This window comes from Chiloscyllium punctatum, chromosome 44 (assembly GCF_047496795.1).
Source record: "Chiloscyllium punctatum isolate Juve2018m chromosome 44, sChiPun1.3, whole genome shotgun sequence".
Lineage (NCBI taxonomy): Eukaryota > Metazoa > Chordata > Chondrichthyes > Orectolobiformes > Hemiscylliidae > Chiloscyllium > Chiloscyllium punctatum.
The window spans coordinates 26,362,371-26,600,840 of record NC_092782.1 but is presented as its reverse complement, the minus strand read 5'-3'; the positions used below and the strand labels follow the sequence as shown (position 1 = coordinate 26,600,840).

Sequence of the window (238,470 nt, the reverse complement as noted above, 5' to 3'; positions counted from 1 at the left end):
GCACATTGTAAGAGATTAGCCCAAAAAAAATCTGATTCCAAGGAGCAATTCCCCTACACCTTGAATCTTTCAAAAGTATCCATTTAAGATCAGAGAATTCAGAAGTAAGCAATTTGTCACTCAGGCCAGAAGTTAAACTATCAAAAAAATCTAATCTGACTCTTGAATAATTGTTCACTGACCCCTCCAAATTACTACACACAATTTCACCTACACCTCCCCCAAGACCTTGATGCCTCTGCCTCCCCCATCCCATGGAAGCACCTCACCACAGGATCTGGCATACACCCCTGAGCCCAAAACTATTACCCCCTGCCATCAGATCAGATACCCTCACCAAGAAAATTTTGGATCTCAATCCCTGAACAGGTGACCAATGAGGTTTGATCTGCATAAATTGGCAACCCTGAACTAAAGCTGCATATGAACACAACAGGATTTTAGAGTTCACAGAGGTTCACTTCTTTTGTAATAACGCTCAATGGGGAACGGTTTGTTTTTGCAGCTACACAATTATCTCACTGAAGTCTGTATCATTCATAAGAGACAGTATTGACAATGAAACCAATTTAAAACTTAAGAATCAAAAAGAGGGTTATAATAGCTTTAGAATGTTAAAGCTGACAATGAATACTTTAATTTTGATCCACTACCATGCAGCAGAAATTTGCAAGTATTTCTTAAATAAGACCATATTTTATTAGATGCGTAAGTATCTTCTAAAAATGCCTAGTTGTACTCAACATTGCTAGATTGCAAAAGGATTTTTAATAATCAGACGATAATCCAGCACAGTACAACACTGTTACATGTAGCTTAATCAAATAACTAGCCCCAGTAAATAGTCTTTAGTAAATATCTCCATTTAAAATGTGAGATTTTGTGGTCAGTGCTATATCAAACAAAAAATTCTCGGTATGTGGCTAGATAGCAGTTAATATATCCAGTGATAAAAGGCAACAGCCACATAGACGTTCTCGAGACATCCACTTTAAAACATTACTTGTATTGTGATGAGTTATATAAATGTTGGTTTCTATTTTGGATTAAAATGAAAAGGTGCATAGTATGATGGTGAAAGATTTCAGAATCAATAAAATCCTTTCCCTTTACATTAGCAAATGCTGGCATTAAACTCAAAGCCAAAGATCAAACAGGGTAACAGTTCTGAATCCAGTCACTGGATTAACTGTAATGGTAATTATTTGCATGTATGACAGCAGAAAGGATTAAATTATTGAATTAATCCCTCCAACCTCAATGCAGCTTTAACACGCAAGTCAGATTTAAATCACATTACATGGTTCTATTTAGCTACTATTTCAACAAGAACTGAATGAGAGACTTCACACAACAGGAGAGAAAGCAAATTGTTAACAGATTTCTCTATAAAATTATTTTTCAAAATAAATACTTTTATAATTATACCTTATTATACACACATTTCTTTGGTGAAACATGTTTCAATAGTTTCCATTTTTGAATTTTCATTCTATTATGGTCCATGACAGAATTCAAATCAAAAAAAATATAAATCTTGTTCACAAAATAGTCAAATACTTTGGCATGGAATTTAAACTTACAGGATGAAAGAAAATGCAGAATTCATTATCCATCTGTGAAACTCACTTAAATCTGCTATGCATTTCCTGTATAATTGATGGTATTTCTCAATGTAACTCGGTTTCGAGCTGTCAAATAGAGTTTATTAAATATTTAAGTTAAAATGCACTCTATGCAGGATCAAAGTCAAATATTCCTATCCTTTCTTGGTCACAGCAGATTCTTTATTGAGCTATTATTTAACAATTTCAGATATTGACTTAAATTTAAAATTTTTAGTCAAATATTATTTAATAATCTGCATATTTCAGAAAATTGGTAAGTAAAAGCTACATTATAGACTATCACTATACTGCAGTGGTAATAATTCTGTTTTTGGTTAAAAAAATAAGTAAACAGAATAGCTACAAAAAATGCATCCCTTCTATACAATTCAATGCACTTTTCAGTGGGAATCCACGTTTTCCACAGTGATGCATCATGATGGTGTCCTTCAATTTTCTTGTTCATACACCAGGATCAGTGAGATCCATATTCGTCCCAAACAGTTCCACTAGTTGCTCCTCATAATTTGCAATGTTTCTCTTCATAATATCCATACAAGGACCAAGCAGTCGCTCAAAAGCTTGTACATCCATAACTGTAGAAAGAATAAATGGCCAAACACAATAATGGAAGTTATTCTAAATTGAAAAGGCTTACCTACTGACATTTCACATCTTGTCTGCCCTCATAAGGCAAGTGTTCTCAAATTGGGCTCTACAGAGCCCTGACCTTCCAGGGGCCCACGCTTCATTGGCCCACTATGGCAACCATTGGCAACCACCTCAGACGGCATAGCCAAGAATAAGCAAAAGAACAATAGCCTAAAAAAGACTCCTGCTCCTCACTCCCTTAATGATTTCTCCATGTTCTGCATTCTGTGCTGCTACCAAAAGACATACAGTCTTTTGGGAGAAGTAAATATCCTGCCATTGTAGGTAAGTAACTGTTTTCTTAGAAGTACTGTTATAAGTTTTTTGAATCAACTTGTTTGAGCATGTGGGATTTGAAGCCAGACCTTCTGACCCAGAAGCAAGGACACTATCATGGTGCCATAAGAGCCCTCAGAAGTATTGTTGTGAGCAAAAACAAATTGCAGTGCTCATTCATTTTGGCTTCTATACAATTGCCATAAACTGACAAGGCTACGTTCTTTAGCATTTCAGAGAATGTTAAAACCATATCTTCTAAAATAACTATTACTACACTCTCAAGTTAAACAATGACCTATTAAAGGTAGTAAATCTCCTAAGACTTTCCATGTTGTGATCACAGTCTTAAATAAAGAGAACCACTAAAGAAGAAATATTTCCTGAAATGAATAAAAGTGAGAAGAAAACAAAAAAATATTCTCTCATTACTTTCTAAAACATGGTTTTATTTTTAGATAGCCATAAACTAAAGAGACTCTTCTCTTTGCTTCCATTCCCCATTACACTCAAATGAGATGGTTACAAAACCTGCATTGATAGAAAAGTAAGGAGTGCATTTATGGTTTACTCCTCCTCAATGCACTGTGCATAGGTGGCAGTATTCTGCCTAATAGTCATTTCCCATTTCAACCCTGACAACTCAGTTTTGGCAGCCCACATATGCATGTATTTTTCATCATGATTAGTGCTTGCAACCTGTTAAGAAGATGCTTTATATTTAATATTGCGTGGATAACTTATGTTTTGAAGGAATGTGGAAAACGGATTTATTGCAAGTTTTCTGGAACTACCTGGAGTTTTGAAAAGTCACTGTCGAAACTGTAATTTTTTTAAAGAACAAGCCATCCGGTCAACCACATGATGGGCAATAGCTACTTGTTTTGTTGTTGACTTGTTATTGAGCTGTATTTGAACAGTGGCTTGGCTCAATATGGTTCTTTTCTAAAAAAGAAATCTGGTTCAGTTGGAGGAAAATCCACTGATGACATGGTGAGCTGGAGGAACCTGCTTGGAATAAACTGCCCAGCTGATTTCTCCCATTTCTTAAAAGAGATCCTTCTTGTTGGGTTCAGGACAAAAATCTCATTGTTCATTTAAAAGAGCAATTGAAAAAACATTTCAAAAATTGTATTCCCGAGCATGCTCAGTCTGCAAGATTTTAGAGACAACTGTGTCACTAATGACACAACATCAGACTAACAGCCTCTGGAAGATTCTACGCTTTATTCGTTTGCCTTCAAGAATAACTCATGGCCAAAGTATTTGTTTTTTCAGAAAGCCAATCTCTGCAGAGAAATTTGATTTGTCCCTCATTTCCAAAAGAGGGAATGCATTTTGGAACTATTTAGAGAGATAAGTATTTATACTTCTACACTACCAACTTACCAATTATTGCATCTTCATTTAATAAATTTTATTTTGATAATACAACAGTTGTATTTATTAAGAAACCTGGTTGACAGATCCAGTCGTTTAAAACCTCATATAGATAACTTGTTCAATTGGTCATCTAATTAACTGGAACAATTATCTTGATTTTATGTTGGGACACCTAGAGTGGTGGGATGAGAGAAACAGTACACTCCTCCAGCCTCAGTCAGAACAGCCTCAGCAATAGACATGTTCAATCTGTGTCCAGTACATACTGGAGGATGGCACAATAATTTCCTCTCAATTGGAGGCTTTCACAATTTGATTAGGAATTATGACTAAAAAGATTATGAGAGACACATTACACATCAAATTACTTTTAAAATAGTTTTTCATTGAATTAACATTGTTTTCCATTTGCAATTTTAGAAATGATTGTTTAAATTATTCCCTGCAAATTAACAATACCAAATAATTTTCTGTAGACCATATATACCTATGTGGCCCTGTGGTCCAAATTACTCTGCTGCAAATACCATAAAAACTGATTAAAAAACAGTTTAAAACCAACTTCCCCACAATATTTATGTCCAAATGCTACACCAAGAGTCCAATTACTTGCTTTCATACATGTTACAGCCATTTCGAAATAAATAAGGTTGTGATTGTATTAACTGCTTTTGTTTAAGGTTGTTGATCATTGCCCTTCTCTAAAACGACAGAAGAAAAAAGGAATGGATCGCCTAATCCCTTGAGAGCATTCACTTAAGATCATATCTGCTCTTCTATTTGACTTGCGTTCCTAGATCCCACATGCCTTGACTTATTTGGTGTTCAAAGATATATCAACTTCCATCATCACCATACTCAATGATAGAGCACCATTTCAAAGATTTGTTAATCTTAGTCAAAATTTCTTATTAGGCCAAAAATGGCTGATTCTTAACCCAATGACTATGACCCCTAGTTCCAGAATCTCAGCAGTGGCCAGAAGGTGATCAGAAACCTAACTGGATTTGCCATATAAATACAGTGACTACAAGAGCAGGTCAAAGGCTAGGAATACTGCAGCATTTAATTCACTTCCTGACTCTCCAAAACCTGTCCACCATCTACAATGCACAAACCAGGAATGTGATGGAATACTTGCCACTTGCCTGGATGGGTGCAGATCTAACAACACTCATGAAGCTTGACACTATCGATGACAAAACTAGCCATTTGTTTGGCACCACATCCACAAACATCCATTCCTTCACCACTGACTTTCACGAGAAGCAATGTGTACTGTTTACAATTTGCAATGCAGAAACTTGCTAAATATTCTTAGGCAGGACCTTTCAAGTCCACAACAACTTCCATCTAGAAGGAAAAGGGCAGAAAATACATGGGAACACCACCATCTAGAGGTTTCCCTCCAAGCCACTCACCATCCTGACCTGAAAAAAAAGTCTTTCTTTCTTCACTGTCGCTGGGTCAAAATCCTGGAATTCCCTCCCTAAGGGCATTGTGGGTCAACTGACAGCACATGAACTATAGCAGTTCAAGAAGGCAGCTCACCGCCACCTTCTCAAAGGCAACGAGGGAGGGACAATAAAAGTGATGCCCACATCGCACAAGTCAATAAAAACAGAAATCTCAGAATTTTATATGTTACAACCAGATTACCTCAATATAAAATTTCAGTGAATTTATGCGCATTATAAAATCAATCTTTTCACAGCATAACCATTTTGTATAAGAAATTACAACAGACTGCAAGCAAAGTTGATGTGGTTTTTGCCACTTATGTACATAGTGACTGTAACAAGGTAAGCCAGGAAGACCTCATAGAATATGATTTCCCTGATAGGACCAGATTAATAGCCCCAGTCAGGGAGCCCTGGCTGACAGATAAAACAGGAATGTCAGAGGTGCTGTTCACTCAGGGCTGGCTCTGAGGAATCTGGATCAGTGTCAAGGACTCTCCATGTGTAAAATAAATGGTGATTTGGTGACTGGATACTGGCCTCAATAAAGTTACTTCACTGTATTTTGCTCAAATGTTATTAAAATAATTGTCTGTTGCATTGTAATCTTCAACATAGATTAGTAATCAGAAAGACAGTCTGCACATCTATTCATGAGAACGTCCATGGAAATGTGAGCAATGAAATTAATGATCAGCATGAGTAGAATAAATCAAACCCCAAATCAGAGCTAGCCAATCAGGTCCTAATAATCAGCTGTTAGTGCTTGTTGTTTCAAACCACTTCTTAACGTACATTGTTAAAAAAAAATTCGCGTCAATCATCAGTAAAAGTTCATTTTGGCAAGGGCAAATGTTTTAAGGTTTTGACAAAAAATGTTTTATATATTACATCTTACGATGGATTGATGTTTGAGTATAACTCTAACAGGTCTGTTTAAGATATTGATTTTGATGTGTTGTTAATCTGTATCACTCTGAAAACTAACTTATACTAAATAAATGCATACAAGTCTAGCTAATCTCACACTACTCTGTGCACTGCAATTGGATCCAGTATACTGAAAAATTGAGTTAGCAAGTTAATATTAATTTTTGAAGGTCAAATATACTTCCAGTGGGTATACTGTAGTTATACTTTGTAAAAGATGTTGGTTCTTAAATCAACAGGATGCATCTGGGATCCAATTTCCAATGCAAAGTGCCAAGACCTGCAGATATTGCAGTTTTCATCACTACTTCCTTACGTATTTAAAATAGAATTGACCCTGGCAGGATAAATATATTTTGGTTTGGAAGGGATACTGCAGTACACTTTATAATAAGAGAGTAAGTAAACTTCTTAAAATGATCAGAATCCATGCTTAAAAAAAAAGTTGTGTTTGGTTCCAGAAATCACTGCTGTGCACAGATCTTGGAGGCCTGCATACAAATCTTACAGGGACACTGGGATTCCTGCAGGGGAACTGACAGTGGGAGGGAGGATGCAGTCACCATGCAGGTACCAATGATATTGGCAGGACAAGGACAGAGGTTCTTCACAGCCAATAAGTCGAGCTGGGCTTCAAATTAAGACCCAGGGACAGAGTTTTTCCAGGCCCTGAATGAGGTGAGCAGTCAGTTGGGGAAAAAAAGTCCTATTTTCTACGCAAGGTTGGAATAGCAAGGGGAGAATCTCACTAATGAGGGGCAAGAGGCCTATCTGCATGCATTAACATCTCATTATTACCCTAATCTTGCCTCATTCATACACAATTTACTCTTCTCCCATGTGGCAGAGTGAAGCAAGTTGGCAGTTTCCAACATGAAAGCCAGAATGGGTACCTGGCAACTGCTGCATCTGGGCTTCACCTTGGCCAGCATCTCAGGGCATACTCCACGGGTGTATGTGTCCAAATCCTCCTATCCACAGTGGTTGGCATCAGACACACATCATGGCACATCTCCAAGTCACAGAGTACAGTTGTCCACTTCAATACTTTGGAGCACATCAACATCTTTCTCAGCAAAGTTAACACCAGACCACTGTGCACAGAGTATGCAGCCCATTTCATGCAGCGGAGCAAGGTGCACCTCCGTGCTTTTCACTTGTTTGGTTAATGCTCTCTCACTTTGTACTGACTTGGCTATTCACAGAATCCGTGTCTTGCCTTGAACATTTTGCACTTTACCACTTCATTCAGAACTTAAATCCCCACAGTACTTATGTCGTAACTTGCCCTATAGCACACACACATACAAAGTCAGGGACTATGATGCTTTTCAGCAGTGGTCAGTCAAAGGATTGGACATCATGATGTACGACATGATACATCAAAGTCATACCCCTACAGCATGTGCCAGCAATTTACATGACAAATACACAATTGTATTAAACTCTTGAGTAACCCTCAGTCAGGTCAAGGGGCAACTGTAGTACAGCATTTTCTTCAGCCCAGGGCACTTGGGCACAGTCCATCAGTTGCATGGGAAGGTCAGGGGTCAGGTGTTCCATATCATGATGATCTGGGAAGTGGGCCATGGTTAGTTTTGCAGAGCCCGTGCAACTAGTTGGGGATTTGCAGCAAGTCCATCAGGGAGCTGGACTGACATCAACCATAGGCCTGATCACTCATCACCTGGGGCTGTCCTTCCAAGTAGCTCAGTGGGGTGAGCCACAGTCCTGGGGGAGCTGTTCACTGAAAGTCAAGGCATGTTATCACAGGTCACCACTGTGGTAGGAAAATTGCAGAAGTTGATGATGGGAATTGGACACAGCATGCTGAGATTCTGTGTTGAGAACAGACAGCACAGTGAGATAAGCAGAGGACTCAAAGACTGTTGAACTTTTAACTTATTCCTTTATTTAGGTTCCTAGGTTTAACTATGAAAGACTTCAATGTAAACAATTTTTCGACTATTCTATGAAGTAATGCTTAATGTTTTAACTCTCGTTTCTCTTACTACTTCATACCTTTGGACTGAAGTATGATGGGCCACCATGTGTGGTGACATGATACACTTTTCACTGAACTCCTATACTTGCGTACACATGACAATAAAATCTAAACTCTGTAACCTTACGGGGTGGGTAGGCTATCCTCTCCCATTGACTGTCAAGTTTAAGATAGGCTAAGTTTTTATGCAGCAGGGGGTCTATATGGGATCTCATTCCTCAACAAGAATGCAGCAAGTTACCAGTGCAATTTTTTTGACAGATCACATCAGTTCATTTACTTTCCACTTGATGAAGTCAGTGCTGCAGCTTAGGCAGTAGACTTTTCGAACACAGGCAGCTACCCCCACATGCAAGACATTTTAGACTGCATGCACATTTACCAGGAGAACCATACCATAATGTGCTGACTTCATCAACAGAAAAGGGTTTCTGTAATTTACAAACAAGTCACTGTGATCGTCAGTACCACATCTTACAATGTCTATGTCTGAGAATGTGAAGGCTGTTATAACACATGCATCCTCTCTACCTCAGAGTGGACTTGTTGGGCTGAAGGGCCTGTTTCCACATACCAGAGATTCTAATTCTCTCATAGTCCTGTTTTTTTTTCAAAAGCATGATGCCTTAGAAGGATGGTTACTAAAGTCAGGGCAATCCTCTGTAACCCTGACTAATTACTCCATTGCTTAAACCCTCACTGAAGTGGTATAGATCCAAAGCAGCCCATTCCTGGAGCAGACAATAGTTATTTGAGGGTGGGGTGGGGGGGGGGGGGGGGGGTGTGGCGTTGGGTTCGTTGGCAGCAAGCTGTGCTCTACCCAACTGGAGCAACTGAACGGGAGGTGACAGATGCTAAAGAGCTCAGAGAGTGGCAGCACTCTTCCAAGGAGGAAGGTAACAACATTAAGCAGAAACAATATCATCTTCAACATAATAGAGCATTGTCGCATCAGGGACAAGTGAAATGGGACTTCAATTACACCCACTTCTAAGAAATTGAGTTGGATGAACTGATCATTGACGGGAAAACAGCATCTGTTTACTTCCAGAGGTAAATGCACTTTTTTGTGTTTGTTTTTACTCTCATTTCCTATTGGTAAAAGTTAACATTTTCAACTATTTGAAGGTTTTTCAACATGTGAGGAAGAGCAAGATATTATGCAATGTTGGACAAGAGTAACATTCCCTTACACAGCTTTCTGTCATGGTATGATGCTAAGGATGGATAATCTGTGTGGCTTGATTCTTACAGCTGCAGTTACAGTGATAGTTGATCTGGCAGGTGACTATGTAAAATAGCAATACATTTATGATTGTAAGCTTTCATTTCTAATGATGTTACACATGCCATCTACATGGACTCAAAATTGTTTACGCCCTCACTCCCTTCCAACTGCAAGTACTCTGAAAGGCTCTTCAGAGCTGGCAGTGGTTGAGCTAGCACCAGCTGGGCTTTGAGTATGACACTGGTAGCAGAAATCCTGAAATGTCACAATAGCAGGCACTACCTCTACTGCTTGTGAGCACATCATAGCATACTGCCATAAAGGTGTGGTACATACATTAAGAGATGAACTAAATTCACTTTAGCCCAAAAAAAAAACCCTCGAGGAAACTCTACAAAATTGACACAGCCCATTTTTGGGAAAATCCAACCCAGAACCTTAAAAGGAGCCATAATTTCAGGATGGTCTGGATTTGAACCTGCTGTGACCAGTATTATAATGAACTCCCTACTAGGAAAATGGAGTCAGTTATAAACTAAATAGCTAGAACAAGGGATCAAATTTAAGATGTGGCAAATCAATGTAGAGAGAAAAACAGTAATGTGGGAAAAATACAAAAACAATGTGACAGAGTGGAGTACAAGTCCAAATATAAATCCACAGTTAAGACTGGAATTTACAAAAATAATAATAAAAGGACAAAACTATGTTTAAATCATGGAGCATTCAAATTAAAATAGATAAACTTAACTGATTTACATCTCTTCCCTCACCCAGGTTTCAATGATATTGTGGTCCAACATCCCTTCATCGTGGCTACAGTGAGCTACCTCTCACCATCATCAAATCACTTCTTATAGCCTGGGGTTTCTGATAGTTCATGGCCTGATCGATACTCTGGTGTAAATAAGGAATTTGAAGGTACCAGTAGTGTTGGGTCAAACTTATTAAGTGATATTCAGGTATCCTAAAAAGCATGTTTAGTGACGACAGTGAACAGTACATTAAATTTCTCAGATGGGACTCAGGAGTCTTTGTGCACTTAAGACTTTCCTGCTTGTATGGGGCCCAAGAACGACTTGACTAGCAGTGAAGGCTCATGACAGCTACTTCAAACATCAGGCCTTGCTAGTGCATCATGTGTCATGTGGAGCAGAGCTCTCACTAGATTTAACCTCATGACTTTGGAAGGTAAAATAAAAGTTAGGTATCCACACAAACTGCCAACTTCAGTGACAAAGACGTTCACCTTCAATGAAGAACACTCACTGGTGTGCTTAAAACTACACTATCATGGACAAGGGCAGTCTGACAGAGTGATCTTTAACCTCATTACAAAAACAAACAATGGTGAGTTGGAAGAGATCCAGAGGAAGCAACGTGCTTATACTCTGAGTATGGGGTAGTTGAGAACATTGGGTATTATTATTTGTAAGTTACAGGGTTGTCAGTAATGATGACCATCCAGTAAAATTTCCTTATCCCTATATCCCAGGGCATCACTGGGAGAAAGTCCAGGAGCGAGGTGTCATTCAAGAGTTATCAAGTCTGTACACATTCTTTTCCTGTCTGGGCACAGCCGGAGACACAGCGGAGATGACGTGGAGACCAGGAGGGTGCCGGGAAGGTAAGGAAACTGCTCAAATACTTACCTTCAAAGCCCACAGCCTTTTTCCTGTCTGGGAGAAGCAGGAGACACAGCGGAGGTGACGTGGAGATCAGGAGTGTGCCGGGAAGGTAAGGACTTCAAAGTTTGGGAGAAGATTTGTAGCTTGGGTGCTCGTTGTTGTGGTTCTGTTCGCCGAGCTGGGAATTTGTCTTGCAAACATTTCGTCCCCTGTCTAGGTGACATCCTCAGTGCTTGGGAGCCTCCTGTGAAGCGCTTAGGACTTAGTATATATTTGGGCAGCGGCTAAACCAGAGATACTACACATGTAGTATCTCCCTCCCACCCCTCCTCCTCTAACTGGAAGAAAAAGACTCAGTAAGGTTTTTATTTTTTCTTTTTCTTTCTTTTTCATATAGTGAAGTGCATTGTTTGGTTTTAGTTAGTGATATAAAGCTAAGCTTACAATGGCAGGGGATCTCAGACCGATGGCATGCGCCTCTTGCTTGATGTGGGAGCTCAAAGACATGGCTTGCATTCCTGACTCTTACACGTGCAAGAAGTGTGTCCAGCTGCAGCTCTTGTTTGACTACATACGGCTCTGGAGCTGCAGATGGACTCGCTGTGGAGCATCCGTGATGCTGAGGAGATAGCACATTTAGTGAACTGGTCACATTGCAGATTAGAATTGCTAAGGGAGACAGTGAATGGGTGACCAAAAGGCAGAAAAAGAGTAGGAAGGCAGTGCAGGTGCCCCCTGCGGTCATCTCCCTCCAAAACAGTTATACCGTTTTGGATACTGTTGGGGGAGATGGCTCACCAGGGGAGGGCAGCAGTTGCCAAGATCATGGCACCGTGGCAGGCACTGCTGTTCAGAAGAGCGGGCAAAAGACTCGTAGGGCCATAGTCATAGGGGATTCTATTGTAAGGGAGTAGATAGGCGGTTCAGTGGCCGAAAACAGGACTCCAGGATGGTATGTTGCCTCCCAGGTGCTCAGATCAGGGATGTCACTGAGCAGCTGCAGAACATTCTAAAAGGGGAGGGTGCACAGCCAGTTGTCTTGGTGCATATAGGCACCAACGATATAAGTAAAAACGAGATGAGGTCCTGAAAGCAGAATTCGGGGAGCTAGGAGGGAAGTTAAAAAGGGGGACCTCAAAGGTAGTGATCTCGGCATTACTACCAGTACCACGTGCTAGCCGGCATACAAATGAAAAAATAGGCAGGATGAACACGTGTCTTGAGGGATATTGTAGGAGGGAGGGGTTCAGATTTGTTGGACATTGGGACCGGTTCTGGGGAAGGTGGGACTATTACAAAATGGACGGTCTACTTCTGAACCAAACTGGAACCAATGTCCTTGGGGGAGTTTTTGCTACTGCTGTTGGGGAGGTTTTAAACTCATGTGGCAGGGGGCTGGGAACCAGAAGAGAAAACAAGTAGGCGGTGAGGTGGAAACTGGAGACTGTAAGAACTATGAAGATAGCACTAATAAGGGGAAGAGTAGGCAGAGAGCAGATGAACGCAAAAGAACTGGTGGCCTGAAGTGCATCTACTTTAATGCAAGGAATATAGTGGGTAAGGCAGATGAACTTAGGGTTTGGATTGGTGCCTGGGAGTATGACATTATTGCAATCACAGAGACTTGGTTGAAGGAAGGGCATGATTGGCAATTAAATGTTCCAGGATATAGACGCTTGAGACAGGACAGGGAGGGAAGTAAAAGAGGGGGGGGGGTGGAGTTGTATTGTTGGTCAGGGATGATATCATGGCTGTACTAAAGGAGGACACTATAGAGGGCTTGAGTAGTGAGGCATTATGGGTAGAGCTGAGAAATAAGAAGGGTGCAGTTACATTGTCGGGGCTGTAATGCAGGTCTCCCAACAGTGAGCGAGAGGTAGAAGAACAAATAGGTAAACAGTTAATGGAAAGATGTAGAGGCAATAGGGTAGTGGTGATGAGAGATTTTAATTTTCCCAACATTTACTGGGATGCACTTAGTGTCAGAGATCTGGATGGGGTAGAATTTGTAAGAAGCATCCAGGAAAGTTTTCTAGAGCAGTATGTCAATAGTCCGATGATGGAAGGGGCCTGGTGTTTCGGAATGAGCAGGCCAGGTGGTAGAAGTTGTGGTGGGGGATTTCTTTGGGAACAGTGACCACAATTCTGTAGACAAAAATGAGAGTAGTCCTAAGGGAAGAGTACTAAACTGGGCCAAGGCCAATTATATCAAAATTAGGCAGGAGCTGGGAAATGTGCATTGGGCACAGCTATTTGAAGGGAAGTCTACATTTGACATGTAGGAGGCTTTCTAAGATAGGTTAAAGATAGTGCAGGATAGGCATGTCCCGTTGAAGGCAAAGGAAAAGAAAGGCAAGATTTGTGAACCATGGATGACAGGAGAAATCGTACGACTAACCAAGAGGAAAAGAGAAGCAAACATAAGGTCCAGTCAGCTAAGAACAGAACAGGCCCTGGAGGAATATTGGAAGAGTACGACCAATCTTAAACAAGGAATAAAGCGGGCTAAAAGGGGTCATGAAACAGCTTTAACAAGCAGAATTAAGGAAAATCCTAAAGCCTTTTATTCTTATATAATAAGTAAGCGGGTATTTAGAGAAAGGATTGGTCCACTAAAAGATAATGAAGGAAGGCTATGTGTCAAATATGAGAGAATGTGTGAGATTCTGAATGATTACTTTGCATCAATATTCACTGAGGAGAGGGACATGATGAATGTTGAGATTAGAGATAGAAGTTTGATTAGTCTGGATTACATTGACATAAGTAGGGAAGATGAGTTGGGTAGGCTGGAGGTTATTAAGGTGGATAAATCCCCAGGACCGGATCGGATCTATCCCAGGTTGCTGAGGGAGGCGAGAGAGGAAATAGCTGGGGCCCTGACAGCTATCTTTGTGGCATCCTTAAATACAGGTGAGGTGCCGGAGGACTGGAGGGTTGCTCATCTTGTCCCCCTGTACAAAAAGGGTAGTAGGGATATTCCGGGTAACTAGACCAGTGAGCCTGACATCAGTGGAGGGAAAGTTGCTGGAGAAGGTACTGACGGGTAGCTTCAATTTATATTTAGAAAAGAATGGGCTTATCAATGATAGGCCACATGGTTTTGTGCGGGGGAGATTGTGCCTTACCAATGTAATAGAGTTCTTTGAGGAAGTGACTAAGTTGATAGATGACGAAAGGGCTGTTGATGTCATACATGTGAACTTTAGTAAGGCGTTTGAGAAGGTTCTCCATGGTAAACTAATAGAGAAAGTGAAGTCACATGGTGTGTAGGGTGTTCGAGCTTGGTGGATAAAGAACTGGTTGAATAACAGGAGACAGAAAGTAGTAGTTAAAGGGAGTTTCTCAAAATGGAGAAACATGACCAGTGGTGTTCCACAGGGATCAGTATTGGGATCATTGTTGTTTGCAATATACACAAATGATCTGGAAGAGGGCACTGTTGGTATGATCAGCAAGTTTGCAGATGACATGAAGATTGGTGGAATAGCAGAAAGCATAAGGGACTGCCAAAGAATACAGGAGAATATAGATAGACTGGAGAGTTGGGCGGAGAAGTGGCAGATGGAGTTCAATCCAGGCAAATGTGAGGTGATGCATTGAGACAAGTCTAATTCTAGAGTGAATTATGCAATGAATAGAAGAGCCTTGGGAAAAGTTGATGAGCAGAGAGGTCTGGGAGTGCAGGTCCATTGTACCCTGAAGGCTGCAGCACAGATGGATAGAGTGGTCAAGAAGGCATATGGTATGCTTGCCTTCATTGGACAGGGTATTGAGTCTAAGAGCTGGCAGGTCATGTTAAAATTGTACATGACATTGGTTCGGCCGCATTTAGAATACTGTGTACAGTTCTGGTCACCACATTACCAAAAGGATGTGGATGCTTTGGAGAGAGTGCAGAGAAGGTTTACGAGGAGGTTGCCTGGTATGGAAGGTGCTAGCTATAAAGAGAGATTGAGTAGGTTAGGTTTGTTTTCATTAGAAAAAAGGAGAAGTCTACAAAATCATGAAGGGTACAGACAGGGTGGATAGAGACAAACTTTTTCCCAGGGTGAAAAATTCAATAACGAGAGGTCATGCTTTCAAGGTGTCAGGTGAAAGATTTAAGAGGAATACACGCGGCAGGTACTTTACACAGAGGGTGGTGGGCGTCTGGAATGCATTGCCAGCAGAGGTAGTAGAGGCAGGCACAGTAGATTCACTTCAGATGTGTCTGGACAGATGCATGAGTAGGTGGGGAGCAGAGGGATACAGAAGCTTAGGAATTGGGCGACAGGTTTAGACATAGATTTGGACTGGCTCAGGCTTGGAGGGCTGATGGGCTGTAAATTTTCTTTGTTCTTTGTACATCCCCATAGTCTTTGTGAGGAAGTCAGACAATAAAAACAAACTGAGGATCTGGAATGATTAATGGGCATTTAAAGCAATGATTCATGAGAATACTTATCCTCTACCTTGGATTGAGGAAGCAGTATAGGCTCTCAGACGTGAATAATATTTCTACAGTCTCTATTTGCCCATGGGTATCAAGAGCTATCCACTGCAGAACAAGGCACTGAAATATCCTACAATCTTTCAAGCATATGAATAAGGCTTTTGGAGACATTAGTTTCCAGTCCCTGTTTGTATATCTTGATGATATACACATATTCAGCTCAATGTAGCGGACACCCTTGAAAGACTAGCCACTAATTTAGCCTGTCAATGTCTAATTTCAAAGTCAAGCCAGACAAGTGCCAACTTTTCTGGACAGAAGTATGGTCTCTTGGACATCTTATTCCTGATTGAGAAAATCTTAACCATACAGGAGTAGGTGCAGGATAAAACTCGGAGGAAACGATGTAGGTTCCCTGGCCTATTTGTTTACCAGAGGAGGCTTGTGCAAGGCAAATGCTGATGCTCTTAGTCATAAGACTGACCACATGATAAAATCCACCCTTGCTTAGTTGGTGGGGGCTGTGACTGACGCTAAGGTCATGTGTTACCAAAGTATTTGGACTAAGATTGAGCAGAGTGTCATGAATGCATTAATAAGAGGTCGAAAGCAAGTCCAGAGAGGTACAGCCAGGTACAGTTTCATCTTTACCATCTATCTCAAGAGGTGGTCTCTGATATCTTCAGCCAACTGACATGGACATCAGTAAATGTGCACTATTACTGGAAGGCCCAACATTCACCAAACCGTCACCAACTGATGAGGGGTCCAAACAGGCACAGAAAGAGTGCTGCGGGATGAAGATGGAATCCTCTAGCAGCTGATTCACAACAAGGAGAAAGAGTGAAAAACTCAATGTTCCCCACAGCCACAAGTGTTTCAGGCAGCTCATGATCAAATAGAATAGCAAGCAACAAAAAAGACAAACATGCTGACCAGAGCCTGAAGTTACCAGTAGGAGATGAGTTCTGATATTATTGACTGCTGTCTAGATTGACAAGTAAACTTTGGCGAATGTAGAGAAGTGATTTCACCTCAGCATGGGAGTCCTCGTCAGCAAGAAATTCAAGAGGTCTTTGCAATGAATTTTATGGATGGAGCCCAACAGTAATAGGACCAGGTATGTTCTTATACCTATAGATGACTTCAAGTTCACCACTATCGCCAATGTTTATATATGGCTGGTTTGTTCATTATGGTGCTCTATAATGGGATTCATCAAGATTGGGGCAGAACTTTGAAAGCAAGATCTTCCAGCAACATGGCAAAGTCTGTGCCTTTGCCAAGAGCTGGACCATCCCTCCGCATCTAGAGGACAATGAACAGGGAAAACGATACTGTGTAGACATTTGCACACCTCACCTCCTGAGAGTCAACACAAAGTAGCCAGAGGACATTTCAGAGCTGGTTTATAATACGACCCCACAGTGTTCACAGATTGTTCGCCACACTTTTTCATCTTTGCACAAGATCTAATCCTTTCCTTGGGGTCATCATACTTGGTCAATGATTGGATAGCTGAGTACCAGAGCAGACTTAACCATGAAATTCAGGGTGTCCATGAAGAGATAGAGAAAAGCAATGAGTAGAAAAGCTTTGAAAAATTACAAAACTCACAGGACTGACCTTTCAATCAGATAATCCTCACATCAGCATATCAGAGGTTGGATTCAGACATAACATCTGGGATGCTCAACCCAATAGAGTCAATGTGGCTGGTCACAAGTGGCCTCACCCATGTTATCCGGGGAGATCTATTCCAGCCCAGAAGATATCAGTGGGATGACCTACCAGAAGGTGCCAACTGAAGCAACACGTGCTGCTGTTCACATGACACCTGAAGACCATACCAACCTAGCCCCAGATTGTGCATGTCAAACAGTTTATAAGAAATAAGGAGTTAAAGATTACTCTGGGTGATGGGAATGTGAAGTAATCAAATCAGCTACAATTTTATTGCATAGTGAAGCAGGCTAAAGGGGCTGAGTGGCCTATTGCTAGTCCTAACTTATATGTTTATATAAAAAAAATTGATATGAATTAATGTCGAAATTACAACATAAACAAATCATTTGAGTTAGCTAGTATATACCATTATTTATGATCCACACTAGCAACCTCCCACCTAATCTATCTGCATCTCCCATCTATCCCATACTGTTTATACTTCACACATCAAAGTATGTCATTCAGTTCTAGTATCATCTTTGTGGGATTTGTTTCCCCCATATTCTCCAATACTACATCCATTTTGTAAAATGGAGATGAAGACTGTACATATTACTTCAAGTGTGTTCACCAATAGAAATTTAACCATGCCTTTGCTTTTTCATCTATCCCTCCAGAGTAATACAGCCAAGTCACAGTTAGTTCATGACATTTCTAAAGTGTGAAAGTCTGTGAACATCATTCGCTTATAGCAAATTATTTTAATAGGAAAAGGTATTTAACAAATTTCCAGGAAGCCATTAACCAGATTTTCCCCAGGGTCCTTTTTTTTTAAAACGCCCCTTAAACTGTGAATGACTTACCGAGACATTTCACATTTCCTACAGCATATGCAGATGCTGCACGTGGCTGATTTGCTACCAAAGCGAGTTCTCCAAAGTATTGCCCTCTTGAACAGCGAGCTATTTCCACTCCATCATCTGCATCAGGTTTGGCCTATATTAAAAAGGAAAATTATTTTTTATTACTTACAAATGCAATGAACAAAATTTGATGAAACAAATATTAAATGACCCAGGGAGATAGTGAGGAAAGAGATCAATCCAAGACTGGTACAGCTGAGAACAGAAGTGAGTCAAACAGTCAGGGACAAGGTAGGACTTCTGACAGAAGTTTATAAAATAATGAGAAGTATAGATAGAGTTAATAATAATTGTCCTTTACCTTGGAAGAAGAATTTCAAGAATATGGGCACATTTTTAACACAGGGTGATTCGTGTGTGCAATGAACTTTGAGGAAGTGTTGCATGCAGGTACAATTACAATGTTTAAAAGACATTTGGGTAGAAACATGAACAGAAATGCTCTGGAGGGATATGGGCAAGGAGCAGACAGGTGGGACTAGTTTAGTCTGGGACTGGTTGATCCAAACGGTCTGTTTCTATGCTGTACAATTATTAATCTGTGAAAAGAAATTTTGTGCGATGAAGCAGGCTTTCCTCTGAGTTAAAGGGCAGCCTGAAGGAAAGGGAGGTAAGTGGAAGAAACCCAGACTATACCTACATTCATGTACAAGTGTGGACCAACTTACAATCAAATAGAATGTACCAACTGAATATGGGGAAGTGAACAAACAACATTGCAGATTTGGAGTATAAAAATATACTGTGCAATTCGTACTTTAATTTATCTTTCTAAAAAACAAACTGAAGAATTGTGTTTACCTTGTGTTTCATAGTTATCCGAACTTCTCCAGATTCTACAATATAAAAACAATCAGCTTTGTCTCCCTGAAGGATGAGAAAAAGTCAAATTTATGAATAGTGAAACAATAAGTTTAAGAGTTGAAAATTAGAGGATTAAAATTATTACAGCACAGGAGGCCATTCAGCTCAATCAGTTTTGCACATTGTCTTCTCAAGTGCCTATGCAATTTCCTTTTGTAACCTAATGACTCCACTTGCAACAAAATGTTCCAAGTTATTACCAATTCATAAAGTAGTCTAACATGCACTCTGTATTTCCGAGACAAAACTTTAAATCAGCATTCAGAGTCTGTGTGCCGTCAGCTACTGGGAACAGCTTTTGCCTAACTTATCTAAATCTACCAATCTTGCACATCTCCAATCAGAACTCCCCTCAAAACTACTTTGTTTCAAGGAAAACAAACTCAGTTCCCACTGTCTATCCTTGTAGCTAATTTTAAAAAAGATTCGCAGGATATTGGTGTCTTGGGCGAGACGTTTATTGCCTATTCCTAATGTTCAGAGACTGTTAACACTTAACCACATCGCTGTGGGTCCTGAGTCACATGTAAACTCGACCAAATAAGGATGACAGTTACCTTTTCTTAAGTTCGTTAGTGAACTGAATGGCTTTTTCTAACAAATGACAATAGTGCAATTGTCATCATTAGATTCTTAATTCCAGAAACTCACTCATCCTGAGATCTATTTTGGTAAATTATATGGCACAAGTAACTTTGACACATGAGTAGCGGCAGTGGAAGGTAATGAAGTTTGCAATATATGCAAAAAAGATTTGGCTTTTTCCATTGGATGGACATAAGGAAGTATCACAGTTCGCTCATAATAAACATAGCAAAATTACTGGAAAGGACAGCTACCCACTGTTCTAACATTCTGGTAGATCTACGTGATTAGATCTTGAATAGATGCTTCAATTTTTAATTTCTTAGTATGGTCCAGTCATGTTAAACTAGGATACTTTTTTTGTTTGTGGGGGGGCGGGGTGGTGAAGAAAAGCATGTGTGAAAAGGAGGGGAATGAGTGGAAGCAGCAATTTACAGGATGTACAGAGTCATAGAGGTATACAGCACAGCAATAGACCCTTTGATCCAATTTGTCCATGCTAACCAAATATTCTAACGTAATCTAGTCCCATCTGACAGCATTTTGTCCATATCCCGCTATTTGTATCCCTATCCAGATGTCTTTTAAATACTGTAATTGAACTAGCATCCACCACTTCCTTTGGCAGCTCATTCCATACACACTACCCTTTGCAAGAAAAGGTTGCCCTTTAGGTAAATTTTTCCCCTCTCATCCTAAACTTATGCCCTCTAGTTCTGGACTCCCCACCTCATGGAAAATGCCTTGTCTATTTACCCTTCTATGCCCTATCTCTATAAAGGTCACTCAGCAGCCTCCAATGCTCCAGGGAAAACAACCCCAGTCTATTCAGCCTCGCCCTATCACTCAAACCCTCCAAACCTTTTCTGAGCCCTTTCAAGTTTCACAGCGTCCTGTCAAAAGGGGGGAGACGAGAATTGCATGCTTATTCCAAAAGCCTAGCCAATGTCCTGTTCAGTTGCAATATGGCCTCCCAACTCTGATACTCAATGTTCTGACTAATAAAGTAAAGCATACCAAATGCGTCCTTCACTATTCTATCTACCTGGTTTCAAGGAACTCTGAACCTGCACTCCAAGGTCTCTTGGTTCAGTAACACTCCCCAGGACCTTACCATTAAGTGTATAAGTCCTGCCCTGATTCGCCTTTCTAAATGCAGCACTTCACAGTGATCTAAATTAAACTCCATTTGTTACTCCTCAGTCCACTGGCCCATTGATCAAGATCCCATTGTTCTTCACTGTACACTACACCTCCAATTTTGGTGTCATCTGCAAACTTACTAACTGTACCTCTTATGCTCACATCCGAATCATTTATAGCAGTTGTCCAATGGATCTCTAAAGGTTGACAAAGGAAGTGCCACGAACTGCTCTAAAAAACACTGCAAAAGGGAAGATGGGCAAGGCACTTGAATTTTCAATACCACAACTGGGCCACACAGAATTGAAGGAAACACAGCTATCATATCGACTACCTTTTATGATGATACATGTCTATCCACCAGAGATGGACAGCAAGAACCTGGTTGGTAGAAGCTGATGGTGATGGCCAGCTCCTTTTAAACTAAATGTAATGAAATAGCAGGATGACTTTTCACCATCAATGACACCAACACCACAGCCAAACTGCACTCAATACTCCCAAAACAAGTGAATTATCTGCTAGTGGAATTACAATCCATGAAAATGTGAACTGGACCCTCCGTAATGGGCACTGCTATTATCTATTATCTAGCACTTCTATTTCAGTGACTATTCATTCATCAGGCAGGGCTCCACTAATTCATCATGCAAATATAATGTTCTGCTATATCTACTCGTTGCCAACTTCATAACTGCAATGTAAACAGTGCCCTATCATCCCTTACCAGATTTGTTGCACATCCAGAAACAAGACTTTTATTCCCTCCACAGAGAAACTGTGTGAAAATGGATTGAAACAATCTAGTTTGCATGAGGCTATTTTTACATGACAATGAACAACTTTAACAGCAAACCAAGGAAAGAGGAGTATTAAACCTCACACTGACGTACATGAAAACTGATACAGTATCACAGAATGTCCTTTACCCCGCCAGTGGAAACTGCTGCGGTCATGATGGATATCTAACACAGAAGCTCTAAAGTTCAGCCTCCTGTTCATTGCTGTGCAACGTACCATATATTAGTAGCAGCACTGTACACACAGTCAAAAATCAATTAAAGTTCTAGGCAGTGGAGCATTTCTACCTCATTTCCTTCCTTTAAGACAATTCCTTATATTCTGATCAAGTGTTTGGTTATCTAAGCCAATATTTCCTTATGTGAACATGTCAAATTTGGTATATAATACACCTGTGCTTGGGATGATTCATGACCTTAAAAAAGTGCTCCACCAGAGGATCATAAGAAAAAGAACAAGAAATGAGTGCTTCTTTCAGCCCCCTGAGCCTGCTCCACCATTCACTATGACCATAGCTGATCCAACAATGCTCACATCCATTTTCCTGCCTTTTCCCTGTAACCCTTGATTCCCCTCGATGATCAGCCTTAAATATACATTAGGACTCTACTCATGTAGCTCTCTGTGGCAAGGAGTTACAAAGACTCATCTCCTCACCTCAGTCTTAAATTGGTGCCCCTTTCTTCTGAGACTGTGTCCTCTGGGACTAGGCTCTCCCATAAAGGAAAATATCCTCTCAGCATTTACTGTGTTCAAGCCTTTAAGAATCCTTTATATCTCAATGAGAAATCACCTCTCATTCTTCGAAAGTCCGGTCAATAGACTCCCAATCTGCTTAATCTTTGTTCATAAGACAGTTCCTTTGGACTGGGGAGCATCCTCATGAACCTTCTCTGAATTTCTTCCACTGAAATTATATTTTGCCTTAAGGAACCAAAACCACTCATATTACTCCAAGAATGGTCTCACCAGCACTTTGTACAATTGCAGTAAGACTTTGCCACTCTTATACTCCAACCCCTTTGAAATAAGAGCCAATATTCCATTGGTCTTCCCGATTACCTGCTGCACCCGTGTGCTGGCTTTCCATGTTTCATGTAAGATACCCCTAACACCCTTTGTTTTGCAGCTTTTTGGGTTTTTTTTCTCTATTTAAATAATATTGTTCTTTTGCTCTCTTCTCTAAAATAAACTTCACATTTACCCACATCATAATCCATCTGCCCACTTACTTAAACTATCAATATTTCTCTGTAACCTTGATTTGGAGATGCTGGTGTATGCAAAGTTGAAAATCACACACCAGGTTATAGTCCAACAGGTTTAATTGAAAGCACTAGCTTTCAGAGCACTGCTCCTTCATCAGGTGGTTGTGGAGTACACAATCGTAAGACACAGAATTTATAGCAAAAGTTTACAGTGTGACGTAACTGAAATTGTACATTGAAAAATACCTTGATTGTTTGTTAAGTTTCTCATCTGTTGAATGACCATGATAGTTTCACTTCTTTCATATGTAAATCACAAAACTTTTTTTAACAAGTTACACTCTCAGGTTTACTGTTACAGTAAAGCTTGTGCTTCCAATTAACTTGTTGGACTATAACCTGATGTTGTGTGATTTTTATCTCTGTAACCTGTTTGTATCCATCTCTCAGCCTGTCTTTTCACCTATTTTTGTGTCATCTGCAAATTTGGCTACAGTATATTTGCTTCCTTCCTCTAAGACATGAATATATTGTAAACAGTTGTGGCCCCAGCACTGATCCCGATGGAATCCCCCGGTCACAGATTACCAACCTGAAAAAGAACCTCTTAATCGCACCGACTGTATTATATCCATGAGACAATTCTCTATCCAGGCCAATGTACTACCTCCACTACAATGGGCTGTTATATTATGACTTACCTTTTGTGATTTCCCTTGTCAAATACCTTCTGAAAGACCTAACTCAACACATCTACTGGTTCCCCTTCATCTACTCTGCTTGAGACCCCATTAAAAAAATCTAATAAATTAATCAGACACAACTTCCCTTTTGTGAAGCCATGTTGAATCTGTTGGATTAGATTATGTTTTTCTAAATGGTCTGCTACTATTTCCTTAATTGTTGAGTCCAATACTTTTCCAACAATCGATGTTCGGCTAATTCATCTGTAGTTTTCCAATTTTTGCCTCTCTTCTTTTTGAATAGGGCTATTTCAGTGGCGGTTTTCCAAACCTCTGGTACTTCTACAGAATCTCAAGGCAATTACTACTGATGCATTCACTATCTCTGTAGCTACCTCTTTTAGGATCCTACGAAACAAGCCATTTGAATCAGGGGCTTACTTGCCTTTAGCCCCATTTGTTTATTTACACAAGTTGTTATTGCTGTCACTATATAGTTGTGCTAATAGGTTTAGAAAGTTTACTTGCCATGTCAAATTGAGAGAAACTTCAGGTAATTAGACACCAAGCCATCCTTGAAAAAATAATAATGCTGAGGATAGGTTGCATTAAGCGATCATGTAAATGGAAAATCTGGCTCCACCTTCACCGAATCTGATTAAGTCAGCTTGTTTAAATAAAGGAACCAAAAGAGTCACAACTTTTACAAAGCTGCTACTCTATTTTAAATAGTTTTGATGCGCTACATAAGATCAAGGAAGAATGAGAAGAAGCAATTCCCAGTGATAGTCAAACATTAGATGTTGCAAGCAAAGAAACACAAGTGGGCATTGATATATGGAAGGAGACAGTGGAGTGAATAAATGAAAACAAATGATTTACTGTACCACAGAGGGATCAGAGTCCAGTTTCCCTGTGGTCTGACAATGCTGTGCAACTTACGAAGACCCACCTTTTCATCTCGTGCACTGGGAACAACTCATCTTTCACTCTGTGGTCCTGAAAGATCAACATAATAGTGCTGCTGGGTTTAGATACCCATTCTCCTCCTGTGCAAGGAGGCAAGGTTATTACTGCTGTCCTCCATCAGTTGGGGCTTCCAACATTGTGAAACCTAAAGATAAGGGTCAAGAGAATTTGGAAGGAGCAACGCAGCTGGAAGGCAGAAATGAACATCAACGTGGTGTCAAAATTGTTCAGAAAACCAACAAAAATATTTGGGGTGGCACAGTGGTTACCACTTCAGACTCACAGGGCCAGGAACCCAGGTTCAATCCCAGCCATGGGTGACTGCGTTGAGTTTTCACATTCTCCCAGTTCGTTTCCTTCAGGTGCTCCTGTTTCCTTCCTTAGTCCAAAGATACACAGGTTAGCTGGATTGACCTGCTAAACATTGCCATGTAGTGTCCAGAGATATGCAGGTTAGGTGGGTTTTCCATGGTAAAAACTCCATATGGGTTTATGGAGATGGGGTGAATGGGTCTGAATAGAATACTCTTCCAAGGACCAGTGCAGACTTGTTGGGCCGAATGGCCTCTTTCTGTACAATAGGGATTCCATGATCCTATAAAAGTCAATTACATTGATTTTGATTGCATTCTGCCACTGTGGCAGTTTTCTTGCAAAATTTAATGGCCATTAACAGGAGATATTGCACTGGAGCAACAATGACCTTGAATCATGAAGGCTGAGCATGCTTGTCCCTATTCTCCAAACAAACTACAAACCCACAGAAGGCTATTTAACCAGGAGTATCAGACTCTGTTCCTATGTGTCTCTCTCCTCCATTCCCCACCATGCGAATATGGTTCAGTCAAATGTTGTTTCTCTAAAGTTAGCCAATATGGGAGTCACTGTACCACTGACACCATTTACCAAATGGATAAGACTACCTCTAACCTATCCATTTACCAAGCCCTTTGAACTTCCATCTGAACCTTGAGGTTGCTGCTTGTAATTCAACCTTCTGCTCAAGTGCTAATTGTGTTCTATCCTCCTGCCCAGAGGAGGATAGAATACAATTAGCCAAAAAAAGAGAGAAGCAACACAGAACAAAATGACAAATGAAACAAGACAGGGACAGAGGAAAGTACAGCAGAATTCAGGGGTGGCAAAGCGAGGGCCCAGTGCATTTATTTGTTACAATTGAATTGCAGTACAGTAATAGCTTTAATCATACAGACTGCAACATGAATAAACTAAATTTGCCTGAAATGGAGCCTGTATTGATTGGCTCGTAGCTTTTATAGCTTTAATGAATAATTAATAGCTATAATACCACAAATTTATTGCTGTCACCATTGTATTTATATGAGAGAGATGTTGAATGATATAGCACAGAAGGCTGCCATTTGGCTCATCTTTTCAATGCTTAGGCTTTGGTAGAATTGTCCAGTTAATCCCGCTCCCCTCCTCTTTCCCAGAGGCCTTTTTAATGCTTTCTCATTAAATATTTATCCAATTTTCTTTTTGAAACTTAGTAACTTGAAACTTTGCATCCCAGAACACAACAATGTGGTTTTAAAAACAACTTCATGTCACTTTCAACAAATCACCTTGAATCTGCGCCCTTTAGTTCCTGTCCTTTCTGTCGCTGGACAGCTTTTCCTTATTTACCTTCATCATTGTGAATAATTGGATTGGACGCCTTTAGAACATGAGACAGGAAGAGTAGTCAATGCAGACCTGTTCTGCCATTTGGTGAAATCATGGCTGATCTCATCTCTGCTTCAACTCCACTTTCCTGCTTGTTCTCCATAACCAAACTATTACTAATTAAAAATGTCTGTCCTTGATAAATCACTCCTCAGTGTCCTGGTGCTGAGGAGTGAATTCCACAGATTCATAACTCTGAGAAAAGTAATTTCTGGTCATCTGTGTTTAGAAGCTGCTACTCCTTATCCTCGAACTCTAACCTTCTCTGCTCCAGCTTCTCCGGTGCATCCAAGTAACTGATATTTCTGATTCCTGGTACCATTCTTCAAAGAGAGTCACAAACATCTAAAGAACAGCAAAACACTCTTCAGTCCATTGAATATGCACCAGTCAACAACAACCACTTAATATTCTAATCCAATTTTTCAGCTCTTGGCCTGTAGCCTTGAAAGCCATTGCATCCCAAGAGCTCTTTCAAATACTTCTTAAAATGTTGACAGTTTCTACCTTGGTCACCAGTGAGTTCCAGACTCCTATCACCTTCAGTCAAGAAAAATTTCCTCACGAAACCTTCTGCCCTTTATGTTAAATCTACGCCTTCTGGTCATTAATCCCTCTGCCAAAGGATAAACTTCTTTCAGTCTACCCCTTAACTTTATACATCCCAATCAAGTTTTCCCTCAGTTTCTTCTACTCCAAGAAAATAACCCCAGTCTACCCAATTTGTCTTCATAGTTAAAGCACTCCAATCCAGGCAACATCCTGGTAAATATTCTGTGCGCCTCTCCAGTGCAATCATATCCCTCTAATAATGTGGATTCCTGAACTGCATACAATACTCTCACGGTAGTCTAACCAACTTGGTATACAATTTCACCCCAAGTTCCCTGTTCTTAAACTCTTTGCCACAGTTAATGAAGGCAAGCATCCCATGTGACTTCTTAACCACTTTATCTACCTGTCCTGCGACCTTAATAGACTGGTGAACATGCCCAACAAGGTCCTTCTGATCCTTAGTACTTCCCAGAGTCCCACTTTTCATTCTTGCCCTGTTTTGCCCTGTTACACCTAAGTGTATCACCTCACACATACATGGGTTGCATTCCATTTGCTACTGATCAGCTCATCTGTTCAGCTAGTCTGTATCCTCCCGTAATCGAAGTGTATCCTCAATGTTTACCTTTCCACCAATTTTGAACTATGAAGTTACTGTTCAAACCCAGTAATAAGTTGAACTAAGAACTTACTGATCAAGTCTAAATTCTTTATACATACCACAAACAGCAAGGGTCCCACTGATCCGTGGGGAACCCCATCCTTGCTAAGGCCTCAGCACACTTCCTAAAGCATGGTGACCAAAAATAATACAAAACTCCAGAGGTATAATTATCTTTCATAAAAAAAGTTTTCACAATGTCCTTTCTTCCCAACTCATTTCTTTATCACAACGAAGAATCTCATTCCAACAAAATACTTTTCTCAATCTATCCTGCTAGTTATGATGACTGGGGACATTTACTCCCATGAAAACTGCATTTAGTTCACAGAGACTCCCTTATTTGTCTGACCAAAATGCTCATTTTATACTTGTAGTAAATTTAAGCTACTTTTTTTTATATAAGTAAGTAATAACATTAACTTTGGGTCAAAATGCTTCAACCATTCAAAACTGAAAACCATGAACCATTATTTACACAAATATATTTTACCCAGTGAAACAGACATCAATGTTTTGAAATTTCTACACTTTGAAGCCACAAGAATCAAATTCAATGCAACAGAAACAAAAGAAAGAAGATGATGCACCTGAGCAATTATTCGCTCTTCATCCTGGTACGTTTTGGTTCCAAATACATCAACAACCTTCATTCGTTCCCCTAGCTTGGGATTTGAAACAATCAATTGGTTATTGGTTGCAAAGTTTCACACAAGTATGAACAAGTTTGAAATGTAGAATACTGCAGATGCTGGAAATCTGAAACAAAAAAAAGAGAAAAAAAAAGTGTTGGAACTACCAGGTTTTGGCAGCATCCGTGGACAGAAACAGAGTAAATACTTCAGGCCTGTGACTCTTTCCTGGTTCTGATGAAAGGTCGTAGACCTGAAATATTAACTCTACTTTTTTCTCTGCACAGGCTGCCAGAACATGCTGAGTATTTCCACTATTATCCATTTTTAGTCATGGATTAGTTTTGACCACAGGTCCATTTGCTCAATAGGTTTCTGAAAGAAATTTGCAGATAATAAATATTAATTCCATAAATCCATTCTCAGTATTTATATCAAGAAATGCATAATCTGAAACAAAGCTGAGTTCTGGGAAACTCAAATTTCTCAGTCATATCAATTTACATGAATTTTATATATATGTATTTTTAAAAAACACAATTTTAAGTTCAAAAGGACAAAATTTTAGTTTCAATACGTTATCCAAAAGACAATTGACTGATATAACTAAGCAAAGAACTACAGTACCGGAGATTTGAAACAAAAACAGATGTGCTGGAGAAACTCAACAAATGTGCAACATCTGTGGAGAGAAGAACAGAGCGAGCACTCAAAGTCTGGTGAGCCTTCTTTAGAACTGAAAATAGCTGGAAAATGGTGGGAATTATGCTGATGATGGGGGCAGGGTTGGGAAGATATGTGGTTAAATGAATTGTGAGTCCATGGATGTGTCATGGACATCAGTGGCCAGCATATCCCTAGAAAGGAAAACTTGAAGATTTATATTCAAGGTAACTGTAGGAGTCAACTGTGGCTAACAGGGCTGTCAGATGAAGGGCTGTCAGATCAATATTTTGCCCGAAATCTTGATTTTCCTGCTCCTCAGATATTGCCTGTCCTGCTGTGTTTTTCCAGCACCACTCTGATCTAAACTCTGGCTTCCAGCATGTGCAGTCCTCACTTTTGACTAACAGGGCTGTCAGTCATATCCAACCCATGTCCTGTACTTCACCCCTCACCCCTTCCCTTCCTTTCCCTCCCACAACAACAGAGTGCCCCTTGTCCTTATTTTCCACTCCACCAACTTCTACATTAAAAAGATCCTTTCCACCATCTCCAGACAGATATTCCCCTTCTCATCCCTCCCTTGTCAGTCCCACTCTGCAGGGGTTCTTCCCGCCAACACAGCTTTGCCAATTCCTCCCCTACTCCCAACAGCTCCTCATACCCCCTTGGCCTGCACAGAAGGTGCAACACTTGCCCGTTTGCCTCGTCCTCACCATCCAAGGCCCCAGACAAACCTTCCAAGTTAAGTAGCAATTTACCTGCACTTCATGCTGTCTAACCTACTGGATTTGCTGCTTACAATGTACATTACGAAGATGAAATGCAGACTCAGTGATTGCATTGCCGAACAGTTCTGTTCTCTGTAAAAATAACTGAGTTTTCAGTTGCCTGCCACTTTAACTCACCACCATATTCCCATCCAACACTTGTCCTCAAGCTCAAAGCAAGACCGAGAAATACCACGTCATCTTCTGCCAAGATACCTGACAGCCCTCAGGAGTCAACACTGAGCTTGAAAGCTACCTCCGTCTTTGCTACCCACCCCATATCCCAGGCCCTGTTCTATTCCCAGCACAGCAAACACATTTTCAACAATTCACACTTCCCATTAGCAGCGAGAATTTACTTCTTTCCCAGCTTACTCACTATCAATAATTCCTCAGTCTGCTTCCATTTATTCCTCTCTGTCTGAGTGCTGTCTCAATCTATACAACTCACTCCTTTGTCCTCTCCTGAATCACTCTCTCTCAGCCACAACCTCACCCCCATCATCGACATAAATACCATCCTCTCCCAGCTGCTTTCACTTCTGATGGAAGGTCACCAGGCTCAAAATGTTAACTCTATTTTTCTCTCTTCAGATGCTGCCAAGCCCATTGAGCTTCTCTAGCACTTTCTGTTTTTGTCATAATTCATTGGTACATTTACAGAGACTGATTCAATGAAAAAATATACTTACTTCTAATGATTTTAGAAGTGGCAGAGACTTGACAAATTCTTCATACAATTTCCTCTTTCTGGCATTGTTTTTGACAATAATTCTACGAAAAGTTGTCCTGTCCTAGAAAAATTGTATCTCATTAAAAATTTATGCAACCAACTTAAATAGCAGAATTATTTTCAGTTTCATTAATGTGCAAACTCTTCTTTCTTGAATGTTCTAATCAAATTTAACCAACAAATACATAGGTGAGTACAATGTGCTAACACAGTCAGCAATGCAAAAATTAAGTAAAATTCTTTTTCCCCTAATGATTTTGCAACCTTTCTTTGGTCTTCCCAAACAAGCGGCATGGTGGCACAGTGGTTAGCACTGCTGCCTCACAGCACCAGAGACCCTGGTTCAATTCCTGCCTCAGGCGACTGACTGTGTGGAGTTTGCACGTTCTCCCCGTGTCTGTGAGGGTTTCCTCTGGGTGCTCCGGTTTCCTCCCACAGTCCAAAGATGTGCAGGTCAGGTGAATTGGCCATGCTAAATTGCCCGTAGTGTTAGGTAAGGGGTCGATGTAGGGGTATGGGTGGGTTGCGCTTCGGCGGGTGCGGTGTGGACTTGTTGGGCCGAAAGGCCTGTTTCCACACCGTAAAGTAATCTAATCTAAAAGCTGCATTTTGAAAAGGCAAATCAGGGCAGGTCTCAATGGTAAGGTCCTGGGGAATATTTGAACAAAGGGACCTTGGAGTTGCTGCAAAGCTAGTCCTTTTTGTTTTTAAAAGCTGTTCCTTGGCTCAAGGAGACTCTGTTCTTGATTATTTTCAGAGGGGCAATAAACAAGGCCGGACTCCCATCAGTCTGGTTTGGTACAAAGATGAAAAGGATTTTGAGAGACCTTTTGTTTAGATGTAAGCAGATGAGACTTCAGGCCAAAGTGGCCACATTTCAGAAATGACCTGAGCTGAGCAGTTTTTGTTCAGTATTGAACAGTATTCAACAGCGAGCTGTGTGGAAAGTCTCTCTCTTTTCTGCCATTCAATTTCAACCTGTAAGCATGTGTTCCATTTATACTGTGTTTTAAAGGGAGTTTGCTTATTGGGACTGTTGTGTGTATTCAGAACAGCATAATTAAGTCTCACTGGATAGGTTGAGTTCTCTGGGGCTTCCTTATTCTGCTCTTTCTGTTTCATGGTGTAATTCTGTGAGCAACTTTTTGTCTGTTTTAAAATCTAGTAGTCAACCTAGCTATCTTACTCCAGTAATTTTCAGTGTGCACTTACTGAAACAAATTGTAAAGTTAGGTCTAGGGCTGCCTCCTTAAGAACATTGAGTGGACTGGCCTAGTCCATAACAGAGTGCAAACTCATAGTTCCTTGAAAGCAGAGTCGCAGATAGATAGGATAATGAAGGCAGTGTATGGTATGCTTGTCTTTATTGGTCATTGAATGGAGTACAGGAGTTGGGAGGTCATGTTGCAGCTGTCCAATTTTGGAACACTGCATGCAATTCTGGTCTCCCTGCTAGAAGAAGGATGTTGTGAAACTTGAAAGGGTTCAAAAAAGATTTACAAGGATGTTGCCAGGGTTGGAGAATTTGAACTATAGGGAGAGGCTGATAGACTGCAGTCTTTTTCCCTGGAGCGTCAGAGGCCGAGGGATGACCTTATAGAGGTTTATTAAATCATGAGGGGTGTGGATAAGGTAAATAGACAAAGTCTTTTCCCTGGGGTGAGGAGTCCAGAACTAGAGGGTATAGGTTTAAGGTGACAGGAGAAACTTTTCCACAGGGAGAGAGAGTGAGAGTGAGAGTGAGAGGGGGTGTGTGTGTGTGTGTGTGTGTGTGTGTGTGTGTGTGTGTGTGTGTGTATACGAATGTGGGGGATTTGCTGCCTGGGACAATTTCATCATCTAAAAGGCATCTGGATGGGTATATGAATAGTATGGGCTTAGAGGTAAATGGGCCAAATGCTGGCAAATGGGATGAGATTTATTTAGAATGTCTGGATGAATTGGACCAAAGGGTCTGTTTCTGTGCTGTACAACTCTATGTCAGCAACGCTAAACATGACATGGAGGTGCCGATGTTGAACTGGGGTGGGCAAAGTTAAAAATCACAACACCAAGTTATAGTCCAACAGGTTTATTTGGAAGTGCTAGCTTTCAGAGCGCTGCTCCTTCACCAGATAGCTATGGAAGAGGATCATAAGACACCAAATTTATAGCAAAAGATTACAGTGTCATGCAGTTGAAATGACATATTGAAAAAATTTAGATTGCTATTAAGTCTTTCATCTTTTCAAATGGGTTGCAGGTCTCAGTTTCCTAATATGTAAATCTTAGAACTTCTTTGAAGTCACATTCTCGACATAACTTTCATCAATATTTTATAAATTCCTACTTTGGAAATACAACCAGTCTGACTCAAGGTTGGGATATAGGCAGACTCTAATCCCACACCTTTAACGCATTGTCTGAGCTGAGATGTAACTTTTTAAAAAATAAAACCTGAAGTTATCTCAAGAATTTGTTGATAAATCTTATGTCTTATGATCCTCTTCCACAGCTACCTGATGAAGGAGCAGCCCTGCAAAAGCTAGTGTTTCCAAATAAACCTATTGGACAATAGCCTGGTGTTGTGTGATTTTTAGCAATGCTAAAGTTAGCCACAAGATGGTGCACATCAGTAGTCTACTCCTCCGAAGCTCCCTCCAAGTGAAAAAAGTCCATGGTTTTGATATTGAAAACAGGACCAAACACGTATCTCATTGCCATGGCACTAGTTTTCTCAAAATTCTAGCTTTCTACCACTGTAACTTGCCATCCTTGCATGACACAAAGGCAGCATTAGTCCAAGAGTATGTAATATGGTCATTATCCTTTCTAGTCCCTAATTTCTCTGTTCTGTTTTCATTACTCGGCTACATCTTTTACTATCTTCCCTCAGATTCTCTCCAGTGGACAAGCTAAATTTATTTAAAGTCATTTAACAGTAACGTATCTTGAGTAATAGTTCTCCCTCCTATTGTTATACTTATTAAATATTTCATTTTTAACCACAGATTATTCTTTTGCTATTTAAAATGGCACTCATGAAGAGGTTCTGTATACGCAATCATTTTGTTTTCATATTTGACTTGCGAGCCACTTCGAGGTCATACACTATCTTGACTTGAACATGTTGTCATTCTGTCACTGGCATTAGCTAAAAAATCTGGTCCCCCTACAAAACATTGCTGAAGCATCATCAGGTTGGGTCAGGGGGTGGGTGGGTGTAGCAGAGCAAAAAAAAAACTCAACATGCTACTACTACATCTGTGCTGTCCCAACATACTAAGTTGCCATTAAACCAGAATTTTCAGTGCACAATATGTCAAAAATACGGAACAGTGTTGTACCATATATTGAGCATTTTAGGACCAGTAGAGTAATCTGACAATATTAGAGCAGAATCTTTAAATATTCATTCGATTTTAATGGGCTGGTTTCAATTTAGTGAGTAAGCGTTTCCAGGTAGATGACTGTTAAACGATTTTCAGTTTTTCAACATGTCATGTATTAGTTTCTAATTTGAACATCACTAACTGGATAACACAAAATGCATTTATAGGTAGTTCTGGGATAACGTGTGTTTCAGCAGCATGATTTAGCTGTAAGAATTAGCTGAAGAATTAGGGAATAGTATTTTCGCGAACGCTTACCTCTTGGCAATAGCATGATTCCAGTGGGGTTTAATTTGCGCACTTGATTCTGTGCACATGCTAATGTCCATGCCATTCTGCGCATGCGCTGGCATCCACGTCGTGGGCAGCACAGTCGTTCAGTGGTTAGCACTGCTGCCTCACAGTGCCAGGGACCCGGGTTCGATTCCAGCTTTGGACAACTCTTTGTTTGGAGTTTGTACATTCTCCCCGTGTCTGCATGGGATTCCTCCGGGTGCTACGATTTCATCTCACAGTCCAAAGATGTGCAAGTCAGGTGAATTTGCCATGCTAAATTGCCTATAGTGTTAGGTGCATTAGTCAGAGGAAAATGGGTCTGGGTGGGTTACTCTTCAGAGTGTTGGCGAGATTTGTTAGGCCACTCTTCGGGGGGGTTTAAACTAATTTGGCAGGGGGATGGGATCCGGACTTGTAGTCCAGCAAGTAAGCTAGCTGTGTGTCAGGATGTCCAAGACTGTAGGGAGGCTGTGGAGAAGGTAGCACTGACAGGGACTACTTGCGGACACAGAGATGGGCTCAAGTGCGTATACTTCAATGCAAGGAGTATCAAAAATAAGGTGGGTGAACTTAAGGCGTGGATCGGTACCTGGGACTACGATGTTGTGGCCATCACGGAAACATGGATAGATGAGGGACAGGAATGGCTGTTGGAGGTTCCTGGTTACAGATGTTTCAGTAAGATTAGGGAGGGTGGTAAAAAAGGAGGGGGGGTGGCATTGCTAATTAGAAATGGTATAACGGCTGCAGAAAGGAAGTTTGAGGGGGATCTGCCTCTGGAGGTAGTATGGGCTGAAGTCAGAAATAGGAAAGGTGCAGTCACCTTGTTGGGTGTTTATTATAGGCCCCCCAATAGCAGCAGAGATGTGGAGAAACAGATTGGGAAACAGATTTTGGAAAGGTGCAGAAGCCACAGGGTCGTAGTCATGGGCGACTTCAACTTCCCAAATATTGATTGGAAGCTCTTTAGATCAAGTAGATTGGATGGGGCGGTGTTTGTGCAGTGTGTCCAGGAAGCTTTTCTAACGCAGTATGTAGATTGTCCAACCAGAGGGGAGGCCATATTGGATTTGGTACTCGGTAACGAACCGGGACAAGTGGTGGGCTTGTTAGTGGGTGAACATTTTGGTGATGGCGACCACAATTCTGTGACTTTCACCTTGGTTATGGAGAGAGATAGGTGCGCACAACAAGGAAGTTTTTACAATTGGGGGAAGGGAAATTACGATGCTGTAAGACAGGATTTGAGGAGCATACGTTGGGAGCATAGGCTGTCAGGGAAGGATGTGGTGGAAATGTGGGACTTTTTCAAGGAGCAGATATGACGTGTTCTTGATATGTATGTACCGATCAGGCAGGAAAGAAATGGTCGTGTGAGGGAGCCTTGGTTGACGAGGGAGGTTGAATGTCTAGTAAAGAGGAAGAAGGAGGCTTACATAAGGTTGAGGAAACAAGGTTCAGACAGAGCAGTGGAGGGATACAGGATAGCCAGAAGGGACCTGAAGAAAGGGATTAGGAGAGCTAAGAGAGGGCATGAAAAATCCTTGGCGGATAGGATCAAGGATAACCCCAAGGCATTCTATGCGTATGTGAGAAACCTGAGAATGACGAGAACGAGGGTAGGTCCGATCAAGGACAGTGGTGGGAGACTGTGTATTGAGTCGGAAGAGATAGGAGAGGTCTTGAACAAGTACTTCTCTTCAGTATTTACGAACGAGAGGGACCGTATTGTTGAAGAGGAGAGTGTGAAACGGACTGATAAGCTAGAAGAGATACCTGTTAGGAAGGAAGATGTGTTGGACATTTTGAACAACTTGAGGATAGACAAGTCCCCCGGGCCTGACGGGATATATCCTAGGATTATGTGGGAAGCAAGAGAGGAAATTGCAGTACCGTTGGCAATGATCTTCTCGTCTTCACTGGCAACTGGGGTGGTACCAGGGGACTGGAGAGTAGCGAATGTTGTGCCCCTGTTCAAAAAAGGGAATAGGGATAACCCCGGGAATTACAGGCCAGTTAGTCTTACTTCTGTGGTAGGCAAAGTAATGGAAAGGGTACTGAGGGATAGGATTTACGAGTATCTGGAAAGACACTGCTTGATTAGGGACAGCCAGCACGGATTTGTGAAGGGTAGGTCTTGCCTTACAAGTCTTATTGAATTCTTCGAGGAGGTGACCAAGCATGTGGATGAGGGTAGAGCAGTGGATGTAGTGTACATGGATTTTAGTAAGGCATTTGATAAGGTTCCCCATGGTAGGCTTATGCGGAAAGTCAGGAGGCATGGGATAGAGGGAAATTTGGCCAATTGGATAGAAAACTGGCTAACCGGTCGAAGTCAGAGAGTGGTGGTAGATGGTAAATATTCAGCATGGAGTCCAGTTACAAGTGGAGTTCCGCAGGGATCAGTTCTGGGTCCTCTGCTGTTTGTAATTTTTATTAATGACTTAGATGAGGGAGTCGAAGGGTGGGTCAGTAAATTTGCAGATGATACAAAGATAGGTGGAGTTGTGGACAGTGAGGAGGGCTGTTATCGGCTGCAGAGGGACTTAGATATGATGCAGAGCTGGGCTGAGGAGTGGCAGATGGAGTTCAACCCTGCCAAGTGTGAGGTTGTCCATTTTGGAAGGACAAATAAGAATGCGGAATACAGGGTTAATGGTAGGGTTCTTGGTCAGGTGGAGGAACAGAGGGATCTTGGGGTCTATGTACATAGATCTTTGAAGGTTGCCACTCAGGTGGATAGAGTTTGTAAGAAGGCCTATGGAGTATTATCGTTCATTAGCAGAGGGATTGAATTCAAGAGTCGTGAGGTGATGTTGCAGCTGTACAGGACTTTGGTTAGGCCACATTTGGAGTACTGTGTGCAGTTCTGGTCGCCTCACTTTAGGAAAGATGTGGAAGCTTTGGAGAGGGTGCAGAGAAGATTTACCAGGATGTTGCCTGGAATGGAGAGTAGGTCGTACGAGGATAGGTTGAGAGTTCTCGGCCTTTTCTCGTTGGAACGGCGAAGGATGAGGGGTGACTTGATAGAGGTTTATAAGATGATCAGAGGAATAGATAGAGTAGACAGTCAGAAACTTTTTCCCCGGGTACAACAGAGTGTTACAAGGGGACATAAATTTAAGGTGAAGGGTGGAAGGTATAGGGGAGATGTCAGGGGTGGGTTCTTTACCCAGAGAGTGGTGGGGGCATGGAATGCGCTGCCCGAGGGAGTGGTAGAGTCAGATTCATTGGCGACCTTTAAGTGGCATTTGGATAGGTACATGGATGGGTGCTTAATCTAGGATAGAAGTGCGGCACAACATCGTGGGCCGAAGGGCCTGTTCTGTGCTGTATTGTTCTATGTTCTATGTTCTAAATGGCCTGTTTCCACACTGTAGGGAAATCTAACGTATCTAATTACGCACATGTGCGACGTCGGTGCCAGTCTTTGTGCTGTTCTGCACATGCACCGATGTCCACGCTGAAGTTTCCGCGCCATTCTGTGCATGCGCAATGTCAGCACCGGCCTTTGTGCCATTCCTGCGCATGTGCTGATGCCAGCTGCTGACAGAGCAGTTTTCCGAGACAGATACTGTACAGAGAGTAGCTTTTCTACATTTTTAAATACACTATGTTAAATCTCTGTTTCGTCAATAAGTATGATTTCAACCTTCATTCAGGTTGTGCTATATTTTGTGTTAGACTTTTGGGTTTGAGCAATCGTGAGTGATTTTTTTGCTGGTCTGCGCCTAACGGTCACTTTTCCCATAGGCCCCATTACTTTTATTAAGCAATTTTCAATTAAGTGAAGTTTCACTGGAACGCAACTACGGCGTTTAGGAGAATTACCTGTATTTATAAAATTCAAAAGTTGGAGAACACTTACCAGACCCCACAGTGCTCCATCAGAGGTAGCAACAATTGTAGCTGCTCTGGGAGTATTATACATCAATGCCAGCTCACCAAAGCTACCATGATTATCATAGGCACCCACACATCTTTGCGATCCATCCACATTGACAAATATGTTGTATGTTCCCCTGTGAAATGTCAACATTGATCTGCATTAAAAGAAAAGCTTCCTCATATTTCAAAAGCAAATGAACCTGTTTTAAATCAGATATTTGCAACAAAGAATAGTTCAGTATTACAACTGGCCCTGCACTTCTGGGGAATGCATTCAATCAGCTGGCAGTTTTGGCAGAACTCTTTTTGGCAAAAAACATTCCAATCTCTTCCGAGGTTGTCTCAAAATGGCATTGCATGCACTATTTCTCAACTTGCAGCAGTAGCCCCCAGTTTTCCTGGTGAAACAGCTGCCCTTCTAAAGCTTCAGGCCCTCTGATTGGACAGGCAGTTTCAAAGCCCCAGCAGCCATGCTTAATTGGACAGCAGAGGCAGAGAAACCCCACATGAGTTGCCTCCCATGGGATCTGACGAATGCAAGTGCAGAGTCCAGACCAGGAAAGAGAGGCAAATTTAAAATAAAAATACCCATGTCATGTTTGACATGAATTATCAATTCAATGTCCATTAGATAATTACAGTGTCATTTAAGCAAAGAGTGATTGTTGTATAATGTTATGTTTCTCCGAAGGGTTACTACATAATGCACCCAATCTGATAATGTCATCTATTCCTGGGTAGGATTATGGGAGAACACCTTAAGTTCTCATGGAGTATAGACCTATATCACTAACATTATAAGGAGACCTGTGATGACATTTAACAAAATAACGTAATTTGTGCATAATTGCTACCCTGCAATAAGCTACAATCTTGTTTAACATATTGGCTTCTTCTCATTAACACTCAATAATGGCTGATCCTCTATGACTGATTAGACTCCTGTACTCAGTCAAGCACAAAGAATTAATGGCAGCATTCTCCAACCCATAAATTTCAGAGTCACTGATCACAGATAAGACAAAGGAAAACAGACTAAAAGAGTAGGCTTGCTGAGAATATACAAACTGACTGTAAAATCTTAAAAGGGGAGCACTTCTGGATACAAATGAGAAAAAAAACCTTAAAAGGGAAGGGTCTTGTAATGCAGTCGTAGTATCCTTATCACTGGATCAGGAGGCCTGGACTCAAGTCCCACCTGCTGCAGAGGTGAGTAATAATATTTCTGAACAGGCTGATTAGAAAATATCTGAAGTCTTTAAAAAATCCCTTCCCTAACTCTCCCTCACCTTTGATGGTCTGCAATGGCCTGAATGGACTTTACATGTAAATTCATCAGTTGAAAAACATTGACGATTTACTGATAGTGATGGACAGATGAGAAAAGAAAATCGCAGGTGATTTGATCATGGGAGAAAAGTCAGTTGTATATACGAGCAATTCTGGTTAAATTATATAAACCAAAATTTTAAAGGCAGGGTTCTTGTGCTGCACTGTTAGTGTCCTGACCACTGAGCCCGAAGGCTTGGGTTCAAGTCCCACCTGAACCAGAAATGTATCGTAATGCTTCTGAACAGGTTCATTTAAAAAAATATAAAATCTTAAAGGTCCAGGCAGAAGGCTATGGAGGGGGTCAAACCAGCCTGTCTGCCTCTGTTCGATGACTGAGTTCATACCTGCCTGTCCTTGGTGAGGGAGCACACCATGTCCACCAATACTCTCGATGCCTTTACAGACAGGTGAGCACTGTAGGGACTAGAGTACCCCTCTCCTTCCATGTCCATCTTGATTTAGGACCCTCTTACCTCTCCTTCTCCATTAATGGTCTGCATTGCCCTTAATGTGCTGTGCTTGTAAATTTAATCAATTAGAAAATGAGCGATTTACTGGTGGTGATTAATGGATTAAAAAAGCATGGATGATGGGGCGGGGCAAGGAGAGGTGGAGAAAACAAACTCAGTTGTGCGTAAGAGCACTTCTGGATATAGGAAAGAAAATTTCGAAAACAAAAGTTTAACTCTACTAATCCCCAGGGCCCAAATTCTACATCTCAGGAGTACTGAAAGAAATAGCCCTAGAATTATTGGATGCATTGTGGTCATCTTTCAAGATTGTCAACTCTGAACAATTTTTATAGATTAGAGTCTAGCAATGTCTCCCTACTAATTAATAAAAGGGGAGACAGAGTAAACAAGGAATTATGGTCTTGCCAGCCTGACATCTGGAGTCGGAAAAAAATACATGAGACCATTATAATCAAACTAATGGCTGAACACTTGGGAAAAGAGTGACAAAATTGGACAGAATTCGCATGAATTTATCAGAGGAATCATGCTTGACAAAGCCACTGGAATTCTCTAACTTGTGAAGTTGGTCAAGGGAAACTAGAGAATGTGGATTATTTGGACATTCAGAAGGCCTTTGACAAGGTCTTATACAAGAGATTGACATGTACATTTAAAATACGTGGGATTTGACATGAATAGAGAAATGGTTGGTAGACAGGAAACAAAGGGTAGGAATAAATGGATCACTTTCGGAGAGGCAGGAAGTGATGAATGGGGTACTACAGCGATCAGTGCTTAGACCCCAACTACTTAAAATAAGTGTTACATGATTTAGAAGAGGGAACTAAAAGCAATATCTCCAAGTGTGTAGACAACAGAGTTTGGTGGGAGGATGCAGGGATTGTTCAGTCAGATTTGGACAAGTTGAGTAAGTGGGCAAGTGCATGGCAGATACAATAAATGTCGATAAGTGAGAGTTGTCCACTTTGATAACAAAAACAGGAAAGCAGATTATAATCTGAATTGTGATATATTGGGAAAAGGAAAGGTGTAATGAGATCTGGGTGTCCTTATACACCAGTTGTAAGAGTAAGAATGTAGGTGCAGCAGGAGGTAAAGACAGCAAATGGTATTTTGTTTTTCATAGCAAAAGGATTTGAAGCAGGAATGTCTTGCTGAAATTGTGCAGGACCTTGGTGAGACCACACATGGGGTACTGCATGCAGTTTTGGTTTTATCTGAAGCAGTATGTTCTAGTAATGGAGGAAGTATAACAAAGCCGTACCAGGCTGATTCCTGGCATGGTAGAACGGACATATGAAGACAGGATGGATCAGTTTGTATGATATTAAAAGTTTAGCAGAATGAAGGGGATCTCATAGAAACCTACAAAATTCTAACAGCATTTGACTGGGTAAATACAGAAAAGTTGTTCCTGATGACTGAGGAGTCCCGAACCAAGGTCACAATTTAAGGACACAGTGTAGGCCATTTCGGTCTGAGATGAGGATGAATTTCTTTACTGACAGAGAGGTGAGCCTGTGGAATTCTCTATCACATAAACGGTTGAAGCTAAGAGACAACGTTTTCAAGGGGGAATTAGATATAGTTCCTTGGGCTGAAGGAATCAAAGGATATGGGAGAAAGTAGGAAGTAGGTACTGAGTTGGATGATCAGACATGATCATACTGAATGGTGGAGTAGGCTTGAAGGGCTGAATGGGCTACTCTTGCTCCTGTTTTCTATGTTTCTTTATTACCAATGACTAATCTGGTTTAGGATTGCAAATTATACTCTTAATAATATGATACTTATTGTGATCTAACAGCCAATTGAATATTTCAGTTCTCAAATTTAAAATGCTGACAGATTTATACGCCAATTTTAAGGAGGATTTATATTATGACAGATACCTGAAAGGAATTACAAATTAGCAGCATCAGAATTATGCATAAGTTCATGTCCCAAATTTCACCCAACTGTAAGTCACTAGGAGCCTACGGTTAGATTGCTCCCACAAAAAAAAATCATTAATGGTAAATATTATGTGCTCCAACCTAACATGAAATTTTGCAATGCATTTGGATCTTTTAATAACACATTCTGCTAAATTAAATGCTCGGTTAATGTAATATGTTGGGTTTAGGGGAATTAAAACATTTTGAGTCTCAAGAGCTATTTAGGTTAAGCTATTATATCCAGTTCATAAAGAGTCAATTCTTAGAGATACAAAACCCATGGATATTGATCGAATATTTCCTGGATTCGGCCCAGGCAGGAAAGTGCACTTTACAAAGTTATGCCAATTTTGAGGAAGGTACTGAATGCATTCCAAAGTAGGTTGCAGAGCAGTGTTTGAATTATGCACACTCAAAGCAGCCAGCAGGGGGCTTAACTAAACTAGACACAGATCACAGAGGAATCTCGATTATCCGAAGGACACAGGCAGGGAGTATTTTGTTCAGATAATCGAATGCCGATAACAGTTTAACCAAGCATCGGGACCTTGTGATCTTGTTTGGATAATCCAAAATTTGAATAATTGAGGTTCCTCTATACATAATTGAAATGTATGTCTTTTTACACTCTGGATAGTCAATATCCAGAGGAGAGTCAGCCATAAAAAATATACAGTCTGAAGAGTTCCAGTGAATATGTTTTATCTTTGTTCAAGGTAATTATAGCCTGGGTCAGTTAGTTTTAAAATCATACATCTAAATTATTCACAAATTTACATTTTTATACTTAAATGTTACAAGGAATGATGTCTTCAAGGCCGAGATTGATAGGTTCTTGTTGTCTAGAGGAATTAAGGGCTACGGGGAGAACGCTGGCAAGTGGAGCTGAAATGCGCATCAGCCATGATTGAATGGCGGAGTGGACTCGATGGGCCAATTGGCCTTACTTCCACTCCTATGTCTTATGGTCTTATGGTCTTATAGGAACTAGACGCATTGCTAAGAAAAGTCTTTAAGGAAAAATAAATAATGAATAAATAAATTAAGGAAAAATCATCTCTTTATCTCAGAAAACATTTGCTTTGAGTCTTACACCTTCTATCTTGCAGAAGTCTGTCCCAATATAAAATATATCATAGCATTCAGTGCACAAAATAATGGGTTACTCATGAGCCTCTGCAAGCTATTGTTTAATTAGCTCTCGAGATGACAAAATTGCAAAGGGTGGCCAACAATGCTGAACTTGATAAAATTTTTACTGTAGACCACTGGAATTTGTGACATGGATCCACACTTATCAAATGATGTCTATATCCTGGTAAGAAAATATATCTTTCTGTCCAGTCAAATCCCACATATTATATCCTCAGTGAAGAATGTTAAATGTTACACATTCTTCAATAACGCACATAAACTGCATTTGAAATGGCAAGTAGAATTTATAAAACTTTTACCTTTCGATAACATAGAAGTTATCACCATCATCCCCTTGATCAATAACATGTTCACCAACTTTGACATGCATTTCAAACATGGCATCCAACAGTTGAAACATTTGTTCCTGTAAAAGACAGAGATCACCATACACTGAAACCACTACCATAGCTTACATTTGCAAATAATTTATAAAATAAAGAAAAAAAAACAAAATTTTACTTTGGTACACAGGCTGCGATATATAGCAGGAGATCAACATGCTCAAAATTTGGAATGCTTTTACAATATCATATATATTTTATACACGCAGGATATAAAAATTGTAGATTTGTTCCAAAATAGCAACACTACAAATTGTCATTTACATCTCTGGGTTTGTGAAAAGATCAGAGTTCCTTATCCTGATTGCCACTGCCATCCACCAACTTTTACGCAAGCGTCCAGATATGAGCAGAATAACTCAGAGCCAAACACATGTTCAGACATAAATAAAGTGCAACGTACCTCCATGGAACCACACTCTCAAAGTGGTTAATACTTTTAGCAAAGCAGGGCGACAAACAATAAAAAGACAAAAAAAGTACTCTGGTTCTGCAAGCAATGATTAATTTCTGCACACAAATTAATTTATGACAACAATTCATAGAGAAATGAGCTGTACTTGGCGATGCCGGATGTAGTCCTGGTCTTGAAAAAAGGCTGACAACTTGACCACCTCTCTTGTGTACTGGATGTTATTTTAACATCTAATAGGTCAACATTATATCCACTAAACTGAACAGGTGTGAATTGTGATCCATGAGAATCTCTTTCACTCTCTTGTCAAAAGGGCTACAAATGCTAGTCGCTAGGGAAATGTAAAACTAATGAAGTTGTATTTACATAACATCTTTGACAGCCGTAAAACATTTTTGATGTTCAACCAATTTGACTGCACCAATGCAAATGACCAGCACAAAAATGACTAATGATCTATTTGGTGATGCTGGTTGAAGAACGACCATTGTCAGAAAACAGGGATAACGCTCCAATACATGCCCAAACTGTAGCTTTTGGTTTTCCCAAGCAAACAGATAAGTCAACATTTTATCATCCTCTCCAGAGAATGACATATCCAACAGTACACAATTTCCTCAGTAGTGCACTAAAAATGTCAGCCAAGATTTTTTGTTCAATTATTTGGAATAGCCTCCCACACATTCAGGACCAGAGTGCTCGAATTGAGTCACAGTTGTGATCGAAACAGCAATCTGAATTAAGGATGACAAATGAGTGCTTGTGAAAGCTATAATCCCAATATTCTTTAAAACCTTTGCATATTTCTTTGCCTCCACAGTGATCCAATCTTTGAACTGATTTTGTACTGTATAGCCTGGACTCATATCAACAGTGAACTTGGGAGCAGGAGTTCAAATGGCCTTCAAACCTCCCCCTACATGACTGATCTGGTTGTAGTCTCAACTCTACTTTCTTGTTTGCCTCTCCCTGACTCTCTTGTCGATTGAATAAAATAAACTAATTTATCCTTGAACATGTTCAATGACACATCCTTCACTGCTTGTGGGGGAATAGAACTTCAAGAGAACAACTGATGGGGATGGGGAAAAAAAAAGCCTCTTCATCTCCATCTTAGAAAGTCTATCTCTTAATTATCGTCTCCTCCACAAATGGAAACATGCTCCCAATAACCACTCAATTAATGGCCACTCAGAATCTTTTATGTCTCACTAAGATCATTTTTCATTCAACAGATGGAGCCTTAAGTTTTTCAGCCTTTCTCTTGTCCGAATTTCAGATTTTCACCATTTGCTGCATTTGGCTTTTGAACTGCCCATTTACTCTTAATCTATGTGCGGTCATTTGAATATCCTCTTTTCATGGTACTCTACTGCCCCCTACACCAGGAGTTCTTATACTGTGCAACAGCATTTGAAGTGGCAGATACATTTTAAAACACAGGATACCCATCTTCAGGTCCTGCTTGATCTGTTTCCTATTACTTCTTTAAAAAAAAACTACTATCCTGAAATAATCAACTTCATGTGGATTCTCGAATGAGTTAATAAGAGATTCTATTGTTGCTTTACCTGTCATGCTCTATGACTTATCAAAAGCAATGGTAACGGAGTCAAATTCATTTATTTTGGATGAGGAAGATTTTTTTTTGACATGTTATTATCAATATTATGGGGGTCCTTTGTTACCATTGTGCTTTACACACATACAACGAGCAATGTCAGTAGTTTAATAGCCAGAAAATGTTTTCACCTTTATTTCGCATTCTCATTTGTCAAAAGCTCTTGCATATCTCAGGAAGATGTATTTCACAATCGCATAATGAAAAATACAGCCAAGTTTTCTTACCAGCTATCTCCAAGATATGCCAAGCCTGACAAACCAAATATAAATCAAACACGAGTTCAATATTGAACATTGCTTATAAAGAGTGATCGGAAAAGAGTTTTGTTTTGCAGTTTGATCAACTTCTCAATTTTATCATGTGTGGCAGGATGATGCCACCAAATGGCCATCAATTGGTCACATGGCTTCAAGTAGTCCATAGGAAAGTGAGTGACTTGACACTGCATCTATCACAGTTAAGTATTAACTAGGGTAGGTGGGAGAATGTTGAGCACAGCACCCAATCATACACTGCCTACCTGCACCGCTTTGGTGGGAGGAGAGCAAGAGAGAGAGAGAGAGAGAGCGAGCGAGCGAGCGCAAGAACAAGAGACAAGGATAAAATAAACGTGAAGGCTGCAGGTAAGCTCCCAAGCAATGTTAACCGCCTGTCCAGTTTCCAGTGGCCAGAAAAGAAAAATCAAATTTCCCCATTAAGTCTTCAACAGGAAACAGACTTATTCTCCAAATACCATGTTCACCTATAACAAAGACAGCAGTTGATCTAACAATAAAACTTTGGACCTCTTGTCAAATACCAAAGGTGGTGCTTTAACAAGTCCCTGTTTAACATGATTCCATAGTTTTCTTATGACTTCACATTTATAAATAGGACAGAAATTCATCAAGTACTTGCATATCCAAAGGTCCTATCAATGTAACAATTAGCTACTAAAAAAAAAGTGCTGGAAATACCCATTCAGCAGCATCTGTAGAAAAAGAAATGAAGTTAAACTTTCTGATTGATGGCTTTTTGTGAGAAGACTGAGGTAAGAGTGTTGCACGAGTAGGCAAGTCCTCTGAGCCCGGCTAACTGTCCATTTGCTTACTTTTTTCAAGTACGTTCAAAATTTCTTGAGTATCTGTCCGATATTCTACAGTTAATCATATCTTTATGTACTTCATGTCACTTTGGGATTCTGAAGGCCCTCTCCCTCAAAAAACTGAAGAAAGCTAATTTGCTGGTCAGTATTATGATTCAAGCTGATGGTACCACAGGACAAGTCAGAAGCCAGAATAAAATCTGGTTCGATGGATCATGTTTTACTTTTTTTAAGATTAATTTAATGTGGCAGTCTTTCACTGAAGCATAAACATACAAAGCAGCAGATTTGACGTTAGCAATAAAACAGAAGATGGATGTTTATTACACGAAAAAGTAAACCAAAGTATCAAATCATAACAGTGTGAAAATTTCAAAACACTGCAAAACAAAGTCTCATCTACTCCCCAACACCATTATTTTACAGTTAATCAAAATCCAGATAATTTTTTTTCCTATCCAATCGTCGATTCTCTTGCTCCTTGGAATGCTGCTCTGGACAATTGCCTTCTCTAAGAGAAACTACATTTGCATGTGACCCTAGTCAGGTTTCCTTCAAACTCAATTCAGAAGCTTTTGAACTCATTCTTTGTTTCAAACTTGCTCATCCTAGATTCTGCAACAGCTAATGGCTTAGTGTTCTAATGGCCGAAACACCCACAGTACAAACTTCCATTTACACACTAGGAGGGCCTTGTAGTCACCTGTTCCCCAATACACATGGTTCAAAAGTCAGGTTTCTATTCATAAAGTAACAGAGTCATAGAGATGTACAGCATGGAAACAGAGCCTTCAGTCCAACCTGTCCATGCCAACCAGATATCCCAACCCAATCTAGCCCCAACTGCCAGCACCCGGCCCATATCCCTCCAAACCCTTCCTATTCATATACCCATCCAAATGCCTCTTAAATGGTGCAATTGTACCAGCCTCCAGCACATCGTCTAGCAGCTCATTCCATATATGTACCACCCTCTGCATGAAAAAGTTGCCCCTTAGGTCTCTTTTATATTTTTCTCCTCTCACCCTAAACCTATGCCCTCTAGTTCTGGACTCCCCGACCCCACGGAAAAGACTTTCTCTATTTATCCTATCCATGCCCCTCATAATTTTGTAAACCTCTATAAGGTCACCCCTCAGCCTCCGACACTCCAGGGAAAGCGGCCCCAGCCTGTTCAGCCTCTCCCTTACAGCTCAAATCCTCCAACCCTGGCAACATCCTTGTAAATCTTTTCTGAACTCTTTCAAGTTTCACAACATCTTTCCAATAGGAAGGAGACCAGAATTGCACGCAATATTCCAACAGTGGCCTAACCAATGTCCTGTACAGTCGCAACATGACCTCCCAATTCCTCTACTCAATACTGTGACCAATAAAGGAAAGCATACCAAACGCCTTCTTCACTATCCTATCTACCTGCGACTCCACTTTCAAGGAGCTATGAACCTGCACTCCAAGGTCTCTTTATTCAGCAACACTCCCTTGGACCTGACCATTAAGTGTATAAGTCCTGCTAAGATTTGCTTTCCCAAAATGCAGCAGCTCGCATTTATCTGAATTAAACTCCATCTGCTACTTCTCAGCCCATTGGCCCATCTGGTCCAGATCCTGTTGTAATCTGGAGGTAATCCTCTACGCTGTCCACTACACCTCCAATTTTGGTGTCATCTGCAAACTTACTTACTGTACCTCTTATGCTCGCATCCAAATCATTTATGTAAATGACAAAAAGCACTGATCCTTGTGGCACTCCACTGGTCACAAACCTCCAGTCTGAAAAACAACCCTCCACCACCACCCTCTGTCTTCTACCTTTGAGCCAATTCTGTATCCAAATGGCTAGTTCTCCCTGTATTCCATGAGATCTAAGCTTGCTAATTGGTCTCCCATGGAGTACCTTGTCGAACACCTTACTGAAGTCCATATAGATCACATCTACTGCTCTGCCCTCATCAATCTTCTTTGTTACTTCTTCAAAAAACTCAATCAAGTTTGTGAGACATGATTTCCCACACACAAAGCCATGTTGACTATCCTGAATCAGTCCTTGTCTTTCCAAAGACATGCACATCCTGTCCCTCAGGATTCCCTCCAACAACTTGCCCACCACTGAGGTCAGGTTCACTGGTCTATAGTTCCCTGGCTCGTCTTTACCGCCTTTCTTAAACCGTGGCACCACGTTTGCCAACCTCCACTCTTCCGGCACCTCACCTGTGACTATCGATGAAACAAATAACTCAGCAAGAGGCCCAGCAATCACTTCTCTAGCTTCCCACAGAGTTCTCGGGTACACCTGATCAGGTCCTGCAGACTGAACAAATGAATTTTGAACCTCTTACCAACAGTAAATCAATACCCATATAAAAGTAGCTTAAAATCCACAATATGTAAAAAAAACCAGTGTATTAAAAAAAAATACACGTCTCTCGCCCGTAGGTGTTCAAAGTTTGGGAGAAGATTTGTAGCTCGGGTGCTCGTTGTTGTGGTTCTGTTCGCCGAGCTGGGAATTTGTCTTGCAAACGTTTCGTCCCCTGTCTAGGGGACATCCTCAGTGCTTGGGAGCCTCCTGTGAAGCGCTTCTGTGCTGTTTCCTCCAGCATTTATAGTGGCCTGTCTCTGCCTCTTCCGGTTGTCAGTTCCAGCTGTCCGCTGTAGTGGTCGGTATATTGGGTCCAAGTCGATGTACTGGATTAGTGGTGCTGGAAGAGCAGCAGTTCAGGCAGCATCCAACGAGCAGCAAAATCGACGTTTCGGGCAAAAGCCCTTCATCAGGAATACACAAAACACTACATAGGACAAACAGGAAGACAGCTAACGATCCGTATCCATGAACACCAACTAGCCACGAAACGACACGACCAGCTATCCTTAGTAGCCACACACACAGATGACAAGCAACATGAATTCGACTGGGACAACTCTACCATTATAGGGCAAACCAAACAGAAAACAGCCAGGGAATTCCTAGAGGCATGGCACTCATCTACAGATTCAATCAATAAGCACATCGACCTGGACCCAATATACCGACCACTACAGCGGACAGCTGGAACTGACAACCGGAAGCGGCAGAGACAGGCCATTATAAATGCCGGAGGAAACAGCACAGAAGCGCTTCACAGGAGGCTCCCAAGCACTGAGGATGTCACCTAGACAGGGGACGAAACGTTTGCAAGACAAATTCCCAGCTCGGCGATCAGAACCACAACAAAAAACATACACATTTGATTACTAGATTAGCAATTCAACGTTCAGGTTAACAATCTGGGTATATCGGTTCAAATCCTATAAATTTCTCAGTAATAAGCATTCATTAAACTATCATTGATTGTGAAATAGGAAATTTTATTTGGTTTATTAATATTTTTAGGGAAGGAAATCACCATTCCGACATGTGATCCCAGACACACAGCAATATAGTTGACTCTTAACTCAGTTAAATGTCAAATTAAAATCATTTTAGATTCAAAGCACTATTTCTGCTTTGCTCTCTACAGATGCTGCCAAATCTCCTGAGTTGCTCCAGCATTCACTATTAATATTTTAGAAATCATATAACCGGTTGTAATGGTTTACTTTGCTGTATACCCTGTGGGGGTTGTTTTTGTTTTGAATAGTGACTATTGAGAGGGGTCTCTGTTTTATTTGGTTCAGTTGTAGAGGAGCCTGCTTATGAACAAACTTGCAATGAACAAGCTACCCTACTGATCTCTCCCATTTGAGAAGAAAAACCACCTATATTATTTCAGGGTGAAATCGATTGTTCTTTTCAAAGGGAATTGGAAAAAACCCAAGATCCTACTTCCTGCGCACATGACAAGCCGAAGACAGTGTACTTATGGTGCAAGAATGGGATGTCCGAGTGAAATTTGATAATCAGTTTTGCACGCCATTCAGTGCTCTAGGAGAAGGGCATTATGAATGAAAATAAGCTCGGACAGCACAACTGGATAAGAGAGAAACTTAAGCAAGATACCAGTCCAGAACTGTGAAAGAAGCAGGAGCAGCTGAACAGATGGTTTCAAATTATATTCGAAATGTCAATGAATGCAAGTAGTTCATGAACTTTGCCATTAAATTACAACTCTGGCTAGTTAAAGCCAAATCAGAAAAAAGATTCAGCAACCTAAGTTAAGAGGTTGGTCTTTTAGTTAAAAAAAACTTACTTAGGTTACAAACAATCCAAGGTAAATCTACATTTCATCACCACTCTTTGTTCCTGCAGTTTAATTTAAGAAAGTGATTCCTTAGGCCGACTTACTGGTCTTTTTCAAGGCAACAATGGAAACTGAAAATGTCTGTGGCAAACTGCCCTCTTTCCTAAATATTCAAAACCCAGGGAACATATTTGCAAGTAAAAAGAAAGTTCAAGAAAACTGGTTCATTCAAACCGAGATGTAAAGCAAATTCCTAGAGAAGGAAGCTTGAGGAAGGAAATACATGAAATGTTGGAGAATAAGGAATGAAGGACAGTGGAAAAGTGAGGCAAAGAAAAGGTGGATTCATTTGGTGGACCCTTTTCTGGTCTTATCATTCAGTCCATGTTCACGTCAGTCCTTCTTTTGCAGAGTAAAAAGGGTAGAAATCAAATCAAGTTCATGGACAATATTTTCTTTTGCAGGACAATGGAAGAAAATCTTTCAAATAGCTGGAAGTTTACATTTCTTCACAATTATTTAATAATGTGTGCTTACTTCTCATAAAGCCTAAACTTTGATAAAAGTCATACCTGATCTAAATTCTTAAAAAGAAGAATGTCTTTACATGCATCTTGCAATCTTCTTCTTTGTTCATCTGTTTTGGGATGAACAACCTACAATGCAGAAGAAAGATAAATCTACAAATTCATATTAAAACAGTCAGTTATTATTCAACAGGCAAGAGGACAGTATAGGTTGAAAGTTATTAATAAGACATTTAAGGTGGGATCTCTTCTTTATCTCACTGGAAACTGCCAAACACCATTCAAAATGCCCATCTCTCCTGATTAGTACAGTGTGCTTTTTGCAACTATTTACCATCTGTTCTCTCCACTTACTTCATTCCTTCTCTTGCAAAGGGTGCAATCATTAACCAAATATTCAAACGTTAAATTAATTACTTGCTTTAGAATGTAAGGCTTAGTTACCTTGATTACATTTTAACAGCAGTTAAAGTTACTCTTAACCACCAGTGTAGAATCTCAACATTTCGGCCAATTATTCAGCAAAGTTTCAACTGACTGACGTGGCTCTGTTGATAATAATAGCATGATACAAAAGGCAGTTCTTCTCTCATGTAATTAGCACATTGTATTAAAATTGGGACATGGCACAACAAACAGGTTTTCTGACAGACCTTCAAAATCATTTTTTTAACCGTTACTTGCCATAATTGTTGCACTTCTTCTGAGCGTATAATAGTTAACTGTCCCTAAGCCTCACTTGTCCAGAGAGCCATTCATTAAAGCCAGCTACCATCCTTTACTGTCCTTTTTTGTACTGAGGCAAGAACATGCATATGCTTTGTTTTCAGTGTGACTTTAAGGCAGTCAGAAATCACATCAGCCAAAACTACAGTTCCCAAATTATATTCCTGTAAAAACACAATCCTTGTTAACTCCAATGGTCTTTTTTTAAAATTTACATGTGTGTTCTACACGTATGCAACATACGTAAAGGTATATGGCTTACATCTTCAAGACATCTGCTATACTTTTCCTCCTTGCACATCCTGACCCAAGTCTGCAGCTCACCATAAGAACATAACTCCCTCAAACCACACAAGAACAGATTTTGTTTTACATATAGGCCACTGCACAAAAGTGTCTGCTAAATTGCTGCCAATAGAGAAGACAACAGTGTGTAGGGTTGGATGAATAGAAGCCATATTTTGCTTTAAAATAAGTGGTTTATTTGCTTTCATCCACATGCTGCATCTTTCTATTTTCCAAATAACGTGGCTTACCCGAGGTTCTGTTTCCTCTTCTTCCTCATCAGGGTTGAAAGCTTCTGCACATACTAAAAGGAGACACTAAGATTAATGTGAGAGGATTGCAAAGCTCACTAATTCACAAAGGATACATTCTAACATTCGATTGATAGCTTCATTTTATTTGAGCATTGATGATGATTACTTTCTAACTGGTCAGAAATCTCATTCTTTCATAAAATAGGAATTCTAGTGTTATATTGAACATAATCAGACATGATTTTAAAGGATGAGCATCCTAACAGCTTTGGATAGGGAAACATTACAAATAAATAATCAAACGATAACATAGCAGATATTCACTTGAACAATTTAGCTTATTTGACAGGATCATTTTTCAGGAGCTGCAAGTTTTATTAAAAAGTTGAAAAAACTTCCTGTTAGCCAATTACGAAGTTATCAGTGACTGAAGCACACCTCTTACATTTATATCTCATAACTGAATTGCCCCTTAACTGAATGCCTCGCTATGCCAAACCACAGTTGATAACAGCAAGGAACAGGGATGGGTGTGAAATATATAAAGGTGGAAGTGGGTACTGCAGATACCTGAAACAATTTTCGTGTTCCTCAGATACTGCCTGACCTGCTGTACTTTTCCAGCACCACTCTAATCATGAAATATATAGAGGACTAATTACATTCGGAGAATCTTTCTTAAATGGTCATCCCCCACAACCCTATCTCTATATCAAACTGGCCCAATAGAGTTCAGTGGGCTAACTCAAATTTGACACCAAATCTGAATTTAGCAAGAATATTTAGAAATTCAAGAAACAATATTCAGCCAGGAATCAAAGGTTAATAGCAACTTGACAAAGTTTATATCCTTGATGTTGGTCCAAACATAAACAGGTTTGTGAGGAAAGGTCGTTGACAAATCAGTTGAGTATTCTGACAGGTGAGTGTCAGATGAGTTTCAAAGTAAATAAGTGTGAGGTGATACACTTGGGGAGGAAGAACTTTGAAAGACAATATACAATGAGGGTATGATTCTAAAAAGGAAGAGCAGGAGTAGAGGGAGCTGGACGTAGATATGCATTGATCGTTGAAGGTGGTGAGACAAGTGGAGAGAGCAGTTTAAAAGCTGACAGTGTTCTCAACTTTATTAATAATGGCAAGGAGGCGACATTGAATTTGTCTAAGACGTGTGTAGAAGACAATATTGTGGACAGATATGGGAGCGACATTGCACGAGAGATGGGAATGCATTGGAGAGAGTGCAGAGGCCACTTAAATGAATGGTTCTAGAAATGAGAAGTTTCAGTCATGAAGACAGACGGGAGAAGTTGGGACTGTTCTCCTTGACAGAAGACAGCTGAAAAAGAGAATTGATTGAGGCTTTCAAAATCATGAGCAGGCTGGATAGAGTAGCTGGGGAAGCAGTTCATGGTTATAAAAGGAACAAGAACAAGAGGAAACAAATTTAAAAGTGGTGTGCAAAAGAAGCAAGCATGCTGTGAGGAAAAAAACACTTTCGCTCAGCAAGTAGATACAGTATGGAAATTCACTGGGTGGAAGTGTGGTGAAAGCAGTTTCTAATAAGACATTCAAGAGGGCATTTGATGTTCATTTGGACAGAAATAACATACAAAGGTATAGGGGAAAAGCAGGAGATTGACACAAGGTAATGATGCTGGTTTGAAGAGGTGATGCAGACACAATTGGCTGAATGGCCTTCTTCTGCAATGTAACAGTTCTATGATTACTATGACAAGAAATATTTCCATGAATTTGTTGGTTACTTAATGACAGAAAAAAAAAGTCTTAATTCTGCCCAAAACTTAATTTTCTCCAAATTGTCTAAGCCAGTCACTAAGTTTCACAGATCGTTTGGCTTAATACTAGAATATAGAAAGAGTCAAAAGTTGTCTATGCAACAGGTTTCAATTCAATCTCTAAAAATGCAATGCCAGAAGAAATGTTTCATCATTACCAGTAACATGGAAATTCTACCTCATTCTATTCATAGTTCTAAAAGTAGTCAGTCAATCTACTGTCTGAATCTAAGTAACTTTGGGTTGATAAGTTAATAATGAAAGATAGGAATACAGCTTTAAGAAATTTCATAGTATTTCCAAATATGCTATTCAGATGATCGCTCAAAGCCTTTGTTTGCACACAGATTGAAACTAGAGGCTAAATCTTTCAGGTCCTTTTGATAGATTTTAACAAGAAGTTACTAATATTTAGATTTCCATTTATAAAGAGAGGTTTGGCTCCTAAATGGATTATAAACAGAAATCTCTGGAGGTTCAATGGAATTTTCAAAAATACTGTAAATTGTCAGTTTATAAAAAGGTGTGAAGTGATCACCTTATCACCATAACACAAATAAATCACTGTTCACCTTGGCAAGAGATGCCTTTACAATTTAAGACAATCTGAATGTTAAAAAATACATCATGAAAAGCTGAAGACTTTCATTGTCATTGTTCCTTCCAAGAAGTAAACTAACTATTTAAAAAAACACCAAAAAGAATCTGTATTTAACATAATTCTACAGCATAGCATTCTGCACAAAGGAAAAGCTACAGCTGTTTGTTTTATTGTTTAATTGATCTAAAAATTGAGTTTTGAGGGTATGTTTCAAAATGAAGACAAGTATTTTTCTAATCATTCCAACCCAGAAGTGAATCTCTCAACACGAAAGCTATAGATTCTGGAAATTTTAAACCGAAGTTAAGTGAAAAGGGAAAAAGAATGTTGCTGAAGAAGGTCAAATCTATGAGGAGGACTAGTGGGAAATAACAAGTAACATTCATGTCACTCAAATATTCAGCCCAACAAGTTCACCTTACTCCCCCTAACATTCAATGGCATTCCCATTTTCAAATCTCCAACATCAACATTCTACAAGTCCTCATGACCAAGCAATGAAAGTATGGGTCAGATGCTGGGTCTAGGAGCAAATACAAAATGCAGCAACTTGCCAACACTCCAACATTTGTGAATCTACAATCTCTACTACAAAGGTGGAAGGGCAGCAGTTAAATGGGAACACACAAACCTCCATGTTCTCCTCCACATTCCACACAGTCTTAACTTCAAAATATGGAGCCATTGCTTCAACGGCACAGAGTTAGAAGTGTGGAATTCCTTATCAAACAACACTGTGGGAGCTCCTTTATCATCACATAAATAAAAGTTTCAAGAAAGCTGCTTACAGTAAATATTGACTTTCTTATGAATGAATAAATAAAGTATTACCACAGAGATATGATCGCCAAAATCATGTGTTTTCCCAGAAGTAGCAATCAAAAAAAAAATTCCAACGTGCACTGCCCCCACAGACATCTTTAAAAGCAATCCAGGCATCCACAGAATTTGAAATAATTCAACTTTTCCACAATCCTTCAAAAGTTAAATATCTCAAAAAAAAACTTAATGTGAAGCCTTCAAAGCAACTTGATTTTAAAACAGAGGTCTGTTGTTCCCCACAAAATGTTATCTGCATCCAGGTATAATAAGAAGTGAAGAAAAAGCCCAACACATCACTATCCACGTCCGGCCTCATTCTATTAGCATTTCCAAAATCTCTCAGTTCTGGTGTCCCTGCTACAGGGAAGATGTTGTCAAACATGAAAGGGTTCAGAAAAGATTAACAAGAACATTGCCAGGATTAGAGGGTTTGAGTTATAGGGAAAGGCTGAGGCTAGATCCCTGGGGCATCTGTTGTGACATGGCAGTGAACCATTCTGGTCATTAAATCAAACACCCAGAAAAGCTCACCTTGTCCTGTAATCTGTTAAAGTATGTGTGACAGAGAACTCCCAAATTCCACTAAAGAAATATCAATTCTCTTTTAACTCTAAAAGTGAACATTAAACAACAACTATTCACAACTCTAAGCCCCCCTTTCTCTTAACTGCTTATACCTGCCTCCAACTCTGTACAAACAATATGCTGTTCCAATAAGACACTTACCAAAATTACATTAAGTTAATTTTAAAACCACATAACCGCTGTCATTTTTTTGTGACTTCACTCTTCTGGCCGCTGAATTCCCTGGGTCACCTTTTTCTTTTTACTGCGAATAAGTTTCATATGGAAAGGTACATTTGATAAAGTGTTTCCTAATTTCTTGGGTCTCTCTCGATAGCAGTTGTTCCGTCTCCAATTTTCAAAATATCTGCATTTTTATATCACCAACATTGGATCGTCTTATTGGTTCGATGTTTGCAAAACAATAAATTCAAATGCAACTTGGTTTTAGTATCCTGGAGCATAACTTAAACTGTTTAATTAAATTTGAATTATTGTCAAAACAGCAACCAAAACTCTCATATCCATTTCACAGCCAAACGTTACATACTTTCAATTTTCCAGCACACTGAGACTACCATCTTGTCATACACACAGGTGCTTGTCATCTCTCAGTTCGAGACAGCATTCAGACTCTCTTAAAAGTTCAGTACACACCTTCAACCTCATAACACAAAGCCTGAAGGGTGACCTTTTAGAGATTTATAAAATCATGAGGGGCATGGATAGAGTCAATAGCCAAAGTTTTTTCTCCAGGTTAGGGGTGTCCAAAACTAGAGGGCATAATCTTAAGGTGCAGGAGTAAAGATTTAAAAGGGACCAAAGGGGTGACATTTTCACACAGAGGGTGGTGCATGTATAGAATGAGCTGCCAGAGTGGTGGATTTAACAACAGTTCAAAGGCTGGGTGCATGAATAGAAACAATTTAGAGGTATATGGGCCAAATGGGACTAGATTAACTTCAGTTATCTGGTCAGGATGGACAATTTGGACTGAAGGGTCCGTGTCCGTGCTATACAACAATTACTCTGCAGTTTCCTGATGTTTCTTAAAGTATTTAATCATTGAATCAATATTTCTTTTTAAAAAGGCTTCAACTAGCAGCTCATTAAACGTCACAACCCAGATGTATCCATTCACTGGGATACCTCAAACACCTGAATGCATCCCAGTCTTAACAGCATTTCTCTGAAGTAAGGTGCAATCTGCACAATTCCAGAACTGCATTTTCTCTAGACAATTCTGGTAACCCTAGTCCTTCTATGGTTCAGATTCTTTAATTCTCTCTCTCTCTCTCCTTTATGTAGAGGCGCTTATCATTTCAGTTGATACAACTGACGTGTCATGGAAGTTGGTTTTAAACATTAGACCACTGCTTTTTGTCTTAGTCAAAAAATGATGAAAAATCCAAGTTTGGGGTTAGGGAATAATGGAATCATGTGTAGTTTTGAATAAGTTATGATGAGAAATTCTTGACTTGGGTGTGGAAATCCAAATGTACATGATCAGCTTTTCTCATCAGTAAGATGCCCAGAAAGAAAGGCAAGACCAAAAGCAAACTGTTAAAGGGATTGGCACGTGGCTGATTTCTCTCCCCTCCTCCACCTCGTGGCCACCTGTATTGCTCCAAGAACAGGGTCATTGAGCAAACCAAGTGGAATTTATTTTGACTGTTATATTCCAGCACACCCTCCACAATTTTTCCTTCAAATCCGCCCACTTCCTCCAGAGGAAAGGGGTAGCCATGGACATCAGCATGGTCCCTAGTTATGTCTGTCTCTTTGTCGGCTACATCTTCTGGAGTTACACCAGCACCACTCCAGACCTTTCCCTCTGCTACATTGATGACTGTATCGGCGCCACCCGTGCTCCCACGAGGAAGTTGAACAGTTCATCAACTTCACCAACACATTCCACCCTGACGTTAAATTCACTTGGACCATCTCAGACAACTCCTTCCCCTTCTTGGACCTCTCCATCTCCATCAACGATGACCAACTCAACACTGACATTTTCTACAAACCCACCGTCTCCCACAGCTACCTGAATTACACCTCTTCCCACCCTAACTCCCTTATTCCCAATTCCTCCGCCTCCGTCACATCTGCTCACAGGAGGACCAGTTCCACTACAGAACACACCAGATGGCCTTCTTCTTTAAAGACCACAATTTCCCCTCCCATGTCGTTGATGATGCCCTCCAGCACATCTCATCCACTTCCCGCACCTCTGCCCTCGAACCCCACCCAGCCAACTGCGTCGAGGACAGAACCCCCCACCCCACTCCTCACCTTCCACCCCACCAACCTTTGCTTAAATCACATCATCCTCCACTATTACCGCCACCTACAAACAGACCCCACCAGAGACATATTTCTCTCCCACTTTCCACAAAAACCATTCCTCCGTGACTACTTGGTCAGATCCATGCCCCCACTCACAACTCACCATCCCCTCCTGACATCTTGCCCTGCCATCGCAGGAATTGCAAATCCTGCACTCACATCTCCCCCCTCACCTCCGTCTAAGGCCCCAAAGGAGCCTTCCACATCCAAAGCTTCACCTGCACTTCCACACATCATTTACTGTATCCGTTGCTCCAGATGCGGTCTCCTCTACATTGGGAGACTGGACGCCTACTTGCAGAGCGCTTCAGAGAACATTTCTGGAACACCCGCACCAATCGACCCCAACACCCCGTGGCTGAACATTTCGACTCCTCTCCCACTCTGCCGAGGACATACAGGTCTTGGGCCTCCTCCATCATCGCTCCCTTAGCAGCTGACTCCTGGAGGAAGAATGCCTTATCTTCCATCTTGGGACCCTTCAACCCCATGGCATGCAAACTTCGCCAGTTTCCTCATTTCCCCTTCCCTCCACCTTACTCCAGTTCTAACCTTCCAGCTCAGCACCATCCTCATGACCTGTCCTATATATCAATCTTCCTTCCCACCTAACTGCTCCACCCTCCTCTTCGACCTATCACCTTTACCCCCACCTCCATCCACCTATTGTACGCTCAGCTACCTTCCCCCCAGCCCCATTCCTCCCCCATTTATTTCTCCATCCCCGAGGCTTCCAGCCTCATTCCTGATGAAGGGCTTTTGCCCGAAATGTCAATTTTTCTGCTCCTCGGATGCTGCCTGACCTGTTGTGCTTTTCCAGCACCACTCTAACCTTGACACCACCATTCATGTCTGGCCTCATTCTATGAACATGCTTCCCAGTCCAGTTTTGAAAAGACAGGAAATGTTCCTGTGAAAGAATGTTTCAAGGATATGATACACCCCGAAAAATAATAATAGCTTTTCTTTTTTGCAGATCATTGCGGCTTCAGATGATAGAAAGCATTTGAGTCTAAGTGTAAGTCATTAGTTCAATTGAAAACTGTGTGGCAATGCCATCTCAAGACAGCAGTATCTGATTTAATTGGCTGTTTCACTGGCTAACACCAGATAGGGAATCAAAAGCGAGGTAACAGAAACATAGAGCTGAGAAATGAGCTCTAAGCTTAACTGACAAAATGAAAACTCAGTACAATCTAAGATGGCTGTCACATCAAGCAAAAAATGTTTTTCAAATCAATACTTAACTAGCCTGAACCAAAAATAAAAGTCAATCCTCCTAAATGGTGTATTGGCATTAAAACTAAATCGATGAGATTTATGACAGATATTCTGTTCATGTCACAGTTGCAGAAGTCAACAAGTTGTTTATTTACATTTGGCATGGCTTCACGAAAAACATATGAAACAAATTTGTCCTAAGTTTAGGTAATCACACATACATGCGAAGCTATAGTCCACACAAGGTAACCATTAATTGTCACATCTCCTTAAGCCATACTAAAGGGGCAGCACGGTTGCTCAGTGGTTAGCACTGCTGCCTCACAGCACCAGGGACCCTCAGTTCGATTCCAACCACAGGTGACCATCTGTGTGACGTTTGCCCATTCTCCCACTGCCTGCGTGGGTTTCATCCAAGCGAGGTGCTTTTGCTCCCATGTTCAAAGACTTGCAGGTGAGGTGAATTAGCCATGGAAAATGCAGAGTTACAAGGTTAGGGTAGGAGGGTGGGTCTGGATGCTCTTTGAATTATTGGTATGGATTCGATGGGTTGAATGGCCTACTCCCACACTGTAGGGATTCTATGATTCTAACTGTATATATGGACAGTGATGGTAAATGGATCAGGGAGCGTTATTAAATCTACTTCTAGAAATGTTGGGAAACCCAGAAATATATCCCGAATTTGTAATACCTCCCAAAAAAAGACAAAAAACGTACAAACTATTTCACTCCGTGTAATGAACCTTCCCTTGTATTGATTAGAAAAACAATGACACTGTTTTTCAATACACCACACAACAAAACACTGTTGGCTCATTATTTTTGCTGTTTTCAAACTGTGAAAAAGGACTGTTTAGTCTCAATAGTGAAACCTATTAAACAGAAATTTTACTGTTAGTCGCAGATATTTTCCCCAATGATGAGGAAATAGTTATATAAACAATGTCAAAAATAATTTAAGAAATCTCTTCAGTGGAACTACAAACTGAAACTGTCTAAATTGAAATTAACAGTTAATTGATGAAAGTTAGAAAGATTTGTCCTAAGTGCTAAATGATTTGCAAATTCTATATGATAGTTTCACCAATAATTTCCCAATCATAGAAAACCATTCATTTTATTTTGGCTACATTAGCTTTGCATCTATTTTGAGATACAAATAGGAAAAATGAGTCTGACCTTCAAAATAACTCATGATGAAATATGCTTTTTTGCATTTGTCATTTTTCTTTAAAATCCCGGGTTTCTAATTCCTACAATTTTAATTACATGTAACTTATTTAATACAAGTAACATGACAAAAGCTAAACATTTCATAATGTGGCTAACTACTTGAAAGCATGGTCTGGTCTAAAATGACCATCCAGATTGTTGTCAAGTTTAAGTAAACCATCCAAACACCATGTTAATACGTTAATTGTTAATTAACGCAGTCGCCATTTTATTAGCGTGCGTAGATTGTAAACTGATGTTTTAAAATAATATATTTAAGTCATTTAAATGCTTTTATAAAGTGAAGAAAAGGACACACCAACATTTGACATCTCTTTCAACTATTCCTCTCTGCCATCGAGCAAGTTCATTCATCCCAACTCAAGGTTCAGTCTTTTCCATCCAAATTACCCATCTATTCTATTGGATTTTCCAATCAGGGGTTCGGGGACTGAATAACGAAGCTAGTTTTGAGTCCCAACTCTGAAAATTTTTTTTTTTAGGTAAGCTCATCACAACTTTGAAAGTCGCAATCAATTAAAGGCGCTGACGCAGGCATACCATTAAATCAGGAGCAGCAAGCCAAGGGCTCCAAAGGCCCTCTAACATTTACTGATTACCAGCCACCCCAGGCAAGGTGGCAAATGGGAAAAGGCCAGGTAAACTTTTCTACAATTTACAATAGCCACATTTGCCAGACCATGATACTAGAGCTTCAGAGATTGGAACAGAGAATCTTGTGCTACTTTTCAGGCACTATGCCCTTTACTTCCTGCTTTGAATCCCACTACACAAACCTGGAGCTAACTGAAGTGCTGTCTGAAAGTCCCAGTCAGCACATGACCAGGAGATGAATAGGTCCCACAATAATCGGCTGCCCACTGGGAAGTGCCAGGCATCACAAACCTAACTTGGGGAAATAGCTTGGTATCAAGTTTATGGCAGCAAATCAGTGGCTTTAGATTTCATGTGACCACCTCCCAATCCAACGTTACCTTTATACCAGCCAAGAATGGCTGTGCATGGGAACATTTATGGTGTGCCATATCATTGTTAATTTTGGCTGTACCTTCCCAGCCTGTCAATGTCATGGACAATAGCAAATCAGTTTATAAAATATGATTAAAAAAAAAGAGGGAAAAAAAAACAAATTTTGAATGGTGAAATATGAATCTTGCTAGTGAGCGGCAAGAAGCCTATTTGCAAACATTAAATGTGTCAATATGAATGGGATCCTCACTACTGCTGGCACGTTCAATCTGCTCCTGTAAGTGCATCAAAAGGCTCGAGTAGTGCACTGAAGAGGTCTCCATGTCTTACTATTCGGATGGTATTGTTCAGTATTGCTGTGCCTACTAAATGACCCCATCAGTGGGGAGTGACTTTGATTGTCGTATTCCCCATAGAGTCCCATTGGAACCACCCCCAGTGGATCCAGATACAGAAGCTGTGGCTGCTTCATGAATGGATGAGGACACATCTAGAAGCCAAAGACCAGCATAAACCTCTTGCACCAATGGACTCCTCCAACATTTGAGTCAGTTATTCAGTGCATCCAACAAACTTGGTGTTCCTGTGTCTGCCTGTGGTTTTGGATGGAGTTACAAATAGATGACACCGTGTGCCCCTCCCCTGGTTGGGCTGGAGCAAGTACCTGGTCTCTGGCAATCCTCAGGGCTTTAGCCCAAAACGTTGATTCGCCTGCTCCTCAGATGCTGCCTGACCTGCTGAAACTGCCCCAAAATACGGAGTTTCCAGCTTTGGCTGCCTCATAACACAGTGAAGATGCCGGAAAACAATGAACATCATTGGATGTTGTCCAGCAAATCTGCAAAGCAACATTGTTTTGCTTTAGGATCACTGGGGGTGATAGGATGGTTCTTGTACATAGGGTTTTAATGCACGTCATGTCTTGGACTTTACACTGGTGCCATCCAGAGACAAAATGCCACTTGATCCTTGGAATCTTTGCTGCAGACACAATTGGAGGATGCAGTGAGGCTGTAGATGGATGATGGAGATCCACAAGTGACACAGCATGTACAGAGCAAGAACAAGAGGACATTCTTCAGACATAACTGCATTTTCAACATCCTACAGCACAACAGCATCAGCCAAGATAACAGACACAGGACCTCTTTGTGAACGTCATTCAGCAGTACTGAGATGTGTGAAGCCATCTTTCACCAACCACCAATGTTTTGATGCAGCTGAGGCCAGTATTCCCTAATGCCAACTGCAAATTCTGTTTAACATTGATTTTTCTGTGTGGTTTATGCTGTTTAATTAAAAAGGTCACCAACAAACAGAAGCCTTTACAACATGTGCTGCTCCCTCATTCAATCCTGACAACGTTTCGTGTGATTTTGGGTGCTAGGGAAAGGACAGCTATCACTCTGACTGCGTTAGAAAATAGTGGAGCTCTTATGGATGCCTAGCCTCTCTATCTTCATTTAAAATATTTACTCAAATGGCTAATGAAAGAAATGGACATATACCTACAAGTGTGATAATGAATCATCTAAGTACCCTGATAATAAAAAAGGTCTTCTTTTCCCTTTCTCTCCTCCTAGGGCAGTCCTGGTGTCCACCACTGTGGTACAGGGCAACCTGCCCTGTACTGGAACCTGTTGTCTTCGTGTTTTGGGTAGGAGGCTGGAGGGCCAGACATGTCTGCCCAGATGAAGTGAGGTTCACCTTCCTCAACTTCAAGTCCAATAGTGTTGAAGGTGGCAGACAGGTTGGAGATAGCGATGGTTGCCCAGGTACCTCTCAAGTGTCCTGACAGGAAACTTCTGGGGGTACAGACCATATTTTCATCCCTTTGTCTGGGTCATTGCTGACAGAACCCTGTTTCCTTGTGAGCAAGGGGAAAATCGGAGTGAGGTCATGGTTCCTCTTCACCATGTTACCATGTAGTTGGTGCTATGCATCAACAGCTAGAGAATGATGGGGTGCACGTTCATAGTCAGTAGACTGCACTGGACTTGGCTCCTCATGGAGCTGCTAATCTAACCACAGAGGTAGTCAGATGATCATACCAGAGGCAGCCAGGTATTGATAGCACCTATGGACTCCTCTAACATTTGAGTCAGTTATTCAGTGCATCCAACAAACTTGGTGTTCCTGTGTCTGCCTGTGGTTTTGGATGGAGTTACAAATAGATGACACCATGTGTCCCTCCCCTGGCTGGGCTGGAGCAAGTACCTGGTCTCTGGCAATCCTCAGGGCTTTAGCCCAAAACGTACTCCAGTTGAAGTACCCATCAAGGTGTTAGCATCAGAGTGGGTGGAAGATGCGCGAGACAGCCTTAAATATACTTACTTTCAGGAACTTGTGGTTTTTTTCCTCATTGGGAGGGCTGCAGTCTCAGAGATTGTGGCGGAGATTGCGAAGGTGCCATTGGTTGCCTGCAGGAGACAAACATGAGAGGGGAAGGAGGACTTATACATTTAATGGTAAGGTCCTGAGGAGTGTTGCTGAACAAGGAGACCTTGAAGTGCAGGGTAATAGTTCCTTGAAGACGGAGTGTCAGATGGATAGGATAATGAAGAAGGCATTTAGTATACTTTCCTTTATTGGTCAGATCATTGAGTTGGGAGGTCATGTTGCACAAGTACAGGACATTGGTTAGGCCACTTTTGGAAAATGGTGTGCAATTCTGGTCTCCCTCCTTTCGGAAGGATGTTGTGAAACTCGAAAGGGTTCAGAAAAGATTTACAAGGATATTGCCAGGGTTAGAGAATTTAAACTATTGGGAGAGGCTACAGCTGTTTTCCCTGGAGTGTCCCTGGGGTGGGAGAGTCCAGGTCTAGAGGGTATAGGTGTAAGGTGAGAGGGGAACGATATAAAAGGGACCTAAGGGGGAACATTTTCACACAGTGGGTGGTACGTGTATGGAATGAGCTGCCAGAAGAAGTGGTGGAGGCTGGTTTAATTACAACATTTTGAAAAGCATCTGGATGGGTATATGAATACAAAGGGTTTAAGAGGGGTATGTGTCAAGTGCTGGCAAATGGGACTAGATTAATCTGGGGTGTCTGGTCGGCATGGAGGAGTTGGACCAAAGAGTTTGTTTCCATGTTGCACATCTCTAAGTTCAGACTGGTTAAGAACACATTCAAGAAAGGAGGTACTGGAAGAACAGCACAACCCATAGCAACAACTCTTACTTGATTGCAAGGATATTAAAACCTCAGCACTTTAACACAAACAAACACAGTCCACTGCCACTAGGACAAGGGGACTCTCCTTCTAAGTGGGTGAGGAGCCAAAAGGTATGCACCTCACCAGCCAACCTGGCTCTCTGCCCTATTGTGGAATGCTTTCTCCTGGAAGGAGACAAAGAGAGGGATTGAGTGAGATGAAAGTGGTTGGCACTTGTTAGTACTGATGGCAGAAAAAGATCGGAAAGTGGCCCGAGCGAGTGTGAGTAGGCAGCTCATCATATGGAGGTTGGGGGTATGTGAGAGTGACTGAGGGAAAATACTGCATTCACTAGACAATGAGTCTTCCTGAGAAATGAGTGCACTATCAAAGTTAGAACGAGAATGATGGCATGCATGCCTGAGGAGCACAGGAGGTCATTGGCCTGCATTGCTGGCAGTTTGTCTAGACCTTGGACATGTCACTGATCCAGATGCCAACTTCAGAATAGGCTGATGCTTTCATCTCCTCTGGCAGTCTTGAAGAAACACTTTTGTGCCTCATTCTATCCTTGACAAGCTTCAGGTTCTAATTCACCCTACCAGCCATCTCCAAGGCATTTTTTCCAACACTAATAGCGAAAGGCAGTTCCTGAAGGATAATGCATGACCTGGTATACAGCTACGGTTTAAATATGGCACTAGTGGTGAGAATATCTGAAGGCCCCAGGCAATGGTGAACACTTCTGCCACTAAATATACCTGCTCCAAGACACCATTGATCCTGGCATCAGGGAGGCACGCATTATTCTGATTTTTTTGCTGACAGCCACAAAAACATTTGTCTGTGCTGTGAACTAGAGAGCCCCGATCACAATTGATTGCTTGGAACCTGATGCACTCCTCTTTATAGTAGAGCCAGTCTCAGCACCAGAAACATGGCTGTCAGTGCTACAATTCCCTGACAGTTCATCGGCCCTTACATCTTCCAAAAACAGCATAGATATTTGAGATGCAGGAGGCTCCTGCATTACCTGCTTACCTCTCCTACCTTTCCATCTACCTTACGCTATCTGCGTGTTTTCTACCATGCTGACACTGCCAGTTCCTGTAAATTCCTCATTGCCCCTAACCCCCTTTCCATCCAATCCATGTGATTGGATACAATTCATAACCAAACACACTTCCTGCAGACATACTCTCTAAGAACACTGAAATACTCCCTGATCTCACACATTCAATAGGAAGAGCACATCACTCTACCAAAAGCCATCACTGCCCCTTTCAACAATCTAGAAATCCAGAAAGTACAGAAAAACACAAACAACACACTTTGCTCAAAAATTCAGCTTTAGCATGGTCTTACTTCTCAAAACACTGCTCTGGAATGACTTAATATCTATCTTTTATATTAAAATTCAATCAAGAGAAATAGATGTCAGTAAAACTGAAAAAAAAATGTCACTTTACTCACTGTTATAGATTTATTTAATAAAAAGCACATTAAGATTTGTAAGTTTTAGAAGATCAAACACTTAACCGATCAGGCTCTGTGACCATCACTGATGTCTCCAAGCTGCGGTGTGCAATTCCAATATCCGCTCTCCCAAGGTCAGCTGTGAAACTACATCATTTGTTTTTTCAACCACAGACATTTGCAATTTCAGAGTCAGGTCAACTTGTTGATCCCCACAGCAGTTTAGAATTCTTCAGTCTTGGACCTTACCACGTGGTCGCTCTCCCAAAACTTCATATCCTGCTTTCTCTCTTTCCTCCCATTAAAGTATCATTATTTTAGATTTTTTTTTAATGTTCCAAGAACAAAGTGAAACAGTAATTATTGCTCCAAGAAAGCAAGGAAATCATCTCCAGCACTGAAAAACCTCAAAAGAAAAGACCAACACTACATGACAATCTATGTGAAAGAACTAAGCTCGGAGCGACTACTTTTTTAAACAGAATAATTCGGCATATGTTCTGTAACTTTGGATTTATAGGTCAGTGAAGATAGTGTGATTTCCACCTGGTTTTCACAACTCCTTTACTGTGATCATGCACTAGAGCCAACAAGTGTTCTTGCACAGAGATTACGCACGAGACAAATTCTTAAGAAATAAAGAAAGTTGCGGAAGGAGCATTGGAAAGATTGAGTTAGTCAAAAAGGTTTCTTATGGGTATTTTCAATCTAAGAGAAATTCAGGTAAGAACAGGGAAAGACAAGTTTCAAAAGGGATCTAAATAGCTTACAGAGATGTATTGATAGGTTAAGTGAATGGGCAAAATGTTGGCAAATGGAGAATAATGTGGGAAGATGGGAAGTTACTCATTTTGGAAGGGAGAATGAAAGAACAGAACATAGTTTAAGTGGAGAGAAATTGCAACACTAAAAGGGGGCACTTGTGAAGGAAACACAAAGCAAGTATTTACGTGCAGCAGGTCATCAGGAAGGCCAATGGAATGTTGGCCCTTATTTCAAAAGGGTTAGACCATTACAGTGAAGGAAATCTTACTACAATTGTACAAGGTGCTGGTGAGATCCCAAGTGGAGTATTGAGAGCAATTTTAGCCCCCTTATTTGACAAGAGATATCATTTTATTGGAGGCAGTTCAGAAAAGGCTCACTACAATGATTTGTTGTCTGGAGGGATTGTCTTATGAGCCAAGGCTAAACCAGTTGCACTCACTGGAGTTTAGAAAAACAAAACGTGACCTCATTGAGATATATCGGACTCTAATGGGGTTTGACAGGATAAGTGCTGAGAGGAAGCTTCCCATCATAGGAGAATGTGGAACAAGAAAGCATAGTCTCAGAATAAAGGGATACCAATTTAAGATTGAAACGAGAAGAAGTTTCTTCCCTCAGAGTGTTGAGAATCTTTGGAACTCCTTGCCACAGATTGCATTGAGAATTACAGGAAAAGGGCAGGAAAGTGGACTTCAGGAATATCTGATCAGCCACGATCTGACTGAATGGCAGTGCAGATGTGAGGGGCCAAATGGCTTACACCAGTTCCAATTTCTTGTAGGCTTATACTTGGTCACAGAGAAAAGTTTCTGAATGAAACAGAATGGCTCAGACTAAGCAGCTCTGTAGAAAGAAAAATCACCAGAGGACTCCCTGGCAACAAATATAACCCCTTCCAAAATACAAATGGGGACAAAGAACATAAGTTTTAGTCTACATACTTTAGCACCTTCAAATCACGAATATATAATGGACACGGTAAAGTAAATGCTAAGAGTTATGTCGTGTGGTTTGAATTAAAGTGAAATATTATCTGGTTCTCTCAAACCGCCTGAGCTAAAGATTATTTTAAGCACCTTATTTTTTTCAGACTTTTTGCATTCTGCAGCGTTTTGCTTTTTAAAAAGAGAGCCCTTTACTTTATATTTAAAGGCATTGAATACAATAGGATAATAGGCCAGATTTTCTAATCAGGATCAGAAAAATCTATTTTTTGTGATCAGACAAAAGAAAATGACAGTTAAACATTCCTGATTTTTCTGAGTAATCTTCTGATGGAGGATCCTTCAAAACCAACTGAGCAAAGGAATACTCTGAGAAAATTAGCACAAAAGCCTCACCACTTTTTATGACCCGAGCTGTCATATTCCAGTCAGTAAAGAGAAATGTCCCAAGCTTCTTGAAAACAATTTCCCACAAAGAGACAGCAAGCGTTGAAGATAAGAGTTGAAGAAAGGGACGAATCAGTGGAGTTGCGAGGAAAGAAATAGACTGGCTAAGTTTGAGGGATGGGGGGATCAATAGGGTTTTTTACTGGGAAAGGGAAGGGAAAACAAGTGGCTAAATTTTGGGAATAGGGTGGCCAAGACAGACATTCTTGGTAAGATTCATGGCTCAAAAGGGAGAAGACAGTGTGTGGTGGTGGAGGAGGGTTGTTTTTCAGACTGGAGGCCTGTGACCAGTGGAGTGCCACAAGGATCAATGCTGGGTGTAATACTTGTCATCATTTATATAAATGATTTGGACGTTAGCAGATGACACCAAAATTGAAGGTATAGTGGACAGCAAAGAACGTTACCTCAAATTCCACGTGATCTTGATCAGATGGGCCAATGGGTTGAGAAGTGGCAGATGGAGTTTAATTTAGATAAATGTGAGGTGCTGCATTTTGAAAGCAAATCTTAACAGGACTTATACTCTTAACGGTAAGGTCCTAGGGAGTGTTGCTGAATAAAGGAGTGCAGGTTCATAGCTCCTTGAAAGTGGGGTCGCAGGTGGATAGGATAGTGAAAGCGGCGTTTGGTACGCTTTCCTTGATTGGTCAGAGTATTGAGTACAGGAGTGGGGGGTCATGTTGCGGCTGTACAGGACATTGGTTAGACCACTGTTGGAATATTGTGTGCAATTCTGGTCTCCTTCCTATCAGAAAGATGTTGTGAAACTTGAAAGGGTTCAGAAAAGATTTACAAGGATGTTGCCAGGGTTGGAGGATTTGAGCTATAGGGAGAGGCTGAACAGGCTGGGGCTGTTTCCCTGGAGCGTCGGAGGCTGAGGGGTGACCTTTTAGAGGTTTACAAAATCATGAGAGGCATGGATAGGATAAATAGGCAAAGTCTTTTCCCTGGGGTGTGGGGGAGTCCAGAACTAGAGGGCATAGGTTTAGGGTGAGGGGGGAAGGACATAAAAAAAGGAGACCTAAGGGGCAACTTTTTCACGCAGAGGGTGGTACGTGTATGGAATGAGCTGCCAGAGGAAGTGGTGGAGGCTGGTACAATTGCAACATTTAAAAGACATCTGGATGCGTATAAGAATAGAAACAGTTTGGGGGGGATATGGGCTGGGTGCTGACAGATGGGACTAGATTGGGTGGGATACCTGGTCGGCATGGACGAGTTGGACCAAAGGGTCTGTTTCCATGCTGTACATCGCCATGACTCTACTCATAAAACTCTATTTCTTTCTCTACAGACATTACTACACCAGAGTCTCTCCAACATGCATCTGTACAGCATGCAGCATGTTCCCAGAATAAAGACAAAGGACCTGCAGTTATCAGATAGCAGGTCCTAAGATCCATTAAACCTCATCGGCCATTCACTATCACTTATGATTTTCATCTTCAGTTCTGCTTTTCCATCCTTTCTCTCTCATATCGCTCAATCCTTTAGTGTCCTAAATCAATCCCAGTCTTAAAAATACTCAGTGCCACCTTGGATACAGAAATCCCAAGAGTCACAACCCTCAAGAAATTTCTCGTCAACAGTTTTAAATATGTGATCCTTCAAACAGAGATAAGACTCCCTAGACAAAGGAAAAGTACATTTTAGAGTGGCATCAAGTAACAAGCTCTTTGCAGGCATCCAGCTCAGACATGACGGATCTACGTTCGGTGAATGAATAAAAACAATCTCAAGTGCTGCCTTGTCATAGCTTTCACGTCACTTTGATAATAGGGCACACAAAGCTCCACACAGTCCTCCAATTATAGGCTTAAAGTTTACTTTTTTAAAATTTCATCCTGGAAGAAAATTCCTTCAGTTCAGTTACAGTCATAGAGATGTATAGCATGGAAACAGACCCTTCGGTCCAACCCATCCATGCTGACCAGATATCCCAACCCAATCTAGACTCACCTGCCAGCACCCAGCCCATATCCGTCCAAACCCTTCCTATTCATATACCCATCCAAATGCCTCTTAAATGTTGCAATTGTACCAGCATCCACCATTTCCTCTGGCAGCTTATTCCACCCTCTGCGTGAAAAAGTTGCCCTTCGGGTCTCTTTTATATCTTTCCCCTCTCACCCTAAACCTATGCCCTCTAGTTCTGGACTCCCCAACGCCAGGGAAAAGACTTTGCCTATTTACCCTATCCATGCCCCTCAATTTTCTAAACCTCTATAAGGTCACCCCTCAGCCCCTGATGCTCCAGGGAAAACAGCCCCAGCCTGTTCAGCCTCTCCCTATAGCTCAAATCTCCAACCCTGGCAACATCCTTGTAAATCTTTTCTGAACTCTTTCAAGTTTCACAACATCTTTCCGATAGGAAGGAGACCAGAATTGCAAGCAATATTCCAACAGTGGCCTAACGAATGTCCTGTACAGCCGCAACATGACCTCCCAACTCCTGTACTCAATAATCTCACCAATAAAGGAAAGCATACCATACACCTTCTTCACTATCCTATCTATCTGCGACTCCACTTTCAAGGAGCTATGAACCTGCAATCTAAGGTCTCTTTATTCAGCAACACTCCCTAGGACCTTACCATTAAGAGTATAAGTCCTGCTAAAATTTGCTTTCCCAAAATGCAGCAGCTCGCATTTATCTGAATTAAACTCCATCTGCCACTTCTCAGCCCATTGGTCCATCTGGTCCAGATCCTGTTGTAATCAGAGGTAACCCTCTTCGCTGTCCACTACACCTTCAATTTTGGTGTCATCTGCAAACTTACTAACTGTACCTCTTAGGCTCGCTTCCAAATCATTTATGTAAATGAGAAAAAGTAGAGGACCCAGCACTGATCCTTGTGGCACTCCACTGGTCACAGGCCTCCAGTCTGAAAAACAACCCTCCACCCCCCCCCTCTGTCTTCTACCTTTGAGTCTCTTTAAATTTCTGACATTTTCAGAATTTAGTGTAAAATAATAATTTTAAAACCAAAAACCAAAAGGTTGACTATTTTGAAATTAATTTAATAGTGTAATTAAAAGCTCACTTTAAAATTCAGTCCATTATTAGCAGCCAAATAATAGCTTTGCTACGCTGGAATGATTATACTTCATAAAAAACAGATGAAGATTCTGTCTTTACTGACAACCACCCTGTCAATTTCATATCCCCGTATGCTTTACCCTCATGAGTGCCACCTAAGCCAGTGGGAATTCAACTATTCACATGATTTGTCTTTTGATTGACATCAATCTGCAATTTAATTCCCACTGTCGCAGTGGGTACGAAATCCTCAGCTGTTTAATAGAAGGTCATGAGATAAAGAAATGTCACCAGGTTACATTAGATCAAAGCTTGGTTAGTAATTAAGTTTTTAAAAAAATCTTGTCTTTTAATCCAATCTAAATTTAATGTTGATGCGTGTGCAGAGATAGCAAGAGAGACCAGATGCAAAGTGACCAGTCAAACTACTCAACAATAAGCAAAACACACAGTTAAAATACAACCAACGAAAGAGGAAACCAAAAATTGGGAAGTAAACTGACAGAATGTAACATACAGTAACTAATTAACTGTCCCAATATAGTAACATCCCATAAACACACCCTTTGACAAAAAAGGTAAGTTCAGGACAGCAGATGATTTTGTCTCGCATGCAACCTAGTAGCCAAGGAAAAAAAACCCCAGCTGTTGGCTGTAATCGAGAGAGGGAAAAATAGCGTTTATTATTCCAACTTTAAAAAAAAATTCTAAGGCCTCACAAGCTGTTTACTCCAATGGTTTTGGTAAACTGCTTGGTTCCTCTGCCTTCCAATCCCTCTTCAAAGAAAAAAAGAAAGCACAAAATAACCACAGCATCGTCACACCATAAAGTAAACTGAGATATGGTTTTGACCAATGTAAACATAGTTCCCAAATCAACTGTGTCCTAATTTTGCATGATGGCCAATTTCATTTCAAAAATTTCCTTATTAAACATTCAACTTTTCAGCATCTTAGAACTAAAATGACAGCTGGATCAATAATTAAGCAAACATGTAGATAAACTTTTGCTGAAAAGAAATTATCCTCATCTTTAAATGCCAAGATATAAATGTATTTACATTAATGCAGGCTTAACATTATGAACAAAATTAAAATACGCTATCCCAACATTTCATGCAAAAATTATTTAAAAATCAATTTTAAACAAAGTAGCCAAGTTGCCATTTCATCAGATGGTTATGAAAAAAATTACATTTAAAAAAGTGAATATAAATTGTTCCTCTCACTTGAATTGTTTTGGATCTGGTGTTAAAATCTTCCCAGCATTGATCTGGATACCTTTGCATGCTGATGCTTCAAGTGAATTCCACTCAATGAGCACTGTGGCCGACATTTAAAAGCTCCAATGGGACTCACCAAGATGGCAGCGATTCTGTAGAAATGCTGTGGACAGCTGTGCTTAACAGCCAAGGCATACTGGTATTTTTTTGCCACCCCTGACCAACTTATGTGGTTGAATTATTAGTTTAAAACCTGACAGAACACATATTTGTTAATATTTGGGAGTGGGAAGGATGCCAAAGGGAAAAGGAGCAAGCTAACAGCAGGAGGGAGTACACTCGCCTGCAGCACCTACCACACCAGAGACTGCAGCAGCAGCAGCTCTCCTGAACCCCCCCCCGGGGACCTGACAGACTCACAGGAATTGGCTGTGGTGATGGAGAGACTGACCTTGAAAGCTGGGTCTGCGATTGAGGAGATCCATGGGGAGATTCGTACCCAGGTCCAATCTATCGCATCCATGCTGCAGAAGCACAAGCAGGAGATCCAGGGCCTCGGGGAGTGGCTGGAGGAGGTAAAGGGTCAAACTAAGGCCTTGGAAGCTGTGATGGAGAATGAAAATAGAGATCAGAGGATAAATCTCCGAATTGTTGGGCCCCCTGAAGGTGAGCAGCCAGTCAGCTTCTTTGAAAGCTGGCTGTCAAAGTTTTTGGGCCTTCACATAGAGTCCAGCAGGCTGCAGATTGAAAAGGCTTATCGGGTGATAGTGCACAGGTCAGGCCCAGTGCAGCGCCCCCGCCCAGTCCTCGTGCACTTCCACTCTTATGGACAAGCAATAAGTGATTGAAGCTTCTAGATTGCTGGGAAATGATCCACAGGCACTGCTGTACAAGGGGTCAAAAATCATTTTTTCCAGGATCCCTCTGCAGCTTTAATTTGAAAGAGGAAGTCCTCCGATGAAGTTAAAAAGAGGGTGAGGAACCTGAGCATCCAGTACTCCATGAGATACCCCGCAGTACTGCATTTCAGCCACGAGGACTCAGTTTATACATTTGGCTCAGCGGATAAAGCTTAAAACTTTATAGACACTTTAAAATAGATAGATTGGCCTGAAGAATACAGTTAATGTTTGTTCTCTTTTCCTTCTTTCCCCATGTTTCCCCTTCCTTTTTTTCTTATTCTTTTCTTTCTCTCTAATAATTTCTTTTTTTGGAAAGGGGGTAAAAAAAAACCTTGGAATAAGTTGTTGCTATTTCTTTTTAATAACTGGACTTTCTGATGGGAAATTTTGTGAATGTTCATTATTGTGTCCCTTTTTTTGTTTGTTCTGTTTCTCTTTCAGTCACAAATAGGAGTGACATGAAGCCAAGGGTAGGTGGAATGCTCATCCTGACTTTGTCTTTTTTCTGTTGATTTAAGGATCATTTCCTTTTTTCTTCTCTGGCCTAAGGCTGGGGCAAAGTCCGGGTTTGAAAGAGCTGTGAAGGAGGGGATGGGTTGGGTGAGTGCCTCCTATGGGCAGGGGGGGAAAGAGTGTTCCATTCAAAGTTTTATAGTTGGTTATCTTTATAGTTTTTTGGTAGTAATAGTTGCTTATAGTTATGATAGAGTAGTTTTTGTATATATAATTTTTCAACTCTATGAGTCTCTATTTACTTGTACTTGGCCCTTTGTAAGCAGGGTTCTCCCTCAGAGGGGTTCAAGGGTCTCTGAAAGGGGATATGGCTAAGTGTCTTATTAAATGGTGCACCTGGAACATCAAGGGAAGTCTTTCACCTGTTAAAAGGAAAAAAAAGTGTTTTCTAGCCTTAGGAGGGAAAGGCTTTATTGCAGGAAACCCATCTTGATGATAGGGAACACCTGAACTTACAACAGGGGGGTTATGACTGGGTATTCTTTTCATTCTTTATTACTAAAAGCAGGGGAGTGGTGGTACTTATTCAGATAAATCTTCTGTTCACATTATTAGAGCAGGTGAAAGATGAGCAGGGATGGTTTGTGATACATGGGGAGAAATATGGCATTTTAAATATCCACTGTCCTCCAGCGCATCCCCTCAAATTTTTCATTAATGCTTTCTCTAAGTTGAGTGCTTTTGAAACACGGCACATTATTAAAGGGGGGGGGATTTTAATTGTCTTTTGGATCCAACAGTGGACAGGATGCCTTGTGGGCCCCCAACTATTTCTTCGCAGGCCAAGCAGGTGGTTGACATATGCGAGAAGTTAGCTGGTGGATATTTGGAGATGTCTTCACCCTACCAGCAGGGACTTCACCTTTTTTTCAAACCCACATAAATGTCACACGAGGACTGACCTCTTTCTGGCTCCCTCGGCCCTTCGGGATTCGATTATGGGTTGTAAAATTGGGAATATAGCTATCTCCGATCACACGGCAGTATAGGAGATTAAGGCCAAGAATGAAGGGCTAGGTTTGCAGCACGAGCATTTGGACCCTTTTCTCCTTAAGGATTGCAAACTTGTGGAATACGTTTTGAGTTTCAGGAATTCTTGACTATCAACTCAGGTATGGCTAGTAGTCCATCTATGCTATGGGAGACTGCTCAGGCCTTTGCTAGGGGATTAGCTATTTCCTATTCGGCAAGCTAGAACTGACAGAAGGAGGAACAGCAATGTTTACTTGAGACGCGGTTAAAAGCCACCGAGGCAGCACATTTTGCATGGCCTTCGGTGACTAAGCTACAACGGATCATGGCCCTTCAGGCTGCCTTGAATTCAATACTGACACAAATCGCAAAGAAATAACTTGCTTTTGCTAGACAAAGGCTGTTCGAATATGGGGATAGGCCAGGAAGTATTTAGCATACCTGACTAGGAAAAAGCATGCTCCCCAATCCATTACTACAATCAGAGGCAGCGCCGGGGTCCTTACATACGATGCTAAAAAGATTGATGAGGCTTTTTGGAGCTTTTACTCAGAATTGTATCAGTCTGAAGGTTGTGAGGACAGGAGGGCTAAAAGTGAGACCTTTGTTTAGAACCAAGACTTCCCAAGGGTAACCTTGGAACAGGCCTCTCTCCTTAATGCCCCCTTGACAGTTCAGGAAATACAGGAGGCAGCCAGGCAACTTCAGAGTGGGAAAGCACCTGGCCCTGATGGTCTTCCGGTTGACTTTTATAAGGAGTTTAGAGGGATTCTGTCAGGGCCGATGTTGGAGATGTACAATCACTCCTATATGCATGAATGCCTACCACCATCTTTGAGAGAAGCTAATATTTCCTTAATTCTTAAGAAGGGGAAGGTTCCTGAGGATTATGCCTCATACAGGCCCATCTCTATTAAATTCAGGTTTCATGATTCTGGTCAAGATCCTGGTGCTGAGATTGGAAAAGGTGTTGCCCCATATTGTTAAAGAGGACCAGACAGGCTTTATAAGGGGCCGTAGGTCCTCTAATAATATTAGAAGGTTGCTGAATATGGTCCAAGTTTGTCAGCAACGATTGATTCAAGGGTTGGTGATTTCCTTAGGTGCAGAGAAAGTATTTGACCAGGTGGAATGGCTGTAGCTTTTTTTATGTCTTAGAACAGTTTGGGTTGGGTGGGGTCTTTGCTAGGTGGGTGGAGGTTTTATACCACCACCCTCTGGCCACGGTCATCACCAACGGTAGCATTGGTCAGGGTAGTCGGAAAGGCTGCCCCCTCTCACTGTTGTTGTTTACGTGTGTGATAGAGCGGCTGGCAGAGGCCATTCGTCAGAATGTCCACATAACCGCTCTGGAAGTGGGATCTAGGGCACACAAGATTACACTGTATGCGGATGATGTCCTTCTGTTTTTAATCAAACCCGATGACCTCCATACCTCATTTGATACATTTGGGGCTATTTCAGGATACAAGTTCGACTTTGCAAAATCGGATGCTCTGCCTTTGGGGAACCTTAAGGATGTGCCATAAGTTGAAAGTAGCCCTAAGTTCCCTTTTAAATGGTTAGGGGCAGGGTTCCGGTACCTAGGTACCTTTTTATTACCCCCAGGTTTGACCTGTTATTTCAGACTAACTTTGCTCACTTCCTCGACAATATTAGGCGAGATCTCCAAAGATGGGAGGCTCTTCCAATTTCATGGCTGGGCCAAATATCTCTCATTAAGATGAATGTTCTTTCTCGTTTGCTTTACTCCTTGCGTATGCTCCCTATAATGTTTCCCAGGTCAACGCTGCGGAAGCTTATGGGATGGTTTGGTTCCCTTGTCTGGCATCGTGGGCAACCCCTCATCAAACTTACTAAATTGCAGTTGCCTCAAGGATGGGGAGGAGTTGATTTCCCAGATATCAGGAGGTATCAACTGAGTTCCCTACTGTCCTTTGTCTGTGATTGGGTAGGTAACGATCCAAACTCCATATGGCTGGATATTGAGTCCTCCCAGGCAAAGTACCCTCTTATTAACCTGTTGTTCATGGATAAGCTGAGGACAGTTATGGACCATTGCTGGAACCCCATTGTCATTAGTACAGTCAAGGTATGGAGGGTGATGCATCAGAGTGAGGGTTGTTTATCCAAGACTTCACCACTTACACCTATAGTGGGCAGGCCAGGGTTCCGACCAAAGATGATGGACTCAGGGTTCAAACTATGCACAGCGAGAGGAGTTTCTAGTTTGGGAAACTTGTTTGAGGGGGGAGTTATGATGTTTTTTGAACTACTGAGCCACAAATACGGGTTGCCTAGCAGAGATCTTATCCGTTTTTTTCCAGGTTAGGGATTTCATCCAGAAGAAGACTACGCTTCTCACTAAACCCTATAAGCCCGACACAGAGAGGTTGTTGCTACGCTCCACAAGCACCCTTTCGGTTAGTGCCCTCTATCGCCTGCTGGATGGCAGGGCCTGGTAGGATATTAACCGGTAATGAGGGGTCTGGGAGCAAGAGCTAGGAGTGGAGATCTCTTCTGAAGCATGGGAAAATGCCCGAAAAATCTCAATCTGTAATAGGACATGCGCTATGCAGGGCTTATCTGGCACCAGACCGTCTGGTGAAGTTTAAAAAGGGGGCATCTTCAGTGTGCCCCAAATGTAAAATAAGTGTAGGTACTCTTACCCATTGCTTATGGACATGCTACAGGCTCAGTGTTTATTGGAGCGCTGTGGCGGGAGAGATAGGGAGGGTATTGAGGACTGAAATCAAAGGAGATCCGATATCTCTCCTCTTAGGTCTACTAAATTTACCATCTTTAGACGGGCATGGGAAGAAACTATTTAATATTCTTGCATACTGTACACGGAAGAATATTCTGATGAATTGGGTGTCTGACAACCTGCTGGGCTTCCTGGGATGGCAGAAATTAATTATGGAGCACATTCCTTTGGACTTTTTTACAAACATGATGCACCACACAACACACCATTTTTAAAAGACATGGCAGCCCTACTTGAGTTATTTGGATATAGGTTTGTCAGTTATCTTAGCTAGGGCGTTTATTTAACCAGGATGGTTAGGTTTGTCAAACCCTGGGCCCTGGAGGGGGGTCTCTTGGGTTAATACGGGTATATATACAATGCTCCCGTTCCTTTGTTTGGGAGCTCTGCGCCGAGCGTAGCTGTTCTGTATTTTGTGCTTTTTGTTTGTTTTTTTTGCTTTTTTTTGATCTATTAGTTATTTACTTATTTATTGGTGTTGCTGTGCAGTGTTAGGGTTTGTTTTGTATTATAGGGTAGGTTAGCAGTTAGCAGACATTGTTGTATTTTACTTTGTGTTTTTTTCTTATTAGACTGATATTTGTTATTGATTGTATTTTTCAATAATTTTATATGTTTGTAAAGTCAAAAAAAATTTGCTAATAAATATTTACAAAAAAAAAGCGCCACTGAGAAAATTGAACTTCCAAGCAATAAAAATACTACTTAACATTAGAGATTGTGGTTATTTTCTCCCACTATAATAGTTGCTCATTAATAAAGTATACCTCAAATTGAATTACATCCTTCCCTTCATTGATGGCTTTTAAGTGAATTGCAGCACTATGTACATGTGTGCTCCTGTTCATGGTTTGTTGCATATCATAGAATCAGAGATGTACATCCCTGAAACAGACCCTTCAGTCCAACTTGTCCATCTTGACCAGATATTCTAAATTAATCTTGTCCTATTTGCCAGTGTTTGGCCCATATCCCTCTAAATCCTTTCTATTCATCTACCCATCCAGATGCCTTTTCAATGTTGTAATTGTACCAGCCTCTACCACTTCCTCTGGCAGCTCATTCCACACATGCATCACCCTTTGAATGAAAACATTGCCCCTTAGGTCCCTTTTATATCTTTCCCTTCTCACCCTAAACCTATGCGCTCTAGTTCTGGACTCCCTCCACCCCAGGGAAATTACCTTGCCTAATCACCCTATCCATGCTCCTCATGATTTTATAATGTAACTTTTCAGCCTACAATGCTCGAGAAAAATTGGCCCCAGCCTATTTAGCCTCTCCCTATAACACAAACCCTCCAACCCTGGCAACATCCTTGAAAACCTTTTCTGAACGCTTTCAAGTTGGGAAACTTCTGAAAGTGTGCCTACAGTTTGTGACAAAAATGAATATTATTTTGAAGTAGAGGTAGAATAAACGTGTGCTTTCATTTGTCATCATTTTTTTTAAAAAATAGGAGTTCAGAAAGTCACTAGGAATAGTGAACTAAACGATGACTAGTTTGGGTTCCACTGAAGCCATTCAGCTCTGAGCTCACCACAACCTTGGTTCAAGTGTTCCTCAAAAGAACTCAAGAGTACCTTTATTTGTCATTTCTACCATATGAACTGATACAGTGAAAATAAATAGACAGCATTCCTCCAGGAATAAGGTGCTATATGGACCACACAAATTACATGAGAATACTGTCATAAATAGGGCAGCATAAAATGCGTAAGTAAAGTACAGAACACACAAGACAGCACAGTAATTCCTGACAAGACAATAGGCACAATGGTGGACAAATTACAGTGTAATAATGAATAATCATTAATAAACCATTGTTTTAGCAACAATTCGAAAAGTCGTGCAAAGAATTGCAGATGGAATACAGTATGATCAGTATTAAGGAGCCTGTGGCCTTGACAGACCGAATGCTCCGGTACCTTCTGCCAGGTGGCAGGAGGGAGAAGAGTTTGAGTGAGGGGTGTGTGGGGTTTTCCACAATTCTCTTAGCCTTTCAGATGCAGCGTGGGGTGTAAATGTCTGTAATGGAGGGAAGGGACACCCCAACGATCCTCTCACCTGTCCTCACTATCCGTTGTATGGTCTTACATTCCGAGACAGTGCAATTCCCGAACCAGACAGGGATGCAACTGCTCAGGGTACTCTCAATGAATCCTCTGTAGAATGTGGAAAGAATGGGGTGTGGGAGGTGGGCTTCCCTCAATGTACTAAGTAGAGATGCTGTTGGGCTTTCTTAACTATGGAGCTGGTGTCGATGGGCCAGGTGAGATTCTCCACCAAGTGGATGCCAAGAAATTTGGTGCACTTCATGATCTCCACAGAGGAGCCGATGTCTATGGAGAGTGGCCACTCCATGCCCTCCTGAAACAGAGGTGAATGTGACTGCCCTTGACAAAGATGTTATTTGACATTGTGGCATCAAGAAGCCCTAACGAAAGTTGTTGATGGGAAGTGGTGAAAACTCTTTGCTGATTGAATCATATCTGGCACATAGGAAGATGGTTGCAGTTGTTGGATGTCAGTGATGTCAGTATCATAACAGTTGTGGAGAAGTCTCTTCGGGTAGTGAGATAGATCCAACATTGTCAGCTGCTTCAATGACATCCCCTCTATCATAAAAGGTCAGAAATGGGGAAGTTTGCCAACGAATGCACAATGATCAGCACCATTCGCGACTCCTCAGATATTGAAGGAGTCCATGTCCAAATGCAGCAAGACATGGACAATATCCAGTCTTGGGCTGACAAGTGACAAGTAACATGTTTGCTACTTAAACCACAACCTCCAATTTAACAATCTAACCAAAACCTCTTGACCTTCAATGGTGTTACAATTAATGAATCGCCCATTACCAACGTCCTGGGGTTAACTATTGACCAGGTCCTCAACTAGACCTATCATATATGACTACAAGAACAGGCTAAAAATAGTTCAAATTAATAACTCACCTCCTGACTCGCCAAAATCTATCCATCCGACGTCAGGCATGTGATGGAATACTCTCATTTGCTTGGAAGGGTGTAACTTCAATCATACTCAAAGATTTGACACCATTAAGACAAAACAATCTGTTTGTTGCGGGAGTGTGTACCATCTTCAAGATGCACTGCAGAAATTCACCAGGCTCCTTATACAGCACCTTCCAAACCCATAACTCCCATCTAGAATGACAATAGCAGCAGATACATGGGAACACAAATAAATTTGCCTCCAAGCCACTCATTATCCTGACTTGTAAATAAGTCAGCATTCCTTTGATGTTGCTGGGTCAAAATCCTGGAACTCCTTCGCTGCTGATATTGTGTTTACCGACTACAACTGTTTAAGAAGGCAGATCACCACAACCCACTCCAGGGGAACTAGGAATGGGCAATATATATTGAGCCTGGCAGTGCAGTTCACACCTCATCAAAGAACTTTAAAAAAGCAAAATTCATCAACTTGACTTGATTGTCAGTGCTGGAATATTCCATTTACAATGAAGTGCAAGATCGAGGCCCTCTGCAGACAGAACTATGTGCTGCTAACAGTTTTTTTTAAGAAAAGATTAGATTCCCTAAAGTGTGGAAACAGGCCATTTGGACCAACAAGAACACACAGACCATCTGAAGAGTAACCCACCCAGATCCATTTCCCTCTGACTAATGCATCTAAAACTATGGGCAATTTAGCATGGCCAATCCACCTGATGTGCACACTGTGGGAAGAAACCAGAGCACCCAAAGGAAACCCAGACACTGGGAGAATGTGCAAACTCCACACGTTCGCATAACAATGCATTAACGTACTGCCATATTGTCACCTCAGACAAGGATTATAGCTCCATGAACTGGCACTTGTTGAGTCGGGATTCAAGATGGCAGCAATCTGAATAGATCAGCCTTGCTGAGCTCTGCACCCCAATCCAGGGTAGTAATTTTTTTTAACCCACATTAGCTTTTTTTGGAAAAAATTGTTAAACAGTAATACAAATGTTTAAATCCTTTTGAGTGTGCGAAAATGGCTAAGAGGAAGCTCAACACTCAGGACACTGGCTGAAAACATGGGTGGGCCTGAGACTGCAACGGGGGAAACAGCTGCAGCTCCCTCAGCAGCTCTGAAAGAAATGCCTGTGCAGCAGAACATCATGGAGGAACATGGAGCAATCCGACAGCTGATCCAGAAGGTGAGGGAAGAGATTCATAATCAACTGGAGCCCATCTCAGCCCTGCTGCAATAGCATGAGAAGGGGTTGGAAGGGCTCCGGTAGTGAGCTGAAAAGGTTGAGCAGCGGACTGCAGTGTTGGAGACTGAGGTCGAGCCCTCGGCAGGGCAGATCCAGGCCCTCGAGAAACCGGTACCGGCCCTGACTGAGTAAAATCAATAACCTGGAAAATAGAGGTAGGAGGAAAAACACGCAGGTTGCTGGCCTGCCAGAGGGAGTAGAAGGTGGGCAGCCAGTAAGTGTTTTTGAAGACTGGTTGCCACAATTTCTTGGCTGGGATGCCAAGGCAGACCGGATGAAGGTTGACTGAGCTCACCGGGTTGCAACGCGCAGATCCGGTCAGGGCCAGCACACCCACCAGGTTCTGATACGATTTCAATGCTACAGGGACAAGCACAGAGTCACGGAAACTTCTAGAAGGCTGGGGAGAGATCCACAGGCCCTGACCTATCAGGGAATAAGATAATGTTTGTCCAGGACTTTTCTGCGGCAGGTGATTCATAACCTCCTCAAACTATTTCCTCTTAAGAGAAGGTTAAAGGACCTCGGTATTCAATATGCGATGAGATACCCATCAGTGCTTTGTCTTACTTATGAGGAAACTGTGCGGTCATTTGATGTCTTTGAGCAAGCCAAAGACTTCTTGGACACTTTAAAATAATGTATATGTACTTACGGACATGGACAATAACGTCTGGAGTTTATTTTGGTCTTGCTTTTATTTCTTGTACTTCTACTCTTTTCTCAAAGAAGCTGTTGTTGGTGGATTTTTTTCACTGTCCAAGTTGGAGTGGTATTGATGTTTTGAGAGAGGTGGGCAGAATGCTCACTGCTTTTGTTACACAGTTAGGTTTACAATGTTCTTTGTTTGGTTTCTTCCATTGTTTGGGTTTAGGGTGCAGCACGAGCTGGGGGGGGGGGGGGGGGGCGGGTGGTGGAAGAGAAGAGAATGTAAGCACCCTCTGTGTACAGGGGGTAGAGCCCCCTATCATGTGCCTTTTGTGTTTTGTAGTTAGAGTCTATTTACAAAAAAAGCCTATGAATCTCCTTTTGAGTATGCTTAGTGTGTTGCAAGACAAATTCTTCCTCCCAGCAGGTCAAAGGTGAGTGTAAAAGATCATGGTTAGCAGCATTTTTAAATGGTGCACCTGGAATATCAGAGGGATTCATTCACCAGTTAAAAGAAAAAAAAGTGTTGTCAAGCCTGAGAAAGGAGAAGCTGGGTGTTGTCCTGTTGCCAAGGAACATGAAGGTGCAGCAGGGTGAGCCTGATTGGGTGTTTTTCTTGTCTTTTAGTACTAGGAGCACAGGAGTGGCAACACTTGACTGGAAGGGTCTCCTATTTAATTTAATTGGTGTGTTAAAGAAGAATATGGTTAGTTTGTTATTCTTAAGGCCCTTCTATACGGCAAGGAATATGGCATTTTGAATGGTCCTCCAGCCCACCCTCTGAAATTTCTGACTGATGCACTAAGTTGATGGCTTTGCCATTGCAGCATATTATTATAAAGGGGGGGGGGGGGATTTGAATTGCCTTATGGATCCTGTGCTGGATAGAATGCCCAAAGGCCCCCCGAAGCTTTCTTCACAATCTAAGCAATTGTGTGATCTGTGTGGAACTGGGGTTGGTAGACATTTACATCCCACAGGCAGAGATTTTACGTTCTTTTCCAATCCTCAAATGCCACACAATTATTTCTTAACTCCCACGGCTTTTTTAAGATTTGGAGGTATCCTATTTGATTGGGAATATTGCCATCTCTGATCATGCAGAGGTATATTTAACAGTTAAGATTAAGGGTGATGCAATGGGCTCACATACTGGTGAAGAGATCCCTTCATCCTCGAGGACAGCATGTTTGTAGAGTACTTGAGGAAATTTGAAGTTTTATGGATCCCATCTCAGGTACAGCTAGTAACCCAAGGCCTATGCCAGAGGGATAATGATCTCATACCTTGCCAGCCAGAAGTGACAGCAGCAGCATCTGCTTGAGGCACGGCTGAAGGCAACTGAGACAGTATATTACTGTAGACCATCTGTGACTAAGCTGCAGTGGATCACAGCTCTCTGATCCATCTTAAATTCCATGCTCACACATACAGAAAGGAAGGAACTTTCCTTTGTTTACTAGATGGGCAAGGGTCCTCTACAGTGATCCTCTGGCGATGGTTCTCACTAACGGTGTAAGATCTGATAATTTTAACATTAGTAGGGGCAGTTGGCAAGGCTGTCCCCTCTCACCTTTGTTCTTCACATTGGTGACTGAGCCGCTGCCAGAGGCCATTCGTGTGGACCCGAATATAGCTGCCCCAAAAGGTAGGGTCGAAGGTGAATAAGATCATATTATCCACATATGATGTTCTCACTTTTCTTTTGAGCCCGGCAGTTTTGGTGCCTTATTGGATACAATGTGTTAATTCATTCGGCTTTTTCTCGGGTTACAAGATCAATTTTTCAAAATCGGAGGCTATTCCTTTCAGGGGTCTTTGGGGAATACCGGACATTGAAGGTGAGTTCCCCTTTAATTGGGCACAGGGAGGCTTTCTTGATTCGGCCTTTTGTTACCCATAGTTTTGATCAGTTATTCAAGGCTAATTTTGTTCATTTGTTTGATAAGATTAAACAAGACCTTCAAAGATGGGGGAACCTTTCCAATATCACGGCTAGGTCGAGTTGCTCTTATTAAAATGAATGTTCTTCCTCACTTATTATACCCTCTGCGGATGTGGATGTTTCTGAGACAAATATTTTAGAAGTTAAATGGTTGGTTTAGTGCTTTTATTTGGCGCCATAAGTGGCCCCTTCTCAAGCTTCCAAATAGCGAATAACCAGGGGTAGGGAGGAGTGGATCTCTCTGACATCAAAAGATCTCAATTGAGCTGCCTTCTATCTTTTGAGAGCAATCGAGTACTCAGTGTCAATATGGTTGGATGTGGAGGCCTCCCAGGCAAAGTGTTCTCTTATTAACCTCTTATTTCTGGACAAAATGAGGGTAGTTGCAGAACATTAATAACTATTGGATTACAGCAATGTCAAAGCGTGGAGGGCAATGAGACAGATGGAGGATAATAGGTCTAAAACATCTTTCCATACTCCCATTGTTGGTATGCCAGGTTTCCGGCCAGGGGCAATGGATCCAGCGTTTAAATCCTGGACGGCAGGGGAGTCTCTTGTTTGGGTGAGCTGTTTGAAGATAAGACATGAGTCATTTGATCAAATGACATTAATAAGTATGGATTATCGAGTAGGGACTTCTACCATCTTTCTTCAGATCAGCGATTTTATCTGAAAAGAGACTATGCTTATGAGTGTTATAGATCTGGTATGGAAAAGAGGGTACTACAGGCTAAGAGCACTCTATCATTTGTTGGGGAGGTCCTCAGGTGACATCGGGCGATTACAGGAGTTCAGAGAGAATGTTAGTGGTGGAGATCACTCTGGAAACTTGTCGGGGGGGGGGGCGAATTTGTGAGATTGCAGGGAAGATTTTGATATGTAAAAGGATCTATGCTATGCAGTTATAGCTTAATCATAGGGCTCATCTGGCCCCAGACCATCTTGCAAAATTTAAGCAGGGTGCATCTTCAAATGTGCCCAGTGTGTAAAATAAATTCAGGTACCCTCACTGACTTTTTTGTGGTCCTGCCACAGTCTCGGTACGTACTGGAGCGCTGTGACAGGAGTAAGAGAGTGCATCTTGGGGACCGAAGTCAAGGTGGACGCAGTTTCTCTTCTCCTGGGTTCGCCGAATTTATCTCCTTTAGATGTACATGGGAAAAGCTTTTTAGCATCCTCACTTTTTGTGTGAGGAAGAACATTCTCATGTGCTGAGTGTCTGAGAACCCCTTGGGTCTGTTGGGGATGTATAAGTTAATTATGGAACACATTCCTCTGGGCTTTCTTACAATGATAGTGCACCAGAAAACAGAGAATTTTTATAAGACATGGCAGCCTTTTTGAATTATTTGGAAGCAGATCTGTCCGCCATTTTAATTAGGGCTTGTGTCTATCCACAGTGGTTTGGTTTAATAAGCCTAATGTCCTGAGAGGAAGAATTGCGAGTTTAATAATTGATGCTCTCGAAGGAGGAGAGCTGTGGTCTTGTTATGCTGGGTGGCATTATTTATTTACTTATTTATTGATTGATGCATAATGAGTATAGTTGCGAGTTTTTTTGTAGAGTAGTATAGTAGTTGGTTTATTGTTGTTGTTTTTGTTATATTTTCATATTTTTGTTATAATTTTGTAAATAAATTTTCCAAAGAAAATGTTTTTAAAAACTGGCACTTGTTAGACAGAATTGGATGAGCGCACCATTGCAATGATCACTGGTACAGGTCACAAAATGAAATAAATATTTGACCCAAGTCCCAATAAAGCATATGATTATCCACATTATTAGATTTAGAATGAAGATCAATCCACGGGTTTCTTTAAAGCATAGATTTATTAAAAGAAACCAAAGATATGACACTGGTTAACACAATTTGTAATATGAAAATATAATTTCTGGCCAATAGTCATTCTTGCAGGCAAACAAAAACAAAAAAGATATAGAATGTTCTGAAGTCTGCTGGTCTGGTGTTCTTACACATGTGGTCAAGTCAATAATTACACATGATTGGTGCTGAGGCCTTAACTGACCGCTTGTTCAGGAAACTGAATATTGAGAAGTTCTTTCAGTCACTCTTCCAGAAGAACAATCATCCCGATCTCACAGCAAAAGGTGCTCAGAAAACAAGAAAACTGAGCTGACAAGCTACATTTTCTTCAGCCAGCTTTTTTGCACCTAATCCCAAGTGACCAAATACTTTCAAAGCCCAAAGCGCTGTTCAACCAGCTCTTGGTGTCTTCAGCAAAACAAGCAATTAAAGCAATTAAAGCATTTCTTATGTCATGTGATATGCAATTTTTTTTTAAAGTTTCAATATCCAGACTTTTCAATGACTTTACTCTGAAACAGTCCAGATCCACACAGCAATTGAAACAGATCATTTTTTCACATTCCTTCAAAATATAAACACCTTAAAAGAAATAAAGTATGAATCAATCTCAAAACATTTGAATGTAGTAGCTAGGGACTGTTTCACAGGCGAGATATTAATTCAAAGTTCACTCTGCTTTTTTTTGTTTATCAATCCATTTAGTCAGATTTGTTGATTAACAGTTAAGTGGTTATTGGGGGCAATCAATATTTGTCCCAATGATGTGTGACACTTGTAATTGTAATGTCCTAACATGACATACAAAGGCTACATAAAAACTTTTTTTTAAAAAATTGTTTCGAATTCTTGCCATCAATTCTTCTTCAATGATTTCAAATGTTAAAAATCTAGAACGTCCTCAGTGCTCAGCAACCTGAGCAAATCAAGTTTCAACATGTATGGTTCCTTCATGAAACATATATCAAGCAATGAGCAGAGATGACTAAAGGCATTCCTACTTGGCTAAGTTGAGAAGTTTTATTGAAGATGGGGTGGATAGAAAATTATTAAAGATAGAGCATTCTCAAATCCATGTGCCAAGACAAGCTCAGCAACTGAAAAGCATGGTGGTTGCTAGGGTGGATGGAATGCAACAGATTACATATCAAGGAAGTATACCACTTGTTGCCAGAGGGAATACAAAGATTTAAGAAATGGGGAGGATCAAACCCTGAAGCAACATGTAGAAACTGAAATAGATTTCATCTTGGATGCACAGGGGAGGTGACCAGGGACTGTACAAGGGCAGAACAATACATGCATATCAGACTTCAAGTGTGGGCAATTATACAATGGACCATGTATCTTCATCACCACAGAACCATACTATGAACTGGACCTCTTCCCCTTGTTTCAAGGCCCTTCCAAAGAACAAACCCTTCCTTGGTTCTTCATGATCTCTCCACACCAGCCTTGGTCCAAGGACCATTAGGTGCAGTGAAGGTGAAACAATTAGCTTTGCATCTACCAAGCAAATGGTGAAAATCCACAAATCTACCAAGCTTACAATTTTCTGCCAAAATATCCCACCATGTCTAATGTTTTCCTGGACTGCAAAGAAGACTCGATTTAAGTTTCTCTATTGCTGATCTCTTCCTAAAATACCTTGCAGCAAGCTCTCGACTCTCACTATTTAAGGATCCAATGAGAAACAGCTGATGAATTGAGTCATCAATATCACAACCATGTGTTCAGCTGCCTCGAAAATTCCACTCACTTTCCCAAGTTTTCTTTCCATCCTTGATTCTCATGTCTCCATTCCCAAAATAGAATTGAGCAATCCTCCAATAACTAATCATTTTAACCAGATTAAATTCTGTTTAATTATGGTTAGCGATGGAAGAAATTATCCATTAAAGGATGAATACCATGCACATAGATCCCTCAAGGTTGCCACCCAGGTTGATAGGGTTGTTAAGGAGGCATATGATGTGCTAGCTTTTATTGGTAGAGAGAGTCTGAGTTTCAGAGCCATGAGGTCATGTTGCAGATGTACAAAAAATTCTCGTGCGGCCGCACTTGGGGTATCGCATACAATTCTAGTCACCGCATTATAGGAAGACCGTGGAGGTTTTGCAAATGGTTCAGAGAAGATTTACTAGGATGTTGCCTGGTATGGAGGGAAGGTCTTATGAGGCAAGGCTGTGGGATGGGAGGCTGTTTTCATTGGAGGGAGGGAAGGAAAGGAAAGGAAAGGAAAGGAAAGGAAGGTTGAATGTTGACTTAATTGAGACATACGATGAGAGAGTTAGAAAAGGGTGGACGGTGAGAGCCTTTTTCCTTTGATAGCAATGGCTAGCACGAGGGGACATAGCTTTAAAGTTGAGGGATGATATATATTAGACAGATGTCAGGAGGTAGTTTTTTTTAAACTCTGACTAGTAGGGGCGTGGAATGCCCTGCCTACAACAGTAGTAGACTCGCCAACTTTAAAGGGCATTTAAATGGTCATTGGATAAACATATGGCTGAAAATAGAATAGTGTAGGTTAAGTGGGCTTCAGATTGGTTTCACAGGTTGGTGCAACAAGGCCAAAGGGCCTGTACTTCACTGTAACGTTCTATGAAGAAAGCCATATGGCCTAAAGGATAAATTAAGGCTCTTGGGTCATGATTTTATTCGTATTTTATGATTCAGGCTAATGTTAACGAAGGCTGACATATCAGAAAGCTTTGAGGCAAAAGGAAAAATGTTTGAGTTTTGTGAAATTGTAAACAGGCCTATAGTATTGTGTATGCAATTTCATATATTACTTTGTAATTAGATTCTGTAGTTGCTTTGTCATTGAGATGTACCATTTGGGATGATGTAATTAATCACTAGGAAGCAACATGACATGCTCCAAGAGACAAATTTCTTATTGGTACCACATCACCTTGGCAAAGATCTATGGAGTTGGTAAATTAAAAGCGAATAAGCAGTCATGAAACAGATGATCATACAAAAGATTGATATGTAAAAGAATGAATCAGGAGTCTGTAAGGAAATGATCAGTAAGATGACCATTACGTTTAAAGAAGCCAATCAGAAATTGGGCACAGAAATGGGTAGACAATGCCCAGTGACTCACCATCCAGGTTCAATCCATGACAGCAAATAAGAAAAATATGGAATTCAGAACAGACTGATAACCATGAAGCCATTGCCAATTGTCAGAAAAATCCTTTGGGCTCACTAATGTCCTTCAGGTCAGGAATCATGGAATCTCTACAGTGCAAAAAAAAAACCATTCAGCCTTCTCAAGTTTGCATCAACCCTCGAAAAGCATCCTATGCAACCCATCCTATCCCCATAAACCTGATTTCGTATGGCCAATCCACCTAATCTGCAAGTTTGGATTGCAGGAGGAAACTGAAACAATGGGAAGAAATGCATGCATACCCAAGAACAACATGCAAACTCCAAACAAACAGTAATCCAAAGCTGGCAGCAAACCCAGGTCCCTGCAACACTAACTACTGTGCCACTATACCACCATCTGCCAAAGTCAGCCATCCTCACCTAATCTGGCCTACAGCAGTGTGGTTGACTTTCAACTGCCCTCTGAAATGACCTTGCATACCTCTCAGTGGTATCAATCACTATAACATCTCAGCAAAGAAATGAAACCAGATGGAATACCTGGCAAATACAATGGCAGAAACAGTCCTGTTGACCCTGTGAAGCCCTCCTCACTAACATCTGGGGACTACTACTGAAATTGAGAGAGCTATCTCGGAGATTAGCGAAGCAACAGCCTGATGTAGTCACACTTATGGAACCATATCTGACAGACAATGTCCCTGACAGAGTCAAAACGTGTGGTGCTAGAAATGCACAACATGTCAGGCAGCATCTCAGGAGCAAGCGAGTCAACGTTTCGGACGCAAGCCCTTCATCAGGAAGGGCTTATGCCCAAAATGGCAACTCGTCCACTCCTCAGATGCTGCCTGACCTGCAAAGTTCTTCCAGCCTTCTGCTCGTCTGTTGTGCTTTTCCAGCGCCACACTTTTCGACTGACTTTCCAGCATCTGCAGTTCTCACTTTCTCCTTGCTCAGCTGATGAATCTGTATGTGATAATAAGTTGCCTTGCCCATGTTGAATCTGAACCAACAGTCTGACATAATTTATGTACCAGATACCACCATCACTATCACTGATATGTCCTGTCCCACTGGTATGACAGACCCAGCAGAGGTGGCCCCATGAAGTCTCGTGTTCAGAATCAACATTGAGGTCTCCAATGGCAGCTCCCTCCTGATTGTATACCATTGTGCTTCTAAATCTGCTGGGTTTATCTTGCCAGTGGAACATGATATAGCCAGAGAAAGTGATGGTGGTGTCTGGTACATAAATGTCAGACTGTTGGTTCAGATTCAACATGGGCAAGGCAACTTATTATCACATACAGATTCATCAGCTGAGCAAGGACAGTACTCCATGTTGAACAACATGTGGAGAAAGTACAGAGTGTACAAAACAGAGTCTGGGTGGGGGATTTCTAAGTCCAAAGTGTAACTTGGCAGCAATACTACTGATCAGGTCCTAAATGACATAGCTCCTAGACGGAGTTTGTAGCAGGTGGTGAAGGAACCAATGGGAGAAAACGTATTTGAGCACATCCTTATGCCAGCTGCAGATGAAGCTGTCCATGACAGCATCAATAAGAGTGACCACTGCACAGTCCTTGTGGAGACAAAGTCCTGCATCATATCGTGTTGCACTAATCACTGCTAAATTAGGCAGATTTGAACAGACCTAGCAACTCCAGACTAAGCGTCCATGAGATGCTGCAGGCCATTAACAACAGCAGAATTGCACCCCAGCACACAGTCTGCAACCTCATAGCCCAGCATATTCCCCATTCAAACATCACTATCAAGCCAGGGAAATCAACCCTAGTTCAAAGGAGTGTGCAAGAGAACATGCCAACAGCAAGCTGAAGTACCAAGTGGATGATCCATCCTCAGCCTCCTCCAACATTAAATATTCATCTTCAGCCAATCCAATTCACTCCACATGAAGTCATGAAACATTGGAGCCACTGGATACTACAAAGGCTATAGGCCCTAACAACATTCTGGCAATAATACTGTACATTTGTGCTCCAGATCCTGCTCCCCGAGCCAAGCTGTTCCAGTATAGTTACAAGACTGGCATTTAACCAACATGAAAAATTGGCCAGGTATATCCAGTAGTGAAAAAGCAGGAAAAATCCAACCCAGCCAATTACTGCTCTATCATTACTTATACTTTCAGTCATCAGTAAATAAAGTCACAGACAGTATCATTATCAGTGCTATGAAGTAGCACCTGTTCAGTGATGCCTAGTTTGGGTTCCATCAGAGCCACTCAGCTCCTGTCCTCATTATAGCCTTGGTTCAAACAGAGAAAAGAACTGAAATCCAGAGGGGAGGTGACAGTGACAGCCCTTGACATTAAAGCCACATTTGACCAAGTGATTCCTGTTTTGCTAGGACTCCTTGATGCCACAAATGGTATCAGGGGACAAACTCTCCACTCATTGGAATCATAGCTGGTATAAAAGAAAATGATTGATTATCGGACGTTAGTCATCTCAACTCCAGGGCATCTCTCCAGGGGCTCCTCAAGGTAGTGTCCCGGAACCAACCATCTTCAGCTGCTTATATGACCCTCCCTCCATCATAAGGTAATAAGTCTGTTTGTTCACCAATGACTGTATAATATTCAGCACCATTCATGACTCCTCAGATACTGCAGCAATCTATATTCACATGTGACAAGATCGGGACAATATCCAGGCTTGAGCTGACAAGTGAATTAATATTCATGCCACACCAAGACCATCTTTAATAAGAGACAATCAAACTACCACCCCTTGATATTCAGTGGTGTTACCATCACCAAATGCTTCACTATCATCATCCTGGGGGTTACCAATGACCAAAAATTCAATTGGACTCACCACACACTGTCTTCAAGAACAGGTTAGAGGATAGAAATTCTGCAGAGAGTAACTCCCGTTCTGACTCCCAAAAGCCTATACATCAACCTAGAAATGCACAAGTCAGGTGTGTGAAGGAATACTCCCCACTTACCTAGATGGGTGCAGCTTCAGTCCCACTCAAGAAATTTGATACCATCCAGGATAAAGCAGCTCACCTGACTGACATCACATCCACAAGCATACACTCCCTCCACCACCTATGCTCAGTAACAGCAGTGTGTACCATCTACAAGGTGCGCTGCAGCAATTTACCAAAGATCCTTAAACAGCACTTGCCAAACCCACAGCCACTCCATCTAAAAAGGACACGTTTCCATGTACCTACAGCCATCATCTGCAAATTCCCCTCCAAGCCACTCCCCATCCTGACTTGGAAATTTATTGCTGTTCTTTCACTGTCACTGTATCTAATTCCTGGAATTTGCTCCTTAAGTGCATTGTGGGTCAATCTACAACATGTGAACTGCAACGGTTCAAGAAGGCATCGCCTTCAAACTTAATAAATGCTGGCTAGCCAGCGACACCCATGCTGCAAGAGTGATTAAAAACAAGTAGTTCAAATAAAACTTTAGAGCCTCAACAACTCCTGGTCAAACAAAGATTACTTTTCAACAGTTGTCACAGCCAGAGGGTTAAAAAAAATTCTGAAGAAAGCTGCACTGTCTTCTACATTTTCAGGTTTGAATTCCATCTCCTTTAAAAAGGGATAGCTTTCCTGGATTCAAATTGGCCAGGATAACCTGATCATATTTTTAGAAGTTTCTGAAACCCCCCGTAATCCATAGACATTGCAGCTAAAACTAGCACAAAAAGGTCTTGGATCTGAACTCTCTGCCTCCAGCCAGCTCTGGTCAAAGGAAAACATTACAACCGCTACACTAAAGGAACCCTAATGCGTTTCATTAAGTTGTCACCTTGCAATGGAAAATCTGATGTGGGAGGTAAAACTACACTGTTAGCTTAAAGACTTGCTAATCATCCCACCAAGATGGGTTAATCCGACCTTGTTGAATTACACAAACATACAATTTTAAAACTCCAAAGTGAATCGCTGTTTGACCTCCAGAAGGAAAGCAGGACACCAGGGTGAGTTAGCAACCTGCCTCACAAACTCTTCATTTGTCACCAAACTGCTGGCTGGAAAAGAAGACTTTGCCTTTAAAAAGGAGGAAATCCATTGGGCCTATGTCACCAAAGACACCTTTATTGGACACAGTCAGCAAGCTTTTACTGACATGAACTAATTCTTTTAATACTTCACCATTTACCATAATTTTCAGTTTCTAAATTGTCACTCCAGTGCTGGGTGAAAGTGATTTAAAAATTCCAATGTCAGCTGACTGGGTTCCTGAAAACACAATGCATTTCAATCAAAGTGTCACCACAAAATTTCTCAGGACACACCACAACAGGTTTCCGGGGTGTCGGGGGAAGAAATGCAAACAAGTGCACTTTTTTTTAAGAAATGGAAGGCTGGAAATGTCCTGCTTATTAGTTCCAGCAGAGGCACTCCTCCTCTGTCCATTTCAGAAAGTTGCCAAACTGAGAGCTTCATTGGTTCAATTAGAAAAAGGGGAAAAAAAAATGTCATATTTTAGGAAGGGTATACAAAATTTGAAAGTATTTCTCGTAGCAAGCTGAATTGGCCGAGATCCCCAGATGACGAAAGACAACACAGGATGTGGTTCTAGGAACAGTGATAATCCAAAGCTTGTCCTCTTCGCTTTTTGCCAACTCCCTTGACTTCTTCCAAACTGCAAAAGTCACTGTAGTCCTATTGGACCATAGGGCTGCTTGCTCCTTGGAGTCAGAAAAGGTTGAGAAGGAGAGTCCTTCATGGTAACCTCAGCCAGTGTGGGAATTTAACCCCCACTGTTGGCATCACTCTGCATCATAAACCAGCTGGCCAGACAACTGAGCTAACAAACTGTTAAGGATATCTTCAAGGCATTTCTAGGATCTTATGAATAGTCATTGCTGACTCATTATGGCATGCCGAGTGTTACAGTGAACAAAACACCCTGAAAGGAGATAATTCCTTCAAATACACCAACTGCCAACTTGTTTAGCATTTAAGATATAACTAATCACCCTGAACTTCACTGTCCCACTTCCTATTTGAAGACTGACTTAGCTTTCGCATTTCACAATGCAGTCACAAAAAATAGAACACGAGAACAATAGATACATGTTATACAACCTGCACTTTCAGCAGAAGCGAAACAGTCAGCTAAATTGTATTGATATATTCAACCCCAAAGCATCTTGGGAATAATCAAATTTAACCCTTTCATTATTTGTAGATTATGCATTTGTTCCACACCTGTTAGAAAGTAAAAAGAAACTAAAATACCAAGATTAAAATCAACCCTAATCCTATGCATACAAATATCTTACACTTTTTAGATTAGATTACTTACAGTGTGGAAACAGGCCCTTCGGCCCAACAAGTCCACACCGCCCCGCCGAAGCGCAACCCACCCATACCCCTACATCTACCCCTTACCTAACACTATGGGCAATTTAGCATGGCCAATTCACCTGAACTGCACATCTTTGGACTGTGGGAGGAAACCGGAGCACCCGGAGGAAACCCACGCAGACACAGGGAGAACGTGCAAACTCCACACAGTCAGTCGCCTGAGGCGGGAATTGAACCCGGGTCTCTGGTGCTGTGAGGCAGCAGTGCTAACCATTGTGCCACCGTGCCGCCCACTTCTGACTACATAACCAGCACACAAACTTTTTAAATGGTCAAACCTATTTATAGAATAGCTTTCTGCTAAGGGTAAGGCTGCAAGTGATAATTGATAAAGCTACATATGTACAAGTCATTCACATAAAAATCAAGAGTTAAAAGTCATTTCCTTAGCAATACATTTTCCCACAGAAATTAACTACCAAAATGTTGCCCATACAGTATTTCATGAATTTTGAATTGTTCTCAGCTGTTAAATGCTAGCATAGTTTAGTTTGCAGCAGAATGGAGGATATGCTGATACTATGTAAAATGCTGTTGTACTATGTAATTGTAAAATAAAGTAATTGCCCACTGATTCATTGAAATGCAGAATTGTCTTTAAGCATACCACACTGCAATTAGACAGTGCCAAAGTTAATTAAATTCTACAATATAAACGTCATCTTTCCCCCCATTATTCCTATCACTTTAGAAGAATCAGAAGTACAAATTGTATTCCTACCAGATACTCGTCGGGTAAATCGGTTTATCACTGGAGCTGGAAGACAAAAAAAAGGAACAATACAGTGTTTTAGCAAATACTTGCAGAAATTTCATTGACACCAATGTTTTTCCTCTGCGTTTTGAATTAAAAGCCTTAGAAAAGCCCCGTTATACTAAAGATGTTGCTAAGATTTACATCTATTTTATAGAGTTTCTATTGCAAGTTTAAACACTCAAGAAAATACATTACGGCGCACTATAATCAATATCAGTAGTTAAACTAATGACCTGTTTTCCACATTTCAATAAAGGAATCCTTGAATGTTTCTGTTGAAGTTACCCCAAGTCACTGTGATACAAAATCAGCAACAGTTCCTGTCAACTGTGAAACCAGGCAGTGTCATTACTCTAAGATGAAGATGATGCAACTTGTTAACAGAAGCACAAGGTCCATTCTCTTGAAAAGGGTGGTAATGAAATACAAATCAACAAAACAACATCTTCATGAAATAATAGGACCATGAATCAATCACTCTGTCCTTCATACTTGTACTAGTTAGAAATTGCTACCGCTTTGATCTTATTGTTATGAATCGTTTTCACATTTTTCATTTCTGGGACATTTAGCCAATTCCCTTCTGAGTACTGTGAACATCTGCCTCAATAGCTTTGAAATAAGGTTATTAGAAAGTGGAATCCCTTATGTCATAAACAAACAGAAATCATGCAACTTTCTCCTCATTCAAGAGGACTGTCCTGGAGTTTCCCACTGGTTATCAACCAGTAGAAACAAATTTTCTTCCACGTTGAAAAATAATTCATCATTTTCTTTAAAGTGACATGAATCTTCACGATGGACTTCACATCGGATTCCAGTGAGCTTAAACTTCAAGCATTCTTTTCTACCATAGCCTGTCATTCCAGTAAATCCTCATAGCACCCTTTACAACAGTGAGGTGCCCCATTAAGTGAGACAATACATCAACTGAAGCCTTCCAAAAGACCTGCAAATACTTTCCTTTTGTATTCAATGCTGTACATATAAAACTCATTGCTTATCCAAATTTTGCAGTTGTACACTTCCTTGCATGAATTGCCCAATGTGAAAAGCGCCAGTACATTTGTCTGCATTAAAATTGCATTTAACACAAACGTACACAGGCATGCATATCTCGTGTAAACTCAACTTTTCTTCCCAGTCAGATATGCCCTTAAATTTATCAAACTTAGCTGCATTTATTCTATTTGTCATTCCAAGATGAAAATTTTGGTCTGAAAATGAATCAGTGTATAGATAATCAATTGGCATTATGAGAGTAGTAAAGTACTCATTTGCCTAGAGTGTTATTTTTGAGATCAGTTAGACATTTCCCAACAACTTATTTCAATATTAAAATTTTAAAACTGCAACACTGGAACAGTGGGCCAAAGCAAGCACCAAAATCAATATCTAACCAGGTAAATACAAAATATGCTGCAAAGTTGACCTCAATTCCTAACAACTAAGATACATTAGCCAAGATTATTGAAGATTAATTAAGTAAGCAAAAGCACATGGATTTCAGCATGGCTTTCCACCAAGTCTCACATGGTAAGTCAGTCAGTCAGTCAAACATACAACGTTAATCAAGTGTTGAATTTGGAACAGGTTTAATGCACACTACAGAATGATGATTTCCTAGTCTGATCATTTCTCCCTATCTAACTCACACACCCGTGGAAGGCTATAAAAGGTGCTCAACTCAATTCTGCAGCATGCCCAGTCTCTCAGATTGCCCTGGGAAAGGACAAGGTCATAGGCATTTACACACGGAGGAAGGGAAGGGAAGGGAAGGGAAGGGGAAAAACTTTTGCTTCGCAAAGTAAATTCATAAAATGCTGTCGAGTCCACACCAACACTCTGAACAGCATCCCACTAGACCGATCCTTACTCTCTTCCAGAATGCTGCATTTCACAAGCCTGCACGTCTTGGGACTGTAGGAGGAAACTACAGCACCTCACAGACACAGGGAGAATGTGCAAACTCCACACAGGCGGCTGACTGAGGCTGGAACTGAACCCTAGTCCCTGGCACTTTGAGCACTGACCCAGTGAGCTGCCCTCAGAATGAGGATTAATGCCTGTACCAAACATTAAATCATTCTTGAAATTTAAAAACAGGACAATTGAAAATGACACTGCATTTTAAAAATTGCAACGCTGCAGATCGGACTATAAATTTTACAAGTAGCTTTTCATAAATCTGTATTTTTCCAGTGTGGTGAACATCATTGGAGGTTTACTGACATCTGACTATGGAAACAGCAGAGAAACTTTCACAGTAATGGGAAATCCAGCCAAAAAATGTCATGCCCAATTGCCTCAGAATTCTAAGAAACTTGACGCAGAAATCTTTTTTTCAAAAACTAGTATAAAAATAGACATGTTTTTTCCTCAAATTACATGTCAGTATGAAGAGAATAGAAAGATCACTATCTCAGTAGGAAAGTCAAGATATAAAACTGTAAGCCATCAAAATCTGTTGCATATGTATTGTGCCTCACTCAGTACTGACAGATGTTTTCTTTCTGAAATCCCTTTCTCTTGGTGTTGCAATAAAGCCTCTCAAACAAAGAAGTGCCAACTCATTGGTTGGCTGTGCTTCAAATCATACATCAAAACAATTCTCTCTCGTTATATTAAGAAACATATGGTTAAGAAGCATCTAGTCAAATATCCATACTTTAGGAAGTAATTATTCAAATAATGAAGTTAACAAGACTGAATCATATACAGACAATTGTTCAATGTAGCTTTTTCATGCTGTGCTGCACTCAGCCCCAAATGCACCAAGCCCATTTGACACGAAACCTGATAACAGCACTAAATTTAATTAAGCAACCTACAATAAAGATTCCATCAGCAGCGTCATCCTGCTCAGCTGATTCCCAGCTTGGGTTCTGCGAGAGCCGCTCAGCTCCTGACCTCATTGCAGTCCTGGTTCAAACATGGACAAAAAGAACTGAATTTCAGAGGCGAGGTATGAGTGACAGCCTTTCGCATCAAGGCTGCTTTTGACTGAGTGTGGCATCAAGGAGCCAGAAGAAGACTGCAATCAGTGGGTATCAGAGGGAAAATACTCTTCTGGTCGGAGTCATACCTGGCATGTAGGAAGCGGTTTACGGTTGTGGAATATCAGTCATTGCAGGTCCAGGACATCTCTGTTGTAGTTCCTCAGGGCAGTCTTCTTGACCCAACCATCTTCAGTTGCTTCATCAATGACTTTCCCCCCCAATCACAAGGTCAGAAGTGGGGATGTTCGCCAATGATTCCACAACATGAATTGTGCTTAATGACTCCTCAGTTACTGAAGCACTCCACCTTCAAATGCAACAAGATCTGGATGATGTCCAGGTTTGGGCTGACAAATGGCAAATAACATTGATGCCACACAAATGCCAGGCTATGACCATCAGCAATAAGAGACAGACATCTAATCTGCACCCCTTGACACTCAATAGCATTATCATCACTGAACCCCCTATCACCTTCCTGTGGGTTCCCATTGATTAGAAACTCAACTGATTTACTATTAAAAGACAGGGGCTACAAGAGCAGGTCAGAGGTTAGGAATACAGAGATGAGTAATTTACCTCCTGAATTCCCAAAGCCTATCCACCATCAATAAGGCACAAGTCAGACATGTGATAGAATACTCCCCACTTGCCTGGATTGGTGCAGCTCCAACAAGGAACTTGACAACGTTGAGGACAAAGCAGCCAACTTAGTTGCGACCACACCCACAAGCATCCACTCCTCCACCACTGATGCTCAGTAGCAGCAGTGTGTACTATCTACAAGGCACACTGCAGAATTTCACCCAAGATCCTTAGCTAACCACTTCCATCTAGAAAAACAAGGGCAGCAGTTACACGGAAACAACAGCACCTGCAATTTCCCACTGGAGTTCGAAATACACCACCATTCCTCCATTGTCACTGGGTCAAAATCCTGGAATACCCTCAAAAAGACATTGTGGGTCAAACTACTATACATGGACAGTAGTGGTTCGAGAAGTCCACTTGCCACCACCTTCTCAAGGGCAACTGGGGATGGACAATTACTGTTCGTCAGCCAGTGACACCAACATGCTAGGTGTTTGGATAATTAATTTTCAATTTAGTATAACTTTTAGAACTAAAAGAACTGTGTGTGCTGGATCACAAAGAATGAACAAAAAAAATGCCAGAATTAAAATCAAGAATGACATGACAAAATTTTCCCAGACAGATCTACAAAACTGTCCCGAAAAAGCTATAAGATTAGTGCTGGCTATGGAAATCTGCAGATCTGATTGAATTTGTTCAATCAGCAAAACCACCCTTTGTCTACTACCTTCTAAAGTCCCCACCCAAGCACAATGGCAGCAGTGTGTATCACCTACAAATTATACTACAATAATTCTCTAAGGCTGCTCCAACAGCACCTTCCAACATGCCACTCCTACCACATGTGACAAAGCTGCTCCTTTAAACAAGGTTAGACTGTCCTCCACGCACACCCCCCCCCCCCCCCCGAGGTCATAAATGACACAAGCTCTGAAAAGTCCAGAGGTTTAAGGGTTTTAGGGCCAATTTCATAATAGCTTACAGATACTGCCTCAGGCAGAAGGTTTTTAAGTTTTAAAAAAAACTTGTATAATGAAAGGGAGTGGCCACAACTCCCAGTTCAGCTTTTCTGATTTTTTTTTAAAAAAGGTGTGTGTATGTGCGCAGGGGGCGGGGGTGGTGGTTGCTGCTGGACCCAGGTGGTGGTCCAAGCTCTCTCTCTGACTTCTATCTTGTAAGACCCTGTGTCCGATTTTACCTTTTGTGCCAAGGGATGTTTGCAAATATTTGGAAGTATGGAGATTATTGCAAGTACTTGGAACAGCATCATTAAGTTGGGTTTTCAGAGAGATTAAGTTATTCAATACTTTGTTTTCTGTTGTTGGTGTTTTATTCAGTAATCTCATCAATTAATTCCATTTTGTTTAAAACTAAGTGGTTCGATCAGCTGATTCTCTCCTGGAACATCTACTTTTCACTTGCTTAAAAGCAAAGTTAGGGTCTGGGCTGCTTTCCTGAAAAGTTGAGGGGTCTGGCCTGGTCCATTACATACTTAAGAAGGATAAAGGTAGCAGATGCAAAGGAACACCACCACTTCCAATGTTCCCCTCCAAGCCAAACACCATCCTGATTTGGAAATAAATCACCATTCTTTCAGTGTTGCTGGAATATTCTGGAATGCCGTCTCAACAGCATTACAAGTGTAGCAATAATGCTCCAAGAACTGCAGCTCTTCAAGACAACTGCTTATCATCACCTTCATCGACAATTAAAGATGGCCAATAAATGCTGACTTAGTCATCAATGCAGACAATCAACAAATTAATTTTCAAAAGCATTGGGATTTCACTGTAGAAGGTTACCGAAGGTATCAGTGACCACACGCGTTTAGTAAAATGTGGTGATTAAGAAGTTGCTGTTCTTGATGTTGTCATCTTTGAAAAGTAACATTAAAAATTGGCATCTTGAAAAATCTGACCTTGACTTATATTGAATGGCACAAAATATTAGACTTTGGATGGTATATAACAAATACTCTCACTGTGAAAAACTAAGTGAAAAGATTTATCACTGTCCAGTGAAAAACCATTATTTCCAAAGTTATTTCACAAGTAGGGAGTCTCATTCCTGCAGATTTTAAAAAATTATTGACAATTTAAAAAACATTTTTTCTCAATAGCTCGCTCTCAATTCAATCTTATTTTGCCTCCTCTTTTTGATAGAGTTAAAAATCACAACACCAGGCTATAGTCCAACAGGTTTATTTGGAAGCACCAGCTTTCAGAGCGCTGCTGCTTCAGCAGGTGATTGTCTTTGATTGACACAACTCTTCCTCAATATTTAGTCAGGGCTTGCACCTTGACAAACAACTTCAAACTGCAATGATTATTCAAAACTGGAAATTTTTATCAAATTTGAAAAGGATTGCATCATGCTTTTCAAAAGGGTATAAACTAGTGGAATTCAGCAGACAAGTTATAGATGAAATCAAATGTACAGAAATATAAAGTGTTCAATTCTGGTCACCTTTTTAAATCGGAAAGGTGTTAAACTTGAAAGGGTTCAGAAATGGTTTACATAAAATGTTGCCAGTATTGGCGGGTTTGAGCTATAAAAGGAGAGGCCGAATCCCCGGAGCATCAGAAGCTGAGGAATGACCTCAGAGAATTATAAAATCATGAGGGGTGTGGATAGGGTGAATAGCCAAGGTCTTTTGTTCCCCAGGGTAGGGGAGTCCAAAACTAGAGGGCATAGATGTGAAGTACAAGGGGAAAGCTTTAAAAAGGGACCAGAGGACGAACTTTTTCCACACAGAGGGTGGAGTGTGTCTGGAATGAACTGTCAGAGGAAGTGTTAGAGGTGGGTTCAATTACAACAAGTCAAAGGAGACATGCATTAGAAGGATTTAGAGGGAGATGTGCCAAATGCTGGTAAAAGGGACATCAGTTTAAGTTAGTTGGTTGGCATGGACTAGTTGGACATAAGAGGTCTGTTTCTGTGCTGTATAATTATATGACTCGTCTCAGTTGAGGAACACTGACAATATAAAGAGTACAATTGCCAGGGGGAAACAAGAGCAGAGGGGTCTGGGTGCATTTGCGTGGATGTCATTGAAAGTGAAAGATAAGTTGACACTATTTTATCGTGTGGACAATATCCTGAGTTTTATCAATAGGGGCACACAGTACAAAAGCAAGGCAATTCTGATAAACCTGTACATAACAATGTTTCAGCATCAACTGGAGTAGTGTATTTGATTCCGGGCATCACACCTCAGGAAGCATGTGAAGGTATTCAAGAGACTGCAGAAGTATTTCTAGGGTTAAGGAACTTCATTTCCAAAAACAGGAGAAGTCAAAGCTGCATGGAGAAGAAAGAAAATTCAGACGAGATTTGATCGTGGTATTAAAATCATGAGGGGTCTGGACGAAGTAGATTGAGAGAAAATGTTCTCATTAGTGGAAGGATCTAGAACTAGTGGGTACAAGTTTAAGGTAATTTGCAAAATTAGCACTGGCAGTATGAGGAAAAATAACTTCTACCCTTGGCAAGTTGTTAGATGTTGGACTTATAATGCCTGTCAAGTCCGTGAGTTAACAAAAACATTCACAAGAGAATTGGTTCTCTGAGAATGGGAACACAGGCCTATGGTGAGAAGGCAGGAGTGACAAAAGGTGAATTGCTCCTTTGGAGGGCCAACATAGATACAATGGCTAAATGCTCTCCCTCTGTGCTGTAATAATTCTGGTGATTCTATTATAATAATTCAATTCCTGGTCCATACTCCACTTCTCAAAGGATATTTCATTCCAATGGATATTCCATGCATAGGTCCCTGTTTCCCCTCAAAAAGGCACTGCACCAAAATGGTTTGACAATTACGGCAAGCTTCAGTGAAGAAATGTCACCTGGAAAGTCTGTGAACAAGTGCAACAAATAGGTTGTACTGCTGACTTGCCATTAAGATTTCAGTCTGGCTCAATATCAATCACAAAGGTAACCTTGTGATAAAAACTGTATCCAATTATCCTGAAATTAACAAATTCCACTAATACCCACTGCAAAAACTTGCTACTTATGACTCAACAATTTATTAATACTAGGACCACACCCACATCCCAATATCCGGATTTATGATGCATTCGATGCTCAGGCCAACTAGCAACAATATTGACTGTATGATATACATGCAAAGAGTGGATAGGAACACAAGCCATTCAGCCTACTCCACAACTCAATATCATCATGGCGAATAACAAGTATAAAGTAACCTGTCATGGTATAATATACAATTTAGTGAAGAAGTTAATATTTCTAGGGTAAAGTCAAACAGTACATCTATTTAACATCTGTTTCACTTTAAACATCCTTTGCCTCAAAAATCCTCTTCTGTGGATAACGTTCTTTTATGACCACTCCCCCAACTCACCATCTCCCCAGCTTCCTCACCATAACCGATTGCCACCCTCTAGCTTTGTTCTCCCTATTCTTAACTTCATCCCCTGACTCTTCTCCTGAACTCGTACTGACAATGTGGGTGCCATCTGGTGAGAGAGGTTGGTCAATGCTGGCAGTCCAAGGATTTTAACTGATACCTGTGCCAACTGATTGTTGCCACTAGATAGAGCCTGCTCATACTAAACACACAGTCATCAATGGTGGGTATTTTTTCCTTAGATATGTATTCCTTCTGTATAGAGTTATGCAATGTATTTTGCAAATTGCTTCAGCAATGAATGCACACTGTCATGTTTGTATAGTACAGTATTTGAACTTGTATATAAGCTCCTTCAATCAATCACTTAGAATAAATTCTGACTTTAACATAATTTTAATGGGAATCAAAAAGTCACTTCTACTAAAGTTGCGATCTTCTAGACAGTGACAAATAAATATGAAAGTTACTTACTCTATAAGAAAGCACTCATATGAAAGCTAAAGATGAGGGACTCTAGCTATATGTCACCAAATGAGCAAAAGATAAAACAAATGTACTTGAATGTGATCTTAAAATTAAAATAACAAAGTCTTTTGTGTGGCAGATTTAGTTACCCAGATCATTTTGCAGAGTCTGAAATGACCTGAAGGTAGAAAACAGTGAAAGTAATTGATACAGGGAAGAGTCATAGAGATGTACAGCACAGAAACAGACCCTTCGGTCAAACCTGTTCATGCCGACCAGATAACCCAGCGCAATCTAATCCCACCTGCCAGTTATCAGCCCATATCCCTCAAAACCTTTCCCATTCATACACCCATCCAGATGCCTTTTAAAAGTTGCAAATGTACTATCCTCCACCATTTCCTCTGGCAGCTCATTCCATACACCTACCACTGTGTGTGAAAAAGTTGCCCCTTCGGTTTATTGTGAGAGGGAAAAGATATTAAAGAGACCTATGCCCTCTAGTTCTGGACTCCCCGACCCGAGGGAAAAGACTTTGTCTATATATCCTATCCATACTCCTCAATTTTGTAAACCTCTATAAGGTCACCCCTCAGCCTCCAACGGTCCAGGGAAAACAGCCCCAGCCTGTTCTGCCTCTTCCTGCAGCTCAGATCCTCCAACCCTGGTAACATCCTTGTAAATCTTTTCTGAACCCTTTCAAGTTTCACAACATCTTTCTGATAGGAAGGAGACCAGAATTGCACGCAATGTTCCACCAGTGGCTGAACCAATGTCCTGTACAGCTGCAACACGACCTCCCAATTCCTCTACTCAATACTCGGACCAAAAAAGGAAAGCATACCAAACACCTTCTTCACTATCCTATCTACTTGTGACTCCACTTTCAAGGAAGTATGAACCTGCACTCCAAGGTGTCTTTGTTCAGCAACACTCCCTAGGACCTTATCATTAAGTGTATAAGCCCTGCTAAGATTTACTTTCCCAAAATGTAGCACCTCACAATTATCTCAATTAAATGCCATCTGCCACTTCTCAGCCCACTGGCCCATCTGATCAAGATCCGGTTATAATCTGAGGTAACCTTCTTCGTTGTCCACTACACCTGCAATTTTGGTGTCATCTGCAAACCTCCTAAGTGTACCTCTTATGCTCGCATCCAAATCATTTATATAAATGAAGAAAAGTAGTGGACCCAGCACTGATCCATGTGGCACTCCACTGGTCACCCTCCACCACCACCCTCTGTCTTCTACCTTTGAGCCAGTTCTGTATCCAAATGGCTATTTCTCCCTATATTCCGAGAGATCTAAGCTGGCTAATCAGTCTCCTATGGGGAACCTTGTCAAATGCCTTATTGAAGTCCATATAGATCACATCTACTGCTCTGCCCTCAATCTTCTTTGTTACTTCTTCAAAAAACTCAAATCAAGTTTGTGAGACATGATTTCCCATGCACAAAGCCATGTTGACTATCCCCAATCAGTCCTTGCCTTTCCAAATACATCCTGTCCCTCAGGATTCCCAACAACTTGCCCACCACTGACGTCAAGCTCACTGGTCTACAGTTCCCTGGCTTGTCCTTACCGCCCTTCTTAAACAGTGGCACCACGTTAGCCAACCTCCAGTCTTCCAGCACCTCACCTGTGACTATCAATGATACAAGTATCTCAGCAAGAGGCCCAGCAATCACTTCCCTAGCCTCCCACGGAGTTCTAGGGTACACCTGATCAGGTCCTGGGGATTTATCCACTTTTATGTGTTTCAAGACATCCTGCACTTCCTCCTCTGTAATATGGAGATTTATCAAGAGGTCACCATCTTATTTCCCTACATTCTATATCTTCCATGTCCTTTTCCACATTAAATACTAATACTCATTTAGTATCTCCCCCATTATCTGAGGCTCCACACAAAGCCCACCTTGCTGATCTTTGATGGCCCTGGTCTCTCCTTAGTTAACGTATTTATAACAACCCTTTGGATTCTCCTTAACCCCATTTGCCAAAGCTATCTCATGTCCTCTTTTTGCCCTCCTGATTTCCCTCTTAAATATAATCCTACTTACTGCCTTAAAGCATAGAATGAGGAATTGGAACTTCAAAAAGAAATCAAGTCCATCCTTAAAATGGACAAAAACAATTAAAACAAAATCATTCAAAACGAAGTAAAGTTTTAAAGCCACTGGGTGAAATGTCAGAGCTTTATTTACCCTAAAGTTCCAATCCACTTGAAGCCTTGCAATTAACAGGGCTAAGTGATAACCAAAATAGAATTAGCTTGAAAAGTACTCTTGTCAGCATCTGTGCTGTCTAAATGCCAACTTAAATGCCAAGCCCAGAAGGAATTCTCAGCTTCAGCCTTCTGTAGCTCTGCAGGTAGGCTTGAGGCACTCAGTCTGCTTTCAGGTCACAAGGTGCAAGATGGATGGCCATACGCCTGCGATATAAACTTCTTCCAAAAAAAAAATTACATTTCATGACGTCTTAAAACATCTCAGCCCGAGTCAGTTACTATTAGATGATTTTAATATACTGCCAAGCAAAACAATATACTTGGAAATTCTGTAATGCTGATTTTAGTACTGGCCAAGTGACAGATAATGTTTCCCACTACAGGAACATCAAAAGGGAAACTATTCTCTTTCGTACTTTGGGTTTAACATCCTTTTATGGAAATCTTCAAACTCTTGGTGGTTGCTATAATTTACCACTTGTATATGCACAGTTTCCAACAGATATAAAAATGTCAAGACATGTCAAAAACAACATTTCTCACAAAACTAAATTTGCTCTCTCAACTAACGTGCAGAGTGCTACATGCTTGAGACTTCATTGGAAACTACAGCGACAAGTGGTTGACAACACAGCTCAGTGAATCAACAAGTCCTCACCACATTCCCATACTGAAGTGAAAGCTGGACTGTATCTGTTACTCATAACAATTCCCCTAATGCTATTAGCAAACCATCCATTGTATCCTCCAGGTTCAAATGGGAGAACACAAAACAAAGGAGACTCACCAGTTGTTAGAGGAGATGGACCAAAATTTCTGCAAAAGCAAACAACAACTTTAATCAAACAACAACTTTAAAATGGATTAAATATGATAAACAGATAACTGAATTGGATAGCGCAAACTCTGATTAATTAGGGACTTAAACAACAAATGTATGGATGCTGTACAGGAGAGAAATTGGAACCTCGGTTTTCATCACACAAGTATTTCCAGTTATCTGTCATGGCTTGGACAGCATAAATTGGTTGACTTCACTCTTGTGGTTAATCTATCCTCCCAATCCATCAATGAGTTTTCACTGTGGCATGTGCTCTCATCCTCAGGATAATCTGTGCAAAACAAACTGAGTCACATCCTTGTTTAAACTACAAATTTCCCAAGTTGACGTTGGGGGTTGGTTACTTGTACTACTGTATTGAACATTGATAGCATTATCTGACTTGAAGGGAAAAAAAAGATGAAAAATTTTATTTGCAATTTATTACCAACACATTTTCTTTCATAGCACAAGTATTTAAATTACTGCTGTAAACATACAGCTTCTGCTTAGCCTAAATAAATTAATTTATCACTCATATGTTCATGAAAACAAACAGTTGTAACATATAATTTAACAGCATGAGATCTCATCAAGCCACATTTGTAGCCTTAGCATCTACGTTAATGAAGCGTCACTTGCTACCATTTTCACTTTGGATACAAGCATCAAAGACATTTCCCCAACAACTTCAGAGACACCACTAATTAATATTAAATTGTGAATCATAAACATGAATAATTTGACACTGAATTACCAAGAAACGAAAGACAAAATAACAAAATTTGTTGACAACATCCCATGCATCCAGGCCACCAAAAAACAAAAAGGTGTGCAGTTCAAGTACTGGAGAAATTATCTGTCGGAAATAAAAGGTATTTAGGAATTTAGAAACAATTTGTCGTCACATTAAAAATAAAGTTTACATGTATCCCTCATTAATCCAGATGGAATTTTCAAAGCTGTTCCCCCTTAATGTGTCTCATCACTCTTATCTTTGGCCACTTTCACCAACTCATTCACACCGTTTTTTGCGACTCCTTACTGTTCCCACCCTAAAGTAGAAATAAGCCATTCAACGAAACCATGGCCGATTGGATAATCTGCAACATTGCCTTTTCCCTCAAAATCTTTGGATTCCCTTACTGATCATATATATCAATCTCAATTTTGAATAGGCTTAACAGCCAGTCTCAATACCCCCTAATAAAGAGCCGCACAGATCTATTACTCTCAAAGAAATTCCTCCTCATCTGTCTTAAATGGATGCCCCCTTATTCAGGCATTTTGTTACAGAAGATTAAATGTAGTATAATCTCAGCATAGTGACTCTTGGATAGTGTTTCTGCTTTGGGTGCCAGCAATTAACTGCATTCAACATAGATGGGTACCTTGATTTTTTTTTGTTTTAATGAAAATTTAAACGTTCAACTTCCAAATTCAGAAAGATGATATTCCACTAACCAGCACAACTGGGAAGTGCATCAACATGTCATTATAATGGATAGAAATAAGTGCAGAGTGCCTCTGGATATATTTAAAAGAATGGTAAGACTGAAATTTTATTCATTCACCTGAAAATGAATTTATCGACAGTTTTTTTTCCTTAATGTTCCCCAGAGTGTAAGCTAATTTTAATGAAAAAAAGTCACTAAGAAAGAACATGATCTACAATTAAAAATGTTTCATTAATTTGCTAATTTACTGCACAGCAATCTTCAATATGATTTAAAAAACCTGCTAGTCAGAGTTCCTTTAAAGCTTTAGCAGCTTTACATGACCAATTGTCAGGACATACATCTCTAAAATAATAACATCCATATGCAGATTTTACATTGAGTAATAATTCTGAAGGCTATATAACCCATGAAATGTAGTGCGACCTGACCAAGGCAGAATGGACGTTTAGAAAATCAATAACTTGAACAGCCTCTGAACCAATGCAGTTGGCAGAAATTTTGCCCATGTGACTTCTGGAAAGGGCCAGTTTTCTGGGAAATTTCCCGATTCAGTTGAATCAAGCCAGTCTAAAAACTCACAGAAAACACAAGTGCAATTGGTATTGGAAATTACTTACATTTAAAATTCCACAGTCTTGTGTTAGTTCAACCAGTTTTGCCCAAATTGGGCTGATGCAATGAGTAGAAACTCATCGTTATTATTTTAGAGATGTATGTCCTGACAATTGGTCATGTAAAGCTGCTAAAGCTTTAAAGGAACTCTGACTAGCAGGTTTTTAAAATCATATTGAAGATTGCTGTGCAGTAAATTAGCAAATTAATGAAACATTTTTAATTGTACTTCAACCAGCGTCCAAGTACAATAAGGGGTCTTGTGGTACCTATCTCTAGGCCAGGAGGTTCAAATTTAGCCTGCTGCTGAGATATGTAATAATATCTCTTGACAGGGTGACAAGAAAATAATCTACAAGTATGATCATGGAGGCTCTTGTGGAAGGTACAGTGGTCGTGGCCCTCTCTTAGGGTAGAAGATCTGGGTTTAAGTTCCTCTTGCCCTAGTGGTATGTAATAATACATCAGAACAGATTACTTGTAGATATTTCTCCAATCATAGTACACCCTATAGGGACCCAGGAATTGCAAAGACATCTTTCTCTTTCCTACACACAGACAAAAATCTTCACACAATCAACAACAGAATTCCTTGGAGCAACTACCTGTAGTCATTAAATATTGTTCTATGAACAAAGACCTCATTACTGGATGGAGTAATACATTTCCTTGCAAGACAATAAATATTACAGAATATTATAAGTGCTTCTATGCATAACATAAGTTTAAATGGAGTTGAACATTTGTAAACATTTTGACATTAACTGACTGACATAGTATCTATTTGTCATACTAAGTATAATACGCGCTGGCATATCAAATGTAGGTCAGAATAAGTGTCAGTGTAATGCATGCCATGTTGCCCTTGGCATGCTGAGGCTCTAGTGATCAGGTGCAAACTGTTTATAAAGGATATATTCTTTATTATTAAGGATATTAAGTTATATTTTGTTCAGCTGTATGTATTGTATAGTTAGATCCAACTAACAGTAAATTGATATATGTGCTGTCAATGCACAAAAGGAAAATGCAGAAATGTCAGCACAATCACAAATAATGTTTCTAATGCATTGCAGTTAAGCTCTCAACAATAGTAATAATGTTAGAAAGTTGATTTCTAGAATATTTTGTTCAATGACTCCAATGTTTATGCAGCTACTTCCTCAAAAATGTTTGGATACAGGCCATCGGGTCCTGTCAACTTGTTTGCCTTTAGTCCCATTGGTTTTTCAAATATATCTCAATAGAGACTGTTACAAGACTTTCCCTCTTATCTGTTGTTTTGGGGGTGTTTATAGCATCCTCTTTGGAGGACAGATGCAAAATATTGCTTTAAAATTATCTGCCCTATCCCTATCATTAGCTTCTCAGTCACATCCTCCAAGGGTCTGATATTTACATCAGTTATTCTCATTCCTTTATATGCCCACAGACACTTGCTGTTTTTATTTTATATTTCTTTCTAATTAACTGCTACAATAAATTTTCTTCCTCTTAGCTTTTCAAGACCTTCCACTGGTCCCTGTAAATTCCCGACTGTCTGGGTCCTTTTTGACTGGAGGAAGATTTGTTAATCTTTCTGAAGTATGTGCTTAAATGTCGACCAATACTCATCCACTCAATTACCCCTTAATATTTTTTCCAGCCCATTTTAGACAGCTTCTTCCTCTGCCACGTGCTTGTTTAAAAGATAAGGACATAAAAAATGAGACGCAAGTTGCCCTTCCTCAAACTGAATTTTAACTTCTACCAAATTGTGATCTCCACACTGTAAAGGATCCTCAACGACAAGCTCTCTTAATAAAATCTACTTCAGTACACAGGACTAGATAGAAAATAGCCCATTCGCATGTTGTTTCAGCCATCTATTGCACATAGAAACAACCCTTGATGTACACTAATTCATTGTCCATGTTACCCTTATCAATTAGATTTAATCTGGTTATTATGCAGATTAAAATCAGTTGCGAACCAAATGTAGCGCTATTCCTACATGCTTCTATTATTTCCAGAATCAACTTTGCCTGACAGGGAGGCAACTCTTCAGGGGCCTAATAGTCACATGCATCGAGTATAGAAATTGAGATGTCTTGTTGCAGCTGTACAGAATATTAGTCTGGCCACTTTTGGAATACTGCAATCAATTCTGGTCTCCCTGCCATAGGAAAGATGTTAAATTGTGAAAGGGTTCAGAAACAATGTACAAGGATGCTGCCAGGGTTGAGCTACAGAAAGAGGCTGAATAGGCTGGGGCTATATTTCCTGGAACGTCACAGGCTGAGGGATGATGTTATAGAAGGCATGGATAGGGTAAATAGGCAAGGGGTTTTCCCAGGGTAGGGGAGTCCAACACAAGAGGGCATAGGTTTAGGGCGAGAGGGAAGAAGTTTTAAAAAGGGACTTAAGAGGCAACTTTTTCATGCAGAGGCTGGGGTGTGTGGAGTCTACACTCTGGAGGCAGGAAACAGGTTTCCGCTGATGGGCGAGTGCCGAACCAGAGGACACAGCTTAAAAATACGGGGTAGACCATTTAGGACAGAGATGAGGAGAAACTTCTTCACCCAGAGAGTGGTGGCTGTGTGGAATGCTCTGCCCCAGAGGGCAGTGGAGGCCCAGTCTCTGGATTCATTTAAGAAAGAATTGGATAGAGCTCTTAAAGATAGTGGAGTCAAGGGTTATGGAGATAAGGCTGGAACAGGATACTGATTAACGATGATCAGCCATGATCAAATTGAATGGTGGTGCAGGTACTCCTGCACCTATTGTCTATGGATTGAGCTGCCAGAGGAAGTGGAGGAGGCTGGAACAATGACAACATCTAAAAAGGCATCTGGATGAGTACATAAAGTGTTGAGGGATATAGGACAAATGTTGGCAAATGGGGCTAGATTGATTTAGGACATCTGGTCAGCATGGACAAGTTGGACCAAAGGGTCTGTTTCCCTGCTGTACAACTCTAATGCACCTATGACTTTGTTCCCTTCCTTTCCACCCAACTCATTCCAGAAAAGGATCAATTTTCTGAATAGTTAACAACACTGACTAATCTTAATAAATTGTTGCATGTCAGAAAGCAGAATATTCAATCAAAAATACAGGCAATCTTATGGATGTCATGAAAATCATGCAGGTAGATAGAAAAGATCTCTAAGTACTATTCAATGAGAAGTTCTCAAATGTTCCAATTAAAATTGAGCCTACAATTAATATCAGTTCGAAGTTTCATTGGTGATTTATATTGCTCTATTTGCAATATATTGCTACATAAATTGGTACATTTTCTTATATTAAAAAAAATTAGTTACACTTCAAAAGCAGGTCATTGGCTATCAAATACTGGAATGCACAATGTAAATACACTTCTATATATTTGTATGTAAGCAAATTGCTGTTTGCCTATTTAAAAAAGGCCTTTACTTTCATATACATTGTTTCGGGGTAGTTTTAAATGCTGTGCATGATTGGATACAATGGGAAACTTAGTGTTCACTGAATCTAGTGTTAGCATGGTCCAGTCCCCACAGAAATGTAGCAAATGTCAGCTTAATATGAAGAAAGAGTTTAGGAGTGCATGCAAGGAGCAGTGCCAAGCAAACTCCAAGAGGAGGCCCCAACCTGGTGAAGTTACAACACTGGACTATGCCAAACAGCAGAAGAGGTTGCAAAATCAATGGATCAAATCAAAGCTCTGTAGTCTTCTCACATTTAGTACTGAATGTTGATGGACCATTATTCCCACTTCTGACCTCATGGAAGGAAGTTCATTGATGGAGCAGAAGATACTTGGGCCTAGCTGAGTATAGTGACAAACTCCTGTAACAATATGCTGGGATTGAAATGATTGACCACTGACAAGTATGACCATTTTCCTTTGTGCTAGGTATGACTCCAACCAGTAGAGGGCTCCCCTTCTCCAATTCCACTGGCTCCAGTTTTTCCAGAGGTCCTTGATGCCACATTCAGTCCAATGCTGCATTCATGTCACAACTTCAGTACTTTTAAACAAGATATATTCTTTCTACATAGGGTGCAGGTCTTCCTGGCTAGGCTAGATTTATTATCCATATCCAATGACCTTGAACACAGTTGCTTGCTAGGCCACTTTAGAGGATGGTTAAAAATTCAACCACTTTGCTTTCAACCTGGAGTCACATATGGGACAAACTGGAAAAGGATGGCAGATTTCATTCCCTAAAGGCATTAGCAAATTAGACAGGGTTTTAAATGCTGGTTATGATGATCACTACAGTACTTAGATGAGTTTTATATTCCAGCTTTATTAATTGACGTAAATTTCATCAACTGCTGATTTATCCATTGCTTTAGTCTTGAGCTCTGAATTAACATAACCATTATGCCACCGTCTGCCCCCAATTCATATACGGGAGAAACTCCCACAGTAGCCTTCATAATGCGTGAACAACATTCGGCTCTGGATTAGTCAGTTGTTGCATTCCAACCCTCTGATGAAGTAGCAGTGCTCCGAAATCTAGTGCTTCCAAATAAACCTATTTGACTATAACCTGGTGTTGTGATTTTTAATTTTGTTCCATTCAGACAGTGCTGAAACTCCATTGACAATGGCCCATATCAACTAACTCACCAAAAATTTAAAGAAAGTAGAAATCAGGCAATAATCAGAAGGCTATAGATCAATAATAAAAGATGATTCAACAAAAATAAATTATAGGAAATTAAGAGATTAATTCCAGAGTTTTGAAAATACTGGGAAAAACAGGCTGAAGAACAGAAGTAAAGTTAGAAGATTATTACAAGAATGAGATAATGTTGTTATGACAAGTGATTTGCAAAGACATAATATACAGTGATTACTGGTACCATAGCAAAAGTTCCACTTTTGGATTTCATTACTGCAATTGATTTTCTTTTAATATGGTCCACATTTACGTTTGTTTTCATTCCAAAATAAAAACAGGTAGGCAGACAAGTCAGGTTTTCCTAGTGGCAGAATAACAGGTTGACATCAGCTATTATATCCTGGAACCAAAATGAGAACAGCTTGAATGGAAAGTCCAAAAATTTGTGCTAAAATAAGCAGATGGCAAAATAACATTTGGAATTACAGCAGTGTAACATGTGGCAATGGCTGATCTGATCAGTGAACTTCGAGGACATCTGTCTTGTCATTTTTAATCAGGCTCAGCCACATATCCAAAAACAGCATTAAAATTAAACCAGCAATGTGCATCCAATGCTCCACTGATCCAAGATATGATATAATTAGCAACTGATAATGCCCCGATACCACCTTTGCTTCATTATCCTGCTTAAAATTGACCTCTTTGTAAAACCTTTGATCATCTTGCTTATAGCTCCTCCATCTCAGTTTGACCTGCCAATACGCTCCCATGAAGTGCCTTTGAATGTTTCTGCATTGCATGTATTAAATAAACATTATATCTGCACTCATTATGAGTCAACTTTGCAAAATAAATTCCTCTGACCAAATAGAATATGCAAACATGCTACATAAATGTAAATATGCCATTACATCCTCCAGAGACACTGGAACTTTAACACTGGCAGAAGACCAGTCAGTGAGAAAAAAAAATCAAGAATGGTTAGAATAAAAAAGGAATGTATAATAGAAAGGTTACAAATTCTACCTTTATTCATTCATTTGAATGAAACAACAGAGTATTGATTCCCTACCATTTAAAAACAGCACTTGGCTTCAACTCTTCGCAAACAACACTATAGGAGCTTTAGCTGATCCATTTTGTCATATTGCTTGCTTCCAATTACACAAAACTAATTGGAACATTTACTGCATATAAAAATTGTTGAAGGTTAAAATAATTTGTCACTTCTTGCTAAACTTTTAACTTCCAGTTACTTATCAAGAGTTCCCATCATTACTGATAAAATCTCCTGTGCATAAAGCTTAGTGAACATACTTCCTGAACTTCTGGATCTGTTAAATTCAAGACATTTAATCCTTAAATTCATTACTAGAGATTTTGTTGCCTCTGCAATTTCTCCAATCCATAAAATGAGAAATTTTGGGCACACTAAAAGATGACACTACATAGAAGTTTATACTTCCCCCCCCCCCCGAGTCATTGCATGATACACATTATGAAAACAAGCAATGCCAGCTGATACATATCTGCAGCGTAGCTGTTTCTACATAACAGTGACAGGGTGATGGAGTGATATAACTTGGATTCTCCTCAGAACTTGGGAGCGGAATTATGGGCAGAGCAGCAGAAAAAGAGCAATAAAATAAATGGCACCAAAGACAACGAGGTACTGACTTTGAGGTATCAAATGATGTATACAGTAATGGTTTATGTTAACTCAACAGGCTAATAACTCTGTTCAATGAGGAGATGCACATTGATCTCTGTATGAAGTGAACTTTTCACTTTACAGTTACAGCATTTCAATAAATAGTTTATGAGCCTTCTTTCACAGCTTGTCCCTCACACTTCCCAAATTAGAGATTCAATGTTTTAAAAAAAATAGCAAATATATCAAAAACCATTACCCACCAGTGCAATCTGGCAACTTCACCATTCCAAGCACAGTCTATTTTCAATAAGTTGTACATTTATCAACACTGTCCCCAACTTCCCCAACACTGAAAACATCTTCAAAAATGTTCAACAGCAAGAGGACCCGAAACATCACTTTTCATGTTCAACACAATGTGTTTTTACCCCTGAAATTAAAAACAAGTATGCCAGGCCAAAATTTTAATCTTGCAAATGAAGATTAAAATTGTGTCCTATAGTACCCTGGGCCCCAATTACCGAGGCTGCCCTCAGAAAAAACAAATGGCGTGGAATTTAAACAGCCACGGGCCATTCGGCCCGGCTGATCAATGTCAGCCCCAAACCCCGCCCACTCCTAACTCCACTGAACATATGCTACGCAGAAAACAGTAATTCGGACCATGGTTGATGTGAGAGGGGGTTAGGAATGGGAGGGACCTTGTGTCCACAAGCTGGCCTCGATGTTTTAGACCTTACAGCTGAGGGATAAAGGAAGAGTGACTATTGTGCTTCCCATTATCCGCATTGCTTGGGGGTGAAAAATCCCCTTCTCATCCCAAAGCCCTCTCGCACAGTTCAGAACAAATAAAAAAAAAACACTGCGAGGAATAAGTTCGAAAACACTGACGAAAAGAAACAAAAAAAAAGTTTAGAATAAATCTACGCAACCGTACCTTCAAACTCCTCGTCCTCATCGTCCTCGGAGTCGGTCTGCATAGGCTCATCGGCGAAGTTCACCGCCTTAGCGGCTCGGAAAGCACCGCCGCCACCGCTCTTCTCATGGGCGAACGGCAGCTCCTGGCTCGCCCGCAGCTTGCTGAAGTACTGCACGGCGAACTCAACCAGATCGGCCGGCTGCTTCCTCAGCACCTCCACTGTGAAGCTCTGCAGCAAGTCGGTCAACCCAGCCGGGATTTTAATGCTCATTCCTATGCTGCGATGCACAGGGAGTCAGCTACTACAGCAAAAAAAAATTCAAAGAAAAAAAAAGTCTGTATAGCGGTAGAAAGCAATAGTAACTTTTTGCTGAACAGTCTCAAATGGTGACTGCATGTGAGGAACTGAGTTGACCCTGATATATTGCTTGGGGGATACCGCCTGACTGAATTAAAGTGTCATTATCTATTCCCCTACCCCCTCCCTCTGGCTATCTCTTACCAGTTTTCGATGGCAAAATGCTAATTCGCAGCATCTTTCACAAGACTCACCGACTCCCAGCTACACGTGATGCCAGAAACCATGGAAACCACCAAAGGCCTGGAATTTACGTCGGTAAAGCTAAAGAATGACAGCTCAGAAAGGACAAAATTTCTGCTTAAAGCGGCAGTTACACTGTCCGCCTGCTGCAGGCTCCCGCAGTGCTGACCAGGGTCAGATAGCGCAGCCGCGGGCAATGTTTCAGCAGTAAACAACAAAAATCTGCTACTGTACAACTGCAACAATAATGCCAACTCCACCGCCTCATGAATCAAGACATTTGATATAAAATCAGGAGTTTTTAAATCTTTCAAAACGGTTGGTTTAAAAATCTTACTGACTGGTTAATCTCTATCAGAACACCATATATTAGAACGATGCGTCTGAAAATACTTGGCTTTTGTAAAAATTAAATTTCTACCTGTTATCCGAGCACATCTGAAAAACAAACTGCTCTCACCAATGCAGGAGCCACTCAGTCCAATGCATCTCTGTCCAATTCATTTCCCCCTTTTCATGTTCACTCACAGGATGTGGGTATTGCTGACTAGACCAGCATTTATTGCCCATCCCTCGTTACCAGAAGGTTGTTAAGAGTGAATCACGTTGCTGTGGGTTTGGAACCACATATAAGTCAGACGAGGTAAGGATGGCAGTTTCAGTCCCTAAAGAAATTTCGTGAATCAGATGGGTATTCCCAACAATCATTTCTTGATCATCATGAATGAGTTTTTTGCTTCTGTCTTTACTAAAGAAAAGGACCTTGTAGTGAATTAAACCATTGAGGAGCAGGTAAGCATGCTGGAATGGATAGAGATTGAGGAAGCTGATGTGCTGAAAATTTTGACAAACATTAAGATTGACAAGTTGCCAGGGCCAGACCAGATTTGTCCTCAGCTGCTTTGGGAAGCAGGAAATGTGATTGCTTCGCTACTTGCGAAGATCTTTGCATCCTTGCTCTCCACCAGAGTCGTACCTGAGGACTGGAGAGAGGCAAATGTAATTCCTCTCTTCAAGAAAGGAAATAGGGAAATCCCCGTCAATTACAGACCAGTAAGTCTCACGTCTGTCATCTGCAATGTATTAGAAAGGATTCTGAGGGATAGGATTTATGACCATCTGGAAGAGCATGGCTTGATTAAATGCAGTCAACACGGCTTTGTGAGGGGCATTTCATTCCTCACAAATCTTATTGAGTTCTTTGAGAATGTTACTAGACAAGTTGATGAGGGTCGAGCAGTGGATGTGGTGTATATGGACCTCAGCAAGGCATTTGATAAGGTTCCCCATGGTAGGCTCATTCAGAAGGTCAGGAGGAATGGGATACAGGGAAATTTCGCTGGCTGGATACAGAATTGGCTGATCGACAGAAGACAGCGAGTGGTATTGGAAGGAAAGTATTCTGCCTGGAAGTCAGTGGTGAGCAGTGTTCCACAGGGCTCTGTTCTTGGGCCTCTACTCTTTGTAATTTTTTTTAATGACTTGGATGAGGAGATTGAAGGATGGGTCAGCAAGTTTGCAGATGACACAAAGGTTGGAGGTGCCGTTGACAGTATAGAGGGCTGTTGTAGGCTGCATTGTGACATTGACAGGATGCAGAGATGGGCTGAGAGGTGGCAGATGGAGTTCAACCTGGATAAATGTGAAGTGATGCATTTTGGAAGGTCAAACTTAAAAGTTGAGTACAGGATTAAAGATTAGATTAGATTACTTACAGTGTGGAAACAGGCCCTTCAGCCCAACAAGTCCACACCGCACCCGCCAAAGCACAACCCACCCATACCCCTACATCACCCTTACCTAACACTACGGGCAATTTAGCATGGCCAATTCACCTGACCTGCACATCTTTGGAGTGTGGGAGGAAACCGGAGCACCCGGAGGAAACCCACGCAGACACGGGGAGAACGTGCAAACTCCACACAGAGAGTCGCCTGAGGTGGGAATTGAACCCAGATCTCTGGCGCTGTGAGGCAGCAGTGCTAACCACTGTGCCACCGTGCCGCCCAGTGGCACAGGATTCTTGGCAGTGTGGAGGAACAGTGGGATCTTGGTGTGCAGGTACATAGATCCCTTAAAATTGCCACCCAAGTGGACAGGGTTGTTAAGAAAGCATATGGTGTTTTGGCTTTCATTAACAGGGGGATTGAGTTTAAGAGTCATGAGATCTTGTTGCAGCTCTATAAAACTTTGGTTAGACCGCACTTGGAATACTGTGTCCAGTTCTGGTCGCCCTACTATAGGAAAGATGTGGATCTTTGGAGAGGGTTCAGAGGAGGTTTACCAGGATGCTGCCTGGAATGAAGGGCTTATCTTACAAAGAGAGGTTGACTGAGCTCGGACTTTTTTCATTGGAAAAAAGGAAGAGAGGGGACCTAATTGAGGTGTACAAGATAATGAGAGGCATAGATAGAGATGATAGCCAGAGACTTTTTCCCAGGGCAGAAATTGTTAACATGAGGGTCATAGTTTTAAGCTGTTTGGCGGAAAGTATAGAGGGTATGTCAGAGGTGCGTTCTTTATGCAGAGAGTTGTGAGAGCATGGAATGCATTCCCAGCAGTAGTTGTGGAAGCAAGGTCATTGGGGATATTTAAGAGACTGCTGGACATGCATATGGTCACAGAAATTTAAGGGTTCATACATTAGGTTTACCTTACATGAGGATCAATGGTCAACACAACATCATGGGCTGAAGGGCCTGTTCTGTGTTGTACTGTTCTATGTTCTATCATTATACTCTTTATTCAAAACATTTTTTAAAAAAAATTGAATTCAAATTTCACTATCTGCTTGTCATTATGAGATTTTAAACCAGGTCCCCAGGGTGTGGATGAACCATAGAAAGCATTCTATCGAGATGCATCACAGTGTGGTTGGTAACTACTCTTCCCAAAACCACAAGAAACTACAAAGAGTCATGAACATAGCACAGTCCATCACGCAAACCAGCCTTCCATCCACTGACTCCATCTATACTTCCTGATGCCTCAGGAAAGCAACCAACATAATCAAAGTCCCCTCCCAACCCGGCTATACTCTCTTCCATTGGACAGAAGAAATAAAAGTTTGTATACATGCACAAATAGATTCAAGAATAGCGTGTTCCCCACTGATGTTAAACTTCTGAACAGACATTACAAAATTTAAATTTAATTTTGATCTCACTCTCTGTGCACTTTCCCTGCAGCCATAACATTGTATTCTTCACTCTGTTGTATTATCCAGTGCACTTTGTGTTATGTGATCTGCCTTTACTGCAAGTAAAACAAAACATTTTACTGTACCTAGGTACATGTGATAATAATAAATCAAATCAAATCAGAACATTACTGGAATCTCTGGAGTAATAGTTTTGCCACAATACCACTAGGCTATTACCTCCCAATGGGAGTTTCCTCTTCAATCATGTAACAAATTCTCCTTTTTCCACTTGCTCCAATTTTTGACAACACTTCTTACTGATGGTTAAGGGTTCAACTAATATCTCAGCAGACCTTCAATTAGCTAATATGGCATCAGGGATGAGTAACATCTTCTTTACACGCATGTAGGTATGCACACACAAACAAACCCAGTTCTGTAGGTGCTTCATCATACAGGCTATGAAACAGTAATTTAAAAATCAAAAATTCTCTCTCATCTTTCCTCTCCAGTTCCTATCAGACAATGAAACAACTGAGATCCCTGCCCTTACGTGGCATGATCCAGCAAAGCGAGCACAACTACAGGAACAGAATCCAGTATCTGTGAAAACTAATTTGAAAATAAGTTCACTACTTCAAGGCAAGACACAAGCACCAGCTTACAGTCCCACCTCACCCCTACTCCATCTCTTTACCCACCATGCTCTTTCTTTTCCCTTGTCCTCCTTCACAATCACCATTTAAGCCCCAGCCAAACTTCCCATTCCCCTATAAAGCCTCACCTTTGTTCTTTCAGCAATAGCAGTCCATAGAATTCTTGAATATATGGGGTATAACCTACACAGAAATTGTACATTTCATGATCAGTTATCAAGAGCTGACACACTTGGAATGAGCAGCTTGTATTTAGCTGGTCCCTTTAACATACTAAAAAGTTTGGAAAATGCTTCACAGGAACATGACTGCACATGATGGAAGGCTTGGTCAAACAATTAGACTTTAGGAAACATCATAAAGGATGAGAAGCAATGAGTGTCAAAGATTTACGGTATTTAGGACCTTTGGTGGCTAAAGGTACAGTTCTTGAGCAAGTGTCTCAGAATACAATCAAACAGGTTAGTTTTTTTTTGTCACTGCACAGATGTACTTGCTTGGCAACCAGTACTAGATAAGCAGTGGTTTCCTCCAAAGAAATATCAAGAAAACAAAAGCAATGCCTTTATCCTCACCGCAACCTCTCTTTCACAGCCACCAACTCGTCAATTTCCAGCTGATTGTCTCTAGCGAACCCAGTCTGTTTACAATTTGTAGTATCATATTTGGTCCGAAAATGAGCTTCCAACGACATAAGAACACGGCAGCAGTCCATGTCCATAAGCAGCAAGACCTGGACAATAGGCAGGCTTGGAGTGTGCTAAGTAACATTTATAATACACAAGTGGTACTATAGCCAGACAATAACCATCCGAACAAGAGGAAATCTAAACATCATTCTTTGGTATTCAATGGCATCATCGTCACCGAATCTCCTGCTATCAATATCCTGGAGGGGTGAGGGGGGGGGGGAGGGGGGATGGGGGTGTGGTGGTGGTGGTGGTTGGGGGTGGCTTACATTGACCAGAAGCTGAACTCGAATCGCCATAGAGTTTCTGTGGCTCCAAAAATAGGACAGAGACTGGGAACTTTGTAGCTGTTGACTGACCTTTTGTCTCCCAAAGTCTGACCATTACCTACAAAGCACAGGTCAGGATCATGATGGACTACTATCGAATTGTCTGGATGGATGTCGCTCTAAAAACACTCAAGAAGCTTGACACAATATAGGACAAAGTATCACCCTTGATTGACACAACAACCACTACCTTTAACATTCACTCCCTTCACCACTGAGACTCAGTGGCAGCATGTGTACCATTTGCAAGATTTACCGTAGTAACTAAACAAGATTGCTTCACAAACACCTTTCAAACCGACAACTTCAAACACCTGGAAGAGCAAAAGGCAGCAGATGAATGTGGACAAGACTACTTGAAAGTTCCACTACAAGATGCACAAAGGCCCAGCTATAACTATGTTGTCCTTCACTGTCACTATGTGAAAATTCTACATTACCCTTTCTTATGAACAGTGTTCCCATACCAGAGGGACTGCAGCTGCTCAAGAAGACAGCCCATCACCACCTGTCCAGAGCAATTATGGATAAACAATAAATGCTGTCTGGCCAGCAATGCCCACATCCCATGAACAGATAAAAAATGCAAATTCGCCACCATTAGAATAAGAATAGGCCACTCAGCCCATCGTGTCAGAACTCAGTTCCAGATAATGGCTGTTCATCTTCTAAATGCTGTCTTTTTATACAATGCCCATATCTCTTAATGCTACTATTCTCCAGAAACCTATTGATTTCTTTCCTGAACTTGCTCAATTGTTTGAGCTTCCACAACCCTCTCAGGTAGAGAAATTCACGACCCTCTGAGTGAAGAAATTCCTCCTTATCTCAGTGTTAAATGGCCTGTCCCTTATCTTGAGATATGTCCCTGGTTCTAATGTCACCAATCAGGGGACACATCCAATCCACATTGACCCTGCTAAGCCCTATAAGAACTTTAAGTTTCAATAAAATCACCCCTCAATCTTCAAAATGGTCAAGAATACAGACCCGAGCTCTTAGCTCCTCCTCATAAGACAATCACATCATCCCAGCGAATAGTCTGGTGAACCTCCATTGTACGCTGTCTATGATACGTACAACCTTCCCTACATAAGGAGATTAAACATGTCCACAATACTCAATTACAGTGAGACATCTTCGGTATGCAAATCTCCTCAAACATGAATTCCAACATATCATTTGCATTCCCACTTGCCTGCAGTACCTGGATGCAAGCTTTTGGTGACTCATGGACAAGGACTCTAGATCCCTTGGGATGCCCACACTTCCTAACCTCTCATAATTTAAAGATATTCTTGTGTTTTTGTTTTTTTCTACTGAAGTAAATAACTTCACATCTCCTTTATATTATATTCCATCTGTCATTTTCTAGCCCACTCACTTTAGCTTATCCACGGTCTCATGAAACCTCCTTATACATACCTAACAACTTGCATTCCCATCCAGTTTGATGTCACCAGCAAAATTGGAACTAATACAATTGTCTCCCACATCCAAACTGTGAACAGTTGTGGGCCTAGCACTACTCTTACATTATGTTCCTAGAAACAGTCTGCCATCCTGATAATGATCCATTTATTTCTACTCTCTGTTTTCTGTCTATAAACCATTTCTCAATCCACATAGTATATTGCCCCTATTCCATGTACCTTAAGTTTTATTTACCAGCCTTCTGAATGGAACATTATCAAAAGCATGAAAATTCAAATAAACCACATCCAGTAGTTGTGCTTTGCTTATGCTACAAATAACATCCTAAAAATACTTCAGCAAGTTTTTCAAATATGGTTTTCCTTTCACAAATCATGTTGACTCCACTCTGCTTTGTAATGCTTTTCTAAATGTTCAATAATTATATCCTATATAATAGATAATTTTTTTTCCAGTCAGCAGGAACCTTTTCAGATTCTTTAGAATTCCAAAAGACAGTCACCAATGAATTCATTATCATTTTGGAAAGCCTTTTTACTTTTTAGTTAAATAATTCTTTAATTCACCTGACACAAACCATTCACAAGTATCTTCTTCCACGAGGTTTAAACTTCCCAGCCATTTCCCAGTTCCTGTCCCTAGCACTTTTCTGTTTTCATATCAATGTAAGGTTTTCCTGAGTGCCTTTATATTCATTATTCACTTTTTCCTTTCTTCATCATTTTCTTGGTCTCCCATTGCTTGGTCCTAAATTGGTCCCAATCCTCAGACTTACCATTACTTGTGGCATTTTTTAAAGTCATTTCATTTGGTCTAATACAATCTTTAACTTCTTTTGTTGACCATGGTTAATTCACTTTTCCCTTTGTTGTTTGTGTAAAAGGAATGAATATCTGTTGTAGTGTTGTAACCTTGTAATATTGCCTATTTTTCACATAGTTTCCCAATTCACCTTAACCAACTTGCCCCTCATACTATCAATAGTTTTCTTTTCTCAATTAAGACCCTGATTCCGAATTAACCATATCACATTCAAACTTCATGTCACATTCCATCACTAAAGTTGCATATTCTACTTCAATAATACCATCCATCTCTGCCTTGTCTCAACCCATCTGCTGTTGAAACATTCATCTATTTATTTCTTAGCTCCAGACTTGAGAATTCAAACTCCTGACCTCTAAAGTTCTTCCACTCATTAACTTAAGGTTATCCAAAATTCTACAGTGCACATCTTTATTCATATCAAGTCCTGAGCTCAGTGACCTACACAGGTCCCAATTAAGCAATGATTTGATTTCAAAATTCTTCTGTTTCAAAGTCTTCCACAGCCTTGCAATTCCGTTTCTGTAAACTCTTCCAGGTTTATTCCCTCTGAGCTGTGAATATGATTGTGCAATTAAGAAAAGCTAGAGCAGATGACATTTAATGAGTAAATAGGATATTAGAAAACATTGTCCTTTATTCATGGTGAAATAGCCAAGGATTAGTCAAATTATGATTTGAAGTATTAGTAGACTTTGTGCATCCAACAACAGGAATAAATGTTGAACTACCTAGATCTACCTATACAGTCAGACAATGAAAGTAGGAAGCTGTATGTGGCTTTGTCAGATGACACCTTCAGTACAGTGTTCAAATCTGGGCACTGAGACACATGGAAAAAGATTAATGAGTTGGAGGCAATGTAGAGAAGAGCTGCAAGGCTGAGCCCAAATCTGAACCAGAGGACACAGCTTAAAAATACGGGGTAGACCATTTAGGACAGAGATGAGGAGAAACTTCTTCACCCAGAGTGGTGGCTGTGTGGAATGCTCTGCCCCAGAGGGCAGTGGAGGCCCAGTCTCTGAATTCATTTAAGAAAGAGTTGGATAGAGCTCTCAAGGATAGTGGAATCAAGGGTTATGGAGATAAGGCAGGAACAGGATACTGATTAAGGATGATCAGCCATGATCATATTGAATGGTGGTGCAGGCTTGAAGGGCAGAATGGCCTACTCCTGCACCTATTGTCTATTCTATTCTATTGTAAACAATTGTGAGAACAATCATTTTTAGCCTTCAAAAGAAATAGATTGTTGATCTTACTCAGGTTTGAGTTTGTAAGTGGAATCAATTTAGTAAATTCGGAGAATTAAATTAAAATGCAAGGTTTGGGATAAGGTTCACTTCCCAACTAGCAGAGGGAGACTATCAGACTGATGTCTGCAAGTTTTTAAGTCAAGTGATTAAATGCCAAGAACTGAGTCCCAGATAATGTAGCCAAATGAAAACCTCCAGAATATTAGGCACAAACTGAATGATTAAATCAGGGATCATATTTTGGAAGAATAAAATGGACAGATTGTTTCCACAATTATGATAATTTTGTGATATATTTCAGTGATTTTTTTTGTGTTAAGAGAAACTAATTTTTAAAAGAACCAAGTTCTTATTTTGTATTTTATTGCATTCCATCCTACACAGAGTGGATCCGGTTACATACGTTTTCCAAAGGTCATCTTGAGCAACCAACAATACCCACTTGTATGGGATATTGAACATTAATGAGTTGAGACAAATCCCCTTAAGATTTGCCAGTGGTACTGCAGCTATTAATGCTACAGAACTCACCAAAAAATGGTTAATTTCCTGTTTTAAAAAGACATTCCTATATATCAAAGGCGAAATAATGTTGTCACTTCACTCCACTCATGGGCTTGCTGTACAACTTTCTTGGTGGCAGCATAGCAAACCAGAGTGGGACTCATACACTTAATGGTAAGGTCCTGGGGAGTGCTGCTGAACAAAGAGACCTTGGAGTACAAGTTCATAGTTGCATGAAATTAGAGTTGCAGGTAGATAGAATAGTGAAGAAGGCATTTGTTATGCTTTCCTTTATTGGTCAGAGCAATGAGTATAGGAGTTGGGAGGTCATGTTGCAGCTGTACAGGACATTGGTTAGGCCACTGTTGGAATATTGCGTGCAATTCTGGTCTCCTTCTTATCGGAAGGATGTTGTGAAACTTGAAAGGGTTCAGAAAAGATTTACAAGGATGTTGCCAGGGTTGGACGATTTCAGCTATAGGGAGACGCTGAACAGGCTGGGGCTGTGTTCTCTGGAGTGTCGGAGGCTGAGGGGTGACCTTCTAGAGGTTTATAAAATCATTGGGGTCATGGATAGAATAAATAGACAAGGTCTTTTCCCTTGGGTGGGGGAGTTCAGAACTAGAGGGCATAGAACTTGAGGGTGAGAGGGGAAAGATATAAAAGGGACTTGAGGGACAACTTTTATACACATGTGTATGAGATGAGCTGCCAGAGGAAGTGGTGGAGGCTGGTACAATTACAGCATTTAAAAGACATCTGGATGGATATTTGAATAGGAAGGGTTTAGAGGGATATGGGCCAAATGCTGGCAAATGGGACTATATCAGGTTAGGATATCTGGTCAGCATGGACGAGTTGGACTAAAGGGTTTGTTCTGTACTGTTCATCTCTATGGTTCTATGTGGGCAGATGCACAGCTTCGTAAAATAGCTGAGCTGCATGTAGAATTGTGCCGACACCAGGAGCTCATTCAAGCAGCATTAATGAGGCTTAAGATTCTACGTTTGGCTGGCATCAAGTATTTTAGCTGGGGCATGCACTCAGTGCAGAATTGAATCCCAACTAGAGTTCCTCAACAAATTTCAACACACCCTCCCATCCCGCCCAAAATAGACTAGTTTCAAATATCAGCTCAAAGTCCTTGAATCACTGTATCTAAAGGCAATAATGACTCACAATGAAAATTGGCAGGAATTACTTTGTTGGAACAAAAAGCAATGTGAATTTCTATATGATAGAAGATTCAAGTACTGCTAATGCTAAAGTCAAGTTCTAGAAATTTAGGATAAAAAGTAGGCAATGTATTGAAAATCTTTTATCATATAACTTTGCTGTTGGTGATTGCTTCACCAATAATTAATGTCATTTATTTCTTTTCTCTGTTTTGGTGTCTGAGACACATTCCACATTTGAGTAACCTTGCTGCAGGGTGTTCAATTAATACCAACCTCGGCCAGATTGTTGATGTTATTTGAATCAGTGATAATTCCTGAGAGCACTGAGGGGAAGAAATCTGAGATGCTACAGTCCTGATGTCCATTTGTATACTTTAAAAGTCAGATTTCTCTTGTATGCACACAGTCCCCTGTGCACATTTACATGAAAGAAAATTGCAAAGATACAACAAGAACAAGAAGTGGGTTGAGGTGGGGTAGGGTGGGAGGGGATGTATTATGCATACAATAAGTGTTGTCATGAAGTGCTGAAATTCTAAGCACCACAACCTTTTCCTGCATGACAGCCATCAGTTCCATAGCAGTCAAAATATTGATGTTGGTATTCAAATCATAGAATCATACAGTAAAATGTCATTCAGTCCATCACACTGGTTCTGGTTCGTTGGAACAGCAAAGTGCCAGCAAAGAATCAGAACAGGTTGCAGAAAGCTGAGAAATCAATCTTTCTCTTTCCTCCTCTTGAAGCTCTTTCAAAGAAGGAATTAGCGGATACATCACAAATAAAATTCCTAAAATAAAAGCACAGCTAATTCAAAATTATTGCTTCAGTAAGAAGCAAAAATCCAGTCAGGTGAATAAAACAAGGATCTAAATCCAGTCAGGTGAATAAAATAAGGATTTTAAATGATCTAAGTAACTGAAAATAAATGCATCTAAGAAGAAAACAGTAAACAAGCAAGTAAATTGCATCTTAAACAAATATTGTTGATGGACTTAGATGTTGACTACATTTTTAAGCAGTGAACAAATTTAAGTTGCGTCTTAGGCAAATTTTATGAACTGATAGATAAGTAGTATTACAAATATATTTAATGCCATAAGACCATAAGAAATAGGATTTGAAGTAAGGCCATTCAGCCCATCGAGTCCACTCCGCTATTCAATCATGGCCGATGGACATTTCAATACCACTTAGCCACACTCTGTCATACCCCTTAATTTCTTGCGAGCTTAAGAATTTATCAATCTCTGCCTTGAAGACATTTAATGTCCTAGCCTCCACTGCACACCGCGGCAGTGAATTCCCCAGGCCCACCACTCTCTGGCTGAAGAAATGTCTCCTCATTTCCGTTCTAAATTGACCCCCTCTAATTCTAAGGCTGTGCCCACAAGTCCTAGTATCCCTGCCTGATGGAAACAATTTCCCATCGTCCACCCTTTCTAAGCCATGCATGATCTTGTAAGTTTTTATTAGGTCTCCCCTCAACCTTCTGAACTCTAACGAATACAATCCCAGGATCCTCAGCAGTTCATCGTATGTTAGGCCTACCATTCCAGGGATTATCCGAGTGAATCTCCGCTGGACACACTGCAGTGCCAGTATGTCCTTCCTGAGGTGTGGGGCCCAAAACTGGACACAGTATTCTAAATGGGGCCTAACCAGAGCTTTATAAAGTCTTAGTAGCATCTCATTGCTTTTACATTGCAACCCTCTTGAAATAAATGACAACATTACATTTGCTTTCTTAACCACGGACTCAACCTGCAAGTCAACCTTTAGAGAATCCTGTACTAGCACTCCCAGATCCCTTTGTACTTTGGCTTTATGAATTTTCCAGCATTTATAAAATAGCCCTTGCCTGTGTTCTTTTTTCCAAAGTGCAAGACCTCGCATTTGCTCACATTGAATTTCATCAGCCATTTCTTGGACCATTCTCCTAAGCTGTCTAAATCTTTCTGTAGTCGCCCCACCTTCTCAGAACTACCTGCCTGTCCACCTAACTTTGTATCATCGGTGAAGTTTGCCAGAATGCCCCCAGTCTATTCATCCAGATCATTAATATATAAAGTGAACAGCTGGGGCCCCAGCACTGAACCCTGTGGGACACCACTTATCACCAGTTGCCATTGCATAAAAGAACCTTTTATCCCAACTCTCTGCCTTCTGTCAAACCACCAATCCTCAATCCATGCCAGTAGCTCACCTCGAACACCATGGGCCCTCACCTGACTCAGCAGCCTCCTGTGAGGCACCTTATCAAAGGCCTTTTGGAAGTCTAGATAGATAACATCCACTGGGTTTCCCTGGTCTCATCTACTTGTTACCTCTCCAAAGAATTCTAACAGGTTTATCAGGCATGACCTCTCCTTACTAAATCCATGCTGACTTATTCTAATTCGACCCTGCACTTCCAAGAATTTAGAAATCTCATCCTTAACGATAGATTCTAGAATTTTACCTCCAACTGAGGTTAGGGTAATCAGCCTATAGTTTTCCATCTTTTGTCTTGATCCTTTCTTGGACAAGGGGGTTACAACAGCAATTTTCCAATCATCTGGGACTTTGCCTGACTCCAGAGATTTTTGAAAGATTACAACCAACACCTCTACTATTTCTTCAGCCACCTCTCTCAGAACTCTAGGATGTAGCCCATCCAGGCCAGGAGATTTATCAGTTTTTAGACCTTTTAGCTTATCAAGTACTTTCTCCTTTGTAATGGCCACCATATTCAACTCTGCCCCTTGACTCTCCTTAATTGTTGGGATATTACTCGTATTTCCTCTGTGAAGACTGACACAAAGTATTTATTAAGTTTAGATTAGATTAGATTAGCTTCTCCACAGTGTGGAAACAGGCCCTTCGGCTCAACAAGTCCACACCGTCCCTCCGAAGAGCAACCCACCCAGACCCACTCCCCTAACTAATGCACCTAACACTACAGGCAATTTAGTATGGCCAATTCAGCTCACCTGCACATCTTTGGACTGTGGGAGAAACCGGAGCAAACTCCACACAGACAGTTGCCCAAGGTGGGAATTGAACCCGGGTTCCTGGCGCTGTGAGGCATTAGTGCTGACCACTGAGCCACCGTGCCGGGATCTTCAGCTATTTCCTTAGCTACCATCACTAGCCTTCCTGCATCAATTTGGAGCGGCCCAATCTCTACTTTTGCCTCTTGTTTGTTTCTTACGTATTGAAAGAAACTTTTACTGTCATTTCTAATATTACTGGCGAGCTTACCTTCATAGTTGATCCACTCCTTCCTTATTTCTCTCTTTGTTATTCTTTGTTTGTTTTCATAGTCATCCCAATCTTCTGATTTCCCAGTGCTCTTGGCCATTTTATAGGCTGTCTCTTTTTCTGTGATACATTTCCTGAGTTCCTTCGTCAGCCATGGTTGTCTAATCGCTCCCCTTCCCCCTCTTCCCCTCCCCCCCACCACCCACCCACCCACTGGATAATCTTTCTTTTCTTGGGGATGTACCTCTGTACTGTGTCCTCAATTACACCCAGAAACTCCTGCCATTGTTGCTCTACTGTCTTCCCCATTAGGCCCTGCTTCCAGTCAATTTTCATCAGTTCCTCTCTCCTGCCCCTGTAATTACCTTTATTTAACTGTAACACCATTACATCCAATTTTGCCTTCTCTCCTTTGAACTGCGGATTGAACTCTACCATATTATGATCGCTGCCTCCTCAGTGTTCCCTGACTTTAAGATTTTTTATAAAGTCTGGCTCATTACATAGCACTAAGTCCAGAATAACCTGCTCCCTTGTGGGCTCCATCACAAGCTGTTCCAGAAAGCCATCCTATAAGCATTCCATGAATTCTCTTTCTTTGGATCCACCAGCAACATAATTCACTCAGTTCATTTGCATATTGAGTCCCCCATGATCACTGTGACCTTACCTTTCTGACATGCCCTATTTTCTGGTACATCTTCAGCTACTGGTCCTGACCACTGCTGGGAGGTCTGTATGTAACTCGCATTACAGTTTTTTTGCCTTTGTGGTTCTACTTCATCCGGACAGACTCCACATCATCTGACCCTATATCATTTAATGCCATAGATTTAATTTCATTCTTAACTAACAGGGCAACCCCGCCCCCTCTGCCCACCTCCCTGTCTTTTTGATAAGTTGTAATCCTTGGATGTTTAACTGCCAGTCCTGAACCCCCTGCAACCATGTCTCTATGATGCCTATCACATCATAATCATTTACAATGATTTGTGCTGTTAATTCATCGACTTTGTTACGAATGCTTCAAGCATTCAGGTAAAGCTGAATGCTAATTTTCTTATTCTCATGATTTCCATCACCTCTACTGAAGTCATCCTTCATTTTTGCTTTATTCCTAGCCTGCCTTGAACTTAGACCCTGCACACATGCTAACCTGCTGCATATCTTTCTACTTGACTCTATACTCCCTGTTGCTTTCCCTTCCCCTTTCCCCTGACTCACAAGTTTAAAGTCCGAGTGACCACCCTATTTATCCTTTTTTGCTAGGACACTGGATCCAGATCGGTTCAGGTGGAGACTGTCCCATCGGTACAGATCACCCCGGTTCCAAAACTGATGCTAATGTCTCATGAAATGGAAGTATTTGTCAGTTCTTTGGCATTTGTAAGTTATGTATATCTTTACTTTGACACTGTTCTGTGATATATTTTCTGATACTACACATGTTTCTTCAATGCAAATTGGCCTTTAACACAATTAAAGAATTTAGACCATTATTTGTCGAACACGAACTTTCCTTGTCTGTATTGGATATAGCATGATTCCGACCCCATTAGTTTGAATGGGGAGGATATTGCACAATTTTCTTATAATGCAAGATTGCAAGAGAACGGACCTATTGTGTTAAGTAGGAACCAGCAGTATACAGAGATGGCAATATTGATGTTTTGTTGAAATAGAAACTTGGAGCAGGTATAAGCCATTTGGCCCTACAAATCTGCTCTGCTATTCATTATGAAATAATCAGCCACAGGGTGGTGGGGTTGTTGGGTGCGTGTGTCCCGGAGATGTTCCCTGAACCATTCTGCATGTTGGCGTCCTGACCATTTCTGGAACACATGCACCCCAGAACCCCATAGCCCTGTGCCTGACCAATTCAACTCCCCCTCCCATTCTGCCAAGGACATGCAATTCCTGGGCCTCCTCCACCACCACATCCAAGCCAGCCGACACCTGGAGGAGGAATGCCTCATAATCTACCTTGGGACCCTCCAACCACATGGCATCAATGTCAATTTCACCAGTTTCCTTGACTAAACTGCTCCTCTCATGCTGCCTGACCCGCTGTGCTTTTCCAGCGCCACACTATTTGATTCTGATCTCCAGCATCTGCAGTCCTCACTTTCTCCCTGCACTGCAACAATGTCAAGTAACAAATTCTATACTCCACTGGGTTGCAAATGGTATGGTTTGCATCTGCCTGTTTGGTGAAACACTCATGAATTTAGCAGCAGGATGGCTTAAACCCATTTTCCAGAGATATTCGTCCCACTGTTGAATTTGTGGGTCAAGTTATAGAGATCCTGAGACTGATGCCAACAGCCTAATTGAAGTTTTCTTGACTTGGCAGTTTTACCCCATAATCATGCCCCAAAATCTAAAAGCAGGATGCATTCCTTTTCTCTTTCTTGGACTTTTTAATCCAAAATTGAGATTCCCAGATACAGGAGAAAGTGAGGATTGCAGGAGATCAGAGTTCAGAGTTCAGAGTGCGGTGCTGGAAAAGCACAGCAGGTCAAGCAGCAACCGAGGAGCAGGAAAATCACCGTTTAGGGCATAAGCCCTTCATCAGGAATGAGGCTTGTGGGCAGGAGGCAGAGAGGTAAATAGGAGGGAGGTTGGGCTGGGGGCAAGGACATAAATATAAAAGTTATAGCTTTTGTCAAGATAATTTTTCTTGTCCGTGTACTATTACTTCCTTATTTGCCTTAGAGTTAAGTTTAATTAACAGATATAATCAAAAATGTATGCTATCCTAATATTGGTATATTTATAACAATTCTGAAACATAGCAGTATCAAAAACTGTATTAAACAGCCAACAATCAACTTGCATAACATTTTATTAGGATCTTCACAATTTATGTCCATTTAACTTTTATATGTAACACTCTATTACATTGAATAAGTATTTAAAAATAACTTTGAGCCTTTAGTCCAAGTAAGATTTCTATTCCAATAATATATACAAACCCAACCAGAGTGCCGCACATACTTTCTTTCACAGACCCCTTTCCCGGGGGGACTCAATAAGTATCTGCTTGAAATAAAGAAGGACATATACTTCAGTCTCTCATTTGTTTAATGTTTCCAGGGTATCATGTCCCTAACCCCCTTAGAGACCCCCTTCCTGAGGCCTCACACATACCATTGCTTGGTTTAGACAAAGAAAGATAGCAGTGAAGACAGTTTCATACACTTTGTCAGTATAAACACAGAACCTATTCACCCCATTCAGGAAACATTCCAATGGCACTAGACTTATTTTAGCAATAAGATGTGATGTCCTAAAAAGTTACTTGGCATTTACTAAGAAACAGAGTAAATATAAAACCAGAGTAAACTTGACACATAGAATTCTTCAGGAATCGTGAACTTCATCAGCCATGTAATTACAGTGATTGCAGTAAAACTTGCACAGCCATTGTTGACGTTTCAGGATGATTAACATGGCATTCTGCTGCTTATTAGAATGAGAACAAAATACAACAAATGATTTACCAAATTCAGGCATGGAGTTCTCCATGCAATTAGTTGGCATGCACGCAACTCAATTGTCCTTGCCCCACACTGGAATAAATCATATTTTCCAAACAGCAGCAGCATGACTTCAGCTTGATGAAACTTTAAAGTATCCAATCAGGATCTAAAAGCAAGAAGTATAATTTAGCATTTAACAAGCAGGAAATGACCCTTTCGATTCCCATATTGCATCATGTTGATGGGAATCCAGATGTGTTAATTGGAAAATTGTAACCTTATGGCTCAAAAAACATACCAATCATCTTGCTTTCTCTAATCTATCTCCCACTACACTGTTAGTGCTTTGTTCTCTCAGTTACAATCCTTAAACCAATCCCAAATCTGCTGACATAAACTGTCTTTGTTGTATACTGAACAGAGGTCAGCCCACAGCAAAACCCCAGAATAAAGCCAAGCTTCAGCCAAATGGTTAAAATTTTCTTCAGGATCCAGGCCAGCAAGATAATATAGTTGCTGCCAGTGTGCAGACTCATGACAACAAAAGAATCTTACTAGATCTAAATTGAGTAAGAGAACTCATAGGACGGTATCAGGAGAGTGCACACACTGGAACATCCACCTACATCTGGTTTGGAACAGTTTGATTGCTTAGCAAAATCCAGATCAGAACCAATCAAAATAAATGTCTGGTTAAATGGTCACCTGGTTCTATTGGATGTCAATACCAGTGAAGCAGTTTCATTGATTGCAGAACCAGTCTTTAATAAAATTCGCTCTGGACTTCAATCCTGAAGTTTGTACAAGACCTTTGCTAGACTGAGAACCTATACAGGGGAATCTTTGCAGGTTAGGGGCACAACTTCAGATCTGGTCTCTTATGAGAAGCAGCTAGCTCAGTTATCACAGTTTGCAGTAAAAGGCATGGGCCTAAGTTTGATGGAATGAAGTTGATTGAGAAAGATTCACCTAGATTGACTCAACACTTTTCAATTATAAAATTGCTGCCCAAGAGAAGCCCTAACTAAATGCCTAGAAATTTTCCAGGAAGGCATAGGGACTATCAAAGGAGCCAAAGCCATCTTGTATGTTGACCAGGAAGCAATTCCATGACTCTGCAAGACCACACAGTACCATTCACCTTCAAGGCAAAAGTAGAAGCAGAAATTAGAAGACTGGAAAGCAAAGGACTCATTAAACCAGTTTAGTTTGTGGAATGGGCAGCACTGGTTGTACCAATTGTGAAGCCCAACAGGCTGGTTCACCATTGTGGGGTTCTAAACAAACGGTAAACCACTTTTCGCAGCTGGATATGTACCTGATCCCTCGCCTAGGGGATTTATACATAAAGCTGGCAGGGTGGCTATCCTTCACAAAGCTGGCCATGAGCCATGCATACTTGCAATTGCGGTTAGATGAGGATTCCCAGAAGTATACTATAATTAGTACCTATAAGGGTTTGTACCAATATATGCAACTGTCACTTAGGGAATCATCAGCCTGTGCAGTTTTTCAGTGGATGATGTAGAACATTTCATAAGATCCACTGTAGGTCACCATTTGGGGGCTCCAGAGTTAACAAGACCAGGTTGCACCCATTCATAGATAAAATGAGGACAATCAAAGATGCCCCAGCTCCTGTGCTGGGGCATAGGTCTTTCCTTAGACTGGTGAATTATTATGGAAAATTCATACATAGCCTGGTCTCCATCTTGGCACCTTTAAATCAACTCTTTAAAAAGGGTCAGTCTTGGGAATAGCTGTGCAGCCAAGCCATAGCTTTCAGGGAAATGAAGAAACAGCTATCATCCTCTAATATGTTGACATAACATGATCCCAAGCAAGATCTGGTGTGTGATGCCTTCCCATACAGCATGGGGTAGTGTTAGTTCATTGGTGGCCCAATGGAGAGGAATGCCTAATAGCATATAATTCCAGGAGTTTGGCTAATGCAGAGTGTTAATTTGCCCAAATAGAGAGGTATGGCTTATCTTTGGAGACATGAAGTTCCAATACTGTTACAGTTGTAAATTTCTAACAATAACGGACCACAAAGCCCAACTGGGTCTACTTAACGAGAGTGCCGCCCATAGCTTCAGGTCAAATTCAGCAGCGGGGTCTAATACCAAGTAAGTATAATCATAAGTTGAAACAGCACCTGGGAGGCCAAGTAGCAAATGTGGATACATTGAGCCACCTCCCGTCGGCAGTTACAATACCAATGGTACTGCCATTGGAAGAGTCCATAATGGCTTCAAATTTTCTGGACACACTTTCAGTCTCAGCTGATAATATCAGACTTTGGACACAGGAAGATCAGGTCCTGGCAAAACTGAAACAGCTGGTAGTGATGAGGGAAACCAGTATTGAAACCTTTTTGAACGATGGAGACCAGACCACATTAGAGGATGGTATTTAATTATGGGGAGCAAGATGGATTGTCCCGTGCAAACGTTGCCACCAGAAACTGGCCTGAACTCCACTAAAGTCATCCAGGAGTTTCAAAAATGAAGATGTTGGTGAGAAGTTATGTCTGGTGGCCAGGATTGGATGCAAACTTCGCTGCATTGGTGGGGCAATGCCCAGAATGCCAACAAGGACAAAAATTGCTGCTACCAGCTCCCTGACATTCATGGGAATGGCTAAACCCTGCACTTACTTATACATTGACTATGCGAGTCCTTTCATGAGCTCAATGTTCTTAGTCATTGTCGATGCCCACTTAAAGTGGTTGGTTGTGCATTCATCAAACATGGAGGTAACAATAGAAAAACTGCATGTATCATTTGCATGACATGGAATCCCAGAATTGATGGTCACAGATAATGGACCATTGTTTACCAGCAGGGAATTTGAGTATTTCCTAAAATCGAATGACATATAAGGACAGCTGCATACCATCAATCATCCAATGATCTGGCAGAAAGAGCAGTCCAAACTTTGAAGGCAGGCCTAAAGAGACAGCCTACAGCTTCACTGGATACCAAACTGTCCCAATTATTCTTTGATTGTTGGACCTCCCCTCATGCAACGACAGGGATAGTTCCAGAAGAGTTGCCAATATGGAGAAGACTCTACACCAGATTAAATAGATCTTCTTGGATCTGAGAGGTGAAGGTGAAACAGCATCAGGAAAGCTAATGCCAAATGAAAGATTCCACTAAGCAAGAGACAGTTTACTTAAGGGGACAAAATCTGGTGCAGGTACCACAGGAATGGATCTGCATGGATAAGAGGCATGGCTGATACGAGGTCAGGTTTTGTGACATATACATTTCGGTTAGATGCAAGGGTCCTGAACAAGCACATGGATCATATGAAAGCTGCAAACTTGCAAACAGTGCTGGAGCAAAACGGGTCTGGCTCCTCAACAGCCTTTCCAACTCTTCTGGAATTTGTGGGTTCTCCACCTCCATCAAGAATTGAAGACACCTCGGAATCTGAGATGGACATGGTGAATGTCGCCATCGTGATGCCTTTGCCTCCTGAAGAAAAAAATGAGTTTCTTCTGAGATGCTTCAGATGCAAGAGGCAAGCTACTGTGTGTTACATGCTGCACATATCCAAGGCAGTGTTAGAGGAACCTGACCCAATGGTAAAACGGCCGAGGAGGGAAGGTCATTGATGTTTTGGCATGTGTCACTTCATTCTCTTTCTTTTAAGCACTCATTAAAATCTATTTAATTGACTAAGCTATTGGCTGTCTAAACTTGCAGCTCTTTCTCTGATTCAATATCAATTTTTGCTTTATTACCAAGCATATGCTGCATAAATGTAAGTTGTACAAATGAACTTTTATCATGAACTTCAGTTACAAATGGATTGGCTGAATGCAGAACTTGGAGTGCTGAGAAAGGTGATGAGTCAACTGCAAGTTGTGGCTGAGGCATTGCTTTAGTGAATATGATAAAAGAATATATAGTTTTGTTAGGAGTTTATGTCGATATAATTTCAAAGAGAGTACAGGAATGGACCGGGAACTGCATGTATATGTGAATAAGTCATTAAAAGTAGTAGAACAGCATGAAAGACAAATTAATAAAGTGTACAACATCACAGGCTTTATCAATAGAGACATTAAATATAACACAAGGAAGTTACACTTTACTTGTACAACATGCTGGTACAGTTTCACTGGAGTATTGTATCTGGTTCTGGACAGCATATTTCAGGAAAGCTGTGGTGCCAGTAGGTAGGGTGCAGAACAATTCACAAGAATCTTTCCAAGAACAAGGAATTTTGATGACATTGAAGGATTTAGATTACAACTTCAATCAACTGCTTCTTGTTGTGGACCAGACCAAACAGCCTCAAAATATATTAAGAAGATATCTGGACCCTAATTTTTCTTATTTTAAAGACAAGTGTAAGGCTTTGTGTTCTGGATGCAATTTGATTAGTCAAAATATCAGGCTTGAAACAAAACACACTTTATTCATGCATATTATTAAAATACAGACAAAACAAAAATAAAAGAATTGGCTTAACTGTAACTCTATTGAGATGCTTAACAATATATTATCTATATATATAAAAACTACAACTAATTAACTATTCCAATATAGTAACATCCCATAAACACACTCTTGGCAAAGGCAAATTCAGTAAAATAGATTATCTCACATGCAATTCTCGCAGCAGGAAGTGAACTCCAACTTTTAGCTGTAACAGAGAGAGGAATAAGAACTTACACATACAGCTTCAAGGCCTCAGCAACTGCTGCTGAAGGCTAAAACTAAAAAAATCTTAGTTCTGTAGGAGCTTGATTCCACCCATTCAGGCTACTTCTGTTGCTCTAATGTTTTAAAAACAGAACCTTCAAGGCCACACAAGCTGTTTACTTTGTTGGCTTTGGAGCAGATTGCTTGGGACATCTGTCTCAACCTTCCTTCATAAAAATAACATGATAAAATACACCTCTCAAAGCCATAGTATCATCACACTTCTATATACAGTAATTCTTTTTTATATTTACTGTCATTCAGAATTCAAAACCTTTCATAGTTATTACCATGACTTTGAAGAGTCTAATTTAAACCTAACTTTTTTTTATATACAGGACATGTATGTGTTTTATATTGAATCTTATAGTGTCATCTAGTGGTAACAGTGAATCAGTCTAATCTAAGAATCTTTGTGTTTCACTGGGAGTTTGTTGATAATGTATTAAATAATTACCACTGTTTTTAGTCTCCATTTAGTTCAGTAGTTTCATTCCTGCATCACTTATTAGCTGGCATTCAGTGTAATTCTTTTGATTGATGTTGTATTACAATTAATATTAAAACCTTCAACATGTTGATAATGGGTGATTCAGCAAGGATAATGTTATTGAATATTTTGACTCGTTCAAGATCGTCCTGATACTTACGTGATACAAATGTTACTTACCACTTGTCAGCCCAAAGCTGGATATTGTCCAGATCTTCTAAATTTGAGTTACTTCAGTATCGTCATACTGAGGACAATTTCTAACCAGAACATAAGAGGGCTTGCTTAATAGATTTCACAAAAATGAATCATCATTTCAATGAATACATATTAAGGAAACTTTTTCATATTTTCTAGCAAGATGTGAGGTTTTTATTGCAAAATACATCAATTAGCATACTTCGACATAAGAATGAATCTATATAAATGTCCCTCTCTATTAAAGTAAATTTCAGAATTCCAAAAATCGATATAACATACTTTGCAAAATGATTGTATATTAAAATACTGCATTTTCATTTCAGCAACCTTATTTATTTTCATCTTTTGACAATGAAAATGGTTATAAGGAATAACAAAAATACAAACTTTGTTGTTATGATTCCTGATTTTTAAAAAAAATCACTCATGGGATGTCAAGAGTTGTTGGCTAGGGCCCACATTTATCGGCCATCCCTAGTTGCCTTTGAGGAGTTGCTGGCAAACTGTCTTGAACTATTACAATCAGTTGATGGAGGTGCACCCACAATGCTGTTCGGAATAGAGTTCCAGGATTTTTACCCAGTGACAGTGAAGGAATGGTGATACAGTTTGATGTCAGGATGGTGAAGGGCTTGGCAGGGAACTTGAATGTGGTGGTATCCCCAAATATCTGCTGCCCCTGTTCTTTTAGATGTTAGTGATCATGGATTTGGAAAGTGCTGTCTCAGGAGCTTTACTGAATTTCTGCTGTATGTCTTGTAGATAAATACACTGCTGCTATTAAGCGTCCGTGGTGGAGGGAGTGAATGTTTGAAGATAAGGTGCCAATAAAGTCAGTTGCTTTGTTGACAGAAGCTTCTTGTGTTGTTGAAGCTGCACTCATCCCAGGAATTGAGCAAGATTTCATTGCACTCCTGACTTGTACCTTTTAGTTGGATAACATGCTTTGGGTAGACAGGATGCAAGCTACTCGCACAGGCCTCTGACCTGCTCTTGCAGAAATCATATCTAGAGTCATAAAGTCATACAGTATGGAAACAGGCCCTTCAGTCCAACTTGTCCATGCCAATCAAGTTTCCCAAACTAAGTTAATTCCATTTGCTTACATTTGGGCCATATCCCTCTAAACTTTCCTTTAAATGTACCTACCCAAATGCATTTGAAATATTGCAATCGTACCTGCATCTACCACTTCCTCTGGCAGTTTATTCCATATACAAAATAACTTGTCCTCTTGTTTGTTGGCTCCACCATCATGTTAATTTTCTGATACTTGTGTATAAGATCATTCTAATCCCTGGACAATAATATTCAATATATTTCTCATCATTTTAAACCCAAACATTCTGGTTTTTTTTCATTTCTTCTGACAAATGTGAATCACATTTCACTGCGTTATATTCTATCTGTGAATGATTTAAATATAATTCACATGATGCAGACAGCAAAGTGGATGATATGCTGGGATAAAGCAAATTCTGTTATACTCGATACCTTCATTTGGCAATATTATAATATCCAGTCAAAAAAATAAGTGACAAACTGCCCTCACTGTGTCTGGAAGTGTGGATTAGGCTGGGAACAGAGGTTTTGATATGTCTGAGTTCGTTTATAAATCTCTGCCACAAACAGACATTTCTCCACATTATATTCCATCCACCAATTGCTTGCCCACTCAATGAACCTGTCCATATCTGTTTTCAGCCTCTTGGCCAAACCCACAGCTTTCTCACTGACCCAGTGTGGGTCTTGTCAGTGAACCTGGAGACATTATGTAGAAACAGGAGTAGGACATCCCACCCCTTGAGCCTGCTCTCCCATTCAATATGATCATGACTGATCAATACCCTAATCTCACCCTCCTCCCATATCCCTTGATTCCTTTAGACAAAGGACAAAGTCAAAATGGTGCATGTGAGAGAGAGAAAGAAAGATTGTGCATAAGAGAGAGAGATTGCATACGATAATAAGACTGTGATGAGAGAGATTGTACATGTGAGAGAGAGAGATAATGAGTCTGTACGAGAGAGAGAGATTGTGCAGGAGAGGTAGTGAGATTGTACAGGAGAGGTAGTGAGATTGTACGTGAGAGAGACTCACTTCCCCCTGACACTGACAGACTCCTGGATCACACACTGTATTGGAATCAAATGCTGTGTTTATGAGCAGGACATGGTATATGGCATTACAAAAATTGTTCATGTGCTTGTTAAGAACCGAGAATCTCTCCCAGCTAATACAGTTCAATTTCTGGTCAATAGCCACCTTCAACATGTTGATAATGGGTGATTCAGCAAAGGTAATGTCATTGAATGTCAAGGAATGATATTTTGACTCTTTCTTGTTCGAGATAATCCTGATACTTATGTGATACAAATGTTACTTGACGCTTGTCAGCCCAAAGCTCGATATTGTCCAGGTCCAATTTGGATTGCTCCAGTATCTTCGTTCTGAGGACAATTTCTAACCAGAAAGTAAGAGGGCTTGCTGAATAGATTTCATGAAAGTGAATCATCATTTCATTGAATACATATTAGGGAAACCTTTTCATATTTTCTAGCTGGATGTGAGGTTTTTATTGCAAAATACATCAATTAGCATACTTCAAAATAAGAATTAAACTATATAAGTGTCCCTCTCTATTAAAGTAAATTACAGAACAACAAAATTTGATATAATATATTTTGCAAAATGATTGTAGTACATAGCTTTCCTGTGACTAAGTTTATGATGAGTATAGTTGTTGAACTTTCTCTTTGCATACACATTGCTGTGTATCTGTCTAAAGCCCCTGTATTGAACACCAGCAATGAAACCTTTCCACTGTTGATCATTGCAGTTATGTTATATAATTTGAAATACAGAAATACTGTTGTTCTATTTAACATGGCTTGTTGGAGGTTGGAGTAAGCAATGGTAAAATGTAGACTTATTGATAGTGTAAGGTTTTTTGTGATCCCTTACAAATAACTATGTAAGGCCTGTCTGTCCTGATAAGTTTTATCTACCCTTGCCATAACTGCCTTTTATAACAGTCTTGTTATGCAACCTAATATACCACAAAAAATAAGGAAACTTTGTGGTGTTACTTAGCAGTTTTGGCAGAAGGCACATATGATAAAACCAATGCAAATATCGAAATTCCTAAGAAAAGCAGTTTCAATGGCAGTTCAATTGCAATGCCATGTCAAGAGGATCTCCACACATACAGCAGAAGTGATGACAAAAGCAGGTAAACAATCTTGTGCACAGCAAACCAGGCAATTAAAAGCACTGATTACCCCTTATTTAAAATTCATATTTCAGATGGCAAAATAAATGATTGAGTTTTGAGAAGATTTGTAGCTCAGGTTGAAGTTTTGGATGTAGGTTTGCTCACTGAGTAAATTGAAATAAATTATTTCAAATGGATTTAGAAAGGAATTGAAATATCAATATCAATAAATAACATTTACATATTATTTGAAAGTTGAACTTTTTTATTCTACCAGAAAAATGTAATGTTCTAAAAATATAAAATTGGCTTTACCAGGCTAATGAGGGTGATCAACAATATGAATGTGGTACACTTGTTCAAAAAATCTCATTCAACAAGGTGTAACTTTTTCGAGGAATAATACAAGAAGGGTAACTACATGGAAGTTTTCACAAATTCACTATACCCTAGACATTGACTTCCAGACTTTCTCAGAGCCAGTCTGTGTCACAATTCTGTATTGTTGCATTATTTTGGATTTGTGCAGACGAGTTACATTTTTGTTAGCTTAAGTGGAGAAATTCTGATTAGAGTCATGGAGTCATAGAGATGTACAACATGGAAACAGAGCCTTCAGTCCAACCCATCCATGCTGACCAGATATCCCAACCCAATCTAATCCCACCTGCCAGCGCCCAGCCCATATCCCTCCAAACCCTTCCTTTTCATATACCAATCCAAATGCCGCTTAAATGTTGCAATTGTGCCAGCCTCCACCACATCCCCCGGCAGCTCATTCCATACACATACCACCCTCTACCTGAAAAAGTTGCCCCTTAGGTCTCTTTTATTATCTTTCCCCTCTCACCCTCTAGTTCTGGACTCCCCGGCCCCAGGGAAAAGACTTTGACTATTTATCCTATCCATGCCCCTCATAATTTTCTAAACCTCTATAAAGTCACCCCTCAGCCTCTGACGCTCCAGGAAAAACAGCCCCAGGCTGTTCAGCCTCTCTCTGTAGCTCAGATCCTCCAACCCTGGAAAAATCCTTGCAAACCTTTTCTGAACCCTTTCAAGTTTCACAACGTCTTTCTGATAGGAAGGAGACTAGAATTGCACGCAATATTCCAACAGTGGCCTAACCAATGTCCTGTACAGCCACAACATGACATCCCAACTCCTGTACTCAATACTCTGACCAATAAAGGAAAGCATACCAAACGCCTTCTTCACTATCCTAGCTACCTGTGACTCCACTTTCAAGGAGCTATGAACCTGCACTCCAAGGTCTCTCTGTTCAGTAACACTCCCTAGGACCTTACCATTAAGTGTATTAGTCCTGCTAAGGTTTGCTTTCCCAAAATGCAGCACCTCGCATTTATCTGAATTAAACTCCATCTGCCACTTCTCAGCCCATTGGTCCATCTGGTCTAGATCCTGTTGTAATCTGAGGTAACCCTCTTCGCTGTCCACTTACACCTTCAATTTTGGTGTCATCTGCAAACTTACTAACTGTACCTCTTAAGCTCGCATCCAAATCTTTTATGTAAATGACAAAAAGTAGAGGACCCAGCACTGATCCTTGTGGCACTCCATTGGTTACAGGCCTCCAATTTGAAAATCAACCCTCCACCACCACCCTCTGTCTTCTACCTTTGAGCCAGTTCTGTATCCAAATGGCTAGTTCTCCCTGTATTCCATGAGATCTAACCTTGCTAATCAGTCTCCCATGGGGAACCTTGTTGAAGGCCTTACTGAAGTCCATATAGATCATATCTACTGCTCTGCCCTCATCAATCTTCTTTGTTACTTCTTCAAAAAACTCAATCAGGTTTGTGAGACATGATTTCCCACGCACATTGTTTTCTTGTAATCACCAATGCAAAATCCAGGGTATTTTTAAAAAAAGATTATGATTATGACTCCTCTTATTGACTTCAACTCAACATTTCAAATGGCCTCATGTTTTGCCAGTGAAGGGCTGCAGGGAATAATTGCTTGGAGGATGTAATTGCAACAGAAGGAATTGTGTAAAGAAGAATCATTTATGTTCAAATTGTTCTTTTCCTGGATATAGCTAGAATGAACCAATTAATGTTCAAAAGTCTGGTCATCTTTATATGCTAGAAGATAAACAGGTGTTCCCAAAAATTCTGCACCACCACAGCTGGAAATTTTCCAATCTTTGTTTCTTTAATCTCAGTTGTTTTCTTTCCAACTCCTTTTCATTTACTGCTCACCTCACCAGCACTGGCCCATTGCAATAGCATCATCTCTTCAGCAATGCTACCATTGCGTCATTTTGTTAAAAAATGATTAATGAAACAAAGCTAGACATTTGTCAAAAATTGCCAATTTTTCCCAGTGTTCAGGGAAATATGGATTAATTTGCAGGAAAAGTATTGTATTGGACGTTATTAGAAAAAGGAGGGGATTCAGGGTCACCTACTGAAAATGAAACAAAGGTCAGACCTAAATTTGTTGCAATATTAAAAGCATTAGTAAATGAAGAATTTGACAAGACTATGTTCAAAAGAGTTACTACTCAAAGGAAAGCTGAAGAGGTCAACGAAGAACTTAAAACCTAAGGACAAAATTATCATGACAACAGAAATCAGGGAATAGTGATATAATATTTATACACATTTAGCAGCAAGAACACAAGGATTTCAACATAGTTCAGTTCAAGGTATCCTCCTGCTCCAGGGATTTATTCATGACCTTGATTGCATCGTACAACGTTGCTGCTGCAGTCAATTCTCTAAGGCATGCAACATCAGAGTTAGAGTCAAAAAGTGTGGCCCTGGAAAAGCATAGCAGGTCAGGCAGCATCCAAAAAGCAGGAGTGTCGACATTTCGGGCATAAGCCCTTCATTAGGAATGTGGAGGCAGCAGGGGGCTGAGAGATAAATAGGAGGTGGGCCTGGGGGCATGCCGGCTGGATAGGCGATAGGTACATGCAGGTGTGTGGTGATAGGTTGCTGGGGAGAGTGGAGTGGATAGGTGGAAGGAAGATGGACGGGTAGGACAGGTCAAGAGGACAGTGCAAGTTGGATGGTTAGATCTGGGATGAGATGGGAGAATGGGTGTTTTGAAAACTGGTGAATCCTCATGTTCTCCAACATGTGAAGCAGTCTTCCAGAGGCTGTTCACAAAAAGCTAAGATTAAAACTCTGATTGTGGAACCAGGAGGAGCAGGTGTGATTTTTATAGCTTCACATTAAAAGATGTCTGCCAGCCACTGCCTAGCCCACCCCAATCTTCACAACCATCACTTCCCTTTCCTGAATTCACTGTTGCCCCAATGACAAATATCCCCTGGCTCACTGGTTTTCCTACAGAGGTTCCTATTTGCCATGGAATTTGTGCCCAGAGTCAGGCAAAAAGTAACTTCTAAACAAATATACACTGTTGGATCAATTTTAGTTTACTCAGTAAATAAGGGAGATGGTTTGGAGCTGCAACAGTTAGTGGGAAAGATATTAAGTTCAAATAGATGAGTAAGAGAACGATTTGAGGTTTCATTGAGAACAGAACAAATTTCAAGTGAAGGCGACTACTTGAAGAGGATTAATAGACTGAATTCTCAGGTCTTTACTTGTCATGTCTCCAGTGTTACAGGTTCAGACTTCCTCTTTTCTCCTCTTGTGGTTTATTCTGGTTGGAAATGTGTCTTCTTTTGTCCTACTTTTTCCTTCAATTATTCTGAAATATTTTTGGTATCCTATTCTTTCTCAGACTCAAAGAAATCAACAGCATTCTGAAAATCTGAAGGACTTTGGTGTGCATACCCATAGATCGCTCAAGGTAGTAGGGCAGGTATGTAGCTACAGAAGTCATTCTGCCCATTGTGTCTGCACCAGTCAATGAAGATCTAACTTTACATGCATTCCATATTTTAGATCTTGGCCCACAGTCCTGGAGCCCATGACAACATATCTGAATAAGTAAATCTTACAACAGTTTCTGATTCAACCAATCTTTCAGGCAGTGAGTTTCAGACTCCCACAATCCTCTGAGTGAAAAAGATTTCTCCTCATGTCTTGTCTTAGCCTTTCACCTTAAATCTATGCCTCCTGTTTATTGACCCATGTATTAATGGAAAAGGTGCCTTCCTATCACAACCATCTACACCTCTATCATAGTCCTTCTCAATCTTCCCTGCTCCAGGAAAACAATCCAATCTTTCCACATAGCTCAGACTCTCCAGCTCAGACAGCATTGTAGTAAATCTCTTTTGCACCCTCTTGAGTGCAATTACATCCTTACAATAATGTGGTGACCAGAACTATACCCAGGATTCCAGTCGTGTTCCAACTCGCAATTTATACAATTCCTGCATAAACTCCTTGCTCTTCCCTATGTCTTGGCTAATAAAAGCAAGTAGCCCACAGGACTCCTTAAGTAGCTACATACCTGCCCTACTACCTTCAGCGATCTATGGGTATGCACACCGAAGTCCTTCAGATTTTCAGTGCTTTCCAGGGTCTTTCATAGGGAAATTTCTTCCCTTAGGTAAAAACAATGACTGCAGATGCTGGAAACTACATTCTGGATTAGTGGTGCTGGAAGAGCACAGCAGTTCAGGCAGCATCCGAGGAGCAGTAAAATCAACATTTCAGGCAAAATCCCTTCATCAGGAAACTGATGAAGGGCGTTTCCTGAAACATTGATTTTACTTCTCCTCGGATGCTGCCTGAACTGCTGTGCTCTTCCAGCACCACTAATCCCAAATTTCTTCCCTTGTTAGCCTTCCCCCAGTACATTATTTCATGTTGTTCCAGATTGAAATCCATTTTCCATTGCTGTGACCACCTGATCATTCCATTGATAAATTTCCTGCAATTTATGAGTATCCTGCTCACTACTTAATGCTCTCCCAATGTTTGTGACATCTCTGAACTTCTTGGTCATACCCTCTATATTTAAATAGAAATTCTTATTAATATTTAACAGCACCGAGCCCCATGGAAGACCACTGGAAACTCATTTTCACTCAGAAACTTTCTTCCCCCATAACCCTTTGCTTCTGGCCTCTGGCTAATTTTGGATAAAATATGCCTCTCTGCTTTGTATCCCACAGGCTCTTACTTTTTGTTTCAAGTCTGCTATTCAGAATTTTGTCAAAACACCTTGTTAAAGTCCATGTAGACCACATTAAATGCATTACCCTCTTCAAAGCAGCTGATTACCTAATCAAAATATTTGATCAAATTCATCAAAAACAACCATCCTTAATAGGTCCATGCTGACTATTCCTGATTAATCCAAGTCTCTCCAAGTGCAGATATATTTTGTTCCTCAGAATTCCTTCTAATAGCTTCTCTGCTGTCCAGCTTAGTCCAACTGGCTTGCAATTTCCAGATATGGTCAAGCAATGACCAGCCCAAATTGGATATTCTAAATTGCCCCACAGCTGGAGAAATTAGGCCTAACAGAGAACTAGCCAAACTAAATTAAATGGCAGCTAGCAGCTAGCAGCCACAGAGAAAGCAAGGTCAAAGAGGTCACAAGGGTTTAAGAAGAACCAGTTAGAACCAGCCTGAAGGATGTATGTTGGAAAAGTTTCAATCAGAATTCTAGACACCTTGATTTCCAGTCAGTGTCAGAGACTGTGCACTTCACACATTCTTCCCCCCACCACCCAGCATGGCAACATTGAAGGGCATTGTATGACCCCATTGGATGCTTCAATCATACTCATGACTCCATTAGTCAAAGGCCACAAAACATTCTGGAACCTCTGGGGCAAGGAGGATAAAAGCATACACATAGAGGCCTTCCCCTCACTGAAAACTTGCAGAAAGACTTGTGTTGGGAGACCATATGGTAACCCAAGAAGACCCAGAAGATCCATCCTGACCTGTGAAACCCGTATGTGTGGAAAAGAGCCACACCTACCCTTGGAGAAGAAAGAAATTCTAACAGCCCGGCTCAAGCATGTGGATCATTTTAGGTAATATAATTTCTCAGACAGATGGAACTGGATAGAGAGTGTATATTGTAGGAACTTGGGAAATGCTCACATGGTGCTTTTAACAAGGAAAATTTTGTTAATGAGATCAAGTTGAACCACAGCTGAATTCTGTCCACCTCACCGACCAGAGTGTTTGGGTAAAGTGTCTGAATTAGGTGAAGTGTCCACAGCACGTACAACACAGGTTTATCCCTTCCTCCAATTTTCTAGCAATGGGACAACATTAGCCATTTGTCTGCAACTTCACCTGTGGCCAGGTTGGATTTGAAAATTACTGCCAAGGGTCCTCGTATCCTTTGAGTCCCTCAAAAGCCTGGGATACGTGTTGTCTGGGGCTGCAGATAAATCCACTTTTAAGGCCTTTAAATTTCCTACTACTTCCTCATTCTGTGTTAATTTCTTCTAAATTTCACAGTTCTCCACCTTAGTGTCTATACCTGTATTGGTCTTTTCTACTGTGAAGGCAAAGTATTTATTGAGGACTGTGACCACATCTTTAGTGTTCACACATACAAATTACCTTTGTGGTCTATAATGGATCCTACTTTTTCCCCTAGTTAATCTATTTCTTTCTCTTTCCTGAAAAAACTCCTTTGGTCTTATCTTCATTCCACCCACTATTTATTTCTCATGCACTGTCTTTGCTATCCTAATTTTCTTTTAAAGTTTCCTTCTGCACTTTTTATATCTCTCTAGGGCCCTTGGTATCTCCCAGAGTTCTCTTTCAACCTAATTCTCATTGTTATTTCCCCTGACATCTAGGGATTTCTGGTCCTTATCTCACACTGTCTTTACAAGACTATTTTTACTCTGTACACTTGGTATTTCCTCCTTGAATACTTCCCACTGCTGATGGGAATGTTCTCTGAAGTGAAAGATGTGGCACATATACAAGCAACGAAAAGATGTGTCCTTAGTGTGGTCTTCTCAAAGCCTTCCTACAACATTTAGGGTTGTGAGGTCAGCATTTGCCAGATCACATGTTAATTTACTATGATTTTGGAGCTGAATGGAGAGAAGAAATCCACACTATGGAGTCCAGCGTACTGGAAAGGTCAATAGGATACTCAGACATTGCACAGGGAAGGCTCCTTGCATTCTCCAACACTGCAGTGACAGTGAAAGTCCATGATGCTTAAGGAGCAGTCTCATTCACTCCTGATGTGACTCATTCATCTTTTGCACAACTATTTTAAACATCCAGGAGCAGGAGGTGATGAAAATATTCCTGGTACTACAGCTGCTTTAGTCCTAATATCAGTCAGGGAAAGGTCTACGCACACACTTTAGCTTTCACAAAGGTGAAGACATAAGAATTGTATTTGAAGGGAATATTCAACATTTTATTCCACAGATACATCAGATAGAAAACAAGGTAATCTTTGAGGATAAAACAAAGAACTGCAAGTGCTGGAGATCTGAAACAAAAACAAAAATTGCTGCTGAAACTCAGCAGGGCTGGCAGCACCTGTGGGAAGGAGGTAGAGTTAAAGTTTCAAGCTCAAAGGTGCAGGCTCAAAGAACAGCACCTTATTTTCCACTTGGGAACTCTGTGACTTCTTGGACCCAACATCTCGTTCAATAACCTTAATGCCTGATTCCAACCTTCCATATTTCTTACCCATCCCACACCTGGTCCAGTTATGACATGGGTTGTTTTTAACATAGTCATCTACTCCTTGGCCTATCATCACATTATATGGGTTGCATTCAGTCCAGCTCACCCATTCTCTCCTACTCTTAGCTATTATTTTCACTTATTCAGTTTTTCTTCTGTCCTGGCCTGCTATCCACTCTCTTCTCATTTACCCAACCCTTTCATATCTCTCTCATCCTGAAGTAATTTCTGAGCTAAGTATCAATATTTTCTGGATGAAATTGTTTTGCACTTTATCTCCATTTTGTGTTCTTGTGCTGAATCCCTTATCAATGTGCGCCAGCATCCTTCATTCTTGGCCCTGGTATGATTCTTCATGTTTTGGCCAGAAGCAACAGTTGGTGAGATGTTTGGGGTGGAGCACCTTACAACTGAGTCTACTTCAATTGCTGCTGTATGCCGAGACAAGCACTTGCCAGGTGAAATTGTTGGGGAGCCTTTGAAAGCTGTAATTCTAGATCACCTTTTGTTCTATTCCCTAGCAAATGCTAGAGGTCAGGTGGGGACCTGTCAACCATATCTCCAGTGAGAATGAGCTAACTCAGCACTAACTTGAACTACGATTTATAATTAGCAGATGGGACATAACTCAAACTTGCAATCATTGTATCAATGTCTATTCTTGTATGATAGCTATTCAAATTCAGTTCAGCAATTTGGATATGCAAGTTGGATTTTGGTATTATGGTTAGTGTAGAAATTTCAATACTACCAGCACAGTTGTTAACTGCTTCCTTCCCACCATACCACTGTATTGTTCACGTGCATCTCCTAAGTGAGAACATGGGTGTGAGCAGAAACAATTCATTGCAAAACCAGTGCTGCTTGTTGGTCCTCTGCTATTGAAGTATTTATCAAAAATGGATGACTGGTACTATTAAGAATACCTTTCAACATTTTATCAAGTTGAAGCCTTTTATTTTGTAGGGCAGTAATTCCATAATTAGCAGTAATTTGCAATGTACTTTCCATAAACATTTTAAAAAAAATTTGCAATGTACTTTCCATAAACATTTAAAAAAAAATTCTCTCCCTCTGCCCAAAGAAACCTTTGTATTCATAATGTATTTGACAAAGTGTGTTCATCTAAATTGTTACTGATGTCCAGACTAAGAAATTGGGGCACTGACAGCACAAATTGCATTAAGAATTTAGTTACGCTGCAGTGTTTTGTGTGGACATTTTGTAACAAGAAAATTAGCTAATTAAGTTAAAGTTGTTACATTTTCATATTTCATCTACTGATTTTGAAATACTACATGAAAATGGGATGTTAAAGAAACAGTGTTGTTAACTCCTTTGTGTGGATACTTTTGCATAAAGATTTCAAACCAGTTCAACAAATTCTTTTTAAAAAATGAAGAAAATTAAAGAAAAAACACAGAAAAAGAAAAGAAAAATAAGACAAAAAAAGGGAGGAGCTAGGTACATTTGATTGGGAGACGACCTGAGCAGGAAAGACAGCGGAAGAGCAATGGTAGAAATTTCTAGGAGAAATTCAAGAGACACAGCATTGATTCATCCCGAGGAAAAAGGAACATAGTAGAGTGAGGATGAGGCAACCATCATTGATTAGGGAAGTCAGGGATAGCAAAAAAGCAAAAGAGAAAACATGTAATGTGGTGAAGGACAATGGGAAACCAGAGGATTGGGAATCTTACAAAGATCAGCAGAGGGCAACAAAAAAAGAAATGAGGAGGGAGAAGAATAAATATGAGGGTAAGCTTGCCAGTAATATAAGGGATAATTGTAAGAGTTTCTTTAGATTTATAAAGGGCAAAAATGACATTGGGTGGCTGGAAAATGATACTGGATGAAAGCAGTGGGGAAGAAGGAAATGGCTGAGGAACTGAATAGTTACTTTGCGTCAGTCTTCATGGTGGAAGGCAAGATTAATATCCTAAAAATTCAAGTGAGTGAGGGGCAGAGCTGAGTATGGTGGCCATCACCAAGGAGAAGGTGCTAGACCAACTGAATGGCTTGAAGGTGGACAGATTACCTGGATCAGATGGACTACACCCCAGAGATCTAAGGGAGATAGCTGCAGAGATAATGGAGGTGTTAGTGGCGATCTTTTGAAATTGCTAAAAACATTGAGGGGGGGGGGGTGTCCCGAGGAATGGAAAGTCAGTAACATAGCATCCCTGTTTAAAAAGGGAGTAACACAAAAGATGGAAAGTTACAGACCGATTAGCCAAACTTTGGTCATAGATAAGAACCTAGAATTCATTGTGAAGGATGAGATTACTGAATATTTGGAAGCATATGATAAAATAGGGCAAAGTCAGCATAATTTCATCAAGGGGAGGTCATGCCTGTTAAATCTGCTAGAATTCTTTGAGAAAGCAATGAGCAGATTAGACCAAGGAGATCCAATAGATATTATCTCCCTGGACTTAAAGAGGGCCTTTGACAAGTGCTGCACCAGAGGCTGAGTAAGATAAGGGCTCATGTGTTAGAGGCAAGGTGTTAGCATTGATACAAGCTTGGCTTTCTGGCAGAAAGCAGAGAGTGAGGATAAAAGGGTCCTCCTCAGGATGGCAGCCAGTGAAAAGTGGTGTTCTGCAAAGCTCAGTGTTAGGACCACAATTTTTCATTTTATACATTAACGATCTAGGTGAAGGAACTGAGGCCACTCTGGCTAAGTTTGCGCAGAATACACAGATAGGTAGAGGGACAGGTAGCATTGAGGAGGTGGGGAGGCTGCAGAAGGAGATGGACAGGTTAGGAGAGTGGACAAAGAAGTGGTAGATGGAGTACAACAAGGGAAAATGTGAGGTCATGTACTTTGGTTGGAAGAACAGAGGCATGGACTATTTTCTAAATCGGTAGAAAATTCAGAAGTCTGAAGTGCAAAGAGACTTGGGAGTTCTGGTCCAAGATTCTCTCAAGGTAAATTTGCTGGTTCAGTCAGTAGTTAAGAAGGCAAATGCAATGATAGCGTTTATTTTGAGAGGAGTTAAAGCAGGGATGTACTTCTGAGGCTCTATAAGGGTCTGGTTAGACCACATTTAGAGTATTGTGTGTAGTTTAGGCCCCATTCCTCAGGAAGGATGTAGTGGCCAGTGAGCATATTCAGAGGAGGTTCATGAGAATGGCCCCAGGAATGAAAAGCTTAACATACGAGGAATATTTATGAAGTCTGGGTCTAAACTCAATAAGAGTTTAGAGAGATGAGGGGGGATCTAACTGAAACATACAAAATACTAAAAGGCCTGGACAGAGGAGATGTTGGGAAGATGTTTCCATTGGTAGGGGAGATTAGGACCCAAGAGCACAGCCTTAGAGTAAAGGGAAGATCTTTTAGAATGGAGGTAAGAAGAAATATCTTCAGCCAGAGATTGGCAAATCTATGGAATTCATTGCCACAGAAGGCTGTGGAAGCCAGGTCATTGACTATATTTAAGATGGAGATAGATAGGTTCTTGAGTATCAAGAATTTTTTTTTAAGATTGGATTCCCCACAGTGCAGAAACAGGCCCTTTGGCCCAACAAGTCCACACCAACCCTCCGAAGAGTAACCTATCCAGTCCCATTCCCCTCTGACTAATGCACCTAACACTACGGGAAATTTAGCATGGCCAATTCACCTAACCTGCACATCTTTGGACTGTGGGAGGAAACCCATGCAGACACAGGGAGGATGTGCAAACTCCACACAGACAGTCACCCGAGACTGGAATCAAACCTGGGAGGCAGCAGTGCTAACCACTGAGCCACCGTGCCGCCCGGGGAGAAAGCAGGAGAATGGGATTGAGAAACTTATCTGCCTTGATTGAATGGTGGAGCAGACTTGATGGGCTGAATAGCCTAATTTCTGCTCCTATGTCTTCTGGTCTCTGAGCACCATCTTCACCTATCCACTCACCTCTCTGCTTCACCCCCACCGCACTCCCAACCTTGTCTTCAGCATTTTCCAATTTGTTCCCAGCCGCTAACAGTTCCGATGAAGACTCAGTGGACTTGAAACATTCATTTTGCTTTCTTGCCGCAGATGCTGTTGCACCTGTTGAGATTCACCTGCAATTCCTGTGGGTTTTTTTTCAATCCTTGAGGTTGGCAAGTAACATGCAGAAATCTGATAGCAACTGTGGTGGTCCATGACCTCCAGGACTGTGAAAGAAATACTGACTTTTTTTCATGAGCATGGATAAAATCTCAAAATGGGGAAACCAAGTTTAAACTGAGCCACACTCTGCAAGTTGAAAATTGCAGAGCTAGAGCAGACAGTATTCATACAGCCAGGCCTTGGACAATCAATTTCACATTAAAACCAGACATGCCTGGCACTGCCCTAGCAGGTGCTAATGACCACATTGTTTCAACCTTACCTTCATCTTACACCTCAGGAGATTCCTCTTGCTCCTGTATCTCCTCCTCAGCCAACAAATCCTATTTGGTGACTGAGACTGGGGAAATGCAATACACCATTGCAATACAGAACAACCTGTCTAGGATAAATTGTTTTGCAATACCTGACAGGTACGTTGGAACTTCATCTTGAATGGACCTAAGGCATTTCCTTTCTTGCTGGCATTTGAAGGTTTTCTTATCAATTTCATCAGCCAGGTGCAGAGGGATATCCCTTGTCACTTTGGAACCATCTTTGTAAGAATTGAGGGTCTTTGAAAGAGGCACCTGTCAGTGATCCACGATTTGATTTGATTTACTATTGTCACATGCACCTGCGTAGAGTGAAAAGTTTTATTTTGCATGCAGTATGGCAGATCATTAGATACAAAGACATAATCATCATCGGGTGATTGAACAGAATGAGGAGTACAAAGTTACAGCTGCAAAGCAGATGTACAAAAAGCAAAATTAACATTAGATTTGAAATTTAAGAGGTCCATTCAGAAATCTAATAACAGTGGGGAAGAAGCTGTAGTTGAATTTGTTGGTATGTGTGTTTAAGCTTTTGTATCTTCCATCTGATGTAAAGGGTTGGAAGAGATGATAAATGGGATATCTTCTGTCTGACAAAAAGAGTTGGAAGGGATGGTAATTGAGATAGGAGGGGTCTTTCTGCGGCAATAAGAAGTACAGATGCACCACAGGGATTGGATGGCACCTGTTCAATCGTGGGAATTGAAAGTCAAATAAAATCTGTCCAGGCCCAGTGGTTGGTCATTCAGGATTCACTTATAAATTCAGTCAGAGAGATTGCCCACATTCCGTCAGGGGTTGGGGGTTATGCATAATTGAATGAGGTTATCACGGTCTGTCCACGGCATTGTTAAGGCTGCAGGCAATTGAAGATCATGGATTGGCCTAATTATATTTGCTTGTTGAGCAATTATTACTGTCATAGAGAAAAATTGATATCCCCAAGACCTGATCAGATGTAACCTAGAACTCTGTGGGAAGCTAGGGAAATGATTGCTGGGCCCCTTGCTGAGATATTTGTATCATCAATAGTCACAGGTGAGGTGCCGGAAGACTGGAGTTTGACTAATGTGGTGCCACTATTTTGGAAAGGTGGTAAGGACAAGCCAGGGAACTATACACCGGTGAGCCTGACGTTGGTGGTGGGCAAGTTGTTGGAGGGAATCGTGAGGGATAGGATGTACATGTATTTGGAAAGGCAAGAACTGATTAGGGATAGTCAACATTGCGTTGTGTGTGGGAAATCATGTCTCACAAACTTGATTGTGTTTTTTGAAGAAGTAACAAAGAGGATTGATGAGGGCAGAGCAGTGGACGTGATCTATATGGATTTCAGTAAGGCGTTCGACAAGGTTCCCCATGGGAGACTGGTTAGCAAGGTTAGATCTCATGGAATACAGGGAGAACTAGCCATTTGGATACAGAGCTGGCTCAAAGGTAGAAGACAGAGGGTGGTGGTGGAGAGTTGTTTTTTCAGCCTGGAGGCCTGTGACCAGTAGAGTGCACAAGAATCATTGCTGGGTCCACTGCTTTTTGTTATTTATATAAATGATTTGGATGCGGGCATAAGAGGTATAGTTAGTAAGTTTGTTGATGACACCAAAATTGGAGGTATTGTGAAGAGCGAGAAAGGTTCACTCATATTACAACAGGATCTTGATCAGATGGGCAATGAGCTGAGGAGTGGCAGATGGTGTTTAATTCAAATAAATGCGAGGTGCTGCATTTCGGGAAAGCAAAGCTTAGCAGGACTTATACATTTAATGTTAAGGTCCTAGGGAGTGTTGCTGAACAAAGAGACCTTGGAGTACAGGTTCATAGCTCCTTGAAAGTGGAGTCTCAGGTAAATAGGGTAGTGAAGAAGGCGTTTGGTATGCTTTCCTTTATTGGTCAAAGTATTGAGTACAGGAGTTAGGTGGTCATGTTGCGGCTGTAGAGGACATTGGTTAGGCCACTGTTGGAATATTGCATGCAGTTCTGGTCTCCTTCCTATCGGAATTATGTTGTGAAACTTGAAAGGGTTCAGAAAAGGTTTACAAGGATGTTGCCAGGCTGGAGGATTTGAGCTATAAGGAGTGGCTAAATAGGCTAGGGTTGTTATCCCAGGACCATCAGAGGCTGAGGGATTACCTTATAGAGGTTTATAAAATCATGAGTGGCATGGATAGGATAAATAGAGAAAGCCTTTTTCCTGGGATGAGGCAGTCCAGAACTTGAGACCTAAGGGACAACTTTTTCATGCAGAGGGTGGTACGTGTATGGAATGAGCTGCCAGAGGAAGTGATGGAGGCTAGTACAATTCTTCTTCCTTTTTAAAATAGTGGGGTTACATTTTCTACTTTCAACAGGAATCTTTCCAAAAGTGGTGGAGGTTAGTACATTTAAAAGGCATTTGGATGGGTATATGAATAGGAAGGGTTTGGAGGGATATGGGCCGGGTGCTGGCAGGTGGGACTAGATTGAGTTGGGATATCTGGTCAGCATGGACGGGTTGGACCATGGGCCTGTTTCTGTGCTGTGCATCTCTATGACTCTATGATTCTATCTAACATGGTGTGTTAGCTTACATTTGTAGAGGGATTGATTTTCGGAGCCATGAGTTCATGTTGCAGCTGTACAAAACTCTGGTGCAGCTGCACTTGAAGTATTGTGTACAGTTCTGGTCATTGCATTATAGCAAGGATGTGGAAGCTTTGGAAAGGGTTCAGAGGAGATTTACTAGGATGTTGCCTAGTATGGAGGGAAGTTCTTATGAGGGACTTGAGGTTGTTTTCATTAGAGAGAAGGTTGAGAGATGATTTAATTGTGACATATAAGATAATCAGAGGGTTCAATAGGGTGGACAGTGAGAGCCTTTTTCCTCAGATGGTAATGGCTAGCATGAGGTGACATAGCTTTAAAATGAGGGGTGATAGATGTAAGACGGACGTCAGAGGTAATTTCTTCACTCAGAGAGTAGTAGGGGCATGGAATGCCCTGCCTTTAACAGTAGCAGACTTGCCAACTTTAAGGGCGTTTAAATGGTCATTGGATAAATATATGGATGAAAATAAAATAGTATAGGTTAGATGGGCTTCAGAGTGTTTCACAGGTCGGTGCAACATTGAGAACCAAAGGTCCTGCATTGCGCTGCAATGTTCTATGTTCTATATTAGACTAGGATCCAGTGAAATACAGCCATGCAAACTACAGATTTACGTAATAACTACACCATAGGGCCAATTTTAACCCAAACTATTTCCAGATTACTGTGAGAAATGAAGCCTTATTCATCACATCATTCTCTCCCATTCTCTCACTAAAAGTTTTCTTCAATGTGCTAAAGCTTGAGTTAAATTACAGGCAGAAGTATTTGATAAAAATTCATAAAAGTGAGTGTTATTGCATTGACCTCAGTTTTTGTAGGGTGTGAACACAGTTTTTGTGAACACCCAAAGCAATGTGACTTAAATCATCATAAAATTAAGACAAAAGTTTGAATTATTTACCAGAATATATATTTGAAAAAGGATTAATTTCAAACGTATGATTTTGTAAATTCAGAATTCATAAATTCTCCCCATGAAGCTACTACAGCCGAAGTACATCTTCTGCACTATCTTCTCATCAGTTGTACGTACTCCTAAAAACAATGTTAATTGCAATATTTCTGATTTTTCTCAACACTCACTGCAGTATAAGTAGCCAAGGAAAGTCTGAATACTTCAATAATGCCACAGATGCAATCTGCTATAATTCTAATAGTAGTTTCTGGGATAACTAAAACTTGATTCCATGTAGTTTTCACTACCATGGCATTGTAACAAAACAGACAGAAGCAAGCATGCAGACAAAGGCCAATACTGGCAATGGTAGCAGCAGCTGTAATTCTGGCATGCTTAATTGTTGCTGGACAGATGGGACAACCATTTGAAAGGAAAAAAAAGTGTCTCGTTGCCAATTTTTCATTTAGCTTCATGGATTAATTGCTGATTTTAAGCAACATTTTCATGCTGTTGCAAAACTTGTTATTATTAGAATATTTTAATCACATTTAAAAAGGGAAGCCTGCAGAGAATCAAAAGAAAATCTCAGCTTTTAAGCTACAATCACTATGGATATTTTTCTGTGTTAAATTCATGATCTGACATTTTTATTTGTTTACTTTCCCTGTTTTATTGCAACACATGCAAAAAGCAATGAATACAGTTCCTTCCTCCAAACTGGGAAATCCTCTAAATCATACATTTGAGCTTTCACTGATAAACAGGAAGACCAAAATGCATACGTAGATGTTATTAACTTGAAACTTCATAAATTTATATTAAATCTGTTGAACTTATTACTCATTTTTAATGGTCAAGACTATAAAAATAAAATCCATTGTATTTATTGAAATTGCTTTAATTAGCTGACTTGCTTTCAGGGTAAGGGTTCCTCAGCTGGTTCTCGTACAATAGGACATCACAGATTTCTGTAATTAGTCTCAAGAGAGTTTATAATCACAATCTTTAGCTTGCACAGGATTGTGAGTTGCACTGGAAAACTGCAAGATTCATGTTAATAGCAACTTTTCCCATCAAGCACCACGTGGTCAACAAATATTAAATTTTCAAGCACTGTCTTGCCTCTTGTTTTTATCTGCTGAATATAATTAAAAACAAATGGAAACATTTTCCTTTGCCATAATCACAGGACTCTTGCATTGTTTATTGGAGCTGGCTGGACACAAACTGGCTTCTGTGTTTCCTGTATAATAACAGTGTCTATCCTTCATTGGCTGAAAGATACTTTGGGACATCAGAGATTACAAAATTCAAGTTATCTTTTTTCTCATAGTGTGTATATAAGGTGGTGCGTAATTATGCTTTCTATTTATTTTTCTGTACTCATTGTGCTTAGTGTTTCTAGTGTGCTCCTCATAAATTATGTGGAGTAGGTGTATGGGCTTTCTTAATATCCCTGGTACCTGCCAATTATCTGAAAAAAGCAGAGTGCATTTTTTCAAGAGATTTATTGAAACACCAATTTTGTTACTCCTCCTGAAAGTCAGCTTAGCAAGAAGATGACTTGTCCTATTCATTGAATGACATTGGATTAAAAGAAGAGAATCATCTTTTATTATGCTTGGCTTTTTCCTGCAGAGTTACTTCAGATTTTGTCACATACGCATTGGTGTCTAAATGCCGGAAATTGCTTTTTGATGCTTCTGGCCCTTTCATTTTGACACCAACACAAAGCTAAGTTCTAGAAAGGAACCTGAAAGTTAATCATTTCTTTTTGTGCTACTGTACTTATGCCACTATTAAAAGCCAAATCCTGAATGTGGCAAATGTTTTTTTAAAAAGCAGGTGGTTGCATTAACCTTTTTTCTAAATTCATTCACAGGATGTGGGCCAGCAAGTATTGCCCATCCACATTGTTGTTGAGAAGGTGGTGGGGGCTGACTTCTTGAAGAGCTGCACTCTGGGTAGTGTAGGTATAGCAGACTGCTGTTATACAGGTTGTTTCAGGATCTTAAGCCAGTGACAATTAACAAACAGTTATTACAGTTCCAAGTCATTATGATGTGTGGCTTGAAAGGGGACTTGCAGATGGTGGTGTTACTGTGTATTTACAGCCCTTATGCCTCTAGCTGGTTGCAAGTTGCAGGTTTGGAAGATGCTGTTCCTAGCATGGCCTTTGAGCCCCCAAGTCATACCTATTCCACTCTGCCCCAAGCTAACTCCGTGACCCAAGCACAACAGAGCCTTAAAGCCCCAGGCCCCAATTATTGGGTTCTCATGGACACCCTTGTCCCACCTCTGCCCTATAATACAGGCATAATCTAACAACAGTGTAGATACAAAAGAATGATTTGTCCTCAGATCACCACAAATCCTTTGTACTAACTGGCTCTGCACTAATGACACAATGAAAAGTTCAAAATCACATGAGCTGCTGCATTTCAGTTAGGAGAAAGTGAGGACTGCAGATGCTGGAGATCAGTTGTAGAGGGAGGAAGAGAGCTTCTTCATGTAGAGGGAGGAAGAGAGCTTCTTCATGTAGAGGGAGGAAGAGAAGAAGGGCTTATGCCCAAAACGTCGATTCTCCTGCTCCTTGGATGCTGCCTGACCTGCTGCGCTTTTCCAGCAACACGTTTTTCAGCTGCTGTATTTCAGTGGTTAGGTACACCATCCAGGTTAGGGGCTGTTTTAGGTCAGATGCCAATCACAAGATGATGTTGAGCTTTGTACCAGGTTGAATTCGACTCTTTGTATACTGGGCATATATGAATGTATATGGGCAGTTTTCCAATATTGCTGGGTAAATGCCAGTGTTGGAACTGTACAAGAGTTGCATGGCTAGTTTAGAACATTCTTCAGCACTATTGCTAGAATGCAATCAGGGTCCATAGTCTTTGTAATATCCAGTATCTTCAGCCTTTCTTTGATAGCATGTAGAATGAATTGAATTGACTGAAGGCTGGCACCTGTGATGTTGGGGACCTCCATCAGAAGCCAAATAGATAATCCATTTGCTATAGGTTGAAGATGCTAGCAAATCCTTCAGCCTTGCTTTTGCAATAATGTGTGCATTCCCGCATCATTGTGCATGGAGTTATTTCTGGAGCCTTCTTTCTTCATTATTTAAATATCTACCACCTTTAGTGACTTGATGTGGCAGGACTGCAGTTTTTAAATCGAATTCGTTGTTTGTGAAATTCTTAGCTCTTTCAATCAAGTGCTCCTTATGCTGTTTGGCATATAAGTCACCCTGGGTGGTGGGTTTTTCCTGGTTGATGCTACAGTTTTAGGTATGCCTGGTGTTGTGCCTGGCATGTTCTCAGTGCTCTACAACAGACTTGATCCCCTGGTTTGGTTGTCAATCTAACATGGGGATATGCAAGGCAGATTGTGTTTGATTACATTTCTACTGCTAATGACCCATGGCACCTCATTGATGCCCTGTCTTGGGTTTTTAAGTCTGTTAAAAACCTATCTGATTTAGTACAGTGATAGTGTCACACAACACAATGGAGGATATTCTGAATGTGAAGGCAGGACTTTATCTCCACAAGGACTGTAAGGTTGTCACTTCTACTGATACTTTTTCGAGAGATGCATCTGGTAAAGTTAGATCGGTGAGGACCAGGTCAAGAACATTTACCTTCTGGTCGGTTCCATCACTCCTGCCATGGATCCAGTCCAGAAGCTATGTCTTTAGGATTCAGTCAATAATGGTGCTGCCAAGCTGTTCTTGGTGATGGACATTGATGCCCCCCAAGTCAAAGCACATTTTGTGCCATTGCCATCCTTATTGCTTCCTCGCAAAGAGACAATAGTGAATCACATGGGTTTTTACAACAATTGAGAATGATTTAATGTTACCACTAGTCTAGCTTTTAATTTCAGCTTTATTAATTGCTTCACTGTCTGTTATGGTGTGATTTGAATATGCATTCTCAGAGCATTAGCTTGGGTCTCTGGATTGTTTATTCAGAGACATTACTACTGTGCCACAGCTTCCCCCACTTTGCATGCTGCATCCAAACATGTGAACAACATAGGAGCAGGAGTAGGCCATTCAGCCTATCAAGGTTGTCCCCTCATTTGAGATCATGGCTTATCATCTCAAAGTCATTTCACTGCACTATATTCACATCTCTTAATGTCATTGTTATCGAGAAACCAATGATTTCTGACTTGAACTTGCTCAATTGTTAAGCTAGAGAATTTCAAGGATTCACCAGCTTCTGAGTAAAGAAATTCTTCCTTATCTCCATCTTAAATGGCCTGCCCTTAATCCTGAAATTATGTTCACTGGTTCTAAAGTTGCCAGCCAAGGAAAACATCAGATTTATATCCACCCTGCCCTGTGTAAATATTGTGGCTCTCAGTGAGATCAGTTCTCATTCAGTGAAACTGTAAAGAACACAGATCCAGTTTCCTTAGTATGTCTTCACAATACAATCCCACCATCATAGGATTTAATGTGATGAGTCACTGTTGCATTTCCTCTCTGGAAGCATAGCCTTCCAAAGATGAGCAGACCAAAACTGTACACAATATTGCAGGTGATATGTCACTAAGACTGTAACAATTTAGCAAGACAGATTTATTTCTGTACTCTATAGAATGGGCTGAAGAGTTAAAATTGTAGATGATATTTGACAGCTGCATGACCTTGAATGAGACCTGTGAACATTCCAGAACGTGCCACAGATGGCACAATCAAACCTGTCTGTATTTGCAAACAGCTTGTTTTCTGTATCTGCTTTTCTGTGCTGGTTGTTTGTTACACTGTATAAGAGAAAGAGTTTTCTTCTGAGGTTTCGAACTTCACTTCAGACCGAGATCACAAACGATGCCAGGAACAAACCTAAGCCTCCAGACCAGTCATCGATCAAGTGGGCCCAGATGTGCAGGAGGGCTTGAGGCTCATTGCTTTCTTTTCCTTCTATTTTCCTTTTTTCTTTATTACTTAATAGGTGGTCATGTTACAGTTCTTCTCTTTCCTTCCTTTTCCATTATTATTAATAATTATTACTAAATAAATATTAATATTTAAGCAAACTATTGTTGTCAAGTCTTTTCTTAATTACAGTTAACCAAATCCAAATCAAGGGTTATGGGGATAAGGCAGGAACAGGATACTGATTGAGGATGATCAGCCATGATCGTAATGAATGGTGGTGCTGGCTCGAAGGGCAGAATGGCCTACTCCTGCACCTATTGTCTATTGTCAAAAAGAACCACTTGGATACACCCTGTGACTCAAGATATTTTTTGGCAATGACAATGGGATTTGGGAAAATGTGTAAGAAAAGGGAAAGCAACCTGATGTCCCAGAGACTTTCTGTATTCCAGGATGGAATGCTGCAGACTCTGGATTTGGGTCTATAACTAATATGTTCGCACAATTAGGACCTCCAAAAGGATGGGGGATGATTGTAATTGGAAAAAGAGAGAACTGGAGACCAGGTTTCTGCACTGTACAAATGAACTGAGCCTTGTAGAAGTGTAAACTCTTTGTGGTCGGGTTTGAGTGCACCTTTATTTGTTGGTTGCTAAAATGTCATCTTGTATAATTTGTGTGATTTTGTTCTCTAGAGCTCGAGATCCTGGGATACTTGGAAGTTAGTTTGCATTTTGGGACTGTATGGTCATTTGAAAGTGTGTTGTGTGCCTGTATTAGTGTGGGGCATGTATGGTTAATGTAAGGCCTTTTCAGAAACTATCAGTGGCTGTGTAAAGCAAAAATCTATGAAATGTTGATTCAAAAATTTGATTTGTAAAGCTTGGTAAAAAGTTACCTTTTGGAATTGGCTCCGTAATTCCAGAAATTAACATGTTCGGAATTTCATTTTCTGGCACGAGTGAACTTCCAACTATTGTTTTAACATGAATGAATCTTTAATGCCAGATGATAAGATTGACTCATTGTTAATATCCGAGTGATAGGGACATTGGAATGTTGAAAATGCAACTCTCTGTGTATGAGGAGTTTAGGAAAGGCAAATTTAACAAAGGGGTGGGCTTTTCCTTCCTTCAAGGAGGAGGAGAGATGGATGACAATACTTATGTGCAGGAGTTTACACCACACCTGCTTTTGAATCCATCATAGGTTAATACTAATTAACCCATTCTGCTTGACGTGGAATGGATGGAGCTTGATTTTTTAGAAACTGGAGGCACTGAAGGCTGAACACTTTTGCAGACATTCATTGTCCTAAACAGTGAAGGATGAGGCACCCGCAATTCCATCAAGTCATTCATCAATAACACGTTTTAGTGTTGAGGAAGTACTGTGAAAATATTAATTGTAATGAGTGTCAGGAATCTCAGAACCACTGAGCTTGGGTACATTTAAGCACATCATGCCAGAAACTATGTTAAGACTATTCTAAAACATTTAAATGGAATAGTTACCTGAAAAATTAAAGGGATTCTGGGAAATGATAAAATGCATGCACACAGTCTCAGTGGTTTCAAGGCATACAAAAATGGCTACTGAATTCCAGGGGGTGAACACAGTATTGAATTTGGACAAATTTGAGAGATATCAAATATCTGGAATGAGTCAAGTAACTGTTAAAAAAAATGTGGTTCTTCTTAGAGAAAGAACAAACAACGTATGTTGTGCCTGAATCAAACAAAAATGTTTGATTTCTGTTTTAAAGTATCATAAGATTATGTTCCACGGACTACAAATCTCTACAGATGTCTAGTGGTGGATATGGTGGTAATAGTTAAGTTGTAGATTTGGATGAGACAAAGTACAGGTATCCCCCGCTATCCAAAAGTAAAGCATTCCTATGAAACTTTTTGTAAGCCAAAATGGTGTAAAGCAAAGAAACATTAATTTTTATGGGAAAAATTTCATCTTTTTTTGGAAAAGTGAAAATCCTCTTTGGATTTCTTTCAGTTAGCGAAAACCGATACTAATGTAGATCTTTTGTAAAAGCAAAGTGGCGTAAAGTGAACTTCTGAATAGCGGGGAATACCTGTAATTAGGGGTGGAGGCTGGTGGCAGAAGACAAAAAAAAATTAGAATAGGTTGAAATGGCAATTGAGGTTAAAATGTATTTTATTGAAAAGGCAATTTAAATGAGAGCACCAAACTGATAGCTTTCTCTTGGTGATGCTTGGGCCCCTGTCTTTCCTCTTAGAAAGATTAAATTGATTATTAAGCCTGTACCTGAGGCATCAGTACCATATATGAAGAGATAAGAAAAACCTTAAAGATCATTTGATAAGATCACATGGTAGTCAAGAATGCATGACATGGTCTTGGCCACCGGCGTAAGTGTGTAAAAGTGAATGTTACCTCAGAGGTAACATATGAGATGGTACAAAAACATGCACTGAAGATCGGATTTCAGACATGTATACCTTGACAGAAGGATTAGTGATTCCTGATGAAGGACCAAAACATCAACTCTCTTGTTCCTCAGATTCTGCCTGACCTGCTGTGCTTCTCCAGTCCCAACACTTTCCAAAAAGGATTAATTTGGCTGGAAAGAGCATAAAAACACAATTTAAATGATAAAACAGCACAAAATCCATGACTTGAAAACAATGAAAGTAGTATTAGTAAAAAGGATGTAAACAGAATTACAATCAAAGAGCATAAAAACATAATTTAAATGATAAAACAGCACAAAATCCATGACTTGAAAACAATGAAAGTAGTATTAGTAAAAAGGATGTAAACAGAATTACAATCAAAATAAAATGTGTGATTGGCTATTATGTCAAAATGTTACAGAAATGAAAGAATATGGACTGTGAAAGAGTAATAATGGGTTGAATGAAAGGGCCCAATAAATGACATATAGATACCCCATCTCAAATGTTTGTATGACTAAACTAGTCGGTGAAATTTTAACGTGTTAGGACCATTAGTGTACGTGAAGAAAGGATAAGCTCTGTGGTAAGAGAATCCCGGGAAAAATAAAAGGCGGGAAGCTCAAGTAGAAAGTAAAGCCCAATAAAGATTAGAGCTGTATTGTTTGATACCATGTAGATTGTAGCTCGAAGGGGGTACTTGCATATGGAGGTGGTTGCCATTCAATGATATCATCATTCATAAAATTGGCAAGGCAGGAAACATATTGAAGAAGCATCCTCAAGATGGATACAGATGAAGAGAGCTAGAGAAATTTCGAGTCCATGAGTCCATGTATGATGCTATTTTAATGTTTTGGGTTAAGTGATCTGCGCATAGAGAACTGGAGATCAAAAAAAAACACAAATTAAGGAACCTGAATTTGGAATATAGTGAACTTTAAATCAAATTATGTGAATAGATTAACTGAAAAAAATGTAGATAATATTTTGGTCACCTCAGTCAGGTGGCATTATCAGAAATGAAAAGAACCAGTTACTGTTGAAGAGATAAAACAAGTTATAGGACTGTTAACTGTTGTAAGAAGTTTCTAGAAAATTACAGTGAACTAGCTGGACTCCTGCACTACCTTACAAATGGGAGGTGGACTAACTCAGAGAAAATTGCATGAGGACCTGAGGAAGAGGTGGCCTTTGTCAAAATCAAACAGACACTGGCGTCCGCACCAGCTCTAGGACACCCTGACCTGAAAAAGCCCTTTCACTTCTCCTACAGTGAAAGCAAGTGCAGTCAATCTGCAGTAGTCCTACAGAGACACGGAAACAAGCTCCAGCCTGTGGGATGGTACTCAGGCAAAATGGACCCAGTCATGATGGGACAACACTCGTGTGTTCGAGCCATCCAATGTGCTACCTGGGCACTAACAAAATCCTTCCCCTTAACGCAACTGGGAAAGGGTATATTACACTTCCCATATGGTGTAGTCTCGCTTTTGGAAGCTGACAAACTGAAAAGCGTTACAGACAGTCGGCCAGCCAAATGGGAAGCTGCAGTGTTTACAAGCACGTGAAAATGGTTAAAGACAATAGGGAGAGCACAGCAAGCGATGTGAATCAGGAAGGGGAGACACATGGAACAGGAAGAAGAGAGAGACAGGGTTGAGCTAAGGAAGAGCCTTAAAGGTTCCAAGTGTGAAGTGCATGTTTGTTGATGAAGTATGGAAGTACCATGACGTTGAGGCCCAGATGGGGTGGGCTGTGGTTAATTTGAAAGGGAAAGTTTTGGCAGGAGAGAGGATCAAAGAATGTCACTCCATCTAGGAGCTGAACTAAAAGCACTTACTACAACATTCCAGCAAGAAAAGGAACAGAGGGTTAACAACTACACAGACCGTAAAAATGTCTTTCATGTAGTCCATGGCTACATGATGGCTTGGGCAAGCCGAGGTTATATTACCTCGAGTGGTAGTACAATTCAACATGAGACCCTAGTAATGTCCGTGTTGGCAGCAGTAATTGAAATTAAAGGGCACAGGAAGATCCAAATGCCAGAACAGAGAGGAATTGGCTAACAGCCAGCTAGTTTGGCACTCTTGTTTTTTGTTCTATCCCTCTGGCAATTTTGAATGCTCTCAGCAAGAACGGGAACCGGAATAGATGAAGTTATGTGTATATGTGTGACGGGGTTGCATGGCAACTGTAATTAAGGATATTACTGTTATTAGTCTAAGCATGAAAAACATTAACCCTCTGTGGGGTCCTCTCCATTTTGAGCCCATTGGAGGCAGGTGTTCATGTGGCACGACTTGCTGGTTCCATCATGTCCTTGACTGTATTTCATGGGTAGGATATATTTAAGGGTTTGTCCCCAAAGGTCACTGCCACCATTAGTTTGATGTTACACTCTACTGATACATTATTCATATTGATGTGAGCTATTTTCATTGTCGTTTTAATCTTCTAGTGTCGGTTACATACCCTTATTATAGCTCACATGCATATGTTGCTGATCTGCGCCTGCAGCCGCAATTGTAACATGCCCTGTCAAATATCACCGGGTAGATTGTATAGGATGGGCTGAAGGGCTAAAATTGTTGATTATTTTCAACAGCTGCATAACCATGAATGAGTCCTGTGAACACTCCTGTATGTGCCACAGATGGCACAATCAAACTTCTTGTCTGTACTTGCAAGCAGCTTGTTTTCTGTAACTAATTTTCTGTGCCGGCTGTTTTTTTCACGATGTATAAGAGAGAGAGTATCGTTCCAGGTTCTTTGACTTCACCCTGGATCAGGATCACGAACAATGTCAGGAACAAACCTCAGCCTTCAGGCCAGTCGTCAATCGAATGGGGCCAGACATGCAAGAAGGGATGAGGCTCATTGCTTTCTTTTCCTTCCTTTTTCATCTTTTCTTTATTACTTAATAGATGGTCATTTTACAGTCCTTCGTTTTCTTTCCTTTTCCATTTTTTATTATTACTTACTAATTGTTACTATTGAACCAAATTGTTGTTGTCGAGTCTTCTCTGAACTATATTTAACCGAATCTGAAAAGAACTGCTTGGATAAACCCTGTGATCCAAGACATGTACTCAAATCCCCATGAAATTGTACCAACATTACATTTGTCTTCGTTATTGATTACTGCAGCAGCATTCCATGGACAATTATACCCAGATCCCTTTGGATACCTATTTTTCCCAATCTTGTACCATTTAAGGAATATTCTGCCTTTCCCTTTCTTCTTACCAAAGTGAACAATTTCACATTTATTTACATTATATTCAATTTGCTATTTTCTAGCCCATCCACTTTAGCTTGTTCAAGTTCTCTTGAAGTCACTTTGCACCCACCTCAGTGCTTCCATTCCATCGAGTTGGCCTCATCAGCAAATTTGGAAAAATACATTTGATCCCATTAAATTATTTATATAGAATGTGAACATTTGTGGACTGAGCACTGAGCCTTTGTTCCTCACTAGCAATAGCCTGTCACCCTAAGACTGGTCTACTTATTCTGAATTTCTTCCTTCTTTCTTTTAACCAATTCTCAATCCATACTGATATATTACTCCCAGTCTCATGCACATTAATTTTATTTACTTATCTCTTGTATAGGGTGTTAACAAAAACCTTTTGAAAATCTAAATACACCTTATCCACAGGTTCACTTTTGACAATGTTTTAAGTAAAATCCTCAAAACGCTTGCACAAGTTTGTCAAATATAATTTTATTTTTATAAATCCATGTGACTCTGTATTTTTTCTAAACATTGTTATTCTATCTTTTATAGTAGATTCTAACACTTTACTAACTACCAACATTAAGCTACCAGGTCTGTAGTTCACCACTCACCCTTTTCCTCCCTTCTTCAATAGTGGGTGACATTTGCAATTGTCCAGTCAGTAGCAACCTTTCCAGAATGTATAGACTTTGAAAGATTACCACCAATGTATCCACTATCTCTATTGCTATTTCTTTCAGCACTCTGGGGTGAAGCTCATCTGATCTAGAAAATTTACCAAACCTTAATTAGTCCTGCTAATTGTCCATGCTATCTCTTTACTAATGTTGATTTGTTTTAGATTTTCAGTCACACACATTCTTCAGTTACCTAATATTTCTGAGATTTTCTGTACCTTCTTCTGTGAGAATGGATGCAAAGTAACTGTTTTTTTCTTTGCCAATTCCCCATTCTGCAGTATAAATTCTTCCTCCTTACCTGTAAATGGGCCCACATTTATCCTTGCTAATTTTTAAAAATCCTTTCACATAACAATAGAAGCTTTTACTGTCCACTTTCATGTCCCTTGTTAGCTTGCTGTCCCTTTCCTTTTAGGTTTATTGGCCTTCCTTTGCTGGATGCTAAATTGCTCCCAATCTTTAGGCTTACCATTAATCCTGGCATTCTCATAAGAATTGATTTGAATTTATTTGATTTAATGCACTCTTTAACTTCTTGCAAACCAGGACAGATACATCTTTTCCTCTGGGTGTTTGTGCTTTAGAGGAATGCATATTTGTTTGAAACAGGAAGTTTCCTTTTTTTACCTTGACCCATTAAAAAAACCAAACAGACAACATTGAAAGCTGCACTGGTATTTATTCATGCATATGCAAGGGAGAGATATTCCTCCTGTGAAAAAATATGGATCTCCTGAGGCTGTTACAAAATATCAATATATACTACCTTTCCATGGTTGTTATTTTATTTGAATGTACTAATCACAAATAATACATGTGATTCCATGCATCCAGTCATGGTTCAAATCTCATCTATGATATTTGAATAGTAAATTAACGCCATGACACATGCATAGGGAGGGGTGTAGGTAAACAGATGGGTAACTGTTTTACCTTTAACCTTGATTTGATGGGACACCTAATCCTCATAGACTGGAAGATTCTTATCTGTTTATTGCCCCAGTACAATGACTTGATTTATTTAGATTTAGATTTATTTTATATCATCACTTGTACATAAGTACAGTGGATAATGTTGCCGCATTCTGGTGCCATCTTGGATTACAGAATAAATGACTGAATAAATAGGAAAAATGGTACAATACTGAATAAGTTAATATTAAACTGAAATTACAAACACTGAAACAGCTTCAAAAGTTCATCTTTCCCTCTCTGCTCCTCCAGTTGTTGCCATCCAACACTGACCCCCACCCCCCCCCCCCCACCCCAACAACCACCACCTCCCCTCCGCCGCCTCCGGGGTTCTGGCAATGTGCTCCTTTTCAGTTGCCACTGGTGCCATCGCTTCTGTGTCCTCCGAGCTGGAGACAGTCATGCTGCTTGGGCCCTGCACCTCCTCCAGTGCTGGACATCAACAGATGAGGTCCTGGTTTGCCTTCCAAGGCTGCCACTCGAGCTGGAACAGGGATAGAGATACACCAGGCCCTAGCCTCCCAAAGGAGGACGTCAGGAAGAGGCCCAAGAGCAACCAAAGCAAAACAAAAATCACTGAGCTGGATAGACTTTGATGAGGATGTAGTAGAATGCACAGCATGAGCTATGGATGGCATATCTCGCCTTCTTCTCAAGGAATAAGAGTCATGTTCTCTGGGCCGAATACCATTCACACAGGAGTGTTATCATTTCACTGTCCTGTCAGATTCTTTGTAACTCTGGGACATGACCATTTAATTTAACCCTTTCTCCTCTGTTTGTGCCCTGTCTATTCTGTTAACATATCTGACCACATGCAGCCTTAATTCACTGGATTCATTTAACTATTTTTAAGCTGCATTACTTGCTCAAAATGCTACCTAAAACTTGTTACACCTTTATTTTAACTGTTCCTTTTTTCCTTTCAGCCACTCCTTTTTACTCTTGGCCTGCACGAGATGGCCAGTGAATTAATGATGTTGAGAATTCTCTCCTTTCCAGTGGCCTAGCATTGGGAATAATAGTGTCAGTGCTTTGCTGATTTTGAAGATATTCTCTCACGTTACTGGCCACATTAACCATTTTATACCATGCTGTTTATCAAGTTGTTGCATATGATTGAAATTCACTCTTTAGTGCACTATTTTGATCTGGCTTCAGCATATTCTTGCACACTCATGTGATATTCCAATAACATACCATGCATTCTTAAATCTCATATGATCTCATCGAAAGGTCTGTGAGGTTTCTCCTTATGATGCCAATGCCTTGGGTAGTGGCATGATTGTAAATTCAGTTCTCTTAAAAGGAAAGCCAAGGACATTAAACATCACCAAGAGGAAGCTCTCAATTTAATGTTCTCATCTGAGCTTCCATTTCACTAAAATACATGTTAGAACCAATTGACATTCAGTTGAAACATGCCAGGACACATTGTTTTACTTATTGTTTGCTGCCATGTTTTTCCTGTCTCTCTCTTCTAGTCTCAATAATTTCTTCTTCTTTAATCTTACGAGTTACCATCCTAATTCATTCATGACCCTGGAGAAATTTTGCAGTCCAATTAAATACTCTCATAACATCTTTTTCTTTGAGTTTTGTTTTCAAATGTTACTTGATTATTTACTCTGGATATATTTTCTTTACATCAAAATGTTTCCAAATTCAGTTATCATTGTTGTCAAATATGTTTTTCCTTTATTATTTATTTCTCTTCAAAATAAACTACACTTTTTCTTTTGTGCAGTGAAACTACTGAGATTGTGTATGCATTTATAATTCTCCCATTGTTAACAATGTCTTGGTGGTTCAGGATGATTCATCTGTCACTGTGATATGATGCTGAAACTCTGTAGTCTGATTCAGAAAGTTGAAGCTGTTGGAAACATCTGCAGTTATATGAGAAACAAAACAAATATGCTTGAACTAAGTAAGCCATTCTGCCTGAAGTGGCATAGATGCATCTCTACTGTATGGTATAATAAGTTGAACATTATAAGTTATCAGGGCTTTGGCAGGCAACTTCAGCTGGTAATTAATTCACTGCTGATCCACAGAGGTGAGGCACCGGTCTCAACCCAACTCAGCTCCAATTCCAGGTCTGACACTGATTTCTTGACTTGGTCATTCGCTGTGACCCTCGTCGGATTCCTGATACCCAAAGGCTTTCTCCAGTACTCTGAGGTGCACGGTGACACATGATGGTGTTTCCCTTTCTCCCATACACGATGGAGTGCTCCACGCATGATGTACATTCAAATACATGATGGTGTGTCAGTTTTCACAAGCTGCTCACATCACAAGTTCAGATCTGACCTTATGTTCCAATGCAACTGGAAGCATTAATTCACCAGAATTATACTTAGCAAATCATTGTCTTCACTGGGCTGGATTTGATCCAAGTCTTCGTCCCACTGAACATGGGGGTTTATTTTATTTCCCTCAACCCACATAAAACAGACAGAAACACCAGCGACATTTGAAAGCTTCACTGCATTCATGCAGAAACAAGTGAGTTACACCTTTTCCATAGGGAAAGTGGATCTCCCCAAGCTGTTACAAAATATCAATTTTTATACTACCTTTCCATGGCTGCTATTTGAATGTACTAATCACCAATAATTCATTTGATTCCATTCACCCAGTCATGGTCAAATTCCATCTATAATTTTGAAGAGTAAATTAACACCAGGGCGCATATTAGGACGAGAGGTAAATAGATGGCCAACTGCTATAGCTTTAACCTTGTTTTGATGGGACTCTTAATCCTCACAGATTGGAACATCCTAAATATTTATCACCTCAGTACAATGACTTGGTGTTTCGTGTTGGCATATCCGGCTTTCTTCTCATGGGAAAAGAGCCATGTGCCGAGCATTGTTCACACAGGAGTGAGAGCATTTCACTGTCCTGTGTGATTCTTTGTAACTCTAGGACATAACCATTTGTTTTAACCCTTTCGCTTCTATTTGTGCCATGTTTGTTCTGTTTACATGTCTGACCCTACCTTGATTAATTTAATTATTTTTCCTAAGCCATGGTACTTGCTCCAAATATTATCCAACCTAAGATTTACCACACCTTCATTTTAAATATTTTTAACCCTTCAGTGTTGTTGACCTTGTCGTATTTCTTTAAATACTAGCTATTGCCTGCATATCGTCAAATCATTTTGCATATTTTCTGAATTCATCTTAACCACTTTGCCACTCATTTCCTCATAGTTTCCTTTGCTCAGATTTAAGATTTTTGTAAAAAGTATTATTTCTTCAAACTGGGATTTTAATGCATGAGTGTGATCAGTGTAAGAAGTGCTGAGAGATGTATTGATTATATTCAGAACCTGCATTTATAATTTTTTTTATTGCTGATGCCATTTATACTGAGAGTGAATGACTTTTGATATGGCATTGTTGAATTCAGTTTGCAGAGCATTTCACAAGGAGATACTTGATTTGTCTATTTGTTCCAGCACATTCCCATTTCAAAGCAGAATCTATGAGGTTTGAATCATAAACCAAATAAAAATCTTGTATGCTCTGTTCAGCCAACACTTCAGCCTCTATCATAACTTGAGAATGGTAACTCATCCTCTCTTCTTATAATTCAATAAAGTCTACTGGAGTTTGTTTGCATGGTCGCTGCTCGTTTTAAATCATGGTGATAAGTACAATGTTGTGACAAGTCTCCATCCAAACAATTCAGAGGTTCTTCCATAGGCTAAATGCAATCTATGTAAAGGAAAGGGAAAATGAAAGTTACTTAAATTTGACATTTTGATGCTACAGACAATTTTCAGCACATTTTGCCTTAAAAATATGACAGAATTAGAAATTGTTATTAATTTCCCGGGGTGTTGTTTATACACAATGTTGTTGAAGTGTCTTCCTGTAACTATTTGATTTTTACAACACCTTTAAAGTTTTAGAACAGGAACAATCAGCCAACATAATCAAAGACCCCAGCCCCTCTACCCACTCACCCCCATGTATAATCTCTTCCATCCTCTTCCATTAGCCATGTTTGAAAACACGTACCAACAGATTTAAGAATAGCTTCTTCCCTGCTGTTATCACATTTATGTACATAACTCTCAAATATTAGAGTTGATCTTTCTCTGCACCTTCTCTGTAGCTATAATTCTGCTCTATTTCTCTAATGTACTTAACATAGAACATAGAACAGTACAGCACAGAACGGGCCCTTCGGCCCACGATGTTGTGCCGAACATTTGTCCTAGCTTAAGCACCTATCCATGTACCTATCCAATTGCCGCTTAAAGGTCACCAATGATTCTGACTCTGCCACTCCCACAGGCAGCACATTCCATGCCCCCACCACTCTCTGGGTAAAGAACCTACCCCTGACATCCCCTCATACCTTCCACCCTTCACCTTAAATTTATGTCCCCTTGTAACACTCTGTTGTACCTGGGGAAAAAGTCTCTGACTGTCTACTCTATCTATTCCCCTGATCATCTTATAAACCTCTATCAAGTCACCCCTCATCCTTCGCCGTTCCAATGAGAAAAGCCCTAGCATTCTCAACCTATCCTCGTACGACCTATTCTCCATTCCAGGCAACATCCTGGTAAATCTCCTCTGCACCCTCTCCAAAGCTTCCACATCTTTCCTAAAGTGAGGTGATCAGAACTGCACACAGTACTCCAAATGTGGCCTTACCAAGGTCCTGTACAGCTGCAACATCACCTCACGACTCTTGAATTCAATCCCTCTACGAATGAATGCCAATACACCATAGGCCTTCTTACAAGCTCTATCCACCTGAGTGGCAACTTTCAAAGAGCTATGAACATAGACCCCAAGATCCCTCTGCTCCTCCACCTTACTAATAACCCTACTGTTAACCCTGTATTCCACATTCTTATTTGTCCTTCCAAAATGGACCACCTCACACTTGACAGGGTTGAACTCCATCTGCCACTCCCCAGCCCAGCTCTGCATCATATCTAAGTCCCTTTGCAGCCGACAACAGCCCTCCTCACTTTCCACAACTCCACCAATCTTTGTATTGTCTGAAAATTTACTGACCCACCCTTCGGCTCCCTCTTCCAAGTCATTAATAAACATTACAAACAGCAGAGGACCCAGAACTGATCCCTGCGGAACTCCACTTGTAACTGTGCTCCAGGCTGAATTTTTACCATCTACCATCACTCTCTGACTTTGACCAGTTAGCCAGCTCTCTATCCAACTGGCCAAATTTCCCTCTATCCCATGCCTCCTGACTTTCCGCATAAGCCTACCATGGGGAACCTTATCAAATGCCTTACTAAAATCCATGTACACTGCATCCACTGCGCTGCCCTCATCCACATACTTGGTCACCTCCTCAAAGAATTCAATAAGACTTGTAAGGCAAGATCTACCCCTCACAAATCCATGCTGGCTGTCCCTAATCAAGCAGTGTCTTTCCAGATACTCATAAATCCTATTCCTCAGTACCCTTTCCATTATTTTGCCTACCACCGAAGTAAGACTAACTGGCCTGTAATTCCTGGGGTTATCCCTATTCCCTTTTTTGAACAGGGGCACAACATTCGCCACTCTCCAGTCCCCTGGTACCATCCCTCGTTGATCGTGAAGATGAAAAGATCATTGCCAACGGCTCTGCAATTTCCTCTCTTGCTTTCCACATAATCCTAGGATATATCCCATCAGGCCCGGGGGACTTGTCTCTCCTCAAGTTTTTCAAAATGCCCAACACATCTTCCTTCCTAACAAGTATCTCCTCTAGCTTACCAGTCTGTTTCATACTCTCCTCTTCAACAATACGGTCTCTCTCATTTGTAAATACTGAAGAAAAGTACTCATTTAAGACCTCTCCTATCTCTTCCGAATCAATACACAGTCTCCCACTACTGTCCTTGATCGGACCTACCCTCGTTCTCGTCATTCTCATGTTTCTCATATACGCATAAAAGGCCTTGGGGTTATCCTTGATCCTACCCGCCAAAGATTTTTCATGCCCTCTCTTAGCTTTCCTAATCCCTTTCTTCAGCTCCCTCCTGGCTATCCTGTATCCCTCCAATGCTCTGTCTGAACCTTGTTTCCTCAACCTTACGTAAGCCTCCTTCTTCCTCTTTACAAGACATTCAACCTCCCTTGTCAACCAAGGTTCCCTCACACGACCATCTCTTTCCTGCCTGACAGGTACATACATAACGTTGTATCTGTTCCTTGAAAAAGTTCCACATTTCAACAACATCCTTCCCTGACAGCCTATGCTCCCAACTTATGCTCCTCAGATCTTGTCTTGCAGCATCGTATTTACCCTTCCCCCAATTGTAAAACCTACCCTGTTGCACGCACCTATCTCTCTCCATAACCAAGGTGAAAGTCACAGAATTGTGGTCATCACTACCAAAATTCTCACCCACTAACAAGTCCATCACTTGTCCTGGTTCATCACCACGTATCAAATCCAATATAGCCTCCCTTCTGGTTGGACAATCTACATACTGAGTTAGAAAAGCTTCCTGGACACACTGCACAAACACCGCCCCGTCCAATTTACTTGATCTAAAGAGCTTCCAATCAATATTTGGGAAGTTGAAATCGCCCATGACTACTACCCTGTAGCTTCTGCACCTTTCCAAAATCTGTTTCCCAATCTGTTTCTCCACATCTCTGCTGCTATTGGGGGGCCTATAGTAAACACCCAACAAGGTGACTGCTCCTTTCCTATTTCTGACTTCAGCCCATACTACCTCCAGAGGCAGATCCCCCTCGAACTGCCTTTCTGCAGCCATTATACCATTTCTAATTAGCAACGCCACTCCCTCTCTTTTTTTACCACCCTCCCTAATCTTACTGAAACATCTGTAACCAGGAACCTCCAACAACCATTCCTGTCCCTCTTCTATCCACATTTCCGTGATGGCCACAACATCGTAGTCCCAAGTACCGATTCACGCCTTAAGTTCACCCATCTTATTTCTGATACTCCTTGCGTTGAAGTATACACACTTGAACCCATCTCTGTGTCCGCAAGTATTCCCTGTCAGTGCTACCTTCTCCACAGCCTCCCTACATTCTTGGACATCTTGAAAAACAGCTAACCTACTTGCTGGACTACAAGTCCGGATCCCATCCCCCTGCCAAATTAGTTTAAACCTCCCCGAAGAGTGCTAGCAAACCTATCTCCCAGGATATTGGTGCCCTTCTGGTTCAGGTGCAACCTGTCCTGCTTGTACAGGTCCCACCTTCCCCAGAATGCAGTCCAATTGTCCAAATACCTGAAGCCCTCCCTCCTACACTCCCTTAAGTCAGGCATGATTTGTCTGGTTAGCACTCAATACAACACGTTTCACGATATCTCAATACATGTGACAATAAGAAATCAAATATTTGAACCAAGGCTGAGTGATCCTAGTAGAACCTAAACTGAATATTAATAAGCAAGTTATTTGTAAGCAAGAACAACCTTATCACAGTGCTGATGATGCCTTCCATCACCTAACTGATTACAGAGAGGTAGTCTGTATGGATGGTGATGAGTCAGATTGGATTTGTCCTGTTTTTGTGTACAGATCATATGAGAAAATTTTTCCACATTGTCAGGTAGATGTCCATGTTGTAGTAAATGGTGTGCCACAAGGCTTAGTGCTGAGGCCTCAACTGTTAAAAATTTCTAGAGATTACTTGGATGAATGGTTGGACAGTATGTTTGCCAAATTTTCTGATAATGCAATGACAGGTAGGAAAGTAAGTTGTGAAGAGATGATTTAAGAGGCTACGAAAAGATATAGATAGGTCACATGAATGGGCAAGTATCTGACATTCCTAACACCTCCAATCAAGCATGGCAGGTGATCAGTCAACACAAAGTCAGCACAGATGCTCCTTCATTGTCCACATATCTCCGTTTATTCTTCCATTTAACCTTAAAATAAAGAGGGAGTCCCAAAATATAGCAAAATTATAAACTTTGTACTTGTTACCAATTTGAACTTTCATTACTGTAATTAGCAGGAAATTTTGCAGAAAAAAAATCTTTCAATATGTTAGCTAAACGGAAGGAAAAAGACATTAAGCCATTGTGCATTTGAGACTGGAATCCTTGTATTTACAAATCCTATTTCCCACAATTGACAGATACAAACTAAATGGCTTGCAGAGAGACTGGCACTAATGATCACCATGCATTAAGACTGTAAATTAGCAACAGTCTGAAAAATATCAAGGGGAAACAACTAAAACTTGCACTAGGAATGGGACAAATTGCACTGGATCAACCTCATGGGACTTCCTATAGCCAGCCTTATTAGCTATTCATAGTGAATTCTCAGCGTAAACTGCCTTTCCCTGAAAAATGGGTAATATTTAATGAGTTTCAAACAAGACATGGGAAATTTTAAGAGCACGTCCTAAGGTTTTTTTTGAGATCTTTTCATATGTATCACATTATAAATGCTCTTTTCTAATGTATATAATTGTCCTGTTGAGTAAATGTGTCCATTTAAAGAAACAAGCAACTTAATTGGTTTACGATGTGGCAGTCCATCTGTTTCAGAGAGGTGGTTGTAGAAGTAAGAGTCATTTGTTTGGTTGCTTTTCCAGTGCTATTATATTTGAGCATATTAACAGGGCTAATGAGAAGATAGCTAAAACTAAAACACTATGCAGATATTTAAGGCATTTTATGTGAGTCCATATTTTGTATGAAGAGATAGATTTCATTTTCACCACATCAAAGTGTATATCAGAAATGGAAGAGAAACCTTTAATTACTGGGAGAATTAAATTTGATCACTGACTCAACAAAAAATTGATAGAAACTAACTGTTTTTATCTCAGAAAGATTACTGTGGATGCTGGAAATCTAAAATAAAACAAATAAAACTTTAAAGAACAAATATCTGAAAATAAAAACAAACAATCCTGAAAGCATTCAGACTGTCTGACAGCTAAATACAGAGGGAGAAATAGTTCAATATTTCAGGTTGACAACCTTTTAATGCTCATCAGACCTGCGAAAAGTTAGAAGTATAACTGGCTTAATACAAGCAAAAGAATAAAGTGCAAGTCAGGAAAGATCTGTGTTCAGTGGGAGAATGCAGAAGTTAAATAATAGAAGGTTTGGTAATGGACAAAGGGAGCTGTAATGTAACAGATAAAGGAAAGAAAATTAGTCTATGGGAAGGAACAAATGTCAAATGATAAACAGCAGCCATTGAAAAGAAAAGCAAGAGAAAAATGAAGCTAACGGTGAAACCCACACAATGAAAGGAAACAAAAAGGTGGCTGAAATTTTTTGGCAAGGATCAGGACACTTCCATTTTTGATTAAAATAAATGGCAACCTTTCTACAGCATTGAAAATGGAGTTTAGTAGGGTTTACTTTTAGCTTCATTGGAACCCATCAGGAGACCAAGGCAAAAAGGCCAGAGTAAGTGCAAGGTGGAGAATTAAAATGGTACACGACCAGAAGCTAAAGGGCCTCCACAATGCAGTCACCAATCTGCATCCAATCTCCCCATTGTACATCAGACAGGATTGTGTGCACTTAATACAATATATTAAATTGGAAGAGTTTCAATTTTATTTCAAGGGAAATAAAATCCAGTTGTGAATGTACTTAAAACCAAGAATTGCAGAAATCCCTGCAAACACATTCCCAATTAAAAGTGATATTAGGTGGGTTTTAAGTCGTTTGTCCTCTATACATCTCAGCAAGCAAATTATTAGTATAATAACAAAGCGTATTCTCATCATAAAAATACAAGAAAAGTGTGCACTGAAACTCAGGAACAATAATAGAGATTCAGAAGAATAACCACATGAGTAGTGAGACAGAAAAATGCAAGGAGAGAGAGAAAGGAAGACCTAACAAATTTTTAAAAAATTCATGACATTATTTTCAAAGATGTGAGAACTTGCAGTTTAATCTCCATAGATAGCACTAACTTGAATGGACTTGAATATTAAAAACAGCCGAGGTGTTGTGCAGGAAAAGGACTGTTTGGCAAGGATCAGGAAACTTCCATTTTTGATTAAAATAAATGGCAAGATGAGAGAGGTTATGGAAAGATCACTTAATTCCTGCCATTAGTCTTTGATCATACACTGAATATGTAATTTCTGCCCCAGGGATTTGTTTTATTCACAAATGATTGTTTCCCCCTCAAGCTACAATCATTTTGGATGATTTCTCCATTACAATGTCACAACTAATCACTGTGCACCATTTTAGGTTTCAATCCAAAGTATCTATCAAAAGTCTTCATAATTCATTCAGAGTCAACATAATTATGCACATAATTTCATGCTTCATGTACTGCATTGTTTAAAATTGTTCATTTGTTCAAATTATTCTGTTTTAATTTTTTCGAGAAAAGAGCAGTCAAATTTATTTGTTAACTGACCTAAAAATAAGAAATAACGTTACTTACATATCTTTAATTAACCTATTACACATGTCTGGAGCAGGTGGGCTTTTGAACCCAGGCATCTTGACTCAATTGTAGGGACACTACTACTGTGCGAAAGTCAGGACTGTAGATGCTGGAAATGAGTCAAATCGTGTGGCGCTGGTAAAGCACAGCAAGTCAGCAGCATCGGAAGAGCAGGAGAGTCAATGTTTCAGGCATAAACCCTTCATCAGGAAGGTTCTGGGGGGGGAGGAAGGGGGCTGAGAAATAAATAAGAGGGTTGGGGTGGGGGTGAAGGTAGCTAGGAAGGCAACAGGTTGATGCAGGTGGGAGTGATGGTGAAAGGTCGGAGGGGAGGGTGGAGCGGATAGGTGGGAAGCAAGGTGGACAGTTCAAGAGGGCGGTGCCCAGTGGAGGGTTCAATCTGGGATAAGGTGGGGGAGGGGAGATGAGGAAACTGGTGAGGTTGACGTTGACGCCATGTGGTTGGAGGGTCCCAAGGCGAAAGGCGTGAGGCATTCTTCCTCCAGGAATTGGGTGGCTTGGGGATTTGGTGGTTGAGCAGGCCTAGGACTTGCATGTCCTTGGTGGGGTGGGAGGGGGAGTTGAAGTGGTCAACGACAGGGTGGTGGGGTTGTTTGTTGCGTGTGTCACAGAGGTGTTCCCTAAAATATTCCATCAGTTAGCGTCCTGTGTCCCCAGTGTAGAGGAGACCACATCAAGATGTCCAAAACATCTCTCAGCCCCCTTCCCCCCACCACATTCCTGATGAAGGGCTCATGCCTGAAACGTTATCCACTTCAGGACATTCACTTCCTATTTCAAGGGCCACAATTTCCCCTCCCACATTTCCCCTCTGTGACTCCCTCGTTAGGTCCACTCCCCCACCTCTCCCAACCAACTGACCCTGCATTTCCAGCACCTTCCCTTGCTGCCACAAGAGATGTAAAAACTATACCCACATCTCCATCCAAGGCTCCAAAGTATCCTTCCACATCTGGCAGAGTTTCCTCTGCACATCCAAACACCTCACCTACTGTGTCTATTACTCTTGTTGTGATCTCCTTTACATTGGGGAGCCAGGACATCAACTTGCAGAACATTTCAGGGAACATCTCTGGGACACATGCACCAAGCTACCCCACCGGCCTGTGGCCAACCACTTTAACTCCCCCTCCAACTCCCCAAGGACATGCAAGTCTTGGGCCTCCTCCACCGGCAAGTCCAAGCCAACGATACTTGGAGGAAGAATGCCTCATCTTCCACCTTGGGACACCACAACCACGTGGCATCAACGTCGACTTCACCAGTTTGCTCATCTCCCCTCCCTCCACCTAATCCCAGATCAAACCCTCCAACTGGACACCACCCTTTTGATCTATCCTGTCTGTCCAACTTCCTTCCCAACTTCCCACCTGCATCTAACTATCACCTTCCCAGCTACCTTCCTCCCACCCCCACCCTTCTATTTATCTCTCAGTCCCCTCCCCTTCCTGATGAAGGGCTTTTGCCTGAACAGTCGACTCTCCTTGCTCCTCAGATGCTGCCTGACCTGCTGTGCTTTTCTTTTTGACACTACGACTGTGCCACAAGGTTCACACAATTGGTAGGGTTGCTAATTTACAATGCAGAATAATACCAACAGTATAAATTGAATTCTCACACTGGCTGATTTTGCCATGAAGATCTCTTGCCTGAGGAATGGTGTCCCTCAAGTTAAATTTGCCAGCATTCTCATGCTCCCTCTCTCCATGAAACTTTGGGACTAAGTTTTTTTTTAAAATATAGTCACTGCGACAGCAGGTATTTTAAGGATCCAAGCAAACTGAAGGGGAGGACTTGATCTCTATATTCCTGGAGCTAGTAAAATCGTTTGATCACATTGTCCTCCTAGATCTTTCATTCAATTTGAGCAAGGACGAGCAGTTGAAGGACATCACATAAGACATATTGAGGGATGGGAACATTCAGATAGAATTGAGGAGGATTATTAGTAACAAAACTCAATAGCCCTTCTTTGAAGTGCAAGATCATATCATCCAGAATATGAACACGAATTGGATTTCGAATAGACAGGAAATAATCTACAGTCAGGAAGGCGATCATCATTGCAGACAGGGATTACACCCCAGGTTAAAGGAGCAGACAGAATGAATTGCTGCACAGATCCAGTCCTTGTTGTTCTATCCCCACAGTAAGCTTCAGAGCTAATCCAAACTAAAGGATGATCTAAAGGGGTTGGAATTGTGACAGGCCTGGGCACTTCAACTGACAGTCATCAGTCATCATGTGCTCTGCTGCCATCAGGTGTAGAGACTGTAACCACTGCAACATTCTTCCCTTCTCACCAGATGGCAGCTGGGGCAGGTAAACAGATCCTCTTTGGAAAACAAGGTATCTTTGGTTGAAGGTGCCCTCATGAGAAGAAGGAGCAGACAAACAAAGGATTCCTCAATCCAGTGTAAACTACAGACCTTTTTCCATGTGAAGTATAAATACTTCCTTGTTTAACCTTAATTTCCTGTCATGTTCACAATAACCTGATGCCAGAATCCCTGCTTAATGATTCTTGGGATGTCTTTGTGTTCAAATCTGTTTTCAGAATTAACACCACATGTTGAAAGTTGTAGTACTTGATGAAATTTGAATTCGTCAGAGAGAAGTGGAGTTCAGTTTTAGGAAATGGGGTGGAACTCAATGTTAGGAGTGGATGGGAGATCATCCCCTCTATCTCACATATCTCATTTTTACTGCACTTCCAGAAAGCAGCATGTTAAATTGCAAATACATGAATGTAGTGCTATATTAATGCATTCTTTTGGCATTCTTACAATCCAACCCAGGATTTGATGATCAACGAAATTGCATTATTAATGCAACCAAGCATGTTTAACATTCTTGTCAGACCACATTTGGAATATTGTGCGCAGTTTTGAGCCCCATCCCTCAAGAAGAATATACTGGCCTTGGAATGTGTTCAGAGGAGGTTCACGAGAATGGTCCCAGAAATGCAAAGCTGAACATATGAGAGACGTTTGAGGACTCTGGGTCTACACTTGATGGAGTTTAGAAGGATGAGGGGGATCTAATTGAAACATACAGAATACTGAATGGCCTGGACAAGAGTAGATGTTGAGAAGGTGTTTCCATTGATGAGATGAGGACCTGGAGGCACAGTCTTAGATTAAAGGGAAGACCTTTTAGAACAGAGATAAGGAGAAACTTCTTCAGCTGGAGGTGAGTGAATCTATGAAATTCATTGCCACAAAAGGCTGTGTAGGCCAGGTCATTGAGTATAAAGATTGAGTTAGATAGGTTCCTGAGATTCAAGGGGATCCAACAATGCCAATATCAGGCAGTAAAGAGTGGGTGAGATTTCTGGTCAGCCGATAATGGAAAGGAAGAAATTTGGAGACTCTATCTTTACTATCCTTACTTCCTGACTACAACGTATATGTAAAGATGCATGTTGCTACAGGACTCCGAGTGAACTCTATCACACTGCCATGTGAATACCATATAACCTCCACAAGGTCACATCATGCAATCATACAGTTGACTGCAACTCAAACTAAAGAACCTTTGAGTTTCTAATGTTAACTATTGAGAAGATCTAGTTGGAAAACAGAAACCTAGTCATTTGCTGCACTTAGTGAATCAAGCCAGTTTACATTATGGTTACCTCTGGTTGTACAAGATTCAAGAATCAGGCACTGGCAGCAATAGCACAGCATTTACCCTAAAATAGAAGTGCTGACAAAACCAGGTCACCATCACTGCTGTTTAAAGGCATGGGAAATAGAGTCATAGAGTCATAGATATGTACAGCATGGAAACAGACCCTTCAGTCCAACCCGTCCATGCCGGCCAGATATCCCAACCCAATCTAGTCCCAACTGCCAGCACCCAGCCCATATCCCTCCAAACCCTTCCTATTCATATACCCATCCAAATGCCTCTTAAATGTTGCGATTGTACCAGTCTCAACCACATCCTCTGGCAGCTCATTCCATAGACGTACCACGCTCTGTGTGAAAAAGTTGCCCCTTAGATCTCTTTTATATCTTTCCCCTCCCACCCTAAACCTATGCCCTCTCGTTTTGGACTCACCGACCCCAGGGAAAAAACTTTGTCTATTTATCCTATCCATGCCCCTCATAATTTTGTAAACCTCTATAAGGTCACCCCTCAGCCTCTCCCTGTAGCTCAGATCCTCCAACCCTAGCAACATCCTTGTAAATCTTTTTTGAACCCTTTCAAGTTTCACAACATCTTTCCGATAAGAAGGAGACCAGAATTGCACGTAATATTCCAACAGTGGCCGAACCAATGCCCTGTACAGCCGCAACATGACCTCCCAACTCCTGTACTCAATAATCTCACCAATAAAGGAAAGCATACCAAACACCTTCTTCACTATCCTATCTACCTGCGACTCCATTTTCAAGGAGCTATGAACCTGCACTCCAAGGTGCCTTTGTTCAGCAACACTCCCTAGGACCTTACCATTAAGTGTATTAGTCCTGCTAAGATTTGCTTTCCCAAAATGCAGCACCTCGCATTTATCTGAATTAAACTCCATCTGCCACTTCTCAGCCCATTGACCCATCTGGTCTAGATCCTGTTGTATTCTGAGGTAACCCTCTTCGCTGTCCACTACACTTCCAATTTTGGTGCCATCTGCAAACTTACTAACTGTACCTCTTATGCTCGCATCCAAATCATTTATGTAAATGAGAAAAAGTAGAGGACCCAGCACCAATCCTTATGGCACTCCACTGGTCACAGACCTCCAGTCTGAAAAACAACCCTCCACCACCACCTTCTGTCTTCTACCTGTGAGCCAGTTCTGTATCCAAATGGCTAGTTCTCCCTGTATTCCATGAGATCTAATCTTGCTAATCAGTCTCCCATGGGGAACCTTGTCAAACGCCTTACTGAGTCCATATAGATCACATCTACTTATCTGCCCTCATCAATCTTCTTTGTTACTTCTTCAAAAACCTCAATCAAGTTTGTGAGACATGATTTCCCATGCACAAAGCCACGTTGACTATCCCCAATCAGTCTTTCCCTTTCCAAATACATGTACATCCTGTCCCTCAGGAGTCCCTCCAACAACTTGCCCACCACCGAGGTCAGGCTCACCGGTCTATAGTTCCCTGGCTTGTCTTTACCGCCCTTCTTAAACAGTGGCACCATGTTTGCCAACCTCCAGTCTTCCAGCACCTCATCTGTGACTATCGATGATACAAATATCTCAGCAACAGGCCCAGCAATCACTTCTCTAGCTTCCCACAGAGTTCTCGGGTACACTTGATCAGGTCCTGGGGATTTATCCACTTTTAACCATTTCAAGACATCCAGCACTTCCTCCTCTGTAATCTCGACATTTTGCAAGATGTCACCATCTATTTCCCTACAGTCTATATCTTCCATGTCCTTTTCCACAGTAAATACTGATGCAAAATACTCATTTAGTATCTCCCCCATTTTCTGCAGCTCCACACAAAGGCTGCCTTGCTGATCTTTGAGGGGCCCTATTCTCTCCCTAGTTACCCTTTTGTCCTTAATATATTTGTAAAAACCCTTTGGATTCTCCTTAATTCTATTTGCCAAAGCTATCTCACGTCCCCGTTTTGACCTCCTGATTTCCCTCTTAAGTACACTCTTACTTTCTTTATACTCTTCTAAGGATTCACTTGACCTATCCTGTCTGTACCTGACATATGCTTCCTTCTTTTTCTTAACCAAACCCTCAATTTCTTTAGTCATCCAGCATTCCCTATACCTACCAGCCTTCCCTTTCACCCTGACAGGAATATACTTTTTCTGGATTCTTGTTATCTCATTTTTGAAGTTTTCCCATTTTCTAGCCGTTCCTTTACCTGCGAACATCTGCCTCCAATCAGCTTTCAAAAGTTCTTGCCTAATACCATCAAAATTGGCCTTTCTCCAATTTAGAACTTCAACTTTTAGATCTGGTCTATCCTTTTCCATCACTCATTTAAAATGAATAGAATTATGGTCACTGGTCCCAAAGTGCTCTCCCACTCACACCTCAGTCACCTGCCCTGCCTTATTTCCCAAGAGTCAGTCAAGTTTTGCACCTTCTCTAGCAGGTACATTCACATACTGAATCAGAAAATTGTCTTGTACACACTTAAGAAATTCGTCTCCATCTAAAACTTTAACACTACGGCAGTCCCAGTCTATGTTTGGAAAGTTAAAATCCCCTACCATAACCACCCTATTATTCTTACAGATAGCTGAGATCTCCTTACAAGTTTGTTTCTCAATTTCCCTCTGACTATTGGGGGGTCTATAATACAATCCCAATAAGGTGATCATCCCTTTCTTATTTCTCATTTCCACCCAAATAACTTCCCTGGATGTATTTCTGGGAATATCCTCCCTCAGCACAGCTGTAATGCTATCTCTTATCAAAAATGCCACCACCCCCCACCCCCTCTCTTGCCTCCCTTTCTATCCTTCCTGTAGCATTTGTATCCTGGAACATCAAGCTGCCAGTCCTGCCCATCCCTAAGCCATGTTTCCGTAATTGCTATGATATCCCAGTCCCACGTTCCTAACCATACCATGAGTTCATCTGCCTTCCCTGTTAGGTCCCTTGCATTGAAATAAATGCAGTTTAATTTATTTGTCCTACCTTGTCCCTGCCTACCCTGACTGTTTGACTCACTTCTGTTCTCAGCTGTACCCGTCTCAGATCGATCTCTTTCCTCACTATCTCCCTGGGTCCCACCCCCCCACCTTACTAGTTTAAATCTTCCCAAGCAATTCTAGCAAATTTCCCTGCCAGTATATTAGTCCCCTTCCAACTGTGCAATCCGTCCTTCTTGTACAGGTCACTTCTACCAAAAGAGATTCCAATGATTCAAAAATATGAATCCTTCTCCCATACATCAGCTCCTCAGCCATGCAGTCATTTGCTCTATCCTCCTATTCCTGCCCTCACTAGCTCGTAGCACTGGGAGTAATTCAGATATTACTACCCTTGAGAACCTCCTTTTTAATTTCTGCCTAACTCTCTGTAATCTCCCTTCAGAGTCTCAACCTTTTCCCTTCCAATGTCGTTGGTTCCAATGTGGACAATGACCTCCTGCTGGCCCCTCTCCCCCGTGAGAACATTTTGCACCCTCTCTGAGACATCTTTGATCCTGGCACCAGGGAAACAACACACCATTCTGTTTTTTCTCTGCTGGCCACAGAAACGTCTGTCTGTATCTCTGACTACATAATCCCCTAACACCATTGATCTCTTGGAAGCCAATGTACCCCTCGTTGCATTAGAGCCAGTCTCAATACCAGAAACTTGGCTGTTCATGCTATGTTCCCCTGAGGATCCATCACCCCTTACATTTTCCAAAACAGCATACCTGTTTGAAATGGGTATATCCATAAAAGACTCCTGCCCTTGGTGCCGACCTCTCTGACCTTCCTGGAGTTAACCCATCTTTATCTGTATCTGAGACATCCCCCCCCCCCCCCTTCCAATAACTGCCATCCATCACATACTGTTGCTGTTGCAAATTCCTCATCGCTTCTATCTGTCTCTCCAACCGATCCACTCGTTCTGATAAGATTCACATCCAACAGCATTTATGGCAGATATAATCCGCAGTAACCCTTAAACTCTCTTTAAAGTCCCACATCTGACAAGAAATATATATCACTGCAAAGACCATTTTTGCTCCTTCACAATCTACAGACCCAGAAAATAACACCGTCTTATTCCTCTACAAACACTGCCCCATGTTAAGTTAATAGCTATGGCTTATATTTTAAGTTTAATCAAGAGACTTATCTCCAAAAACATATAATCAAGAAAGAATCCACTATACTCACTACTGCCGCCTTTCTCTTGGACAGACTTAAAACAACAATTTACTTATCTGATTCTGTGCTGTGAACTTCGCCCAACAGTTCCTCTAAGATTAGTTGTGAATTTCACTGTTTGTTAATTTTCCCAGATGCACTCCGATGTCCAGCGATACACGGATTCAAACAGCAGAGGCAGTAACTGTGCAGGTTCTCTCTCTCTCTCCTGCACTGTCCTCACCATGTGCTTCCTTTGTCTGCTCTTCTCCCTTTTAAACTGCTGTTATTTTGGCTTTTTTTTCCCAAAGTTCCAAAACAATGCAACAGCATATAAGACAGTAATTGCTACTCCCGGAATTCGAGGAAATCACCTCCAACACCTAAAATACCTCAAAAAAAGGAGCAGCTCTTACAGCCAGAAATGTTTCCATCCTCCATCTTGGATTACTCAGAATTGGAAATTAAAATCTATTAAAGCTTTGTTTTCCAAAGTGGCTTTCTATGCTTGCTTACCAAAAGATTAAGTCACAGTTTTAAGTGGATTTAAACAGTTGATTACAGCGTTCCAACCTTGAAACAATCACAAAGGTTGTATAGCTGGCACCAGAGTATAAAACAAAGGCATTCTATGTAGCCTACGTAAACACTTTGGAAAATGTTGTCATTATTACTATAATGATGTCACAATAAAGTATATTTATGCTATTGAAAAGATACAGAAGTGGACAGTCATCAGAATTCTTAACTTAAGGGTTGTAAAGTATAAAGGTAACTCTCAAGAAATAGAGCTATTTGCTTTAAAGTTGCACAAATGGGACACAATCAGAGTTTCTAAAATGATGGCTTGAACTCAAAATGGATATGGATTCATTGTCTAAATAACAAAGAGTTAGCTTATAGGACAGGAACGTTCCTTTTCACAAATAAAAATGGACTTGGAATGAATCTACTATAGGCCCTTAAAAGGGAACTTGAGATTCTGATGTGAAGAGGTTATTTCCATTTCTAGACAGTAAACTGCTAATTAATTGCTAATTATAAGAAATTATCAAGCTGCCTGAATTGATTGTGGTACCTTACGTTACTCTGACTTCCCTGGGAGATTAGCTGAGGACACGTCAGTGGTGTTCTTGGTTATATGGTGTCTGAATGGGATAGCCTGCTCCTCAATTTTCAGCACAGCAGTTTCCAACCTCTGGTGGCACAGGAGACACCTTCAGGGTAAGGAGGAAAAATTATCTATTGGATGACCCTCTTGTAAGTCCCCTCTCATTTCATTCACAAACTCCCTGCACATTCTTGCCCATATCCGTGTGCTCCCAGTATATAATCTCTTTGTGTGATTATGCTGCTCCTTTAATAAGGTTATGTGGTCCTTTTTTTTCAGGAGGTCACAAAAGACACAGGTTCTGAAATGTTTGGGTTTCAATGGGTTTTAGGGCCAACTTGATTATAGCTCACAGATACTGCCTCAGGAAAAAGGCTTTTGAGTTTTAAAAAAACACTTGAAAGGGAAATGGCCAGTTCTCCCAGCTCAGCTTTTCTCTGGTTTGGTTTGGTCTGGGTAGTCATTGAAAGCAGTCAGGTGTTGTCAAGCTGCTGGATGCAAAGAAGCAGGTGCATGCTGAACCTCTTTCTCTGACATCTCTCCTGATTTTACCTTTTGTGCCAAGAGGTGTTTAAGAGGATTATTGCAAGTATTTGGAACAGCGTCATTAAGTTGTGATGATCTGTTGGGTTTTCTTATCGGTTAAGTTGTTCAGTATTCTGTTCTCTTTTGTTTGTGTTTCATTTCTTGGAAATAAATTCTGTTTTATTTATAACTGAGGGGTTTGATCAACTGCATCTCTCCTGGAATATCCAAATTACACTTCCTTAAAGCAATTAGCAAAGTTAAGGTCTAGGCTACTTTCTTGAAATGTTTTGAGGGGGTCTGGCCTGGTGCATAATACTCTGCTATTCTCTCTTCATTCCTCTGTAAAACGAAGCCTCAATAGCAATCTCACAAGTAGTTTCCAAAATCGTAGGCTTTTCCAAATAGAAGTAACATTGTCTTTCAGACCTCTGCTGTACTCCATTCAAATTCAACTAATGGTTTGTTTACACCTTTGCTTGCCTTGTGGAACAGTAGCCTGGGACTTTGACTGCTCTATTCAGACAGGATTTCAGCTGCTATCAAGTTGCTTTTGACTCCAGCAATCGGCCATCATTTCAAACATGGTGTTTCTATACTCAAACTAACAGTAATTCAGAAGAGTAAAACAGTAACTAACAGTAACTAACAGAAGAGTCTTTGGGCTCGAAATGTTGGTTCTGTTTCTCCTCCACAGATACTGCCAGACGTGTTGAATTTCTCCAGCGCTTTCTGTTTTTATTTCAGGTTTCCATCATCCACAGTATTTTATTTTTACTGGAAATGACAAATTCATCTGTCACTTTAAAGATGAACAGTAATATGAGACCATTTTTAAAGTTTAGATATATTATAATTTATATATTGTTGAACAGGGTGTTCCATGAACTTGCTTCACTAAACAATGTGATGAGGGCTTCAATTTCAGCTTCACTTTTTGTCCTGCTCTCCATGTCTCAGCTTTATGTAGATTCAACAAGAGAGCATCCATCACCCTCTGGGGTTTTGCCTTTTCCCAGTAAACAAGAAGTGGCTGTTTTGCACGAAATATTCTCCAACACATCTGGGAACACTGACATCCCAATTGAAAACGAAAGAGTTACGTAATCTAATCAGTCAAATAATCGGTTATATATATAAATATAAAGATTAAGTCTAAGACAGAGTCAATTGAACAGAACCAGTTTGGCATTACATTCGAACACTATCTTAATCCAGATATAACAGGGGATCTCTCAGACTTGTGATTTCTCAGTTAGACCTATCCTCCTGGTTCATTATGTAGATCCACCTCAGGAACATTTCAGGAATGTTCATGCCTTGTAGAGCCTTTGTGGGAATCTTCTGTGGGCAGAATCAATAGCCCGTGTTCAGGTCTACATATTTGGTAAGGTCAAAAAAGGGAATATAGACCTCTACTTCTTTTAACTCAGTCTACTCTACTTCGTTTGAGACTAGTTAGAATCACAACAGTTGCTTCAATTAATATACAATGCCTTTCAGTGAAAAATGTCCCAAGCCACTTCACAGTGGTCTATGGAGAGAAAAATAGAGGTAACTTATTGAGTCAGTGACTCAGTTCTGATGCAAGGTCAAAGAACTGAAATGTTAACTCTTTTTTTCTCTCCACGGATGCTTCAATTTGAAGCTTTAGGGACTAGAAGATGAAGTAGGTCAGGACAGTAATGAAGTCATTCCACATAGAATTGGATATTAGTAGCAGATTTAGATGTGTTTAAGTGTTTAGCTGTAAATAAAAATGTTATTATATTCATTCACAGGACGAGGGTGTTTCTGGCTAGGTCAGTTTTTATTATCATTCCCAACTGCCCAGAGAGTATTTAAGAGTCTAGCACATTGCTGATGGGCTGGAGTCACATATAGGCCAGACCAGGTAAGGACAGGAATTTCCTTCCATAAGTGAGTGATCACGATGGGTTTTGTCCAACAATGGTTTCATGTTCATCATTTTAATTCCAGATTTTTATTGAATTCAGTTTCCCCGTCTGCTGTAATGGGATTCAAGCCTGGGTCCCCAGGACATTAGTTTGTTGCCAGATTAACAGTCCAGAGATAAAATCATGAGGCAATTTTCTCTCTTGGGCTAGTTGTTTTTGAACCCAGAATTTCTGGCCCAGAAATAGGGAACGATCATTAGGTCACAGGGCCTTTGGGATGTTTTGACGGTTACAAAAGATGAAGGTTGAAAAATCAATCAAGAGAGCATTAAAATATGAAGCAAAACCTAATAGTTCAGAAAGTCTTAATTCTGAAGCATCACCCAAATGGAAGATGTCACACACTCATTTCCAAAACAGTTAGTTTTGCATAAGCTTCTAATGGAGACAGACACCAGACTCATAGTAGTTTTAATTATCCTAACTTAATTGCTAATTGTACTTATTGCTATTATGCAATAAACTACGCCCTATTACACAACACAAATGTCGCTTCGTGTTAAGAATCTCCACTGGTCCATCCTACTCCTCTGTTAATTAGGAGACAGTGACGTCTGCAGATGCTGGAGATCAGAGTTGAGAGTGTGTTGCTGGAAAAGCACAGCAGGTCAGGCAGCATCCGAGGAGCAGGAGAATTGATGTTTCAGGCCAGAGCCCTTCATTAGGAGGAGGAGGTCGAGGAGGTCCACGAGGAGGTTGAACAGTTCATCAACTTCACCAACAAATTCCACACTGACCTTAAATTCACCTGGACCATCTCTGACCTCCCTTCCCTTCCTTTTTATGGTAATTTAAGCTAGCATTGGACAAGCATATGGAGGTTATTGGGCTAGTGTAGGTTAGGTAGGCTTCGGTCGGTGCAACATCGAGGGCCGAAGGGCCTGTACTGCGCTGTATTTTTCTATGTTCTATGTTCTATGTTCCTTGACATCTCCATCTCCATCAATGATGAGATGCCGTCCAACGCATCTTATTCATACCCCAAACCTCTGCCCTCAAATCCCACCCCTCCAACCACACCAAGGACAGAACCCCACAGTCCTCACCTTCCACCCCACCAACCTCCGCATAAATCGCATCACTGTCAACATTTCCGCCATGTACAAATGGACCACACCCCTATCTGCTTTCTGCAAAGACCGTTCCCTCCATGACTACCTGGTCAGGTCCACGTTCCCTAACAATCCACCCTCCCCTCCTGGCATCTTCCCCTGCCAATGCAAGAACTGCAAAACCTGTGCCCACACCTCCCCCTTTATCTCCGCCCAAGGCCCCAAAGGAGCCTTCCACATCCATCAAAGTTTCCTCTCTTAATTAGTCAGGCCCTTAGACTGAGCATAGCAATAAGGATAGGGTTCTTGTGGTACAGATATAGTACCCATATCTCTGATCCAGGAGGTCTAAATTCAAGTGCTGCCTGCTCCAGTAGTGTGAAACAACATCCTTGAAGAGGTTGATGAAGCAAGTATCTAGAAAAGAGGATTGCAGTCTCGTGGAATCATAGATTAAGTGAGTTTATGGACTGGCAGGCCACTTGTGATTTTTGTCATCTTGAGGAATCTTTGGGCCATATATATTTAGACTGTAATAGATTCTAGACCCTTCTCTGTTTTCTAAAGAGCTGATTCTAAGTTTTTGGTTTCACAATGGCCCTATGTTCTTTCTCTTCACATACTTGGTTTAGAAGGGGCAGGTAGGTTGGATCTGCTCCTGGCCTAGCCAAATCAGCTATTAACTTGCCAAGGCAGCAAGATGCAGAGGGGGTCATTGCATCTGACTGCCTGCTGCTCTTTCACAGTTACATTGATGCCAAGGTGCCCTTGGAGAGGCAGCACACAGTGTCAACTGTATTGCCTCAGGGCGTCCATGACTGGTGGGCACTGCTGGAGATGGGTTGCAACATCATCCTCAAAACTAAAATTTAATTCAAAATATGTAAGTTTCCTTTGAGATTTTGACCCATGACACAGTGCACTACAGGAGCTGCCAATTACTCAAACTTTTGTTTGGTTAATTGTTTTACGTTAAAAATAGGATGGAGGAACATTAGTGCCAATGAACTGCCCCAACAATGAGCCATCAGTAGTTGGTATTGGGAGCCCAATACAATAAAGTGATGAATGCTGGACAGAGAGAATCTATTTTATGCTTTTTGTGAAGACAAGTGAGTTTTCCACTGAGAATATTACCACCTTATTTCAGTCAAGTCAGCAGCTGAAATAGGTGATCAGCAGCACTCATGGGAGCAGCTGTAGGTTGAAAGCAGCACTTCAGAAGGAAACCTTCAGCTCAGAGCTGATAAGATGTGCAGTGGAAATAGTTTAGGTTAGGAAAAGTACCAAAGCCAGCCACACTGGGAAGAAACAGAGACTTGACGGAAGAAGACTCTGTGAAATCTGATGGTAACTTCAGAAGTAAAGTCAGGGATCCCTGAGGGAAATTTACAAAAATAGTGCAAATAGTGCAACTGGGGAAGGAACGGGAGTGAAAAGAGTGTGCTTACCTCTCAAAACCAGCATTGTCACCATTGTGAGTAAGCTCCACAAGGCACAGATACGAGGGGCAGAGCAAGGGCAGAAAATTAATAATATACTGAGGCCATAGTGTGTGGACTTTATTCACACCAACAAATGCGCAAATCTACAAGATTGAAAAAAAGAATCTAACAAAATCAGAAGTTTAAAAGGAAGTTAAGCATTTGATAAAATCAGGACTACTCGCATTTAAGCTGAGATTTTGGTGGAAGATTTATTATGTCTGTGACCAACTAACTTTACTTCAAACTGAGGATGTGAAAATATCAAAAAGACTGAGGATGAATCGTGTCAAACAAGCTCATCACCAAGCTGAAGAAGAGAATTTATGTACTTCAACTCAGATGTATTATCTTCCTTGAACAAATCAAAGATGATGTGGAGAAACTGGTGTTGGACTGGGGTGGACAAAGTTAAAAATCACAAAACACCATAGAGTCATAGAGATGTCCAGAATGGAAACAGACCCTTCAGTCAAACATGTCCATGCTGACCAGATTTCCCAACCCAATGTAGTCCTGCCTGCCAGCACCCACCCCATATCCTTTCAAACCCTTCCTATTCATATACCCATCCAGATGCCTTTTAAGTGTTGCAATTGCTCCACTACTTCCTCTGGCAGCTCATTCCATTTACGTACCACCCTCTGTGTGAAAAAGTTGCCTCTTAGGTCTCTTTTATATCTTTCCCTTCTCACCTTAAACCTGTGCCCTCTAGTTCTGGACTCCCCAACCCCAGGGAAAAGACTTTGTCTATTTATCCTATCCATGCCCCTCATGATTTTATAAAGCTCTATGAGGTCACCTCTCAGCCTCCGATGCTCCAGGGAAAACAGCCCCAGCCTATTCAACCTCTCCCTATAGCTCAAATCCTGCAACCCTGGCAACATCCTTGTAAATCTTTTTTGAACCCTTTTAAGTTTCACAACATCTTTCTGATAGGAAGGAGACCAGAATTGCAAGATATATTCCAAAAGTAGCCTAACCAATGTCTTGTATAGCCACAACATGACCTTCCAACTCCTGTTATAGTCCTGTTGGTCAGGTTATAGTCCAACAGGTTTATTTGGAAGCATTAACTTTCAGACTGCTGCTCCTTCATCAGGTAGCTGTGGAGCAGGACCATAAGGCACAGAATTTATAGCAAAGGATTACAGTGTCATGCAACTGAAATGAAATTGAAATGATAGGTTCAACATATCATTTTATTTGCATGACCCTGTAATCTTTTGCTAAAAATTCTGTGTCTTTATGGTCCTGCTCCACAGCTACCTGATGAAGGAGCTGCAGTCTGAAAGCTAGTGCTTCCAAATAAGCCTGTTGAACTACAATCTGGTGTTGTGTGATTTTTAAAAATGAAGGTGAGTTGCATACAACTTCACGGAAGCCAGTTCAACATCCAATAACACAGGATATAATCAAAAGGTTTCAGGACACAATCAAAAAGATGAAATTGCCCGATCTGAGAAAAATGATACCAGAAAAAGAAGAATGTCTGTTCAAATCAAAGGACAATTTATTGGTCCAGAAATCCAGGATAATGCAAGGAATAAATGTTCCAATATATCAGCCATTTTTCATTATGGATATGCATGAGTTTAAAGGTCCCAAATATGATGTCATGGGGCAACTACATGAGTTAGCAGTGAAGAATTAACTTGTAAAGGGATTTCAGGAGACTAAATGTTCTCTGGGTAAGGTAGTAGATTAACCATTGGGTTTTGAAGGAATGACATTGTGGTGATGGACATCCTAAGGATAAAATATCCGACACTGACAAAAGATTCACAAACGCTTAGAAACAAGTTCAACAGCCCTTAATCCAAAATGCTGACTTCCAAGTCAGAGGAAATACATTCTGGTAGAATTGTGCAATTTGCAGACTATCGACATTTTTGAAGTTTGAAACTTGGATAGAAGTAAGGTAATGGCAAATATTAAAACAGTCATGCAAGTGAATGTATAAATGTTAACTGTGGGGAAAATAAGTGAGAGGAAATGTATTATCAGGTAATGGTCCTTAAAGAGTTAATGTTTCATTAATTACACTCAATCTGATGATGTCACACAGTCTTTGGAGAGAGAAAGAGTTAGCTTTGCATGAGTTCCTGATAGAGACAGACATGACATAATTGATTCAAAACAGTTGTGCCGGTGGCAGCAACCATTAGTTGCCAATGGTTGATACCCAAAGTCCAATGCAACTCAACCACACTGCTTCACTGATGAGTGGAGAAGTGCAAGCAGGAGCATCATAGGTATCCCTAAAAATGCAGCACCAACCTGATGAAGCTACAACACAGAAGTGGGTTCATGCTAAACAGTAAAAGCAGTTGAGCAAGATTCTCCACGAACATATTCATCTTCTCTGATGATGGAGCCCAGCATCTAAATACAAAAGATAAAAGTGAAGTCTTTTCAAGCATCTTCAGCAGCAAGCTCTGAGCTGATGATCCATCACTGCCTCATCCTGAGGTTGTCAGTATCACACATGTTAGTTTTCAGCCCTCTTGGTTCATTTGTTGTGAAATCAAGAAATGACACAGCATTCTGGGCACAGCAAAAGCTATGAACCCCAAACCATTAAGCTGCAAAACTGAAGTGTTATGCCCCAAAACGAGTTGCACCTCTATCCCACAATATACAGCTACAATAGAGGCATCTACCCAACAATGTGTAACGTTGTCAAGAAATGTCCTGTTGTCAAAAAACAGAATAAATTCTCTCTGACTCATTACCATCTCAGGCAGAAAGTGAGGACTGCAGATGCTGGACAGCAGAGTCAAGAAGTGTGGGCATAAGCTTTTCATCAGAAATGTGGGGAGACAAGGGGGCTGAGAGATAAATGGGAGGGGGTTGTGGTTGGAGGGAAGGTATCTGGTAGCTGCAAGGAGGCTGAGATATAAATGGGAGGCAGGTGGGGCTGGGGGGAAGGTAGCTGGGAAAATGATAGGTAGATGAAGTTGGGGGTAATGGTGATAGGTCGAAGTGGAGGGTGGAGTGGATAGATGGGAAGGAAGATGATTTACACATCATTTACTGTATCCATTGTTTTTGATTTGGGACACATGTATTAAACAATCCCACCACCCTGTGGCAGAACACTTCAACTCCCCCTTCCACTCTGCCAAGAATGTGCAAGTCCTGGGCCTCCTCCACCACTAAATTCTAGCCACCCGATGCTTGGACGAAGTATATCTCATTTTCCGCCTTGAGACCCTCCAACCACATGGGATCAATGTTGATTTCACGAGTTTCCTCATCTCCCCTCCTTCCACTGTATCCCAGATCCAACCTTCTAACTTGGCACTGCCCTCTTGAACTGCTTTACCTGTCCATTTTCCTTCCCATCTATCTGTTCCACCCTCCACTCTGACCGATCACCATTACCCCACAACTTCATCTACCTATGGTTTTCCCAGCAACCTTCCCCCCAGCCCCACCTGCCTCCCATTTATATCTCAGCTTCCTTGCACCCCACCTCCTCCCCAAACATTCCTGTTGAAGAGCAAAGTCTTCAAACATTGACTCTCCTGCTCCTTGGATGCTTCCTGACCGGTTGTGCTTTTCCAGCACCACACTTTTTGACTCATCATCATCTCACCAGTCTATTCCCAGCCAAAGTAATAAAAGGAGTTGTTGACAGTGAAATCAACAGCAGCAACTCAAAGTAATCTACTCATTGATCTTCAGTTCCAGATCCGATAGCAGTTATAGAGAGGGGAAAGGAGAATGTGGTTGCCCTTGAGATTAAAGTAGACAAAATGTGGCATTGGAGAAGCCTTGGTAAAATTGAAGTCAAAGGAAATTGGGGGAACAAATTCTAAACTGGCTGTTTCAAAGGAAGATGGCTATTGAAGGTTATTCAGCTCTATTCTATGCATTCAATAAGCACACTGCCCTTCTCATCACCAGGAATACTTCATTTTGTCCGTTCAGGAGCACGTGGAAAACAATGAACTCAGTTACCTGTTCTTCGTTCTTTGTAATACTGCCAGCAAAGCAAATTACAATTTAATGTTCTAATCTGAAGTATTTCCAGTTGGACCTAAAATAAATAATCATAAGTCAAATGAATGTGGAGCTGAAACAAATCATATGATTTGAATGTAGTAAATTTGAACTGAAATGTGAGCCTACATATTTATAATCACTCTGGAAACCACGTAATAGGCAAGAATGGAACCAAATGAGGAAAGGGCCACAGATACATGAGAGGAGTGGGCTGTGCCAAAGAATGTGAGGATTTCAGATTAAAAAGTACTTAAATATATTACAATATTTAAAGTACTAAAACTTAAGAAAAATCACATTTGTTGTAAGGTAACTTTTGAGAACTGTAAAAACCATATCTTTTATTTTTCAGTATTTTTGATTGTGGACGGTTTTGAAAAAACAAGGTTTGTGGGGAAGAATGATGTATGTTTTATCAAAACTTTGTGTAAGTTCTGTGTATACTTACTTATTCAAACATGGTTTGTGTGTGTGTGGAGTGGGTGAGTCTGGGTGTGGATATGAAGGGAGAGTAGGCTGGAAACAAGTAGCTGATTGGTCTATGGAGTGATGATTAATTGTTGATGACAAAGGCCCCTTGATGCCAATAATCATGTGATGCATTCTCGGGCAGCTGAACAGCAATGGAAATAATTTTGGGGGGGAGAAGGGGAGTGAACAGATTAGCCAAAAATGTTTGGTCCTCTGGAAACGGAGGTGCTGTCTTTTCTGTGCAGTATATAATATACTCAAAGCCTGATGAAAGTCAATTTGCTTTCCCTCACCAATTCCTGCCAGCTGTGGCTTTTAACCAACCAGTCACAGACTTTATAAGTTATGAACTAGTCAATCTGTACTTCCTGCAAGCAAGTTAAAGAACCTGGAGAGATGAGATCAGAGTGCAGAAAATGCTGGCGAGAAAAAAGAATCATCTCAGTGAACCCTATAGAAATAGACAATCGAACTGCTTTTCTAGTTTTGCCCCCTCCACTCAAAATACCACATTTTTGTGTTTATCTGTGCATGTACGCATATATGTGTGAGTTTGTATATGTGTGTGTGTGGAATTTTATGAGGGATTACAGTTTCAACTAATAAAACTGTATGTTGACAGTTCACATTTGTGTACCTGGACCTAGAATCTAGCTACATTAAATCTTGAGAAATACAGAAACCTGGTTCTTGTTTACTGTTAACTAAGTATCTGGATCTAAAAAGACAGATATAGTGGGAAAGTTTGAATACTTGCGTCAAATCTTTAACTTTTAAAATGACTCTAAGAATGGTGGATCTTAATTTCCAGCATGTTATCCCAGTGAGGTATTAAAACTATGAAATTTAAATTTATCTCAATTCTCACTGTTTTCATTCAGAGAAATATTTTTAGACTTCCTGTGGCCCTGAAGTGTGCAAATTTGTTCTACACAAAACAGTCCTATCTTTGACGACAGATATCTTTTGAATCCAAAATAATGTGGTCAAATAATGTGGTAAAGGACAGTGGGAAACCAGAGGATTGGGAAGCTTACAAAGACAAACAGAGGGCAACAAAAAAAGAAATAAGGAGGGAGAAGAATAAATATGAGGATAACCTCGCCAGTAATATAAACAAAGATCGTAAGTGTGTACTTAGATGTATGAAGGGCAAAAGAGAGGCAAAAGTCGACATTGGGTGGCTGGAAAATGATGCTGGAGAGGAAATAGAAGGGAAAAAGGAAATGGCTGAGGAACTGAATAATTACTATGTGTCAGTCTTCATGGTGGAAGACATGAGTAATTTCCCAAAAATTCAGGAGTGTATGGGGGCAGAGCTGACTTCGGTGGCCACCACCAAAGGAGAGGATGCTAGAAAAACTGAATGGCCTGAAGGTGGCTAAATTACCTGGACCAGATGGACTACACCCCAGCATTCTAAGGGAGATAGCTGAAGACATAGTGGAGGCATTAGTGGTGATCTTTCAGGAAGTGCTAGAATCAGGGAGGGTCTCAAAGGTCTGGAAATTCTCTAACATGACACCTCTGTTTAAAAAGGGAATAAGGAAGAAGATGGAAAATTACAGATTGATTAGTCTAACCTTGATCATGGGTAAGATCCTGGAATCCATTGTGAAGGATGAGATTTCTGAATACTTGAAGTGTATGGTAAAATAGGGCAAAGTCAGCATGGTTTTATCAAGGGAAGGTCATGCCTGTTCAATCTGCTAGAATTCTTTGAGGAAGCAATGAGCAAATTAGACCAAGGCGAGCCAATGGCTGTTATCTACCTGGACTTCAAGAAGACTTTTGACAAGGTGGTGCACAGGACGCTACTGAGTAAGATAAAGGTCCATGATGTTAGAGGCAAGTGTTAACATGGATAGAAGCTTGGTTGTCTGGCAGAAAGCAGAGAGTGAAGATAAAAGGGTCCTTGTCAGAATGGCAGCTGGTGACCAGTGGTGTTCCACAAGGCTCAGTGTTAGGACCACAGTTTTTCACTTTATACATTAATGATCATGATGAAGAAACTGAAGGTATTCCAGCTAAGGTTGCAGATAATACAAAGATACGTAGAGGAACAGGTAACATTAAGGAGGTGGGGAAGCTGCAGGACTTGGACAGGTTAGGAGAGTGGGCAAAGAAGTGACAGATGGAGTACAACCTGGGCAAGTATGAGGTCATGCACTTTGGTAGGAAGAATAGAAGCATGCACTATTTTCTAAATGGTTAGAAAATTCAGAAGTCTGAAGTGCAAAGAGACTTGGGAGTTCTGGTCCAGGATTCTCTCAAGATCCTTGCAGGTTCAGTCGGTCGTTGGGAAGGCAAATGCAATGATGATATTTATTTTGAGAGGACATAAATATAAAGGTAGGGATGTACTTCTGAGGCTCTATAAGGTGCTGGTCAGACTACATTTGGAATATTGTGTGCGGTTTTGGGCCCCATATCTCAGGAGGAATGTACTGGCCTTGGAGAGTGTTGAAGAGGAAGTTCACAAGAATGGTCCCAGGAATGAAAAGCTCAACATATGAGGAACGTTTGAGGACTCTAGGTCTTTATTCAATGGAGTTTAGAGGGATGAGGAGGGATTTAATTGAAGCATACAGATTACTGAAGAGTCTGAAGAGAGTAGATGTTGGGAAGGTGTTTCCATCGGTAGGAGAGACTAGGAGCTGAGGGCACAGACTTAGTGTAAATGGAAGACCTTTTAGAACAGAGATAAGAAGAAACCTCTTCAGCCATACAGTGGTGAATCTATGGAATTTATTACCAGAAGGCTGTGGAGGCTAGGTCATTGAGTATATTTAAGACTGAGATAGATAGATTCTTGAGTATCAAGGGGATCCAGGGTTACGGGGAGAAAGCGGGAGAATGGGGTTGAGAAACTTATCAGCCCTGATCGAATAGTGGAGCAGACTTGATAGGCTGAATAGCCTAATTTCTGCTCCTATATTTTATAGTCTTATGGTCTTATTATCTCTGACAGCATAAATAGTGACACCATTGGTTTAGGCACAGTATACTGTATTTATGAACAGTTGATTAGAAATATAATTAAACAGAATTAACTGAAACAGTCCAATTTTAAAATTGACCTGTCCAGTCTGAATATCCAAGTACTATCAATGTGAGCAAACAGACAACATCCTCCATTATAAGTTCAGAAATGGGGAAGTTTACTGATGATTGCACAATCTTTAGCAAAATCGCAACTGTTCAGATACTGAAGTTACCCATGTCCACAAACAGTAAGACCTAGTCACTGTACAGGCCTGGGCAGACAAGTGACGCAACACATTTGCACCATACAAATTTCAGACAATGGTCATCTCTAATAAGAGAGAATCTAACTATTAACCCTTTATTTACTATTGATATTAATGACTTCAAGGAAAAGGCAGATTGAAATATATACGAACTTGTGGGCATACAAAAATTGGTGAGATGACATTTGATAAGGATATAAGCAATCAGCGCAGGAATGTAGACAGGCTAATAAAGTTGTCGAAAACCTCCAGAGGGTATTTAATGTTGAAAGGTATGAAGTCATGCAGGTTTATAAGAAGAATCAAAAGACAGACCATCATTTAAATGGAGAAACATTCCAAACAAGTATAGCCCAGAGGGAACTGAGTCATCTTCCACATGAAACATAAAAATTAAGCATGAAAGTACAGCAAATAAGTAAGTTGAATTTTGGTTGTTACTGCTATGGGTTCAGAGCTTAAAAATGGGGAAATCTTGCTGCAACTGTTCCAGGTTTTGATGAGACCATATCTACAGTACTGCGTACAATTTGGTCCCTATATTCAAATAAATATGTACTGGCACTGGAGGCTGTTCTATACTGACTCACTAGGTTGATTCCTGATGAAGGGGTTGACTTAGCAAGAATAGCTAAACAGGTTATTCATGGGAGATTAGAGGTGATCTTATTGAAACATACAGGATACTGAGTGAGTTTGACACGGTAGATATTGAGAAGATGTCTCCAATCTCCTGTAGTCTCCAACTACAGGAGATATTTACAGCATTAGGAGATATTCATGTCATACTGAAATACAAAGAAATTTCTTCTCAAACGGGGTGGTGAATGTCTGGAATTTACGCCCTTAAAAAGTTGTAGAGAATAGAACACTGAAAACCTTTAAAGAGGAGAGAGATAGATTTTTGAAATATCAGAGAGCTAAGGGCTATGATGAGCTAGCACAAGAGGAGTTGAGGCTGGGACACATCTTGTCAAATAGCAGGACCAGACTGAGAGGCCCATTATTCTATTTCCTACATTCTTTTTATGTAAAGTGAATGAGTGTGTAGAACTCTGCAGAACAGAGGGATATGGGTAATGGTAAATTAATTAGTATGCAGATACATCAAGTGATTAGGAAGATAAATGGAATGTTGATGTTTATTGCTCAGGAATGAAGGATAAAAGTATAGAAGTGTGGCTACAACTGTTCTAGGCTTTACTCAGATCACATGGAGAGAAGTGTGTCCAGTTTTAGCTTCCTTATTTAAGAAAGGATTTAATTTCAATAGAAGCTGTCCAGAGAAGGTACACACAACTGATTTCTGGGTTGAAGGGGTTACTGCTAACAGCTGGACTTTTAGTTTAGCCTTCTCATGGAGGTAGTTAGTCTGAAACTGTTTTCATTGAATTCTGAGTTGTTCAAACTCAGTCCTATGTTCAACTTTAAAACGTTGTGTTTTTTTATTCATTCATGGGATGTGAGCATCATTGGCCAGTCCAGCATTTATTACCTATTCCTTCATGCCCAGAGGGTGATGAATTCTCAACCACATTGCTATGGGTGTGGAATCACATATAGGCTAGACAAGGTAGGGATGGCAGTTTTCTTCCCTAAATCATGGAATCCCTACAGTATGGAAGCAATTCATTCAGCACATCAAGTCCATACCAACCCTGCAAATATCATCCCACCCAGACCCTCCCCCTCCCTTATCCCTGAATTTCCCCCAGCTAATATACTTAGCCTGCACACAATGGGAAATTTAGCATGGCTAATCCATCTAACCTGCACATCTTCGGACTATGGGAGGAAATTGGAGCACCCAGAAGGGACTCACACAGACATGGGCAGAATGTGCAAGCTCCACACAGACAGCAGCCTGAGAGTGGAATCGAACCTGGGTCACTAGTCTTGTGTGGCAGCAGTGCTAACAACTGAGCAACCACGCACCCATCCTGTAAAGGATGTTAGTGAACCAGGTGGGTTTTTCTAACAATCAGTAATGATTTTTTTATGATCACCATTAGATTCCTAATTCCAGATTTTTTAATTGATTTCAAATTCCACCATCTGCCATGGCAGAATTTGAACCAGGCTTCCCAGAACATTACCAGGATTTTTGGAATTAATAGTCTAGTGATAATGTCATCTCCACTAAAGAGAAAAGATATTAGGTACTAGGAACGATATTATGTGTGTCCAAAAACTATCTATGTAGATCGACAGCTTTTGCTCATTGGATATTAACATGATCATCTTTGAATGTAAGGATCTTGCTCTCTGGGTAATTTCTTATTAGCTATGTGAAGTTGTACATTTTCTTGGTGGGATTTTGCTGTGGATTTCTCTGTTCATATCAAGGTCACATTGATGTTCTCTGTGAATGATCACAAAGATTTGTTGCATATAATTGACTTCTCTCAGTATATGTATGGTTCCATCCCTTTCTGAAGCTTCAATGATCTTTGCTTGAACATCTGAGAGTTCTTCCTTGCATAACTGAAATGTCTTTCTAACTCCGTAATCATTGATGTCTCAGATTTTAAAACATTTTACTGGCTGCAGAACAGTTTAACTCTTCAGATTGCTGTCATTAGTGGTTGTACTAATACAAGAGTTATTTTGTTGTTTTCCAGTAGTGATTTGGCTATGTACTCTGGGAAGGATGTCTTCATCTAACTGTGATTGCAGTGGCTGTTGCTCTGTCTCTTGGATAGATTCAGTACAATGAGTAGACAACTTTGCATCTTCTTCATTCTACTTGAGAATATTTGATCCTTCTTGAAAGATACAGCACTTTGTTTTAGAAATACTGTCCACTGAATCCTGAAGTACAGGAAATTCCAACATTCCAGATCACAGTAAATGAATGATGTGTGTGCTGGTTTCTTTCCCTGTAATGATATTCTGTAAGAGCAAATCGCTGTCTGGAATGCCCTCTGGTCACTGTCTTCTTTGGTACCTTATTTATCCACTGATTTCAGTATCTGTTTTGAGAGAAATTCTGGGTTTGCTTTATTCTCATGAAAAGTTAGGAATAAACTGTCTTTGATGTACACTAACTGAAGGATGTCTGAAGCAGCACATGTAGTTCCATTTAATCAAGAATCATAATGGTTAGGATTTTTATGCAAGATCTACATCATCTTTTTAATCATAAGGTAAAATCACCATAGTTCCAGAGGACCATTAGGTTGCTCTTTCATTATGGAGAGGTTACTGGTGGTGAGGATAAGATTAATAGGTAGGACCTTCTTGCAACCTCAACCAATAGTAGGAATTGAACTTGAACTGTTGGTGTCACTGTAATTGCGAACTAGCCGTCCAGCCAACTGAGATAACCAAACCCTTCCATTGTAGTGTAGTGTCATAGGCATGTGGTCTCTTACTTTAATTCTTGTATTTCTTGAGCGCCAAAGTTTAATGGAAGACAGTCTGAGGATTCCTGGCCTGAAAATTAACATAAGCATCCAAAAGGATCTATATATTTCCTCTGTTAATCAATTCAATTCTCTGCCACTTCCTTCAATTTCTGCATAATAAATTTGTCCTGTGGGTTTTAACCATAAAGGAAATCAGGAAGAGTTAATCCTGCTACTCTTCATTCCCTACTGCTGGGATTCACATATACGACTATGGTTTGTGTTTAATCTCTGCTGCCTTAAACTGATCTCTGTATTTACAACTCTCCACAAAAATGACCAGGCTGGTTTCAAACAACAGCAAAGTGGTAAATGTCATCATCCTTTATCAGTACCATCCACCAGTACTGACTCAAAACGAATTGGCTATTTGTGCTCAGCTTGGACTCTGCCAAGGTTGCTCGGTACCAGACCTCAATATGTCTGGTATACATCACAGTCAAAACAATTGAATTCCAGAGATTGATTTGCCTTGATGTCAAGACAGTATTAGTATGGCACAAAGGAGCAGTTGTTAAGCATAAGTCAATGGAGGTCGGGATTAAGCTGTCCCACTGGAGTCATACTTAGAACAAAAGTGAGCTGAGTGTGGTTGATTAGAGGCAAATCATCTCAGCTCCAAGAAACCACTGTAGGATTTCCAAAGTGGCCCAAACACAAAACCTTTCAACTGCTTTGTCAATAACCTTCCCTTTCGCACAAAGAGGGAATTCATGAATGAGAAGAATAAGAAACACAACATACATGCACACAGATTAGAAATAAGAGTTCAAGAAGATAATTTCAAATATTCAGATCAGTCTGAATAGTTCATGAAGAGTGAATAGTTGCAGTCATTAAAATTGAGGTGACAGGTGGCATTGATAATGGCAGTGAATTGTCAGTTTCATGATTTTTAGCTTTGGAGATTCTGTTGAGATTCTGTAGTTCCGATGCCTTTCTTTTTTTTATAATATATTTTTATTTTTAAAAAATAGATTTTTAAATATTACAACAAATCCAAAACAATGCAATTCAAAACAGTACAAAAATAGTACAAAACTAAACCCAAATAATAAAACAAATTCCCCAACCCACCCTCCTATACCAATGTATAAACATATATAGAGAAGTATAAAATTTTTTAAAAACCTAAACTAGCTATTTAACTAAATAAATAAATACCTAACAACAAACAAATAAATAGTAATAACTCAGCCTAGCCAAACAAAACACTCATACATTCACAGTTCCTCCTCCCTGGATATTGGACTCATGAAACACAATTGTTACGGCTATATAAAATCCCTTGTTAGTGTGGCAGATAAATCTGTGTCCAGGTGTTTCAAGAAGGGTTGCCATGTCTTGTAAAAATTCTCAGTTTTGTGGTGTACCATATTTGCGAGAAAATCCAGGGGAATATGCTCCATAACAATCTTCCGCAAACCCGACAGGCCTGGGGGCATTTTCAGATATCAAACCTAGCAAGATATTCTTCCTTGCACAGAATGTAAGAATATTGAAAAGTATTTTTCTTTTGCGCGTCGACAATGGGTAGGCCCAAAAGGAGAGAAATAGGGTCCTTCTCCACCCCTACACCTAAAATCCTCTCCATTGCATTCGCCACAGAGCTCCAATATGTTTGAAGCCTGTCACAATGGGTAAGAGTGCCCGTGCAGACCTTGCACTTGGGACATGCTGAAGATACCCCTGGTTTAAAAATTGACAAATGGTCTGGGGCTAGGTGGACCCTGTGGAGAATCTATTGCAAATTGATATCTTCCTTGCATTCTCCCAAATATCCTCCCATGCCTCTGAAGAAACTTCAACACCCAGCTCTCTTTCCCACATCTTGAAGAGTCGATCAGACTCATCTGAGGTGGCACCCCCCAATTGGTGATATAAAATACTGACAGAGAGTGTACTCTTAGCCCTTAGTACCCCTCTTTCTATGTCAGATTTGTGGGGATCAGTCAAAAGTGTGGTCTTTTTTTGAATAAAATCCCTAACTTGAAAAAAACGAAAGCGGTCTCTATTAGGTAACTCATACTTCTGTACTAACTGATCGAAGGACATCATTACATCTCCCTCAAATAAATCACCCATGCAAGATATACCCCTAGCTGCCCAACGTTTAAATCCTGAATCTATCAGACTTGGTTGAAAATCCGGCATACCCACTAAAGGTGTAAACAAAGATGTTTTGCCAATATTACCTTCCATCTGCCAAATTGCCCTCGATGCTTTACCAGTATTGATGACTATTGGGTTATGGCAATATTCCCTGACTGTCCTCACCTTGTCCAAAAACAGCAAACTGGTAAGGGGGCACCTTGCCTGGGAGGCTTCGATATCTAGCCATATTGAAAGAGGGTCCCCACAAGCCCAATCACTCGTGTAGGTCAAAAGCGAGCTTAATCGGTAATTTTTAATGTCTGGAAGGTCTACTCCCCCCAATCTGTGAGGCAACTGCAGTTTGGCTAATTTAATGAGGGGCCGTTTACGGTGCCAGATAAAGGAGCTGAACCAACTGTTCAGTCTCCTGAGTGTTTGTTTATTGAAAATTAGGGGAAGCATCCGCATAGGGTATAGCAAACAAGGGAGAATATTCATCTTAATAAGCGCTATCCGATCCAACCACGATACTGGAAGTGCTTCCCATCTTTGGAGATCTTGTTTAATTTTTTCAAATAATTGAGTAAAATTGGCTTTTAATAGCCAGTCCAGAACTGGGGTAGTGAATATGCCCAAATACACAAAACCCCCCTGTGACCACCTAAATGAGAATCTATATTCACTCTCAAGACCAACTCTTTCGCAAGACCACCCATAGGGATAGCCTCTGATTTAGCAAAATGAATCTTATACCCTGAAAAAGCGCCAAACGCGTGAATGCATTGTATCAGGCAAGGCACTGAAACTGCTGGATTTGTCAAGAAAATTAGAACATCATCTGCATACAACAAGATCTTATGTAATTTTGACCCCACTTCTGGAGCTGATATATTGAGATCCCCACGAATGGCCTCTGCCAACGGTTCAATCAGCAACATAAAAAGTAATGGTGAAAGGGGACAGCCCTGCCGGCAGCCCCTAGAAATATTAAAATTGCTTGATCGTACCCTGTTGGTAATGACCGCAGTGAGAGGTACACTGTAGAGAACCTTTACCCAGCTTATGAAAACTTCGCCCAGACCAAACCAGTCTAGAATATAGAAAAGGTACGGCCACTCAACTCAGTCAAATGCCTTCTCTGCATCTAAAGAAATCACCAATCCCTGTATTGACTGCTGTTGGCATACTTGAATTACGTTAAGCAGCCTCCTAACATTATTGGAGGATCTGCGACCCTTTATGAAGCCCGTCTGATCCTCTTTAATAATAGAGGGTAACACAGTCTCCAGCCTTAAGCGAGAGCCTTAGAGAGGATCTTAAGGTCCACATTTAAGAGCAAGATGGGCCTGTATGAAGCACAGTCTTCTGGATCCTTCCCTTTTTTAAGGATAAGTGAAATATTGGCCTCTCTCAGAGATGGTGGGAGACAAACATGACTGTATGAATCATTAAACATATTCGGCATCGGGCCTGACAGTATACTTATAAATTCCTTATAGAATTCACTGGGAAGTCTGTCAGGACCGGGCGCCTTTCCACTCTGAAGCTGCCTCACAGCTTCTGATAATGGGGCATTGAGAAAGGACTGTTGTTCGGGAGTCACACCCGGGAGTTTCAGATCTCTAAAAAAGGATTCCATTTTGGCCTGCCCCTCCTCACAATTCTCAGACTGATATAGCTTAGAGTAGAATCTCTGGAACGTCACATTAATCTTTTTAGAATCACACGTTAGGTTCTCAGACCCTTCCCTAATCACTGTGATGGTTTGTGGGTCACTTCTCTTTCTGGCAAGGTATGCGAAGTATTTGTCTGGCTTGTCACCATGCTCGTATAACCTTTGCTTTGCAAAAGCCAGCTCCTTCTTTGCTGTCTGCGTGAGCATGGAATTTAGTGCAGACCGCAGTGCCATAATCCTCTGTAGTTTGACCAATGAGGGTCTGTCAAAATAGGCCTTCTTAGCTGCCGTCAACCGTGCTTCAAGGAGACGTTGCTGCTCACCCTTCTGCTGCTTCCTACTGGTGGAATATGAAATAACTAACCCCCTGGCATAAGCTTTGGCAGTTTCCCAGAGAACAGATGAGCTATCAACCGAGCCTATGCTGATGTCTAGGAATGCCCGAAATTCTCTAGAGAAATACTCCACAAACTTACTGTCCATGAGAATGAAGGGGTCCATTCACCAGTACCTTGAATCCATTGTAGCATCCTTAATCTTAACCATGAGGTACACTGGAGCATGATCAGAGATGGCAATATCACCAATCATACAGGATGCCACCAGATTCAGGGTTACCGCAGGGATCAGAAAAAAATCACTCTTGGGATCTTGAGGCAGCCTGTCTACTGTGGGGCCCATGAGGCAGTTAAAATCTCCCCCTATAATGATGTACTGAGACTTGAGACTTATCAGTTTAGAAAAAGCATCTACCAAGAATTTAAGAGGATGATCTGGGGGACAACAAACACTTAAAATACTATATTCTTCCCCATTTATCAAGGCTTTAAGAATTACAAACCTCCCGTACGTGTCTTTAACACATTCCAACAATTTAAATGAGAGATTTTTCCTCACCAATATAGTCACTCCCCTACTTCTGGTATTAAATTATGAAAAATAAACTCGGTCAAAGCCATTCTGCTGCAATTTCAGATGCTTCTTGTCATCCAAATGTGTCTCTTGTAACAAAGCAATATCCACCTTCTCCTTTCTAAGACTCAAGAGTACCTTCTTCCTTTTAATTGGTGAGTGGCTTCCCTTGATATTCCAGGTACACCATTTAATCAAATCATTAGCCATAATCTTCTGCAATTACATTTAAATTCCAGAGAGGAGGAACCCGAACCACAAATTGCTGAGCCTTAGTGTCGCATGGTCCACCAAATATAAAAACTACATAAACTAAAATCACTACATTTAACAAACATACAAAATTATTAAAAATAAAAAAAACAACAAAAACCAGAAAACACACCAACATATAAAGCACCAATAGCGCTGAGTAGGGGAATTCACCCCCGGCTCAGAGGGGGCAACTACCTGTCCCAAACTGCCCATAAATAGGCATCTAACCATCTCAACCACCTTCACTTCTCCCAGCTAGAGCCGCATCGCAAGCACAAGCTAAAAAGAATAAACACCCATAGAATATCAATATGAATAAAAAAACATTCTTTTATTAAAAAAAGGTTGAAATAAATACCCCACCCATCCTTTGGTATGTCCTAACTTAGACATTTAAAATGTACATCTTAACCACCGCCAGACATAGTTTGAACCAAATTATCATCAACAGAGGGAAAAAAAGGGGGAAAAACAAAGCTCAAACCAGATTTCCTCCATTTCTTTTACAGAATGATAAACGCATATCCAAGCAACGATATTTATACATACTACAATTGTTTAAATTAGGTTAGTTTGTCCACAAAGTCTCTTGCCTTCTCCGATGTATCAAAGAGATGCATGGATCCATCTAAGGTGATCCGAAGCATTGCCGGATATCTCAGGGAGTACTGAATCCCAAGCTCCTTAGTCTTCTCTTGACAGCGTCATACGATTTTTGTTTCTGGATCGCCGCCACTTATGGTCCTAGAGCCCTTGTAAATTAGGGCCTTTGGATCCTTCCTTTAGAGTCTGGAAGCCTCCATGACTCTCTCCTTATCCCGGTGATAATGGAACTGCACCAGGAAAGGACGAGGGCATTGACCCAGACCCGATCTCGGTGCTGCGACCCGGTGAGCCCTCTCTATCTTCAATCCTCTCATGCCAGCCTCTAAGTCAAGGTACTTTGGAAGCCAATCTTCAACAAATTCTGCAGGCCACTCACCTTCCTTACCCTTGGGCAGACCAATGATCCGAATGTTTTTTTCTCCTGCCCCTGTTTTCAAGATCATCCACTTGGTCATGCAAATTACGAACCTGCTTCTTCAGGGCTTGGATCTCATCCTTGAATGAACTGGCATCAGCTTCCACCACTGTGACCCTGTGCTCCACCTCATCCGTCCTCTTCTCTAGGTCTCCCAGCTGCTGCTCATGCTTCTGAGCATGAGAGAGACTGGAGCCAGCTTTTCTTCAATCTGTTTCCCCAGCATCTCGTGAGATTTTGAGAGCTGGAGAATAATCTGCTCTGAGGCTGCTGCAGGCTGAGCTGCAGACCCGGCCTCGGATGCTCCTCCTCCCTTTTTACGCATTTCTGGACAGCTGAAAATACAGGTAAGTCAATTTTTTAATGCTTCTTGGGACTCCACAATCTTTCCAATGCCCCAAGATATCCTGATGACCTGGGTTGGATGGGTTAAAGGAGCGTCCTGCTCCTGCTGCAATGTGAAGCTCTGCAGTGTGATCTTCTCAGATCGCCGCCATCTTAGATCCCCTCTGATGTCTTTCAACCATGACTGAATTCCAGTATTCACGGTGAAAGAGGATACTTTCCTAATCTGTTTTTCTTTGCAACGTAGAAAGAGTCTTTACCTGCAACATCAGGTAATGAGGGGATTGTTCTTTGACTGTGATTATCACAACATATCAACATTCAAACACAGGGTGGTATAAAAACTAACTCCTCAGAGGCCAGAATCCTGACGCAAAGTCACCCTGTAATATGGAGAGTCCTGATCTAGCTTCCACAGAGCCAGCTCTCGGAGTGAACAGAACCTTGGATGTGCTTGTTTATATGTTAGCCAGGGCTCCCTGATTTAGTAGATTAACAACTACAATGAGGGAACTCATATTCTACGATGTTCGCCTTGCTGACATGGTTACAATCACTACATTCCTCCCCCACTGAATCCAAGGACTTGGCTGGTTCTTTTTTTTTCGCTCTTCCTGGGGTCTTTTAGCCGCAGGTCATGTTTTTCCAACTCTGCCTTGGATACGGGTGGCTTGTAATGCACAGTAGCTTGCCCCTTGCGACCAGAATGCTTCAGAAGAAATTCATTTTCATCTTCAGGCGGCAAAGGCATTCAGGCAACGACATCTGCCAGACCCATCTCAGATTCCAAACTATCTTCAATGCTTAATGGAGAGGGAGAATCACGTGTTTCAGAACAGTCTGAAAGGCTGTTGAGGAGGCGGCCATGTTTTGCACGGTTTGGGAGTTCTCAGCTATCATATAGTTCACATGCTTGTTCAGGACAGTTGCACCTACCCAAACTTTATATTTCACTGGACTTGACATGCCCAGCCATTTTGAGTTAGCATCCATAATGAATAAGGACATTAAGCCAATAAATGGGCCTGCATAGCTGATGTGCAACTGAGTTCAGAGTTTATACAGCCATTCACATAAATGTGGGGGAGCTGCTGGTGGTAATTTTTTTCCTTGTTGGCACTCTGGCACTGCCCCACCAACACAGCTATGTCTCCATCCACTCCTGAGCGTGAGACATAATTTCTCACCAAAGTATTCATTTTAGAAATTACTGAATGAGCCTGGTGGAGTTCAGCTAGTATCTGGCAGCAACCTTTGCTCAGGACAATCATTCTTGCTACCTTCATTCCTGATAAAGGGCTTTTACCCGAATGTTGATTTTCCTGCTCCTCGGATGTTGCCTGACCTGCTGTGCTTTTCCAGCACCACTCTAATCTTGACTCTGATCTCCATCATCTGCAGTCCTCATTTTCGCCCCGTAATAATATGTCATTCTGTATTGTGATCTGATCTCTCTTGGTCCAAAAAGATTTTAATGCTAGTTGTGATGGTCCTTTAGTTTCCCCATCACCATCAGCTGTTTCAGTTTTGCGAGCATGGATCTTTCTGCATCCAAAGTCTGATATTGTCAGCTGTGACTGGAAGTGTATCCAGAATATTTAAAGCCATTATGGACGGCTCCAGTGTCAGTACCACCAATGGTGTATCTGCCAATGGGAGGTGGCTCAATGCATCCATATTTGCTACTTGACATCCCAAACGGTGTTCCAACTTGTAATTGTACACATTTAGAATTAGAGCCCATCGCTGAATTTGGCCTGAAGGTTTGGGCGGTACTGCTGTGTCCTCAGGGAAAATTAAGCTCCTAAAGGCCAAAAATGCTGCAGGTCCACAAGCAGTCAGAAGAATTACTCATTGCTTTTTGTCTCCCCTAATGTCATTTGCCTGGAAAGAATAATGCATTCTTTCCACATACTGGCCACAGTCTTCAATGAATCAAACTTCCTACGGCATGATGCCAGAAATACTTACCCTAACTCAAAGATGACTGTTGAGAGTTAATTCCTTCAGAGGCATGTTTTTTTGTTGTTACCACTGAAATAAATTCACAGAAGTCCCTATCCCATCACCAAGTCAGCCTTCATTTATGCATGAAGAGTCCTTGACACTGATCCAGCTTCCTCAGAGTCAACTCTCTCAGAGTGAACAAAACCTCTGATACTCCCTGACTTGACCAGTTTAACAGCCCCAATCAGGAAACACAGTCTATGATGTCCATCTGGCTGACCTTGTCACAATTGCAACAGCATACACAAGCATTAAGACCCATTTGCACACCCCAACACCCCCAGTATAGTTGAAATTGGCTTTTTAACCACTGTCCTTTTGGTTTTAGAGGAAAAGCACAAACAATGTCTGCATTTTGGGACATAATAAACAGGATGTGGCTTGCTGTCAAACAGGGAGTTGTTAATCCCTTGTTACATTTGTAGAGATCACAGTCCCTTCCTTATGAAGATTCTTTGACATCTTTAGGTGCTATGTCCAATCAATCTCTCTCTCTTGTGACAACCACACAATTTACATCCTCTGCCATTTTTGGCAGCATCATCTCTGTTTAATGAACATTTTTTTTTAATTAAGACTTAAAAGCATCCATTGTATTTTGGGGTTCTGGCACATAACACTTCTGCTTTACCTTTGTTGAATTCCCTGACCATCAGCATCCTGGGTGTCACTATTGACCAGAAAGTTAATAGGACCAACTACACCAGTGTTGTAGCTCCAAGGTATGTCACAGTCTCAGCATTCAGCACTCATGACCTTATAACTCCCCAAAACTCTTCCATCACCATTCCATTCAGGATTATGATGAAATACTCTCCACTTTCTTAGATGATTGTAGCTCCAAAATCACTCAATAATACCACAAAATAAAACAGTTCCCTTTCCTGATATATCATCTACCAGCTTAAACATTCACTTCCACCATCCCTAATGTTCTAGGGTTGTATTATGCACTATGTGCACTTTGCAATGCAGCAACATGCTCAGGCTTCTTTGATCCCATCTCTCAAACTCAACTGTGAAGGATAATTGCCACGACTACATTGCCTGGACATATTGCAAGACCTTGATTATTACCATCTCAAAATTATAGAACTCACTTCCCAAAAGCATTCTGGTAGTACTTTCACCACGTGTTCTTGCAGCAGTAATTCACCAACTTCTTGGGAGCAAGTAGAGATGGACAATTAATAATGGTCTTGTCAATGATACCACATTCCAGGAAAGAATCAATAAAAACAATATCACAGGCTCTATCACCTCTGCAGTAAACATTGGAATCACCATTGCTTTAATTGTCAGCTTCATTAGCAAAGAATTAATAATTGAATACTGAAATCAAGACAATGCTCTACACATAATTTCTACTTCAAAAAGAGATTAATTACATTGCATTGCATTATTTGTTTCACTGTTCTGTACTGTATGGACATACAAATCACCATGCATTATCCAGGATGTATAAAGGGACCACATAATAGAGTTTGCAATCAAGAAAAAGATGAATCATAAAGTTGTTTCAATCATAAAAACAGATCAATCTTCAGTTCAGGTAAGTGTCCTTTTTATTCAACATTAAAAATTACACCATTTACAAAAAATGATACAAGAATTTACAAAAAAATCTTTAAGCTATTGAGGTATTAACATAGAATTGAGTCACAGGAGAATATCAATTGGAGGAAAGTCCAGGAAACAGAATGAGTATGGTCAACACCACCAAAGTATCAATTACCATCGTATCAAATAAACTGATTGTTCATAATTCAAACGTTTTGTGGTCAATAGATTGCCAAAACTACTTAGTACTATTTTCGTTATAGGAATCAGATGAGATATAAATTGTTTCTCAAATGAAAGAATCTCTTTGCAGGACTTTTACTTCACCCAGTACCAGGTCAGATCTTGTCTCAATACCAGATTCACACTATATTCACACTGTAACTGCATGACTTCACACAAATGTTACAGGTGTAATTCAAATACACCTAAGTGAACAGGTTATAACTAAAAGTTAAGTTTATTTCAAATTGACTATCTTTTCTTATATCTTCCGCTGAATTTGACCAATGTATCATTGAATAATGTCAGCGATATATCCCTGATTTTATTTTGTTTTGTTCGGGTGGGACAGGAGAGAGTTGGAATTGGGTGGTAGAGAGGGGCGAGGGCAAAGTGTGCTTTCAAAGAACACTTTTCGTGAATAGAAATCCCATTCAAACCATCTAACTTACTATCCTACATACTATTTTTTGAAATACTTCTTAAAACTACCCATTTCAGTACTTCACTTACAACATATTCCAAAGTCTATAAACACAAAGCAAAATTTATACAAAACTGTCAAAGGTGAGCTCCCTTAATAAAATAGTGAAACAAAGCTTCAATTGCAGATATTGTTCAGAATTATTCAAAGAGGGTAGCTTCTATTACAATTCTAACAATACATTATAGATCTAAGTTGTGTTAGCAAATTGTTTTGTTTGGTAGGATCTTGCAATAATGGAATAAAACCCCCACCTGCATTGGTCATTTTCTACAACGTTGAAGAGATTATTTGACTAAAATAGAAGTTTAAAAATTGAGGTTTCAATGTGTCTTTACTGTTTAGAAAGGCAACCATGGAAAGCTGAATTTCAGTTGTTTATTACAAATGTAAACTCCACCACAAAACTCATTTTTTGGAAAGTGCAAGTAATGTGATGCAATGGAAAATCTATTCATGTATTCCCATCTTCACTATCTCTTAGGTGCTCACCAAATAATTTTAATGCCTGTATTTGCACTCAACCTATCCACTTATTCATATGAAAACAATCCATAAATATTTGCTGCAAAAGGTGTAGTCAAAAATATACAACCTCTAAATGCTCATCTCATTTCTGCCATGGTTATATTGAGCTAAAGGCTGATTTGATAATTGAAACACATGCTCACAAAATGATAAATGAATCAACCTGTACAGATCAATTTCAAATCAGAACCAACCAAATGTTTCTCCAATCCAGGGCAAGACACTTTGGTTTGCTTACTTGGATAGATTTATTTTGAATCACAACACAGCCTTGCTTTCTCAGAATTCTAACTCCCACAATAGAAACCTACATTCTACCTTGAAAATTTAGCACATGAATCATTAAGAAAACAAACAATTTTTTTTGAAGTGCACAAAAAGTACTTCAAAAATGCATGTATATACACATTTTTCCATGTTAATGCTTAATTTGGAACAGATAGCAGGTCCTTGCTAAATCACAATTTGTAATTAGATGGCACAAGCTCTCACAGTGACTACAGCATACATTTGTCCCACTCTTTTTGAATTTGATTGCAGTACAATGAGTTTTAAAAATGGAATTCTTGCTCACTCTCCTTGAACCTCTTCTAAATAGTCTTGGCCAAATTTCTTGCATTTGACCTCAACTCAAAGCAGTACCTCATCCCCCTCCCAAACAAATGTCATTGTTTTTTCCCACAAATCATCCATGTCAACTCTAACCCAAATCAGCCACTGAAGGGTTCTCAGTGGGCATACCCATAAGAGTCGCTTGTCCTACTGTTTTCTGTTTGATAACACCGGAGAAAATGCATCTTCACCTTCAACTGATCTATGCTAATAAACATCTCCATTGGGAACTGAGGTTTTACAAGCTGAATTGAAACTAGCCAAATTCCTTTTGCTGCACAGTCTTGCAACCCAAAAAAAATCCAATCTGACTATTGAATCCCAAGACTCCAACATCATCGCTCAATTCATGAAATGGCTTGCTGCAAAGGGCTGCATTGTGATGGTTTGAGATCCACAGTCACTACTCTGCAGGTTGGCCATCCACTCAACTGACAACTTTCATGGCTACTTGAGGATCAATGTTCTGCATTGGCTTTTGTTTGCTCTTGCAGTCCAAAACAAGTCATCTGATTAGCAGTTGAACTGTTGAAGTTAAACTGGATAGTGCAGTCTCATCCTGGAACCAGACCTAATCAGCTTTGTCTTTCTTGAAGCCTCTAGCTTGCATCATGAGCAAAAATGTGAGAATGGTGGGATACCACAAAATATTCTCAACTCATGTAAGCACAATTTGTAAATCTAGTGATCTATGAGCTGCAAGCTCCAGCAATTTGTAATTTATAGATGAACATTCGAAATAGCAACAGGAAACAGAGACAAAGAAAACGGTGTAGCTGAATGTCGCAATCGGATCCTCAGTGCTAAAATGCTGCAACTTCTCACCAGTCCTGCTCTTTTGCGATATTTCAACTTTAATTGCATTCAAAGCTCTGTAAACTCAATATATCCTTGAATCACTATTTATTCTACGAGCTTGCCAAATTGGTTTGCACGTACACAACACCAATCACAGAGAAAGGAGGTAGTGAGCTGGAACACAGAATAGGTGAAAAAAGTTAACAAGTAAATAATAAACATAGGGTGCTAGAGAAAATGCAAAGGCAGTTAAAATAATTTAAAACGTTTCCCTGAAGCTTACAGTTGTGGAATTCATAAACATGATAAGTCAATAAAGGTTCGAAAAACCAATTTCCATCCCGTTTCCATATTCTTCAATTATTTATTTATGGTCATTGTTTTTAAAAAAAGTGTCCCATCAACCGAAACCTCATCACGGCACTCTCACAGGTCTCAACCTGATCACGGGAGACAAGTTTACTTTAAGAATTTTTTGAGCCCTCTGACGTGCCTTGGAAACACTTTCATCTGAAGATGAATCTTCAACTTTTATGGTTGGGAAGGCGAATGGGCGAGAGGCAGTGGTTTTGCTGGACAAGCTGCCTCGCAAAACCCGGCTGACGACCTGGGAAGGTGAGGTCTTTGTCAGGCAGCTTTTGCGTTTCTTAGTGACGGGCTCCCCCGCATTCCTTTGTCTCCCTCGCCGACTCCTGGGCGCCCTCTCGGCGCTGGGCTTGACTTCAGCCGTGGGCTTCGCTTCGGGCACCGTGGAGCGGCACGAAGAATACCCGTACACGTCCTTGCTGCGGAGGATGACCGGGGTGAAGCCTTCCTCCCTCATGCTGCACAGGAAGTCCCACAGCTCAATCTCCGAGTTGTGAAAGTCGCTGCACTTGGGCATGAAGATCTTGAGCGCATCCTCCAGTGCCTTTGTTCCCGCGAACACCATCTGCGATCTAGAGTAGACCACCCGCTCCTCGCCAGCGAATACCGCCATGGCCAGTCTTTGCTCGCACACTCTTTCCCAATTCCTCCCAACGACAGACCAAACAGGGGAGTTTGCCCAGGGGTAATTGGGGTGGGCGGGGGGGTCAGCTTTCTCCCACCCCGCCTACACACATAGCCCCAACCTCAGCATTGCCAGCAGCAATAAAAAGAGCCCCACTCACAATTTTCCCAAGATATGCCTGGGAAAGGAGAAACGGCCCCATCCGCCGCCCCTTTATAAACAGGAGCCCTTCCAGTACGTCAGCCCAGTGACTCCACCCAGCCCCCGATCAACAAAAACAAGGAGGCCAGGCAGTCACAGCGCCTTTGAACAGGAGGACAAGTCAGTCAGCAAGCTTGTCTTCAACACTGGCTGAGGGGGCCAGCGAGGCAGGCAAACACATGGATCAAGCTTCACCAATAGATAAAAAAACGGAAGTATTCAGCTCAGGATCATCTAGAGGCGGACGGGGTAGAAACATAAGCTACTCCGTCAGTCGACGTTTCGGGGCTGCTACCCCTCCTTCTCGAGAGTCAAATGCTTTCTTTCTAATGCTGGAGCTGGGGTTCTTTCCCCAGTATAATGTACCAAAACCAAGAATATATTTGAGCTTGTGTAATTGTCATTGATGGCAGCATGAAGGAACTGCTGAGAGTTGGATTCTGATCAAACAAAACACATCCCAATCATATGGTGAACGAGACTTGGCAGGTTTAATCTCTTCTATGGTGCTTCACACCGTATTTGAGACTTCAACCGTCGTGTTTTAAACCCTTTCAATTGAACCAATGGGATTTCCGGGTGATAAAACAGCAACTTTTTTCGTAGTGCATCGTGGAACGCCGCACGAAAAAGACAAGAGTTGTAATGCATTAACTGCATATTCAATAGAAATTGTCTATTTTTTTTCAATGAATACCCGATTTATAATTTAGTCTAATTAATTATCCATTTATTCTGCAAATAGTTTACAACAGTCTGTCCTCCATCCACCTCAACTCTGCTCACTCATTTGGAATGAACATATGCCAAAATATTTGCTTGCACGAATTTGTGTCACTCATTTTGCTTCAAAATGTATCTGCTTTGGTTCTGCTGTTGACATTTAAATCTAGACCGAAGACAAAATAAAACCTGGATACTGGAAATCTTAAATAAATACAAATTGTTGAAAATGCTCAGGACACGCAGCAACTGTGAATAGAGAAATAGAAATAATGTTTTAGGTCAATACCCATTAATCAGACCCGTTTCTCTTTCCACGGAGTTAGGTTGGGCTGCCAATCCAACTGTGTACTTCCATCAATTTGTTTTCATTTCTGTTTTGTTGTGGCTTATTTAAAGTAATTGAACATGGCTCCATAAGATTAAACGGATTTCCAATGAAACTAACAGGAAGCTATTTTCTTATTTTGATCATCATTCTCACGCCTAATGGTTTTCTGATCTTGACATCTGTATGTGAGTTATTCCTTCAGTTTTCAAATTTTCCCCTTTTGCTTTATGTCAATGAATAATGAGACCACAATATATTGTCTTCACTGACCTCCCAAAGTATTCAGTTATGTAATGATAAGCGATCGATCTAAGCTGCGGAAGAAACCTGTCTGCCCAGTAAAGCAGTGATGAGGAGGGATTTGTTCCTACACTGATGCCATAGGTCCAGCTTTGACAGGGCCACATTGGAGCCCGTCGAGATCTGCAACGAGTCAAACAGGAATGTATTCTGACACTGACATTTGCATATTCTCTTTGCTGATGTCATGTGCCTTCAGTTCATTCACTGAGCGTGGCTACATACATTAGAGAACTGATGGAAAGAAAATAAGCCTTGCCTATGTCAGATCCAAGAGAAAAAATGCCCCAAGTCCTCAGCAGAGAGTTGTTCTATGCTGTAAGGTGTTTGATTAGACTATAAGCATAAAAAAATTGTCATTCTTGTATCATTCAGGATTGATGATAAGATGCTAGTCCTGTTGATAATTTGACATTTCTAGGCTTTACAATCACCAGCAATCTGTAGCGTTATGTTGAATTCAGTAGGTGCAACTTTTATTTCCAAGCAGAGTTAGAGAGTGTGTGACAACAATAACCTGCAAGTATACCAAGCCTGATGGCAAACTTTGGCCTTTTTGTCTGTTTTACTTTCACTATTTGTTGAGCACCTTTCTGATGTCTTTCCAGACAACATACATGTATTAGCCATTTTGCCTTTGAAATTTGATATACAGCTTAGAAGCATTCCTTCAGAGTTTTGTTTGTTAACTTGAATTAATCTAAGTAGTCTTCTTACCTCATGTCCATATATTAGTTCAAAAGGTCTAAATTCTGTGGACTCATTAAGAGCATTCCTAATGATAACAAATTAATTCCTATTTCCTAATCATTAAGACATTCTTGGCATAAGATCTAGTCTTTAAAATTCAGTGCCATCTTTCTAATGTGCCTTGAGATTGTAGGAAATATGCAGATGTAAATTGTATTATTCCCAAACTAGCTATTAGATTTTAAAATGTCGGGGACATAAAATTTGAGCATTGATCTGATTGTATTTCTTCAAACCACATCTTGTAAGAAAAGTTGCACTAACCACTTTTGCCGTAATTTCTCCTAAAGCACTTCAAATCATAGAGTCATCCAGCAAGGAAAGAGACCCTTCGGTCCAACTTGTTCGCAGTGACCAGACATCCCAGTCTGGCCTAGTCCCATTAAGTAGCCTTTGGTCCATATCCCTCTAAACCCTTTCTGTTTATATACCAATCCAAATGCCTTTTAAATGTTGTCATTGTACCCACCTTCTCCGCTTCCTCCGGCAGCTCATTCCATACATGCACCACCCTCTGCATGCAAATGTTAACCCTCTAGTCCTTTTTAAATCTTTCCCCTCTCACCTTAATCCTATGTCTTCTAGTTCTGGACTCGCGCACCCTAGAAAAAAGACCTTGGCTAATCACTCTATCCATACCAGTTGTGATTTTGTAAACTTCTCTAAGGTCACTAAGTCAGTCTCTGACACTCCAGAGAAAAAAGCCCTAGTCTATTCAGCCTCTTCCTAAATTCGAACAATCCAGTCCTAGCGACATCCTTGTAAATCTCTTCTGCACCTTCTAAAATTTAACAATATCCTTCCTAAAGAAGGGCAACCAGAATTGAATGCAGTATTCTAAATGTAGCCTTGCCAATGTCCTGTATAGCTACAACATGACATCCCAACTCCTGCATTCAATGTTCTTACCAATGAAGGTAAGCATGCCAAATGCCTTCTTCCTCACCCTGTCTACCTGCGACTGTGCTTTCAAGGAACTGTGCACCTGCACCCCTGGGTCTCTTTATTTGGCAACACTTCCCAGGGCCCTACCATGAACTTTATGTCCTGTTCTGGTTTGCCTTACTAAAATGAAACACCTCACATTTATCTAAACTAAACTCTACTGCCACTCCTTGGTTCATTCGATCAAGGTCCTGTTGTACTCTGAGATAATCTTCTTCACTGTCCACTACCCCACCTATGTTGCTGTCATCTGCAAACTTAGTAACTATGCCACCTAAATTCACATCCAAATCATTTATATAGATGATAAAAAGCAGTGGACCCTGAATCCAATCCTTGTGGCACATCCCTGGTCATAGGCCTCCTGTTCGAAAAGCAACCTTCCCTATTACCAACCTCTGTCTCCAATCTTCAAGCCAATTTTGAATCCAATTGGCTATCTCCCCCTAGATCCCATATGATCTAACCTTACGAGCTAGTCTACCATGTGGAACCTTGACGAATGCTTTGCTGAAGTCCGTATAAACAATGTCTACCACTCTGCAATCATCAATTTTCTTTATCACCTCTTGAAAAAGCTCACCAAGTTAGTGAGACATCATTAGGAAATCTTGAAGAAACATCCATAATGGTAAAAGTTTATTGTTTTCCATTCATGGTTTTAGGTAGGTGTCCTATTCAATTCGTTAAGGCTCTGCTAAATAGATCTTCAAAAGCTGATATTGGAATAAAAGGTGTAGGTTAATTAAGTCCTCAAGTTTCCCCACCACCTGACACATGTGGTAGGTGTGTCAAGGTTTGACCACATCTTCAGGTAACTCCGGTCAATAAAAATGTTTTTGCATTTTAACCTATGTTAAACCTAATATCTAAGTGACACAGCCTTGAAATATCAAAGGCCACTCTGTTTGAGCATCTTAGCTAATTTCAGTTGTGATATCCAAGTTTCAGGTTTCATTTCTACCAATTGTAAATGAAGAATATGAAGGTTAGTCTGATCTTAGAGTAGAATGGAAGGTCAGCACAACATTGTGGGTGGAAAGGACCTGCACTATGCTAGACTGTTCTATGTTCTAAATATGGTATAACCACTTGAAGCATCTCATCCTTGTGAGATTTTGCTTTCACTTCTACCTTAAATGTGTCTGCTAAGTCCCTGTTATATCCACTGTTATATCTTCCATTCCCAGAAAACTTTTACAGTCTCTGGAGCAATCATCAAATTTCATGGAATAAATTTCACCACAGCACAGCTGTTTTAACCCAGGACCATTCCATACTTTAACATTCCCTCTTAAATCCAGTAAATTCAAAGATCTCAGATGAGCCCTCACATGTTACAAGTCCAGTCAATGTTATTTTCAGATAAATCAGATTCTAGACATGAACCTGGCTTGATAGATTTTTTTTATTTGTTTGGTTTTAATGGTCTTGCTGAAACATGAACTTGCAATGTTGCAGATTTTGCTTTAACAATAAGATGAAAGTTTAGTACAAAATGAATGAAGATAAAATTTAAAAACTCAAACTAGAGCAAACTTTGTTTTAACTGGTATTCTTAATAAAATGGCAAAAATTATACATTTGAAATACCAGAAGTTTACCATATTATTACAATCTCTGTGATGTTTGAGTAGTTAGTTCAGGGTGCGAGTGAGAAGGTCCTCTGCCAGTAGTTTTTATTTAAGTGATTTGTGCTATAAATAAAGAACCACAGTGTAATATAGTAAAGTGTACCCATTGCGTTACATTTCTATTACTTAATGTGTGTTTTTACATTGATTGTGTGGATCTCTTGATCAACCGGAATATTTGATCAACTGGTACATTCCTGATCACATGGGTGCCAGTTAATAAAATGTTTGCTGTATCAATTTATAAAATAAATTAAAACAAGTTGAACATGTAGTAAAAGTATAATTCCATTAATCTCAAAACAATCCTTTATAAATTGAAAAGAAATGTAACACTATTCTTATAGTACCAAAACACATGCCTGTCCTACATTCAAAACACAAATGACATAACATTCACATTAGTATCTTTGTACCTAACACCTGGTATTTAATACCTGGTAGGTTTAAGTCACTTGCAACATCAAGTTTTAGAGTAGAACTGTGATAGCTTCTTCCTGAAACTACCACACACTTGAGCTTCACTTTATTCAACTTTAAGTAACCTCTTCAGGGTTTTTAATCCCAACACTTCTGGCCTGGACTAATATTAACTCTTCACCGAAAGGTAAGCTATCACTACCTTTTCAGGAGCACTGTTACACAAAGCTATCCTGTTCCAAGTAATCACAGGACTGCCTCACACAGTTAACTGTGAAATTAAAAGTCTTTCTCACTCTCAGCTATTGGAATTTATCTTAAACTTAAAAAAGAACACATTTCAGGACTCTCTAACTAACCTTTGAGGTCACATTATTTACTCTGTTAGGTTACAAAACAGTCAAAATAAATATAGATCCATTGTCTAATATACATCTTTTCAATCTACAACCAGGCTTCAAAAGAATTTATAAGAAATCATTATTATTACAGAAATACTTACAAGAAAAACTGTTAAATTTATACGATGAAGAAAATCACTTGCCACTAACTCAAAAACCAGAACCTCAAATAACATCAAAAATTATACATGAAAATCCCACCATTTATACAACATTGCCATATTACATTAACCCGGAACAATAACACTGCTTTCCCTCCACAGATACTGCTAGCATTTTCTGTTTATGTTTTGGATTTCCAGCAACTGCAGGTTTTTTTTGTTTTATGACATTATTATGTCAGTAACAGATCCAGTGACGTTATTTGTGATCAATATGTCTGATTTCGATACACTTCAGACTATGTAAAAGGGCTCTGACCATCTACTTTCATTTATACCTCTACAAGAATGTTTACATATTTACACATTACGTATCAAGTCATACAGCATGGAAACAAACCCTTTGATCCAACTAGTCCATGCCGTCCATGTTCTCGACCCAAACTAATCCCACTTGAGGACGTTTGGCCCACATCTCTCCAAACTTTTCCTGTACATGTACTTATGGAACATAGAAATTTACAGCGCAGTAGAGGCCCTTCAGCCCTTGATGTTGCACTGACCAGTGAGACCAATCTGAAGCCCATCCAACCTACATTATTACATTTTCTTTGTCCATATGACTATCCAATGACCATTTAAATGCTGTTAAAGTTCACGAGTCTACACCTGATACAGGCAGTGCGTTCCACGTGCCTACCACTCTCTGAGTAAAGAAACTACCTGACATCTGTCCTATATATATATATCACCCCTCGATTTAAATTTATGCCCCCTTTTGCTAGCCATCGCCATCCAAGAAAAAAGGCTCTCACCCTATCTAACCCTCTGATTATCTTATATGTCTCAATTAAGTCACCTCTCAACCTTCTTCTTTCTAACAAAACAGCCTCAAATCCCTAAGCCTTTCCTTATAAGACCTTCCCTCCATACCTGCAACATCATAGTAAATCTCCTCTGAACCCTTTCCAAAGTTTCCACATCCTTCCTATAATGTGGTGACCAGAACTATACGCAATACTCCAAGTGCAGCCGTGCCAAAGTTTTGTACAGCTGCAGCATGTTTCTGAAACTCAATCCCTCTACTAGATTAGATTAGATTACTTCACAGTGTGGAAACAGGCCCTTCAGCCCAACAAGTCCACACCAACCTACCCATAACCCTACATTTACCCCTTAACTAACACTACGGACAATTTAGCATGGCCAATTCACCTGACCTGCACATCTTTGGACTGTGGGAGGAAACCAGAGCACCCAGAGGAAACCCACGCAGACATGGGGAGAATGTGCAAACTCCACACAGCCAGTCGCCTGAGGGGGGAATTGAACCCGGGTCTCTGGCGCTGTGAGGCAGCAGTGCTAACCACTGTGCCACCGTGCCGCCCACTAATGAAAGCTAACAACCCTATCAACCTGGGTGGCAATTTTCAGGGATCTATGTACATGGACATCGAGATCTCTCTACTCATCTACACCACCAAGAATCTTACCATCAGTCCATTAATCTGCATTCCTGTTGCTCTTTCCAAACTGAAATGCCTCATACTTTTTCACATTAAACTCCTCTCAGCCCCCTCTGCAGCTTATCTATGTCCCTCTGTAACCTACAACATCCTTCTGCACTATCGACAAATCTACCGACTTTAGTGTCATCCGCAAATTTACTACTCCATCCTTCTACGCCTTCATCCAAGTCGTTTATAAAAATTACAAACAGCAGTGGACGCAAAACAGATCTTTGCGGTATACCACTAGTAACTGAACTCCAGGATGAACATTTCCCACTAACCACCACTTTCTGTTTTCTTTCAGCTCGCCAATGTCTGATTCAAATTGTTAAATCACCCTCGATCCTATGCCTCTGTATTTTCTACAATACCTTACCATGGGGAACCTTATCAAATGCCTTACTGAAATCCGACATCAACCCCTTTGCCCTCATCCACCTGTTTGGTCACCTTCTCAAAGAACTCAATAAGGTTTGTAAGGCACAACCTACCCTTCACAAAACCACGTTGACTATCCCTAACTAATATATTCTTTTCTAGATGATTATAAATCTTATCTCTTATAACTTTTTTCCAACAGAAAACCCACAACCAAAGTAAGGCTCACTTCTCAATTATCCCAATATCTTTTAAATATTGTAACTGTATCTGCATCCACCACTTTCTCTGGCAGTTCATTCCGGATACAAACCACCCCATGTGGAAAAGTTGCCACCCCATGACATTTTTTAAAAATCTTTCTCCTCGTGCCTGAAAAATATGTCCCCCTATTTTGAACTTCTCCCACTCTAGGGGAAAGACCTTTGCTATTCACCTTGTCCAAGCCCCTCATGATTTTATAAATCTCTATAACCTTTCAACATAGATATTTTAGAATACTTTTATACACTAAGGTCTTTTTATGCTGGAGATGAAGACATTATCTGAAGAAACAAAGCTTGGAGTCAACTGTTATGACCCATTGCAGTAGCATGTTGTAAATTGAGCCATGTATAATGTTAAGTTCTTTTAATTTTCATATTGTGTCAAAAGTTACCTAATATTCAGACCAAGGTTGATAGACAGAATGTACCAGGTTTCTATATGAAACAATAATTATTATTTATGAAAAGTAATTAGACTATAGATACAAGTAAATAGATATAAACCATTGGTATATAAATGACTAATTAAAACTCCAACCCTCTTTTCACACAGGCAGACAAACAAATAGGGAAAATAGATTACTGGTGATGATAAAAATACTGAAAAGTTTTTGCTTCCCAATTCTGATGTTGAGGCGAGCCTACGTTGGCTAGTCAAGCCCTTGTTGTTTAGTTGCCTTTTTGTGGAAGCTTCCACTGATTTGTAAGAAGTATAGAGTAATTAATTTACTTGGAAAAATCTCTGATTTATCAATTCAAAAGTCACAGGTCATAGAAACTGGTGAAGGAAACGTAACTGGTTTCTTCAAGTTGTTCAGCTGTGGCTTTACTGCAAAGAACAGGCAGCTTCTGCTGGAGAGAACAAAGGCACACAATTTTTTGTGTGTATGTCTCTCTCTCTCTCTCTCTCTGTGTTGAAATAACTTGTTTGCAGTTCTAACATGTTTAGTTATTTGAAAACCAATCAGCTTCAATAGTAAACAATCCCTTGGCTCCTAATCATCCACACACTGCAGGAATCCAGAATCACAAAAGCAGAGTTGACAATAGGTATCAAATTCCTTGCAGTGAAATTATGCAGTTATTCTGGTATGCCTGTTTTTGTCCCTTCTTTCTCCTTGCAGCCCATAGTTTTTAAAGGCACAAAAATAAATAAAAGACATGATTAATTAAGACATGAAAATTCACAAAGAATTTGTATTTTAAGCAGCTGCTTATGGCAAGAGCAAATAAAATGGGGATGCCGATCTGAAGTTTTGGGAAACTGTCTGTCAAGAAGGAAAAGCACTTAGTGACAATCTGCATTAAACAGGAACATCAAGACATTAAGAAATCAAAGGGTAACTGCAATGTTTTCGATTGCTGATGATCCGATACATCAGCTCAACAACCCTGCTCTCCCTTACATCTCAATGACACCCTAAAGACTTTATACTGTTTATATCCTTAATTTTCTATATATACTGGATATCACTCATTCTTAATATTGTGCTGTTATTTCTTTTTATTTATCTTGGAGTTAGGAGGTAATAACATTTTCTTTCACTCGAAAAGAAAGGTTTCTTTCTGCTACAGTGGAAATTAGTTAATTAGATTTTAATTGGAAAGAAGTACAGCTTTGAGCTAAAAAGAACATAAATCTTTCCTGTGGCCAACTTTGGAGCTTGAAAGGGGGGAGCCAATTCACCCCTCCCCGTGTGGTTGTAATTTATTATTGATCAATATTAAAACATTTATTCAATTGTATAATGACAATTTTTTGGGTTTTTTTGCAGACAGATCCAATCATTTAAAGTACAAGAAATTAGTAACTTTTATACCTTATTTTATCTTATTTTAAATAGGGTTATTCATCTTTTGTTTATATCATGAGTATGAATATAAGATGCGTAGATAATTAATTGATGCAAAATTCATCAGCATTCACTCTAATTATGCACAAATGTATATCACAGGTGTGTTTGCTCACAAAAACAGCATAATATCCAATGGATGTTTGTCATGTTTCGTACCCGAACATTGCTTTAAATAACATCAGTAACATATTTAAATTTTAAAGAAACAAGCCCTCATTAGATTATCAGAATTCACTTGTGGCACTCTTCTGAATTAGTGATCAGTTTATGGTTGTAGTTGCAGACAATATTTTGCCTTTCTGTGAAAAATTTCTTTCAGAACCATGTTTTTAAAAAGGAAGTGATAAGTCCATCAACTATTTCCAACTTAACCTAAATTTTGTGGTGTGGAAACGTTTAGGGAAAATAACCTGAAACAAAATTAATTGGCATTTGCAAAAACAGAATCTAAATTAAAGTATGGATTACTTAAAGTTAGATGTGTTTGATATGCTTGATTTAATTATTTCATGACATAATGGAGAGGATTGGTGAGTTTATTCATTTATACTCTCTTGGGAATTAGAAATCACTGGCAAGGCAAGCAATAGTTGCACATGCCTACTTTTTCTTGAGAAGGAGTTGGTGAGCAGCCTTCCTGAAGCACTGCTGGCCTTCTTGAATGCCTGCTGTCCATCTAATGCAGGTACATGCACATTGCCTTTAGGAGGGACCTGAGGATTTTAACTTAGCAGTAGTGTGGTTGATGTATAAGCAAGTAATTATGAATGCAAATGGTTATTAGTCTTTATTAAAAGGAAAGTGGAGTATATAATGAGGGAGGTCTTGCTCCAACTGTACAGAGCAACGGACTAACAACTAAATTAAAAGGGAAAAAATATTGACCTAAAATGTCTAGAGTGGTCATCTGACCGCAGGATGATATTAGCGTTTGGACCCATGTGGAATAAAGAAAGACCAGTGCCCTGAAATTACAATTTTGCCTAAAGGCATTGATATCAACATTTAAAACAGCATCAAGAAGTTCACATTTCCTGTTTAATTCACCCATGTTTAATAATTTCACATGTTGGAAGATCAGAGGCTCAAATGTCAGTGAACCAGCTTGGAGAGACAATGGAGATAGACTCCAGAATACACACTTACCTAAAATTCAATATTTGTCTTTGACCAGCAGAGCAGAGAGAAGACCATTAACTCATAGCCACAGAATTTAGAAGGCATGTCTCTTTCTATTTGCCTCACTTTCTCTCCCTGCCTGATTCTCTCATTATCTTAGAAAAATAGCAGCTTCAGAAAAAAAAATCACTGCGCCTCAAAGATGTATCTTTTTTTCACTACTGCTGTGGATACAAGTCAACAATTAATTGAAAGTAGTCTCAGAGTTAAAATCTAAAACTCTAAAGTCTTTTAAATTGCACAGACGTATTTCTCCCTGTCTGTACCATTTTTTCCCTTAAACTTGTCACCTGTGTTTCTGTGTGTGCTTGGTGTTGAACTTGTCATTTTTAAATTATTATTTGTAGATAGTAAAATTCCCCTTTCCTTCATTCAAGGAAACCTTGGTGCATGGCTTTATCATTTTCTAGTGACTAAGTTTTAATTGAAGTTGGATAGCTGCATGCTAAATTTAAACTTTAAGAAGTAGTTTCAGCATGCTGAGACGGGGTTATAAAGAAGGAAATCAGTTCCCCATCCTCACTGGACCGTAACATCATTTGCATTAAAAACAATCAGAGAACATAATGAGCCTGATTCCTGGGTTCAAGGTATTGTTTTACAAGGAATGGATTGGCAGGTTGAGCCGATACTCATCGGTGTTTAGAAGAAAGCGGTGACTTTATTTCAAAAATGAGTTTCTCAGATGGCTTGACAGGGTAGATGCTGAGAGGATATTTTCCCTTGTCTAGGAATCTAAAACAAGAGGGCACAGTTTTAAAATATGGAATCTTCCATTCAGTAAAGAGATGGAAGAAATTTTATCTCTTTCAAAGGTTGTTAACCTTTGGAATGCTTTGCAGAGGACAGTGAAGGTTGCATATCGAATATGTCCAGGGCTGAGTTAAGGCCATAATTAGATCCTATTGAATGATATTGCGGTCTCAAGGGGCTGAATGACCTAATTCCACTTTTATTTCTTATGACCTTACTATATGGACTTTCAAAGGTGCTTGCCAGGTGTTCAAAGGTGTCATTGTTTAGTCTTCCTCATGAGCAGAACAAACATTTAATGAATAACTTTCTATGCAACATATTATTCATAAAATCATCAGATGCATATAACCTTGGTCTGATGCAATCATTTCTTCATTTTATGAAAAATAGTACTATGTTCTCATGCTATAAAATGTTAATGGCCTTTTTATGATGTCATCAGCTCATCATGTATGGTTCAGGTATAGGATACAGTAAAGAAATGTGCGTATACCAGCTGGTTATTATAACATTTGCAGCAAGGGTTGCATTGTTGGGTTTTATTTTGGGTCAGTGAATTTGATGCCAAGGACAAAAGAGTTTGTTTATTCAGTAATTTATAGCGAGGAGATTGGAAGAGAGAATTAATTTATTCAGCAAACCAGTCAATTTTGTCTGAAAGACAGAAGGCATTTATTTAGTCAGTCATTTATGGAGAGAAGAAAAGCAAGGCAGCAAATGACAGTTGCTATGGTTACGACTAGGGCTCACCGATGCTGAGAGCAAAAGCACAGCTGTTTGATTTTTTTCAATTGTGGTTGGCTCATGGGAAAGTAGTTCCAGTTGGGTTGGAGTCTCACTTCCATGGAATAAATTTTACACCCCATGGAGATGGAGCAACTGCTTCTTGTCACACAGTCCTATTGGTCAGATACCACATGTAAAACTTAGATTAACTAAAACAGTGTGATAGGAATATTACAGCCATCAAATAATTAACTTGGCCAACTCCAAAGTGAACAAAATCATCATAGTATCATGACCTACTTCCAGAGTGAATACACATATTATTACACATGGCTCACTGAAAGTTATGCCTTTTATAATACTTCTAATTGATAAAAATTGAATGAAATCTAAGTGCCTGTTTTGCACAAACTCAGAAACAAAATTCTATTATTACTTGAAATCTAAAATAAAAATAAGAGTTCTGATGAATGGTCATTAATATGTTTTTTCCATGGATGTTGCTTAAACCTGGTGAATACCTTTTTTTCCCAACTTTTCCTGTTTTTACTGCTTATTTTGCAAAGTTTTAGCCAAAAGAGAACCATGTTGGTGCAGCTTCATGATCTTTTCTTGATCTTTTTTTAAATTCTGAAAAAAAAAGTCCAAGGAGGATGATCAGAGCCAGGAATGAGAAAATAAAAGTGTGGAATTAGCACAGTCATGATGAATAGTTGGATAGATAAGGAATTCTGGGTACGGAATGTGGGAAAGTGAAGGCTGCTGAGAGAGCCTATGAAGCCTGAAAATTGAATATATGGTAAGGTCTCACACGCAATCACATCTGTAAGTTTCATACTTGTTTTCTGAATTCTTGAATGTGTCACATATTTACGAGATATTTGATGGAGATTATAGCAGATTATGATCAGCATATTTCCACGATAGCTCAGATGATACTTTTCTCATTATCTTAGACCCCAAAACGCCTTAGTGAAACAGCAATTTACTTAAGAACACAGGATCAGGAGCAGGCCATTCAGCCCATTGGGCCTGCCTGGTCATCACTCAGATTCATGACTGATCACCTACTTCAATGCCTTTGACATACATTATCTCCATATATTTTTACACTATTAATACCAGAATTTAGCGGTTTCTGTCTTGATCCTATTCAATGATTGAACTTTTACAAACCTCTCAGGCAAAAATTGATAAGATTCACCACACTGTGAGTGAAGTAATCCTTCCTCGTCTCAGTCTTAAATAGCATAACACTTTTCCAGAGATTATGTCCCTAGACTGTAGACTCATCAGCCAGCATTAGGATTGAGTTATTTTTCAAAGTTATTAATTTTGACTTGATTAAAAAGTGAGGTATTAAATTATATTCTGTTTGATTGTGGTTGAGGAAGATGATGATTTGATGACACTTGATTTGTAATTCAGAGATGTCAGTAATATTCTGGGGAGAAATGTTCAAATTACACTGCAACAAATGGAAAAAATAAATTCAGTAGGTCTAATTATGAAGATGAATTGCTTGTCATAAAATCCCATCTGGTTTAGTAATATATTTTTGGGAAAGAAATTGCTGTCCTTATCTGGTTTAGCCTACATGTAACTCCAGACCTACAACAACATGGTAGACTGTGAAATCGCACAGTTGTATTTACTGATACAAAGTCTACAGAAAGGAATAAACCACCTTGCATCAACCTCAGTATCAGAAACAACAATGGCAAACCCCAAAACCCCGTTGACCATGCAAAGACCTCCATTCAAACTTCGGGAGATTAGCAGTCTCATGGACTAGTCAAGCAACAATCCAAAATAGACATACTCAAGAATAATATCTTACAATGTTCCACTTAACATCATCACCATACCTAGGTATATCCTGAAACAAAGGCAGGACAGACCCAGCAGAGGTAGCAGCACTGTGGTTTCCATTGGGGAGGAGGTTGCTCTGGGACTCACCAACATTGACTCGAGACTCAATAAAATTTTGTGGCATCAGATCAAACATAGGCAAGGAAAACTTCTGCTAATTACCACATTTGCTCCACCCATCTCCAACAAAGTAGTATCTAACCATGGCACCTTGACAATTAATGGCATTATCATCACTGTATCCCCCAGAATCACATTTTCTGGGTGTTAATATTGACTAAAAACTCAACTAGACTCACCATATAAATATTGTGGCTATAAGAGCAGATCAGAAGCTAAGAATCCTACAGTGAGTAACTCACCTCCTGACTCTCCAAAACCTGTCCTTTAGCTACAATACACAAGTCAGGATTATGATGGAATACTTTCCACTTGTCTGGATGAGTGCAGATTCAACAACATTCAAGTAGATTGGCACCATCCAGGCCAGAGCAGTCCATTTAATTGGTATCATATCAACAAAGACCCACTCCCTGCATCAACAATATTCAGTTGCAGCAGTGTCTATCACCCAATGAATGCACAGCAGAAATGCACCAAATCTTATTAGACAGCATCTTCCAAACCCACTACCATCCAGCAGGCAAGGGCAGCAAATATATGGGAACATCACTACCTGAAAGTTCCCCTCCAAGACACTTAATGCTCTAACCTGGAAATATACCACAGTTCTTTCAGTGTTGCTAGGCCAAAATCCAGGAACTCCCTTCTTAATGTCATTGTTGGTCTACCCACACCAGAGAAACTGCAGCGGTTCAAGAGGCAGCTCACCACCACTTTCTCAAAGGGAAGTAGGGATAGGTAATATATAGAGGCCCAATCAGCAATATCCAGAACCCATCAGAGAACAAATAAACACACTTTCTGTCAGATAAAAAGTCACTTGGCCCAAGTCAAACAGATGGTTTATGATGTTTATTGCTGTTTTATGACTGAAGCTAATGTAAACAGAAGCTAATACATGATAACTCAGGTAAAAGGTTTATTTCGAGGATATATCTATGTTTAATTATGTAACAAAGTATGTGGCAGGCTATTGGTGTGTATATATATATATATATATATGTGTGTGTGTGTATACATGTATCAACTGTGTAAAGAGTTTTTTTGTCTTGTACTTCTTTGACCTTCTTAGATACATCAGTTGGGTCATTTGGAAAGCTCATTAATCACCAGGAGATTTGAGGCAGATGCAGAAGTTGTTCATTACTACCATTTTATCTTCATAAAGTTCTGGGGAGTTAGTAAACTAAGAGGGACAAGCTGACATAGAAGAGATTGAACTGACAAAATGATTAGCATGTCAAAGAATGAATCAGGAAACAGCAGCAATTAATACAACGAAGATTGCCATTACTTTGAAAGAAATTTCATCTGGAAGAATAAGGGCATCAAAAACATGGAAGCACTACCACCTGTAGTTCCCTTCAGGTCACCTAAAATACTGACTTGGAACTATATTGCCATTCCATCTGTGTTGTTGGATTACTATCCTGGAATTCCTCCTAAGCAACATTATTGAAATACCTATAGTACATGGACCATAGCAGTTCAAGCAGACAGCTTACCGCCATCATCTCAAGGGAAACTAGGGGTAGGCAAAAAATGCTGGCCTAGCTAGAGATGCCCAAATCCCACAAGTGAATAAATGAAAACATATTGTTAGCCAATCCAAGATCGACCATGCTTTATAACGCTGATTAGAGTTCAAAATGGTTCTGATCATGGCTTGGAGTTAGTGGCCAGAAAGGGTTAGTAAGCCTTGAGTTTTTTAGCTGTTCATTACACAAGAAAGTCTCAGACAGTTCTGGGAAAACGTGCATTTCGGCAGTGCAGTTTGGCTATAACATCGCTGAAGAATTAAGGAACAGTATTTAGAAGAATGTTTACCTCCATTAGCAATCACACAATTCCAGCGGGGATTGGTTTAGATGCTTCATTCCGCACATACTCTGATGTGCATGCTGAAATCTCCATGCTGTTTTGCACATGTGACGGTGTTCCTACCATTCTGTGCATGCGCCCGCGTCTGCACGTGTGTGACATTGGTGCCGTTCTCCACATGCGCTGAAGTCTCTGCACTGTTCTGTGCATGCACAATGTCCACACTGGTCTCTGTGCTGTTCTGCGTATGTGCCAATGTCAGCTGCTGACAGAGCAGCTTTCTGTGAGAGGTACTGTACAGAGAGTAGCTTTCTTACATTTTTTAAATGTACTGTGTTAAATTTATTTCTGTTTCATTAATAAGTATGATTTCAACCTTCATTCAGGCTGTGGTACACTTTGTGTTAGACTTTTGGGTGATATTTGAGCAATTGTGAGTGATATTATTTGCTGGTCTGCACCTAACCCCACTTTTCCCACAGGCCCCACTATTTCTATTAAGCTATTTTCTATGAAATGAGGTTTTGCTGGAATGCAACTACAGCGTTATCGGAGAACTATCTGTACACCTAAGACAGAAGGACAACTTCAGTCAACTGAAAAGAACAAGAGACCTGCGCCCATTAAACCAGTGTCACGAACTGGCACCCCCAAGTGAATGGGCTTTAAAGCCATTGCTCTTATTCAACTTTGTTTTTGTTCTGATAAATGTAATATATTCTTGTGAAACTTGTGAAAGCCTATTTGTAACTACCAGGACCATTGAATTTTAGATTGGCTTTCTCAAACCCAGTCTATAATTGTACTTGTCTTAGGTCCTAAAATTAAAATTAAAGTGCACTCCAAAATCTTACAAGGAGAAAGATTGTACCTACGTCCACACTCTCAGGATTTTTAAGAGTTTTGTAAGTTTCAACGAGATCATAGGCGCAATTTCCTCAATCATTAGAGGGTCTCAGTTGCCTCACACTGAGGTTTAGTTGAGCCCAGCAGCAAGCAAATCTCTGCCACTGTTTCATGAAAACCTTAAATCTAACTGTTAACTCAGCTCACCTATTATTTAACTTGGGTTCTGTAAACTCATGTCTTCATGGCCTCTTCCTCTGTGATCCCTCCACAGCCTTCATTTTTGGAGATTTCTTCCAAGTCACTTAGGACTTCTTCCCGGCCCTGACTGCTTGGAGACAGCCACTTACAGCACTTCTGCTATTCTAGAGTTCTTCACTTTGAATGAACCTGTTTATGGCCCTCTCCTTGGGTGGTAAAATTCAAGACAGCCAATATCTTAACAAGTATCTCCCTAAGCTTGTTTACATTTTTGCTAAACTCACATGACTTGCTGTTTCGAGCTCAAAGTTCAAAATAATGTTTGCCATCTTTTGCAAAAACAAATGTCAGACCCACATAGAATGAAAACTGAAATAACTCCACAGAGGCATGTATCCCATCCAGTCACCCTTTATTTTAAGGGTGGAAAGTCTTTGACACTGATCCAGCTTTCTCAGAGCCAGCTCTGAGTGAACAAAAGCCTGTTTATATCTGTCAGTCAGGGCTTCCCGATTGGATCAGTTAACAGCCCCATCAGGGAACTCATATTCTATGAGGTTCACTTTACTGACTTTGCTACAATCACTAAAAAACCCACTTGGAGCTCAAGTTCCCACATAACAACAACATATTAAGAACCCTTAACATATGCGAGAATCAGCATTAGTGGCCATAAAAAGTGGATTCTGGTTGGAGTGATGCTGAGGGTTGATCTGCACAGGGAGTTGTCAGCAAGTGGAAATATGAGAACGGCTCCTCAAATTATTGCCATTTCAAATGCTGATGGTTATCATATCTGCTTTGGATTTTTGTTAATTTTTGGCATTGTGATGATTTTTAGTTCACCATCATAATGGTAATATGGATTATATGATTTGTGTACAATACCTTATTTTATTCACCAGGTTTACATACATTTGCTAAGATGTTGCCAGCATTTCTAACTGCATTTTTTCACAGCATATCTTCCTGCGAGATTTGGTTTGCAAGCTGTTTTGTTGGATTAGGATTTCAATTGAAAACGGAGTGGCACTTGTTTGCAAAGGTCAAGTGCTTCACATTCAGTTGTTAAACCGATACATTTGCATAATGTCATCAAGCTCACTACTAGAACTGCTCAATTTACAGATGATGATAATCGATCATGTGATAACAGTAAAGGACGTTCATTACTCTGCAGTAAGCAAATCCCTGAAACACCTTAATGCCCCACAGTGAAGATTCTCTATTTCTTTTCCCAGCTAAGACAGAAACAAAACATTTATCAGTGTAATAAGTACAGAAAGAAATGAACGAATTTAAAAAAGCTCCCTATGCAAATCCAGTGTAAATTCAGCAGTGTAGGTTTCTTCTCAGTCAAGAATCAAATTTCTCAAATGGCTTAAAAGAGTTCAACATATGAACGTAGAGAGAACTGTGTAGACAGATAGGCTGAATAATTTGAAACAGATAAACAGACATTAATAAGGAATGCAATAAATTCTATAATTTTCAGAGAAACATGCTTTTCAATAATACCTGATGTGATAAGTTTATGTTCTTATTTTGGCTTTCCCAGGTTATATAGCATCAGCATAGTATTAGTTGATCACCTTGCTGTCAACTATCATCTTTTGAAATTAGCAGATTGTCTTCCAGTTACTGAACTTTCCCATTTATCTGGGGCTATGAATCTGAACACAACTATCCAGGAACCTCTCCAGCTCTTAGGTGCACTGGAAGGATTTATAGGCTGAAAATCAACCTGTATGATCACATTATCAATGCACCTTCCCTGGCCATCAAGTCCTGGAGTGGGACTGAATTCTGGAACTTCCAGATCAAAGGCAGGACACTAGCCACTATGTTATCACTCCATATTCATCTTATTCCCTTTTGTTTAACTCTGTCAGTATGAATATAAAGTACTTATAGAGTCATAGAGATGTACAGCACAGAAACAGACCCTTTGGTCCAACTCTTTCATGCCGACAAGATATTCTAAATTAATCTAGTCCCATTTGTCAGCACTTTGCCTCTAAACCCTTCCTATTCATTAACTCATCCAAATGCCATTTAA

At 40.5% G+C, this 238,470-nt stretch overlaps 2 protein-coding genes across 2 annotated transcripts; both read right to left on the bottom strand.

Moving 5' to 3' along the window:
• Positions 1 to 1,765: 1,765 nt before the first annotated feature.
• Positions 1,766 to 116,720, bottom strand: LOC140466824 (cAMP-dependent protein kinase type II-beta regulatory subunit-like). The gene is made up of 11 exons (XM_072562511.1): positions 116,468 to 116,720; positions 95,677 to 95,712; positions 52,035 to 52,087; positions 50,818 to 50,901; positions 42,882 to 42,988; positions 37,663 to 37,816; positions 30,107 to 30,208; positions 27,940 to 28,014; positions 18,996 to 19,061; positions 18,135 to 18,267; positions 1,766 to 2,203 (listed from the first exon to the last, which is right to left on the bottom strand). The coding sequence occupies exons 1-11, from the start codon at positions 116,718 to 116,720 to the stop codon at positions 2,070 to 2,072; spliced, it is 1,197 nt and encodes a 398-aa protein (XP_072418612.1). The 3' UTR covers positions 1,766 to 2,069.
• A 98,702-nt stretch (positions 116,721 to 215,422) lies between these two features.
• LOC140466821 (coiled-coil domain-containing protein 71L-like) lies at positions 215,423 to 219,466 on the bottom strand. Its single transcript, XM_072562504.1, has one exon. The coding sequence runs from the start codon at positions 219,056 to 219,058 to the stop codon at positions 218,495 to 218,497; it is 564 nt and encodes a 187-aa protein (XP_072418605.1). The 5' UTR covers positions 219,059 to 219,466; the 3' UTR covers positions 215,423 to 218,494.
• Between the last annotated feature and the right edge of the window lie 19,004 nt (positions 219,467 to 238,470).

Bases quoted from the DNA above. Each gene is read 5' to 3' on its own strand.
- LOC140466821 (XM_072562504.1), bottom strand. From the start codon at position 219,058: ATGGCGGTATTCGCTGGCGAGGAGCGGGTGGTCTACTCTAGATCGCAG.
- LOC140466824 (XM_072562511.1), bottom strand. From the start codon at position 116,720: ATGAGCATTAAAATCCCGGCTGGGTTGACCGACTTGCTGCAGAGCTTC. The intron at 42,989-50,817 runs GTATGACTTTTA...TGTCTTTTACAG, and splicing joins TTTTTAAGAATTTAGATCAG to GAACAAATGTTTCAACTGTT. The intron at 37,817-42,881 runs GTAAAAGTTTTA...GACATTTCACAG, and splicing joins AACTTCTATGTTATCGAAAG to GGGAACATACAACATATTTG.